Source organism: Trichosurus vulpecula, chromosome 5 (genome assembly GCF_011100635.1).
Source record: "Trichosurus vulpecula isolate mTriVul1 chromosome 5, mTriVul1.pri, whole genome shotgun sequence".
In the NCBI taxonomy this organism is placed as follows: domain Eukaryota; kingdom Metazoa; phylum Chordata; class Mammalia; order Diprotodontia; family Phalangeridae; genus Trichosurus; species Trichosurus vulpecula.
Window position 1 is genome coordinate 134,239,099 of NC_050577.1, and position 288,358 is coordinate 134,527,456.

At 37.9% G+C, this 288,358-nt stretch overlaps 2 protein-coding genes and 1 pseudogene across 2 annotated transcripts; all 3 read right to left on the bottom strand.

The window, feature by feature from the left end:
* Positions 1–24,994: 24,994 nt before the first annotated feature.
* LOC118851065 lies at positions 24,995–32,843 on the bottom strand (annotated as a pseudogene).
* Positions 32,844–49,023: 16,180 nt separating this feature from the next.
* MET (MET proto-oncogene, receptor tyrosine kinase) lies at positions 49,024–207,368 on the bottom strand. The gene is made up of 21 exons (XM_036759269.1): positions 207,186–207,368; positions 172,927–174,137; positions 130,280–130,471; positions 112,362–112,493; positions 111,514–111,687; positions 101,491–101,651; positions 99,839–99,941; positions 99,567–99,703; positions 98,449–98,610; positions 97,477–97,576; positions 93,199–93,417; positions 82,689–82,835; positions 80,404–80,560; positions 80,025–80,165; positions 75,030–75,260; positions 70,121–70,201; positions 67,052–67,233; positions 63,454–63,563; positions 62,018–62,183; positions 51,411–51,547; positions 49,024–51,271 (listed from the first exon to the last, which is right to left on the bottom strand). The coding sequence occupies exons 2-21, from the start codon at positions 174,121–174,123 to the stop codon at positions 51,061–51,063; spliced, it is 4,140 nt and encodes a 1,379-aa protein (XP_036615164.1). The 5' UTR covers positions 174,124–174,137; positions 207,186–207,368; the 3' UTR covers positions 49,024–51,060.
* On the bottom strand, positions 66,267–67,010 carry LOC118850066 (60S ribosomal protein L37-like). Its single transcript, XM_036759266.1, has 2 exons — positions 66,990–67,010; positions 66,267–66,611 (listed from the first exon to the last, which is right to left on the bottom strand). Exons 1-2 carry the CDS (start codon positions 67,008–67,010, stop codon positions 66,267–66,269), a joined length of 366 nt encoding a protein of 121 aa, XP_036615161.1.
* Positions 207,369–288,358: the final 80,990 nt, after the last annotated feature.

A 288,358-nucleotide genomic window follows, 5' to 3' on the forward strand; every position in this document is an offset into this window, starting at 1 on the left:
CTAAAAACTGTCTCTTTACACCCACATTTTAGCTGTTTTTAAAAAATAAATTAAACCTAAGTTATTTTCCTCATTCTATCAGGCATCAAATGATCATCCATGACAAAGGCAGTATCTTATATAATTAAGCAGTTGACTTAAATCTTTTTTTCCTTTATATATAAGTACTTTTTTTCTCCCTTTTTCAGCATGAAAATGAGGCTCCATGTGAAAAGAGTAGTGCCTTAAAGGGATGGTATTTTTTCATTTGAAATTATAGAAATAAATTGTATAGTGCCCTCAGAAATAAATAAGGAGTTCAGAATAGAATTTTATTAATAACAATTCACACAAATGTTTATATAACTCATTATACATATGTACATGTATAATATATGTATATATATGATTTCAAATTTTGCAAAGTATTTTCTTTACAACAACCTTTTAAGGTAGATTTATAAATGTTATTCCTATTTTACAGATGAGGAAACTGAAGCCCTGAGAAGTTAACATTACTTGTCTAGGTTACACAGCTGTTTATGTATGTTTTTATTTCCTCCACTGGTAAGCTCCTTTTGAGGAGGGATTATTTTATTATATTTGTATTCATATCACTAAAGCTTAGTACAATGCCTGGTGCATAGTAGGCACTTAATAAATCCTTGTGGATTGATTCCAGTGTCTTAACTCTAGGTCCAATATTCCATTTATTGTCTATTGCTACCTGTCACAGCAATGTACTTGAAGCCATCAAATTATTGGCCATTATCTGCCAAAGAATAATTTTTTTTACTCTTTCCTAGACACCTGACCAACAGTTTTGAAAATGTGAAACCACCTGATGGTGAATTATTTTCTTTCTGCTCTTAGAGTCAGGAAATAATATCATCCATCTGATTGCCACAGAAGGGAAGGCTGTTTTTATTAGTGAAAATGCCAGTTTGAGCTCATCTTAATGCAACAGCTCTACACAAAAATCCTTACCAAAATCTGCTGAGTTTTATTAATAGAGAATATTTTTTTCTTTCCAAAGAATGGTCGGGGAAATGGGAAGAATACTTGTCACAGGGCATGCCAAGATATACATGCAGAGGAGTTGAGTAAGCTCCAATCTCTCTACTATCTCCTGAACAGAACAAAGTGTGAAACGCACTGGATAAGGTGAACTCTTTGGCAAGGTATCAATTCACCTTGTACTGGGTACTTATTGACCCACTGATTTAGATCTTTATATTCTGAAGAGTATGAAGGTAGTGGTGGTGATTGTGGCGGGATATGATGGGTATTCCCAATTATTTGAAGGGCTATCCTAGTGAATAGGGAATGGACTTATTCTTGGTCCCAGAATGCAGAGCTAGGATCAAAGGGTGAAAATTGCCAAAGTAACACATTTAGATTTAAGGTAAGGGAAAACTTCCTAATGATTAGAGGTATTAAAAAGTGGAATGTGTTGCTTGAGGAGACAGTAGATTCCCTCTCACTGGAGGTCTTCAAAAGGGGTGACCATTTATTGGGTAAGTTTTAGAAGGCATACGTTTTAGGTATTTGGACTGGATGGCTTCCGAGGTCCTTTTTAATCCTGAAATTCTGTGACTGTGACTTTCTAATTTATCTGGAATAGAGATATGAGGAAGAAGAAAAGAGGCTCTGCCCTAAGAAAGAAAGAGAAGAAGAGGGAGATGGAGAGAGGGAGGAAAGAAGGAGGAGGAAGAAGAGGAGGAGGAAGGGGAAGAGGAGGGGAGGAGGAAGAGAGAGAAAGACAGAGAGAGAGACAGAGAGACAGAGACAGAGAGAGACAGAAAGAGAGACACACACAGAGAGAGAAGCTGTTAAATACCTACAACTAGGAAGAGATATGGAGACATCAAGCAAGAACAGAGGCACAGAAACAAAATGAGAAATTATAAGGAAAAGAGCCAGAGTAGGCTTTTCCTGGAGAGAGGTATGTATATTTACTTAGCCCTAAAGAAAAAAAAAAGAGAAATGAGGACCAGAAGGGGAGCAAAAGGAAAAAAAAAGAGAAATGAGGACCAGAAGGGGAGCAATATGGATCTATTTATTTTCTGGTATTGTGCATTGTATAGAGATCCTCAGGGAAGGTTAGACATCTAGAGGAAGACAGTTTTTCTTTAATGTGTTTCTGTGTGAGCCCTTTCTGCACTGTTTTGTCAGGTGAAATAAAGACTGTCTTTTATTTGATGTCTTGTTAGTTTTCATCTTTTATAGGTAAAGCAATAGGGCAGCAAGCATGTATTAAATGCTCACTATGGACCAGATACTGTGCTTAGTGCTGGGGATATAAATACAAGCAAAATTGAAGGTAGTTACTTCCCTTAAAGAACTTAGATTTTTTTTCTTTTCTCTTTTTTAAAAAATTTATTTTTAGTTTTCAACATTCATTTCCACACAATTTTGAGTTATAAATTTTCTCCCCATCTCTACCCTCCCCCCACTCTAAGATGTCATGCATTCTGATCTCCCCTTTCCCCAGTCTGCCCTCCCTTCTATCACCCCGCTCCACCCCCCATTCCTTTTCCCCTTACCTTCTTGTAGGGCAAGATAGATTTTTTTTACCCCATTGCCTCTATATCTTATTTCCCAGTTCCCAGTTCCCAGTTTTAACTTTTGTTTTTAGAACTTTGAGTTCCTAATTGTCTCCCTTCTTCCCTCCCCATCCACCTTCCTTGAGAAGACAAGCAGTTCAATATAGGTTATACATGTATCATTATGCAAAACACTTCCATAATAGTCATGTTGTAAAAGACTAACTATATTTCCCTCCATTCTATCCTGTCCCCCTTTATTCAATTTTCTCCTTTGACCCTTCTCAAAAGTGTTTGCTTTTGATTACCTCCTCCCCCAATCTACCCTCCTTTCTATCACTGCCCTCCTTTATCCCCTTCCCCACTACTTTCCTGTAGGGTAAGATAGCCAATTGAGTGTGTATGTTATGCCCTCCTTAAGCCAAATCTGACGAGAGCAAGGCTTCCTTTCCATTATAACAGCTTTTCCCTGCCACTTTTATGTGAGATAATCTACCCCATTCCATCTCTCCCTTTCTCCCTCTCCCAATATATTCCTGTCTCACTCCTTGATTTAATCCTTTTAGCTATCATCCCTTATCCCTTCATATTTAACTCACCCTGTGCCTTCTGTCTATATATATGTATATTCCCTTCAACTACCCCAATAATGAGAAAGGTCTCATGAGTTACAAATATCATCTTCCCATGTAGGAATGTAAACAAAACAGTTTAACTTTAGTAAGTCCCTTATGATTTCTCCTTCTTGTTTATCTTTTCATGCTTCTCTTGATTCTTGCATTTGAAAGTCAAATTTTCTATTCAACTCTGGATTTTTCATCAAGAGTGCTTGAAAATCCTCTATTTCATTGAAAATCCATATTTTGCCCTAAAGTATTATACTCAGCTTTGCTGGATAGGTGATTCTTGGTTTCAATTGTAGCTCCTTTGACCTCCAGAATATCATATTCCATGCCCTTCAATCCCTTAATGTAGAAGCTGCTAGATCTTGTGTTATCCTGATTGTGTTTCCACAATACTCAAATTGTTTTTTCTGCCTGCTTGTGATATTTTCTCCTTGACCTGGGAACTCTGGAACTTAGCTACAATATACCTGATTTTCTTTTGGGGATCTTTTGCAAGAGGAGATCAGTGGATTCTTTCAATTTCTATTTTACCCTCTGGTTCTAGAACATCAGAGCAGTTTTCCTTGATAATTTCTTGAAAGTTGATGTCTAAGCTCTTCTTTTGATCATGGCTTTCAGGTAGTCCAATAACTTTTAAATTATCTCTCCTAGATCTATTCTCCAGGTCAGTGGTTTTTTCAATGAGATATTTTACATTGTCTTCCATTTTTCATTCTTTTGGTTCTGTTTTATAATTTCTTGATTTCTCATAAAGTCACTAGCTTCCACTTGCTCCATTCTAATTTTTTAATATTTTATTATTTATTTAATATTTTTAGTTTTCAGCATTGATTTCCACAAGATTTTGAGTTACAAATTTACTCCCCATTTCTACCCTCCCCCCACTCCAATATGGCATATATTCTGATTGCCCCATTGCCCAGTCAGCTCTCCCTTCTGTCACCCCACTCCCTCCCATCCCCTTCCCTTACTTTCTTATAGGACAAGATAGATTTCTATGCCCCACTGCTTGTATATCTTATTTTCCAGTTGCATGGAAAAGCAACTTTTTTTTTGAACATCTGCTTTTAAAACTTTGAGTTTCAAATTCTCTCCCCTCTTGCCTCCCCACCCACCCTCCCTAAGAAGGCAAGCAATTCAACATAGGCCACATGTGTATCATTATGCAAAACCCTTCCACAATACTCATGTTGTGAAAGACTAACTATATTTTGCTCCCTCCTATCCTGTCCCCCTTTATTCATTTTTCTCCCTTGACCTTGTCCCTTTGCAAAAGTGTTTGCTTTTGATTTCCTCCTCTCCCATCTGCCCTCCCTTCTATTGTCCCCCCTTTTATATCCCCTTCCCCCTTCTTTCCTGCGGGGTAAGATACCCAATTGAGTGTGTATGTTATTCCCTCCTCAAGTCAAATCTGATGAGAGCAAGATTCACTCATCCCCCCTCACCTGCCCCCTCTTCCCTTCCAACAGAACTGATTTTTCTTGCCGCTTTTATGTGAGATAATTTACCCTATTCTATCTCTCCCTTTCTCCCCCTCTCAATATATTCCTCTCTCATCCCTTAATTTGATTCTTTTTCAGATATCATCCTTTCATAGTCAACTTGCCCTGTGCCCTCTGTCTATACATGTGTGTGTGTGTGTGTGTGTGTGTGTGTGTGTGTGTATTCCCTTCAGCTACCCTAATACTGAGGTCTCATGAATTATACACATCACCTTTCCATGTAGGAATGTAAACCAAACAGTTCAACTTTAGTAAGTCCCTTATGATTTCTCTTTCTTATTTACCTTTTCATGCTTCTCTTGATTCTGGTGTTTGAAAGTCAAATTTTCTATTCAGCTCTGGTTTTTTCACTGAGAAAGCTTGAAAGTCCTCTATTTTATTGAAAATCCATATTTTGCCTTGGAGCATGATACTCAGCTTTGCTGGGTAGGTAATTCTTGGTTTTAATCCTAGCTCCTTTGACCTCCAGAATATCATATTCCAAGCCCTTCAATCCCTTAATGTAGAAGCTGCTAAATCTTGTGTTATTCTGATTGTGTTTCCACAATACTCAAATTGTTTCTTTCTGGCTGCTTGCAGTATTTTCTCCTTGACCTGGAAACTCTGGAATTTGGTGACAATATTCCTAGGAGTTTTCTTTTTTTTTTTTGATCTTTTTCAAGAGGCAATGGGTGGATTATTTCAATTTCTATTTTACCCTCTCACTCGAGAATATCAGAGCAGTTCTCCTTGATGATTTTTTGAAAGATGATGTCTAGGCTCTTTTTTTGATCATGGCTTTCAGGTAGTCTAATAATTTTTAAATTATCTCTCCTGGATCTATTTTCCAGATCAGTAGTTTTTCCAATGAGTTATTTCACATTGTCTTCCATTTTTTTCATTCCTTTGGTTCTGTTTTATAATATCTTGATTTCTCATAAAGTCATTAGCTTCCACTTGCTCCAATCTAGTTTTTAAGGTAGTATTTTCTTCAGTGGTCTTTTGGACCTCCTTTTCCATTTGGCTAATTCTGCCTTTCAAGGCATTCTTCTCCTCATTGGCTTTTTGGAGCTCTTTTGCCATTGAAGTTAGTTTATTTTTTAAGGTGTTATTTTCTTCAGTATTTTTTGGGTCTCCTTTAGCAAGTCATTGACTTGTTTTTCATGGTTTTCCCGCATCAGTCTCATTTCTCTTCCCAATTTTTCCTCTACTTCTCTTACTTGCTTTTCCAAATCTCTTTTGAGCTCTTCCATGGCTTGAGACCAATTCACTTGGAGGCTTTTGATGTAGGCTCTTTGACTTTGTTTACTTCTTCTGGCTGTATGTTTTGATCTTCTTTGTCACCAAAGAAAGATTCTATAATCTGAGTCCTTTTACACTGCCTGCTCATTGTCCCATTCAATTACTTGACCTTTGAGCTCTTTGTTAGGTTATGATTATGTCTAGAGTAGAGAGTGCTTTGTCCCAAGCTACAGGGGTTTTGTGCTGCTGTTTTCAGAGCTACTTCTATTCTGAGGTGGTATGACACTCCTCTCCTAGCCTGTGCTCTGGTCTGTGAGTGCAAACAGTCCTTTCTGTTGTGTAATTACCAGGAGGACTCCTTCTCCACAGTCACCACAAGGTCTGTCACAACAGTGCTCCTCCTCTCCCAAGGGCCACCAGCCAAGACTGCGATCCAGATCCAAGCAGGGAAAAGCAAGAGAATGCTGCCTTAGCGCCAGCAAAGTGCTCCCTGCACTCTCACTCTGATCATCCACCTGATTTCCCCCACTGCCTGTGGGCCTGGAGCCAGAAGCAGCAGTTGCAGCCACAACTGCAGCCACCTCTGCCACCCTGTGGTTGGGACTATACCATGCACTTCTCTCATCTAGGTCCAACAGTTTTCCCACTGACCTGCTAAGTTGTCTTTGGCATTTGTGGGTTGAGCAGTCTGGAAACTGCCAAAACTCAATGATTTAGGGCCCTGAGACTTGCTCTGCCTGGTCTACTCTGGCCTGGTCTCTTCCCACATGGCCCAAGCTGGGCTGTGCTCCTCTCCCAGCATGGTGTAATAGACCTTTCTCAGTGACCATCCAGGCTGTCTAGGGCTAGCGACTTATTTCACTCTGTCATTTCATGGGTTCCAGAGCTCTAGAATTCATTTAGAGTCATTTTTACAGGTGTTTGGAGGGATTTGGGGGAGAGCTCAATCCAGTCCCAGTTTTCAAGCTGCCATTTTGGCTCCACCCCCAAGAACTTACATTTCAATGGAGGAAGATAACACACAAAAGGCAGCTGAAAATCAAGGTAGGGGTGTGGGGTCAAGGTACCTATTCCAAAGCTATAGTGTAGAAGCAGAGCCAGGAGGGAAATAGAGGGCCAGTCTGGACCCTTTCTTAAAATGGAGGCATTCACTAACAGGAAAAGGGACTGACATGACAAGGGATGTTCCAGTGTGAGGAGGCCCCAGGTCTGAGGGAATTTCCAGAGTTAGATAGCAGTTGAGTCATGGTGGTGAAGTCCAGAAAATCAGTAGAGCTAGGATGGGGACTCAGGGCCCTTATCTTTTGGAGGAGAAGATCTAGACATGTACCATTCATTTTTTGTATTCCCAGAGCAAACTCGGATGGAGGCAAGAGCTATTATTGAATTTTATTGAAAAGCCTTCATGATTAAATCTAATCATTGTGAACCCAAAGACTGAGTTTCTGGGCTACCCCTCACAAATGCATTTCACAGCCTCAAGATTCCTTCTCAGAGAATCTCAGACCCATTTTATTGCTGTCCTACCTGAGGACAACAGGCATTAACAAAGGCAATTCTCAATTATTCACACAAGGATCTATGAGGCAAAGATATCATCTGTGGCTGCCTTCTCTCATCATCCAACACACTTGGAGCTGCTTCTCCTTCTGGCCTTTGGATGTTCTCAGGGAATTGGGATTCATTTTATGACCAGCCTCCTCCAATTGACTGTTGAGGGGGAAAATGGCAACATACTTTATATGTAAGGATCATGAGTTTTGCATTATGTGTTGTTTTGGATTATCACCCCTTTCCATGCTGACTATTCCTTTCCATGCTTTTCTTGCCTTTTGGACAAGTACTGCTTTCCTCCCATTGTTTTTAGTTTTTTCAAATCTCTTTTTTTTAACCTTTTTTTTTTCTCTTTTTGTTTTATTTTACCCGTAAAATTTATAGTAATAACTGGATAAGCCTCTTATTTTTAGGAGTAATAATAAATAATGATGTCTAATGTTATATTTTTTAGAAAAGAGATGAAAAAGCTCTTCTAATTGAGAGCAGATGAGAGATCCATTTTTTTGGAGAAAATCTGTCTGGAATGAGAATCTTTTTGGTGATGATAAGAAATTTTTTATGATAGCATGCTTTTCTTCCTCTTCTCAGTTTACCAGTACTAATTCTTTATAAACACAGTTTCCCTGCTAAAATTTCCCAACCTTTAAAGCAGTCTGGATTACTCCATTTAGCCCTTTATTATGCTTCTTTGTGGCATTTTTTTCCTAATTATTTCATGCCAGCTATAAATTTCTTGAAGAGAGAAACGTATTTATTCTGTTTCCCATGCTAACTAGCACATTGCTGGACCTATATTAGATTTTTAATTTTTTAGACTGATTGATCAATTAAAATGTATTGATCATAGGATCATAGAATCTAGAACTGGAATGAATTTGAGAAGCTATTTGTTCCAACCCATGCCTGAAAAAAATTGTTACTACAACATCTCTGACAAGTGGATATCTAGCCCCTGCTTGAAGAACTGCTTTATTTGCCCTCTCAAGGCTTGTATTAAAGCAAATTCTTGGGTTCAGGATTTCTAGAAAACGGATACCCAGGGATAGGATACAATCGTGAGCTTTATTGTTATTCAACACAACATGCAGACAAACAAAGCATATATACATATTGTATAGCTATATAAATAGACAGAGGTTTGTTCTCGCATTCAAGAAACTCACCCTAGCCAGAGGAAGAGGGAGATGATTTGGGGAGGGAATGTGCTCACAGTTGGGGTTCAGGTGGCAAGCTTGTACACCCTAAAATTGGTTTGGCTGAGAACAAGTAATCAGTGCCAGGTGTAGGAGGTGGCTTTCCTACTCAGATCTAGATGTGATGGGAAAATTTTGGGGTCCCTTAGGATACCAGGCTTGGATAATGCCCTGGTAGGGGAAGTTTCTTTATTGGGATCATAAACTGATCAAAGGGTTGTACATTAACTAAGGCAGCAGAAGATCAGTGACTCACAGTTGAGTTCATCCCAATCAAAAACCATAAGCGTTATCTGCCTGATACAGAATTAACAGTGGAAAAGTACAAAGTGTCTGGTTTGCCTATATGTTTCTATGGGCATTAGGACCACTTAGCCTAAGTGACTCCATATTGGAGTCCTATTACTACAATATAACATCAGACACTATAAAATTTATAATTATCACAGAAACCTGAAACTCCATTGATCCATTCCACTTTTGGGCTACTCTAATTAAAAAATTTTTTCCCCTTAAGTCAAGCCTAAATTTATCTTTTTTTCTAATGTTGCCCTCTGTGGTCGAGCAGAACAAACCTCTAATCCCTCTTCTACATTGTTTCTCAAATACTAGAAGACACAGTCACTATGTATTCCCCAGATCTTCCCTTCTTTGGGCTAACTAGTCCCAGTCTTTTGCCTGGTCCTCGCATGGCACAATCTTGAGGCCCATGATCTCCTTTTTGCCCTCTTTTGCATCCTCTTCAACTTATCCATGGCCTTTCTAAAAGTGAAGTACCCAGAACTGAATATAATATCACAGGTGAGATCTGATCAAGCAGGCTGCAGTGGGAGTATCGTGTAGATAATATATCTCTTCATGTAGATTGCATTGCCTTTTTTTGACTGTCATATTATAGTGTTGATTTGCTTTGAGCTTGTGAGTCTCTAACACTCCTAGATCATTTTTGAACACACTCTTGTCTAGCTATAACTCCCCCTATTTACACTTGGGAAGTCGATTTTTTGACCCCAAGTGTAAAGCCTTTACATTTATTCCTGTTACATTTCATTTTATTAGGTTCGATACAATGTTCCAATATGTAAAGACATTTTTAGATATTAATTGATATCTAGTATGTTAACTATCTGTCCCAGCTTTGTGTAAACTACAAATCTGATAAATATACTGTCTGTGTCTTTATACAAGTGAGTGACAAAACTGTTGGACCATACACAGACAGCAGATTCCTGGGGCATGCCATTAGAAACTATCTTCCAAGTTGACATCCAACCTCTAATAACTACTTTTTGGGGTCAGCCATTCAACCAGTTCCAAACCCACCTAATTGTCTACTGTCCAGGCTACTTCTCTCCATCTTTTCCATAAGAATAACATGAGAAACTTTGTCAAATACTTTCCTAAAACCTAGATAAACTGAATCTCTGGCACTCTCCTGGTCTAGCAATCTAGAAACTCTGTCAAAAAAGGAAATTAACTTAGTCTGACAAGACCTATTCTGGATGAAGCCACACTAACCTCTTTTTCTAGATACTTGCTTAAAAAACAAAACAAAACTGGACTTGAAATTTTTTTTGAGATTGGGAACTCAGTGAGAAGATTTCCTTGATGAATGAAGATGGTAATTTCCTCTGGGTGAGAGGTCCAGCATTTTGTTAACACAACTATTTTGGCCTGGGGTTCCCTGACTCCCAGATTTCCCTGACTCTCCCCCTGCCATAGCCTCACTTCCTGACTACCACCCTGCCCCTCACTCCCCTATGGCCGGGCTTCCCTGACAGATACAGCTTCTTCCTCCCGTACAACCTGGTTGGTTCCAGCTTCCCTGACACAAATTCCTGGTCTAGGGGCATAAAAGTTCTCAGCCTGGGGTATTCTGGGCCTCTAAGACTTGGCAGGTGCTTGAGGCCACAGGAATCACCATACTGATGACTGACTAATCACTCACTTTTTCCTGATGGGGACAAGGGAGCCACATCCAAAGAGGCTGATTGTCTCTGTATCCTTGTTGCATATCTTTGCTGGGTCAGGGCAAAGAAAACCTCCTTCTTTGTTAAAGGTTCCAGGACTTGCAAGGACCTCTTAAGTATTTCAAAATTTGTCTTTATAATATATTGTTTAAATTGTTCTCCTGGTTCTGCTCACTTTTCTGCCCCAGTTGATATGAGGCTTTCCAGGTTTCTCTGAAACTGTCCCCCTCATCATTTCTTATAGTACAGTAATATTCTATTACATTCATAGACCATGATTTGTTCAGCTGTTCCCCAGTAGGTGAATAACCCCTTAGCTGCCAATTTTTTGCCTCCACAAAAAAGTTGTCATAAATATATTTTTTAATATATAGGGATAGGATCCTTTCCTTTTCCTTTGATTGCTTTGGAGTATGTAGGCCTGCTAGTGGCATTTGGAACAGAGTTCTAACTTGCTCTCCAGGATGGCTAGACCAGTTCACAGCCCTAGCAACAGTGTGTCAATGTAACTTTTCATCTAACCTCTCCAGTATTTGTCATTATTCCTTTTTGTCAACTTTGCCAAAGTAATGGGTGTGAGGTGAAATCTCAGAGTGGCTTTAATGTGCATTTCTCTATTAATGATTTGGAACATTTTAGATAGCTTGGATTTAATCCCTTGAGAACTTCCTGTTGTATCATTTGACCACTTATCATTTGGGGAACTGTGTGTGTGTGTATACACAGATGCACATACATATTATGTATATGTGCATGTACACACACATATAATATATAGAAATATATTTAAAATATATGATATATTTAACACTATATTTTAAGAACCTTTTGGTTTTCTTTTGATTTCCTTTGCCAGCCTCAGTTCATTTTGAGCTTTAGTACTCCTGACATGATTCTAAAAGGATTGTCATTTTTTTTCTGTCAGTCCTTTACTCTTATCTGTCTTCTGTACATGTGTTTTAAAAATCTAAGTTGGTAGATGAATTCTCTGTACATCCACATTGGTCTCTTTAGACTAGGACTGTACAACATACTGCCTGCCAAAGGATTTCAGAGGCTGTCACATGACCCCAGACTGGCGATGGTTGGTTGCTGAGGGTCACATGACAGCCGCCCAAAATCTTTTGGTGGGCCATATGTTGTGCTTTAGACAAATTTTCCTTTTCCTCCTCACCAGAAGCGGTTCCCTTTGTATCTACAGAATTTAGTCCTACAGAACTTCCTTTTCTCCTCAGCTTGGAATTTTAGTCCATGAGATCATACCTAGCCTTTTTCCCCTAGGGTATATGTCAGACTGTTCTCCCTTTTGTTCACAAAATCCAAGATGAACAGTTCACTTTTTCCCCCAAGGTTCCTATTATTTTCCCTTTAGCAACTCTTTTCTAGTCGTTTTCTTAGAATCAGATCCAGAAAAGAGAATCCCTATGGTAAACTTTACAACTTCTGAAGGATGAAATTATCATTAAAGTCAAGTCAGAGATTATTAGCTGCTCTCCTTTTGTCAGAAAGAAAGCTCTAGCAGATTTTCGCATAACTGATATCTCCCATTACTACTATATCATGCATCTGTATCCCCAAATTCTAATCTATTTCCTCTTGTTGCCCAGATGGCCTGAAGGACACTCTAATAACAATACTGTTTCTGTTTCTGCCTCCAACGATCTTTACCCACATGCTCTATCACAATTCTCCCCTCTGGTTCCTGGATTTCCTCATGAGAGTTTATCTTCTTAATAAATAATGCTACTCTGCTTCACTTCCACTGATTATTCCAGGAATTCTTAATCTGGGGTCCATGAACTTATTTAAAAAACATTTTTTTATAATTATGACCATGTAATTAGTTTCCTTTATAATCCAGTGTATTCTATTTTATCCATTTGAAAACATTCTGAGAAGGGGTACAATAGCTTTACTAGACTGCCAGAGGGCTCATGACACAGAAAAATTTAAGAATCCCTGAATTATACTGTGCCTTTTGAGAAAGGTACACCATTCTAGAGCTGTTTTCCAGTTATAGTTCTCTTCCCACCTATATGTGTATTCAGAGATGTTCAACCAAGCCAGAGAAAATCAGTAGTTAAAATTTCAGTGTAAGCATCTACTCCTCCCAATTTAGCAAACCCACAAATCAGGCTTGATTCCTCATTTTACAGAGTATCTAGATTTAAGAAAATGATGAAGAAAATGTTAGGAATGCAGCCGAAATTTAAAAGTATGTCTTACATCCACTTTTTTGGACATTTACTTGTTAAACATTTGTCAGCACTCGCTGTGTGTATACATGTTTTAAAACATATATCCTAATAAGAAGACTGCTTCCCTTCATGGTACTTCGCCAATTCTCCAACATGTCCAATCTAAAAGTAGTCATTCTTAGCAGCTAATTTACTAAAATAGAACGTTTCATAGAGTGTATGATACCACACTCAAAATAGGATCATTAGCAGATCTAATGAATTCTACTTCACATTTTAAGTTCCATTGTGAATAAGAAATGAAACATCAGATTAATATTGCTGAGTAAATATTTTGAGGCTGGTAAATGACAGCTGGTAAACTATACCTCTAACCTTCCTCCTCTTTACTGATTATTTCTTCCTCTTTTCAAGAAACCCTAAATTTATTCTCCCCAAATTCAACCTTTATACTTGTTCATAATTCCCTAAACTTTTTTCTTCAGTTCCTGTTCTGTTTTTGTTCTTTTCTGTTTCCCCTTCTTCCACCAAAGCTGGAATGGCTTTGTCGTGATCTAAAACAACCTTAAAAATGTCAGATGAGTATTTTTCCGATGTATATTTAGTAAGTCTTTAAAACCTATACACAGATCATTATCATTAAAACACTGATTAAGGAACTGATTGCATGTGGCACTTCATGTACCAGGAAACTAGATAGGTGCTTGTCCTTTAAGAGCCAAGATGACTTGGCAGGTAGAGATGGGTGAATGGAGAGAGTTTCAGGCATATGACACTGCCTTGGGAAAAAGTTTAAAGTTCAGAATGAACAAAGAGGTCCTTTAGTAAGGGTGTTTGAGAGGAGCAGTGGGAGATACCATAGGGAGAGCGATAAAGGAGAATTGAGGTCAGTTTCATCTAGATAGTGCAAAATTACTTTTCAAAAATTTGCCAAAGGAATTGAAACAAACCATCCAACACTCTTTGGAATGGAATATTTTGTCTGTTTTATAGCATTTGTTTCCTAGTAGCCTCTTTAGCAGCAGTTCTTAACCTTTTTTTTTTTTTTTTTTTTTGGTCATGAACCCTTTTGGCAGTCTGGTGAAGCTACGGATCCCTTTTCAGAACAATGTTTTTAAATGCATAAAACAAAATATGTGAGATTACAAAGGAAATCAATTATGTTGAAATAAAGGTAGATTTTTTTTTTTTGCCATGTAAGTTCATGGAACTCCTGAAATCTATCCACAGATTCCTTGAGGGTTTGTAGGCCACAGATAAAGAAGCCCTTATCTTAGGTATTAGCCAGTAAATAAAATAAAATATTCTTCAAGGGAAAGGATTAGAAGACAGTTTGGTAGAGTAAACCAAACTGGCTTTGGAGTTAGAGAATGGGGGTTCAAATCTCAGCTCTATTAATTGATACTTCTGTGACTTCGGATAAGTCACAATTTCTCTGGGTCTTGGTTCCTCATTGGTGAAAGGAGGGACTTGGAATAGGTGGCCTCTAAGATCCCTTCCAGTTATAAACCTATTATTGGTCGGTAAATACTGACTAATTGCATCCGTCCATTTATTCTTCAGGAAAATTCTGATCTAGCTCTGGCAGTAACCTCCAAATCTTAAGCTACAGACCACAGTCTGCCTAGTCCTTAAAGAATAACCTCTGTTTTGAGAGCTGCCGGTTTGGAATGTTGTTGCTGTTTGTCCTTTGTTCTTGAAGAGCACCATGACATCAGGAAAGTGACGCCATGACCTACAAGTGAATTGGATTTAAGTGCAGTCACCAGCCTCACTTATCTGCAAGGTGCTCTGTCCAAGGGGAATGATTTGGAATGATTTAAGTAAAAAATAGCCATGTTTTCTTGGTGAATCTCTTCTCAATTTTTCACAACTTCTAGTGATACCTCTCTCCCTCTTATAAGAGTAATATTCAATAACTGAATTTTCTCTCATTAGGACTGCAAATTTTGACTTCATGGTGTTTCCCATTGACTTCATCTTGTTCTTTGAGATTGGTTGTCTATCAGCATATAATAGCCAGGTTGTAGTAAGGGTGTGATGGGGTATGGGATTTGGACAGCCCCCTCCCTGTTCCTGCCTTGGACTTGCCCACAAATTTCAGGAATCCAGTCCCTGAACCCAGATTCCTGGCATTTGCCTGAGGCATCTGGCTCACCCAGTATAATTCCTTCATCTGTCCTTTCATTGTGGCCCCTGCCCAACCCTTCATTCTCTGTTACCTCACCTAGTCCCTGAATTTTCCCATACATTTGTCACCTGTACCTCCACCCAAGGCATCTGGCCCACCCCAGCCCACCTTGATTACTTAATTAGCTTACTCCTTAATGTATTAGCAAGCACCCTAGTACACCCAGGATGGCCTACTAGCACAGTTTCTTTAATCTGCTTTCATAAAGGAAAGACAGCTTCAAAGGGGTTTACAATCCTGCTTTAATTAAACAGTGCAGACTTTATTCTATCTAACCAACTCCTACAGCATTCTCTAATCACCCTTCTCGCAAGGGCCGGTGAGAAGTGGGGGGGCAACTCCCCCTACACCTCAATAGGGTTAATCAAGACAGGTACAACTTACGCATTCCTCTAAATCTCCTCAAGCCTCAATGAAGGCCACTTGAAGCAAACTCAGATTCTACCCCCCCTCCCCAAGCCTTGATGGGGGCTGGTCAAGGCACACATAGCTTCCTAGCTTGTGCATTTCAACCCTAAAGCTTCTCCACTCACTGACCAGCACCTACCTGCTTTATACTTACACTCCACCCTTCCAGGGTCCTGACCTTTATAATTTAAACAGGCGATACCTGGCCCTTACAATCTACACGGGGCATGGCGGAGATGTTTTGAACCATAGAACTCATATCTAACACCTGGGAAGAAGAGATTGTCATGGCTATGGATCCTAGAAAACCAAACTCCACTTGCTCTTACACGTAATCCCATCCAAACCCCCATTCTCTGTTATCTCCAGACCCCCCTACGCTACTTGCCTTTCCTAGATCCCATCCAAATCTTCCCACAATCTTTTTCCTTATAAAAACATGTCTTGTCCTTGTCAAATGCCTAGACTCACTAGGAATCTCACCCACCCCAACCAGTGTTTTAATAAACACACTACCTGGACTGAAAGTAGGCTTGAATGGTAGAATTCTTTTCAAGGCAGACCCACGCTCTTTACCCTTGCATTTTGGGGTTCCCAAGACCCCTAGACCACAATAGGTGTGAGGTTTTGCTTTGTTCTCATCTTTACCTTTAAAAGATTCAAAATCACCCAAAGTCCATCTTTATCTATGACTATTCCCTGTAGTCCCAACATTTTGGTAGGAATTGTTAGTTTTTTCAAATTTTCTCTAGTTGAAATGCCTTCCTCATGCATTTGGCATAGTGAGAAGACCACTGCCTTTATATTGTAATACAAGGAAAATTAGGAACCCCTGAGAAGCCCCTAGCTACTGACAAGCACCCCCAGAAAGAATGGACTCAGATATTTTGGCATTTAGCAAACTCCCTGGAACTCCATGACTCCACCAAGGAATGTCAGTAGATAGGACCATCCCACTGAAGGATAACCTGGCAGACCCTGTCTAGCAGATATCCCTGGGGCTCCGTGACTCCACCAAGGAATGTAAATGAGATTATCCCACTAGTATGATAACCTGATTGAATCTTTTGATCAGCCAGGGCCTTTGTTCCTGTTCCCCACTGCCCTGTACCCCCATATCCTATATAAGACAAGCCATCACCCCAACACATTTGCCATTGATTTGTGGTGCTGTACCCCGATGGCCGCCGGCTAATAAATTCTCCACTTAAAACTTATACTCTGTGGTGTGTCTCGCTCACTTCTGGTACAACATTTTGGAGGCCCCAGTGAGATGAGGCGGTATTTTGTGTTACCGCCCTGGAGACACATACAGAATTCCGGACCTCAACAGGGAGTCTCTGCCCCCGATCCACCTTCTCTCACTTCAGAGGGCCGGCTCCTGGGGATTTCTTTTCCTAGGACTCTGATGTGGAGTGATGGTCTCGGAGAATGGGCTCTTTGCTGACCTGTCCCTTTTCGGCCTACGGAGAATTCTGGTTTGTAGACCTCTAGAGGTAAGGTTTTTCTGGTTTGGGGCTAGCCATTTGGGTCTCTGTTATCATGCTAAACCCTGACGAGGCTGTGGTACAGAGCTAGGGGGGCTGGGATGCCACCCTTCCTATTGGGGTGTGGGAAGATTGGGGTGTTTTCCTTGAAGAAGAAACCTGGTTTATTTTCTTTCCTCTGAGGGGACCTGCTTAGCCCCAGTTAACTCATGCCATTGGTTATGTGTTTTGTGTTGGGTGTGGGAAGATTGGGGTGTTTTCCTTGAAGAGGAAACCTGGTTTATCTTCTTTCCTCTGAGGGGACCTGTTTAGCCTCCAATTAACCCATGCTGTTGGTCTCCGTTTTGTGTTGGAGGTGTGAGAGAGATTGGGGGTCGTATCTTTGAGGAGGAAATCTTTCCTCTGAGGGGACCTCCTTAGCCTTCAATTCGATCCACACCGTGAATTTTGTTACGTTTTGAGTTTGTCTCTGTTCGTGTGTCTATGTCAAAATTGTGAAATGTCATTTAAAAAAAAAAATCTGAAACATAGGCAGCTAGGAATTTCAGGTTGCAACTAGGGAAACAGACTCCCTTCCTTGTGGCTCCCGTTTGGTCAGCGTGGAACTACGGGGAATGGGTTAAAATTTGGCAAATTCTGGGTTTTAAATTGTTAAAAAGTTTGGAAATTGGTTAATTGAATTTGGGAAGAAAGAACTCCTGAAATTGTAAATCCATTCCAGGAGCTCACTCTTGCTGAAAACATCTCCTCCCAATGAATGCCTTCTGGCTAAAACCTCCGTTAAAGTCTTCAGTGGGACTCTCGCATTTGTCTTAGTCCCTGATTCCCTTAGATTCAAGTACAAAAGAGGTTTTTGGGAGTGAGCAAGGGGGTGAAGTTTACTTGAATTACAATCATTGAGATCTTTTCATTAGGGCTGCAGTAAAAGTTAGAGCAGTTAAATCAAACTCCTCTCCTTCCAGATTATATTAGAAGAGAATGCAGGAGAACTGTAGGGAAAAACTTAAATCGCCCTCCCCACCAGGCAAAAGGAGGAGAGGGACAGAAATTCACAGACTGACAGTCAGTCCTGTGCCCCTGAGTACCTTTGTAGCCTGTCTTTGTGGTAAAGTTTAAAAAGTAAAATTTGTGAAAGAGAGAGATAGAAAACCTGTATAAGGAATTTAGGGGGGTTGTAGAATAGCAGCTTGAGATTACCTGTCTAGTCAGGAGTCCATGTGCTCCCCTTGGCTGCCATGTGCTCCTGGCCTCACCCTTCCCCCACCCTCCATATTGAAAGGTTATCAGAGCTGAAGCTAAAGGAAACTTGTAAAGAAATAGGGCTGGTTAGTTAGTGCTTGGAAGGGTAGGCTCCTTGCCCTCAAGGGGCTGCCAGGCCCCACCTAGGGAGGAGCCTTTAGAAAACTAAAAGGGATTTTTTTCCTGCTCTTATCTTCCTTGGGAGTCTGAAAAAATCCTTTTAGGCATTTTTGTATAAGATGAAGCTTGGAAAAAGTGGGTGCAAAATTAAATTTCTCTTTCTTTCGTAAGTTCATTCATGGCCAGGCAAAAGTTCCTATACCTGGGCCAGAGGTAGTGGTGCTGAAGAATGTACAGCTAAATAAAGTGTATTTGGGATGTTAATATATTAGTATATGTGATACATGTATTTATATATTAATACATTAATATATAATACCGGAAGTAATAAGCTGAATAATTTCTATATGTGGAAATCTGGAAATGCAATAGATGTCATCTGAAAATTATTGTTTCTGTATTTCTAAACTTGCATTGTGTTCCCAAAAATTCTCTTAGATTGTGAACTTTGAGAAGACCATTGTGTGGTAAGAAATGATATAGCAATTTTAATCTGATTTTGATATATGTGAATTGGGTTTTTAAAGGGATGTGATAAAATTTGGAACTGTTATATGTGGTTGTAACAAGTAAATAATTAATAATACTGATATTTAACCATGAGAACAGACTTTCTGTGTGAAAAAGTTTTCTATTATGAGAATATATCTGGTGATTTAAAGTTATAGTTTCAAATAATGATATGAAAGATTCTCTGTGCAAGGAGATTTAGAAATGTGTTCACCTAAATTGATAAAAGGGTTGTTTCAAGTTTTAAAATGCATAATTATGTTTAGGGCACTGGTACATTTCTAAATTGTGTAATTTGACAAACAGATGTATTAGCAATATTGAAAAATGTGGTAATCTTTTACAATGCAGAGAGTATTGGGTCTTAGAAATTAAAATGTTACCACTAGTGGTTATGAATCAGATTTGATTTGCTTATCCAACTCAATTATGATCACTAGATTGGTAATTAATTGGAATCTGTTTCAAGTTTTAAGTACATGATAATTGCTTGTGGTGTACTTATTTCTAAATTTGTTATTATATACAAATTAGTTAACATTGCATTACCTGTGCTGTTAGAGAATAATTTCTCTTATAATCTGGATGCTGTTATATTAAGAATTGTACTTAATTAAGAAATTGAGGTTATTAACTGAAACAAGAACTTTTGAAACCATCTAGTCATGAATTTTTATCACTCTTGTGTGGTTTTCTGTGTAGAGGAATTCTTATGAAAAAAAGCTTTTTTAAGTCCTGGCAAACCTTATTATTGTGATAAGGCTAATTAATTGAGTATGTAATTTATAGAAATTAAGCGTCCTCCCATTATAACACTTTTTGATTAAGGAACTTTGTAATGTCTAGGAATTCTGTGCAATATTTGAGAATGAGGACATTTGGCACCAACTTAGTTAATGAATTCCAGCATTTAAGGGTTAATTTGCTTTAAGGAAAAAGAAGGAGATGTCTATCATTTTAAAACCTTCTAAATAATTGTCTCCAGGAAAGTTCAGTGAGCATGCCTTTTAACATCAGGATAAAAAAATCCTTATTAGAATTAATGCTTATCTATAGAAGCGCCCATTCAATGTCTTATTCAAGTTTTTTTTTGAGTAAGGAGGTTCAAAACGACAGTCTAAATTCCTTACTCCTCCCCGCCCTTAGTTTAGATAAGAAGAAAAGAATTTCACCTTAGCCCACCTGTCAGAAGGGAAGGAAAGGGGAGGGGCAGCAATAAGAGGACGGTAGGGGCCAAGAAGCCTCTAACCTGGCTTCTTAAAAAAAACTGATAAGATTAGACTAAGACTTGAGATGGGTTTGGCCTGGTAGTTTAATTAGTGAAGTCTGCCATCTGATGGAGAAGAACCCACCCTCAGGGGGAGGTGAGATGACAGATCTTTTTAATAAGTGTTCCCTTTTTTTTAGAATGAGTTATCACGAAAAACAAATCCCCTTTTTTGTGTCTTTGTGTGTTTAAGAAGCTGGAATGGGATTCCAGTATACACAGTTATGACAATGAAAGTACTAACTTATGAATTGTTTTGTCTTATGGTTGAAATGTAAAGGAAGACTGAGTACTAGGTTTGAAAGATTTGGAAAGGTAAATTAAGGTTGAGGGAAAATAGGAAAGGCAGATAAGAAAGTTTGGGAACAAATGGGAGTTAGCTAAGCCTCTCCTGTCCCGAGAATGATAGTTTCAGAAGGTCAAAGTAAGTTGGAGATGAGTGTGAGGAAGTATTTAGAAGATGGAAAAGTTATGTAGCTTGATTTGATAATTATTAGCTCATTAAAATTTGGGCAGTCTTATCTGAAGGATATTTATTTGCTATTTAAGATTTTATGGGACTACAATTTAATATTGTCTTAAGCTCTGATTACAGGACTAGGTCACGTGAAGCCAGTAATGGGATATAGATATGAATAGCTTACAATTTTAACTTATGTTCATGACCAAATAAAACATTGAAATAATATAGGGATAACATCCTCCAAAAAGGGAAAATGATTGGCTCTAAAAATTTATCAGTTCTGGAAATTCGAGCTGATAAGTGTGTTTTGGTAATAAGATCTTAAATTTGGATGCTCATACAAGAAAATTGTATAAGATAATGGTACAAGTGAAAATATATCCCCTTTGTAAAGTATCTGTAAGTTATAGTAAGTTAAAATTGTCTGAGAATTTCTAGATCTGAACCAGAGAGGCAGAACTTAGCCCTGCGTGGCTGGGACCTATCTTGTGTTTCTTAATCATCAAATTACATGTGTTCTGGGAACCCCGTGTGAGGAGTGGACAACTGGGCCTATAGGAGCCTCGCCCTGTGGTTCCAAGAGCCTGAAAGGGACAGCACTGGACGAGGACGGCTTTCTCATGGGATCCGGAACCAGAACCTGAGCAAAGACCTGCTTTTTGACCTTCTGCGTCCTTGTGTTCCCAAGACTGTTTTTCCTGAATTTTTATTATGTTCCCTCTGCTTACTTACAATTAGTTTACAATTCCTGCCCATCCCTGGGGATGTCCAAATACAGAAAAGGGAAAACCTGACTCCACCTAGATAGGGATTTTATTATTGGATTAATTGGTCTTTAGGCGAAACTTTCAGTTTGCCTTTGACCAAAAAGGGGGAAATGTGGGATGTTTTATACCATTTTTTAAAATTTCTGGAGTGCAGTACCTGGGGAGGCTCCTTGGACTCTCCTTGAGTCTTCCAACTAGGTCTGGCCTTCCCCTGGGGCCAACGACCTAGCATTCCTTTTATTGTCACCCCTGCTTAGCATTTTTGGTTGGCCTCCTAATTTTTATTGCTATGCCCCATCAGGTCGTTCCTTTTTCAAGGATTTGAAACCCCCCATGAAAAAAAAAGTGGGGAATGTAATACAAGGAAAATTAGGAACCCCTGAGAAACCCCTAGCTACTGACAAGCACCCCCAGAAAGAATGGACTCAGATATTTTTGGCATTTAGCAAACTCCCTGGGACTCCATGACTCCACCAAGGAATGTCAGTAGATAGGACCATCCCACTGAAGGATAACCTGGCAGACCCTGTCTAGTAGATATCCCTGGGGCTCCGTGACTCCACCAAGGAATGTAAATGAGATTATCCCACTAGGAAGAAAACCTGACTGAATCTTTTGATCAGCCAGGGCCTTTGTTCCTGTTCCCCCCTGCCCTGTACCCCCATATCCTATATAAGCCAAGCCATCACCCCAACACATTTGCCATTGATTTGTGGTGCCATACCCTGATGGCCACTGGCTAATAAATTCTCCACTTAAAACTTATACTCTGTGGTGTGTCTCGCTCGTTTCTGGTACAACAGTATAAAAAGCACTGAGATTCAGATCTCACTTCTCACCCTCAACTCTGGGTGAGCCACTTAATCCCTAGGCTTTAACTTCCTCATTTGCAAAATGAGGAAATTATACTCGATGGCCTCTTAGGTCCCTTCTACCTCTAAATCTATGATCCTCTTTTCATTCAAAATACAAGGTAGAGTCTCTTAAAGCTGGTCTCACATAATGGTACAAAGCTATAAATAGAACCTATTCTTAGAGGGTCATACTGCCAATTGTTTGTAATTTTCAATGCTGGGGGGCTCCTTAATGGCTACCCAGAGTCTAGTCTGGCGAAATCACATGAACACTCCAATGAGTGAACCCCAAAGCAAAAAGCTAACCTGAGAGTATATGTGCTTCTTCAGGGTCAGAGGGCGTCACAACCATGTGGCTCAAACTCATGTGACTTAGGCTTTCTTGTGACTTAAGCATGTCATCAAAGACTCTTGATTCAATCAAAGGTAAGGCTCAATCAAAGGTAAGGCTCAATCAAAGGCACTTGATTGCCTTAGTGCTGAGAAGTACTCCAAAAGAAAAAACAGCGAAAAAAGTCCCACTTTGCTTGCCATTACAGTTATACAAAAGAAGAATTTAAAGGGAACTTTGAAGCATCTAGTTCCTCCTTGGGAGGTGAAGGTAGCTACAGGAGGAAGAAAGTGAAAAGAGATGGGAGAGGGGCAAATTCTGGCCTCTTCTTGCTGGAGCCCTAACTAGTACAGTGCTGTATGTTATAGAGATGTACAGATCTCTGGGGGAAGATGGCCCCCTATAGGTGACAGAGGATGAGAGAGGTGCCCTTGACTGTCCAGGGGAGAGGTGTCAAACTCAAGGACCCCTGAGCAGCAGAACTCTTAAGTGTGAGAACCAGATTAAGATGTAATTGGGAAATGGCTAACAAAATAAATAAAAAATACCTTGTAACATAGATGATGTCAATTGGTGGTTTTCTATATGAGGTCTGTTTCTATTTGAGTTTGACATCACTGCTCTAGGATGTCAAACTCATCCTTTCTGTTTCTATAATTTATAAATGAATCTGTTATGTTTCAAGCATTGTCATCATCTCAGTGACATGCTTAAGAAGTAGTATAAAAGATATAATTAATGGATAAGCTGAAAAGAGGTGAGCCATTCATATATTAAGAGTAAGGGCTAATAGATGGCAGCCCAGATGCTTTTATACTGGTATCAACATGCAGTAGGAAGACCTAGAGAAAACTTCCAAAGTTTGAATAACATCTTTATGGACTGTTTACGGTAGGACATGGAAAAGGGTTGTACAAGAATGAGAAGGCACATGTGATTTTCCATTTGTACCATATCAAGGAGCACCCATATCAGTTAGATGATGTTTCTATTGCATTATTAAACCTTGTTTGGGCTAGAATGACCAGAGATTGATCTTTCCAGGTTCCACATAGGTGGGGTCGATGAACTACAAAACTGAGAGAGGTCTCCCAAATATACTCAGTCACTTTTGTGCCAAAAGAAGTCTGTGACATGATGGTTATGTTAGTATTTGGGGATCAATGTGGAGGGAGCCTCGGAAGATCTCATTATGTAATAGTATTGTTCTGACACCCTAGCAGTAGCCTCATGCGAAAAGAGAATGTTAGGGGAAGAGCCAGAAAATTTGGGTGTTTCTCACCAAATCCTAGCCCTTCATGGCCAGACACGTAGTAAGTGTAAAGCATAGCTGAAAGAAAGTCCCACCATGGTACTGGAACTAACATATAATGTTGAAAGACCTACAGGAAAGCCCTATTCTATGTTACTTAATTTGATAATATTAGAATACAGGAAGTATCTATTATTCCTTCTTTCCTTCCTTCCTTCCTTCCTTCCTTCCTTCCTTGGCAATTGGGGTTGCCACTTGCCCAGGGTCACACAGCTGGTAAGTGTCTGAGGCCAGATTTGAACTGAGGTCTTCTTGACTCTCTCCACTGCACTACTTGGCTGCCCCATCTGTGATTTCTTATGGGAAGCCCTAGGTTTTGGATCTTCTTTTATAAACAGATTGCTGCCCTGAATGGCTAAAGAAATCCTAGGGAATTGCCTGAAGTTAAGTGACTTGTAGATTGGGAATGGGTGGGTTAGGTCTACACAACTAATAAGCAGCAGAGCTGAGATTTAATCCCAGGTGTTTTTTAATTTCAAATCCAGGATTCTATCTACTATACCATTGACAGCCTTTATCACACGTTATACTAGGAATTTAGCCCATCTTAATTTGACATAATAACAGCTATTGTACCATAGTGCACTAATGTTTTAATGGGAGAATCTTCCTCTCTCCCATAACATAAATATATCTTAACGGGGTCTTATGAAGACAGTACCTTAGCCCAAAGGACTTTAACGGTACGAATTTCAGGTCCTGATGGGTAAAGGAGATATTTTGGGATGGCACAAGTTCTTGTGATGCTTCTCAGCACAATAGCTTTGTCCTTTTGAAGCCTCAAGAAAGAAAGAGAAGCACAAAGAGACCCAGTGTATTCAGTGCATTGCTGCATTGACAGCAGACCTGTTAGGCAACAGCTCTCAGAAAGAACCTTCAGGGGACTGGCAAGAGAAAAGAACAGTACATTGAGTACTTGGGTTAATTTTGGAATCTGCATATTTATCCTTCTATTTTCAAGGCCCATCAAAAACACAGATTTGTGTCTTTTGAGCCAGTAACTATGAAATGTTCCAGCACTGAACAAACTTTCATTTTGCCTTTCTTTTTTTCTGAGCAAAATCAATTTATGTATAAATTCAATGGGTTTTTTCATTAAAATACAAAATTCATTTAGGAATAGAAAAAAAAAACTAAATCTCTATGACCCTATTTTATACAAAAGTACAAGTAAGTGATTAGAATGGTATTTTTTTCTGTTAATAGCATTTGTATTTTGCAGACTGGTTCAGATGAAGTACTGTCTGTTGAAGTTACAGTCGAGGGATGCCATAATAATCTGTCATTCTCTTGTTGTTATACTGATGGTTATACATGATGAGAACTGCAGGGATCTTTGCGATTCCTCACTTACAGTCCTGATGGATTGTAGCTGCAATGTAACACTTGTGCAGAATCCTCTGCATGTGTTGTTTTGTGGATCCATGGCAGTCATCGCCATCATGGGATCTTGGCAATCCTCAGGGCTACTTGGTACTTTTGTCCCAGCTTTTCAATTTCAGCCATTACACTGTCAGTTGTGCAGCGAATACATTTGGCATACAGACAGTCCCTCATTGATTGTATTAAGTCCAACTTGGCTTTGATGGAGTAGTTGATAAAGTTAGAATCACTCAAACTGTAGTTAAGGGGATCCCAACAACTGTGTGTTATATTGGAAGAACAAACAGGACAGATGCTGGGGAGCTTCTCTTTCTTTGAGAGCACTGGGATCTTCTTTCTCTTTCTTTTTTGGCTTTATTATATCTGCTTTTTAATGTATCTTTTTCTTCTTAGAATGTCTTTTTCTTTTCTTTGCAAGCAAATTATGACTCTCCTTTATTCATATCTTCCCTAGAAATGCAGCTGATTGAGGACACTCTCATCTGGTAAACCAAGTATTTATTTCATGGTTGCATATTTCCTTGTTTTTTTGAGGGGGGTTGTTAGAAGCCTTTTTACACCTTCTGCTATTCTTTTCTAAAGGCTTTCCAAAATGGCAAACAAATTCAATAACAATAGCAGATTACATTTCCACAGATCTTTACAACTCTATTTTATGGGATGTTAAAGTGCCCTAAGATCCAGTCTGATAACGTTCTTTTATTTTATTTTTTTTGACAAGAGTAAACTTCAGAATTTGGCTGCTAGTGCTGCTTATTGATTTGTTGTCTGCCCTGGACTGGGTCTTCCATGACTAGCTTAGCTTTTGGGAAAGGGATAATAATAACTGATATTCATAAAGCACCTTAAGGTTTTCAGGGTCCTCTTGGTAATTATGTCCCATGAGCTTCACAGTAACCCTCTGAGGTAGGTTCTACAGACAGTATAATTATTACCATTTGGATGATGAGGGATCTGAGGCTCAGGGAGGTTAAAGGATTTGCCTATAGCCACACAGCAAGGAATGTCAGAGGCAGGCATTGAACCCATATTTTTCTAACTCCATGTTTATCACTTTGTCCCTGTGCCATTTTTTGCTGTCCTGTTCCTTTTTGCCTTGCCCTACTACCTGAAAATTGCATGTAGCCCTTCTTCAGCTACATTCTGAAAGGGTCTACCTCTCCGTGCTACAGTGGTACATGTAGGGGAATAAAATAATAAACAAAAGTAAAATTTTGTGAGATGCTCAGGGCCTTATGTCTTGTATCCTGGTGATGCTATCTGCATCTCTTTCTAACAGTCCTTTTTCCATATGTTCTATATAAGTATTTCCTTCAAGGGAAAGGGAAGCAGCATGGTATAATTTAGTGGTTGCCAAACTTTTTTGATTGTGAAGCCTAAAAAAAATGAGAACATCCAATATATGTGTATTTTCTTATTTGTAAATTACATGCCTGTGCTTCTGTATTCATAGCTTTATACACTAAAAACACAAAAATTGAAATTAAGAGAGGATGACCAATATCAATCAATCAACCAACAAACATTTATTAAGTACGTATTATGTGTCAGGCTTTCTGCGAAGCCCTGTGATACAAAAAAGGTAAAAAACACAAAGTTACTAACTTCAAGGAGTTAACATATTAATGATATATAGTCAGTCAATAAGCATTTATTAAGCACCTACTATGTGCCAGGCACTATATTAAACACTGGGGATACAAAGAAAGGCAAAAGACACATAGATGAAATATGTTTGATCTTAGAGTCAATAGGGAGCTATGAAGTTTATTGAGTAGGTAAGTGACACAGCCAGACCTACACTTTAGGAAAATCATTTTGGAAGTTCAGGGATGGATTTGTAGAGGGTAGAGACTTAAAGCAAGGTGACTTATTAGGAAGCTAAGGTAATAGTCTAGGTGAGAGGTGATGAGGGTCTGAATGAGGGTGAGGACCAAGGGGAGAGGAGAGAGAAGGGGAGAGATGAGAGATGAGACAAATTTTGAAACAACAAACTTTGGCAAGTGATATGGGATGAAGCAGAGTGAGTATTCAAAGATGAACCTGAGATGGTGCACCTGGGTAATTGGAAGGATGGTGGTGCCCTTGATAGTAATAGTGATAAGGTGCTTGTGCTTGGACCCTAAATTCTAACAGTCTCTGCTTGGGTGCCTGTGCCTGAACCCCAATTCCAAAACACATCCAGTTCTCAAAACATATTCTGTCCCAGGCTGTCTCTCTCTAGCTAAAGGGCAGCATGCTCCAACTTATCTCTGCTTCTTCCTCAGTAAGCAGCTATGCCCAATTATAGATTGATTTCCGGATGCTGATAATTGACTGCACGCTGAGTCATAACCATATTTACTATTCACTGACCTTTCTAACACGTATCCTGGACATAGTATTTTATCTAACAAGACGTTAGATAAAAAACTATATAGAAATTCCCTTTAGCCCTGACCGATAATGAACTTAGTGACATTTCACAGTAAAAACCACCCCTAGTAACCCCACTGTGGGTTATTTCCTAGAGAACTCTGGGTAATATGCCTGCACAGTAGATACTAAATGTGCATGTTCCTTTAAGAACTAACCACTCCTTAACCACTCCCTATTCCCACCCCCAAACTTCTAACTGACATTTTCCCCCCCTTTGGCCCCCTAAAACCTTTTATAAAAACTCCCCCTGCACCCCTCTATAGTTGCAGGTTCCCTAAGAACCCTTGCCTGCTGTAAAGCATGAAAATAAACTTTGTAAACTTGACTTAAAGATTGCTTGGGTCCGAGAATTCATTCTAGGTGGACTTGCCCTGGGAACTTTGGTTTGGGATCCCTGAATCCCTGGGTTTTTCCCCCAACAATAGGGAGATGTGTGCGTGTGTGTGTGTGTGTGTGTGTGTGTGTGTGTGTGTGTGTGTAATTCCTTCTCTGGAATTATTCTTAAAAATTGCACTGGTCAGAAATCTTAAGTCTTTTAAAGTTGTTTGAATTTACAATGCTGTTATTGTTGAAATTTTTCTATTGATTCTGCTCCTTTTACTCTACATTGATTCACACAAACTTTTCCAGGTTTCTCTTTTTGTCTTTTTGGTTTCAGGAATAGCAGCACAGTGGATAGAGCTTGGAATCAGGAAAGCTCATCTTTATGAGTTCAGTTCCAGCCTCAGACACTTATTGACTGTGTGACCCTGGGCAAGTCATTTGACCCTGTTTGCCTCAGCTCCTCATCTGTAAAGTGAGCTGGAGAAGGAAATGGCAAAACACTTCAGTATCTTTGCCAAGAAAACCCTAAATGGGGTCATGAAGAGTTGGACACAACTGAAACAACCCAACAACAACATCATAGACACTTATTTGAAAAAAGTAAGTCATTTAACCTCTGTTTACCTCAATTTTCTCTCCTGTAAAATAGGGATAATAATAATACTTATTTTTCAAGGTTGCCGTTCCGTACCTCAGAGGGTTACTGTGATTGAGCTTCATAGGGACATAATTATCTAGAGCGCCTTGAAAACTTTAAAATACTTTGTGAATATCAGTTATTATTGTCTTCTTTCCCAAATCTGAGCCAGTGATGGAGGACCCGGTCCAGGGAGGACAACAAGCCAAAAAAGAGCACCAGCAGCCAAGTTCTGAAGTTTACCCTTGTAAAAAGACGAAACACCAAGAAGAATGTTGTTAGACTGGATCTCTGGGCACCTCAGCCCAGGGCATCCCAGCAAATGAAAGTGTGTTAGAGCTGTGGAAAGTTGCAATCATTGTTGTTGTAAGATAAAGTGAGGTATTTATGCAGCACTTTGGAAACTTATCATTACTTTCACTTCTTATGGCACAATAGTATTCCATTATGTTATTATGCCATAATTTGTTTAGCTACTCCCCAGTTAATGGATACCCTCTTAGTTCCAGTCCTTTGCCACTACAAAAGGAGCTGCTATGGATATTTTTGTATATATGGGCTCTTTAATAATATGCAATATATAACAATAAATTAATGTAATCATTATAAACGTAATAATGTAATATAAAATTATATAATACATAAAATATATAACATATATCATGTAATTATATAATACATTATTATATTAATAATATAATATATGAATATATTATAATAATAGTATAATATGGCATAATACACTATAGTATAATATAATAATTGTGATAACGTTTCTATAGCATTTACTATGTTACAGGGTTCCGTGATTTCACTTATTTAGAGAGCGAAGGCCATTCTCAGGGTCTTTTCAGAGTTCCTAGGGAATGTAATTTCCATGATTACAGCTGCTCTTTTCAAAAAAGAAGCTAAAGTATGATGACCGTGACTTTCTTTTTATACTATGTCTTAGATGACTTTCAATCGACCAGTCAACAAGCGTGTATCAGTCATGTACTGTGTGCCAGGTGCTATGCTAGGCACTTGGGTATAAAGACAGAAATAAAATATTCCCTGCTCCCAGGGACATGTAACATGTCAGGAGATATATATTTCCAGGATATAGACAATAGAATTTTGTGCTGGGGTCTTCCTGACTTTCTATCCACTAAAACTTGCTGCCTCTCTTGAGCTGAATTACACTTGGGGGATTGTACCGTGATTTAAATGATTCCCAATTCTTCCCTGCTGCCACAGAAAAATACATTCCCTTGATGATTCTCTATAGCTACATGACTAGGAACCATGGCCTTGGAAGAATTAAAATGGTGGGTAACCTAAAGGACAATAGAAAGATCCCATTGGCCAGCTACCAAGATGACTTACACATGAGAAGTGGCATAAAAGACATCATTGAAAATATGAAAAGAGGGGCCTGGTCTTATCTCCTCTTTTCATATTTTCAGTAACGTCTTTTAGAATCAGTAAAGTATCTCAGTATTAGTACTTGCATTATACTAAAAGGAGTAGAGGAAGGCCCGTAGCACATTGGATAAATTGTCTACTGAAAAGTTATAGATAATAATCTCATAGGATGATTCAATGTGGAGGTTTTGCTTTATGAATGGAGGATGGTATGACCATAAACAGTTTGAACCTCAACTTTCTCATCCGTAAAACAAAATTAATAATAGTACTTACCTCACAGTGTTGTTATGAGAATCAAAATGAGAAAATGTATGGAAAGCACCTTGCAAGCCTTAAAATATAAATGCTAGCTATTATTAATAGCCTCATTATGGATAAGGATACTGAGGCTTAGGAAGACTAAGTATGTGGAGAAAGCACAGAATTGAGATTTGAACCTTGTTTTTCTGATTCCATCCTTATATTGTTGTTGTTCAGTCGTGTCTGACTCTTCGTGGCCCCATGGGCCATACTGTTCATAGGGTTTTCTTGACAGAGATACTGGAGTGGCTTGCCATTTCCTTTTCTAGTGGATTAAGGCAAACGGAGGTTAAGTGACACATAGCTAGTGAGTATCTGAAGCCAGATTTGAACTCAGGTGTTCCTGTCTTTCCCTGTCCTCATGTACTTCCCTTAAAATGTACATCTTTTCCTGTCCTTAGGTACCTCTCTTAAAATGTTGTCTTTAGGGTTCTGTGTCACTCACTCATTCTCTCTCTTAAAGTTTTCTTGTTTTTCTCCTCTATCACTTGGTTCTCAGGTTTATGTGTATATTGCTATTGCTGTTTTAGGTAAGTCTGTTGTCATTATAGCAAGCATCTTACACTGCTATTCATACATTATTTTATTGCTCCTCACAACTGTTTGAGGTAGGTGGGATAGGTATTATTATCCCCATTTCATAGATTTTAAAACTGAGGCTCAGAGTGGCTAAGGTCATGGGGCTAATGGAATGGCAAAACCAGGACTGCCAACATGGCCTCCTGCCAGCCTTTGTATCTAAAGATAGTGCCACCATCCATAGACCATATACTTGGAAATGTTTTCCCCTGACTAGTAGAGATGATAGATTTACTGATACTTTCTTGCTTACCCGCCCTGCAAGTCTCTCTTTTGAGGACTCACCTTATGATGTTGACCTCAATTGCACCTGCAATAAACAACTGGACTGATAATAAGTTCCAGGCACAAAGACTTGCTCACAATTTAAATTCACAGGTCCGGATCTCTAATCTAGAGTTAAACATGCCAGTTTTGCCTTTTCCTGTTTCTTGGGAGGTAGGAGAATAATCAGCTTTTATAAGTTCATAAAAAATTGCTGCAAATGGTCTACTTTTTATTTTTCAAAATGACCTTAACTCTGGGTCTAGCAAAATGTGGAGGTTAAAATATAAATTTTAGAAGTTAGGCTAAGAAACTGATTTGGTTTTAGCTGCTGATTTACAGTGTTTGATGCCATTTAAACCCTATCTGCCTAGTTCTAACTTCCTATAGGTTTTAGATTAGCATAGGCAGGATGTGTTATATAACTCTTTGAAATGCGATTCTCCTCAGCAGAAAGGAATTTGCAGCAATCCTGCAAAGATTATAATCTTGGATCTTCCTGTGGTGAGATTTACAACTTTGACCTTAGACACTCTCTCTCCTGGAGGAGAGTCACTTTAAGTTACCAGTGACAATAGTTTTGAGTTATTAGGTTAGTACAAATTGACTCCTATAATGTCAGAAGCGTGCTTCCTGGTAACTGGGCAGTATTAGCAATGTGAAATAAAGTGAATTTTAATGTCCACCAAAGGCAGTACTCTGATATATGAGCCACCTCCAGAACAATGAAGTTTAACTGCAGAAAATGTTAACACCAGATCAAAACCCCTCCCGTGATATCCATTAATTCATAAAACTTCACGAATTCAATTTTAATAAGGTTGAAATAGTCTCTGAAAGTATCTGGCTAAGGGAATGAAAAGGAAGGATTAAAATCTAAAGTTATGATAGGATGATTTTTCACCAAAAAATAATGTTGGAGATGATTTTGGGAAGGTTACAATAGGAAATACCATTCTAGTGGTTAGAGAGCTTAGCATAAGCATCATTAAGACCTGGACTCAAGTCCTATGTCTGACACACACTGACTGTGTGGCCCTGCTCAGGTCATTTAATCTTTTAATGCCTCTCATAGAAGCTCCCTTGATGTGAGTGACTCTTATGTTGAATTTGTAATAAGCATACCCACTCCAAGCATGTGAGTATGTAAGCAGCTTGAGTGTATAGATCTTATAACCAGATGCTTGTGCAAATAATACTGGTTTAACTTTAACATATTATAGAGCAGGTAGGTGATGCAGTGGATAGGCTGGGACTGGAGTCAGGAAGACTCAGCTTCCTGAGTTCAAATCTGGCCTCAACACTTACTAGCTGTGTGACCCTGTGCAAGTACCTTAATCCAGTTTGCCTCAATTTCATCATGTAAAATGAACTGGAGAAGGAAATAGCAAACCATTCCAGTATCTTTGCCAACAAACTCCAAATGGGGTCATGAGGAGTTAGACACAATTGAAAAACAACAAAACAATGAACTTTACCAAATGGTTATTTCTATTGGTCAAGTCGTCTAGACCCTGAAATATGAAGTCAATATATTCCTATATTGGCTCAAACAACCTTCTCCACTGATTACATTAGAAAAAAAGCTGACTGACCAAATTCACCATAAAAGCGGACTGCCCTGAGCTCCAATTGCCACTTCTGACCATGACAGATTTGCCTGCTGCATTAGAGACTAAACCCAGGCAAAATAGAATATTCCTTGTAGTCATCCTAGAGCCCAAAGAATGGTGATTGAAGCCCCAGAAGAGAATGGACCCAGGGGTTGCATCCAGCCATGCTGTCCACATCCCGGTTCCCGCACAGCTTTACTCTTGGACCTTCTGCCATCCAGGGGTGGGAAAACATTATTTTGAATAATTTGAATATGGTTTTGCACTGGATATTTTCTATTGTATATCTTAGGGGGATTGTATGATTTCCATTATTTGTTCTGGGTTTCAGAGTGAAGATTGTCTTCCTCTCTATTACAGAACTGGTTGACCGAGGAAATTAAGTACATACTCTATGTCTATTAGAGTAAACAAAAGCAATTTGACCAAATTCTTGTGTGTCTTGGCTTTCCTCAAAGGGTAGGCTTAGTTTTTGATATTCTTCTTTTTACATCGTGCTGTGGGGATTTTATTTAAGAAGTAAATAAAAGAGCCTTAGGTAATCTTAACCAAGACAGTGTGTTGGGTCATTCTCTGAGACTGTCAGTTGCAGCCTAGGTGACATCTATACTGGTAGATAGAGTTTTCTACACAGATAAAATCATAGATCTGGTTCAAATCAGTCAATAAACATTTATTAGGCACCTACTATTTGCCAGGCACTGTGTTAAACATCAGGAATACAAATATGAACAAAGGACAGTCTTTGCCTGCAAGGAGCTTACAATCTATTGGGAGGAGACAATTCACAAAAGGAAGCTGAAATGTAGGAGTAGGGAGGTGAGGAGGAGGAAATACTTGACAAAGGAGGTACAGTGGGGAAGTTAGTCAGAACAGACCCAAGGTAGTATAACCAGGTGAGAAATGAGAAGATATTTAAGTGGCGCTTTTTCCTTAAATGGAGGCTGAGTTCATGGCTCCCCCCTCCAATCAGAGAGGCAGAGGGGAGTGATGAGCTGGTGAACCAAGGCTGATGAGATCTTAAAGGATGATGATAGTTATCCCAATAATGAGCTTCCAGAAAAGCTAGGAAAGGTAGCCAAGTCAGCCAGAGAAGTCCCAGAGCAGTGCAGCCAGGTAAGGAATCCCATTCACATCCAAGTTGAAAACAATGGCATTTAATTGCATGAATTTATCATATTTCCAAGGACTTTATCCTTGGTTGCAAATTAAAAATGAAACTTTGATTAGTTCTGAACTTGGATCTGTATTCCAAGGGCAGGAAGTAGTTTCCAGGTGAGAATTTGGTTTTTATATTCAGGTCTTATGCTGGCAATTTATAGATGAGGAAGCTTGCCCAGTACAGTGGAAAGAACATTGAAATTGGCATCAGAAGACCTAGGTTTGAGTCCCAGCTGTACTTTGATTTGTTTATTTTTTTGAGACTGGGTCTCCCTATCTCACTCAGACTGAAAGGGTAGCAGACACTCACTGGGCCAATCCAAACACTAATCAGCATGGGAACTTTGACCTGCTCTGTTTCAGACCAGAACTGTTTGCTCCTCCTTAGGCAGTCTGGTAGCCCTTGGCTCCTGGGGTTTTACCATATTGTTTCTGGCCAATGCAAACACACAATCAGCTTAGCCCACTACAACTAGGAACTTTGATCCACTTGCTTCAGCCCTCTCCTCCTCCACCCCGAGGGTTACAGGTGGGCATCTGGGCCCTGGTGGGTGCGCTTCTTGCTGCTTGTGACATCTTTTGCAAGGCACTCTCTGGGCCCGGTTACCTTATATGTAAAGGGAAGGGGTGTGGTACATTGGGAAAGAGCACTGGATTTGTAGTCCAAAGGCCTGGGTTTAAATCAGAGATATTAAATGAGTAGCCTGAAGCAGATTAAAATGTAATTTTTATCTGATTTTAATGTGTTGATGTATTAAAATACATTCACACACATACATATATATATTTATATGTAAAAATATGTAGTGTTCTGGGTCAATATGCAACCCGTATAGAGATCCTTATATATGGTTTAGCATCCCTCATTTCTATTTGAGTTTGACACCACTGCTTTAAATCCCCCATCACTACCTTCATGACGTTGGGCAAATTACTTAACCTTCTCTGGACTCGATTTCCTCATATATAAGATGAAGGGGTTAGACTAGGTGATGTAGGTGTCTTTCATCGCTAAGACCTCAAGAGCTTCTCTTATGATTAGATAACCTCTGCGGCCCCTTCCAGTTAGCTCTAAATCTATGAGTAAATTCTGTATTCAGCAAAGCTAGAGCCTGGCTAGATACTGAAATGCATTGCTATGAACACTAGATGGTGCCCTTGCTTTGTGTTGCTAACCCGTTAGCCTGCAGAGTTCTACGAACTTTAAATTACTTGCTTTGGAAAGCAAACATGTTCTCCAAACAAAGGGTCACCATCCATCGCTCTTGACTTCTGTTTTTACTTTTATAGTCATGTAATCAATATGTTGGAAGAGTAATTAATTTTTAACTTCAGTCCATGGGGAGATCAAATGTTGGTGGACGTAATGGATAGAACAGGCTTCATCCATTCTAAAGAAACAGTGATAAGGGTGGGGAAGTAAAGGAGAGACATTTATGGTTGCACATACTTGTGCCACCAAACACTGTTACTAATCACAGAGCAACAGGGCAAGATGACCATTTCCTGGGCCTTTCTTACGTGCCTGTGTTTTTGCAGTTCTGTGCTGCGGAGAGATAGCTGGTCTAGGGGTCAGGACAAACTGAGCTCAGATTCTGGCCTACACACACACACACACACACACACACACACACACACACACACACAGAGGCTGTTTGATCCTGAGCAAATCACTTGGTGCGTCATCTCTAACGCCATAAGTTGCAGATGAGTTGTTGGTTTGCATGCTTGGGACCAAAAAGAAAAGTGCAAAAAAGAGAAACAAACCTCTAAAGATCTCTACATCTTTTGTAATGTTTACCTCTTAGAGATAGGAAACATCCCTTCAATCTGTCCTCCACACAACTGCCAAATGATATTCCTGAAATATGGTTCTGACCACGGCATGCCCCTGCCTCATAAGCTACGTGCCTGCTCATTGCCTCTGTCACCAAATACAGGCTTCTCTGTTTGGTGTCTAAAGCCTTTCACAACCTGGCTCCAATCTAACTCTCCAGGTTTATTATTTATAATGCTTCTTCAGAAATTCTACATTTTAGCCCAGGATTGCTTAATAAATAAGTAGGTGCTTAATAAATTCTGATAGGTTCAGCCTTTGCCTTAAATGTACTCGCCTCTCACCATCACCTCTTAGAATTCCTGGCTTCCTTCAAAGTTTAGACTGAGTGCCACCACTTACATGTGTTATACACCATATCTCAGACAGACTATAAGCTTTTTGAGAAGAAGAATCATTTTATTTTTGTCTTCATATCCCCAGCACTTGGCACAATGCTTACCTGGAACACAGTAGGTCCTTAATAAATTCTTGTTCCTTAATTGGGGTTAAGTGACTTGCCCAGGGTCACTGTTCCTTATTAAATGATTGAAAATATATGAGAGGAACCATGGCCAAGTAGAAACAGTGGATAATTGAAATAAATCTAGCTCCAGGTGATGAACGTAAGATGTACATAGGTATGCTCTTACCAGATCCAGAGTCAAACAGTTATCATTTATTTATATCTTAGAAACATTAGAGAGTTAGCATGGTACAGTGGATAGAAGGCCAGCCTTGGAGTCAGAAAGACCAGGATTCGAATCCTACCTTTGGTAAATGCTTGCTGTGTGACCATGGACAAATCACCTAGTTTCTTAGTGCATGAGGCAACCCTCCAAGACTTTAAATTGCAAAATAGGTTCCGATCTGCCTTACGAGGGGAATTTCTACAATGAATTCTTCACAACAATGATAATAAAAATAATAGCTAATATTTATATACAGCTTATTACGTGCCAGGAACTACGTTAAGTGCTTTACAATTATTGTCTCATATGATCCTCACAACTCCGGGAAGTAGGTGGTATTATGGTCCTCATCTTACAGTTGAGGAAACTGAGTCATAATTTAAGTAACTTGCCTAGGGTTATCTGACTAGGAGGTATCAGAATCTGGATTTGAACTCGTATCTTCCTGACTCCAGGCTCAGTACTCTATTTATTGTACCACATAGCTGCCCCAATAATAAAATCATAAATCAGGACTAAGAATAAATAATCAAATGTTTGTTTTACATGAGCATTTTTACATTTACATCTATATATATGTATACGTACACACACATCAACATATCAAACTGTGTGTATATATGCCCACTTAAATATATACATGTAGATTATATATGTGTATGTATGTATAGTATCAACAAATTTTTTGGAATATCCATGAAGTGTCAGGCACTGTGCCTTCGTATGAGGCATACAAAGATAGAAACCACAGATAGTTTCTGTTGTAATATCCTACTTATGTGCAAATGAGCTAACCATCATAAAGTGCTTAGCCCAATGCCTGGCACATGGTAAGTGCTATATAAATCTTAGTCATTATTATGATTATTACCTATATATTGAATTATTAAATACATAGAGATCAAACTTACTGTTAATATTGAATTATTATAGAGATATTATTATTGAATGATTACTGAATTATAAATCAATATGTATTAAGCATCTACCATGTGCACTGTGCGCAGTGCTTGGAGTTACAAAAAAAAACAAAAGGCTGTCCTTGCCCTCAAGGAGCTTACAATCTAATGGAATGATGAATTAGTAGATATAAAGAGAATGGACCTGTGACTTCATTGATACAGGGAGTTTTCTGGTGAGGAAATTTCCTCTACCAATGCAAATTGGCACTGTATCTGCTACTTGTGGTTTTGGAGAGTTTCCTGAAACATTGAGAAGTTAAGTGACTTAGGGTACCCAGTCAGATTTGTGTCAGAGGTAGACTTGAACCTAGGTCCTTCTGGCTTTGAAGGTGGCTCGAAGTTTAGTATTACGCAACACTCAGGTAATAAGCATTTATTAAGTGCCTGCTATATGCTGGTCACTGTACAGAGCATTATCTATAGAACAGAGCCTATGGCTTAATTATTCCACTATTGGAAAACTCACTAAAATAATAATAGCTAGCATTTATATGGGGCTGCTAGGTGGTGCAGTGGATAGAGCACCAGGCCTGGAGTAAAAATCACTCCTCTTGCTGAGTTCAAATCTGGCCTCATATACTTACTAGCTGTGTGACCCTGGATAAGTCACTTAACCCTATCTATTTGCCTCAGTTCTTCATTTGTAAAATGAGCTGGAGAAGGAAATGGCAAACAACTCCAGTATCTGCGCCAAGAAAACCTCAAAAGGGGTGATGAAGAGTAGAACACAATTGGAAAATGACTGAACAACAATAAAAATATTTATACAGTGCTTACTATGTGCCAGGTATTGTGTTAAGTACCATGCAATTATTATCTTACTTGATCCTCAAAACAACCCTGGGAGGTAGGTGCCATCCCTATTTTACATATGGGGAAACTGAGGTAAACAGAAGTTAAGGGATTTTATCAAGGTCACACAGTTAGTAAGGGTCTAAGGTCAGATTTAAACTCAAGTCTTCCTGACTCTAGGCTGGATGCTCTGTCCTCTATGCCACCGGGTCCCCCCAGGCTGATATTTATCTTGGACTCATACCATAGATTAGATTCATCATGGGCCATTACCTTATTTTCTTTTCAGACATTTATAGGAACCTACTTAGACACTCAAAAGTTTGTCAGCTGTGTGTAAACAAGATTAGGTGTTTTCTAAATAAATGCCACAGGGAGAATTAAAAATCAAGCTGAAGGCAAACCTTTAAATGGTCTATATGAAGTTGGTTTCTTTGATAGGAAAAAGAATACTTTTGGGACTCATGAGAATTTGTTTACTTTTAGCTGAGGCCTAAATGAATTAAGTTAAAGGAAAGAGATAATATATTGACATGTGGTTAAGGAAGAAAGGAGGTATTCTGGCATTTTCCCCTATCTTATTTTTTCATTACTGGCTCGATTTGTATCCCTCTTCAAATGAGCTATTGTTAGCCCTCAGTTTCTCCTTCTGTGGTTAGAACTAGGGCTAACCTAGTCAAATGAAGTGGATAATTCAATTTAACAAATATTTGTTAAGTATTTACTGGGTGCTATGACATATGAATAAGAAGGAAATGACAAAATCCGTGCCCAGGTAGTTTTCAATGACATAAAAAAATAACTATATTTCAATACGAGACACATTTACTAAGTGTTGCTGTAGACTGAGTGCTTCATGTTTGAAATTGGAATAAAATGAGACATTCATATGCCATTTAACAGTTAACAAAATGAGGTTTAATTAGCCATAGCAGGGAAGCACTTAGTTATTCACAGCTCCCCTGCTTCTGTGTTGGCCATATTGGTCTGCTGGAGCGGCCTGAAGGAGGAACAATTCTTGCATCCTTGTGTCTCTTTGTGATCTCCCTTTTGTGCTTAGACTAGGAAGCTAAGGCCAGAGCCTTAGTCTGTTCAGCCAATTAAGTCTCATTTGATGGATTCAATACCTTTTAAGAAAAAAAAAACTAACCCAGCCTGTAAGGGAGATATTGCTCCCAGAGTGCCAAACACTATGCTAAGTGTTGAGTTCATAAAGACAAAAAAATTAGACAGTCCTTCAAGAAACTGACCTTCCTCTGAGAGGATATAGCATATACATAGATAAGTAATTTGAGGAAGGTGTGAGCTCCAACAACTTAAGGGGATCGGAGGAGGCTTCTTGGAGGAGGTGATACTTGGTCTGAGCCTTGAAAAAAGACAAGGTTTCTTGAGAGGAAGAGATAAAGAAAGAGCACATTCCAGATATGCAAGATGCCTTGAGAGACTTCCTGGAGGTAGAAGATGGAATGTAGAGTTTGGAGCATTCATAGTAATCACTAAAAATGCCTGGAAAGGTTGGAGCCAGATTATGGAGGGCCTCAGGCTGAAGGAGAAGGCAACAGGGAGCCACTGAAAGTTTCTGAGCAGAAGATTGGCAGGGATCGTCCTGTGCAAGTTAAAATATGATTAAATACTCAGAAGTGGCTAAGGAAGATAGTATGAGAGATCATCTAGAAGAGGGAGGGAGCATCATTTCTGGGGAGTGAACATAGGGTAGCTAGGTGGCATCATAGCGCATAGAGGGCTGGGCCTAGAGTCAGGAACACTAATCTTCCTGAGTTCAAATCTGGCCTCAGGCATTTACTAGCTGTGTGACCTTGGGCAAGTCACTTAACCCTATTTGCCTCAGTTTCCCCATCTGTAAAATGAGCTGGAGAAGGAAATGGCAAACAACTTTAGTATATTTGTCAAGAAAACCCCAAATGGGGTCACAAAGAGTTGGACTTGACTGAAACGATTTTGAACAACAGAGGGAGTGATCATGAAGGAGGTGCCTGAGGCAGGCTTTGAAGGAAGAGGATCTCAACAAGTGAGTATGTAGAGATTCAGGGGAGGGGGGAATCTTGTCCTGGCATAGGGGGTGGTGTCTGCTAATGCCGGGATTTTGGGGGGAGGGGAACAGCTATTCAGATAATTCTTTCCTCTTCCTTTTGCCCCAAATGCTTTTATCTGAACTCTTTAGATAATTAAGATAACACTGAAAGTATTTCTTGCTTGAATTATTATGAATAATTGCTTCCTATTCCCACTCTTCTTTGCAAGTATAGCTTTAGCTGTTTGTTCCTGGCAAAACTGGAGATATATTGGGAAAACAGTGCCCAGGCCCATGCTCAGTGGTTAAGAACTCTGCCTTCCATGTTTTTAGACTTAGAGCCTTCATCACAGAGCTACTGCCAAAGCATTACTATTTAAAAGAGTAGGGACTTTTTGTTTAGCTCAGAAGGTGCTAAAAGGCCATCTTGTACAGTGTGAGAATGCCTGTTTTTCTTGGTAATATTTCGTTTCCTCCAAAAGGCCATTTTCTTCAGCTTTCCATTGTCAGCAGATAAAAAAAAGACACAATTAAATCAAGGAAACCTGGCAGAGGAGATTTTGGAAAATAAAATGAATTCAGCGGCTGGACTGAACAAAGGGTAATTTATAATGTTGGAAAAACACTAACCTCCCCATATCCAAATGCAACAGTGCTCGTGTTAGTCCAGGGTAGCCCCCTCGGATCTTCCTTGGTGTTTATCTTTGAGAGAGGGCAGGGCTTCATCCAGAAACCTTGAAGTGTTTAGCAGACAGCTGGTCACAAACATCGTGCAGTGGAGCGAATCCTGCGCTGGGCATTATGAGGACATGCAACAGAAAAGAATAAACATGAACAGTGCCCTGTACCGGCCCTTGCTTCCACAGAAGAGCTGGCTCATAGATTTAGAATAGAAAAGTCCATTTAGTTCAGTCCCCTCAGTTTATGGGAAACAGAGATCTAGAGAGATGGACTGACTTACCCAAAGTCACACATGTAATAATTGACAGAAATGGGATTAGAACCCAGTCCTCTTACTTCAAACCTAGTGCTCTTTCCATTATGCTATAGGCTTATGGTAAAAAAAAAAACCCATGTGAATTTATGGCTACTTAAGAGGACCTTTGGAAAAATCCTTTAGGTTCCATTCCCCGCCCCCAACCCCCCCATAACTGGAACTGATTAGACTATGATTACTGAGGTCCCAACTCCAAAATTCTTGGATTCTATGATTCTAACAGTGAGGTAGTATTGTATAATGGTTAGAGTGCTTTGTTTAGCTTCCAAATGACTGATTGCTGGCCTCTGACACTACTGGCTTTGTGACCCTGGGCAAATCATTGAACTACATTTGAGCAAGTCAGCTTACCTCTCTGTGCCTCAATTTCTTAATCTGTAAGATGAGGGAGTAGGACTAGAAGAACCTCTGATAATGCTTTCAGTTCTAAATCTATGATCTGCTGACTTACCTCCTTAAGCCATAGGCAGTTTGCTATCTGCATTTTTGGAGGGAATTCAGATACCAGGAGTTCCCTACCCAGATGAAATCACAGATTTTCCTAGACAGATCTCTATGTAATGCAGAAGCTACCTACAAGTGAAACTAGGTGTGCAGGTTAGAAAAAGCTTTATGCAGGGTGTTAGAGGAGAAGGGATCATGTTTTAATGAAAATAATAGTATTTGATATTTGTGTAGTGCTTTGCTGCTTACAAAGTGCTTTTATGTGTTTTATCTTATCTCATAGGTAGCCTGGTGAAGGAGTGGATGGAACCAGAATTCAAATCTGGCCTCAGATAGTCACCAGCTGTGTGATCCTGGGCAAGACACTTAAATTTCTATTTGCCTCAGTTTCCTCACTTGTCAAATGGCCACAACCTTGAGGCTAGATTTGAACTCTGGTCTTCCTGACTCCAGGCCCAACATCCTATCTGCTGCACCACCTAGCTCCTCTTTGTTATACATTCTAAACTATCAAATAATCAGGATTTGTGACCGGATTCTCTTCCTTAATCTATGGTTAGTAGATTTGGGATGAACATATCTGCGTTGAAATCTTTAAAGTGATTGGAATCTCTCAATTTAATTTATTTGAACAAGATGGTAATCAAAGAAATTGTAGAGATGGTAGATTATAGGATCATAGATGTAGAGCTGGAAGGAATCTTAGAATCCATTAGATTCAACCCTCTCATTTTACACATGAGGAAACTGAGGCACCAAGCAGTTAAATGACCTACCCAGGATCACACAGCTAGTAGATGTCTATCTGAAGTGGGATATGAACCCAAATCTTCCTGACCTGAAGTCCGGTACTCTCTCTGCTGATGAAAAATTTTTTTTCCCTCAATAAAAATCCTTATTTGTTATTCTTTAATGTTAAATAAATGCTTTATCTAAAACATTATCACAAACTATTTGAAATACTGGTGTTAAAGATGTAGTTAGACTCAGAACCATGACAAGAGTTTTTATATGTCTCTGACAAGGCTTAGAAATTAGGTTCCTTCCACTGAAGATCATGCCCCACACTGAGGGTTACCACCTATTACAGGGGCAGTTACATGGAGCAGTGCATAGAGTGCTGGGCCTGGAGTTAGAAACACTCATCTTCCTGAGTTCTAATCCTTCCTAGCTGTATGACCCTGGGTAAGTTACTTAACCCTGTCTGCCTCAGTTTCCTCATTTGTAAAATGGGCTGGAGAAGGAAAAGAGGAATCACTACATTATCTCTTCCAGAAAACCCCCAAATGAGATCATGAAGAATCAGACACAACTGAAAAATGACCCAACAACAGCTTCAAATTACATAGAAAAATAGCTCCCTATTTACTGCGGTTCATAGTTTAATGAGAGTCACAGCTGGTAAGGATCTCAGAGGCCACTGAGTCCATTTTACAGACAAGGAAACTGAGGCACAGATATATAAAAATGACTTGCCTGAGGTCACACAGGTAGTAAATAACTGAGTTAGGATTTGAACTCAGATCCTTGGACTCCTCCACAACCAGCTCTTTCTACTTTACCACACAGTAAAATTTCTGGCATCATCAGTAGTCACCTGATGGATTAGCTCGATGCATGTGTAGTCACAGATCACAATATGCACGATAGCTGTTAAGGCTGACGAAAACTTTTAAGAAAAGTTCAGTATGTGTACCCTAAAGAAAGTTATGCTTTTTAACCACTGAGGTTAGTAGAAGGGCCCATTTATTAATATACTTTTAGAAGGAATACAAGACATCCCAAGTAACTAAATACTTCAATACTTAAAAAAAAAGCAATGAGTCAACCGGCACATTAAGCACATATTATACTCCAGGCACTGTTCTAAGAGCTGGAAGACATGATTTTAATGATGTGGTATCCCCTTTCATTAATACAGATTGCCACTCCTCCATGACTTGCAGAGCTGTCTTACTGACCAAAAAAAAAGATTTATCCATGCTGGTGGGTCACTTTCTGGGGTTAAGGCTCTTTGCATGTAGCAGGGCTGGCACTTGGAAGACAGACATATAGTCCATTTTTGTTGGATTGTTGTTCAGTCATTTTTCATTTATGTCTGACTCTTCTTGAGCCCATTTGGTGGTTTTCTTGGCAAAGATACTGGAGTGGTTTGCCATCTCCTTCTCCAGCTCATTTTACATGATGAAATTGAGGCAAACAGGATTAAGGTACTTATCCAGGGTCACACAGCTAGTAAGTATCTGAGGCCAGATTTGAACTCAGGAAGATGAAGATGAGTTCTGAATTCCAGGCTCAGCACTGTATGCACTGTGGCACCACCTAGCGGCCCCTCATAGTCCATTATTAAGCCTGTATTTCCAGCTCAGTTCAGCTAAAGATTGTGTTCTGTGGGCAAAGTCTTTGAGATCCCAGGGCCATGCTATATCAGGACCTTGATATGCAGATTGAATGTCAAATAGTTTTAATTTGTCAAGTAGCAAAAAGAACTAATATTGACATTTATACAGCATTTTACCAAGTGCCCTTTTCACATTACATCTCCGTGGCAGGTAGTACAAGTGTGAACATCCCTATTTAGAGAGGAGAAAACGGAGAGATACGAAGACTTGTCAGAGTTCACGTAACTAGTAAGAATGAGAGTTGAACTCAAGTCCTTTGACTGGAAATGAAGCACTCTTACATCATTCTGCTGTTCAGAAAAAGGGTTGTGCTGTTCACTCAAGCAATAGAAATGTAAAAGAGAGAGAGAGAGAGAGAGAGAGAGAGAGAGAGAGAGAGAGAGAGAGAGAGATCTGCATTCTCCAAATCCTAGATGAATAAATAAAAGAGTAAGATCACATTGCCAGCATATGCCACATTTTATGAATGGGCCTGTTTTATCCTCTCTATTGAGTGGGGAAGCACATGAATAGAGGAGAATGACTTTATGGAGTCAGCCCCAATTTTAACTTCCTGTGCATTTAAAATATTAGTTTACTAAACCAGCGGCGTTTCATTAGTCCAGGATAATTCCTTAAAGCATTAACTTCCAGACAGTCATTAATTCCCTAAGACATGTTCTGGGATGAGATCATTAAAATAATAATAATTATAATAACCCATTTGATATTTAGAAAAATATTTTCATGTATATACATACACACATACGCACACACACATACACACACAGAGTTTTGCTGTTGTAATTTCCTGCAATAGACTCTGGGATGACAGTTTGCTGTCTCTCCCTTTTTTTCCTCTCCCAAATGATTATTTGGCTTTCTACAGGAATATTTAACCAGGACTACCAGCAGAAATAGCACAGTAACACCAGAATATCTTCTTCTGATTTTTTTTTTAAATTGGAGTTTCAGAAATAAATCTGCTGGAATCATGTGACTGACTTTTAAAGTGCAGGCTCTTGAGGCCAGAGTTTATAAAGCCTCTGAATTTGGCTCTTGTTTATGGGGATTGTCGCTGCTGATGAATATGGTGGTTGTTGAGTCACAGCACTACCAAGGGAAAACCCCTGGGCTGGTCATAATGGAAAGAGCAGATGTCACAAGGACATGGTTGTTTTTTTTTTTAAGCAAAATTAGAATGTATTAATTGGAGAAAAGCCCCTTGTATGTTGCTATTTTTCTGACTTTGGAAAGCCGAGGGTGGCAGCAAAAAGGTGCACAACTTAATGGAGTAGATTGAAAAGGGCAGTTGGGAAGGGCAAGGGAAATCTGGCATTTCAGTAAAAGCCATTTGGACCATGACAAAGAGGAGGAACCTGCAGTAGCACAATCCACAAGCAGTCCCCTCCTATTCTTCCCTCAGCCAGGATGGAATCTTCATGGGGAACACTGACTGTTTGGGGAAGTCATTGAGAAATTCAGTTTCAACACGTTTGGATGCCAGAGTTTTTTTTTTTTAAAGTTGATTAAAATTTTATGCATTTTTTTCATAACAGCTAAGAGGTCTAGGGATTAGTAGATGTCTGTGCCAGCCTGGAACTCATGTAGTGCAAAGAATGCAGCCCAGGGGACAGTGAAAAAGGGAATACACAAAGAGAAAAGCCTTTTCCAGAGCTGACTTGCATTGAAATACATTGTCATTATCCTTTGCAACTCTTGTCCAAAACTATATTATTAGTTCAATTTAATTTCCTTGCTTGTGTTAATTTTGGGGTTTATGCATTTTAACTTTGTACGTATTCATTTGCAAGTTGCTTCTTGCATTCAGTCTCACTTCCAGAATATATAACTGCTCTTTCGAATAGAGTGCAATCTATACAAGCTTGAACAGGAACCAAGTGTCACTCTAGATTCCTCTACACTGAGGCTGGGATCTGGGTAAAATTTCTTATCTGAAATAAGTATCTGGTGTTTCTTTTAATACTATTTTTTGGGTGCATCTGGAATGATAAATTACTTCATACTATCTTCCTTTCTGTTTAATTGACACTTCGCTATCATGGAAGAAAATACTTCTTTATTATATTGCAGCAAGAAGACAGTCACCATAATAATACACCAGTGGAAAAAGAAGTTGGACTCAGGACCTCCTAAGTCCTTATTATTTGTTAAATACTTATGTATAACCCTACACAATAGTAATTGCTTGACAGGATAACAAGTTGTATTAATGATGAGCTTTTCATTATCTTAGATATGCTTTTGCAATTTTCCTCGGTTTCTGCTCCCAGGTCAGATGACAAGTCAATAGTAGTTATAAACCTCTCAGCAATGTGATCAATACCTTTGGCTGACGTAATCTAGACCTCTGGTATAATTTACAACAAAGGACAGTTTGGGCAAGTCTGTTTTATTACCTTCAATTCTCCAACTGAAATATTTCACTGGTTTTATGACTGAGGTTATTCGGAATTTTTAAATAGATGGGTATTTAATAATAGCTTTGAAGCAAAAAGTCAAGCAAGAAAGGGAAAACCATATTGAAGAATTGAGAACAATCAATATTTTTTTCTCTGTGTAGACTATCTATGTATTATCTGAAAATTTTCTAACGGTCTCAAATGCTGGACTGTATTTGCTGTAAGTACAAGACGAGTAAAAGAAGGTAACGATTTATCCAGATTGATCCGAATGCAAATGAAGCATCTATCTTCTTACCATCTAAATACATATGATCTAGCAAGAACGATGACACATTTTTGCTACATTTTCTCAGAATAAGAATAATATTTTTAAGCACCTGTTTACAAACAGCACGAAACAGAAATGAAACTTGAAAGAATGGTTCTGTGGTTCCTTTTCTCTTCAATTCACATTTCCTACAATTTAAGATGTACTTTATTTCTCTGGTGAAAGCCCGAGGAGGAGGAAAATGGGAAAAGCTATTGTCAATGGTATTGACAGAAAACAATGGTGGCAGGGGTGAAGAAAGGGGGAAAGAGGAGTAGGGGGCAAATGATCTTGTAGTGTGGCCTAATCAGGTGCCATATTCCTAGACCAAAGAAGACACTGGCTTCTCATTCTCATCCATGCATTCATTGGTCAGTTCTATTGTTCCAGCAATTTTTCCAGCATTGTTAAAGCTGATTTGGGGTATACTTTCTTTTCCCTCACTCAACCCTGAGGATGTTTCTTCTAGACTTGATTTCTGCTGCCTGTTTTGATACAGAGGTGAATCTGATAATCTTTTCCTTGAGAGGGAGCCATTGAAGAAAAGAATAGGACTATAGGGTCATAAATTGAGAAACAGAAGGAACTTGAGAAGTCATATATTCAACTTTTTCATTTTAAAATGGGGAACTTGAGGGTTCAGAAATTAATGTTACTGCAGGAGCTATGATTTGAATCCAAGTCCTTTATATCCAAATCCACTGCACTTTCTACGTTTCCACATTCTGTCCCTTACTATATTTTCCCAGCTAAGGCAAAAGGTTTAGTGACTCAAGTTAAGATAGAGTTGAGAGCTAATAGTTCCAGTGATAAAAAAGAGGACAGGATGACTGAAGCTTTGCTCCAGAGCACAAAGATTTAGAAGCTGCAAAAATTTAACACATGTTCCTTCATCAGGAAAAGCTGAATTACCAAATTAACCCTTAGGGTCACCTGATTTTAATTACTTCTTGTATTATTTTCATATTATGAATTACAAAGTTGATTTGAGGGTGTGTTCCCTGCTGCTTGCCCAGGTGTGTTATCTGCTATTTGCTCTACGTACCTAAATTGCTAGTTATGGGTCTAATTAGTTCTGATTTTGAAATCTTGTTTGGCAAGATTGGAGGAAACCTTTTAACTCTGTTTTTCATGGTCTTATTTACAATACTAACTTAACCTCAAAGGGCTAAATTGGGAGGATTAATTCAGCTTAACACTTTATTAAACAAGTTAATTGTCAACATTTTATTTTCCGTAATATGTAGTTAAGATTTCCTTTTCACTTCCAGGATATTTTTAAAAGAGTACTGCACTAATACTTAAAATAGATTTTTGGAGCTTGTCATCTGGAATAAAACATACCTCAATTTGAGACAAAAATATACACTTCTTCACACCTGTCACTCTTGGGATACCTTAACTATGGCCAAGAATAATTACTTCTAGGTGTGATAATATACTCAATTCTATCTCTTTACATACTTCTTGGAATGGAAATGGTGGTATAAGATTATTTTCAGATCCCCAAGTACAACTTTTCAAAGAAGTTTCCTTACAATTCACTCTATCTCGTTGTTTACTGGTGGACCATGAAAGCACTATTAGAATTTAGTACTAGATGATACATCCATGAGTGAAAATTCCTTCTAATTTAATGTTCACTTCTCAAGTAAGGAAAATGTATTTGGGAATCTGGAAATGGCCAGCTCTGCCATTTCACTTTGCTTTTTCAACATGGACTTACTGATGGCTGGAAGCTTCAGATTACTGAAAACAAAAGGGGCAACCAAAGCCTTCCCTTGTAATTTCCATTTTCCAATATAGTATAGAAGACACCTGGGTATAGTTACTGGCCAACCTCCATACAGTGTTTGAAGGCCTATAAAAGTAGGGAGGGACCCTTCAGGACAGAGACAGTGTTTATGGGAGTAAGGGACTTTCTTTTCTTTTCAGGCCAGACCCTATTTTTACCGCCATCACAACCTTAAGACTATGGCCTGTATAATTTAATTCATGCTCTTCCTGTGTTGGAATGAGGACCTTGGGTAAGAACCAGTGATCCCAGAGATTCGCATTCTGACAGAGAAATATAGTCAGTTCAGTAAGTAACCCAGGACAAGATCCACTGAAAAACGTCCTCATTCTGTGAGGCCATCTTTTTTCAAAGTTGAAAGGCCACATGATAGTTTGTAGGTAAAGCAATGGATTGTGATTCAAGAAGGCAAGTTCCTCTATGTAATGACAAAATACAAAAACTGCCTTATTGTGATTTTGTAATCCTAAATTAATTTTAAGATTCCTCTGTTATTGTGTAAATGGAATAGGAAGCTGTCTGTGGCTAGCAAGGACTAACTCTGAAGACACAGCATGTTAAATCTCTTTATTTGACTCTTATGATTATATCAGAACAACAATTATAAACATACAAAGTACCATTCAGATCATCTGCAGGTATATATGCACGGACAAGTATCAGATTCTTACAAGAATCACTTACTCTTAGAAGCTGTGCCAGACACAATGTTAACTTTATTAAAGGAAGAGTTCATAAATAGTAAACATGATTTTCACATTGTAACTTTTCTGAGCACATATGTAATATTTACAGGTGTGCAGTCCTTGTTGGTGGGTTTCACTCCCATGAGCTCTTTGTCCCAAATACTTTTGTAGCCAAGAGATGGGCAGAGATGATACATTACTGTCCCAGAGCAGAATTCTGTCATTCTCAGTTTGCAGACACACTGAATCTACACTATATACAATGTAATACGTACCTCTGAAGTGAAATGTGTCTGCACTACAGAGGACCTGATGATGCCTACTACCCTCCCCAAAGAACTTATGGTTATAATAATTCTTACAAGAACAGTCAGACTGTTAATCAGTTTCATTGTAACATGTCCTCCATTCTAGCTTGCTATGTTAACTAACCCTTGGCCTCAAGTGAAGGTGATGTCATGAGGGTGGGGTGTACTGGCAATCAGTGCATTTCCTTATTATCACTATTTACAGTCATTAAAAAAAAATCACCCCAAGGTATAAATCCAAGTCTGACATACCTTTTCTGAAATGTTCACAGTGCAGTATTTTGTGGCCTAACAAAACATTGTGTATGTCATTAAAAATAAACATTTTTATAAAAATATAATACTTTGCGTTTACATGGACAAAACCATGCTATACCACATGCACTATACAGTAGTAGGCACAAGATTCCACAGAACAAAACGCTACCAGGGTTCATTCTAGAGCTACTGGATTCCATTCTAACTGGCCAGAACTTTAGGAATATGTTTCTTAAATGTACTTTTCTGGCCGTAAGTTGAGTAAATCTACATGCACAGCGGCAGAACTGGGCTGAATGAATGGATGTTCTTGTGTCACTAGTCGGTAATGTTATGGAGAGCAAGCCACCTGGACATCAGGGAATAATATTTATGGGTTACTGACTCCTAGGAATTGCCATAAATGAGGGCCACAGTTGAGACTGATTCTGTTCAGGATACATATTGATTTATCTCTAGAAATGTTTATCATTACAACTCAAGTTTTACTCCCAGAGAATAGTCATTTCTTAAAATACAGAAAAAAAACATCCAAAATGTCTAAATTAATTAAGTCACAACTTGGACAGTGTCATTTTTTGAGAGCTGATGTCTAAATGACAACCGAATATGCTATTAGGACTATTTTATTTAAGAAAATAATCTAAAAGTTGTCTATATACAATATGCAAATACTCCTATTAATTTATAAAAGCATTCTGTGTCATGCTGTTTTGAAATTTTGACTACATCATATATCATTCTTCCCTAAGAAAGGGAATTTACTCAACAGTCCTTTAATGAACCCTTTTGCCTAATGAGCAAAAATGTCGAGATTAAGAAAAAAAATGCTAGAACCTATACAACATGAAAAGACATATTTTGAAATACTGGACTTCTAATAGGTAGTCTGGTCTCTCTGTTTGTGTCTATGTGACGAAGACAGTTCCTCTTCTAGATTGACTATGATCTATTAGACTTTCAAAATTTGTCACTTAAAGCTCATAATGCAACCAGCAATTTAAAGCCAAGCTTGAGCAGTGATTCTTTGTAACTATACACACTTTAATTCAATGGGGTCAGACTTTATGTCCCAAATGTCATACAAGTTTCAATCCCAGGCAGCAGCAGTTGGTCCAGATAATTTGCTGAGTTAGAAAACTCCCTAGAATTGCATGGATTTAAATAACACAATATAAAATCCTCATAATAGTGCAATTTTGGGCAAAAACAACAAACAAATGATGATGTTTTCCCCTAGGCAGTGGAAAAAAAAAACAGTGGATAGATCATTTACTTTTGTTTGAACTACCACTATGGTAGCTTTCTCACACACAGGGAACGATAGGTATATCCTGTCAGGTGTTCACCTCCCTGTCGACATTGTCTTGGGATGACAAAAGGGAAGGGTAGGGGGCAACACATTTTACATTGACATAGGTTGCATTCACATGAACATAATGCTCTCCAATGAATGTGGAGAATATGACTGATATCTTTGAGACCAGTTCAGAGAAGGAGGGACGCATTTCAGCTTTCGGGTGCCAGCATTTTAGCATGACTTCATACCTGTTTCAGAGAGAAACCAGAGAAAGATTATTTGAAGCAATGGTTTCTTCCAACCACGAAAAATTCACATTTAGAGAAGACTTCCTAACCACCCCCCAGCTTGAACCCCAATCACTAAAGATTCTGAAGGAGGACTTACAGTGCGTCTGGGCAGTACTCAGGTTGCAAGAGCCTTCGACCTTGCAATAAGTAAACTGTTATATCAAAGGTATTAACATCAGGATAAGGAGGTGCTCCTCTAGTCATTAGTTCCCAGAGAAGCACTCCAAAAGACCACTAAAAAAAAAAACAAGGAAAAAGAAATTCAGGTTAGAATGGTTTGAACATGCAACTTGAAATGTGAACTAACTCACCAGATTTCAGTGATGAGAGAGTGAGCTTAAGCATTCAATGATATACTCTCTCCCATTTCAAGCACATTGTGTTAGGAGCCGATTTTTTTTGAGGGTGAAAGATAGGATACCAATTTTATGGCATGTTTGAACTAGAATCAGGCAAAATGAACTATATATTATACATTTATTTGTCAGATATTCAAGAAGTTCTAAACCTAAACAATAATTAAAGTATCACCTGTGATTAATATGATAGCACTTATCTGGTAAATGTACCAACATGTTCCCCTTGGAATAGCTCCACAGCATGCTAGATTATTTAGTAAGAGAATAAAGCAATAAAGACTTTTCAAAAGCAATTAAAGTGTTAGGATGTACAAAATAATCTAAATTCTTTTAAAGATTTAGTCTGGAGGGATACAGTTACATCTATTACCTAGTATTAATGTTTTCAGCTTTGGGAAACTTAACTAAATGTTAACATTAATTTTAATGTTAACCACATTAGATTAAAAGTAAATTCTAGATTGGTCCTTATATAGGATTGTATGTGTATTGTATAGGATTTTTCCATCACCATGCCCTTAAACCCCTGGAATTTTCATGTTTTTTTGTTTTGTTTTGTAGCAGTAGAAGCAATAACAGAGGTAATAGTAATAACAGCCTCCTCTCCAGCTATCTGGAAGAAAGTGTGTCTGATCCCCCTGCTTCTTGGAAGGGAGGTGGGGTAAATTCTTCCCACTTTGCTATTTTAAACAACCGTCTGCATTCTGGCCCCAATCCCTTAGAGACAAATATCTCACTGCAGTTCTTAGGCCCTCCCTATTTTGCATTTCTGAGACTGAAAAGTCTAGTGAGGAAGAGATCTTCAGGAGTTTTCTTCCACAAAGAGTTTGTATTTTGCCTTGTAGGTAAAGTCGCACTTTACCTGGTAGATAAATAATACCAGGGTTGTTTCTTGCAGTGGCAAACAGTTAGAATGAAGATTGAGGGGAAGGCAGGCATGATAGATCCCATGGAGCAGTTTGTTCAAAAAAATTGTTTTTCCCTCAATGATCAAAAGTCTGTTCTCTCTCCCTTCTGCCTTCCTCTCTCTCCACTGGAGACAAAACCAAACCCCTGTAATGAATGTGCATAGTCAAGCAAAACAAATCCCCAAATTGGGCATGTCAAAAGTGTGTCTCATTCTGCACCCTGAGTCCATTTGTCTTTGGAGGTGGGTAGCACATTTCTTAATTGATCCTCTGAAATCGTTCATACCTGGTCATACATTGATCAGAGATCTTAAGTTTTTCAGAGTTGTTACAATGTCGTTATTAGTTTATAAATTGTTCTCTTGGTTCTGCTTCCTTCATACTACATCAGTTCATAGAAATCTTCCTAGGTTTCTTTTCTCCTTTTAAATTATGAAGCATTAATTTTTTTCTCCTCTCTTTCTCCCCCTCTTCCCCAGTGGGGAAAACAGAAAAATAAGACCCTTGTAATAATTAAGCATAATCAAGCAAAACAAATTCCTACTTTGGCCATGTCCAAAAGTATGTCATGTGCTGCATATTAGTCCATTGCCTTTCTGTCATTTTTCTTTTTTTTTCACAGACTTTTTCATCATAAGATATGGAATTATGGTTGATCATTGTCTTGATGAAAATTCTTAAGCCTTTTGGAATATTTCATTTTTTACAATATTGATGTTAGAGCATAAATTTTTCTCCCAGTTCTACTCACTTCACTCTCTATTGGTTAATACGAATACATTTGGGTTTGGCTGAAACCATTTCTTTATTAATTTTTTACAGCATAATATATTGTGTTCTATTGCATTCATATACCTGATTTGTTCATCATTTCCCAATTTGTTAGCCAGTTTTCAATTGTTGGTCACCTGTGTAGTTTCCAGTTCTCTGCCACTACTAAAAAAACTGCTGTAATTATTATAACTAAAAGAACTGCTATTTAATTATTTTTGTGACTCAGGTCCTTTTACTCTTTCTTTGATCTCTTTGGATTACAGGCCCAGTAGTGATATTGCTGGGCCAAAGGGAATGCTCTGTTTAGAAACTTCTGGGGCACAGTTCCAAATGACTTTTCAGGAGAGCTAGACCAGTGCATAACACCATGAAGCAACATGAATCCGAGATTTGTAAATGAAAACAGGGTTGTTCCAGGAGTGGAGAGAGACAAAGGGGATTGGAGAACATGCAGTTCTAATTACTTTAGCCTCCTCCTATTGAAGTCCTGGGGCCCTGGTCTTTGTCTTCAAGCTGGGTTTTTGAGGGGAGCTTTGAATGGGAGAAAGTTATCATGCTTCATTTTGAATTGCCAGCGAGTGTGAATCCCAAACCATTATGTAGCACTTACTATGTGCCAGACCCTGTGCTGAGGCCTTTACAATTATTATGTCATTTGATCCTCACAACAACCCTGGGAGGTAGGTACTATTATGATCTCCATTTTATAGATGGAGAAATTGAGGCAAAGAGCCATTAAGTGACTTGCTCAGGGTCACACAGCTAGTGTCTGAGGCCAGGTTTGAACTGAAGTCTTTTTGACTCCAGACTCAGCCCTCAACTCACTGCCCCAGTCTAGCTGCCCCTAATAGAATGGGGGAAGTAGTGAAATATCAAGAAAAAGTAGCTTGTATTTCTTTCCAGTGGGGAGTTATCTGTGCTGTGGACAGAGAGCTGGACCTGAAGTTAGGAAGACCCAAGTTCATATCTGACCTTAGAAAGTCACTAACTGTGTGACCTTCGGCAAGTGACTTAGCCTCTCTTTGCTTGTTTTCCTCAACTATAAAATGGAGATATTAGCAGCACCTACCTTGCAGGGTTGTTATGAGAATCAAATGAGATAAATTTGTAAAGAGCTTTTGTACAGTGTCCAGCACATAGTGACTACTATGTAAATACTTATTCCCCTCCTTCTTCCCTTTCCCCTTCCCATGTTGGGGTGAGAGCAGAGTGGGAAGGTGCCAAGAGACTACACAAAGAATGGGAGGATGAAAAAGTTCCCCATTTCCTCACTGCCATATGCTTGGGGCCATCAGAGGTGGGGGGAAAGAGTTGGTAAGAAATTTATGTCCCAAAGTGCATCTCTTTGCCACCTTTTGACTCTAAACATAACTTTCGTTTGTTTGTTTGAATACAATCTTGATGTGGATGGATCAGGGGATGTGATAGATACAACTATGTGGAAAGTATGAATTGGCAAGTGTATGGGAAAGGATTTCTTTACCTGTACCTAAAATCTTCTTTTTTTTTTCTTTTTTTTTCTTTAATATATTTAATTTTGAGCATTGATTTTCACAAGAGTTTGAATTACAAATTTTCTCCCCATTTCTACCCTCCCTCCCACTCCAAGATATTGTATATTCTGGTTGCCCTGTTCCCCAGTCAGCCCTCCCTTCTGTCACCCCACTCCCCTCCCATCCCCTTTTTCCTTTGTTTTTTGTAGGGCAAGATAAATTTCTACGCCCCATTGCCTGTGTATCTTATTTTCTAGTTGCATGCAAAAACTTTTTTTTTTGAACATCTGTTTTTAAAACTTTGAGTTCCAAATTCTCTCCCCTCTTCCTTTCCCACCCACCCTCCCTAAGAAGTCAAGCAATTCAACATAGGCCACATGTGTATCATTATGTATAACCCTTCCACAATACTCATGTTGTGAAAGACTCACTATATTTTGCTCCTTCCTAACCTATCCCCCTTTATTGAATTTTCTCCCTTGATCCTGTCCCCTTTTGAAAGTGTTTGTTTTTGATTACCTCCACCCCCATCTGTCCTCCCTTCAATCATCACCCCCCCCCCCTTTTTTATCTTCTTCTTCCTCCTTTTTCCTGTGGGGTAAGTTACCCAGTTGAGTATGTATGATATTCCCTCCTCAGGTCAAATCTGATGAGAGCAAGATTCACTCATTCCCCCTCACCTGACTTCTCTTCCCTTCCTACAGAACTGCTTTTTCTTGCCACTTTTATGCGAGATAATTTACCCCATTCTCTCTCTCCCTATCTCCCTCTCTCAATATATTCCTCTCTCATCCCTTAATTTGATTTTATTTCTTTTAGATTTCTTCCCTTCATCTTCAACTCACCCTGTGTCCGCTCTCTCTCTCTCTACATATATATATACACATACATATATACATACATACACACTCACATATACATATATACATAAACATATATTATATATATATGCATATTCCCTTCACCTACCCTAATACTGAGGTCTCATGAATCATACACATCATCTTTCCATGTAGGAATGTAAACAAAATAGTTCAACTTTAGTAAGTCCCTTGCAATTTCTTTTTTCTTGTTCTTTTTCTTGATTACCTTTTCATGCTTCTCTTGATTCTTGTGTTTGAAAGTCTAATTTTCTATTCAGCTCTGGTCTTTTCACTGTGAAAGCTTGAAAGTCCTCTATTTTATTGAAAGCCCACATTTTGCCTTGGAGCATGATACTCAGTTTTGCTGGGTAGGTGATTCTTGGTTTTAATCCTAGCTCCATTGACCTCTGGAATATCGTATTCCAAGCCCTTCAATCTCTTAATGTAGAAGCTGCTAGATCTTGGATTATTTTGATTGTGTTTCCACAATACTCAAATTGTTTCTTTCTGGTTGCTTGCAGTATTTTCTACTCGATCTGGGAGCTCTGGAATTTGGTGACAATATTCCTAGGAGATTTCTTTTTGGGATCTCTTTGAGGAGGTGATCGGTGGATTCTTTCAATTTCTATTTTGCCCTGTGGCTCTAGAATATCAGGGCAGTTCTCCTTGATAATTTCTTGAAAGATGATATCTAGGCTCTGTTTTTGATCATGGCTTTCAGGTAGTCCAATAATTTTTAAATTCTCTCTCCTGGATCTATTTTCCAGGTCAGTGGATTTTCCAATGAGATATTTTACATTGTCTTCCATTTTTTCAATTCTCTGGTCCTGTTTTATAATATCTTGATTTCTCATAAAGTCACTAGCTTCCACTTGCTCCAATCTAATTTTTAAGGTAGTATTTTCTTCAGTGGTCTTTTGGACCTCCTTTTCCATTTGGCTAATTCTGCCTTTTAAGGCATTCTCCTCATTGGCTTTTTGGAGCTCTTTTGCCACTTGAGTTAGTCTATTTTTAAGGTATTGTTTTCTTCAGTGTATTTTTCAGCATTTTTTTGGGTCTCCTTTAGCAAGTCATTGACTTGTTTTTCGTGGTTTTCTCGCATCCTTCTCATTTCTTTTCCCAATTTTTCCTCTACTTCTCTAACTTGCTTTTCCAAATCCTTTTTGAGCTCTTCCATGGCCTAAGACCAGTTCATGTTTTTCTTGGAGGCTTTTGTTGTAGGCTCTTTGACGTTGTTGACTTCTTCTGGCTGTACGTTTTGGTCTTCTTTGTCACCAAAGTAAGATTCCAAAGTCTGAGACTGAATCCGGGTGCGTTTTTGCTGCCTGGCCATATTCCCAACCAGCTAACTTGACCCTTGAGTTTTTCAGTGGGGTATGACTGCTTGTAGAGTTAAGAGAACTATGTTCCATGCTTGGGGGGATGCGCCAGCTCTGCCACACCAGCACTCCTCCTTCCCCAAGAACCCCCAACCAGGACTGGAATTAGATCTTCAGCAGGCTCTGCACTCCTGCTGTGATCCACCACTTAATTCCTCCCACCAGGTGGGCCTGGGGCTGGAAGCAACTGCAGCTGTAGTTCTGTAGCTGCCCCACCTCCGCTGCCCCCAGGGCGGTAGCTGAACCAACTCCTTCAACTCCCCCAGCTTTTCCCACTAACCTTCTCTGTTGTCTTTGGTGTTTGTGGGCAACTGCTGCAGCTCACTGATTCAGGGTGCTAGGGCACGCTCCGCCCAGCTCCTGGTCTGGTTGGTCTGCGCTGGCCACGCTGGGCTCTGCTCTGCTCCGCTCCGCTCCCAGCTCCATGTGGTATAGATCTCACCCAGAGACCATCCAGGCTGGGCTGGAGACCTGCTTCCCTCTGCTATTTTGTGGGTTCTGCAGTTCTAGAATTGGTTCAGAGCCATTTTTTATAGGTTTTTGGAGGGACTCGGTGGGGAGCTCACACTAGTCCCTGCTTTTCAGCTGCCATCTTGACTCCGCCCCCTGTAGTAGCTTTTTATCTGTACCTAAAATCTTCTTACCAGTTTTCCCATTTATTGGATTGCTTTATGTTCTAAGTGCTTACAATAGTCTAACTTAAGCTACAGAGTTGTTTTCTCTTCTATTAGAAATGGGCAATTTTCGAAGGAAAAGAAACCTATTGTTATGTGTAGACTTGCCAATCTGGTAGAACTGGGTTTCTAAGATACACAAGGACACTCTCTCTTCCTTGAGATTTCTTCAATGTTATCTTTTAAAAGCTTGGACCTCCATCTTTCAGTTGTGGCCAACTATTTCCTGCCATTCACTCTCATGCACACAGTCATAAAAGTACTCTTACTTCATGTGGGCAGCTGAGTGGTATCATTTTTTCTCAAAGCTCCCTCACTGCTCCTTACTCCTGACCTCTCTAAAACATGCTCACTTCTCATCCTTGACATAGCTTCTTCATGCCTATAAACATAACATTATATTTATTGACACTTTGGGATCTATTGCTCTGAAGAGAGAATGAATCTGTTAAAAAAAAATTGAACTGTTTACCAAAAATATCTGTGCATGTATGTGTGTGTGTGTGACAAGAATAATGGCCAATAAGGATTTTTTCAGTTGGAAGAGACTGTAGAAATCATCTTGTCCAGGCCCATCATTTTATGATGAAATTGAAACTCCAAGAGATGCCCAGGTGACTTTCTCAAGGTCACAAAGGTAGCAAGAAGCATAGCTGGCATTTGAACTCATGTTTTCTCACTCCAAATCCAGTGCCCTTAAAACTCTACTATGCTGTTGTACAGAGATGAAATGAAAACCAGACTTAGAGATTTCTCACAAGTTGGTTGATTTGGGACAGTTTTCATTTTCTTTGCTTTTCTGTTATTCTGTTAAGCAGTCCTTAAGTGTTATGCCACCACACACACAAATTTGATCAAAATACAGTAAAATATGGTAGAATTTGAGAAATCCAACGCCTTGCCATTTGTTGGCCAATGGCCAGCACTGTAGTCTAATGCACAAGAGAATCTGGAAGCTTTATTGCGTGAAGCTGTATCAAATGAACTTACTGAAATTTAAAATTATGTAAAGTCATTATGCAGTGCTTTAGTACAAGCTTTTAAATGTTTAGATTTAAGGCATTTCTTTTTCATATTTTTGCCATTCTAAATTTCTTCTGTGTCCAGGCCCACAGCTGTGTGGAAACAGAGGAACACAGATGGGGCTTGGCTAGCATGCCTTTCTTATAAAAGAGTTCTGTTACCAGCTGATAAGTTGCGTGGGAAGGTCATCTCTCCAAATTCTATGGCACCCCTTTGTTAGGTGTTATTCTTGGTCAGACTCAGGCTTTCAGATGCTGGTTGGAGTTCTTTTACTACCATATACCTCAGTTCTCAAAGTTCCATGAATTTGTCTTGGTTTGGCATCCTTTTTACTCTCTTGGACCAGGGTATTCTGTTTCAGAGCCTGCTATCTACTTCTCTTTGCTAGCGTAGCCTGTCTCCATCCCTACAAATTATTTAAGGGCAAAAGGAATACATAGACCCAGAGACTCTAGACTGGAGGTTCTTAATTTGATGTCTGTGAACTTGTATTTTTAAAAATTTTGATAAATAATTAAATCTAATTGGTTTCTTTGGTAATCCTTACTTCACTCTTGCATCCACCACTCTATTTGGTTTCAACTCCACAGAACAAGGCATCTCTATCAGGTTAAGCTCATTACCTCATCACTGTGCTAGCTCAAGTTCTGACTGACACAATCTCCCTCAGCTTCCTCTTGCCTCTGATTGGAGGTTGGAGGGGAGAGTAACAAACTCCTCCCAACACCTTCCTTTATAGAGGGCAGAAACTGGACTTTTCAGCTCTGCTTCACATCTGTTGCTCTGCATGGTTTTAAACTCCATTGAACAAGATACCCTTTGGTCTCCCTTCTCCCCTTTCCTGCCTTCTTTTGTGTGTTGTCTCCTCCAATTAGATTGTAAACTTCTTCTGGGCAGGGACTGACTTGCTTTTTATTAATTGTATCCCCAGTGCTCAGCATATTGCCAGGCACATAGTAGGTGCTTAATAAATGTTGACTGGACAATCCCATGCATTTTATTTTATATAGTTAAAAACATTACTTGGAGAAAGGGTCCATATGCTTCACTGGATTACCAAAGGAGTCCACACAATGAAGTCTAAGAATCCTTGCTTTAGACTTATTCAGCAAATGTTCTCTTCAAGTTGTTATGATGCTTTAAAATTTTTTCAAATTTTAAATGTGGTTATTTTGTGCAACTATTTTTCAGGGAATACCTACATATTTGCTTTCCTTTCAGTAGAGACAGTACAACCTTCGGTACAAGGACATCTTATTTTAAGAGTTCAAACTATACGTGGAAGCAGCCTAAGTTCAAGCAATGCAATACTATTTAACTTATTATTTTCAATGCATTTCATTTGTGGCTAAAATCACAGTTTTTATGAGGAATGTCAGCATCTTAGAACTGTGGATAATAGTGACACAAAGAGGTTAAGTCACTTGCTAAAAATTCAGCAATAAATCTGAATTCAAGCTGGATTAAACATTCAAGAGTTCTTGATCCTAAGACGATGTTTGGTCTACCAGGCTTTATGATAATATGCTATTTCTTGATTCAAAGAGATCAAAGTGCTTCATAGAAAATTCAAGAATACACCAGGTCAAATTTCTCCCATTGGACATATTCCAGGGTAAAAAAAAAAATCAAATGAGCATAAATCAAGATGTGCAGGGCATCCTTGTATGGAACAGAGTACCCAGAAAGTCTGTTTTTGCTCAGCAAACTTGCTAGGCAACTTGCAGGCAAGGATATATATGTAGAGATAAAAGAGGCATTAGCTATACCTTTAAGTACTTAATAGAAGGAACATTGAATCAGGTAAGATGAAGAAAAGAAGCAAGTGTGGCCAGTAGCATTCGATTACAGCCTATTCTCTCACCTTCCCTCTTGGAGATGTGAGACCTATCTATGAATGATGATGATGATGATGATAGCTAGCATTTATAAAGTTCCTTAAGGTTTGCAAAGTGCTTTGCATATGTTATCTCTTTTAATTCTCACAAACACCTGGGAGGCAGGTGCTATTACTATTCTCATTTTACTGAGGAAGGAACTGACCCAACAGGTATAGGGACTTGCCTAGGATCACATGGCCAGTAAATACCTGAGACTAGGTTTGGACTCATGTCTTTCTGACTCCAGTCATAGTGCTGTATCCACTTAGACCTTGTCCAGGTTTTAAAAAAAAACAAATCCTCAGAAAACCTTTTAGGACCATTAGCTCTGATTTGATCTAATCAGACTGAGCAAAGCTGGTCCCAAGTGGGAATTAACTCACTTCTGCTTGCTTTCAAAACCATCATAGTGAAGTTTTCCAAATCTGGACATCTTGCTGACACTTCAATTGTTTTTTTCTTTTTACTAATCTAAATGATATTAGCAAGGTCTGTCTTGCAATTAGGTGGTTCAGTGGATAAAGTCAGGAAGATCTGGGTTAAAGCCTGATCTCAGACATTTACTGGCTGTATAATCCTGGGCAAGTCACTTAACCCTGTTTGTTTCAGTTTCCTTAACTGTAAAGTGGGGATAATGATAGTACCTATCTCCCAGCATTATATGTGAGGATCAAATGAGATAATATTTGTAAAGCATTTAATACAGTGCCTGGCACAGAGCAGGCACTTAAGAAATGTTTATTTCCTTTCCTTCCCTTCCTTCTTTCCATGTAGCAGTACTTACCTGCTAATGAGTTAGTTTTTGTATATGAACCATAAAGTACACATAAGGTAAGCAAACACATACTATAGAAATAATACCATGTTAACATTCAGATGCTTGGTTTGCAAGGGAAGCTAAACCCTATGCTAACTTACATGTGCATCACCGATCATCCATCAAAACTATAGGGTGTTTATCTATGTTACTTAGGCTGTCTTCTTCCTTGTAGTATGAAACATGACCAACAATTATTCTAATGATGATGTTTTCAAATGTAATCTTCTGAAGAAACTTAGAATTAAATTAAACACCCTACCTAAATTTAAACCTACCATGTGTACAATACTGTTACATGTAGTAGGGTGAACTGAACAGGTACAAGAAATGGTCTTTATCAAACAACTTATACTCATACATATATTTCTAACAATGTATCTCCACTCTTATTTTAAACTCAAATTTACAATCTAGGTTCATACCTAGTAAAACAGTGGTCGGGTCTAATTGAGTTACTGAGGTGCAGGAATGTATCTTAGGAATTTCATAAGAAAAGCAATATAATCAGGTTAAATAGAATGTATACATTACCACATCTGACTTTGTAGTAAACTTCTGAGTTTGCAAACTTTCTAAAGCCATCCATTTCACTGGCAGTTTTGCTCCTGTTTTATTATGTACACTGTAATATTCTTTATCATACACATCTCTGGCAAGCCCAAAATCAGCAACCTTGACAGTGAATTTTTCATCCAGCCTACAGAAATGACAAAAATTATTATCTGTAATGGTAGAAATGGATTTACAATGATACTGAATATTCTCTGGATTGTAGCAAGTAGCTTTTGCATTTGAAATCTATGACTTTTGGAATGAGCTCTTCATATCTGGCAACTATTAACTAGCACTAAATTAAAATGGAAGTCTTGAGTAAGTACATATGACATTGGTATTGCAAATCCATAAATGGATTGACCCTGCCACCTCTATGACAGTACTCATTACATGGCACCAAGAAAATCCCTTTGCTGCTGCTTAGATGTTGACATGGCATAGAATTGTATCTTGTGCTGTTTTACACTTTGGCACATCAACTTTCAACACAAAGCAATTGTTAATTCTCATAGGTCATTTTTAATTAATACTAAGATCTAGAGTTAAGGTTAAAGGGGTACATTACACTGCAGTAGGTGTATCCTGTATCTTACATTATTCTCAATTTGGCCAAGGACCAGTCTGTTTAGTACAGAGAGAACGTATCATTCTTCTTTCCTAGTAAAGGATTATTATAATACATTATACAGTACATAAGAAAATATCAAGTTTCAATAAAAATTAATTCCAAATATCTAGGGTGTGTTGCTTTAAAAACATAGGCCTTACGCTGTTCCATTTGCAGAAAACCAAGGCTAGCAATTAATAACACAACTCATTCATTCATGCCATATATCATGAATCAGTGCAATAAAATGGGAAACTATTGAATCAATCACTAACTGTTGACTGTTGTATTATACAGCCCAGGCAGCCAGACACAAATAAAGTTCTTTGTATATTCATTCCTAAATACCATTTTTGGTAGGACTGAGCCAGTCCAAATCCAAATTGAGTTTTGGGCAGCCTCAGTGAAATGGTATCCGCCTACCATTTTTTTTTCTTTTATAATGCAGAATGCTGAAGATCAAGTTCTCCCTTCTGTAAGCTAATGTAGCATAAAACCACAACATTAGGGGCTACTGGTGGGAAGGACCAAGAAAAGCAAGTGTATATAACAGCTGTTCAAGACCCCCTCCAGAGAGTCCCTTTTAATGTTCTGGTGGATAAATCCTGAAAGTTCCACCCACATTCTTACAACACGATGCTTATACATCAATTGAAACTGTAACAAAAATAAAAGGCCTTTTACGTAATGGCAACAACATGATTACAGTCACAAAATGTAGGGGGAAAATCACCACTACATTTCTCCTTGTTTCACTTAGTCTCTAAATAATTTGGAAGATACAGACGGAACATTTTATACTTACATACAATTTCTTGCAGCCAAGTCTCTGTGGACAAACTTTTTGCTTGCAAGGTATTTCATGCCTTTGGCTACTTGAAGACCAAAACCGATGAGGTCTTTCACTGTTGGGTTCTATAATACGTAGGACATAATTAAAGGATAAATCAACTTAAGTTCTGATCTCAAGAGTTCTGAATTTTTTTGAATCAGTTAGTATTGTTTTTATACTGGGTACAAAACAATTTGTACCACTTGTGATCCAGAATTATTTGTTAATTATCAAGATAGACTCATGTAAAGAAATACTGACTCTCAAAACTAGGTTGCATATGGGCAGAGGATTTTGGATTCCTCAATTTGCTTATGTACAGTAAAATGAGGTGGGGTAATCTAAACAAATATCTTTTTTTTTTTGAAAAATAAAATCACAAATTGAAATGATGAGCACAGCTGTATGCTACATACTAAGTGGGTTATGATCAGAAAGGGTAGCTCCTTTAAAAGTATCACAGGGTTTGTAAGTTTGAAATGTAGACGGGGCCTTTGCAATAATGCCTGCATCCTCTCGTCAAAGAATAGTCTTTTTTCAGGCCCAGTGGAGGACTGCCAGGAATGCATTAAACTTTTCTTATGTACAAGATCGTCATCAGCAGCACAATCTTTGAAAATAAAAAATCCCAATGCTAAGTGCAAATTCATTCACGGTAAGTTTTCATGGAACCATGATGAACTCAATCCAGTGATAAACCTTGGAGATTAAAATTTGTTTTCAGAGTATCATGCTCACCATGTTGGGGAATTACCTTGTCAGAGTAGACATAAAGAATTAATTGCTTGATTGGCTTTGGCAGGGTACCAAAAGACATCCTTGCTGCTTGAGAGGTGAATTCACCTTACTTATATGAGCATATAAATGCCAGAGACTAGATATTCATTCTCCTCTTGCCTGACTACAGGATCCTCTCTAACACCTGTGCTTTGGTTTCCTTGGAATCAAATTTCATTTCATGATACCGTGCTAATAAGTTTATGCCTTTTATTTGGAAATTGAAGTGGATAAGGGGCTAAGCTCTTCTGGTGCTGGAATCTTACCCAAAGAGTTGACAGGAGAGACCAAGAAAGTGCACCTACACTTAATTCCACTGGGTGCTCAAAGACTTTCTGAACTTGCTGGGGTTTGATGCATCCATTAGAATGGATGCTTCTTGAGAGAAGAGATTGTTTTATTTTTTGTATTCACATATGTATGCCTAGTGCTGTTCTGCACACATAGTAAGAGTTTAATAAATACTTGTTGGTTGTCTATAGAGGGAGCCAGCTGGCTAGTAGGCCAGAATCCTCAGGCTGTCCACTGTCATTGTCTATTGTCTCATTAGCTCTCACTTCTTCAATTATCATCTCTATACTAAAATTCTACCTTCTATTTTGTGCATATCTTGTTTGTACATAATGGTTTACATATTGTCTTTCCCACTGGATTGTGAGCTTCTCAAGGGTGGGGACCGTTTTTGTCTTTCCTTGTATTCCCAGTACCTAGCACAGTGTCAGACACATAGTAGGTGTTTAATAAATATTTGTTGTTGACTTGACTTTATGGAGGTAGCTCCTAAATCTGTGCATCTAGTATAAATCTCTATTAGACTCCAATTCTACATCATCACCTGCCTGCTGACATTTCCTTCTGGATGTCTTGTATGTATCTCTTCATCCAAAATAGAACTGATAAACTTCCACTCTTATCCTCTCCTCTCACCACTAGCTGCCTAGTTACCCAGGTGTGTAACATTGGAGTCATTCTTGACTTTCTCCTCTACCTCACACTCCCTAAACATCATATCCAATTGACAAATTTTATGGCCACAATATTTTTGTGGTCACTGCCTTAGTTTGCATCCCTGTTATTTCTCACTTGGACTATTATATTAGCCTTCTAATTAGTCTTCCTGCTCCCAGTCTCACCCCTAGCCTATCCATTTTCCACAGGCTTCCAAAATAATCTTCTTAGCGCATGAGTATGATTATGTTACTTACCCTTTCAAAAGCTTTCATTGGCTCCCTATTGCCTATAGGATAAAATACAAACTCCTCAGCCTCTCACTGAAGGCCCTTCAAAATCTGGTTTTATTTAGCCTTCCAGATCCATTTCCTGTTGCCCTGTTCACTCAGGCTTATGCTATAGCAAAACTGTATAGCTTGTTGTTCCCAGAATTGTACACCACAGATCCAGCCTCTGCATTTGCACAGGCCATTCTCCTTGCTTGGAATATGAGTCCTTTCTCATTTCCACTTTTCAGAATCCTTGTCATTCAAAGAAAATAACTTGATTAAAAGACTACTACATGCCAGGCATTGTGCCCTGTGTTAGAAAATACAAAGAGAAAACAAAAACGGTACCTGTGCCAGGAACTTATATTCTGTTGGGATATATGACAGGTACATGGATCAATACAAGGCAATTTGAGGAGGGAAAGAATCCTAAAACTGGGGATCAAAAAAGATTTTGTGTAGAAAGTAGCACCTGATGAGCCTAGAAGGAAGCTAGGAATTATAAGGGACAAATGAGAGCAGGGAATATATTGAAGACATGTGGGACAAGCTACGTGGAAGCATGGAAAGGAGAGGTGAGTGTAGAGTTTGGGGAATAGCTTCTATGGCTAGAAGACAGAGTGAGTTTCTTCAAATCTTGGTTCAGGTGCCACTTCTTCTGGGAAATATTTTTTACCCAGATTGTATTTTCTCTTCAAACAGCCACATATTTCCCCACCAGGAATTTGGACTCCTCTGGATGTCTTTTTTTTCCATTCAAGACATTTATTTTAACCAACAGTCCAATCCTTAAGATGAACTAGATGCTGCAGCAGCTGCTCTCTTGGGTTTGGGTGTTGTTCCTTCATGGAATCCATTCCTGAATCGGCGATAGACAATTTTTAGGTGCCTCATCTGACCAGTACCAGTAGTGTTGCGTTGCTTAGCTTTTGCACTCCAATTATACTTTCTCTTGCGTTTAGCAGGATATCCACATTTGCCACATGTTGACTTCTGAAGATGGTATGCCTTAGACCCGCAATGATGGCACAAAGCGTGCCTCTTATTCTGGCGCTTACCAAACGAAGACGTCCCCTTCGTCAACTTCCTCCAGCTGCCGGGACCAAAGAGAACCCTCCTCTGGATGTCTTGATCCTTACAGGTGTATTCTCACTTTATCTTACTGGGGCCCAGAACTCCAAGGTACTTCCTGGACTTCTCACCATTCCACTATGGAGTTACTCCCTGATTTTCACCACCCTTATATATGTAGTCTTCCTTCATTAGAATATAACCTCTTTGAGAATAGGGATTATCTTGATTTCTTGCATTTGCATCCCTAGCATCTTGCACAGTTATGGCACATAGTAAAGGCTTAATATCTATCCATCCTTCTACGTATCTATCTATCTATCTATCTATCTATCTCTCTATCTATCTATAATATGCATATATGTTGTACTTCCCAGTAGAATACAAGTCCCTTGACAAAATAAGCTTAAAAAATTTAACCATAGAAGTTTTGAATCTGACCTGTTTTGATAGTTTTTGCATGAACCTAATTCTTTAACTGGTAGATATGGTAGAGTACTTACGTGAGTCTCATTTCTTATGAAGTTTCGAAGATCTCCATGTTTCATGTATGGCAGGACAACCAATGGAGACCCTTCGTTACGAAGGCAGATTCCCAAAAGTGAGAGGACATTGGGGTGACTAAAATCTTTCATGATGATCCCTTCAGTCAGAAATTGGGAAACCTCTCCTAGGTCAGTAATTCCTGTGAAATCCGGTGGTAGAAAATAATATCAGATTTCATTGTGGAATAATTGCTTAAACAATGAATAACCAATCAATAAGAATTAATTTGTGTTCTTACTATGTGCCCAGCAGTGTACTAGTCACTGGTGATACAAAAACAAAAAGAAAACAATCCCTGCCCTCTGGAAGCTTATGTTTTATGGGGTAGACAACATGTATATACCTAAAAATGGCAAATATGTATATATTGTATGTAATATAAAAAATAATAAGTAATAATATACAACACATTATTCTGTAATTATATAAATATAAAATTATATATATATACATATATATATAAAATAAATGCAAGGTAATTTTGGTGGAAAGGTACTTGCAGCTTGGGGAAATCAGGATTCAATATATATAAGATGAATATTTTGTCAGAATCAGAAAAATCAATGGAAATTTAAAGCTATTATATTTCCTGAATGTCCATCCAAATATGAATGATATGATTCTTCCTTAACCACATTACAGTGTTATAGTTTCTCCCCTGAAACTAAATAAACAAAATTCAGTTTTTGGGTTTTTCACATAGAAAAGAATCAAGTCAAGTCGACGAGCATTTATCAGGTACCTCCTGTATACCAAGTATACTAAGTATACTATACCAAGGATACACGTCTAACTCTGAAAATAGGACATAGTGCTGATGACCTATCAACTTGACATACCTTAATGTAATACTAATATATTCCAGAATGAAATATTTAGCATAATACTTGGCATTTGTGCAGACTGCAAGATTTCTAATTTGTGGTTCTGAAGACTATTACCATAGGGTTAAACTAACAGCACTGCCATTATTTTACAGATGTGAAAACTAGGACTCAGAAAAATTAAATAGTTTGCTCAAAGTCCCAGAACAAGCCAGTGCCAGAGCAAAGAGTAGAGTAATATTTTCTGATCCCAGTGATATGCTGAGTGCATTAAGCATCTTGTATTTCTTGATGCAAGCTGTAACAAGAAACATATTGAAGAATGCATCATTTGCATGTTTTAGGCTTTGTATAGAGCAAAACATGGCTTATCTTCAGGTCATACTTTTAGCAATTTAGCACGTGGAATGTAACTAAGAATCCTGAATTAAAGAAACTGGAAAGAAAAAACAAGACAAAACTTTTTGTTCTCTGAAATACAAGCAGGGTGAACTAAAAGTCTTTAAGCTAAAACTTCACCAAGACTTCCTTGAACCCCTGTATCTGTCATAAAGCTTGTTCAATGAAGCTTTTGTGTGGATGGTACTCAGTCCACCACTCACTGCTGATTAGCTTTTAATTTATATATAATTCTAACCATGCTTATCTGATTTCTCAGACCATAGCAGCTTAGAAGCAGGAAACTATAAGGATGCCGACAGGCTAAAAGCAAGCGAGGAAATGGAAAACCTATTATGTTGCAGTATAACATAATAATTGATTGCCATTATTTTGATTTTAGAGGCAGATAGGTAGTTCAGTGGATAGAATGCTGGGCTTGGAATCAGGAATACCTGAGTTCAAATTCAGCCTCAGACACTTAACTAGCTGTGTGACCCTGGGCAAGTCACTCAACTTCCATTTGCCTTAATCTACTAGAGAAGGAAATGGCAAACCATCCCAGTATCTTTGCCAAGAAAACCTCATGGACAGTATTTGAAAGCTATGGTTCACAGAATCACGAAGAATTAGGTGCTACTAAACAACAACAAAAGCAACAATTTTGATTCTGAGTTATCAAGAAAAAACTGCATAATATTCTATGTATCCCATTTACAGAAGTGTAGACTTATGCAATATTTTAGGAATATCTCAATCAATAATAATTAAAATAAATTGGCATTTCAACAAGTAAGCCTCAATTAGAGAAAATATCTATAATAGTATTTTTCATCTATGTAGTATTTTATGGTTTAAAAAATTAAAAACATATTACTTCACTTGATTGTTAGAACAACTCATTGATGTAGGTAGTGGAAGCATCATGATTATCCGTATTTTGTAAATGGAGGAATTAAGACTTGGAGAGATTAAATGATTTTTCCAAAGTCATGTAGTTTGTAAATGGTAGATCTCAGACTCAAGTAATTTCTTCTATTTCTAAGTCTAATCTTCTTTACGTGAAACCTCAACTTACATGGCATACCTTATTTTCCTTAAATGTTGGTAATGAGTTGCTACTGTATTATTTTTAAATTTTTTGTCGGCATACTTTCCCTCTTTATCTTATTTCTTTTCCCTCCTTTTTAATGGGAGCTGTGTTTTTTTTAAAATTACTTTAATGCCTGAGCATGAAATGAGTCATTCTTCTATGTGCCAACATGTTTCCAATAGTTTCCAAAAATCATCATTTGCAAAACAAACATCATCTGCCAGACTTAGTCAAATTATACTCATCTCCTTTCACCTACACCCTTGTTTATCAGGGGTATAAGGAATAATTGTTTAAGGAAAACATTTTAGTGACAGTCTAACTTGAACGTATTTTCAGGATTAGACCCATGAGTTTCAATAACAACTGCTTCTTTCTATAAGAGAACGTGTAAATTAATACTTTAATCTATCTGTTATTTTACAATTTTGAGAGTCATTTTGCTATAGTGGAAAAAGAGCTGGCCTCAGAGTGAGGAAGTTCTGGATTCAACTTTCCTCTGACACATACCGCCACCTAACTCTGAATAAGCTGCTTACCATGTCAGTACCCCAAACACGTCTCAGAGATCATAAGCTGCAGAGCAGGTGCTGCTCTCGATTGTTAGATAGATTTTCCTCACTGAGAATATGCTCCCTACAACAATGCTACTATAAGCTCAGTCCACAAAAATTCTCTTATTTGATAAACCTTGACAGAAGGGTTACTTTACTGTTAAATTGTTAACTTACTATTCAAGGACTTCACAGCACAATGAATCTTCTTGTCATCATTATCCAATAAAGTCCCATGATACACACACCCAAAATGCCCTACGAGAAGAATAAGGAATGTTAACTTTTTACTGTATTATTTTCTAATAATCAGTAATCACTAATTAATTTTTATGAGTGCCATTGATTCCAAATTCCTTGGTTACAAATCTATATAGCATAGACTTTTATTAATGAAATGACTTTAAGGAACAAATGATAAAAGCTATATTACTTTTTCTTTTTTTTCTTTTGGTGGTACACTATAAATCCATATATATGCATATATACCTTAATCAATGTTTGAGTAACTGAATAAACATTGTATATATTTTACAAATGATGTAAAAGTCATCATCAAGGACATGTCTGCTAGGAAAGGAAGTGGAACAGTTATGTTGTGAGAATGATGTATGATCAATAGACAGTTGAAGTGTTACATTGACATCCATGAACTATTAAAAGAAATAAGGGAAGGCTTCCAGTGCTTTGTGGTTCCTTATGGAAGAATTACAGAAAAACCTGAATGGGAATCATACTAAAGGAGATGGGACTGTTTCATAATCTGAAGAAGTGGAGGGAGGATTAGATTGATGAGATATTGATGAAATCATGGCCCTTTGATATTGGTACATATGTATGTATGTATGTATATGACACGCATATAGATCATATATGAGCTCTATGGTTGGTGCTGATAGACCTAATAGCTACATCATATGTGAACCATGTTACTGTTGTTGTTCAGTCTGTTCAGTCGTTTCAGTCGTATCTGATACTTTTTGACTCCATTTTGTGGTTTTCTTGGCAAAAACCCTAAAGTGGTTTGCCATTTCCTTCTTCAGCTCATTTTACAGATGAAGAAACAGAGGCAGACAGGGTTAAGCTAGCAAATATCTGAGAGGATTTGAACTTAGGAAGATTCTAGGCCCAGTGCTCTATCCACTGCACCACTTAGCTGCCATGTTATCAGCCTCTTACTGTATGTAGTTAGGTTTCAGGGATGTGAATGAACTTATGATAAGTCCCTGTAATACTGAGACATGTTTTCATTCTATAGGGTCTATCATACAATAGAATTTTCTTACTCTGGTTAGTTTAGTTTTGTTCCATTCATCATGACTCAATTCAACAAATTTATTAAGCACCTTCTTGGTACCTAGCACTGTGTTAAATGCCATAGAAGACCCATAGCTTATAAAAGACAGGGAGCTTACAATCTTACTTATTCAATATAAGATAACAGACATGCATAAGAGAAAGGTAAACAATGTTTTGTGTGAGGTTTGAGGGGAGAAAAGATCATTACCATGGAAGGGAATCAAGGAGGATCAAAGAATCATGGAGAAGGTGTCATGCGTACTGGCAGAATTTCAATAGGTGGAGTTGAAACAATTCTAGGCATAGAGAATAGTGTGAGAAAAAATAAAGATAGAGAAAAAACGGAGCCTCTATGGGAGCTAATGAGTAGGTTGGAGGAAGCTTAGAGCGTGTTGGAGTGGCACAATATGAAATAAAGCTGGGAAGGAGGCTTGAATGCCAAGCTAAGGAGACTGGATTTTAGACTATAAGGAGCAACTGAAATTCAGTTCTCCGTTTAGCTTTTTAAGCCCTATACAACCTGGGTTCAGACTATCTTTTCTGCCTCTTTGCACATCACTCCCACTCACACACTTTGTAACCCAGCCCAACTCATCTGGCCTTCTTCTCAGTTCCTTACCCAGGATTCTCCCCTCCTCACCTTGTTCTGCCTCTGCCCTGGCTCTCCTCCTTGCCTGGAATATGCTCCATCCTTATCTAGACTTTACAGCATCCTTCTCTTTCTTCAAGGTACAGCTCAAGCATCACCTTCAACATGACACTCCTTAAGTGCTTAGCGCCCTCCCTTTCAAACTACCTTACCGTTAATTACTTTGTATTTATTCTCTTTGTATTTATTCTGTCTATACTTATTTATCAACTTGTCTTCTCTGTTCGAAAATAAGTTCTCTGTAAGATAATTGTTTTTGTATCCGTGGCACTTAACACAGTGCTTGGCACATAGTAGGTACTTAATTCAATGCTGGCTGATTGATTGAAGAGTTCCTAATTAGAAGAGTGACATAATCAGATCTGTTCACATAAGGAAGGTTAATATAGAAAGAGTGGAAGCAGAAAGGCTAGTTAGGAAGACTAGGTAAAGAAATGTTATAAAGGAAACTTCTATTCTTCCAAGGAACAGAACCAGAATCACCAAAATAAAAATAATATTGTTAAACATAGCTTTTGAGAAGGAAAGGGTATAAGAGACTAGTTTTTTGGAATAAGGATTTCCACCAATTAGTCACCATTGGCTACACGATTCAGGCTGGCCGGGGTTATAAGTCGTTAGCCCAAATGAAGCAGACTCACTTTAGATCCATTTCACTAAGTTCCCACTCACTCTAAGCCAATTGCTTTCCAAGTCACCATCATGTGGGCAGTTTCATCATAGGTGCCAAGAGTCTGACTGCTTAGTCAGTGGCTTTAGGATTGAGACACAAGCAAGTGGCAGAATGAGAAACCTCACAGCCCAGCCAGTTTTTCCAAAGGATCACTGTCAATCTAGCTCTGTTCAGGGAAAATACAGACTAGTCCATCTAGTTCAATCCTATGCATTTTATAGTTGAGGAAGCTGAAGTGGAGGGACGTTAAATGAGGTACAGATGTAAAAGTGAGTTTAAATCCTGCCTCTAATGGTAACTTGTGACAATGAATGTCACTTAATCTTCCTGGGCCTTAGTTTATTCATCTGAAAAATGGAGGAGGGAAAGGTTGGAGGGAAAGAAAGGAAAGGGAAGCACGGCCTCCGAATCAGGTCTCTTCCAGTTCTATATCTGATGTGTGACTTGTCCAAGGTCACACAGGTAGTATGTGATCCAGGTCTCTGTCTAGGGGCAGAAAAAGCACTCTTTTTCCTATAGCACCCTGACCCCTGGCTAGCCAACTCATTTACCATCTCTCCAGTAAGTCTCCAAGACTATAAACTGCTGATCTGTATCAGTGAGGATGTTTCCACACTGATGAAATCACAGGTCCAGACCAAAAAAAAAAAAAAACCAAAACCAAAAACCAAAACCAAAAAGCCCAACAAACCTCCCCTGAACCCCAGTGAAATCGAAGTGATTTGTGGAGTGGCTAATAGGTAGTGTGGCATAGTGGGTGGAAAGAACACTGGACTCGAACTTGGGACAGACGTGGGTTTAACACTTGCCTCTGGCTGGTTTTGTAATACTGGCCATGTTGCTTACCCTCTGAGGCTCAGTTTCTTCATCTATAAAATGGAATAACACCTGTAGGTCCTGCTGGGTAGGACTGTTATGACGCCCAAATGACACGTCATCTATAAATGGCTTTGCAAACTTTAAGACACTACATATATATATATATATATATGATATATACCTGATATATGTATGCATATACTCATATAATATACTCACTCAATACATAAGCATATACATACAAAATAGCACAGATATTGTATACATGTGTATATAGTACAAATATACACATGCGTGCACACAGTTATCTGAGCACATATATATATATATATATATATATATATATATATATATATGCACAAGTTTATGTATGTACACAATACAAGCAGCTATCTGGTGCAGTGGATAGTATGCCAGACAGACCTGGAATCAGGAAGTCTTGAGTTCCCATCTAGTCGTAGACACTTACTAGCTACATGACCCTGGGTATGTCACTTAACTTCAGTTTCTTCATTTGTAAAATGCGGATGATGACAACACCTACTTGCTAGTGTTGTTGTGTGGATCAAACAAGACAATATTTGTAAAGTGCATTGTAAACCTTAAAGCACTTTATAAATGCTAGCTGTTGTTGTTATTACATAAAATTCTGTTATTATTTAAGGTTTGTTGTAAGGATCAAAATAAATAATATATTTGAAGTGGTTGCAACTCTGCAGTGCTTTACAGATGTGAACTATTATTATTACTGTAGCCTGCATTTATAAGGCAGAAGGGAAGGGAATACGACGGCTTAAAGAATGAGAGGGAATTCTCTCAGCCCATCGGCTTTCCCTTCTCCTCTCCTCAGTCACACCAAGTGAGAATTTCACCCTGTGTTCATATAATGTAAATTATCTCATCAACCTATTCGACAGGAATACAACAAATGCACTTGATGACTTTTGGCAGTATCTCCAGAGAAAAGGTTTCAAGATTCAATATGGATTGAGATAAAAGATTTTACTGAGGAAAAGGAGACTGGAATCTACTTTCTACCTATGTCTTCTTTTTCTGGTTGGTTTATTTTCTTGCTAAACATTTTCTCAACCGTTGTTTATGCTAGCGGTTACTGCTACCCAGACAGACTGTGTTATTACAAATACTTGGTTCTCCTTTGTGTAAAGGAATTAGAGTGCATTGAGAAAATGATACATGTTACTCAAGGTCAAGGTAATGCTATAAATTACCATTCCTAAGAATGCTGGCATGAGGTGCTGTGAACTAGGGCTTTGGAGAGAGTTAGTCATTGTTTTCCATGTAAAGAGACATTGGAGGGTGACATCAGTGAAAATGGTTGCAATTAAAAGCAGTAAAAAATTCCATTAAAATGTTCTTGTCATTATTAAAAAGGGTGATAGAAGAATGTGATTTATTTCTGCCTGCTTTGGAGATGACCAAATTATAGCAGTAACAAGGGGACCACATCCCTGGAGATTTGATTTTCAACAAGGGATGTATGAAGAATGGAAAACAAAAGCTCTTATCATTTCTTTTTTTGTCCTTTGCATTACTTTTGCTATACATATGTATATTTACCTATTTGCTGAAACAGAACATAAAACACTTCTATAGGAAACTAACAAAATCAGATCTGGAATACTTGCCTCTTCCTATGATCTCATTGAAATGTACAATCAAGCTGTTGGGCCCAATAACCACATGTTGAACTGCTTGGACCAAGTCTGGATTTAAGGCGCTGATATCGATGTGGACATGATTCTGAAGCAGCGGACTGGATATATCTGACTCCCCACTGGTTAGGATGGGGGACAAATCCGTCAGAGGATAATGAGCTTGTCTGCAGGATCCATTTTGGGAAGAATTTGGAAACTGATCTGTAAGAGGAATCTGAATTATTAGTATATGTTTAAAAGACGGTGGAAAAACTTTGTTTATTAGAACCAAAGAGACATGGGGACAGTCTAAAATAATACAAAGTCTGAACTGTAGAATTAAAAAAAAATTCCACTTCATTAATTTTAAGCATTTATAGCTGACTTTAACCTAAAAAAAGATTCTGCCAAGATAAGATCCCTATATCTGATTCAGTGAATAGATAAGAAGGCTTTGAGATAAGCAAATCAATTATATGCACATAAGCACTTTAAACATCTTCTCAAAGTTTGTTCTCTTAAATAGGTTAATTATTTATTTGGAAATCTTGGAAAAACACTATTAATTTGTTTAGAAATAACCTAACTCACAGGATTGTTGTGAGGTTCTAATGAAGTCATACACTGGCTTTAGGACCATGACCGAATCATTTAATCTCTGAGCCTCAGTATCTTCATCCACAAAATGGGCACAAGCCCTTTAGGCTCTACTATAATAGGACTACTGTGAAGCTAAAGTGAGATAATGCTGGTAAAGTGCTTTGCACATTGTACCACATTATTATTAGAAAAACTCTTTTCTTGTGAAAGAATAGAATTGATCCTACCTTTTGTCTCAATGATCATAATCTAGAGCTAGAAGGAACCTCAGAGGTCATCTGGTCCAGCTGCCTCCCTTACTTATGGGGAAACTGAGTCCAAGGAAGTCAAGTGATTTTGTCACCCAGGTAGTAAACGTAAGAGGTGGAATATGAACCCATGTCCTCTGACTCCAGAACCCAGGCTCTTCCGGTTCTACTACACACTGCCTCCTCTGAGTGGGCATATCAAACTGGTGGAAAATGAGCCAAGATGTTTTACCAGAGGTTACTACTGTATTGAGAAACTTTAATGAATAATATACGTATTATATATGCAAACAGAGCTGGGTAACTTTCTTGTCTTGCAAAAGCCTAACTCATACAAGGGAAAAGGAAAAATAGCTTTTGGTTGAGTTATTGTTTTGTCAATGGAATCAGATCCCTGGAAATACAAACCCTCACTCTCAGCCAATGAGGAGAGAGAGAGAGAAAAAGAGAGAGTGAGAGGGAGGAGGGGGGGAAGGAGCAGAAAAGAATCTATTAGAAAGAATCTGATGGAGAGATCCACACACTTGGGAACTGCCAGCCTCAGTGGTGGTTCCTCTGTTATGAGGCAGGGTTCAGGGTCAATGTTACAAAAGACAGGTTAGAGTTGCCTCTGTCTGGTATTCTTACCACCCGGGCATTTCTCTTATGCTCAAGTTAAATGCACTTGAAAATCCCTCCTTAGAGGAAAAATAGACCAAAAAAAATTTAAGAGATCCCTGCCCAATTATCTTTAAGACCCAGTCCTCACTCTTAGCGAGGAGACTGTAGGGGTTAGGGTGGTGGGGGTGGTGGTGGTCCTGAAACTTTTTGTGAAGAGAAGCTACTCTTCCCTAGAGCCTTTAGATCCACAGAGACACTGTCTCTGTCTCTCTGTCTCTGTCTCTCTGTCTCTGTCTCTCTCTCTCTCTCCAGTGAAATCCCTGGGTGTGGGTGTGGGGCTGCTGGCAGTGAGTTCCTGGGGAGCAGTCAGCCAAGCAAAAGGAATGTACTGACAACAAAGTCTCTGAGTGGAAGGAATGCCCTTCCCAAATTGGGAAGTTTTGCTTCCTTTCTAGCAAATCAAGGAGACAATTGTGGAAGGAGTGATGAGATAAGGGTGGGGGAAGATGACAATAATTGAACCTTACAATTCTGTAAGTGCTTAACAGTGTGTTTCACAGGTGTGATCTCGTTATGATCCATTATTAAAGGACTCAGGTATTAATCCCATTTTTCCAGTGAGGAAGCTGAGACTCTGAGATGCTAAGTGACTTGCTCAATGTCATGCATCTAAGAGGTAGCACAGATAGGTCTGCATTTCTGAACTCTTGAGTCCAATGTTCTTTTCATCATCCTACGCTACTCGGGTGCTCCCAGAGTTAGGGTACTGGAAGCAAGAGGAAACGTCGATTGTTTGTTAATGAGTAGGATAAATGATTCTTGAAGAGGGGCGAAAATTACAAAAAAAAGTGATGTCTTTATAAAAGGTGTCCCATAAGCCTTTGAATAGCTTTGGAGCAACTGGGTGGTGCGATGGATGGATTAGAGTCCAAAAGACTTTTGAAATCCTGCCTTAGACACTAAGTTGCTGTGTGAACCTGAGCAAATCACTTAACCCATGTTTCCTTAGTTTCCAGTAAAATGGGGATAATAGTAGCACCAAACTTGCAGGGTTGTTACTGCCTGGCACATGGTGAGCACTATATAAATATTAGCTATTAATATTTTTATCCTAAATAATTTTAAGCTATTAGAACCTAAAGCTACACTAAGACTTTTGGGATACCCTGTATAGTGTTTCACTGGAAAAATAAGAATGTGGGTTGGCTTATACATAGTCCAGTCTTTGGTGCTGAAAGGCAGAGTATTGGTATTAGGACCTTTTGACGAGAAATGGGAGAGAATACTGCCTCATTCCACTCTATTGTACACATTTCAATATTTTCCATGTGGGTCATTTTGATCACATCTGCTCTGGACCAGTGGGCCAAGGGGAGCCAAAGATTCTGTAGCCAGAGAAGTTGTCAGACTGGAAGGCAGATGTGGGAGTAGCAGAACAGGAATGTTGGAATTATATTAGCTCAAAAAAGCAAGGAGGGGATGGAATGGGAATAGACGGGCTTAGGTTAGAAAGGGATCTCCCAGATTCCTAGGGATCCAGGATGTAGAACCTCCCCACTGGACCTGGAGACTCTAAGAGTCTCTTCTCATGACAGCCCTTCCCTGCTGCTATCAATGTTTCAAGCATTTCACCTGATGTTGGACTAAGACTAGAAGCTGAGACTATGGATAGGAGTTTCATTTGCAGCTGGCAATCAGAGCAGCTGTCTTATGCCTTTAGCAGTATGATAATTTTTACATTGGTAGTATGGATCAGGGGGTTACTGTTGAATCTAGACTTCAGGGACTGTTTGAAACTGAAAAATCATTGAGCCATTGAGAGGAAAGAGTTCTCTGGCATGGATGCCTTATTAGTTCTTCAGTTAGGTTAAAGTCCTCTGACTTTCAGTGTGTGTCCCCACTGGTAGAATACAAGGGGGATTATTTGCTGTGTCAATGGTTGCAATATAGTCACTTCAAATTTTTAGGAGCTGATTGTGGATTATCCTGTCAGATGGCTCTTTTATTTTTTAATATTGCTGAACAGTGGAAAATATAATAAAAGACGAGACCTAAACATTTGAGGTTCAAGCATTTGAAACTCAAGCAGTTATGATCAAAGTTTTGGTTGGGAAAAGGGCATTGAAACTGGGTTAAAATAAATCTTTGGGATTATCTGTGGATTTTAATTTTCTTTCTTACAATAGAACAACAACAAAAATAAAGCTGCAAAGTCTGGTCTGCTGAAAAAAAAGTATAATGTAATATTCCTTTTCATACAAGTTAAATGGCAGCAAGTTGTCATGGCAGCTAGTTTCACACACGGAATTACATGGGGCAAAGGTCATGTAAGAAATTAAATAATGCAGTAATGATTTGTGTTGGTCATATGGAGGTGAATGAATAAAACTTTCAAAATATCAGGGAATTGGTATAAAGTAATGAAGATATGAGTTGCTTTAGTACTATCACCCTTTGACTTGATGAGCAGTTTCTAGATTTACAAGTATTTTCTAAGTCTGATTCACTATATTTGTCCAGTGGTAAATATTCAACCAGGAAAATGCTTGCAGTTGACTCATATCCTGAAACTTCTAAAGGTAATAAAGTTGATAAAATGTAGAGACTGTGCTTTTGCCAACATATTTTAAGTTAAACAATGTGAAATGCTCCAGTTAATTTGGCCATTATTTGGTAAGAGTATTTTTTTTGAAGCAGATGATGCTAAACATTTCTTTATTTCTCAGCATAACCGGATGTTTGTTCTGGATTAGACCTCAAAATAGACTTAAAAGTCATGGAATACTTTAGGTGCTGGGTTGTGAAGTTTGCTACCCACCCTCTTAGACAGCAGGCTATCTGAGGAAAGCAACTATCTCTTATCTGCATACTGTACTCCCCCAGGCCCTAGCACAATGCCCTGCACAGGCTAGGCACTTAATAAATCATAGTGTTTGTTATGGATGCCTTGATGGAATGATGTGCACGTTTAGATTCCTACATATAACAGGCTAAAAGAAAACGCCAAGTAGTGGCTAGTTACATTTGACTAAAATATACATTTTGATCTTACCTCTCCTGACTTAGTTTGTTCAACTAAAGAAAAAATGGAATCTTTTATTTGTACATAACTCCCTTTGCCCACTGAAATCAGCAAGTATCCTGTAATTTATAGAGGTTATGTAATTTAGAGAGGTAAGCGACTTGCCCAGGGTCATGAGACCTCTATGGGCAACTTGAGCTCAGGTCTTCTTAACTCTGAGACCAGCTCTCTAGCCACACATACATCCTAATGTTCCTAATTTAGTTTAGAGAAGTCTCACAACTTTTTAGTGTAGTTTTCAAACAATAAATGAAATACCTGTTCCCTTGTGATTTCATGGTTCCCTTTTCTTGGGGAGAACAGCTGAAAGGCCCTAAAAATGTAATGAGACATGGGTCTGGTTCCAAATTAAAATCCATCAAATTCTTGCAGAAAGGCTGCATGTAAAAGCTGGGAAAAAACCCCACATTGAAGTGCATATATAGGTATTTCTCAGAACAATAAACTGAAATATACCTTCTGGAAAAGTTGCTCTGTAGTCTACAGATTCATTTGAAACCATTTCCGTGGTGGGGCTTACACTCCGGGCACTTACAAGCCTATCCAAGTGAGGAGTGTGTACTCTTGCATCATAGCGAACTAAGTCACTGCCCAGATCTTAAAACAAATAGAAAAAAAGAGTTTGTTAAAGACTTCTCTATCCTGGGTCAATGATGATAAACTCCAAAACTAAATATAGACTGTTTTTGATACAAGCATTAAGTTCTCATTCACATTTGGAGTGACCCTGAGGAACACTGCTGTAAATATGAAGACTGTCTGAAATGGAATTAACTTCCTAAAGATTTTTCTTCTCTCTCTCTTTAAAAAGAAGAAGAAAACAAAAAAGCTGCACCTTTAATCTGCTTCCTCTTTTTCAGCCACAGAAAAACCCCCAGTAGTATCACAAGCAATGATGATATCAAGATGACTCCAACAACGAGTCCTGTGAAATTTTGGTCTGGTTGTACTATCACTTTTCCAAGGACAGTTGAAGAAAGTGCTTGCTTCCACTACAATGAAAAAAATAAAGAAATAGCAGAACATACACGGCATTTTGTTTACAATATATTCAATGAACTGAGCTGATTATTTCTGGGTATAATATGGTACATAAACATTACTGTCATTACTTCTGGCAATGGCGTTATCTCCTTCAGACTAAGAAGGTAGGTTTCATCAATTTTTCCTTCAGTCTTCATAAGTAAGTCATTGAATGTATATTTCCCAAGTGCCTTAGTTTAACTTTGAAACTGAAAGACTATTTTGTATTATGTGTTATTTGGCCTATTTGCATTTTACGTGTCGTTAAATCATCATTGCATATGGCATTACAGCTCAACAAATGATAAAGGTGTATAGCTTTGGTAGGTCACCTACCTGCTCAATCCCTTTACTTGCTCCCTTTTGCCTAGCAGATAAAATATAAAATCTTTAGTCTGGCATTCAAGGCTCTTTATGATCTGATCCGATTTTCTAGCCTTATGTCACATTACCTTTTTTTTTTTAAGTCTTCTATGCCTCTGCCCCCTGGACCCACTTACTGTTCTTGAAGTTATTATTTTGTCCTTTCTTCTCTCTGTGCCCCTCCCCCTTTTTCATGTACTATCCATATTCCTGGAATGTATTTGTTCCATAATCCTCACCTACATGAAATGTAATCTGTCCTCTAAGGTCCAGCTCAGTTGTTACCTTCTCCAGGAAGCTTTCTCTCCTCTACTCAGAAGGGAAGCAATCCCTCCCTCTTCAGAGCTATCAGAGCACTTTCTTTCGTATCTTTCCTATGAATTAAGTATATTATTTTTACATTAGAGTTACTTTTTTCTTATTTCCCTTACTAGGTCATTAGCACTCTCATTTATTTTTGAATCTCCTCTGGTGCCTGGCACAATGCTTTGCACATAGTAGAAGCTTGAGAAACTGTGTTTATTAACAACATGGAACAGTGGGTTGACAGCCAGGGGTTCCTGGGCTCTTGCCCACATATGTTGACTGTTTGATCTGGGACAGTCACTTAACTAAGTTAACTTAACTAAGAAGTGCTCTAGGCAACTCCCTAAGACATCGAGTTGCAGAGAAACTACTGACCTATACTGGTAGAGGGAGTTTCCTCACTTGAGAGACACCCACACCAATGAAATCTCAATTCTAGTCCAGATGCTTTGCTTGGAAAGACTTAGGGCTACTGAATTCCAATCTATGACACGGTGTGATAACCTAAAATGTAGTGCTTTCTTTTGTTGTGTTCTTAACACTGATTCAGTTTGTTGTTTTTCTAAAAGATTATAAGAACATTTATTCAGCCACCCTTTTTACTGTGAATAAATTAATTGCATAAATATAAAATTTCCATTTTATAATTTAAATTGTGTAGGCATGATCTTAGTGTTATTTCCCAGTGGTCCCTAACTCTTTTTATTTTTATTCTTTTTGTGAAGAGCTGCTTTTAATTTCCTGGGCATGTTGAGATGGCTGGGATTAGAGATGGGGATATGTTGGCAGCTAAATTCATGGTAACCTTAGGCTGACATTCAAGGTCCTCCATAGCCCGGAATGCTCCTTGCCCTCAAGGAATTTATAATCAAATAGGAGTAATAAAATGCACAGAAAAACCCTATAATATAAATTAGAATATGCTAAAGGAATAGGACAGGAGAAAATGGAATACTAGGACAGCTCTATGGAGGGGAGTCATGAGGAGAACCTGTGGCTGTCAGTTTCATTCTCACTCTGCTGTATATCTCAGAAATCCACAGAGAGAAGAACATAGTGGGGGGTGGCTGATCTAGACTGTCAGGAACTAGCTAGGAGGTCGTCTATTAAATAAGACTTTGTGGAGGTTGTTTATTTAATGGGACTTTGAGATCTGTTGACAGATCCTGCTACTGTCTGGGAAATCCTGTTATTTGCTGTTTGGAAATGTTGCCTCTGCCAGGCCTCCAGAAAATGAGCTTCACTGGTAGCAGGGGGACAATGTAACCAAAACCCACTATTTGTCAAGTCACAACCAAGAATCCGGGCTGCCTTGATGAACTTAAGTTAACATACAAATGAGCTTTTAGGATGTATTTTAAAGCAGCAAGTGACATAATTACACTGGCATCCTTATTAATAAACATGAAAGTAATTCAGGAATCCCACCTCTATATTTAGCTCGCTGTTCAGTTTCAGCAGGTCATTGGGGACCGTACATAAGACTGCTTCAGAGTGCAAGCGGATGTTCTCACAGCTCTTATTTCCCACTTTTAACACTTCACCTTTTACAGCCTCAGGGTCAATATCATTTCCCTGGAAGAAAAGAAAAATAGATGTTGTTCATTAGTATCCTTTAGATCTTCAACGACTACCAGGAATGGTCACAATCGAGGGATATTATGAAAATACTGTAAAATGAAGGCCCATTTTTTGGACTTAGCTCACAAGTGGATTATATTAGTCTTTCTTCTTTCCTTCCTTCCTTCATTCAATTCATTTATTCATAGTGAGCACTTTAAATCAGCATTCCAGAAATCAAAGCATTTATTCTCCACTTGTAGCTACAGCTCACATTTCTATGACTCTTTTAAAGAGTACTTTCCCCTTAGCAACCTTATAAGGATTATTATCTCCTCTTTCCAGAAGAGGAAATGGAGGCTCAGAGATCATAAATGAGTTGCCTGGGAACAAACACATAGCTAATAAGTGATCCAAGCCAGCATTCACCATCAGACTTTTCCTGAGACCAAGTCCAGTGCTTTTTTCCTACTATCAATATTTTAACTACTGTTAGTAATAGCATTTATATGGTGCTTCAAGCTTTGAAAAGCGTTTTAAATATGCTATCTCATTTGATCCTCATCTCATTTTACAGACAAGGCCCAGAGAGGTTAAAGTGACTTATCCAGGGTCATACTATTTAAGGTGGAATTCAGATCTTGAATCCAAGTCCAGCACTTTGTGATGCCTCCTAACTGCCTACCCCACAATGCCTCTACTGTGTTTACTGGTTCTTAGAATAGAATGAAAAAAATATTTTAAAACTTCTGTCTACTTTCTTCTTTACTCGACTCTCTTAAAGGCAAATTGGCAAAAATCCTTTTGAAAATAGAACCATTCTATCACCACCATTGAATGGTATTTTTTAAAGGGAAATTATAAAACAGAAATTTCAACTCTCTCTGATGCCTTATCCTGGCACGGAGGTGACTCTAGGTTTTCGAAGGCTATGCTAGTGGGACATAACCTCTGACAGGTTCTCCCAGGCCAGAAAGGCTTCAAAGAGAGGATCAAAGGGTTATATATTTAGAGCTGGAAGGAGCCTTAGAGGCCATCTGGCTCAAGCCACTCCTTTTCTAGATGGAGAAGCTGAGGAGTAGAGAATTTAAGTGTTTTGACCAAGGTGATACAGGGCAGCAAATGACCAACCAAAATTTGAACCTAGTTTCTGTGATGGCTTGGGTACACACACACACACACACACACACACACACACACACACACAATTTGAGGACAAGCCTAGCTAAGTTTGAAGATATCCAGTCTAGAATCATAGCTCCAGAGCTGGGAGGAACCTCATAGACCTTCTCATCAATGGAAAATTGGCCATTGGATGAAGGAGTTTTTTGGTCACAGCAATTTATGCATGTTGTCTAATAAGGTAGAGGGAGGTTTTAATCTGTGTCAATGATGGGGGCACCCATATTGATGAAGTCATATATCCTTGAAATACTGAGCAAGTTATATAGGCATGATCTTTGCTTTTGGGTAGTAGTTTGGGGGTTTACATCAGCCTAATAGAGGGTCGGCAATATTGTTTAAGCCTGGCAGCTTCTTGAAAGCTTTCTGCTGACTTGCAGTTTTACATTTCCATATAAGTTAATTTTTTAAATAAATAATTGCTATAAGACCCCACTCGATTCAATGACACATGTTTAGTTACTTGCTTTCTTCATTAGGGGTTCTTGACACATTAGGAGGACTACGACTAGACTACTTTGTTTCCAATTCTTTGTTGCAAAATATCCTCCCTCCCTCCCTCTCTCTCTCTCTCTCTCTCTCTCTCTCTCTCCCTCATTTTTTGGGGTATCTGCCAAACTGCTATTTTAGGATAGGGACTAGATCTGTGATTTCATTGGGATAAGGAACTCCCAGGTGAGGAAATCCCCTTCTACCAGTGCTGGTTGACACCTTCTCTGCAATTCATAGTCATAGAGGTATGCCTAGAACACTGCTAAAAATGACTTGTCCAGGGTCACATAGCCAGCATGTTAGAGGCAGGATTTGAACCCAAGTCTTACTGGCTTTGGAGCTGAATCTCTATTTAATATGCCATGCTGGCACATTATAAAACATATTGATGGAACCAAAAGTTAGATTTTGGAACAAAGGAATAGCCACAAGCATAATTTATCACATTATCAGACTACCAGAACTGAGGGCAGTAGCCATCCATTAAATGAACAAACTACTATTACTTTGAGAAACGATAGATTAATATTCAGAAACTACTACTTTCTTAACCTTTACATATGTATGTCAGTTAATATACTTTAAATGTGACAAAACCATATCATAGCAAACATGAAAAACAATTTTGAAAAGTACAAAGAAGTATAAAAAAGTGCTTTCATATATATATGTATGTAGAGATATGTGTGTATATATATGCATATACATGTACATATATATACACATATACACATATATTCTCATTTCAATCTCAAGGCAACCTTACAAGGTTGATAGGACAGATATTATTATTATCTTAGTAAAAAAGGGCTCAGAGAAAGTGATACTTCTCTGTGATAGGAACCTAGGATTTAGGTAAAATGCACATAAACAAATCTCTTCCTAAGGAAAAGATCATATGTGTTAAGTGGACATTAGGCAATGTGAATATTTCATGGAATGGGGACAGACATAGAAGGCAATCTAACAAGAGGTCCATAAATCTAACAGGTCACTACCATGGGGCCTCAAATGATGACTTGTTGGTTAGCTCTGAGTAAAGCTGAGGTATGCATTCACATATTGAAGGGAATTCATAGAAGGGCAACCGAAGAGATTAAAGAGCTAGGGGGCTTGATTTATGAGGGAAGAACTAAAATGTGGCTTTCTTGGCTAGATAATAACTAAAGTGGGGGAAGGGAAGGAAGACTATGTTACATTTACATTTACAGATACTCATTCCTTGAGGTCCAACAGCTCTTCAAGTAAGGAAATAGCAATATTGCCAAATAAATATCCAGCTTAAGAAAAATGAATATCAGACTGGGTAGAACTACTTTTTCTCATCCACATAAAGCCAAGAAAATTATGATAAGCAAATAATGTAAATCTCCACCCAAACTTGAGAAGCAAAAATAAAAAGGATGCTTATGAAATTACTTTCAAAGTATGAAAAACAGGCAGAAATTGGAAAATATAAGTCACATATCTGAAAAACAACCAACGGGTTTTTTTTCTAAAGTGATTAAAAACAGGAAGATGAAATTCATCATGTGACTCAGTAGAAATCAGACTGAACAACAGTAAGAACTACCTCCCCTGTAGACTGAACTTCAGTGCCCAGGGACAGGGGTATGGTGTGATATAATGGACATCTCCCCCTTCACAATGAGTTACATGTAATATGAAGATGAATACTTTGTGCAACAGAAATCAATTTCATTTTATCTTGTGTCAGAAATCACTTTCTCATCCCTCACCCTGGCCAGTTTGCCTCTTTCTACAGTAGTCTCACCACTGTAATGCCAGGATTTGGGTGGCTAAAAGACTGGGTAAACCAAGGAATCTTGGACTAGAAATTGAGATAGTAAAAAAAAGTCTCAGTGATAAGTCCAATAAACTCCCAAAAGTCAGAGCTCAGGTCCAAGAAGGCAGCTAAGGTATGGAGGAAGAGGCAGATGCCATGTGTCTAGGTAGGAAAATGGTATAGAATAAGAATAATAAACCAGGACTAAATGTTAAAGAGACTGTAGAGAGCATAGGGTCAAGAGATTAGGCCAGAGAATGGGAAGGATTACGTCAGGAGCCAGGGAAAGGGTCTGAGAAAGAAGCATGCGGATATCAGCAGCAAGAATTAGGCTTGTTACTCTAAATTCATTGATGTCTTCTGAGACAAACACTCCTTGTACGCAACCTGCCTAAGGTTAGAACTAACATGTAGGTTGGCCTGAACCTTGAGATGGAAGCAAGTAGATAGATTTAGATAGAGTAAGGGAATGAGAAGCTCAGGAGCAAGGTGATCCTTGACAGTGACTTACACTCTGATACCAGTTCTAACATGTATCTATGAATTCCTAAACCCAAGTAATTTCGGCTAAGTATCAAGTTCCATTTTTGCTTCTGAGTCCCTATGTGTTAGGGCTTAAGGTGCTATCTCTGCTCTTCGGTCCCAGAATGGATTACTACTCTCCCTTCAGCTTGGGAAATATCCCACTCTGAAAACATTCCTTTTCTAACCCATCTAACAGTACCCTTCCAGGGACCTCCTCAATCCACAAGTGTCAGCCAGTGAAGGGGAATCAGATTTTGGGAACCTGCTTCTAAATGATTGGAAGATATAAACCTTCAGTAAGAAGAGGCTCTTTAAAGCTAAGATGACAAGCCCTTGCTCTGCTCCATTTAGCTGTGGGATTTCTACCACTGATCTCTTCGTGCTATCTCCCCTTCAAGTCCATTTATTCCACTCTTCTCCCATCCTTACTTCTGGCCTGAATTCTTTGTATAATTTCAAACTCTGCCTACCAGGTGCTTGCCCGTTTACACCTGTGGTAATCTATAGTGTCATGTCACTCTTCTAAAAATGTTAAATGTCTTCCTATTACCTACCAAATAAAGTTCAAACAGCCCCTGCCCTCATCTGGTCTACTCTGTTGTTCTTATGTCACACGCATCCCCATTATCCACTCAATATTCCAACCAAGCTGGATCATGCCTTGGGGTTTCCTGCATGTGCTCCATATTTTCCTATGTTTGTATTTTTGCTCACACTGTTATCTATGTCAGAAATTCAATAAACATGGTATTAAATAGTATGGCATGCTAGAAAGAAAGCTGGCTTCTGATTCGGGAAGACTTGGGTTCAAGTTCTTGCTCTGACGCTTACTGGTCAGGTAACCCTTGGTTAGAGGGAAAGCATAAGAAATAAGCATTTATACAGGGCTTACTATGCACCAGGCATTGTGCCAAGTACCTTTAAATACATATTATCTCATTTGATCCTCAAAACAACCCTGTGAAGCAGGTACTATTATTATCTCCATTTTATAGTTGAGGAAACTGAGGCAGACAGAAGTTAAGTGACTTGACCAGGATCATGCAGCTAGTAAGTGTCTGAGGCTGGATTTCAACTCCAGTTTTACTGATTCCAGGCCCAATGCTCTATATTGCCCTGCCTAGCTGCCTTGGCAAGTCCCTTAATTTCTCAGCACCTTGAGGAACTAACTCTTTAAGACTTTAAGTTGCAGAAAATGTACTACAAACTGCACTGGTTGAGACAATTTCTTCAGCTGGGAGTTCTCTATACCAAATGAATCTCAGGTCTACTCCCTATTTTAAAACAGCAGTCAAGTATGTATCCCAAGGAGTCAAAGTAGATAAAAAGATCTCATATACACCAAAATATTTTTGTAGTAACAAAGAAGTGGAAACAAAGTAGACACCAGGCTACTGAGTAATGTCTAAACATAAATGTAATGGAATATTACTGCTCCATAAGAAATAATGACTATGAAGAATACACAGAAGAATGGGAAGACTTATATGAACTGATGAAAATGTAAATAAGCAGAACCATGAAAACCATATGCACAAGGACTATAACAATACAAATGAAAAGAACAACAACAAAAAGAAACTGACTATGATGTAATTATAATGACCAAGGTTGGCCCTGATGAAGAAATGAGAAAATGTGCCTCCTTTCCTTCTTTGCAGAATTGGGGGCCTGTGGGTATGGAACTCTGAATATACTACCATGTTCAGTTGATGTGCTGGTTAACTTTGCTGAATTGATTTTTCCTTTCTTTTAAAAAAATTATTTATAAAGGACAGTTCTCTGATTAGAGAAAGGAAAAAAAAGGGTATATTTGGAAAAGAAGACTATTGGTCAAACATAAGATCTCAATAAAAATTTTAAAAGTTAGCAGTGTAATAAAAAAAAGTCAACTGGTATTTATTGTGTTTACTATGTGTTAAGTGTGGGGAAATAGAAGCAGTCCCTGCCCTTAAAAAGCATTACATCCTAATGAAGGAAGCCAGCACATAAAATGAAGCTCAGATGGGTAGGGGGAAGGAAGAGCTGAAAGTATGGGCAACATGGGGTCATGGTAGGGAAAGTCTAGAGGGCCAGGCAAAAAAGCTAATGCTCTCTTAGACAATCTTAGACATTAATTGAAGCATAATTTCCAGCTCAATAGAGACAGAAAATTCACTGCATTCTGCCCTAGTATGCTCTGGATGTCACATTTTAAGGACAAGGACATCAGAAACCCTGAGTTTGGATCTTGGTTCTGTCACTTGCTTCCTCTGTGACCTCTGACAATTCAGGTAACTTCTCCCACATTTAGTTTTCTCATCTAAAATGAAGGGTTGACCTAGATGAATTCTAAGATTTCTTCAAACTTTAGAACTGTGATCCTATATAATGCCATGAACTTGGAGTGATTCTGGAAGAGGATGGTCAGGAAGATGAGGAATCTTGAGATGATGCCATACAACAATTAGTTGAAGGAATGGGAGGGGGTATTTAGACTAAAGAAGAGGAGATATGAGTACATAAGAGCTATCCTCAAATATGTGGAATATCATGTTGAAGAGAGAATTGACTTGTTATATTTGGTCCTAGTGGGGAGAACTAATTAGTAATAATGGGCTGAAGTTAGTAGGGTGGCACTTTGGGTTCAATGTAAATAGCTTCCTATAAGTTTTAGCTGTCCCAGAGGGGAACTAACTGCCTCTCAGGCTTGTGGGGTCCCCTTCACTGGAGATCTTCAAGTGGAAGCTGGAGGCTTGTTGGGAATGTAATAGAAGTAATTCCAGCAAAGGTAAACAGGACCTGGAAATCCCTTGGATATCTGAGGTGGGGTGATTTTTTGGGGGAGGTGGGGGGACGGGATTACTTGTCTGTCTAGTTCTCTCTACCTTGGTTGACTTCTTGACAATTGAGCATATGACTTCTTGCTAGGCCATTTGATTTATAATACCTGGATTTTATTTTTGTTTAGCCAAGCTCCTGGTATTTCCCCTCTGGGCTTACCCTGTTGTGAAACAAATTCCAGCAAGATGTGCTACAAAAGATACTGATGTTTGCAAAATAGAGGAGCATAACTATAACATGTATCAGAGAATTAGGAAAAATAAGATAACGTTTGCTTGGGCATTATTTTATTTTCAGTTGATCACCAGAAGCTTGTTAATTTCACTTAAAGAATTAATACTAGAGTTACCTGGCACATAACTGAAATCTCATTATTAGAAATAACATTTTATTTAGATAAAATGAATATTATTTTAAAAAATCACATGATGATAAAAGTATACTATATGTCTACAAGAACCAAACTAGAAATGTAGGTAGGTGGCACAGTGGCTAGAATATTGGACTTGGACGCAGGAAGATCCGAGTTCAAATTTAGCCTTAGGCACTTATTGGTTATGTGGCACTGAACAAAGTCACTAAACCTGTCTGGCTCAGTTTCTTCAAGTAATGGGTGTAATAATAGTGTCTGCCTCCCAGCGCTATTGTGAGGATCAAGTGAAATCATATGTAAAAAATGCTTTGCAAATCTTAAATTTGTATAGAGTACATAGAGTATATTAATGCTAGCTACTTATTATAATAATAATATTTCTTGATCATTGTCAGTATTGGCTAATTTCCAGTTTTGGTCATAACCTACCCAATATATCACTGAAGTTTCAAGTCCATACAGAAGAGCAACTGAGCCTGCAATCCTGTTGGGATCTTTGTGGACACTGTGTTATCATCTGTAGCCACTGACTGGATGAAGCATAAAGGTGACAACTCTCTTACCTCTTTCACCAAGGCATTCCTGCTTGTTTGAATACTATGGCCTTCCCCAGAGAAATGGAGCAAACCCCACTTTGACAGGAGGAGCTCCTAGCTACATATTGCTTTAAGATTACAAAATATGTTCCTCATGGGAAAATAGTAAGCCAGGTAGTAATGACCCACTTTCTATTGATGAGAAGGCTGATACTCAAAGCAGTTCAATGCCTTGCTCATGGTTGCACAGCAAGGCAAAGCTGGAGCTGAGCTTCAACTTACTCTTTCCAGATTGCAAATACAATGCTCTCCATTATTCCCTACAGCCTTTCTTGATCTGATTCCATAGATAACAGTATCCTGAATGAATACATTAGCATATAAATATAATTGTGATATAAAATAAACATACTATGTGCCAAATGCTGTCACTGATTACGAATACATGTACTTCCTAACCAGGAGTTATACAAGCACAGCATGAAATGAAAGCTTTTACTTCACAATAAAACAGTTGAATTTTTCCTCAGGAATAGCAAACATTGCTTCCTCTCTTAACTTTTTTCTCACTACCCAGTCACCTCTGCTGTTCCAAAACAGAGGCACAGATTTTAATTTGCTTGATTTCAGTAACTGACAAAGGGCTAAGATTAGTATTAGCTGAATCTTGTCTTTCACTGTAAATTTCCAGTTAAGCATAATTCAATTGGATTCAATTCAGTTCACATGAGGAAAAGTATACGGGAGGCAGGGTAGCACTGTGATATTAAAATCATACATCTGAACACATCCCTGGAAAACATGAGGTTTTTTTTGCTGCCTCCTGCTACCCCCAGCCATCTCTCTTGATTTATCCCATGAGAATGAAGGTTCTTTCAACAACTGGCAGCCCAAACAGTCATTCTATATGGAAACAAGAGATGAAAGTGCCTTGTGTCAATCTGTATGGACCACTTTGTTCATATTGGAAATAGTGCTAAATGATTCTGAAGATAATCATGTCATATAATGTTTTTCTTGGTCAAGCAAGTTTTGGGAGCCCTGAGTGAGAAATATTAATTTAGGGAGAAAGGACTTCTCTTTTCTATATGAGATTTTTGCTTAGGACAGATAATGGGGCCATTTATCTCTTATCCTTAAATTGTAGATGAAACAACTGAAAAAAATACAATTTTCTTGAATGTAAAAATATTCTCACATAAAACTTCTTGTTTTCATTAAGAGGAACCAAATGGATTCTTTCAAACGGCAAATACAGTAATTTGTTGAATGCAAAATATGTCACACTAGATTAGTTTTATTGAAAAAAAAGATGTGATAAAAGCTCTTTCCCCCTTTGTAAAACTAATTAAAGTAGTAGATGAAAGAACTTTGGTTTGGTAGAACAGTTTGTTCACTGAAGCAGGCTACCATTTAATTTCATGCTGTGCTTGTTTAATTATTGTAAAAAAACCCATGATTTTGAGGTATGTACATATGTGTGTGTCCATGTACACATATCTAAAAGCACATATTGTGGTGCAGGTAAGAAAATACTGCCAGAAAAGAATTCTGGGTCCAGAATATTTTCAATCCTTAGATGGAGATGAACCAATATAGCTTATCTTACTTCAAAAGAAGATAATCCTTGTGTTCATACTCGAATGCAGGTAATCCTTTGGAAAAATCAATTCTAATTATTTAAGTCAATTTGCTGATGGTTATATATATTTTCCACTCCCAACAACAAAGTAACACATGGTAATACAAAAACATACTACCACCATGGACATCTTGTTAATTCTTTTGTGCTATTAAAGACCAAAACAATTAGAACCAGGTAAGATGACCTGAGATCTGTCTTCAGTTCTATCACTAACTAAAACAGTTGAGTCGCTTAGTCTTTGAGCCTCAGTTTCATTCTCGATAAATAATAAGCAATGGAGAGGATGATGATGACACTGATGATGATAGCTGCAAGCCTTTAAAGCTTGCAAAGTACTTTATATACATTATCTCATTTGAGCCTCACAACAACATTGTAAGGTAGGTATAATTATTTCTATTTTTTAGATGAGAAACTGAAGCTTTGAGAAATTAAGTGATTTGCCTTGGATCACAGAGCATTTTAGATTACATGATGGCCAAAATTTCTTTGGCCTTAAAAATGCCAATATTTTAAATTATTCCATTCTATTCAGAGGATAACACCTATGAAGCGTTTCATACATTCCTAGTGGAATTAAAATTCCATTCACTAATTAGTTGTTTTGACATGACCACACCTCACTACAAAATTCAATAGTTATAAGGAAGTAGATAGTTATAAATGATGGATTTACTTACCAAGAATGTCAAATTTTATCTTTCAGGAAAATATATTACATCTGCAGGATAATGCATTCACAGAGAGCTTTTAATGGATCTGTGCCTAACACTTATTGTTACTTTTTTATATGTACATAATAAGAAAGGGTTCCTTCTCCCAATTCTTCACAAAGAGATAGCCCACTATTAACACTTCCCTTTAATGTTATGCCAAAAAGATTTGTGTTTCAGAGCTTAGATATTTGCTGATGTAGAATGTGTTATAATTAAAGAATACAATCATTTCACTCTTATAACTAAAAAGCCAATTAGGCTCAAGTTGGTGATTTAAGGGAGCATTTAAGCATTTCTTACCTTAATTTCTAGTACATTTTCGTTGCCCATTGAGATCATCACTGGCTTTTCAAAAGGCTTAAATACAGGATTATGGACATAAATGAGATCAAAGTAAGTGGAATGGATACCATCAAATATGAAAAGAGCTTTTGTTTCCAGGGGGGGTTGCAGATTTAGCTGTTGTAAGGAAGGAGTCGAACAACAGATTATCTCTGAATTAGAGCGATGCTTACATGCCTGTAGTGAGAAACAATTAGCTACTGTAAATAAGCAGATCAAAAAATTAGGCAATATCAATAATAACTTTCACATTTTACTACCATATAGAACTTAAAAACTGGTGTGTTTTTTTAAGCCGCCAATTTACTGCTTAATGTTAAAACCTATCTAGATAGAGGGATATTTCTTCACAAGACTGAGACAAGTTTCACCTGCCTAGAGTAATCCATGCTGTCATTTCTGAAGCTGGACCTCCTGTTTAGACTTACCTAATTATTTTCTATTCCTTTGAAAACAGGACAGGGACACACAGGGGGGTAGGGGTGGGGAAATATGACCTCATCTTCCATCACTTAAATAAAAGCTACTGGAGAATTCTGCATATTGGCAAATGGTCCCTTCCTAAAGTCTGTGCCACTTTCACTGGCTGTCTTCCATGCCTGGAATGCTCTACCTTCTCATCTCTGCTTCTTGGCTTCCCCAGCTTCCTTCAAGTCCCAGCTAAAACTGACCTTTTACAAGAAGTCTTTTCTGATCCCTCTTAATTCTAGTGCCTTCCTTCTATTGATTACTTCCAATTTATCCTGTCTATAGCTCATTGTACACAGTGTTTGAATGTTGTCTCCCCAACTAGACTGAAAGCAGAGACTCTTTTATATTTCTTTGCATCTCCAGCACTTAGCACAATGTCTGGCACACAGTAGTCACTTAATAAATGTTTATTTACTAACTGCTACTGTTGAAGTATCCCCCTCAGATTATATTCCAAATCTTGTCCTGATTTTTAATGAAGATTTTCAGTACTGTATAGCTAAACAACGGGACTTTTAAATCCTGATTTCTGACATCGTACGAAATTTGATTTCCTATTATTGCTAGTAGTTATGCAAAGTGGCATATTTATGGGTAAAGTGACTGATTTTTCCCAAGAACAATGAAAACGAGTGATAGTCCCTTTTAATTTCTTTCTCTTAGAAAAGCAAAACAATAATTTATCCCCATATAGAAAGATATAGGAATTACATAAAAATCACAAACAAGAAACTTGGAATTGAACTCAGATAATTTATTAAAAATCATATAAGGCAAAATTTTTTTAAAAGATATATTTAAGATGGACCCAAGTACTAATTTCCATTGCCATTAGCATCAGACTTCACCAAACTTTTATAAATGTAGGCATCTTGTGAATAGGGATCATTTTATTCCTGGTACTTATATCTTAGTGCCTAGTACAGTGCATGACTCAGTAGGCAATTCATAAATACTTAGTGACTGAGAGACCCTTGAAGAATTGATATGTACATAAGGTCAGGCTGTGAGAGCATTGGCCCTGTAGTTAAAGGACCTGGGTTCTAATGCTGTCTCTTCGGCTCATCATTTGTATGACCTTTGGCAAATTACTGAATCTCAGTATCCTCATCTATACAATGAGAGGGGTTGGGCTATATGGCCTCTGAGGTACACTCCAGACAAGAGTTCTTAACTTCTTCTTATGTGTCATGGAATGCTTAGACAGTCTAGTGAATCCTTTGGACCCCTTCTTAGAACAATTTTTTTTAATGCAAAAAATACATAGGACGAAGAAACTATCTTGAAATACGTTAAATTAAAAAAATAAATCAAAATTAAATTTAAAACATTAAATTAAAATTTAAAAAGTTCATAGATTCCAGATCAAGAACCCTTGATTCCAGCTCTACATCTGTGGTTTCTTAGCTCAGAGAATTCTGTGTATTAACCCAGATAGCAGACCATCTATAATTTAGTGGATTAAGTCCTAAGGAGACACATTAATGTAAAGAAACTTGCCCAGGGCCACACAGCAAAATGTCAGAGGTGGAAACTAAAGCTAGAACTAACTGTCTATATCCATTTCAACACTCTGGCTACTACTATGGATCTTCACTGTAAAAATACTGGGATATGAATTTGCTTTTTCCTCTTCTAAATACATACAATACAATTTAGCTCTCTGCCAAATTAGCATCATGATGTTCAAAGCTTTTTACTCACATCAGCTTGAGAAGTGAAATTGAATTAACTACAAATGAGCAATTTTACTGTCATCACGATAATTCCATATATAAAACTGAGGAATTTGAAAACTACATTTTGAAATGCTGACTGCTGAAGGAGAATATGCATTTATAAATCAATGCAGTCTAGTTAGAAAGTGCTTGCCTTTTTTTTTTCTTTTTTAAACAATGATTGCCAATATAGATGCATAGCAAGGTTAATGTGCACGGACATTGACATGACTCATGACGTGACTCATAGCATCAGAGGCCAAAAGCTCCCATAGATCCAATTCATCATCACTGGCCTCAGTTTCCACAGGCAACGAACAATACAGAAGTAAAAATATCTACTCTTCATAAGGCAGTTGAACAAACAGCCAAAAAATGGACCTAGTGAATATTTTAATCCCTAATTCTGATGACTCTATAGAGAGATCTAGCCCTCACTGCTTTTGTCATTGAAGCAGCAGAAATTTAATTGACTTTTCCCCCCAGATACAAAACAGCTCAGAATCTCATCTCTCAATGACACTCTTTCTTTTTGATGGGCAATTCCTTAAGAAGCCAATGAGTACTCTCTGTTCAAATATAATGATGGGTTATGAAAAAAGATGGAAAATTTGTCACCATTTAATAAACCAGACTAGTCTTACCCGATTATAATTTCCTAGACCTCTACACAAAAATCACATGTATCCTATACATACATACATGAATGCAAAAAATAGAATTATTTTTATTTGCTAATGGAAATTCATTAATCTTCTTTTCTGATATGAAATACAAATACTCTCTAAGTTAGTAGTAGTGGTATTCAGAACTCTGTTTGTGGCTATATGTTGGAATTGGTTTCAGAGTACTTTACTTCAATTGTTTGTTCATTTGGCATAGCACAGCCTCTCAGGAGTATGATAAAAATCTAATAATACTTCAGAGGTGATGCAATGTGACTGATTGAGAAGGTCAAGAGAAATCTCATTTGAGATGACCTTACTGTTTTGTAATTCAACTTGACATATTTAGCACAAAATTGGTTTCAGTAATTGAAGAATATGATGGTTTTAGTCCTCAAAAACTGTTGGGATAGAGAATCTATGCAAAAGTGCTGTAATTCAGTCTATGATTTGCTCAAATAAGATACGCTAAAAAGGCAACACCTTCAACTTTCATTTCAGGTTTACTGTGAAAGTTGTGGTAGAAATTAAAACATGAAATTCCTTAAAATCAGCACTAAAACTACTGAAGTCCTAACAGAAATTTAATTGATTTAGTGTTCCATATAGGATGAAACAGACAGAAGAATTGACATAAAAAACTACAACTGGCTGCAATACAAACAAGGGGTCAATAACTTCTAAGACGATACCTCATTTAGTCGTTTTATTTTTGCATACTCCTGGAAATAAAATAAGATAAGATGGATGTTCTTCAGGATTAGTCCATCATGAGATATTAAGAAGACTGAGGTATAGGGCAGGCAGAGAGGTCAAGAAACAATGTGCCTTCTCCATAGCTAAAATTAATGAAATTGTGATGAGATCAGGGTAACTTCACACTAAGACCTTTGTTGGAACAAAAGGGACATTTTCTAACACTTTGAGACAGAGAAAGAGAGAGAGAGAGAGAGAGAGAGAGAGAGAGAGAGAGAGAGAGAGAGAGAGAGAGAGAGAGAGAGAGAGACAGAGAGACAGAGAGAATGAATGAGGAGGAGAAGAAAAAGAAAAAAAAACATTATAATCTTTAACTCTCACCCTTTCTTTTGTTAACTGTCTTTCAAAAATATCACCTTAGGGTTGTAATCATCATTTATGTCCAAAGATTGTGGGTTTAAAAAGCTGAAACCCAAGTTACTCAATAATTTCTGTAATTTGCATTACAAATTTATAATTCTGCTTAAGCTGTGTAAAAGGTAATTGCTGACAAAATATTTTAAAGGCAGAATCCCAAGTCTTTATGTTAACTAGTTAACTATAGTTGACTAAATGTTAACTAACTGGTTAAAAAAAAGCAGAGAAAGATACAGTATAGGGTATAAGCAGCGCTAAAAGGTACTCACCACTGTGAAGTTCCTTCCTACTTCTGGGACATTTATTACCATCTTGGGAACACTAGCAGAATTCAGGTTTTTCCCAAGACCTGTTATTGTGCTTCCTCCACTGGTAAAAATAAAATAGAAAAGTGATAATATTGAGAAAAACTACAGCACCTTATTTTACTCTTCAGCAAGCTTAGAGTCAAATTCATGCAGATAATGTTTTAAAGTCAGAATAATTATAAAGTCAGACTCTAATGAAAAGATTAAAGATGTTCAACGGAAATAGCTTTCTTAGCTTCTTCAAAATGTATGTGTAGATGTGCATATATCTAAGATTATAACTCACAAATTTGAGAATTGTATATTCTTTTTTATTTGTTAGACAATATGAAAGAATCATCTCTGAAAATACGTTGGATTTCAGTTTTTTAAAGAAAACTTTTAAAAATATCTTTCAGGCATTTGCATGATAGGGAACTAAAATAAATTCACTTTTCACTGTTATTTGACTCACAGAGCTGGAGAGTTGCAAAAGAAATGAGCTTAGATTGATTTGGTTCAATGAGCTACTGATTTAAAGGGAAGCTGGTCTGCATAAAAGATGGATTCAGGACAGGCAGGGTGAGTATATATTGAAAGGTGGAAAAACGAATGTGGTTCCGCATTAGTGTGTAAGTAAAATTATTGTGAGGAAATTCATACAATACATGTACATTGGTATGTATACAATATGTGTATATAAATATTCCATTCCTCTGTTTTGCTGAAATCAATGCAAACATTTGATAGAATAGATGGGAAGTGTTTCCTAGGTGCAAAGTAACATTAACAAAATTAAATGGTGCTCAGACACTGAAGAAAATCCTTTTAAAAATTGAAGGCCATCTGCAAAATAAATGTAACAGCAACAAAGCCAGAGATAAAATTGCAGTTCCTCCTGATTATTCTATAGCAGTCTCATGTCTTTCTTTTTTTCACATCTACTTTACTTACCTAAGAAAAGATTTGGTTGGATGAATTTCATGAACAATGGGGTCTTCTTTGTATGTAAAACTGTAGGCTTCTCGATTGGCTAAGTCAATTTTCATTTTAATGGGGTACTCGTTTGGAATGGTTTGTGCAGGAGTATAACATTCTAGGATGCTATGAGACACACTGGACAAAAAAAATAAAGGGAATGGATATTTATCATTAAAGGACACAAACACTTTTAAATACTCTGTTCTTAAATTATATGAATAAATGTGAGTATTAGCTATATTCAATGGTTTCTCAAAGGTAATTTCTCATCTGGTTAATAATAGTGAACATCCATATAGCACCTTAAGTTTTACAAAGTACTTTATATATGTTGTATTATTTGATGCTCATAAAAAGCAAGCAACCATCTTCTGCATTTAACAGATGAAGAAACAAGCTTAGAGAAGAACCTTTTTAGTGTCGGACATGAACAGTGCTATTAGGTATCAGAAGCAGGATATGAACCCAGGGCTCTCATGATTCCAAGTTTATGACTTTCCCCAGTGAACGTTGCTGCCTCTCACAGTGCTGGGAAAGACGTCCCCATTCTAGGCTTATCATGGTAAAGTGGAATCAAAACTTGATGATATAGTATATATAACTGTTAGCCCACTTTCTTGCAATGTTAGTGTCTAAAGTCCCTAATTTTGTCATTTATATCTTTTCTGTATTTAATTAGTAGAACTATCATACTTTTGCTGAGCGGAAGTATCCTCTTATACTCTATCCCTGCTACCCCCCCTTTTTTTCTTGTAGTGATCTAGAATAATTAGTTATAAATCTGAAGGAACTAGTTATTCCTACTTACATAGATACTGGTTTCCACAGTCTTACAGGTGATTATACAACAGTCATGTTAATGAAAAAAATTGAAAGTAAAAGATAAAGGGAAATCAACAAAAATAGTAGTAAAAGGAGAAAGATGAGTAGAGGAGAGTATATAGAAAGAATTTGCTTAATATAAAAGGAAATAGAATTTTAAAACCAATTTTCTGCACAAAAATTGCCTCTCAGCAATTGTTCAACTTACTCTAATTCCGAGACAAATTCATTTGACTAAATTAATAAAATAATTAAAATGTTTACAACACCTTTTTAAAATACATGGTTTTCCACCAATTGATATACGTCTAGAATTTCCACTGTTTAGATATTTCCCAGTTAAGGTAAGTAATGTACCACCAGCCTTGGGACCATAGCTTGGAGAAATATTTGTTATTACAGGATCCTGAATGCAAAAAATAAAAAATTAAAACAATATGCTTATTAATTTTAGGTCACTAATGGTTAACAGAAGCAAAACAGTTTGAATAGCAATCAATCTGGTTATTCATTTTCTGAGAAGAGTAATATTTGGCCTTACCACATAAGAGAATGAATTAAATTGTGTTGTTTCTCGACCATTTGAAATAATGATGGATACATTGAAATGCAGATTCATAGCAGGACCGACAGTACATTTCAACCTTTAAAAAAGAAAAATTCAAGATATTGCACAGGGCAGGTATTTTCTAGCTTCTGTTTTAAAATGTTAATCCCATATTATGAAGTCTCTAATCTGAGCAATTTAATTATATCTTGATGCGGTATGCATAAAAGCAGAAATCATGGAATTCTTGTTCTTAAGATTATTGTATTATAAAAATAACAATATCTTAAATATTTGGCAGATGAAAATAATGCACAGATAATTTATGTTAAAACAATAAAAGCTTACTTCATATTAAATTATTCAAAATAGATGATTCAGATTGAGATATTTAACTCTACTGTCTAGAAAGAAAGAGGGTTTTTTTGGTCACAAATATGCAAGGGGATTGCTTTTATCTAAGAGGAAATTTTTTTAAAAAAAGAACTTTGACATGATCTACTTTCAGATAAGCAATATGTTAATTACGAATGATATCTATGTATTTATTCAATCAGGTTAGGCATAGCTTTTTCCTTGACAGCATGGCTAATAGTTTATATTTACTGTACACAATAAAAGTTAAATTATAATGCATCTAATACAAAATTAGCCTGTGAATTAGGTTTCAAAGTTTCCTAACAATAGTATAGGGATAATAATAGCACCTGACTCACAAGTTGTGAGCATCAAATGAGGTAATGTATGTAAAGTGCTTTGCTTAAAGCACTATATATGTATGAGCTATTATTATTATCATTATATCTGGCATTTACATTGTACTTCAAAGAGCTTTACATATTATCTCATATGACTCTCACAACAGCTGTACAAATATTATAAGAAAACTGATTTTCCTGTTATAATGTCAGAGAAAATTATAATGTAATGATAAACATAATCATAGCTCTAAAGTAGCATAAGTAGTATTTAGTAAGGGTTTCACAGACAAGAAATTTAAATACACAAAATGTCATACTTGATGTCTTAATCTTAGTAATATGGATAACTTAGCCTTTTGCTTTTCCTTTGAACAAATTATGTTAGGTTTTCAACTTATAGGACTTAATTGGCAATCTGCCAAATTGGAGATTTTAGCCAGATGTCTCCACCTTTTTGGAGGTTTCATTGTATTACTCAACTTACAAGTTCTAGGGTACTTAATGCATTATGGGATGTATAGCTTACAGAAAGTTCTGGACTTAAACTGAGCTGACAATATAATCCACCTGTGGAACTGCATTTTTACAGCTTTAAAGGAAGAAATTTAGAAAAGGACAACTTTCATCTTAAAAAAAGAGTGTAGTTTCCTAGATATGAGAGATGCTCACTAATATTATGTAGCTTTTATTGGCCTTAGGAAAATTCCTTTGAAATCCTTAATAAATTCTTCCAAAGATCAATTCACCCTACCGGAACATTACTCTTTCAAATTAACCTGAAATATCAATGGAGAACAGTGATGCTAATACTTAAAACTACCCCGAAGTAATGGATTCTTTTCTTCCTTCATACTAATGAGACAAATTTTTCAAACCATCATCTGAAAACAAAGACACACTCTTTACAAGAAACATATACATAGGAAATCATCTTCGTGATCTTACTTATTTGTAGTGCTCTCACTTGTATTCAGTATGCAGCTATCATTTCCAATGAGAACTTTGGTTTTTCTAAAATCAAATTTATTATTTTTTCTTAATCCAAAATCCCAGCCACATACTGTCAATGTTGTGCCTCCCTCCAGGGGAGCACTAGTTGGGAGAATCTGCAAAGTAGAAAGAAAATGTTTCATTCAAAACTAAAAATATGGCTTTCAAATATGTGATGAACATTTAAGGTTGCACACTTATGACTAGCATTTTTTGGCTGACGTGCACATTTCTGAACAGGGAAAGGGGCAGAGAATGACAATAGTTGGATGTTTATATAAAGCCTTTTCCTTAGTCTAAGGCAAATAAAAAAGTATTACTGGTTCAATTTTAAAGATGAATAAACTGATGTTCAGAGAGCCTAGGCAATATGAATGATGTCTCACAGCAAGTTTGTAGGGAGGCCTGTACTTGACCCCAAATCTTCTAAGGCCAAGTACAATTCTTTCCCCGCTTTCCCATGCTCTAGATCAGAGGCTTCAAACAGTTGGTAGGTCTGCCAAATCAGATTAAATGTAACTGGGACATATTTAACAAAATAAATAAAAATACAATAGAACATCGATAATGTTAATATGTGGTCCTTAGTGGCCCTGTTTCTACTTGAGTTTGATGTGACTGCTCTAGATTCCTTCCATTAACCCCCTGTATTTGAAATATGATTTCTATTAAAGGCAAAGTGATTCTAAATTCCAAAGTACCTGGAAGAAATAACACAATACGCTGATATACTCATGGATAGACCTAGGACCCCACTTCCAGTAAAAGGAGGGAGGAAGCAGATTAATAACTTTGGTTTGGGACCTTTATGGGGATAAACTTATTGCTGTTGTTTGGCCTTTGTTTTGAAGGAGACCAATGACATCATAAGTGAGGGAGAGTTGAACAAAGTCATCAGCCTCACTCTCTCTTCCTGAGTCATCAAAGTCCAGTGGCAAAACAAAAGTCAAGACAACTGGCAATGTCCCAGGCTGCAGTGGCTGCCCTTGGCCTCTTCAGTGTCTGACCAATCTTTAAGTGCTTCACAGTGCTGCTTTAGTCACCTTCCTGGCCACTAGAACAAATTGTTCTCATCTGCCCATTCTGTTAAGGGAAATCTTCATATGCTTGGGGTAGACATCCTATTAATTCACCTACAGGGGTCAGTTACCCTCAACTTGGTTTAGCCCATCTGCTGAGACTCACTTGTGGCTCCAAGAAGCCGTAGCATAGTCAGGGGCCACACATTGGGGATAAACTATATAGCTTGGGTAACAGAATATCAGACTCTTTTGACAGCCAGCAAATCTGTGAAGTGTCTTCCAAATGGTTATGGTGATAGCTAGACTCAGGTCAAGGTGTGCTAATTCATTCTTAACAGCATTATCTCAACCACAGATGTATAATTCACACAATTATTTGTATAGCTTAAAATTTCTCCTTTCATATTTATTATTTGCAAAGTTCAATTTGGGCAACAAACATTTACGAAGAGCTTACTGTGTACAAGGCCTTGTATTAGGCACTAGACGTATAAAGCTGAAAATGACAACTTCTGTTCCCAAGGACCTTACAGTTCAGTGAGGGAAAATATGATATCCATGGATATGTTCAATCAAATTAATTAATCAATCAAGAAGCATTTATTAAATACCTGCTAAGTGCCAAGCACTGGTAATACAAAGACAAAAATGAATCAATTTCAAGGTGATTACGTTTTAATGGAAAAGATAACACGAACGTCTGTAAAGGAAGTAGTATGCAGCCATGGAGAAGAGAGATCAACTTGGAGTCACAGGTCTTGAGTTAGAATTACTGCTGGGCCTGGAGACAGGAAGACTCATCTCTCTGAGTTCAAATCCAGCCTCAGACACTTCCTAGCTGTATGATCCTGCGCAAATCACTCAACCTTGTTTGCCTCAGTTTCTTCATCTGTAAAATGAGCTACAGAACGAAACGGCAAACTACTCCAGTATCTGTGCCAAGAAAACCCCAAATGGGGAGATGAAGAGTTGGACATAACTGAATAACAACAGCTCTGCCACTTACAAATCTCTTAATCTTTCTAGGCTTGTTTCTTCATCTGTAAAATGGGGAGGGAGGATGAACCAGATACATGATCTCTAAAGCCCCTTCCATGATTCTCCATCTATGATCCTATAATATTCTATCTGTAACCCTATAATAAAATGTAACACTTATATAGCACTTAAAGTTATTATCTCATTTGATCCTCACAACAACCGTGAGAGGCAGTTGCTATTATTCTCCCCCTTTTACAGATGAGGAAACTGAGGCAGACAGAGGTTTAGGGGACTGAAGCTGGATTTGAATTCAGTAGTTTCCGACTCCAGGCCTGGTGCTCCATCTGCTGTACCACTTTGCTGCCCCAACAAAAAAGGGAATGAATGGGAGTTGGGAAGGGCAGCAAAATATCATTTGGGTTTCAAGTGGAAACATGATGAGTTCTGGACTAAATTAGAGATTCTAAGAGGCAGCAGTGGCTTGAGGGGACAGTCATTGCAAAGGTACAGAGATAGGAGATAAAGTTTTGTGTGTCGTTGCCCACAGCACGAGCCTCCAGTGAAATGCCAAGAAGTTCTCTAGTACTTTGGTGAGTTTCCTTAATACCATTCCTTGAGTTGCTGTTGTGCAGGGGAGAACTAAAGCCCCCTGTAGACATGTAGAGGGGTGGCAGTCATTTGGGAATTATCATAGTGTTTCTGCTTTGCAGTTTCTTCTGACTGCCTTGTAATGCTGTTTGATCAAATGTATTTACTTTGAATCCATGGTCATTTGGTTTGGTCTGGTAAGGCAAGTATCAGCAGGAGGCTGTGAGCTATGGGGGCACATATCTCAACAACTCCAGAGATCTAGATGAAGTTAAGATAGGGGCCACTTAGGGGAACCTCAAATGGTGCAAAACCATATGCGTGTACCTAGATAAAACAGTGATGGAGCGAAGGAGAGAAATTCAACAGGTGGGGGGGATGGGTAAGAAAGACTTACAAGGGAATTTTATAGAGATGGGGGCAATAGAATGGTCTACTCTGGGCATGGAAGATATAATGGGCAAAGAAAGGCAAAGAGACAGAAGAGGGAAGGATACAAATAGTTAACTGGGTTAATGGAATTTTTTCTCTGTAAATCTTCAAAATTCTGATCATCTTACTCAATACCTTATAATTATCAGGTTATAACTTTCCTTCTAATAGTAGTAAGAAATAAACACTCCCTGTCAGGGCTTTTAAAATAGCAAATGCAAGAATTGAATGAGTGCCAAACAGTAGTAGTGTTATAATTTTCTTCCAAAGCTTATCTCATTAAAAATTTGAAATGTTAAAATTTTCACTGAACAATACTCAAAGCACAATATGTTCATTTTATTACTGGCATATTTGGGAACAAATATGCACAAAATACCCCCCAAAAGTTAATGTAGGCTCATTTGTTCTTGTCCTGGTGAAAGCAAACCTTAAATCTAGCGATGAAACTGTAGCAACTCTGAAATCAGATAGTACCCTAGCAGTTTTGAAGTTTATAGGAAAACTTCTTTGGCTAAATCTAAAATTAAACAATAACAACAAACCCCTTGTATTTCCAAGTCAAAAATAAGCTTGTCAATAGCCTTGTGACAATCTAAAAAGGAAATGCTCTTTTGGGGGGTATATTGTAAATTGTGCTGTAAAATATAACAATGGTGGGAAAAGCATAGCTCCACTCTAGGGGACATACAAAAAGCAGTAAAGGTATTTGCTAAGGCACTCTCAGTAAAAGTCTAAAAGCTATTCCTTTATGATTTATATGGGCTCTTAACAAAATTCTAATATGCAAACATTCCCAACCCTCCCAAGTAAATAAAACTAAAACTAAAGTCTTAACTTCCACTTGTTACTGGCCCTCTTTAAGGTCTTAGCTTAATGTTTTAGTGATAGCTCTTTTACCCATAAAATCCAATTCACAGTTTAGTTTTTTTTTTTAAATGAAGATTTACCTCCTCCATCTCTGGCCAACTGAGAACTGCTAGAGAAATCCGTTTATTATTTTGTTAGAAACCCAGTAGGAGAGAACAAGACATCCAAGCCTCATAGGGATCTACTCACCCTGAGGCGGTCACTGCAGCTGCCATTCCCTATGTTAATGAAGGCTTTTTCTCTACTGAAAACAGCTGCCATGGGCTCATTTTGGCTGATACCGCTGCCTAGATTTACTCTTTACCCCTGTACCTGAAATGGAATCCAGCTACCGCTCTATTCTGCAGGTACCATGTAAGGCAAAAGGGAGTCTGGTAGTCATGGAGAAGAAGACTTCTCTAGGCTCTGATAGTCAGAAGTAGAGTTGGACATTGTGTACCCTAAGGATGGATATTGTACCACTCCTGCTCAGAGATAGGGTGGTGGACCTGGAGCAAGGAAGATCTGGTTTCAAATTTGGCCCCAGACACTTAGTAGCTGTGTGAACCTGAACAAATCACTTAACCTCTGTCTACCTCAGTTTCTTCATTGTAAAATGGGGATATCAGCATGTGATGAGGCTGACATGATATAATACTTGTAAAGCTCTTAGCAGAGTGTGTGGCCTACAGTAGACACCAAATAGAAGCTTTTCCCTTCCCCTCTAACAGTCTAGGCCCCAAAATCTCAACTTTGCCATCTCCTTTTATTTTGCCTTTTTTACGCTGTTAGAAATGATGAAACAAAGAGAAATGGAAAGACATATAAACTGATATAGAGAGAAGTAAGCAGAAGCAGAAGAATAACTTATGCTATAATATCAACATTATAAAAATGAAATATTTTGAGAACTTCTACAAATTGATGAAGAATGAAATGGACCGAACCAGGGAAACAATTTATACAACAACAGCATTATAAAGACAAATCATTTGAAAGCTACAAGCACTATGATCAATATAATGACCATCCGTAATTCCAGAAGACCGATGATTAAACCTCCTGATACCTCTTGATAGAGAAGTGATAGTTTTAGGATGCGAAATTGGAATACACACACACACACACACGCACACACACACACACACACACACACACACACACACACACACAGAATGAGAATTATATACAGCCAATGAAGGAGTTTGTTTTACTTGGCTATGAATATTTGCTGTAAAGATTTTGGTTTTCTTCTTTCTCCCTCCTTCCCTCACTCCACCTCTCTCTTTTTCTCTTTAATGAGGTGGAGAGTGGGAGGGAGAGAAGATAGATTTCTATTCATTAATTTTTTTTAAATAGGTGGTTGATGATATATAGGTGTGGAATGTTGCATGCACTCTCAGATGAAGTCACTGTATTGTTAGTTTTGGTTTGTTGTTTTATTTACTTTATAACAAGAGACTTCTTATACAGTGAGGGTAATTTGTAACTGTTTTAATATAAAAACAAAACACATCAATAAAACTTTTTTTAAAGTTTGAATTAATCATTCTCCCCCAAAGGCAATTAATTAAATGGGCCAATCCTTGAATCTTTTTGGGGTGAGGGGAGTAGGTAGGTAACTTTGGAATGAAAGATAAAGAATGAAGTGGTAATGGTCTACGGACCCAAGAACATGTATGGTAGTTTGGGAACACCAGTTTTCCTGTGGGTGGAATCCTCCTCTGGATATAAAATCACTCAGTATACAGGGGTTGGTTATCTAATAAGAAGTTTTGTAGGCTGGATCCTCCATCTCTTTAGGGAGCGATGACTAAGCCACGATAAATCTATACCTTCCCTTTTCATATATAAAAATGGCACCACTAATTTTACCCACTGTCTAAGAATTGGATGTTTTAAGTCTCATGTTCAAATAATAAATTTAAATTGTACAGTTCAGCTCATTAAAAATGAGTTAAATAATCCTCTCTAACTCATATGTATATTTGCAGGCTCATTATAAGAAAACAATTTTCCCCTCTCTCTTTAGGATGGAAATGGTCACATATGATGCATATTTATAAGTATTAAAGGTTTCACTGTAACAGGTCACACTTTTACCAGTAGCATGTTATCTTCAAATTTTCTGATCATTTAAGGAGCAGTTTTGATTTCTCCCTAGAATTGAGTTCAATCCTATAAGACATGGTAATTTTTTTCTTAATACCTATATAGAATATATTGGAAAAATGCTCATTTTTAAAAGCCTCTTCTGTATGGTCTTTAAATTCAAGATCAGATAATGTGCTCCAAACAATAAGTTAATTGACTTGCATTCCTGAAACTCTCCTATGTGGAATTGTAAAAGATTTTAGGGATTGAACTCTGTATATTCTGTAAAGCAGCCTATCCTGTGTTTATTGGAGAGCTAAACTCAATACATCAGTTGGATTTTATGCACATGGACTTTAAGCAGATTAGAAAAAGATGAATAATCTGTTTTTTTTTTCAGCAAGAATGTAAACGTCATGGTCTAGCAGAGCATGAAATCTCACTAACAACTATGAAGCAAAAGGGATTTATATACTCAGCTGCATTATTTTCCTTCCAACAGTCTTGAAGCAAGCTTTACAAACCTGTGAATGCTATAATTCAATCTTTTAGAAGATTCAAATATATCGGTAATGGATTTATAGAAGGTTCAAGAGGAGGGAAGAAGAAAGCTCATTGTAGTGAGATAAAGAAAAATATTGATATTTAGACATGTTTATATATAGACATATTTTATAAATATCATATTTGTATTTAAACATTTATATAATGTTTATGATAAACATTATTCATATTTAGAACACAGAGTAACACTGTGCTATCAAAAGAGCCTGGATAACTAGAAACCTTTCGGCTTCTTGCTCTTTGGAGCAGAAATACAATAGCAATGAAGAAAAGTGCACTTAGACATCACGGCTTTATAATTTGTGAGCACCAGGGGATTAAAACAAATTTTATTAGCTCTTCTCACACTATCTGGGTAAACTGGTTCCAGAGAAGCAGACATTTTAGTTGCTTTATTCAACTTGACTCAAAAAAGTTTAATTTATTTTTACCACTCTAGTGTAGCCTTTATGACTGATGATATGAGAAGCATACTTATAAGTCTTAAATGTTTCATTTGCACAGGTCACCCTTTTATCAACATGCTTCCTTCAGTTTAGAAATCACCTTGTCTAATTTTTAAATAAAGTAGAGGTGACAATTGAAAACACGCACACCCACACCCACTCACCAACACACCCACACACACACCCGTGCCTTTCACTGGCTGTCTGAGCTCAGATTTCTAGTGTTTCAAATTGCCACCTCTATTTACATGCCCCAGTGTTCATAAAAGAGTAAAATTCCTTGTTACAGAGTAAGCACATTAAGTAAAGACAAAAGAGCGTAAATACAGCAGGGTAGTTCTTCATTTATTTACTTGCTTTTAGTTCATTCATTGCCTTATCAAACTTGGTCTTAATATTTATGTTACACTTAATAGAAAATGATTTGGTTAAATGAACAATCAACCAGTACGAATCTTGCTCCAAACCATAGCTAAATGAAAACAGCCATGAGCTGTGATACCAGCTCTTGTTCTGACTTGTAAACTTTGTTTACTTATGGACTTGATCCAGACAATAGAAACCTATAACTTTCCTATTTCACAGGAGTTAGAGTTGGTGAAGTCCAACTGTTCTATACTAAATGAATTTTCCAGGCAAGGAAAATACACACTTAGTTATGTTCAGGAAAGTGATCATAATTTTTAATATTTTTTTTTTGCAGTGGGGGTGGTGGTGAGGGGTATTCTATCTATCTATCTATCTATCTATCTATCTATATTTATTTTTAGTAAATTTTCTTATGGACATGAACACAGTACCAAAAATATGCTCAAATAAGCAATGAAACAGTTTGAGAATGTGGTCATGACAGTAATGGTTCACTAAAGTAGGTAGGTAGGTATACTTGTTGCATTTTTATTCTTTACTCCTGCTCTAAAAAGCTATTTTGGAAGGTCTGTGGTCATCACCAGCAAGGTCTCTTCCATGTACTTGACTGATAGCTACTGTCCAAAAAGTGGGCAAAACATCTAATTTGCCTTAAGAATTGTCAATAAAACCCCAACTAGTCTGTGGTCAGATAGGGAGGCTCCAGTCGGTTCTCTCTTTTGGCCCACAAAATGACTAGGAATTTCTTCCATTATCAGTCACCTTAATGAATGGATGGAACATTCCAAATCATTCCCCAAGTTACTAGGAAAGGGTTCTTGTCTGGCAGCTGAGTGAACAGAGCTCCTGGTTACTTGGAAATGAGTTACAAGGAATCCAGGAAGTGGTGATTCGAGAAGTAACAGGGTATGTAGCCAAGTGGAGAGGAATAATGGGGCTCATTATGTGAATATACCTTATAGTCATTAGCTAAGATTTCTCAGTAAAGTAGGAGGTGAGCTCACTTAATGATCTTGCTTCTTCCTTTTTATTTAGCTGACTGAAGACATTAGACATGAACTCTCTTACCTTCTTTCTATGATATGACAAAATCTCTCTCTGTTTTCACTCACCTTCTCTTCCCTCCCTCTGATTTCCGTGCCACTTCTCTTCTTGACAAAGCTAAGTCTTCCATCTTTGACCTCCATGCCACCTCCTCCTGACTACTTCATGACAAGGACAAAGTGGCCTGGCTCATTATAAGGATCTGTTGACTGACCTTGCTCTATCAACCTTCCCTGTTTCCTCTTGCCTTTATTTTCTCTCTAGGTTCCTTCCCCTTAGTCTATAAACATGCTCAGGCCTCCTTTTCCAAAACAACAAGAGCCCTTCCCTCAACCCTAACGCAACTTTCCTTTGTAAAAAGAGTTAATACTCCCCTTGTCTCCATTCCCTTAATGTTCCTCAACTCTTTGCAGTCTCGATTTTGTCCCCAGTACTCTGCTGGACCTTTTTCCTTCAAGGTCACCAGTGATCTCCTAAATACCCCAAACTATAGCTTTTTCTTAATTATCATTCTCTTTGTTCTTTCTTCAGCCCAACTCTCCTTTGGATTCCATGATACTTTTCCATCCTGGTTCACCTCTTCTGTCTTTGATTATTTCCTCTTGGTTCTCTTCACTGCTTCTTGCCTCTTAAGTAAGGAAATCTTACGTTTCCAATCTTTCCTCTAACTCTCCACCTTGATGTCCTGCCTGTACCCCAAATTCCTATGTCTGAAAACTGAAATCACTATCTTCCCCCCTCAAACCTGCCCCTCCTCCTGCTTTTTTTTGATGATTGCACTGCATTTTCCTAGTTACCTAGGCTTGTCTTTAATTCTTCAGTTTTTACCTTTCCTATGCCCTTATCACATTCTATTTTGCATTATTCTAGGTTTTTTTTTGGGCAGGGGAATTGGGGTTAAGTGACTTGCCCAAGGTCACACAGCTAGTAAATGTGTCAAATGTCTGAGGCCAGATTTGAACCCAGGTCCTCCTGACTCCAGGGCCGATGCTCTACTCTCTGTGCTGCCTAGCTGCCTTATTTTGTATTGTTCTAATTATTTGGATACAGATTACATCCCAGTAGAATGTAAACTTCATTTCTTTCTTTGTATCTCCAGAACCTAACAGTGTCAGACACATAATGGCTGTTTAATGAATGCTTGCTGAGTTGAAATTAATATCTTGTTTGCTTATTAGGCTGTAAGCTCCTTGAGGGCAGAGACTGTAATTTTTTTTATCTTTTTATCCCTGAGGCCTAGCACAATATGTATTCAATAAATGCATAGACCGTTGAACTGAATTGCCAGACAGATAACACATGAGAGAATATGGCTGTCATAGGAGATCCCTAGATAGTCAATTCAAGTGGCAAGCTCAATGGTATTTTTTTCAAACAACAGGATACAGACAAAAGGCAGAAATCAAACAGACATATATGCTTTGCTTGATAGGCATGGTTCATTGAATAAACCAGGTTTTGTTGGTTTTGGGGGGGGGTTGAGTTTTTTCTGTTTTCCCTTATTAGAAGGATGATGGAAATGCTAGAACAGGGGTTTGCAAAAAAAAATTTAAAGCAAAAACATTTGACAGAGAAACTTAAAACCTTACCTCATAAATAGTGGGCAGACAAATATCTTGGTTTCCTAGCTCAGTGGTACATTCCTCAGATTTCACACATTGATTATGGCACCAGGTACACTGTACAAATGGGGGGGCTGAGAGACACTGACTGCAGGACTTAAAATGGTCACAACCTAGGCCATTCAATGGGATCTTGGTTATCTGTGGATAAAGATTAGGAAACTATTTCCAAATGTAATTTTTCATTAAAGATAAATACAGAAAAGATACATTAAACATAATACTTTATAGCATCTATTATTACACCAGTTACACAAGACAGTTTTGCTTCTAAAACTCCTAATGACGATTAAAGGATTAGATGCTATGCATTCATTCTTTACTTTTTAGCTGTGTACAACTATGTGGTGAAAGGTGATGATATTCTTAACTGGCACTTTCCTTGCAATGATATGCTTGCTGTTTGATAACTATTCTACCCTGCCTGCCATAAGTTTGAAACAACAAAAATTCAAGCCACAGGAAGATGAATCATGACCCTCAAGAAGTTCTAACATAAGCCCCAAATTTACATTTCCTGGCTTTTGTAGGTTTGTAACCATAGTTTTGTTCTTGGGCTTTTAATATTCATTTTTGTTCATTTTTCTCGTAGAGAATAAAAAGCAAAACAGAGAGCATAAGTTGCAATAGCTCAAAGGCCTCCCTCAGGTTCAGTCATCTTGGTATCAAAAAATGTAAATTGACTTCATTGATCTTTGGAATTCCCTTGGGAGAAGGTATCTGCACATAGATCCGAAGTGGAAAGTTACAAATGACCAAAGAAACTTGCAAATATCTTTTTGCAAAGAACCTCAGCTAAAGGGGAAAGGTCTAACCTTCTTCCCAGTGATAACTAGTGTGAAGCCATCTGCGTTTGAAGGGTGCTCGACAATCACTTCTGGAGAAACAGGATGGGAATCCAGTTGGAAATTCACGTGAGGGGTTGATTGTCCTCGAGAAACCACAACCTGAAAGAAAAAAAAAAGTAAAAGAAAGGCTTTATACCAATACATTCAGTACAATCCCAGAGAAGTTTGATAACAGGATAAGAGAAAGCTTGTATGACTGGTCTAACATCTGAATAGTCTATCTTTCTGTTTAGTTAATCTATTTTTAAAATTAACACTCTGTCTCTGGGAAAGCCTACTAAAAAGCATGAGATAATCAATTGTTTATAATTTTTCAGAAGTTTCCTGGGGAGGCAATGCGTCTACTTGTGTGCAAAACATCGTAGAAGATAAAAAAGAAATAAATGGAAGACAAAAGACTCCTTCACTTAGCATAACTAACTATGAAGGAATTCTTATTTATTTCTAATTGAAATCCTTCCCACTTTCACAGAGTCACAGAAATAGAAGGGACCTCAGAGGCTAATCTTCTGAGTTTTTTTAAGGGTCCCTGGTCTGTCTTAGGAGCTGGCTGCCTTGCCACACAGCTAGTTTGTGGCCTTGAGCAAGTCACTACCTCTCTGGCCCTCAGTTTATTCACATAAAATGGAGAGGTTGTCGTAGATGGCATCTCAGGTTCTTCTCACCACTAACATTCTATGATCTGTATTCTATCATCAGTGGAAATGAAGACAGTGCCTGGGACGTTGTTATTGTTCGTCCTTCGTTCTCAAAGAGGACCAACGACGTCAGGAGGCTGATGTCTTGACTTACAAGTGAATTGGATTTAAGTGAGGTAGAGCTGTGCAAAGTCATCAGCCCTACTTTCTCCTCCTGAGTCAAGACATAGTTCAGGATGACTGGCCATGGTCCTGGATGCAATGGGAGCCCTTTGTCTTTTGAAGCTAAGGTCTTCCCGAGGTGCTTAATAAATACTTTGTGATTGATCCACAGATTTATTGCCATGCTGGAGATACTAAACATCTTCCACTTTTCTCTCTGATAAGTCTGATTTCAATCCTGTTTTTTCCCTAGATCTTTAACTAATTTATTGTTGTTCTCTTCTGAATCCCTTCCAAATTTCTAAATCTTTTGGAGTGGCTAAAATGGATCCTCAAGCTATTTTGTGATCATGTTACATGTATTGTTACTTGAATTGCCCTATCAACAAATTTCTGGCTTCCTTCTTGTCTTCAATATGGACTGATGTTTGTAATGATGTCTTGAAAACAGCACTGAAGTTATCTGTATAATTCCCATTTTTCATTTCAGCGTTTATAATAGCCTCTTGATTAGTCTCCCTGCCTCAAGTATCTCCCCAGTTCAGTTCATTCTCCACTCAGCTATCAAAGTGATCTTTCTTAACTTCAGATCTAACCATGTCACTCCTTTATTCAATTAACTTCAGTGACTCCCTAGTGCCTCCAGGATCAAAAATAAAGTCCTCGGTTTGGCTTTTAGAGTCCTTCATGACCTGGTCACCTCCTACCTTTCCAGTCTTTTAAACCATAAGATTTATTCCTTATTCATCTTACTCTTCACTGCCCCCCCAACCCCCTCCCCCCCAACCCTTCCACTTTGTTATTCAGTGAAAGGCCTCTTTGCTGTTTCTATCACAGGAGACTCCAACTTCAGATTCTGTGTATTTTCTCTGACTATACCCCATACCTGGAACTTTCTCCTTCCTCATCTCTGTATCCTGGTTTCCCTAGATTCCTTCCAGTTTCAGCTAAAGTCCTACCTTTTGACTTGGCTATTCTTATCAATACAGTGATCCAAGACAATTGCAAAGGACTTATGATGAAAAAAATACTATCCACCTTCAGAGAGAGAACTGATGAACTCTGAGTGCAAACTGAAGTACAATTTTCTTGCTTTCTTGACTTTTCTTGCTTTTTTGTGATATGGCTAATATGGAAATATGTTTTGCATGATTTCATAGGTATAATTGATACCATTTTGCTTGCCTTCTCCCGGGGAGAGGAGATGGGTGGGAGGGAGGGAAAGAATTTGAAACTCAAACTTTAAAAATAAAACATGGCTAAAAATAAAAAATAAAAAAAGTAAAGTCCTGCCTTATGGGAAAAAACCGCACCTTTCCTAATTCTCTTTAATCTTAGTGCCTTCCCTCTGATATGATCTCCAGTTTATGTTGCATATATCCTATTTATACCTAGTTGTTTGCATGCTAGGCTTTGACCTCCTTGAGGGCTGAGACTTTTTTTTCTTTCTCTACATTTCCAGCACTTAGGACAGTACCTGACATACATCAGGTGCTTAAATAATGCTTGTTAACTGACTGATTAAAATTTTGAAAAATGTCCCCTAGCTGGGTTGGCCCTAGGGTAGCAGGTTTCATTCTCCATCCTTACAACATTGTAGAATGGGGCATTGTAAATATTAAATAAAGTCAGTAAAGTGCTAAATTTTTAGAGGGTCAGGGATTATGGTCGACATCAACTGCCAGGAAAAAAAAAAACCCCAGTAAGATCACTATCTTAGAATAATGGTTAGGGACCAGTTGTGTTTCAGGGCCCTCACTAACATGCTGATTAGGTTCAAACAGCTGCAGCATGGGGTAGGAGGAGGATAATAATACCTAGCATTTATATAGCTCAGAGTTTTGAGAAGTCCTCTACATACTCTAACTCATTTAATCCAGCGAAGGAGACATTGTTGTTAACACAATTTTATAGATAAGGAAATTGAGTCTGAGAGGTTCATATGGCTCCTAAGCACTTGAGGCAGTATTTGAACCGAGGCATTTTTTCTTCCAAATCTTCACCACTGAGGAGAACAAGTACCTAAGGAGGTGTTGAAAGCCAGGACTTTGGATACCGATTCTATTCCTTTACTCCAGTTACATTGGGCAAGTCATTGGAACCCCCTTAGCTTCTATTTACTCATTTGTAAAATGAGAATCATATTTGCATGATCTGCCTGGCTATGAAGATTGAATGAGATAATGAAAGAAAATTATTATTATATAGCTGACATTTATATGTAGCCGATGTTCATACAACACTGTAATGTTTATGAGGCTTTAACGTAGATTCTTTCACTCGAGCTCTGTGGGCTAGGTATTAAAGATGTTACTTTCCCCATTTTACAGAGGAGGAAGCTAAAAAGTTCAGACAAGGTATTTGACTTGCCTATGGTCACTCACTATCACAGGCAGTAGCTGAACCTAGGTCCCTCCTGTCTCAGGTCCAGTGATATTTCTACTTCTACATGGTGTCCTAGTCTCCATGTTATTTTGCAGAATTGGGCAACATCCCTTGTAGCCACCTGCTTTTCAGTGAAAAATTTCATTCATTTGCATAGGTAAGGAAAAAGCTGGGCCAACATCAGCCTTTATGCTATTAGGGATGGCCTAATGACTCCCCCAGCTTTCTCATCTATAAAAAAGGAATGAGAATGTGCATTCATCTCATAGGAGTAACTAACTGGCTGCAAATTACCTTGAATAAATCCCACAAAGCAATTTATAAATGTTCTAGGGAATCATTAGTAAATCTCTATTTCAGTGCAATAAATGGTATTGTAATGGCCTGAAACAACTTGGGAAGCTTCCAAAATGGTCTAATTTTCTCCAAGGGAGTGGTATATGAAAAGGGAAGCTCGTCCGAGTTCACACAGAACCTATTGTTTTAAGAGTTCACACTTGATTGGGCATTTGTTTAACATTCATTTACCAAAGTGCTTGACAATAATGTATTCTATAACATCACCTTAAGCAGACTGACTACGCCTGTATATCAGGAAATGGTGATGCAACAAAGTTCACTCTGTTTGGAATTGGATGGGAGAAGATATTCTGGATAGGAACCATTATTGCTTCAATATTAGACACTAGAGACGAGACAACGGCACGATTGTTGAAGACAAAAATCATGCTTTGGGAAATGCATACAAGTGAAGTCATTCATGTAAAGTGAAAACAGGTTAAATGATTTGTCCCAATTATTGTGTGTTGTTTCCCCCAGTGAGAATCGTAGTGTTTTGCCCAAGGAAGTAGTGAATTCATACTGAAGGTGTTTAAGAGGAGTGTTAGAGAGATATCTTGTTGGAAGTGATTTGTGTTTTAAGCATAGGATTGGGGTAGTTAGGACTCTAAGATGCCCACCAAGTCCAAGATTCTCTGATGCCATGATTTCAGATACTGTTTCTTGTTTTCTTTTTCTTTTTTTGAGAGGGGAAGGCAGGGCAATTGGGGTTAAGTGACTTGCCCAAGGTCACACAGCTAGTAAGTATGTCAAGTGTCTGAGGCTGTATTTGAACTCAGGTCCCCCTGACTCCTGGGCAGGTGCTCTACTCACTACACCACCTAGCTGCCCCTGTGTCTTGTTTTCTAAGCAATTTAGATTTGTTTTCCAAATTCATAGCCTACACATTTTTTTTTTTGCCCTCACTCCGTCCAGGACACAGTCATGTTATATTTATTTCTCTTTGTATTTCTTATGTATGATTCTCTAGTGGGAATGTTGAAGCCAACTTTCCATTTTTTACCTCTAATAATAATTTCAAAAAGAAAAATGGAAAAATTGTCTTTCTAGGAACAAGTGACTACTGTAATCTTAGAATTTATGACAGAGGAGAGAAGAAACCAGAGTGAGTCAGGTTAAGTAGACTCAAAGAAGGGGCAGTGGCTTTCAGAGAGTTCAGAGAAAGAACAGGTAAGTTCCCATGGCTTTAAAATTCTATTGAGAAAGCCCAAGAAGAATCGGTTGCTTTTCAGAACTAAATTCTTCTCACACACATGTGTGGGCATACATGAACACACACACACACACAAAACTGAAGAGCTATTTGAAGAGATGAGAGGAATGCACAAAAGACTCCATGATCAGCTTTGATTTAAAAAAAAATCTTGTATATAAAACAGAAGCAAGTAAAGGAAATAGAACCTAAATTCCTATTGGCTTTCTTGCCTTGCTATATCACTCACCTGATTCATATTGATAATGTAATCTTAGGCTAAGTTAAGACAGTCACAGTATTGTAATGGGGTAGTGTAGTGGATAAAGTGCTGGATCTGGAGTCAGGAAAATCTGAGTTCAAATCTAGCCTCAGATACTCACTAGCTATGTGACCCTGGACGAGTCACTTTACCCTGTTTGCCTCAGTTTCCTCATCTGTAAAATGGTCTGGAGAAGGAAATGGCAAACCACTCTACTATTTTTGCCAAGAAAACCCTGAATGGGATCACAAAGAGTCAGACACAACTGAATATCAACAAAGCAAAGTATCTATAATAAGAGAACTGATATTTTTTTCTGTGCACTGTCCTAGTTAGACCATGAACGGAATAATGTGTTCCATTCCAGGCACCACATTTTAGGAGAGACATTGACAAGCTGGAACTTATTCAGAGGAGGGTGATCAATATGGTGAGAGGACTGGAGACTATGTGTTCTACCAGTCAGCTGAAGGAACAAAACACATTCAGCCCGGAGGAGAGAAAACTTGCGGATGGGGTAAAGTTATGTGACAGAAAAATCAAATACTTGAAGGAATGATGTGGAAAACAGATTTGACTTGTTCTCTGTTGCTACAGAGAGAAAAATTAGGAGCAATGGATGAAAGCTGTTAAGAGGCAGAGATGGTCTAGATTGCAGGAAAACATTTGAAAACAATTAGAGCCCTCCACAGGTAGAATGGACTGGATGGCCACTTATTGTAGTATTGTAGAGAGGATTCTTGTCGCGGGGTCACAATTTTAGAGCCAAAAGGACCTCAGAAATCACAGAGTTGAGCCTCCTCTCTTTACAGATGAAACACAGAGCAGGTAAGTGAATTGCCCAGGGTCAGGGGGTAGTAAGTGTCTGAAGTGGGATTTGAACCCAGGGTTCTTGACTCCAAGCAAACCAAGAAGAAGGGTTCTCTCTCACCTGCAGAGTCTTGCTATCTTACTCTGCCTCTCTTGTTCAGGTATAGTTAGATTATATGACCTCAGAGGTCCCTTCCCACTCTGTGGTTCTATGATACTAAGTTCTTCCAGACTCATGATGTAAAGTTGTTGTTCAGTCGTTTAGTTATGTCCAACTCTTTGTGACCCCCATGGACCATAGCATGCCAGGCCCTTCTATCCTCCACTATCTTCTGAAGTCTGTCCAAGCTCATATTCATTGCTTCCATGTTGCTATCCATCTGTGTCATCCTCCGCCATCCGCTTCCTCTTTTGCCCTCAATCTTTCGCCAGCATCAGTCTTCCTGTCTTCTCATTATATGGCCAAGGTTTTTAAACTTCAGCTTCAGTATTTGACCTTCCAATTAACAGAATTAATTTCTTTAAGTATTTACCTGTTTGATCTCCTCAATGTCCAAGGGACTCTCAAAAGTCTTCTCCAACGCTACAATTTAAAGTGTCAATTCTAAGGTGCTCAGCTTTCCCTATAGTCTAACTCTCACAGCCATACATTAGTACTGGAAAAACCCTAGCTTTGACTTTATGGACCTTTGTTGGCAAGGCGATGTCTCTGCTTTTTAGTATGTTGTCCAGATTTGCCATAACTTCCCTTCTAAAGAGCAAGCATCTTTTAATTTCATGACTGCAGTTGCTAACAGTGATCTTTGAGTCAGAGAACATAAAATCAGACACTGCTTCTAATTTTTCTCCCTTTATTTGCCAGGAAGTGATGGGACCTGATGCCATGATCTTACTTTTTTTGTTTTGTTTTGTTTTTTATGTTGGGCTTTGGGCCAGCTTTTACACTCTCTTCTTTTACGCTCATCAAGAGGCTTCTTAATTCTTCTTCATTTTCGGCCACCAGAACGGCATCATCTGCGTATCTGAGATTGCTGATAATTTCTCCTGGCAACCTTAATTCTGGCTTTTGATTCTTCCAGCACTATGTAAAGTAGTACCTCATTAAGCACCCCTTTCCCTTCTCCTACCCTCGTGTCTTCTCTAACACTGTTTCCTATGACTGAAAGAATCTCTCTTTCTGGATTCCTGAGCCACACTATCTCTGTCTTTGTTAAAAGCATAAAGCTCATTTAGTGTTACTTTCCCATAAAAAAAAAAACAAACTCAAACCAAAACCAAAAAACCTCTCCCTTTTCTAAAATAAAAAAAGTTCCCATTGCTGGCATTATTAGCATCATCTTGCGAAGGCTCGTCATCTGATCTATTTTTGTATCTCAAAAAATTCACTCCACAGAGACTTTGAGCCCATAGCTAAGATTTAATATCCGATTTTGACTGTGCTTATTTATGTAAACATTGCTCCAAAGGGAAATGGGGTAAATACGAAAGAACAGACGAGTTGAAAGTGAATGAAATAAACTTCCCAGTCTCTTTTCTAGTCTTGTTTCAGCAATTTTGGCTAAACCTTTTTGCCTTTAAGGGAAAGCCTCAGCAGGTAAAGGGCTGGCCCACCTAGCTAGTTTTCAGAGTCATAGAAGGAAATGCTCTAAGGAAATTGTTAAGTAGCTAGCAATTAAACAAAGCTCTATGCCTTTAATGGGTCTCAGATGAGTTTTGTTTGTCATATAGAGGGGGACAAACAACAGAAGGCCATGGAAAGCCATGTGAAAAAGCTTGATTAATGTTTGGAATTATGAGCAGAGGTAGTACCACAGCTGCAAATACCTTTTTAGTTGATCATTATCCATGTTTCCTCAAGAATACCCATCCCTCTAAAATGCAAAGAATGCTTTTCTATTCTTAATTCCCTACTTTCACTTATTGCCAGAATTCCTTCTCATTGAGTAATAATATTAACCCTCTCAAAACCCTGAAGCAGTGTCTGGATATTCACAAGAAACTGGGGGATTCATTTTAGTTGTAATAGAAATGGAACAGAAAGGAACAGAAATCTGGGCCTCGCCTCCAAATTCAGCTTTTATGACACATAACAGCACCAGTTTACATGAAATAGAAAGTTGGCAATTGGTTGAAGCTTCTGTGTGCTGACAGCTGATATGTAGACTTCAGGTCTTAACATTACTGTTTTTTTTTATCAACTTTATAAAAATAAAATTTTGGGTGGAGGGAATGTCTGAGCTGTCTATGTAATTTTGACTGTTTAGGCTAGGACAAAATTTTAATCTTCGGGGAAAAAAACTTAGAATAAACATGTCTCCCACCCCTCTCACCTCCCTGAAATATGAAAATCTTAGATTATTAACATTTTAAAAAGATGGTGAATAAGATTTAAATGAGGTGCTCCATGGCTACCTGGCATTTATTTCTCACAATTTATTTCAAAGACCTATGTTATAGGAAGGTTTTTATGTGAAATCATATATGGAAATAGTATCTAAATAAATAAAAAGTAATATCTGAATTATTATAAAAAGTAGTAATAATAAAAATTATTTAAAATGTAATAATCTGAATTTTATATGACTTTCCTTATCAAATGGCCAAAATAAAACTAAATTAGTTTTTAAAATCTCACTATATTTTTCCTTCTTTTTTTAAACATCCCCGTGATTCCATAGAATAAAGAGCTTCTGGTGAAGAATTTTCTCTACCAATGGAGATCATCACTTACTTGTTCTGCAAGTTATAATCTTAAGAGAGTTAGTTGCCTGTGGCACTAAGAGGGTAAGTGATCTGGCCAAGGGTCAGCTAGACAGGATGTGTCAGACCCAGGACCTGAACCAAAGCCTAGCTACTAATGCCAGCTCTTTCTTCACTACACCACACTGCCTGTCACATTGTTTTTTTCATATGTTCAGAAAAAAGGTAAATCAAAGATTTTATTAAGAAATGGGAATAATTTTACTGGCAACCAATTCAAAGTGCTGCAAATTACCTTGAATCAAGATATAAAGGTGGTTATTTCAATTAGGTCTATTATAGCTGCTGAGACTTACTGAGTTACTTTTTATATTAGTGGCTCTCAAAGTGTGTGATCCAGAAATCCCTGCCTGGGAGTCCCTGACACCTTTTCAGTGGGTCCTTGAGGTAAAAAGAATTTTTATAATAAAACTAAGGTATTTTAATTTTTAAAATGATAAATATCAATAGACATAACCCAAATAAACAAAAGCTCTTTGGGGAGATCCTAATACCTTTTAAGAATATAAAGTTGTCCTGAGAACAAAAAATTGAGAACTACTGCTCTTTGTTATGAAATCTTCGAAGTAAAAACATTATATTTTTTTTTTATTCCTCACAGGGTAGATAGTTCTAGCGTGGATATTCTTGGATATACTAAGAAGTGGACAAATATTTATAGAATGAATGAATTATGAAGCAAGAAGGGTAATTAGGATTTGATGTTGGTAAGTTACCTTCAAATGTTGTAGAATAAAATTTGAAAAGACTTCAGAAGTCTGAGCAAATAATGCTGTCTGGTTTTGTTGTGGGCCTAACCTTCCATTTTTACCTAACACCAACTGGAGAGCAAAGCTGTGGAGCAGACCTGAGGCAGTTTGAGCTAACTTTGCCTCCAGGTTGGTGCGGAGGAGAACCCTTTGGGGCAAGGAAGATATAAAATCATCTCTAAGACTCTGGTCCTGGTTCTTGGGACCCAGAGAACTTCCATGCTCATCGAACTCCTTGCCAGCAGCTCTTACCTTCTTGGGAAGTCTTTTAACCACCTCAGAAACTGCTTTTATCTGAAGGCATTTTAATATTTAATAGATTATTTATTTGAACCCTCAGGCTCTGAGCGATCTATTACATCTGAGTTGGAGTCACTCTCAGGACAAGCGTTCTTCCTAACATATCCCTCCTGTGACAGGAGGGCAAAGTCTTATCATGGCAGAAACTCTGGCCTCTCTTGCTTTTCCTCTGATTGAGCCGATGATCAGTTAATTAGGATTTATTACGTACATACTATGTGCCAGGCACTGGGCTTCAAGTCATTAATCTTCTGCAGCCTTTGAAAGAAACTGGCTGGTGTTCTGAGTCTTAGTGTGTAGTCTCATGATTATGCCATCTGTTAAGTGGTACATCTCTGTCAATAGGGAACTCCTTTTCTATCTGGCCTTTGTGCAGGATAGCTTCCAAAGCAGCTAGGTCATGCGGTGGAGAAACACTGGAACCAAGAGACAAAAAGACCTGAATTCAAATTCAACCTTAGACTCTAGCTGTGCGACCCTGAGTAAGTCACTTAACCTAAGTCTCCATAAAATTGGAATAATGATAGCATCCACATTCTAGGGTTGTTGTGAGAATAAATTGAGATAATATTTGTAAAGTGCTTTTCAAATCTTAAAGTGCTACGTAAATGCTATCATCATCATCATCAACATCATCGTCATCATCATCATTTTTAGTAGTAGTAGTAACAGTGAACACTTTTAGGAAGCATGACTCCTTGTTTGATGCCTGCCTTGATTTATTCTGATACCCAGAGGATCATTAACAAATAGTGGTGAATGTTCTAGAAACTTGTGTAACCTTAAGACATGCATGGAAGACAACTAGTTTGATAAGAGTCTTTGAGGCTGCATTTTGCTTTTCCATTACCAATTCTTTCTCATAGTAACCAAATAATAGACCCACTGGAGTCTTAGATTCCTTATACCTCTTGATCAGTAGTCACTGGGAAGATGTGGTCTGCTGTTGAGAATTGTTTATGAAAGCCCATCTGTCTCCTCATGTTTTCATCAAGAAGCTTCCTGTTACATTACCATTCTCATCCAATTTCATAGAGATGAGAAAGTCTGGAGAGGTGCTAGTAATTGTTTATGTCTTCTCAGTCTCCCCCATTTGGAAAATAACTACATTGTCCATTATCTTATCCATTCTTTCATACTCTTCCTCTCTTTGAGAGATCTTGAAAATTGTTCCCTGGGTGCTTTTGAAATTGAGTCACGTCCAGCATGGCTTTCTTCTACCTCTATGCTGTCAAGGCCAGATGCTTTTCCCATCTTCCTCTTCTTAATGGCTATTGCTGTGTCCTCACAAACGCATAAGGTGCTAACGCGAGGAAGTCCAGATGTGATGAAACAACCATGAACTATTTTTATGAACCAACTTTCTGAACCATTCTGTAAACACATTTTAGATTTTAGACTAACAAAACTAAATTTCTCTGCACATGGCACTAAAAAGTGTGCTACATACTTTAATAAAAAAATTCCATTGCTACCCTCAAAAATGGGGTGGTGGAGGGAAAAGTTTTATTACACATCTTGGAAATTTTACACCTCTAGGTACATGTGTAGCATTTAAAAATGCAACAGATACAATTTATAAGATTGTGGATTTGCCTTTGAAAACTTAGCATTTAAGCCATTTATTTCAAAAAATGTCCTTGACTTCAGATTTTTTGGTTGGTAAGCACAACATACAAAATATCATGATGAAGTCCCTGACTTACAAAGATTATATATAAAGGGTGGCTCCAGGAACATAACCATAACTCCTTGCTGCTGATTGCCTTCCCCCTTCTCAACCTACACATCCAGCACTGTGATTCTGTGAACAGAGTACTGGACTTGGAATCGGGCCCTGGGTTTGTCCTTGCTGGGTCCTGTGATCACAGCCAAATTACTTAACCCTTGCAAAATGAGGCCAATAATATTGGGACTAGCTACCTTGGAGAGCTATCATGAGGAAAGCACTTTATACAATTGGAAGGGCTACATAAATGGGAGGTATTGTTATTGATGCTATTGATTCCTATCATAATCAATTCTTACCCCATTCGTGAGCTAGTTTAGAACTGGTTCAGAGTTGTTATCTGCTGGTTGGATGATCAATGACCAGAGAGAAGAGGGAGAGGAAAGGAAGGGACTGATTTTTTTCCCCTCCTTGCATCCATGAAAGCCCCTCTGTCCTACCCACTGCTGGACCAACTTTACGATGTGGGGCACATCTCTGGGACTATCCCAGCTCCCTGTCTCATCTCTCTAAACTTCTACAACCCTCCCACCCCAACCCCTCTACAACTTGCTCCTTACTTCAGAACTCCCAGCCTGGTTATGCTGATGAACTGCCCAGAACAACTGTCCTTGGTGAAGAAGGGAGACCTTGAGATAAGCTGTGGCTTACCTATGAAATGCAGATGAATCTTATTTCATTCTTATTTACCCAAAGACTTACCAGCATTGCCTGTGTGCACTTTGTCTTTTCTTACAGGGTCTAAGTGAGTGAAGAAAAACAAAGATGTATATTGTAGGAGAGGAGGAAAATAAGAAGCAAGGAGAATAGAAGGAGACTTTTTTTTCTTTCTTATCAGAAGGGACTCTGTAGCATCTGCTCAAAATTTTGTGAAACCTTGTAAAAATCTCTTTAATGTTTAATCTCTATTTCTTTCCCCATTGTTGTTATTAGTAAAACTCCTCAAAATGGATGTTTGCCTTCTGTCAGAGAGAAACTATGAACAATGTCCTGTGGTGCAGTAAACCAGGAAAAGAGAGAACTCTGGTCAACCAGTGATGGCAGTGATAGGGAAAATAGGTTAATTCCTAGGGACATAGGAAGAAAAAAGAGAAGGTATTGGGAAACCATCACAGGCCAAAGAAGAATAGAGATAAGGTAGCAGATTACACAAGTTAATGACAAATAAGTAATTATTTCTGTTGAGGGTACCACTATCCTTCCAGTCCCCCAGGTTCCCATCCTCAGAATAAGATATGTGGTACCAATGGATACAGCACATGGATTGTAGTCAGGAAAACTTGAGTTCAAAACCAGCCTCTAGCTGTGTGACCCCAGGTAAGTGACTTAACCCCTGCTTGTCTCAGTTTCTTTAACTGTAAAATGGGGTTATAATAGCACCTATCTCCCAGGGTAGTTTTGAGGGTCAAATGAGATACCTGTACAGTGACAAGTAGCAGGCACTATCATATCCCAAAATGGAAACCAGAGCCAAGTTTCTCATAGAAAGATTGTTATAGATCATAGTTAGGTTCCATAGTAACGGTAGTGTACATTGTGGGTTAAGTTAGTTTCTATAGGCTGGTCTGAGAAATGAACTATCATATACAACAGTGGTGTCAAACTTTGTGCCATTAAACAGCACATAAAGATCCCTCTGGGCCACATATTGATTTAGAAAACCACATATTAACATTATCTTTGCTCTATTGTATTTTTATTTATTTTGTTAAATATTTCCCCATTACATTTTAATCTGGGCTGCAGTTGGAAGTACTATGGCAGCAATGTGTTCTGTGGAATGTACATTGAATACCTCTGCCGTACAGCATGGTTTCAGTGGAAAAGTATGTTCTAGACTCATTCAACTTACAAAAGAAGTCTTGGACACAACTTGCTCCCAAGTTGGAGACTGCTACTTCTCAGTTCAAATTTCAGGACTCATGTGCACAATTAATTCTAAGCAAGCACGTGGGGGGAAAATCACTGTAGTGATTTAATGCCTAATATACTCCAGTCATCATCTTAATCCTTCCTCCTCTGGGACCTTGGACTCTACCTCTGGGACACAGGGCTCTGATAGGTAAACTTTCATCTTATCCTGCCTGGAACTGGGTCTTCACTGTCAATTCCTACCCATTTCCATACTATGCTCCCTACGTGTCCTTCCCCTTCCCAGCTCTCTTTATGTGTTTCCCCCCTCATTAGAACATAAGTTCCTTGAGTACCGGGATTGTGTCATTTACTTGTATCACCAGCACCTGGTACAAGTAAGCACAGATGTTTTATCTGTGTTTATCTATCTAATGAATAGGTGCTATAGTGATTTAAACATTAATTCAAGAGAAATGTTTGTTTTAGTAATATTTACAAAGGAGATGTGCAAATTAGCCTTCTCCAAAGAAAGACTAATATTGGAACAGAAATTTAATTGGGATGTTTCTCTTTTCCTGACACAAGTTTTCTTCACTTCACAATGAGCTGAAAATCTGTATCTGTAAACTAAATAACGGGAATAATCCCAAACAATAATACATGGTATAGGCTTCCAATGATGCTGGTATAGGAGCTGATAGATTTTGAAGATTGAAGGTCAATAAGTGGATTGATTCTTCATACTGGAAGTGATTATTTTTATATTCACTGATGACTAACATAATCTTGTAAACAATGACCAGGGTGACTTTTTCAGATGATCCTCACTCACCAATAGATTCCAGTTCAACCTAGCAGAGGCAACTGGAAAGAATAAACAACATGGAGGAATGATATATGATAGCAGTGTTCAGGAGGGCTGTAGCAACAAAGGGGAGTGAGAGAGGGAAAAAAAAGTAGTACAAAGGAATCTAATGGCATCAGCTATAGGCAGGAGGCGGTGATGGATGGTGTCATGATTGTCTCCCCCGGCTACATTTAGTACTCTATATTCACTATATTCTTGTTCCCATTCTAATAATAATGGTGACACTTTCAACAATTTTGTCAACTCAGATTTGTATTAAGAAATACAGAAAATAAAGACTTGATAAAAGTGTTATAGAAAATTTGAGCAGGCATCATTTTTGGATTAGGATGGTGATCCACACAAGACCAGTAACACTTATGATAGGAGAGACAGAGGCATATCCTTTGACCAATACTCTAATTTGCTTAAACAGATTTTCTTCCCTTTCTATTTAGAAGTTCATCACTGAGTTAATGTTCCAGAGTCTTGTTATTTTCTACATAGAATTTTTTAACTTGTCAAAATTGTCATTATTTTTTAGGAAGTGTGAAATGTTATTATATATGTATGTATATATGTATACGCACACACACACACACACACACACACACACACACATATATATATATATATATATATATATATATACACATATACATATATATACATGAAAGATCCAAGAGAGGAAGTGTAATATAGAAGAAAAAATACTTATTCTGGCATCAAAAGCCCTGGGTTCAAAACCTGATTCTGTTACTTGCTACCTGTGTGATCTTGGGAAAGTCACTTGGGCCTCAGTTTCTTCATCTACAACATGTTAGACTAATAGGCCTCTGAGATCCCTTTTAGATCTATGATCTGAAATGTTTTGCCATATTTTATGTAGCTCTAAGGTCTTTTCTGACACCAAGATATCATGTTTCTATGAACCTAAATAGGTTTACATATTAGTATGTAACCTTCAAAACCTACACTTTAAAAAAAAGTCCTTGTCTGATAACATGCATGAGAAAATTCAGCTGGCCTGTATAAGTAAATAATTTCTTAGATGAGTTATGCTTAAAAATCAGGAATATGTCAAGAAGTGTCTTCTCTCTCACAAGCCCAGCACTATTAGTTAAACAATATAATTCCTTCTAATCAAATAACCACTGTGAAATACCTGATTCACTTTGCACCCAACAGCTGGAGCTCGAACTTGTGTTCCCAGCCACACATTGAAAACAAGTACAATAGGAAGGGCAGAAACAGCTGCAAACTTTCTGGGGAAAAAAATGGCAAATCAACTTTGCCATCAGGCTTTAGCTTAGGAAGGAAGTAAAACAATTTTTCTATTCCTTTCTATGCATGGCAGCTGTCTTTGAAAAAAATTATTACCATTCTATTTTGTAATAGAAACTCCATAGTATTTACTAAAATATGAGTGGCAAGTTACTCAAGGTCTTTCACAGATTTAAAACACTTTTCCTCAGTCAAAATATTTACCATTCTTGGATAGGTAGTAATTGTTCTCGTGGATTAAGATGGAACACTCACACGGCTTCTCCTTGCTACTCGAACATCTTCCTGTTATTTGCTGTAAACAAACTGCTGGATTACAGGGATGCTGGTTCTTGTTTTATCTTTTAAAAAGTTTTAAGTTTGTTTGACTAAAACACAACTGCATCGAACTCACTTAGATTAGTGTCAAAGAAATTAATCCTTTGTGGGTTGTTTAATGAAAGTCCATTGTATATCACCGGAGAAGAAGGATGAGGTTTTTTTTAAGTGCAATGCCTTTCACAAGATTGGTATCTACACATTTTTACCTTCAAGCTTCTGGATAGGGCTCCACAGTATAGGAATTTAATGCAATAAATACTTTTATGATCCTGTTTGTTGTTGGGGAACAAGGCTGGCACTATTGTCTTAAGAATGCTCCGTTATAAAAATAATAGCTAGCATTTACATGTCATTTTAAAGTTTGCAAAGGACTTTATAAATATTACTGTCTCATTTTATCCTCACAACAATTTTGAAAGGAAGATGTTATTATTATTCATATAGCTGAATGATAACAAATATCATTATTTTTAGTGTTATTAGCCATTTTACAGAAGAGGAGACTGAGGCAGATAGAGGTTAAGTGACTTGCCCAGATTTCACTTGGCCAAATTTGAACTCAGGTCTTTCTAATTTGAGGCCTAATACTCTATCCACTGTGCCACCATGCTTCCCCATTATAGGGAGAAGATGCAAAATACATCCATATGTGGATGGGACAAAGTATAACCTTATCTGGCAATGTCAAGGTGCTTTATAATGAGGCTTTTACTGAGATTATAAAATCCTTCAAGATGCCAAGTTGGGAATTCAAACAGTAATGGACCTATGTTAACCTTACTACAACTATTAATATAGAATTTGAACTGACCAGGGAATAGTTAGACACTTTAGAGAAGAAGTAGAAGCGGACTAAATCTGAAGATAAAGAAAGCAATTAAAAAGAGTAAAGGACAAAGCTAAACAGGGCAAGGGATTAGGTGGATAAATAAGAATGTGGACTCAGAGGGGCAGTGAATGGGAAGAGAAGCATCATTAACTGAGGAGCAACGCAAGAGGATGAGACCGCAGGGAACTGTTTAAGATAACACCATGTGTATGATCCCTTCTGAGCTAGAGAAGGTTTTCCTTATAGGTTTTACAACTTCTGAAAACATTTCCACCATCTTCAAAACGCCCGTGGGTCTCTGACGAACAGCATTTTTTTTAAAACATAGCAACAAGTTCCAACAAAACTGCTGCTACAACAACACTGAGAAAATGTCCTGAAAATAATTTTTTTTTGTTTGAAAGTGTGGATAAAATGTTCACATGCACACAAAACAAAGGGAAATATTATTGTAAACTTTTGGTGCCTTGGAAATCATTTTAAGAGTTTGATTAGGATATTAGTTATATACTAGATTACATTTTCTCCTTTTTAATAACATAGCAGATTACTATAATACTTGAAAATAAACATGCCCCTTTATGCACTTTCCATTATTTGCAGATAGCCAGCATTTCCATAGAAACTCCATTTTCATTCTACATTAGTCGAGCATCTACTAATGAGCACATGGTTGGAAGCACTAACCAAATTACTATTCTAGGAGTAAAACAGATATAACTTAAGTGTTTATTAAATTCTGCCAAATGCGATTTTCATATCAGGGAGATACAGTACCTTTATTCAAGCCTGAAATGTTCATTTTTATTCCATCAAATACTTGATAAGCATTAAAAATTTTCTTACTGAAATCAGAACTTTATGTGTGTATTCATTCATTCATCAACTCATTAACTCATTCAACAAGCATTATGTGATCCCATTCCTTTTGGTTGTATCTGACTTTACTGTTTTGCAGACTCAGTAGACACTTGGTGTTACAATGGGATTTTGATGATAATGTCCCTTCCTAACGCCAGCCAGTTTTACTCAATGATGTGAATGTTTCTGTTCATGGAGACACACAGTTCACACAATAGCTTTCCTTTGATCCACTGCTTCCCCTGAAATAGGAAATGTTGCTTGGAAATGCTTTAATTGTTCATGCTATTTTCCATTCCTGTAGTAGAAATTGTGAATACAAAAAAGACCCCAAAACAAAAAAGGAAAATTAAAACCAAAGCATACACAAATAAAAAATAGCAAATTAGTACGAAATTTGGAATATCCTTAATTGCTTCTCCTCAATCTGTAGGTCTATCTTCATTGATAAGCACTGCAGTTTCTTACTATATGGTATACTTTCTTATAAACATCATTCTGTAAAAAACATACAAGATAACACTGGACAAAATAGTGAAGGTTACTATCAAGATAGTATCTACCTGCATAAATCGACCATCTGATGTTCCGAGGTTTGCAATAGTTAGGTCTCCTTTGATAAAGGTAGATATCGATGTTAAAAGAACTTGCTTGAATTGTCCTGTGAATAAATCGATGCGTTGCAAGCCTGAAGTAAATTCTGTCCTGAATTCATCATCTCTTGCTTCACAGCCTGACGAGTTTCTTAAAAATGTCTGGAATAAAAAAATCATCATCAAGTTATTGTGAAAATAGGTCAGGAGTATGTTGCAAGGAAACTCAGGGTAAATCACTAGTAGTTCTATATAAATGACAGGTATTTCCAATTAGGCAGCAGAAATATTTCCAACTCATCTAAACTGCTCACGTTTCACCAGCTTTTACAGAGTAGATAAAGAGTTCTAACGTTCAGGACAAAATATGTTATTACAGTTCACATACTTGGAAAATCAGGTTCACTAAATGCCCAGTAAGCTTAGTGCATGGCTGATTTGCACAAAAGATCATTAAAAGCTCATGGCTTTTATCTAAGAATGTACATTCTAAGACAGAGAAGAGAACTGAAATGCTTATAGCAAACAAGTATAATTACGTAGATATTTAGGATCCACGTATCTTAGAAGAAACAAAGGGGACTTTATTTCCTCCTTCTTTCGTTGCTATGAAAACAGGAAAGTTTCACATATTAAAATTTCTGCATTTTCCATTAGATTTATAGTAATTAAAAAACCGGGAGTATTACAATGGAAAACTATCTCCGCAAGAATGGTTTTAAAGTGAATTCTTACTGCTCAATTTTTAGTGACTATTCTTTGAGACTTATCCTTTTGCCACACAGGGCAAAAAATTCATCACTCATATCCATACTTGACTTATTTTGTTACAAATATCAAGAATCTGTGATTTTATAAGTTTGGAAATCTCCAGTCTTAAGAGTTGCCCAAGGATCAGAAAGGTTAAGAGACTTGCCCAGGTCATTCTGTCAGTGTCAGAGTAAGATTCGAAATCCACACCATATCCATTTTACCAAAGTATCTCTTTTTCTGGGGGCAGAGGTGGTAGTGGTGATCAAAACACAATTCTATATATCAATTGGTTTATGCATTTATCTTCTTGGCTAGTTTCTATAGCCAATGAACAATTTTATTTCAAATTAGTCAAATGCAATAATTGCAGTGGAACTAGCAAAGCATGGGTCATAGGATCATAGGTTCATAGGTTTTGAATTGGAAGTAAACCTAGCAGTTAACAAACCCAACCCCGTCATTTCACAATGACAAAACTGAATCCTCATTAAGTTGAATGACTCAAACAGGATCACAGAGATATTAAGTGACAGAGGAAGGATTTGAATTGTGGTCCTTTGGCAACAAAGGCAGAGCTCTTTTTATTGTACCATAATACCTCTAATGTTAAATACCAGTGATTATTTGGGGGGAAATGGCAATTTGGAGGTCTAGGCTTTTATTGTGATATGTTACTGGATGGTATTTGGATTTTTAATTAGAAGGTTTTCTTCACCAAGATTCTATAGATTACTCTTTAGAGAAGTAGGTAACTGAATTATACCAAAAATTCAATAGTAATCTATTAATTGGTAATTTAGTTACTATTGATGATCATTTTTCATTTTAGAAAGAGAATTCAGAAAAATGGCAAAAGGACCATAAATCATCTGGGACTTGTTTTGAACTGGAAGTCATCTGAAATGTTCTTCAGGCTTTCCTTCAACACACGCACATACATACGCACACACCACACGAATAGTATGCGTATACTATTTCTCTTATCAGTAACCTTTTATTCTGGTTAAGAATGGCAGTTATAGCTTGTCTCTTTAGGAGCTTAGGTTTTTTTTGTTTGTTTGTTTATTTGCTTTCGTTTTGGATCGATGTCTGATGAGGTAGGGTGTGTGTGTGTCTGTGAGACATTGTGACATTTGAGGATGGTTACTTAATGGATCACACAAATGTTTTCTAGAGTGTGGATAGGATGACAGTATCAGCAGTCTCCCACTTACATTCCTGTTGCTTCTCAGGACAATTGTCTTCCCTCCCAACATCACTCCCTTTGTAGTTAGTGCCCTAACGAGAGGTCCTGAATATAGAACCAGAGGCACAATGGAGATCACAGTCTCTGTATGTACTTTTAGAAACTTTCCTCAAGAAATCATAGAGAGAATACCAAGGCAAGCACTGTGCCTTGCACCTAAGAATATCCTTAATAAACATTTGTTGGATTGATTTGAAAACCTGTCTTGGTTTCCTCATTTGTAAAGGAAGGGCAAAATTATTAACCTTTCTTTTAGGTTTAATATGTGGTAGTTATGCAGCATTGCAAAAGGCCTAAACGACATCCCTATATAGGGTGAGAATATTACGTTATGTCTTCATTTCTTGAAAGACATAGTCACTAAGATAGAAAAATTGCACAATGTTGAAGTAGTGTCTGCATGTTTACTTCACAATCTTGCAACATAGTTCAGTTTTTGGCTGAAAACGCAATTAAACATAGGGTCAAGTTTAAGTACTATTTATATTGCACAAACCAGAGATCCACAACCATTTGTGAAGAGGTCCTACTTTTGATTCCCTGAATCCTTGAGATTGCCAAGGAGGTGGAGTGGATTGGAGTGGAGGGTATTGGTAGTAGGGTGTCACTGTCAACTGGAGGCCCAAGAAGTCAGGGATGGGGGGTTCATTATCAAAGACAGGGTGTTCGATGGCGGAAGTCTACTTAGTAAGGTTCTGAGATTTAACAGAAGGTAACTACACTATTGTTTGTGGGGTTTGTCAATTATGAAGACAGGCACCGCACAATTATTATTATTATTATTCAGCACAGTTCCCTATGCTGTGAGGGGGAAGTGAGCTAGCATAATTATTTAACCGTATCCACACAGGGACAAAGAAATTTTCTTTCTCCATTTCCCACCTGATGAACAGTCATTGTGGAACCTGAATGCCTGTCGGCCTTGGTGTCCAGCACCTAGGTGGGCTATGGTTGAAGAACAGCCTCACGCTGAGAGTCTTCTCATTTTTCTACTTCCCTGAGGGCCATGGAGAATGCTTATCCACAATAACACTGAGTATGGGTTGAAATGGCTCTTCTGGGAGTTAAGTGGGAGCAGCATGCCCCTGCACAGAAGATGCCATGGAGGAGTTAAGAGTGTAAGTGAGGGTAAGAGATAGGGTAATAAGGTAATCAGGGAAATCTAGGCCTTTACTTCTAGTTTCATTAATGCATAGAATTCCCAATGAGGGAACTTTCTCTACCAATGGAAATCAGCATCTTCTCTGAGATATATAGTTTTAGAGAATTGCCAGGAACACTGGGGAGGCTAAGTGATTTGTCCAGGGTCGTACAGCAGGACTCGAATGCTGGTATTCTTAATTAGAAGGCTGATTCTGTCTATCCTACAATACTTCTTTTGATCTCATGGAAATGTATAAGGGAAAAATAAGAGGGGTTATCATCTTGTGAGGGTGAGCAATCACAGGTAGAGAGCCAGAATGCTCCACTGGTATCCTTTCCATGTCAGGAAAAAGCAAGGAAGGTCTTCAGTACATTGGGTGGATCCCTTGCATAAATTTATGGGAGGATATGGAAAAGAATCACAAAGCATGGGCAAATGTGGAAGAGTTCCAATTTGCATCACTGGAGGATACATCCAAAATGATGAGATCAGAGATCCATTTGAGTATTTGAGTTTTCATACTTTTTATAGTTTGCAAAGCACTTTCACGTACACGATATCATTTGATTCTCACAAGAATCCTGTGAGACTGGCCATTCAGGTATCATTATTCCCATTTTATAAAGAAAATGAGGCTTAAAATGCTCATACTAGAACCCAAATTATATTGCTTTTATTCTCTGAATCCAGGTTCCTCAAATTTCTCTAGTCAAATGGAATAGTGGATTTAGTATTTTTCCTCCTTTAGAATTTCATATTGCCTTTTCTCTGCTGGCCACTAATTCCTTCCTAACTACCTCTCTTTTCCTTCTTTCCTTCCTTCCTTCCTTCTTTCTTTCCTTCCTTCCTTCCCTCCCTCCCTCCCTCCTTCCTTCCTTTCTTCCCTTCCTCCCTTCTTTCCCCTCTCCATTTTCTGACTTGGGTTGATTTGGTCCTTCTTATACATCATGGTGGCCATCCCCTTTCATGGGCTCACCAAGTTGCTGCTAGACTTAGTGTCAACATCCAAATTTGGCTTTATCGCTAGTGCGGTATGGAATTCTTAAACTGAAGCAATCCACCAGGGTCTACAGGTATGTGTGTTCTACCACACCCAGCACCATCCTTTCATTCTTTAAGCCACTCCTGGCTTCGCCTTTAGAAACACCCGGTGTTATGAGTTCACTTCCTCTTGCTCTTTCTGGTCCTTTTTCTGACTCTTTCAGTGGACTATTTCCTCATTTGTAAATGAGGGTTATTTCATCATTCTCCCTTCTTTTGTCAGTCATCTTCTAATACTTAGTCTTGAAATCCTTTCAGTACAATAGAAATAATGCTAGATTTGGAGTCAGAGGACCTTGGTTTGAATCATGGCTCTACTATTTATACTTCTTGTGCGATACTGAGAAAAGCACTTAAAAGTTTTAGGGCCTTAGATTCTTTATCATCAAAATGAGGATGTGGAACTAAGTTTCCTCTAAGTTTCCTTTTGGCTATAAATCTGTGATCCTAATTAGTAATATTGATAGTGATAGCAGTAGTCAGAGGAGCAATTTGATAGCAGAATCACAGAATCTTATGGTTAGAAGGGCTATCAGAAGTCATCTAGTCCAATCAAGAATCCCTTCTATAAGATACCTGTTGTGGGAGACACATTGATGTGGACTAGGCTAGTTTCCCTTTAAGGGAACTGTAAGGCAATTCTCAGGATCATCATTATTGGTTTGGCTTCCTTCCTACTCATGGCATAAAAGGCACAGACTTTGGGGAATTGGAGCAGGATGTTTTAATGGAATTTCCACTGCCCTTTGGGAATGCCTTTCTGACCTAGCTTGGTCCATTGCTTTGGTGAATGTGGAGGCATACGAGAGTAACCATTTTATCTGGATTAGTATCCTTTTTAAACTTAGGAATTGTATCCTTTTAATCCTTTGTTATTAGTAAAGTCATCTTTACTGCATTTTATGGCCCATGAATATCTCACTGCATTCTAAGTCCAAGCCTGAAACACTGGACTGGCCTAAGCTAGGCCTGGCTCAGGATATCCATAAAGTATACTAGAGAGAGAGAGAGAGAGAGAGAGAGAGAGAGAGAGAGAGAGAGAGAGAGAGAGAGAGAACTAACTCTTTTGCCTAGAAACCTTTTAATTAGGAATATTTTTCCTTACCGAAATTCTAAATTTGCCCCTTTGAAAAATCAACCTATTGCTCTAAGTGCTGCTCTGTGGGATCAAGTGGAGTCATCCTAATCCTTCTAGATACTGTCCCTTCAAAGTTAATGTGTCTCATCTAAATTGTTTCTTCTCCAAGTTAAAATGACCCATTTTCTCCAACTGTTCCTGATATGACATATTCTCTCTAGTTCTCACGTTATTCTGGTCATCTTCTTCTGAACATGCTCGTGCTTGACTATGGATTCCCTAAAATGTAGTGCCCATAAGTGTACATACTACTTCAGATATGGCCTGTTTAGGATGGAGCCTAGTTGAATGATTTCATTCCAGAAACTAGCCTTTCTTCATGTATTCTGGAATTTTTTTTTGCTTGTTGTGCCAAACTGTTGAACATCATGGAGCTAAAACCCCAAATCTTTTTCACAAGAATTGTTGTGTAGCCATGTCCCCCCATCTTGTATTTGAGGAGTTGATCTTTTTTTTGTATTCAACTATAGAACTTTAAATTTATCCTTATTAATTTTCATCTTCCTCACTCTAGCTGTTGTCTGCCCTAAGATCATTTTGGAGCAGTATGATTGACAATCCAAAAAGGTTATTGTGGGGAGAGTGCTTTGGAAACCTTAAGCTACAAATATGTTGTTGTTTCTATAGTTATGTAATGCTTTAGCCTTTTAAAGGCACTTCTTATTTTACCTTTATAGCAACTTTGTCAGGTAGGTAGATAGGTAGGTAGGTAAGAAATTATGTTTTTATCTCACATTGTTATTATTGAAATGCGATTAAAACAAGGATAAACATATGGTTGGGAGCTATGGTTAGCTAGGACACCAGAATGGATGTCAGCATGGACCTTTTAGCTAGATCTCTCTGGATTTAGATAGATCTCTCTTGCTCCCTGACTCCTCTTTGCTGCCACTCCCTTTGTCCTTGAGCCAAGTCATTCTATCACTTTGGGGATATCATCCACAGGTACCCACTCTTGGCCAACTAACTGTGAGTTTGACTCACACAGGATCATCCAAATGAGGGGGATGGACACTATGGAATGAGGTTTGGGCAAAGCTGAGGGGAGGAGAAAGTTAGAACAAGAAAGCTGAAAAGTAGTGGAAACAGTACTTCCATTTTCTTCTCCTCTTCCTTTGCACTTAGAACCCTCCTCTCGAACCCTGGATCTTTTATTAGTGTTAGCTCTCAAATGGCTTTTTTTCTTTCTCTCTGCTATTGTATCAAGTGTAATTACTGCAAATCCCACTTGATATTTTAGGACCATATTTTTTTTTTTACTGCTTACATAATCATATCTACATTACAGATAACATATTGAAAAACGTAGCTCATTATCTTTCCAACTTCTTTATCTCTACAGTCATTCTAGGTGGTAAACTTATAAATTTAGGACCACTTTCTATTTTTCTCTTTGTCTCTTCCATGAAAGTAGTTAGACATGCATTCACAAGCTTTATTTAAATTCATTTACAATATTACGTGGGAAGAGAAAATGCTTTTAGACTTTATATAAAGTTGAATTATACCTAGCTCTAGTTCAAAGAGCAAATAGCATAAACGGGTGTGTGTTTTATTTTATTGATGAAGGGCAAAGTGGAAAGTTGCTTTCATTTTCATTAGTTCACCTTAGTTACTTTTTTTCTTAATTAACAAGAATAATGACAAAAATTCTTTTACGCTTTCAATGTATTGATGATACTACCTGAAAGGGAACGTGGGTGTTAGGTAGTAATTAACATTGAAGTAAGAGGAGAGAGATGTGTCCAGTGATTGGAGGTTAGATGAACCATGCCAGAGAGCTAGAGTCAGGGACTTATCAGCGTACAGACCCATGGATCAAAACCTGGATATCAACCAACATCCAGGTGTGACAATCAAAGTCTTGTTGCTCAGATGCAACAGTAAGTCTAGTTCTGGGGCTGAAGAATATAATATTCAAAAAGGACAGAATTAAACAATATATAATATAATGAATAATATTTTAATGATAAAAATTAACATTTATAAAACACTTTAAGATTTGCAAATCCCTTTAATTACATTATCTCATTTGAGTAGTGGAGTGAGAAGTTAGTGAACCAGAAAAAACCATATCTGAAAGGGCTTAAGCTAAATCATGGTCCAGGGTAGGAGCAATAGTTTGTCTTTTCGGAGGTATGCTGGAATAAGATTTGAATGCAGGCCTTTCTGGAGTATCAGTAACCAAGGGCCAGTTTGCTTCATTCAGTTGACAGAAGCTATTAGTTCATTTTTTAGCTAGGGAGTTAGGAACTAATCATACCTCCCTGTCCTGCTTGATGTGTTGCAGCTGTTGTGAAAGGCATCAGGAGACACCATTTCTTTCTTTTTTTGTCACATGAGAAGCAGGTAGCAAGGGGTTGTAGGGTAAAAGATCTTGGAGTGCCAAGGCAAGTTCTAGGAAGATCTGACTAATATATGGCTGAGGTTGATAAGGAGCTTTCTGACCAAATCCTGGGATAGAACTAGGGTTAGATTAAACTGTAGTCAACAGTGAGAGCTTTCCAACTATGAAATAGGCTGCTTCATGAAGTTGAGAGCTCCCTGTCACTGAAAGTATTCAGATGGAAGATGAATTCCCACCTACCATAGAAAGGACTGCACCCCCCTGGGTGAGATGTTGAGCTAGAGAATCCTCAAGAAACTTCCAACTCTACAATTCTATGATTCTTAGCCCCATGTCCTATCTCCTGCACCCTCTTGCCTCTTCATTAATAACTCAGTTATTTCCGAGGGGTTCATCGTGTGTGAATCACTAAACCAGGGGAAATGAGGATCTATAAAAGAAATCTGAGACATATTACTTGCTGGTGAACAGGTCATAAAATATTTAAAGAGTTTTTAATTTATTAAGAATACTCTCTCAAGTGGAAAATGAAAGATTTTCCACCCAATTATGCAAAGGGGAATAGGACATAGGTACTAGATAGCTGCAGCTTTTTTCAGTTGGCTAAAAACTACCCTAAGGTATTTTGTTACTGAAGGCAGATGTCTGGGTACTTCCAGAGACTTTGAAATTCAAAACCCTCCTAGGAGACTGGTAAATCCTCACTAGGGGTGGAGCAGCTTAAATATTTTTCTACAATCTCAAGTAAGGGAGAGGCAGCAGAGGTGTGGTGGAAAGTGTACTTACTGGCTCTAAAATCAGAAGACGTGGGTTTGAATTCTGCCTCTGATTCTTTTTACAAGTGGCTTAATCTACCTACACCTTAGTTTTGTCATCTATAAAATGAAAGCATTGGATTAGATGACTGCTGAGGAACTTTTTGACCCTGAAAACTAATTCTGTTTGAGGAATTATAAATTGGCGTCACTTCACATTTTTAACTGGAGAAGTACAAGAGAGAGAAAGTTAAAATGAAGGCATGTATCAATCAACCTACATCTTTAAAGAACATACTACATCTTGGGGATACAGAGACGAAATTTAAATAGTATCTGCCTTCAATAACCTTACATTCAAATACGGGGGAGATAATGTGCATATATATAAGTCTATTTAGAATATACACAAATGATATACAAGGGAAGAATGATGAAAAGCTTTATGAAGAAGGTGATGATGGAAGAAAACCAAAGGTTTCAAGAGGTGAGGGTCAGAGGGAGTGCATTCCAGACGCAGAAAGCCCATACACAATTACATTGGGATGAGAGATGAGAGATTGTTTATGACAACAGCAAGTAAGCTAGTGTCTTTGGACTGTAGACAAAAGGACTAGGAAGGTAGCCAGGGGCCAGCTTATGAAGAGTTTTAAATGCCAAATAGAGGACTTAATTGTTGATCTAAGAGGTAATACTTATTGAGTAGGGGGACAACATAGGCAGAACTATGCTTTAGGAAAAAAACATTTTGGTGTCTGAGTAGAGGATGGAGTAGAGTTACAGGCAGGGAGACCAATGAGGGGGCTATTGCAATAATCCAGGTGAGAGGTGATGGGGGCCTGAGCTAGGATGTTGGCTGTCTGAGTGGAGAGAAGGGTAGATACATGAGAGCCATTGTGCAGATATAAGTAAGATTTCTTAACTAATCGGATATGTGGGGTGAGTGTTAGTGACGAGTTGAAGATGATACTAAGGTTATGAGCCTGAGTGATTGGAAGGATGGTGATACCACCAACAATAATAGAGAAGTTCACAGGGTGGTAGGTTTCCAAATGGTTTATTTGATTTTTTTTAATAAATAAAGTTTTGCAACTCCTAATCCAATTCTGGAAGACGGTGTGCTATCTACTAACACGAAAGGCTTTTAAAGCTGATTAAAGTGCGTGCTGTAATTATGTCCCTGTATGAAAACTGTGAAATTATAGTACTTCAAAACCAAATTATTCCTCATATGAGAAAGAGGCCAAAGGACTAACAAAGTAAAGAAAGACTGTTAATAAATAACTTAGGCTAACATAAACAGAGGCAAGATTACAATTTAACTATTTTTTGTAGTTTTGAGATATACGCTACAGACATAGGCGGATGTTGTCATTTACTGCTTAGTATCAGGTGTAAGAAATCCTGCCCTCCCCTTTTCCCATTCCCTCAATTAGAAAATTTTATAGATAAATGTGAAATAAGAACATTTATTTTTAATTTTGTTATCAAAGCATGGCTATGAGGATCCAGAGAAAGTTAATTTTTACAAAAATATGATTTGTGTACCTTACTGAGGCTACGGAAAGGTTTACTCTGAAGGGACCTATCCAGAATATACTTCCCTGTCTTATAGGCCACTTGACCCTTGTTCATGCCCATAAATCCAGTAAAGCACTTTGGACTTTTAAACAAAATGTAAGCATGAGGTATATCCCTGGCACCAAATTCAAATAGAGCTGAGGGTCCTGATTACATTAGGATCTCTGCAAATAGCATATTGACTTAGAAAACCACATGTTAAAATTATCTATATTTTATTGTATTTTAATTTGTTTTCTTAAATTTTCCTAATCACATTTTAATCTGATTCAGGCTGTACTTGGGAATATTGCCAGCCCAGGAGTCTTTGATACCTCTGATGTAAATGATACTCAATATGGCATAGTAGATAGAGAGCTGCCATCAGAATCAGGAGCACCTGGTTTCAAATTCTGACTGTAGCACATACTACCTGAGTTACCATGGGCAAATCATTTCATCTTTCAGTATCCTAGGAGTGTCTGTAAGTTGCAGAACAGTTGTGACCTACATTAGTAAAGGGAGCTAACTCTAATGAGAGTTCCCTTACACTAAATGAAATCATGATTCCAATGAAATCACGATTCATGAAATCACAGATTCAAACTGTATCCCTGTTCCGACCAAAAAGCAAAAATTCAAAAATCTAAATTTGAGAGCTCATACATTTATTGATATTCGGACACTTTGTCTATGCCTCCCCATATCATGCTGAACTACGCGGCAGAGTGAAATGGCTCACTGATGATAATGATAGAAAATACTATTTGTGCTTCATCAGTTTGTAAAAGTCCAAAAATTGTTTGTTTTTATGTTGACATTATAGAAAAAATTAGTCCTGTGGTTCTGCTTACTTCACTCTGATTTAGTTCTTATAAATCTTCCATATTTTTGAAACAATTCCCGCCCCCCACACAATTTCTTACAACGTAATACTACCTCATCACATTCATATGTTGTTCAATTATTCCAGTCATGTCTGACTCTTTGTGACCCCATTTGGGGTTTCCTTAACAAAGGTATTGGAGTGGTTTGCCATTTCCTTCTCCAGGTCATTTTACAGATGAGGAAACTGAGGCAAACAGGGTTAAGTGACTTGCCCAGGGTCATACAGCTAGTAATAGTCTATAGCCAGATTTGAACTCAGGAAGATGAGTCTTCCTGACTCCAGACCCAGCATTCTATCCAGTGTGCCACCTAGCATCCCCTTCACATTCATCTACCTTGCATCAACATAGAATTGCAATACTGACATATTAATCTCATGTTTGTTGAGTTCTCTCATAAGTTGGACAGACCATTAATTCCTGACTTTAGCTGATTGTTGTGCCCTATAACTCTCTTGATTCAGTTAGAGATCTTCTCTGAAATTCCTCTGTTCACACAGCATCCTTCCCAAACATGGGAATCAGGTCATAAGAATAATGGTGTAGCAACAAGGGTCAGCTGTAGATACAGGAAGACTGGTGTACTGGGGATCCTTGAAGAGTTTGGGCCTTGTTTCCTTTGATTAATTCAGTGTCTTTGATTGTCCTGGTGCTAATCCCCAGGACAAAACCCCTATCTATTAGGTGCTAAGCCAATGTGGGTGTGAATTGGTAAATAAGGTGGGGCTCCAGGTGGGGCCAATGAAGGGAGGTGCTAAGACCAGGGCCAATAGTAAGAGCTTAAGTTCTGGTTGCTCAGATGACCGTTTGATGATGGCTAAAGAGTGCATAAAAAGGGAAGACAGAGCTATTTGCTTAGGGCTCTCACTCTTGGTGGCACCCTGATGTGGAGACACTGGGCAGCTGTAGTTAAGAGCCCTCCAGCTTGCCCGGCTGTTCGGACTTGGCTAAACTCTGGTAACTATGAATTGGCATTTGAATCAGGCAAGGTCTGTCTGTTGATGTTTGTAATTTGTTTGTGTTTGCTCTGAAGTTCAGGGTGCTGGCTTTTCCCCCTGAGCTAAGTGAATATTGAGTGTTAACCCCTTAATGTTGCTTTCCTTAGTAAAGCAGATCAAAAGGACCTGGACTTGCAGCGTTCTGTGAGCTGAGTTGTTGTCGGTTTTACACAGCAACTGCTATCCAGATTGTTGCAACAACTGGTTCAAATCCTGCCACTGACACATTCTAGCTAGGTGACCTTTGTCAATTCATTTCATTTCTCAGTCATTCAGATAATTCTCTATGACTGTGAGCTGGAGAACAGTTGCTGATCTGAATTGAGCAGGAGGTTCTTCACTGGAAGTTCCCTAGATCACATGACATCACAGGTCCTGATAACTAAACAATAACATGTATCTCCGGAAATTGTCTAGAAGCACATGCCTCTATATTAGCAACAAACTGCTGTAAGTCCTTCAGACCTTCAGACATGAACTCACATCTCTGGGATTCTAATCAAAGCCTGAATATAAGGCTAGGCCTTGATTAACAATAGCAAATATAGAGACAGCTAAGTGGTATGGTATATAGAGCACTGGGCCTGGGGTCAAAGAAAACCTGAGTCCAAATCTAGCCTCAGACACTAGCTGTGTGACCCTGGGCAAGTAATTTAATCTCTTTCTGCTTCAGGTGCCCTCAACTGTAAAAGGGGTATATTATACCTTGGGTATATGGGTAATTATAGCGCCTACCTCCCAGAACTGTTGGGGAGATCAAAGGAGATAATGTAAAGTGCTTAGCACAGTGCCTGGCACATAGCAGGTTCTTAATAAATGTTTGTTTCCTTCTCTTTCCCACTCTGCCCCTTGCTGAGTGAATAATTAGATGTGTCCAGTGAAAAAAGGAAGAGAGAAGTGTAAGATATATCCAGGTCAAGCAGAATAATGCAAAGTCCTACAATACACAGGCTCTCCTCCACTTTGATTGCTGAGGTTCCATGGCATTCCTGGCCTTGGTTCTCGAGGCACGATTCTCAGAGTATCTCAGGGTTTTCCAGTGATTTGGTGATGTCACAGCTTTGGGGCTATCTCATATTAGATTGAATTTATTGGTTGGAATGCTTTGGAAGGAGCCACTTGTATGTACAACTAGTGATCATCTGATATTCGACAATTCACTCCCATTCTGCAGAATGGGACTTCTTAAACTTTTTCCACTTGAGACCCCTTTTCTCATTTTGGCAGCATTCTTTGGCGTTGCAACGCACAACGGTATGTGCAGTGCAAAGTGTGCAAGCTGTGTGTTCAGAACCAAGGGCTGCAGTGAAGTTGCACAATGCAACACGGGCAAGCACTGCCAGAAACACCTCGGATTCATTGCACATTCGATTTTTAATTAATTTTTTGGTCACTGTGCGTTCAGAAACCTTTTACTGTTGCCAAATTTAAGAAGTGCCGCAGAAGACTCTCAATATATTTACACACAAAACAATTTTTAAATGACATCTAGCATTAGTTTTCTAGTTTATTACATATTACGACAGTTCTGAGCTCAGTGAGTACTAAACTCCTCATTTTTACTAATGAGAAACTTAGTCACCAAACCCTAAAGCTTACTCATTGTCATAAAACTGCTAAGAGAAGCAGGTTTATATTTGGAAAACTAGTATTATTTAGTTGGTATTCCTCAACTAGTATTACTGTGTTTTGACACCCTTTACAAATTTGGTAAGATGAATGGGTTCTATAATACTCAAATATTATATTCACATGGATCTACAATAGCATATATTTGGCAATTCTCTCCAACAACCCATCCGTACCTGCTTATCCTGTGCAACTCTTGTTCCTTTTGTCCTAAAAGGTCTTCACAGGGGGTCCAACTACTAAATTCACGGCATTTAAAAATTACCTTTTTAGCATTAAATGCATTCCCATGCACGTTATGGAATACCTTTATATATTTGATTCAAAATGTTTTCACCTAATTCACATAATGATGCATTCCACGAATGTGTAATTGCACTTAATTAAGCATAATTAAGGAACCAGTACATTTAAAATAGTGATGCATTTTGCTCAACCTGTAGGATGGCTTTAAGTCATCCACAGATAATTTAAATCAGCCCTGCAGATAGATTTTTAGAAAATATACCCACCAGTTTTCACAAGCATACTCACATCGATTAGTTTTGTTCTACCACTATCACTATTATTCAAAGAAGAGAAGCATATTTAATCAGAAAACACTAAATTCACACTTCATATTAATCTGAATGGGTTACAGTTTAGAGTAATCATAATAGCTCACATTTATGTAGTACTTTAAGATTAAAAAAATACTTTAATCACACCATTCCTCTGAGGCAGGTAGTGAATATCAATCAATCAATAAGTATTTAATACGCACCTACTATGTGCCAGGCAATGTCTTAGGTGCAGTGGATAGAAGGGCAAAAATACAATTGTTCTTGTCCTCAAGGGGCTTATAGTCTATTGACAGGAAACAGTGTATATAAGAGGGAGCTAGGAGGTTTAGTGGATAGAGCACCAGGCCTGAAAATCAGGAAAACTTACCTTCCTGAGTTCAAATCTGGCCTCAGACACTTCCTAGCTGTGTGACCTTGGGAAAATCACTTAACCCTGTTTGCCTCAGGTTCCTCATCTGTAAAATGAGCTGGAGAGAAGGAAATGGCAAACCTCTTGGTATCTTTGCCAAGAAAACCCCAAATAGGGTCACAAAGAGTTGGACTTGACTGAAAAATGATTGAATAACAAAGTTTAACATCCATGTTTAAGGTCCTTCATAATTTGGCCCTACCTTACCTTTCCAGACTACTTTCTATGTACTCTATGCTGTCTAAATCCAAGTTCTCTTGGACTCCTGTGATAGGACAAAGCTGTCCCTGGGACCTGATTGTCCTCATCTTTTGTGATGCAGCTTCCTTCCTCACTCCCCAACCTCAGTCAACATGCTTAGGCCCGGGCAAAGCTGTCCCTAGGACTTAGAAAGCTGCCCCTGAGACTTGATTGACCAGGGCTTCCCTGATGCAGCTTCCTGATCATACAGGGGCATAAAATATCCCAGTCAGGTAAAGTTTGGGCCTTCCAGACTTGGTGGGTGTCTAATGTCGTGTGAGTTGCTATACCTTGAGGACTGACTGACCAGACTCTTTTCCAGGAGGAAATGATCAGGCTGGACCTAGAGAGGCTAAGTGTCACTGTCTCCTTATTGTATATCCTTGCCATATAAGGGCGCAGTAAGCCTTCTCCTTTGTTCAATGCTCAGTGACTTTTGAGTCACAAAGCAGAATACTCTGCTCAAAGGAAGCTCTCAAGAATTGATTTTTGAATAAATGGATGCTCATATATTGTTGACTTAACAGTTGATTGAACAGTGACTGAAGAAGGTCATCCCCTTTCCCAAAGTGCATCATTTCAGGACGGACACATGAGGAGTAACAGAGAAAGAGACAAAAACAGACTGACTATTTTGATGATTCAAAGTTAGACCTGGCTTCTGACTACAGATCATTTCCTCTTGGATGTATGAAATGCACAGAAATTGCCCTTCCCATCACAGAAGTTCTCTTGACAGCACAGAAACACCCCAGGACTTCCTATGCACTAAGCCCAGTTGATACTCCATGCCACTCCCTGTCTCTTATTTCCTTTCCTTTTTAGGGAGTGGCACAGAACTGTGACTAGGCTTAGCATCTATAGAGCCTTGCAGTATCCTGAGCTACCACAAGGGCTCCCATTAAGCCCATGGCAATCACAGATGTCCTGCCATTAATTTGAACACAATATGTCCAAAACTACACTTACCATCTTTCCTTCAAAACCTACCCTCCTTCCAAATATCCTGTTTCTTTATGGCTCCCTACTTCTTTAGGATAAAATACATGCTCCCCTACCTGGAATTTAAAACTCTTCATAATCTGTCTCCAGGTTACTTTCCAAGGTTATTACATACTTTATGTTTTGGACAATCTCACATTGCATCTTCTATCTCCATGTGTTTGCATTGGCTAACCTCATGCCTGGAATGACTTCTGTCTTCATCTCTACCTTTTTAGAATCCCAAATTCTCTTAAAATTCTGCCCAAGTGATATTGCCTACATGAAACCTTTCCTGATCCTCAGCTGTTAGTATCACTTGAAATTACTTTCTACTTTGTATAATTTTGTGTTGACTTTAATATTTATGTGCTTTTTTTTTTTCTCCAACAGCTCCTTGAGGGTAGAGCTGTTTCTTTTCTAGTTTTGTAATCTCAGTTGCTGACACAGTGTTGATGCTTAATAAATGTTGGTTGATTAACAACATATTGTATTGTTACATAACTGTGTAATGACATGAAAAATTACTAGGGGGCAGTAGTCACGTCTAATACTTTTCAATCATGGTGCTCACATCAATAGATTTCAGTGATCAGTGATTTTGTTGGTGTGGATATTCCTTCCACAGAAACAGATCAGAACTCCTCTGTGAATTAACAGGTCTTTGAGGGTTGTTGTTGGGCTAATAACTTGAAGATCCTTAGAAAAGCTGGGCCTCAGAGGACAGAAACGCAGCCATCACTGGGCACTTCTTCAAAGCCTTTTCAACTTGGTAGGACCAATCAGTGTTTGTATCACACTGGTATATCACAGCTGTTTGGACCCAGATCTCCTCCATAGAGGGATACTATGTTAACAGCTTAGGAGTTGAGAGGGAAGTAGTTTAAGCCTTCACTAAGCTTTTGGGGTTTGGGTTTTTTTTTGGCTCATCTTCCTAAGTCAAGAATCACTACACAGCATAAACAGCAGAAGAACTGGGACTTGGAAAGGAAAGTGCGGGTGGAGGGCAGAAGAGTGGGACCAAGAGGGGAGTGGGTATAGAGAATGGGGATGCAGATCCCAAGGAACTGGAGACAGCCCTGGCGTTCTTCTAATAGGGGCGGATGCCAAAGGCAGTTTCCACCCTCAGCCCATGGGGAGAAGTATAAAGATTATATCTTTTGTTGCAGCTCACCAGTGTGGGAAGTTCTGGTCAGGGCGGATGCAGTTTGGGTATCTGAATTGTTTTTATCCAATTCTCCTTCCCTTTCTGCTTGCTGGGGTCATTAATAAGAATTGGTTTGCAATTGGTTTTTGTATTATGAGGTAAGCAGTTTCCTTTATCCAGAGATTCTTAACTTTGGGTCCATGAATTTTTTAAATAACATTTTGATGACTATTTCAATATTTTCTCTCCTAACTTATGTATTTCATTCATTGAAAAAGCATCATTCTGAAAAGGAGGTTCATTTAGCATCAGATCACCAAAGGGGTCCACAACACGAAAAAGATTAAGAATTCCCTGCTTTACACTGGCTTTTCTTCTTTCCATCTAAAAGTATGGCCAAATGCTACTTACCTCCTGACAAGGAAGTGGTGGGCTCAGGGTACAGATTGAGACATATTTTTTTGGACAAGCCAATATGAGAATTTGTTTGTGTTTGAATATTCATGACAAGAGATTTATTTTTCTTCCTTTTCAGTGGGGCAGAGGAGGTGGAAGGCAAGGGAAAATATATTTCTGTTCACTAAAAAAAAATAAATTAAAAAAGTGTGGTTTTCTCAGACATGTGTACTCCTTGAGTCCTTTGGCTCATGGTATGACGGTGGGACAACTCTGGCAGACTATGAAACTGAATAGGACATTCTTTTTTTTTCTAAGCAAGGGGCTTGGATTCTAGTTCCCAGCCAGTTGTTGGAGAACTTCTCTCTCTCTAACTAGGGGAATAGTTTATGACACATCTATACTGTGATTCCTCATAATGTTGAAAGGTTCCCAAAGGCAGGACTCAAAAAAATGGGAATTCTAGGCCTAGAATTCACCTCCTTAGATGAAAAGTGTTTGACATTATGACAATTAGTTAGTTATTATAATAACACAGGTCTACCACCTCACCCAGATGAAACATTTAGTTAAAGCTTTAGTGGAATGTAGAATAGTGCTTAATTAAAATCCTATTGAATAAACGAATAGAATATTACATATACCTTTTCATAATACATACACACTTATATACAAATAGAATATTGCCTATGTCTTAATGGTCTTCTTAAGTTTTAATTTACACTTGTAAAATGCAACAAGATAAGAGTTAAAAATTCATCACTGAATCCTAAATTCCAAAGGTGAATCAGTTCTAAAATAAACTAAGCCCATATGTGGTTTAAGTTAGTAGTATTCACATTCCAATTCATTCATGGCCAGGACTGAAAGAGTGATTCATAGAGGAAGTTTTTCTTTCTTTCTTTTTTTTCAAGTGGTAGAGTTTTATAATCCAAGTGCGGTGAGGTAGTTTTCTGCCCATCTTTATTAAGCAAAAGGAAAATAAATTCCTATTTACTTGCTCAGAGAATGCTGAAACTCACAGACCCAACAGAAAGGTGCTAATTAATTACCTTGAACTGACCCGTAAGAAATAGCTCCTGCTATGGGATACTTTAATTGTCTGCTGTATGTTTAAATTGTACATTGATAGGTCCAACAGTTTCATGCTAAATAGATGTTTGTTGATGGTGATGCCAATAAGGATGTTTATATTTAAAAATACATCCCTAGGAAAGTAAAAGAGAAAACACTGAAGAGATCTGAGTCTGAGAGGCAGCTAGGCCCTGTAGTCAGGAGGACCTGAGTTCAGACCCTTGTTAGCAGTATGACCCTGGGCAAGTCATGTAACCCTGATTGCCTCTCCCCCCCCAAAAATATGAGTCTGACTAGTGACCCTAAGAAGTTGTCCAGAATTGAAACTTTCAGTTTCCTACGTTGCCATTCCATGAAAATGGAAACAGACACAATGAGGATGTATTCTTATTTTTCTTATTGCATTTTAAAAAATGCATTTTTTAATGCATATGTGAAGAAGAAGGTAGAAAACTGGCGTTGAAGCAGGAAAAACTGGGCTCCAGGCTCCCCTCTGACACATTTTATACCCTAGGCTAGTAATTTACCCTCATAGTGTTTTAAATTGCCCTCTAAGACTCTAAATTTCAGAGAATGTGGCTACATACTGGTAGAGGGAGTTTCCTCACCTGGCATTTCACTTTGCTGCTGAAATCAAAAGTCCAACCCCTATCCTAAAAACTGTACTATGCTGTTGTTATAGATTTAATAAAATGTAAATTTTATTTGCAGATTTATTCCATATTTGATTTATTGGTTTTGGGCTTTGTTTAATGTAGGTAGACATGAAAAAATTTTTGCCTTTCCTAAGTGAGTTGTTCCTCTCTTGATTGTCCCAGGCTCCTCCTCCTTGACCATTTATTCCAAACTGCTGCTAACCCTTCTCAATCCACAAAGTTCCAAAACTCACTTTCTTTACTATTAGCATGGCCATTCTCTTATCTAATCTACGTCTATATCACAGTTTTAGGAACAATTACTGCCGGTGCAAAGTGTTTGTATTTTCATTGGTGTTTGCAAAGAAGTCCACACACAACCCTTCCTCCCCTACCACCACCTCAGTTTGTAAACACATATAGGCTAAGTAGAGATCCAGAAGGTTCCAAATACACTCTTAATAGAAGGGCCTCTTTCTTGGACCTCTTGCCTCAGCAATGTTTTTTGGGTACCCACTGATTAAAGCACCTTTTGTGGGAATATATCACACATCAAAAGATTAGAATACCCTTTTCCCCAATTAACTTAATTTTTTGGAGGGCTAAATAGACCTTGTAGAGGACAATGGTACCCCGTGTTTTTTTTTTGCTTTGATTTAATTTCTCTTATTTTTAGCACATATAAAAATACCTACTTCTGCCCCACTTACATCTTCCTTTCTCTTCCATTTCTCCATCTAATCCTTCTTTTAGCCTAATGCACCCTTGACATGTATGTATTGGTGGGTATTGGTGAATTTGCATTGTCAGGATTGGGAGAAATCATTTAAGTTCATTTTACCTCCATTATATCAAGTTGAGCTCAAGAATGACCCTCCATTTTATAATTCAGTTTTAAGGATTTGGCAGGGGGGTGGGTAAGGAGCTGGATGGATTACATTTTCTTTATTTAAAATATATCTTTTTATTTTACCAATAACTGTTAAATTAGCCACTGACTTATCAACTTGTGGTTTTGCTCATAACTGAAAATCAAATTGAACCCTATTTTCTACCCACTTTTATTTCTTCATGGTCTTGGTAAACAGACTAAAAAAAAAGACCTTATTTACATTCTTGGTTCATTAATAAGGCAAAAGCTGGCTGGGGTAGCTGCCTACAATTTTCTTCCCACTCACTTGTCAGTGACTAAAATATCTTAATGTCACTTTCTGGACTGTGTATGTGGAAAGAGGGAGAAGAACTGAAAAACTGTAAAGGACACAGATTTATAATAAATGGTATAATATTCCCTACCCCTTTGCCATAGGAAGGGATAAGAGAGATGGAAAGTATTGAGCCTCTAAGTGTGCTGCTTGCTAAAGAAGGTTGAGAAACATACCTGAAGAGTCCTTTAGAAATAAATATCAAGTTAAAATGGGTGCCATCGGCTGCTCATTCCAAAAGCAACAAGAGGAGAAAATGCTTACTGAACCCCTAAAGTAAGATTGGTCGCGAAGAAAGAATGTCAGCATATGTTAATGAATAAAAGAGACTGTATAAACTACTATTCAATCTCAATTGAGGCTTTTCTAAGCCACTGGGGAATTGGGTTGAGGCTATGGGCAGGAATAAAGTTAAGAAGGAAATAGATTATTAAACAAACAATAGCTCAGTTTAACTTTTGGTTTACCTCCAGCTGGAAGTGTAAAATGAAGCCTAGGGAAGATAAAATGAAACCTAGTGAAGTAGGGTATTGGGAGAGGTGTCTTGTTCATTCACAACAAATGAGATTTTACTATAAAGTGGCAAGCCAGGGAAAACTGATCATTTATTTGGCCTCTGAGTGAAGAATATTTATTGTGTGTTCATAGTGTAGATTACTGAATGAGTCATTGGGGTTGGAATTGAGTTCAGGAGGTCATTATGTTCATCCCACTGTTTCCAAGAGAAACTAATATCGACACGAGGGCCATAAGTCAACTGTAAGAAGAATCAAGGAATCTAGTGCATGAAGGGAAAATTCAAGCTTTTAGGCCCTGTGGTCTAAGCACAGTCCCATTTAATTTGTATTTACTTAAGAAAAGAAGGTTGTTTACTTTCCTAACTATTTCATAATGCATGAATTCATCTGTGTGATATTAGATTACTATATTATCAAAGATAGCTTATGCTAGGCTTACCCTAGATTCTATGACTATTTTAAAAAAAACAGATAAAAGCTTTTCTTTGGTTAAATGTGGGGAAATTGGCAGGCAATGTAAGCAGTGTGTGGTAGGTAGCAGAATCCAATATCTTTTTTTTAATGAAAGCTTTCATTTCCACAATAATAATCCCTCATATTTATAGATGTTTTGCTGTTTACAGGATATTTCTACATTCAGTATTTCATTTAATTTTCACAACAACCTTGTGAAACAACATTTTTTGGGTAATGAAAAAGCTGAAAAAGGTAATAGGACTTGTCCAAGGTCACAGAGGTAGTCAGTGGCATAGACTGGAATAAAATACTGTCTCTAAGTCCAAGTTATGAGACTTATCCTACACTCCTTTCAATCAACAAACATTTATTAAGTGCCTACTATGTGTCAGGCACCATGCTAAATGTGAGGAATACTGCTACAAAAAGAAATTAAACAATCTATATTCTCATACATATTATATTCCATTGAGGGAAACAACAGATATGTGTGTGTGTATGTATATATATATATATGAGTATTTGCATATGTGTATATGTATATACATATATGTAGAGGTAGAGGTATATGGATGTATATGCATATACATATATACACATACATACATATACATAATAAGTACAAGGCAGTTACATGCAAGATAGGCAGGGAGGGCAATAGACATGGCACTAGGAATTGCTGGGATCAGGAAAAGCTTCATTTAGAAGCTGATATTTGAGTTATCTCTTGACAGAAGAGAGAGATTGTCTGAGGAAGGTCTAGGAAGAAGTGCATTCTGGGCATGGGAAACAACCAGTGCAAAGGTGCAGAGATAGAACATGGAAGGGCTATGCATGAGAAACACAGAGAAGGCTAATTTGTCTTAGTTAGCATGCAGAAAGGGAAATAATATATAATGAGACTGGAAAGGTTGGTTGAAGTCAGGTTGTGAAGGTCTTTAATAACCAAACAGAGGAATTTATGTTTGATCTTAGAATCCACTGGAGTTTTTAGAACAGGGCAATGGCATAGTTAAATCTACATTTAAAGAAAATCACTTTGGCAGATGTGTGGAGAGACTTGAGGCTGGGAGATCAATTAGGAGGCCACTGAAAAAATCTAAGTAAGAGATGATGAAGGCTTGAACTAAGATGGTGGTTGTGTGAGTAGAGAGAATGGCTATATGTATGAGATGTTCTGGAGAAAATTATTAACAAGATTTGGCAACTGATTGACTGAGGAAAAGTAAGGAGTCAAGAATAATACCAAGATTATAAACCCAGGAGACAGGAAGAATAAACGGTATAATATTCCCCTTCAGTAGAAGAGAGAAGTTTGGAAGAGGTTTGGGTTGGGAGGGAAAGATAATTACTTCTGTTTTCCACATGTTGATTTTGGAGATGTCACTGAGACGTCTAATTGGAAATGTCCACTTGGCGTTTGGTGATGTAGTTCTGGAGCTCAGAGGAGAGACTAGATATATAGATCTGTGAGTCATCCACACAGACATGACTTCCATATAGGAAGAGCATGCATGTGATTAAGAAAAGTTGACCAGTTTTTCAAATTATAATTACCTTTGAATAATCCTTACGAATATATTTTTACTTACTGTAAGTAGCATATTAGAACCACAAATGAGTTCACGCTGAATGAGTCACTGGATTTAACATATCCTATTTCGAGGTTTTCTTTTTTATTCAATTCATTTTGATATCCTGAAGCTTTTAGAGCCACCCAACTTGGTGTGATACTCTCTTCTACTACCATACTTCAGAGGGTAGGCAGAGGCCTGAACCTTCTCTCATTATTGATTTTATTAAGGAAAAATAAATCTTACCTTGTTCTTCTTTTCTAACACATGAAGTATTGACTCAACCAAATCCCCTGTATTCAAATTCTTTTCAATTCAAAGGAACATCAATACCTCTGTCCTTGTAATTACAGACTAGAAAGCAGTAAACATAATGGCTTTTCTGACATGCAGGCACAAGTTTGAGCACTGAAGACTAAACGCCTCCTACTCTCAGCCTTTGTCTTTTTCTTTGGCAAAGAACAGCTTCTTTCCTGACTAATGAAAAGTGAATGTAAAGAAATATGAAGTTTCCTCTCAATTCACAGAGAAATCTTCATACATCTCTTTTTTCCCATATGCGTTATAAGTCCTCAGTATTTGTGGGCCAAAATAAAATTTTTACGGTATTGTCATTAAGATTTGAAGACACATTTATACTTGTGATAGGATTTTTTTGGGGGTGAGGAGATTATATACTCATTAAAGATGTAGTTTTTTTTTGTTGGAAAGGAGGCTTTCCAATTCAATAAAATATTTTATTGAGTGGCTACTATGTTCAAGGTACTGTCAGGCACCGTGAAGGTGAGACTACGAAGACTTATTTCTTTCCTTCTATAAATTTATATATATTTTAAAGGACATAAATATGGTTAAAGTGAAAGAGAACTACAAACTCTATGGACAGAGATGAAAAAAAGTTGCCTATGAGGTAAAACATCTACAGAAACTCATTTATTAAGCTAGCTTTGGTTTCTTCGAAAAAAATCTGGTCCTCATTTTGTACACTCTGAACCACATGTATTTTATGTGTAATTCTTTAAAAATGGATGCAGTTATACAAAGTAAACAGAAGTAAAAAGTCTATATATGTATACATATAAGTAAAAGTACATATATGTGTATATATATAGAATAAATATATATATGAATTAAATGCCAAATATATATATATACATACACAAAGACATACATACTTTATATGTGTATGTGTGTGTACACACACACACACACACACACACACATTTGGCATTTAAGTCTCAGCCACTTTGGGTTTACTACTTGTTTTCTGGTTTTGATTATTTAAAAAAGTTATACTGCATGCTTTAAGTTTTGTACTACCTTTTCACTGTTGCATATATTTGTCACCAGTATAGAAGTACTGACCAAGGAAAGATGAGATTAAGACAGGAGGGAATTACTCCTGTGATTAGTGTAAGAAATGTAACTTTGGAGAAGCAGTAGTAGAATTTCTAATTATAACTTTTTATTGGTTCCAAGTGAAATCTTATTCGACTCTAAAATTTATGCATTTTTCTCTAGCTAGAAGACATAATTTACTGAAAAAATACAGACAATTAAATAAATTGGGAAAATGACAGTCTAAACTAATCTTAATGTTATAAACAAGAACTCTTGGGGATGAATTAAAATTCAACTAATTCAAAAGATATTTATTAGGTGCCTACTATTGGCAAAGCATTGTTCTAGGTATTAAGCATTTAAAGAAAAAAAATAAGAAAAGTTCCTGTCCTCAAAAGAAGCTTATTTTTTTGAGGTACAGCAATACTTTTGTATTTTAATTTTATCAACATTCAGTGAAATGGTGTTCATAAGTGATGCACTTTAGAAGCTAGTAGAAAACAGATTCAGTCTTCTGTTGATAGGCCAACCTAGTGATATATGAAGAGGCTTATCACCAATAGATTGAGCAAGAGGTGATGAATTCTATAGCCATGGAAGCCTATGGAACAAATAAACATTTAAAAATGGCTCTCAGTTCTGTGTGGGCCCTTTCTTTTTCCACAGTACTGGTGGCAGAATCTTGGAAATCTGTGTTAGACTTGACACAATTTTAAAATCATTAAGGAATAATTTATAAGATCTTTCATGAAGAAGAAAATAGCAAAAGGAATGGAAAAAATAATAGATGTTATTAATGCCCCCAAAAGACAAGTAGAAGAACACCAATAACTACTGATCTTTATATACCTTTTCTTTTTTATAAGATCTTTCTGGAAATAACCTACATACATATCAAACATAAAGAAGGTAAAAATGAAGCAGAAACCAGGAAGGAAAAATAACAGAATGAAAATACAAGAAGGGAGCAGGAAGATTTTTCTTGCAGTTCACCACATACCACATCTTTATAGTAACATAGTTGACTGAGAGACACAGAGAATCCTTGTGACACCAGCTGTGTTTACTGTTTGTTAATTAACAACAGCAACAACAAAAAGCATTTGATTTGATAGATCAAAAGGCAGCCTTCAAAGCACTCCTCCAATAAGTAATATCTCATGCATATGTTAAGGTCATGGGTAGAAAATTCTGTTTTATGATCCTCAGGTTATCAATATCAAACAAGGCACAGAACAGGGAGATACATGTTTGCAAAAGGTGTTTGTCACTGCCATGAAGGATGTCCTGGGAATAACTAAATAATACTTTGTGTAGAGGATGAGTTTCTCTAGCTGCCACTGTTTTTTGATGATATTGTTCTGATGGCATCAAGGCTTAGAATATTATCCATGATTATTCAAAATAGATTAGTCTAATAATTCTTACAAGAAAAACTAAATGGATTGTTCAGATTATAATATGAAGTTGGATTACCATTCCATTGTGATAGTCCATCAGTGCATGTCGTACGGCAGATAGACAATGAGTCGGGCCAGATTTAAACAGGAGGAAGTGAAAGGGATGAACTATATTTGAACAAAGTTATTCCTTAGCACAAAGATCCATCTTTAAAAAAACCCCACCAATGTTCTCCCAGTCAAATTGTATGGTTGTTCATCTTGAAACATCATACTCTGAAAAATCTAAGTTATAGATGACCTAAAGGGCAATGGTGAGAATAAGTAAGCTATAGAATATTTTCAGTGATGACCTGTGTTTGAGAAGAGGCATAGGAGAGATCACTGAGAAAAGGTATGATTGAGAAAGGAGGTGAGGATCTTATGATGAGAGATGGAAAGCCCATACATGTGTTCCACTGATACCCATGAAATGTAAAATGATTCATCCAGTATCAGATGGATCCTCTTTGGGGAATCTATAGAAGAACATGGACAAGAATTACATAAGATGAGGAGGTAAGGATGGGTTCCAATCTGCACCAGTGGAGGGAATACTCACACAGATGGACTAGGAGAAGGAACAGCACTGGAGCTGTAGGTTTTAGTCTTTGTTCTGACACTAACTAAATATATGACCCATATCCTCTATGACCTTGAAGGTTTTGTTTATCTTCCCTTGATTCTGCCATGCTCTCAAACCATTACCCTACTTCTCTCCTTTCTTTCACTGTTAAATTTCTAGGGAAGGTATAGTCTTCACTCCCTGCCTCTACTTCCTTACCACTCACATGATTATTAACCTGGCTTTGTTAGTCCGACTTTTGTGCCCACGATTCTCCTGGAACATATCTTTCCAATGCCAATAATGACCTACTAACTAGTAAATCAGAGAGTCAATTCTTGCCTCATCCTCCTTGACCTTCCTGCCATATTTGACACTGTTGACTAACCATTCCTTATTGATTTCCTCCCTTCATTAATAGTGAATTTTAAAAGCCCTTCTCCTACTTAACTGGGGGCTTGTTCTTTGTATTTTTTGCTTCATATTCCTCTTTCTTTGTCCTCTTAATTGTGTATACCTTCCATGGGTCTTTCTTTCACCTTCTTCTTTTTCTCTTCTCTATGCCATACTCCAAGTGACCTTATGGCTTTGATAATTATCTCTATGAGGATTACTCCCAAATCTTTAAATAGACCTTGCCCCAACCCCATTTCTCCTGTACTGTTTCCAACCACCTACTTTACATTTCCATCCATATACTCCATTGGCATCAGAAACTCAACACATATAAAACTGAACTCATCTTCCCCAGCTCTTTCACACAGGTCCCTCTCCCAACTTTTCTATTTTTGTTTATGGCACCATCCACTTTTCCATTTCTCAGATTCACAATTTTTGAGAAGTCTCCCTTCTCCTTACTCTACAACTCAATGAACTCCTATAGATATTACCTCCACAGTAATGTGTTTCATCCTTTCTTGTCCAATCCCACTGCAGCCATTTTTGTTCAGGCCTTCGACTCTTATCACCTAGGTCAGGGGTGGGAAACCTGTGGCCTCGAGACCACATGTGGCCCTCTAGGTCCTCAAGTGCAGCCCTTTGACTGAATCTACTTGGATTGGTCCATGCTTGAGAACCTAGAGGGCCATATGTAGCCTTGAGGCTACAGGTTTCCCACCTCTGACTTAGCCTATTATACTAGCCTCCTAATTAGTCTTCCTGCCTCCACTCTATTCTCTCTCCAATCCACCTTTCTGCTTCTGTCCAAGTAATTTCCTAATGTACCACTTGGATTACGTGACACTCTTACTTAAAACCCTTTAGGGGTTGGTTTCCCATTGCCTACAGAAGAAAGTATAAGCTCTTATCTTTTTCATTCGAGGTCTTCCACGATCTGTCCTAACCCATCTTTCCAGACTTATTTTATACTATTCTTCACATGTCATACTCTGGTCATCCTGTACTACTTTTTGTTCCTTCTTGTTCTTCCCACTTCCATCTCATTGCCATCCCATAGGTCTGACATGGATTCTTTACCTCTCCAACTCTATCTCTTAATATAGATTTCCTTAGTGAAGCCTCCTTGGCCACTCTCCTTTCCTACTCCCAATGAAAAAACATCTTTTTCTTCTCAAGTGTCTCATGGAAATTTGCCTGGACCTCTTCTTTATGTTTATTCCATCCTGTCTTGCATTGGAAGGCCTGTATTGTATCTATTTTTGTTTTTATGGTGGCAGGTTCAGTGTATCTTGTACAGACTGGATCCTTAATGAATTGATTTGAATGAAATTGACTTTGGGCATTGTACTTCAAATTATTCCTAAGTGAAAACTGGGTACTGAACTGAATAATCTTTTAGATGACTTTAGCTCTAAAATTTCATGATTCTGTGAAAATGGTGCCTTAGGAGAAAGATGAAAAACCTTTGAAATAGACAACACTTATTAGTTTATTATTAGTAATATTCTTGACTATGTATTAAATAAAGTCATACTGCCTGTTCTAAAATATTCCATTTTATGATAAACATGAGCAAACCTCACACAACATCTATATGATTAAATAAACCTTTCCTTCAGGTCCTGTTCTAATAACAAACATTCCATGTAACTCTTTAAATGTTGTCACTTTGGTCTTTTTCTCTAACAAATAAAAAGGTTAGGCTTCTGGCACTTTCCTTAAATTAATAAGATAAGAGGACAAGCTTGTAATGTAATTAGTTAATACAAATTGAAAATATTTCACATTTCATTGCCAAGATAATTCTAAGAGTTATTTGTGTTTGCAATTGACTACTACTGCATTAGTACTTGTAATCTGCTCAGTGCATTAGCACTAAATACTATTGATTCAGCCAGAGGTAATAGACCAATTTAATCTTTGCATCTTTCCTATTCCCTATGCAGGGATTCACATACAGTTAAGTTAGAGGACTGATTGATAAAATCACACGTTAACCTGTTTAAAAGTTTAAGATTATATTGGAAATTTAAATAATATTCAAAGTCACACTTTTCAAGATTTGGAAGCAAACCAAGCATAGGCTGTGCATGTCTAGATGATGGGCCAGAAAATTTAATTTCCATAATATCAGTTCTAAGAAAAAATACTTTACAAATCAAAACTGACCTCAATTCATCCTTTTGTACCTAGGAATAGGATATGAAATACCATCCACCATTTTAATGACCTTTGATTGATGGAAATTTTGTTGATTTAAACAGATGCCCAGACAATTGAAGTACTACTTTAGCTTCAATTCAGAATTTATTCATTATTTTATAGTTATATTATTCATGAACTGTTTTTCCTGAAATGCGAATGTTAAGCATGATTTAAAACTAACATTTATCCTATGCCAATATGCATTTGTTAAAACACTTTCTGGGCCTTTTACTGAAGGAATTAAATACATTTAAAAAACTGATATTAACTAGGCTTACTTCACTCACTCACATTTACCCTGTGAAGGAGAGAAATGCAGCAAACTGTTTAATAAGGCAGAGCCACACTTCTAGACTGGAAAGTGAAGACTTCTCTAAATTGCTAATATGCAAATGAAACTACTTGGAAATTATAGTTAGAAAGAATATAATTAGCAAGTTGGAATATAGCCAGGATCCTGGAGTTACCATCTTTACTTTTGTGAAAAACACAAAAGAATTTTTAATGATTCAGGACTAGGAGGCCTTGGTTTCACTCCACATATAAATGTAATATTTTACCACACCTCACTCACTTTAGAGATCACTTCCCCATTGAAGACCATACCTGGGCACTGAATCACTTCTGACTCACAGGGAAATGTGTGCTCAACATTTCTACCAAACAATGAATAACACAAGAGTTGGAAATTCTTGGTTGGCCTTCTAACTCAAGCATGAAAGACTCTTGGATCTCTTGTGAGAAATGACAGTATCGGATTCAAAGCCCTGTGTCCTATAGATAAGAACACCTCAACAGGAGGACAAAAGACAACTCATATTTATATAGTGCTTGTGTGGCTTGGGAAGTGTATTTCTCAGCAACCCTCTGAGACAGGTAATGGAAGTATTATCTGATTTTACAGATGAGAAATCTAAGGTTCTGTGAAGTTATGTGATTTACCCATGATCATGCAACAGTACTCGAGGCAGGATTCAAACTTAGGTCTCCTGACTATAAGTCTAGTCTTCATTCCATTATACAGCACTGATTCTCATAAGTAGGAATTATCATTAGAAAGAATTTAATAAACAGCTTGGAACATAGCTAGGATTATGGAATCACCACCTTTCCATGAAAAACACAGAGAGTTTGTGTGGGAAGGCTACAGTGTAGTCAATAGTTTGGATGGCCCATTGCTGCCTAGATTGTCTTGAAATGGACTTGAACATGTTGTGAGTTAAATGAAATTCCTTGAAACAACAATTGTTCAGACAAAAGTCTGGCATGATCCAGGTATTTAAATAAGCCAACGTTAGTCGTGTACCTCAAAATTAGTGTGTTTCATTGTTTATAACTTTGTTATACATCGATGAATATGTAAATAGATTTGTAGCATTATTTTATTTTATATTCAGCTAAGAGCAATGAAGACTTCATCTTCAGAATTCAGAGTCCCTCAAAATTCCATGAGTCTTTAAGTCTATGATGGAAGTAAAAGGAAAACTATACCAGCAGTGGGGTCATTATTTTTAATGTTTATTACAATGACCCTCATAGTTGACTTCCATTCAGATTCTGGTTAATTTGAAAGTCTTGAGTCATCAGCATCTCATTTTTGGCCATAACATGTTTCTCACAGGCACTTATTACGTTAGTTGAAAATGTAATTCCACTGCAGCCTTCTTCCTTGGCTTCAATGTTGAAGGATCATAAGTAGTCATAGGTAATAAGGCACAAGTAAAAATAAGTCATAAGTAAAACATTAGTATAAGAAGTTCTTCTGGTCCTTACAGAAGCAAACTCTAATACATGCTGACCTGATAACGAATTTAGTGCTATTGTAGCAAGTCAGGTTAGATTTTTAGTTATATTTTTAGATCATATAGCTTGCTTCTGAAGACATTAAGAAAAGAAAGAATTTAAAATGAAAACAGAATAGTTAATTCTCAATTATCCACGCTAATGGGAGACATGGATGGTACAGATCAATGTAATCCACGGGTAACCTAAAGCTTCACTTTATGTAATAGTTTCAAATTTTCCACATGTGCACAATTTAAATAGACAATATGTTGGCCACCATGCTGCAAAGCTGACCCCTTTGTTTTCTTTTTCTAATACTGTGATGGTAATTACTATTGAACAATAAAATAGGCTAAAGGAGGGGTAAGGTAGAATAGAAAGGGGGAAAAAAAGGGTAAATCAATGATGTTCATAGACAAAAGAATGGTAGTCCTGGAAGAGTTCTTTTACAGATGAGGAATGTGAAGCTTTAGCAAGGCTAAGCAAAATGTCAGTGGTCTCCCAGTCGATTGGACCAGACCTCAGTCTCCTGACTCCAGTGCTTTATCTTTTGCAGCCTTCTTTTCCCCCAGAAAACCTCCAACTGGCTCAAGGAATCACTGAATTTTAGAGCTGAAAGAGTCATTGATCAGAGGACCATAGATTTGGAGCTGGAAGGGAACTTGAAGGCCACTGAGTCCAAATCCCTCATCTTACAGTTGAATAAAGGGAAGCATGGAGACGGATGTTACGTAACTTGTTGCAGGTCACCCAGCTATTAAATGTCTGGAAAATACAGATATGGACACACATGTCTGTCCTGAATGCCCAGAGATGAATGTTAAGTAACCTGTCCTGGGTCGCATAGTTATTAAATGTCTTGAAGGTCTTCCTGCCTCCGAGTCCAGTACCTTATCTATTATAGTATGCTGCTTTTCTGTCCCTGATATACTTTCCCTTACCCCTGAAACTCATTCACACAATGCTCACAACCTTCAATTCACTCAGATGTAATCTCAACCTCCCCATTCTGGACATGCAGTCTCCCCTCAAGTTCAAATGTACCAAAATTCTCAAATAGAACTTTTACGTGTGATTTCTATTTTAAAATTCATTATTTAAAAATAATATGTCATATGCAACTTACAAGAAGGAGAGATGGTAGAATGAAGTCAAATAGACAATAGTAATCATCCTGCATCTGGGAATCACTGGCCTAGCTAAAACAACACACACTGTACAAAACATACATGTGACTTTTCAGCTCCGTAAGAATATCCCAGTGTGAGAATGCCCTCCACCAATGAAGACAGCCACTGCAACCACTTAGACCTAGAGAGTTGTCTAAGGCATACCCAGGTTAAATGACTTGTCGAGGGTCACATAGCTGTAAGGTGTCCGAGGTGGGAGACCTAGTGTTCTTGACTCCAAGGCCAGGACTCTATGTACTAATTCATGTTATTGCTATAGTATAATAGTGCATCAAGTGTTGAAGGAATAAATTTCAGTTTAGGAAAAAAAGATAAAATGTTAATCATATCGAAATAAGGATATTTCTTTCATGTAAGATTGCTGCCTTTATAGCTGGTAAATTTTGAATGTGACTCATATTTTTGGATTTTAGACTCAGAAAACTGCCTAAAATTAAGAATGAAAAATTCTTGATGGTATTTTTTTCATGTAATAGTATATTCTCTTATTTCTGGGCACAATAAATAGAAGGAATGAAATCATGTTGCACATTTTTCATCACTAACATAAAATCTATTTTCTTGAGAGTTCCAGATTGTTTAACTGAGCTACATCCAACCGTTATAATTACAGGGATATGTTATCTTTAATATTGCCAAAAATTAGCAGCTCAAATGGTGTGAGTGACTATTGTTACATGACCTATAAAGAGTTATTTATCTTAGCTTATTTTATTAAATATCACTAGACATCCCCTCAAGATGAGAGATCAATAATGGATCTTGTGGTTTCCTGATGGAAGGCTTCAATTATTTTCTTCCATTACAGCTTAAACATAACCTAATTTTACCCATCTATCATCTTTATAATAATAATAAAGAAACATCACCATATGTTTATTTTCTTGTCTCTTCCTATTCTTTCTCATTGACCTCTTTTTTGATTGTATTCCCTTCCAAAACTATTTTAATTTATTTTTCTGTTTTCCTTTGACAGGACTACAGCAATGACCAATTAACTTTGGCATCCACTGAAATACTCAGCTTGCACTGTGGTAGAAAAACTCTACTTTAAGTTTCCTTTATATTGGAACAAAGTTGGACACTTTGTTTTAAAGTATGAACAGAATTTGCATACAAGGAAGCTGGCACAGAAAAAAATGAAACTGGCATTTTATTATCTGCCTCATCAGCAACTACATATATGACTGCAAAGATATGGGCAAAAACATTCAGCTTGAATGCCTTTTTTTTGGTTAGGGGTGGTGGTGATTAGAGGTGAGGGGAGGGAAGAGAACAGTTTTGTGATTATACCTGATAGCTTGGTGGATAGGACCATGTAGGTACATCCTCTCTTCCCCTAGCCTTCTTTTCCTTTTCCTCCCATCCTCTCCCCTCCCCTCCTCTCCTCTTCTCTCCTCTCTCCATTAAATATTCTCCTCTCCTTTCCTCTCTCCTCCCTCCATTAAACACTGCCCCTGATGCCTCATTGTAGTGATAATGCATTCTGAAAAACTATACTAATACAGTGGAAGCCCTGATAGATCCTGTGAACCAGGAAATGCTTTGTAACCTGTCATCTGAGGACTGCCCTGGCTAAATTTTGAAAAAGGTTTATGAGCAGAAGTAGGGCTATAGGTGATTGATTCCTTTTGTCACAGGAACTCCCCAAAACTAAGTTATTGAAGATTTGTGATCTGTGTTAGTTAAGGGATAAAATAAGGAATCCTTGAAGTGTTAGAAACTTAAGAAGGATGCCCACAAATCAACTGCTGTTGGAGGAGATTAAGCACATTGAAAGAAAGAGGCATCAAGTGAAGCAGTCATCTCCAGAGGCCAACAGAACACAAGTCGCCTATTTCCATAAACTGGTCCTATGCACTAAACGTGAATTTCTTTTTGCATGATTATGTCAACAATTCAAAGTTCTATGACTTTATTCTTTCTAGTGATGTGGATCACAAATAGATACCCTTGAGTTGCTTTGACTAAAAAACACCATCATGTGGGGGCCGAGCAATTGATGAGTTTCTCTGAATTTTGCTAGGCTGAGCCTTGGAACAAAAGGGATATGGTTCTTTGCTAGACCTATTCTTGAAACCTTCTGAACTTGGTAGCACCTGCTGGCACTTGTGCCCTGTTGGATAAAGAATCCAGGGTCACCTATACGGCACAAGAAAGTATCAAGGTAGTACTTCCTTATTATTACTGTGTATTTTGTATTTAATCATCTGTGTAATATGTTGTTTCCCTAACAGTACAATAGAATAGCTCCTTGAGGGCAAGAATTTTATCACTCCTGTCATTGTAGCTTCAGTGACTAGCACAGGGCTTGGCACACTTGATAAATGCTTACTGAACTAAATGAAATTGAATTATATGAAATAAAATAAAATGGTTGTTTGCCAAAATAACTAAATTCCTTAAGAATATTTTCTAGGCATAGACTTTTATCCATTTTGAAGATATTTATAGAGAAAAATAACTGGAATGTTTGGAGACTTTGGTGGTTAAGGGAATTTTCTGGATAATGAGAATTACTCCATGATTCCTTTTGCTTTCAACTTGTTGAAAATCTTTTCAAAATGCATTAGGCCATTTCCCTGTATTAGTGATATAACATACATCAGATAATTTAATCTTTCTTTGATGATTGGGAAGCTCATAATGCCTCAGAGTCAACATTCAACATTGATTCCCATTGCAGAGCAATTTAAATGTTGAAGATTGGACGGAATGTATACTGATCCTAGACTGTTTATTGCCTTGGATTAAAAAAAAACAACCTAACAGTCATCATCTTATTTGCCTATGATTTATTTCCTTTTCAAAGTGGTTTGTTAGGACAGTGGAGTGATTGGGGAATAAGGAACAACAGGTGAGATTTATTGAGGATTATTATTAACTAACACATGATTAAGATTTTAATATATTGCTAATAGCATTCTTTTCAACTCATCTATCTTCTTATTCTTAGATTAGAAAAGTATTTCCTCTTCATCCCACCCTCTTTTACCTTTCCCAGGTGATTATTTTGTCTATTGTCTCCCCTCCCATCTAATCGTCAATCTCTCTCTATCTATTGACTGCTTCTTGACTACTTACAAATACACTCATTGTTTTCACCTTTAAAAACCCTGATTTAATATCATCCCCACTAACTATCCTACAATATCTATCCTCCTTTCTTGGCTAAGAAGGGGAAAGCAACCCATGCCAGGTAGCCCCATTTCCTGTCCTCTCACATTCTTCTAAACTCTTTGCAATCTGGTTTCTGACATCATCATTCAACTGAAACTGCTCTCACCAAAGTTACCAATGATCTCTTAATTGTCAAATTAATGACCCTTTTTAAATTCTCTTCCTTGACCTCTCTGCAGCACTTGGCACTGTTGATAACGTTCCTTCTGGATACTCTGTCCTTCCTGAGTTTTCATGTTCTCCTTTTATTTGCCTGACTAATCCTCATTTTATTTGATGGATCTTCATCTATGTCTCTCCCACTGACTGTGGTTGTTCCTCAAGACTGCCTAATGCTCTCTTTTGTTTTCTCTTTTCTCTCTTCACTTTCTCATTTGAGGATCTCATCAGTTTCAAGGGTTCAATTATTATTTCTATGCATTCGATTACCAGATCTATATATCCAACCCTGGTCTCTCTCCTAAACTATGCTACCAATTGCCCATTAGAGATTCCAGACTAGATCTTTTGTAGGCATCTCAAACTAACATCTCCAAAACAGAATTCATTATCTTTTCTCACCAAACCCACCTTTCTCCCAAACTTCCCTATTACTGTCCTAGTCATCCAGGGTTACAGCCCCAGTATTATTGATCTTTCCCTCTCACTCACCCCACATATCCATTCAATTGCCAATGATTGTGATTTCTTTCTCCAGATCATATTTCACACAAGACCCTTTCTTTCTATTCATACAACCACCACACTTACTTATCACCTTTCAGCTGGAGTACTTCATGAGCCTTATAATTGACCTCCCAGTCTCAAATCTCTCCCCACTCTAATCTGTCTTCTACACGGCTACTAAGCTTATTTTCCTAAAGTATAGATCTGATAGCCTTACTAGCTACCTCAACTCAATAAACTCTGATAGCTCTCAATTACTTCTAGGATCAAAAAAAACCTTTCCTATCTTTTAAAGCTTCTCCCAACCTGCTCCTTCTTTCTAGTTTTCCAACACAGTATTATTCTCCATGAACTCCAGTCATACTGGCCTACATGCTGGTCCTCACACATATACACTCCATCCCCCATTTCTTTGGCTTTGTACTGATGGTCTGATGGTCTCCCATGCCTGGAAAGTGTTCCCTTCTCACCTTCATTTCAGAGTCTCTGCATTCTTGCAAGATACAGCCAAAGTGCCACCTCCTTCCCCAGTTCTCTTAGCTGCTAGTTACTACCTTCTCTTTTATGGTTATCTTCCACCTACCCTGTATCTTACACATGTGTCTTTGTGTACATATTGTTTACCTTATTGGCATATAAGCTTCCTGAGAACAGGGACTTTTTCCACCTTTGCTTTTCATCCCTAGAACTTAGCACACTGCCTGGCAAATGGCTTAATAAATGTTTGTTGATTGATTGATTTTCTCTTTGTCAGTTCACTTTGTGAGGACTGCTTGGGTCAATTGGATAGTTATGTTAATTTGGGTCATGAAGGGTCAAACACTATGGATGTGATCATATATGTTAGATCAATTATTAAAAAACCACATTGCAGGGTAAGGAAAAAGAGGTGCGTGTGGTACTTGGTAGGGTATCCTGAGGCAGTGTCCAGAAAGTCTACGGGGTTGGCATCCCTGAATAATGGCAGAACAATTAATGCCACATAGCTTTCTGAACCATGGCTTCCCTTGTTCCCCACCCCCACCCCCAGTTGTAGCAGTGGATAGCAGTTGCCCCAACAGCTGTCTACAATCTTTCAAACTGCAGCATTTAGCTCTACCCTAGCTACAGAGCCAAAGGATTCTTCTTGTTCTGTCCAGGCACTCTGATTTTCAGTGTCTTTCAGACTCAGTACTTTCCCTAGATAGAAAGAAGCCCTTAGCTTTCTGTCAATTGCTTTTTCCTCTTTTAAACTGTTGGGCTGAGGCTCTGTTCCTAAAGAACCTGCAACGATAAGCTACAAAAGCTGAAGTAATATAGCACAAGAATCCCTATTGTGTCGATGCCTAACCATGGATCAAAGAATCATAAAATGTTTCAATATGTTCCAACGAGGAACATTTTTATGATGAACTTAGGAGCCATTTAATTCAATCCCTTTATTTATAAATAAGGAGGGAAGAGAATCCCAGTGCAGTTAAATGATTTGCTAAAAGTCCTACGTAGTAGAAATGGATTTTGAACCTGGGTCCTTCGACCTTAATAGTGCCTCTTACACATTGTAGACATCTAATAAATAACTGTTGATTAATTGTTTTGAGTGACCTTAAATAGGCTAAAATGGGTATGGCCACAATAAAGATGGCACCTTTGCCTATGGTCCTCTGACATCAAATGTACCATTTGGGGAAGTGATACCAGTGATGTGAAGGAAGCAGAGAATATGCTGATTTGGCAAGTCAAGGAAGTAAGAGTAAAGAAGACTTGGAAGGGAAGTAGGTTATGGTAGAGTTTAAAACTTTTGGTAAAGTATTGTCATTCCTTATTGTACACCTTTCATTTATGTCCACATATCAACAAATCAGTCAACAAGCATTAAGTACCTACTATATTCCAGGCACTGTGCTAGGCACTAGTGATGTAAAGACAAATATGAGACAGTTTGTGCCATTTAGGAGCTTGTGCTCTATTAGGAGGAAGCAATATATGCACATATATATGTACATACAAAATAAATAAGAGTTTTTGGTGAGCTTTAGCTTATACAAACATACACACACAATACAGCACCGGGAAAGAAAAAGAAATGTGATCCATAAAGCTTAAAGGCTTGCCAGAGCTTTGATTTTCAATTTTACCTAGAGACTATCGTCTATTAGGCCTATTATGAATTTGACTAGCAGACATTCTGGCATTAGTTAAAGGTGGGTTTGATGCCAATAAGGCACTATAGTTAATATTAAGTGGATTCATGCTGAGGCATTTTGTTTATATTTTTAGGAAATTGATGCCTACAGTTACTCCTAAGTAGCATATATATAGACAATATATGTTTAATTTTTTGTATTTATATTATTATATTATTTATATTATTTCCAATTTTCATATTTACATAAACATGAAATATGTTTAGGGATAGGATTTTATGATTTCAATATACAGTTTTTACAACATATTCTAAGTATAGATTCTGTTAAACAGTGTCACCCAGGATAGGACCGTTCTCTTGTTGGTGGTGGTTTTTTTATTCATACTAATCAAATGTACAACAGTAGAATTCAGAGCTGCAGTAACGCAGATGAATGCCTGAGTGGATGCTTCATAATTAAAAATCAAATCAGGAACAGAATGACTTCTGCACCTGCAATTCCAATCACTTCACAACCTGCTCCATGGTTTACACAAAGAAGGAAAGGAAGGGAAGAAGAGCATAATGCTTCAATTTCAAGGCTGTCAGCTTCTTGATGACCATTCCTTATATTGTCTACATCTCAGGGGAGGCTGCTACTTGTCTCCATAGCACTGAATGCCATCATCTTCACTCCAGTCACAATCAGTAAAGGTTGTACAAAATCGCCTGAGCAGCATTAGGCTTAGAGGAGATGTATTATCTCAACAGATGCCTTTCTAGGTGAAGGTCTCTACACAATGAAGGCCTTATATTCTAAATTTTTCTAATTGAACAATTGTAAAACTGTCCAATTGAACTGAGGGCAATCCTAGGAAAGCAGTGTTAAAAATATATGTTTCTGGTTTGGCATACCATTATCCTCTGTGCCCACTGATCTGGATTGATAAAACTTGGGCTATGCTATGATTCTTTTTATTTTATTTTTAAATTTTTTAAAAAAATTAAAAATTTATTTATTTGTTTTTAGTTTTCAACATTCATTTCTATAAGATTTTGAGTTCTAAATTTTCTCCCCCTCCCTTCATTCCCCTCTCCCCAAGATGGCATACAATCTAATATAGGCTATACATGTACAATCATATTAAACATATTTCCACATTGTCATGTTGTAAAGAAGAATTAGAACCAAAGGGAAAAACCAGGAGAAAGGAGAAACAACAAAAAAGAGAAAAATAGTATGCTTTGATCTTCATTCAGTCTCCATAGTTTTCTCTTTGGATGTGGATAGCATTTTCTATCACGAGTCTTTTGGAATTGTCTTAGAACCTTGTATTGCTGAGAAGAGTTAAGTCTATCAAAGTTGGTCGTTTGTGCTATAATTCTTTAAAAATTATTGATAGCTTCTGTTTTTATATAACCTGCCTTTCTGAATATATTCCTTTCCTTCTCTTATCCAATGAGTCATCCCTCTTAACAAAGATTTGTAAAGAGAGCTAACCAACTAACCAAGGCATCAGCCAAGTCTGACTGTAGATGTCCCACACCCATAATTCCCTACCTTTGAAAAGAAAGAAGGGAAGTTGTGTTATAATTCTAATAGTCTTTGTTCCTATCTCACCTTTCACCAAGGATTTCAAAGTATCTGGCAACTTTCAACTTTCAAAGACGTGACAGCATTTTAGAGACAAAGTAGAGAGTTTAAGCGACAAACCAATCATAGCAAACTGATGTTACAATAATAATAAACAATAATAAAATTAGTTCTCTGAGTTCTTGGTTTAGTTATTCATATTTCATATTGCATTACAATTCTTGAGAATTTTGAGGGTAGATTACTTTTCCTTATTTTGCTGTGTGCCATTCTGCATAACTGTATATTCAAATAATAAATGATGAGTTAGCTAATATCCTAGACAAATACAAATATAAATCAGTGCCATGAGGAGAGCCATTTGTCATATCTGATATTTTGCCATCTGCCCTGGTGCTATGTGGAGCAATTTTTCATTTAGTTCCTCTCCAAACCAGTCTGATTCAGGAAATTATTTTGTTTTTGCGAGTAAGACTTTACTGAGTGTCTTCATTATAAAATGGAGTCTGGGGAATGAGTGTGATCTGGTTATCGGAAATATCTGATGAGTTTTTACATGGGTGTGTATAAAAATAGAAAAGGTGAGACATCTTAGTCTCATAAGGACTTCAACCTAAGACAGCCAAAGAATTATACCGAGCAGGCTCATAGGGGAGACACAACAGATGGTTTAAAGGTATTTTGCTTTATGGAATTTCGCCAGTATAAATTTGGCTGATTTTGTAAGAAAAGTGTGTTGGCAAGCTCCATCTTGTTTCCCTCAATGACTTCTGTGTAGTGAGCACTAATGCTTTTAGGTGTAGCTAATATAGAAGAGATGACATTTGGAAATTTTTCCTGAAAGTAACTCTGTCTTGCATGTTACCAGACCCTGAGTTTTATCAATTCCAAAAGGTACATCAACAGAGTCAAAGGGGGTGGGAAGCTATTTATGTTTATTTTGGAGAGTCTCTAGAATAGATAGGTATTTTTACCTTGGAGATTAAAACCTTAAAAAATGCAAATTACTTATTGTAGCAAGAGAAAAAGAGGCTCTAGTGAGGTAAAGTCCAGCAAATGCTTTCCCAGCTAGTGGCCATATAGTCTCAAAGGAATTCTTAGGAATTCTTAATAGTATATTTTCCTAAATAGAGGTTTGCGCTCGCTCTCTCTCTCTCTCTCTCTCTCTCTCTCTCTCTTTCTCTCTCACTATCCATCTAATCTTATCTATCTGTCAAACTATATATGTATGTGTTTGTATTTACGTGATATAACAATGATAATTTTAAATCCTAAAACCAAATTTCTCTGTACCACAGAATCAGGGATTCTCGGAGTTGGAAGGATATTCATAGGACATCACCCCCCAAAGTGATCAGCTAGCTTTTTTTCTAAAGTTAAGAAGGTCTTCCTTCCATCAAACCAAAATCTACTTCTTTGCCACCTCAACCCATTTGTGGCTTCTAGTTCTTCCCGCTGGGACCAAGGGAACAGGTTCATTCTTTTCCAACATAGTGAAAGACAACCAACACATTCCCCCTAAATCTTCTCTTTTCCCAGGCCTTTCAATCAGTCCTCATAGGGCATGCCATTGGCCACTGTAGTGGCTGTCCTTTATATTCTTTCCAGTTTATAACTTTTCTCTCTAAAATGTGGTACTAAGAAGTGAACACAGTACTTCAGATGTGACCTAACCAAGGCGTGTCCCTCACTTAAATCCAATTCACTTGTATGTCATGGCATCACCTCCTTGATGTCATGGTCCTCTTTGAGAATGAAGGACAAACAACAACAACAACCAGGGCATGCACAATGGTGCCCTCATCTTCTTGGCTGTATACATCAAATGCCTATTAATGCAGTTTAAGATTACATTAGCTTTTTGGCAATAATATTACAACTCTCTTCTGACTCATATTGAGCACAATTGTTCATCAGAACCCCCTGGTCTTTCTTCCCCTGTGCATGGATTGCTTTCTAGCCATGCCTCCTCCATTCTTTACTTGTATAGTTTATTTTTTTTAATCCACATTCAGTATTCAATACTCATAACTATTAAGTTTCATCTTGTTTGCTTTATTGTACTGTTCCAGACTGTTTAGATATTTTTGAATTCCAATTTTATTATCCAATATATCAGCTATTCCTCCTGGTTTAATATCAACATTCTATACATTTGATTAATTATGCTGTTTATGACTTACAGTCTTTGATTAGACTGTTACACAGAATGCATTCACTTGCCTAAGGCCACACAGATAGTAAATAGCCAAGGTAAAACTCAAATCCAGGTCTTCTGATTTCAAGTTTAATGTTTGCCCACGTATCTTCACACTGCTTTTCATTTCATTCTCTTATTAATAGGAAGTTTATTCTTATAATCAATGTTTATTGGTAAATGTTTAACAACCAGCTCCCCACAAAACCAAATTATGCCCAATGCATTTGAAAGTTCAATTTGTATTATTATTACTACTTTCTCCATCACTTTCTTAAATCTAGACAATCAACAAAACAATAAATCAAGATCTAATTTGTGGCATTTGCCAATTTTTGAGGTTTAAATGCTCACCATAAAAATTTAACAATTGGCTCAAGAGCTAGTTCCAGTTGGCTCAGCATACTTTGCCTCTCCTGTAACTTCTACCCATTGGTTCTTTTTTCTGCCCTCTGGAAATTAGCAGGACTTGTTGATTTCTTACTGAAGAAATCATGGACAAATCTGATTGGGACATGTTCAGACTTTTAGTTACTTATAGTAACACACACATCCATGAATATGTATGTGTGTATATTTGTGTGTACATATACATATGTGCATATGCATACACACATATGTGTATGTATGTTCAAGAAAACAAATGAGGTCACAATCCATTGAAACAAGCTGAAAACAGAATTTTCTTCTCAATTTTCCTGAATTATTTAGGGAAATATATTGACTCATCTTTAAAATATATAATTAAATATATTTTGAAGAGTTTTTTCTTAATCTTTTTAATGATAAAGGCATGAACATGGAAATAATCCCATCATTGGGAGAATGAGATTTCAGAAGGAATCTATGTTCTTGTTTCTTTAAACCCCTATGCTAATTTAAGCATTTCCTTCCAAATACTACTCACCTCTTCAGACAGATCTCTACATTTCTATTTATAAGAGCCATTGTTTTATAGAGATTAAACACTTGCAAATTAGCAGCTACCATAGCTTATATGAGAAATCGCAGTACAAAAATACATATTCCAATATTCTATTTCTCTTCTCTCTCCCTGTAGGCACATAGCTTTTCCCCAAACTATGCCTTACAGGTTCTAATAAAAATTCCAAAGCAAACATTTTTCCAATATATTTACAAATTTTCACTTTAATGAATTTAATGAATTTTATTAATACCCAAAGAGTTGATTTGGTTTCCAGATCAGTACTAGAATAAATTTGCCCCTCGTAACTTGTAAATAAGTGACTTACCCTATTAAAACAGTGCTTGTGATTGTTCCCATAAAAATGCTGAAGACATCTTACATTATTTTTGTTCACAATTCTGTTGAAGAAATCATTGACAAATTTGATTGGGAATGCACAGACTGCCGATCTCTTGATTGGTTCTGAAGAGTCTGGTTTACTTTGTGCAAATACCCCGAAGATAATATCATCGTTGGGTCCAACACCTATTTGCCTAGCTAGATGTGCACCAGGCTTACTCACGTAGGCAGCTTGTAGAACATTAAATACTTCTTCCTTTGTTGACCTCTTTCTTCGCTTTTCAGTAAGGATACATTCAAGAGGCATTTCCATGTATGAATGCAATCCAGAGTCAACTGAACAGAACCTGATTATTCTTGTGTGAAAAGTCTGAGACTCGAGTGTTTCTCTTTGGACTGTCAGAAAATAAATGAAGTCACTGCTTTCAAAGGCATGTATGTATTTAATGGGGTAAGAATCTCGGAATTCAGGTAGAACATCAATATAGGATTGGTCTGTCAAAAACTTAAAACCATCTAGTGTTTCCTTTAGCCTCCTAACAGATATTGAATGTAAGGAATGATCAGGATAAGAAGAATTTATGGTATTGCCCACAAAGAAGTTTATAAATCGGTCTTTTTCCGTCAGCAGAACTTTGGTCCCTAAAGTGCTTACTACACAGTCAGGGCATTGGAGGGGTTCCTCATCCACCTGTGGAGAATATATACAATGAACTTTTGACTGTATATCAGCAGTGTTATTGGGCTGAAACACATGGCGCTGGCAGGTCCCTCGATTGACGCTGCCACAACTGATCAGCTGGTCATCGTAGTAGGTATCAATAAGCAAGGCCATGTTGACATTATCCTTCCAAACACTACCCGATAAGTTGGCTTTGTGACTACAATCCTGACATGGAGAACAATCAGGGTGTTCCAGCACAGGTCCCGTCTTGTACTCAGAAACATTATGGAGATCTTCATTTAAGACATAAATCTTGTTGACTGCGCCCAGGAAGATGTGGTGCTCGTGAAAAACGATATTCTGGATGGGAGTTTCTGCAGTAAAGTTGGGAAGTGGATAGTTCCTATTGACATCCATCTCAGACTTAACTAGTGCTTCCTTACACTCTCCTTTGCAGTTCGGCACCAAGGCAAGCAGGAACATCATCATCCTGGGCATGAGCGCAGCAGTGGGCTTCATTGTGAGATGCTTATCTGCCAAAACACATGCAAGACAAAAATTGTTTATGCTTCATCAGAAACAAAGGTAAGAACTCAAGGCAAAAATATGAACAAACTACTAAAAATGGAACTGAATCTGTAATTTTGTTTTGTCGAGGCAGAATGACTACATGTAAAGATGCATTGTGTGCTGGACATGACTGTATAAAGCTTAATTTTGGATCTATTACCACAAACAATTAATTTTCCATTATGAGACACAAGTCAAGTTCTATATTAAAGACAATGAAATACCAGTTAAATTAGACTTGTTTAATGATGAAAATAGTAAACATAGAAAATTCCTTTGTTATTTAACTCCTTGTGACTTTAGTATCTGTGGTTAATGACTAGACTGATATTTAAATGTTCTCAGTTAGTCAAGTAAATGAATTGTGGTTAGGTTGGGTTTTTGTATCAGCATCTACATCATATTTTAAGTCATACAATACATTGTTTTCTTGGAAGTTTGAAGGGTTACTATGCTAAATTTAGGTTTCTTTTAGAAGAAAACAATCATAAATTCTAAAAGCAATAAGATCATGTGCTGCTCATAGGATTTTTTTTGGGGGGGGAAGATATACTTATAATTTGGCTATAGTTAACCTATTGTTACTGACAGACAAATGCTCCCATTAACATTAGATCATAGGGCACCTAAAAATAACAAGCTTGGATAATACAAAAAAATCTTCATGAATCAAGTGCTAAAATTATTTCCCAGGGAAAAGCCATATATTATTTATTTTAAAATCATAACACTATTTATAAGAGAATCCTACAATGTAATTATATATGCAAAGTCAAGATCTCTACTGGGAAAGAACATTCATTTTATTAGCATTCACTTTTTAATTTCAGAGTACAAACACACAAAAAAATCATAAGATATCAGCCTTGAGAAGTTTTCTAGTTCTGTCAAATCATTATCAATCTTGACAGTGCTTCCAGGAATGTAGAACTCACTGCTTCAAGAGTAAGCCTATTCTATTTTTGAACAGCTCTGATTGTTAGGAAGCTTTAAAAATATATTTTTAAAAATTTTAATATATTTTTCTTTATATTTAGAGTCATACAATTTAAATAGATCTAAGATTTATAGGCAAATATGACTATCTGATATAATTTGAGAGATACCACCAATCCCTTTAGACCCCCCCAAATGTTTTTCTCATAGAGTTTGAAATTCTACCCATCTGAGTTATGCTATAGTAGAATCATAGAACAGGAGTCACCAGGTTCAACCTCCTCTTTCTGCTGAGGCCATGAGAAGTAAAGTTACTTGCCAAGGATCACAAAGTTAGTAAGTATCTCAATTAGGATTTGAACCCAAGTCTTTATTACTCTAGTTCTGTATATCAGAATTGCACATATTACTATAGTTGAGTATATCACTTCACACAAAGCCCAGCTAATGCATAAGTTGTCCTGTAGTACTTCTCTGTGGCTAGAAAATTACAGAGAGACAGACCTCAGGTGAACATAAGGACAAAATTACTTAACAATGAGGACTTCCCCAAATGCAATGGACCAATGAGTTCCCCATCACTTTACATCTTCAATTTTAGGGTATATACCCACTTATTAGGGATATTGTTGACAGTACTCATTCTTTGGTAAAGGGTTGGACTGGAGAATTCCTTCCAGTTCTTCAGCCTTATGATTCTAGGGAATGGCAAGAAGAAGAAGTTTAGTTAAGAGAACAAAGAAGGAAGAGCCAGAGACGTGGGAGAAGATCCTGCATAATGTAGCTTCCTGGAAAACAAAGAAAGCATTTCAAGAAATGGTGAATAGTATCAAATGCTGCAGGTAGAGTTACAAAAAATCCAAAGACGGAGGAAAGACAAATGAATTTGTTCACTGGTTACATTACAGAGAGGAGTCTTCAGCAGAGTACTGGAGGCAGCAATCAGATTATAAAGGGTCAGAGTAAATGGTTGACGCAGGGAAGAAAGTGGTAGTAGAATACTTTTTAAAGAAACTGGGCAGTGAAAGGAAAGAGAAATGATGGAAGCTTAACCTAGTAAGGAGGCAGGATTTTTTTTTCTCTTTTAATATAAAGAGATTTAGTGTGTTATAAGTAGAGGAGACTTAGCCAGTGGAGAAAAAGTGACCAAAGATGTAAAAAAGTGGTCATAATAGATGGAACAAGGAGAGACAAGCTCAAGAGGCTACAGGTCCACTTTTATGAATAAATAATAATTATAATAATAAAACCAACAATAACAATAGCAGTTCACATTTACATAGTGCTTACTTACTGTGCTAAGCACTTTACACTTATCTCATTTGAGTCTCACAACAATCCTGGGAGGTAGGTTATTATTATCCCAATTTTACAGATGAGGAAACTGAGGCAGACAGGGTTAAATGACTTGCCCAGCATCACACAGTGTCTAAAACTGGAGGTGAACTCTGGTCTTCCTGACTTTGGGCTTGGAACTCTCTCTCTGCCCATCACCTAGCTGCCTCGATGTAGAACGTTAAGTTCATCAAGGGCAGGAGTTTAATTTTCCTCTTCATTTCCCTTGCTCCTAGCCTTGTGCCTCACACACAGTAAATAGGTATCCTGTAAAGTGTGCTTCTAAAAAGTGAATTTATTCCAGCGCGAGTGATATATTAGGGACCATTTTTAACATAATGGGAATTTTGTGTTTGCTTCTGTGGGATTTCTTTCTCAAGAAACAGTCAAAGAACACAGAACACTGGGCGGCTTCACAAGAACTCACAGGCTGCTGCTCAGCAGCCTAGTTTGCTTGCTAGCAAACCTTGCCACGGCCACTTTCACAAGCAAACTTTAGGTCTTCATCAAGGTAAAGAGCCATATCATTGACACCATCCCTCGTTGTAGGAGCTGTTGGCGGGAGGGTTGGTCTTCACAGGTCCAGACCATCCTGGCTGCCCCCTGTCCCCCGTTCCCTGTCCCTATGGCCTCAGGGCCCATGGGAAGCCCCAGGGGGGTGGCTAGACAAGCAGCCTAAGGCTACGTGGCCTCGATAGGTGTATTTATGTAGTTCTTACCATTTATCATGAGTTAAATGGTGCTAGTTTTTTATGTTAAGTTCCAATTTTTTAATGCATTACTAATGAGGTTTTTTGAGCATTGTAACCCTAACCCCACTTTCTCCATATACTCCGTGGTTTTTATTGAGAGATATTGAGTCTTGTGGTGCTGTTTGGGAATGCATATGTCATGTTAGAGGAGAATTGCCTGCACTTAAGAAATTAATAATAATAATAACTAACATGTATGTAGCATTTACTATGTGCCAGTACCTATTTCATATGATCCTTACAACAACCCTGGGAGGTGGGTGCTATTTTTATCCTTTTTTTTACCTAACGAAACTGAAGTGCTTTGCCCAGGTTCACACACCCAGGAAATGTGTGAGGTTGGATTTGAACTCAGGTCTATCTCATCTCCAAGTCTAGCTTCTACCCACTGTGCCACTTTGCTGCCTCAGATATGCCTTTTGAATTTAATTGATTAATGGAAGAGTTATCCAAAAAGGAGCTTGTGCTCCTCTCCCTCACTGACTAGAGAGCAAGAATGGACTGCAGGAGAAGAAAGAAATTTGAAGCAGTGAGGGAGAGAGTAGAGGAAGTGTGCAATGGATGAACTGGATCCTTTAATAAAGAAGGAAGTAAAGTCACCTGCTGAGAACAAAGAAGTGTGGGGGTGGGAGGGGAGGCCATTTGCGCACTTGAAGATTGAGAACACTTGAAAAAGGAGAATAGCCACCGTGGGAAATTTGGAAGGGAGTCAACTAGAGATGTACAGTAATGATTAAAATGCACATTTCCTCACCACAATTCTGTAAGGAAGCGGTTTTTAAACTTTTTCATATCATGGATCCCTTTGGCAGCCCGGTAGTGCCAACAAGACCTCTCCTTCGAATAATATTTTTAGGTGTATAAAATGAAGTACACGAGATTACAAGGAAAAGTAATTATACTGAAATGAGGCTATCAAAAATATGTATTTTAAAAGTTACTCAGCCCCAGATTAAGAACCCTTCTGTAAAAGAAGTAACGCAATTACTATCATTTTTTACTTTATTAAATTTTACATAATTTACTATTATACCAGGGAAGCTAGTGCAGCGGCTAGAGTTCTGAGACAGGAGTCAGAGAGAATCCTCTTGCTGAATTCAAATCTGGCCTCAGATACTTATTAGCTGGGTGACCCTGAGTAAGTCACTTAACCCTGTTTGCCTCAGTTTCTTCATCTGCAAAAGAGCTGCAGAAAAAAAAAATGGCAAACCACTCCAATATCCTTACCGAGAAAATCCCAAATGGGATCATGGAGAGTCTGACATGACTAAAACAACTGAGTAACAACAACAGTCATACTATCAAAATACTAACATTACTGTTAATTACAGATAAGGAAATTAAGCCTTTGAGAGATTAAGTGATTTATTCCTCATCACATGGTAAGCGTGTGATGTGTGACTGGACCCCAGATTTCCTAACTTCGAGTCCAGTGTTCTGTGCACTATCCTGTGCACTAAATAATTGAAGTTAACACGAATTGGTAGGGGAGTTAGCTGGCACAGTTTTATGACTTTCTCAAGGCCTGGCAATCCTCCAGGAGCAAGAGAGCAGAGAGCAAATACTGGGGTGGAACATAGTGGACAAAGTGGCAAGGGATCCTGGGACTATTGCCTGGAAAGAATCAAAGACACCTAACCATGATGTCCAGGTTAGGGAGGAGTGTAAATGAAGCCAGAAAAGGGCTGTGGATTGGGAGGCTAGAGCTGAGGAGGAACTCCTGATAGGGGATCAAAGCAGGTTCAGTAAGTGTGAGAAAGGAGAGGTGGAAAATTAGAAGAGACAGTGTGATGGGTGTGAAAATCACTGGATTAGGAAGGGGGGAAGTGGACTAGGATTTATTAAACACCTACTATGTGCCAGGCAGCATGCTATGTACTTTACAAATATAATCTCATTTCATTTGAGTTACATACAGACTTGTTTCTGCCATTTATTAACTAGGTAGGTTGGGCAAGTCAAAGTTGCTTTGATTTGCAGCTTATCCATTAGTCGAGTGGAGATAATGACACAGGTCCTCACTTCTTCACCTAAGTTAGTCTGGTGGTAAAATGAGATAATGTGAATAGAAGAACTTTCAGGAAGAACAGATTTCTATTAATTAAAAAAAATAAAGAGGTCAAGAGATGCTACAGATGGGAATGTTGCATGCACTTTCAGGTGAGGTCAATGTATTATTAGTTTTGCTCAACTGTTTTAATTTGTTACAAAATACCTTTCACAAAGTGGGAGCAATCTGTAAATGCATGGATTGTAAAAAAACAGAACATATCACTAATATTTAGAGGGACAAAAAAGAGAGCATTTTGAAAACTCTAAGGCACTACCCAAATGAAAGGTACTTTCTACCACTGTTTTTAATTTTCATTGTCTTCAAGTAATAATAATAGAGCTATAATAGTATACACACATATATAATGCTATAGGTTTGCAAAGCACTTGACAAATATCTCATTTAATTCTCACAAAGACTCTGTAAGGTAGGTATTATTATCAGTCCATTTTCAGATGAGGAAACTGAGGTACATAGAAGTTAAGCCACTTGACCAAGGTCAAGCAACTAATAGAAGTCTGAGGCTGAATTTCACCCCATGTCTTTTTCTGTTTGTTTGTTTATTTTTTGGAGGGAGAAAGGCAGGGCAACTGGGGTTAAGTGACTTGCCCAAGGTCATACGACTAGCAAGCGTGTCAAGTGTCTGAGTCCAGATTTGAACTCAGGTCCTCCTGATTCCAGTGCTCTACTCACTGCACCATCTAGCTGCCCCCCTCATGTCTTTTTTTTTTTAAACTCCAGGTTCAGTGCTTTATCCACTGTGCCAAGTAGCAAAGACATATTAGAATCTTTCTTGGAGTGGGGATATTTTCCACTAGTGGAAACTACAGATTGTTTAAACTTCATGAAATTAACCTGTGAACTAAATACGTATCTATATGGCTTTGGATGAACTTCTCAACCAATATACAAAGAAATGGAAACACTGTCCTATTCAAATGATCTGACTACTTTTTGCCATGTATTTCTCCATAAAAAAAGGAGCCAAGATAGCGTCTCTGATGTATTCTACCTCCAAGTCTCTGGAATCTGTCCATCCCCTTCTCTTCATTCATACACATGGCCACTATCCTGGTTTGGGGTCCTTATCATCTCTAGCCTGACATATTGCATTAAGTCTCATTAATTGATCTCCTTGCTAGCGTCTTCTCTGTCTATTCCATCCAGGCCAAATTAATATTCCTAAAACAGCTCTGATTATGCCACTTCCCTGCTCATAAAACTTCAATGGATTCGTATCATCTTTAGAATAAAACACAAACTCTGTAACTTGCCATTTAAAAGGCTCCACATTATGACTCTAGTCACAATTGTTGCAGGGTCATTTTGTATTACTCTTCTTCATGCCTTCTATGTTCCATCCAGAGTTGCCTACTGCCTGTTAGCTGAACTCTACACTCAGTCTCCTGTATCTGTGTCCTTGTCCAGGAAGTCCCTCTGGGTTTGGATATACTCCCTACTTAACTTGACCTCTTGGAATTATTAGCTTCCAGCAAGGCTGAACTTAGGTGTCCCTTCCTATGGGAGGCATTTTCCGATTATCTCAGTTGTTAGTGATCCCGTCTTGTTCTCAAATTAGCTTGTGTGTATATATATATATGTATATGTATACATATATGTATATGTATACATACAGATATATATGTATACATGTATAGGTGTATATGTATATACATACATGCATTATACATGTCTAGGTATATAGGCATATACACACATGTATTATACATGTCTGTTATACACATGTGTACATATATATGTGAGAACACATACACATATATACACACATATTATATATGTATATAAACCTAGGGGTAGCTAAGTGGCACAGTGGATAGAGTGGAGGACCTAGAGTCAGGAGGATGAGTGTTTCTGAATTCAAATCAAGCTTCAGATACTTGTTAGCTGTGTGACCCTAGGCAAGTCACTTAACCCTGTTTGCCTCAGTTTCCTCATCTGTAAAATGAGCTGGAGAAGGAAATGACAAATGACTCTGGTATCTTTGCCAAGAAAACCCCAGATGGGATCACAAAGAGTTGGACATAACTGAAAACAAGTGAACAATAACAAAAACAACAAAAATGCATGTTGCCACATTAGGTGAACTTAAAAAAACTATCAACAACCTTGCACCTTAAGGTTGCTATGGATCTTAAATCTATGGTAATGCTTCAAGTACTGTCCAACGAAATGTCAATTAGATGGAATCCCCTTAATTGGAACACAAATGGATTCTTTGTTTTGGCACTACTGTGAGGAGAAATAGATCACAAGGCAGAAAGAAGATAATAAAGACTTATACAGAAAAAAGGAAGGCTTCTAATGTATGCTCTAAGGGAGATGCCCATTCAGTCTAGTCTTCTACATCTTGTGCATATATGATGTACATTGATCACTCATGTGCCAAATGGTGATCCTCAGGTACAGCAAGATCACAGATCTGAAAGGAACCTTAAAGGTCACCCACTCCAAGCCCCTTATTTTACATGCAAAGAAACCGAGGTTCAGAGAAGCTGAGTTGCCCAAGGTCTCTTAAAGTAATATTTGAATATAAGTCCTTTTCCTCCAAATCCAAATACCCTTTCTAGCACACTATGATTCTGAATTATCCAAAAGAACTGAACTTATCTTCAGTATGTTTTACATACTCAAATATTCAATTACTTAAGGGGATTCACTAATTCAGACGTTCCCTCCAGTGATGCGGATCTGAATCCATCCATGCCTACCCATCCTGAAAGGCTCTTGTCCTTGGCCTCTTATCATTTCCACACGAGGGATCCACTCAACATGCTGGAATGCCTTCATACATATACACACACAAACATACACACACACACATGCATGTGTGTTCATGTGTATGTGTTCTTTCTGATGTTGAAAGGATACCAATAGAGCACTCAGGCTTCCTACTTGTCAGGCACCTAGGTAGTGCAGTGGATAGAGTTTGGTATTTGGAGTCAGGAAGTTCAAATTTGGCCTCAGACACTTACCATCTATGTTACTGTGGGTAAGTCACTATGCCTCTGTCTGCCTTAGCTTCCTCAATTATAAAAGGGGGATAATAATAGCACCTGCAGTCCAGGGTTGTTGTGAGGGTCAAATGAGATAATATCTTTAAAGCACTTAGTACAGTGCCTAGCACAGAGCAGGTACTTAATAAACCCCTTCTTTCCTTCCTTCCTTCCTTCCTTCCTTCCTTCCTTCCTTCCTTCCTTCCTTCCTTCCTTCCTTCCTTCCTATCCTTACTCTTTCTGCCTGAGTAGCCCTTATTTTTTGCTCATACATTTCTTTGTGAAATTCTTTATGTCAGTTCTTTGAAGTTCCTTATTGGTTACATGTTACAGCCTGCTCTCACCCATCATGGACTTCTCCACTACCTTTGGAGTGATTTTCACATTTAAAATCTCATCTAAGGCAGGAAAACAAAGTAGTGAATTTAGTAAAATTTTAAGGGTAAGGTTCTTTCATTTTTTTCTAAAAGGGATTTTCTGCCTTTAGTCATCATATAGCATGAAAATTCTCTGAACCAGAACGCCTCTTTCTCCTGAGCATTCCAATTAATCAAGGATAAAATGAATTTACCAAAGGTGACAGAACATTTCTTGAGTGTTACTCAGACGGGGCTTTTTACAGCTAGCTACAGGAAATGCTCTATATCTTTCAAAAAGAATGAAACTTTATAGGACTGCCAAGGATTGGGTCAACCACCCTGAAGATATTTTATAAATATTGATTAAATTGAATAGGTATAATCAGTCATGCTTTGGTACACATGATGTTTGGCATATTATACTTATCTTTGTTTATAAAATTCAACCCTAATCTCAGGGAAGGATTTTGAGTCTTGTTTTCCTTACAATTATGATTCCCTGCCCCCTTCCTCCACAAATCTAATTCATTTGGCACATTGCTTTTGATTTCTCACAGATCAAAGTTGGCAGCCAGGGATCAGGGTGTGGTTTTTATAAGTTATTCAAGTGGCTACTAAAATGAATACTTTCATTTTTTATAAATTTCTATCTTGATATACTCTTGACCTTGTGGTATGCCTGGATCTAGATTCCAGATATTAAACAGACCCTCTCATCTTTTTTATTTGTAGCAAAAGCTATTTAACTGACTCTGAATTTAAACTGCCTGGAATGTATAAGGATGATTCAAGCAGACTAATTCATTCTCTTAAAATGTTGCACACATATCAAGTGAAACTGAATCAGCCATAAAACATTCCTTTATTTCTTTTCAGTTTAGAGTGGAAATAGCCTCATTGGCAAGATGCTTCTTGGGATGTTATCTTCTCAACGGTATACCATTTTAAACTTCTGGTGCACAGCATAACTCTTTCCATTAACTGACTTTCTGTATGATCTGGTTATATTAGCTAGACTTATGTTCTGTTAACCTCAGTGATGCAAGTCCTCCATCTACCCCTTCTGTTCATTCATTTATTGGGCTAGGAGCAAAGATCCCAATGATGTGTCTGATTCTGCAAAGACGCTGTCACTATCAATACTATCATCTATGTGCATGTCTCTGCTTTGAATTTCATCTGCCCCCTTTAAAACGATGAGATGCATATTATAGGAATAGGGGCTGGACCTGTGATTTCAAAGTATTGAAAGTAAATGACTTGTCCAGGGTCACAATCCAGTATGTATATGAGGTGGGACCTGGCCTTGAAGCTGGTTCTTTATACATCTCTTTATAATATAGAAGTGCTAACAACAATAATAATAGCTAGCATTTCTATGGAGCTTTAAGGTTCGCAAAATGCCTTGTATATGTCCTTTACATCCACCTATGAGGGACATGCTATTATTATTTTATAGATGAGAAAACCGAGGCTGAAAAAGGCTAAGCGACTTGCTCAGAGTCATACAGCTAGTAAGTGTTTGAGGCAGGATTCAAATTCAGGTCTTCCTGATTCCAGGTCTGGCACTCTATCCATTGCCACCTAATTGCTTCAATATGACATATGTGGGATGTGTGTGTACATACATATAAACACACGTGTATATGTTGCAGTTCTTCACTGTACTTTGTATTTGTAGTCATAGACATTTTATTTCCATTCAACCTTTCAGAAAACAGACCAAGATCACAAAAGATAGGCAGGCATGAGGAAATACTAATGGTCTGCCTCATTGGAAGAAGCATATACATGAACACACGTGTGTATATATATATGTATGCATACATATGTGTATGTATATGTGCATACATACTTAGCACAGTTTAAAAGGGGAACAGCTGAAATTCACAGTAGACAATATCATGGCTCTAGAAGAAAGAAGACAAGCTTTTCCCTGCTAGGCAGGGAACTTGCTTTCTAGAGTACGGTGCTGATATCAAAAGCCCAGTAAGTAGTAGCATAGAAAGATAAGATAATTATATAACCCTGTATATAAGTTGAATTCTATAAAGTGGACTTTTTGTACTTTGACAATTTTTTCTTAGAATTGCTTTTCCTATGGAAAAAAAAGCATGACTCCTGGACTTTCCTTATATTCTCTTTGCGTTTGTCTGGAAACATGCATATTTTAAAGGTATACTCCAATAGCCCATGGATCTGTGATCTCATGGAGGCGAGTGCTTCCTGCAGTGAGGCAAAGCATTGATATTTCCTCATCTTCCCATCCTTGTGATTCCTGTCTGTTTTCTGCAAGATCAAATAGAGCTAAGAAGATACCTGCACTTACAAGTACAAAGTGAAAAAATGATACAATTATTTGGATAATTCAGACCAGAAAAAATATCTTCTCCTGAATACTCATGTAGTTGAAGAAAAAGTGATTGCTTAGCTAGATAGTTACTCCAAGTTTCCACTTCATTTTGCATACATAGATGTAATTTAGGAGTCAAGGAGAATACTGAAATTTTCTACTAATTCCTCTTACGATAAATCCCAGGACTTTCAATGTTTAGGTAACATGATCAATCAATGAACAAGTCCTAATAAAGTACTTAGCATGTGCTAGGCATGGTGCTTAACACTGGAGGTGCAAAGAAACAAACAAACAAAAAAACCCATTCCTGCCCCCAAGGAACTTACATTCTAATGGGAGAGAAAACAAAACATGGACATGTATAAGTATATACAAGATGTGCACAGATATAGATGGAAGATAGCATTAGAGGGGAAGCTGGAGATTGGGAGGAAGAGTACGTCAGACACCGTGGACACCTCGAGCAAATGCAAAGAGACAAGAGAAGGCATGTGAGGAACACAGGTTGAGCAGTATGACTGAACCATAGAACCCTAATTAATGCCTGGATGGGAGTTATGTTTGAGGAATCTGGAAAGATAGGAAGAGGCCAGATTGTGAAGATCTTTAAGCGTGAAACAGAAGAGTTTAGATTTGATTGTAGAGGTATTAAGAAACCTTTGGAGTTGATTGAATAGGCTGCTTGAGTGAGCAGAGAGAACAGGACACATATAACATGCATTACAGAGAAAGACATTACAAGATTTGGCAACTGATTGGTTGTGTGAGTTGAGAGAGAGAGAGAGAAGTTGATAATGATGCCGAGGTTGTGAACCTGGGAATCTGAAAGGACTGTGAAGCCCTCAACAATAATAAGGAAGTTCAGAAGAGGAGGGGATTTGGAAGGAAATATAATATGAACTTGAGGGGCAAAATTTGCAAGAGGCTGTTAGTGAGGGAGAATTGCAGTTTAGAAGAGAGATTAGGTTTGAATATGTAGATCGGCTAATTATTTGCATAGAGTTAATAGCTGAGCTGATGGTAGCTGCTGAAATAACCCAGTGAGAGAGAACCAAGGAGGGAAACTTCTGAACTGAATTCTCACCAACAAAGAGGAAACGGTTGCTGGGGTGGAGATGATGGAGAAACCATGGGAAAGAGGTATGACTACTCCATCTTGGAATCTAAGACAGAAAAAAGAGAAGTCAGGGAATAGCCTGACAAACACCTTAGATTTGATGAGGGCAGATTTCAAAGAGAAAGGATTCCATGACCTAAAATTCCATAGTAGGAAACTCTCAAGAATTAAATTCTGAAAAATATGAAACAATTCCACTAGGGAGGCAAAAGAGAAGTGTCCAAAGAGCCTGAAAGGGATGCAGAGGGAACTCACTGATCAACTTAATTTTTTAAAAGACATGTAGAGAAAATGGAAGCAAGATCATGCAATAGAGTATAAATGCAAAAGTGAGTCCTGTAAGAATAGTATCAGGACTGCTAAAGTTAAGAATCTGTCGAGACTGGTGAGGACATTGAAAACAACAAAAAGTGTTCTTTTTAAGTTATATTGGGGACAAAAGGAGAATTAAAGGAGGGATAGGATTGTTGCTTAGGGTGGACTAGATGGAGATTATAGAGAGAAGACAGAGCTGCTCCATTTTAATTTTGCCCCTGTGTTCTTTTCCAAGGAGAATGATCTTTAGATTATAAAGGAAAGAACAAAGATGGCCTATAGAGACTCGATCCTCAAGATAAGTAGGAAGATAATTAAAAGAGCCACTAGGTGCCCTTGGTGAATTAGATGAAAGGTGTCAAACACGTGGCTTGGGGCCTACGATGGCAGCCTGCAACCAGATGTGGCTCAAACCAAATTGAAATGTAATTGGGAAATACTTAACAAAATAAATAAAATACAATAGAACATAGATAATGTGTGGTTCAAAACCACTGAGTTAGATCCTTAAGTCCTCCCCAAAAAATGACACTGCAGGATATTGAAAAAGTTAGCAGCTATGACTGTTGAGTCACTGAGAAAGAGCATAGAGAACAGGAGCAGTATTGTGGGACTCACAGAGGCAAATGTCCTGATTTTCCATAAAGAGGAGTTGAAGTTGACAGACTATAGGCCAGTAAACTTGAGTTTGATTCTTAGCAAAATTCTAGGTATAGTTATCGAATATGTGGAAAAAGAAGGCAGTTATTGCAAAGAACCATCATGCTTTTATCAAGAATAGGTCACGTCAGAGTAACCGCATTTCCTTTATTTTTTTTTGATAGGTTGACTAGACTGGTGTGTGTGTGTGTGTGTGTGTGTGTGTGTGTGTGTGCGCGTGTGTATTCTGAACTAGATGAATGACTGGACCCAAAGAGTAGTTCATAATCGTTCAATGTCACCTTGGAAGGAGAGCTCTTGGTGGATAATCCCAGAAATTTGATAACTGCATTGATGGCAAAGCTAAGAGGGATAGTAAATAGAATGGATGGGAAAGTTAGGACCCCAAAGGATCTTAATCAGCTAGAATGTTGGGTCAGATTTAATAAGGACAAATGTTAAACTTTACATCTGGGTTCAAAAACCTAGTCTGACAAGTACTAGATATGGCCTATTTAGGCTCATCTTGCAAAGAGTTGAGGAATTTAGTGGGTTGCAAGCTTGATCTAAATTAACACTATGTTATGGAAGCTAAAAAAGCAAATGTAAACTTAGGTTACATTAAGTGAGGCATTTTGTCCAGGACTAGACGGCGACAGTGTGGTGTAGTAAATAGGACACTGGATTTGGAGTCAAGAAAACCTGGGTTCAAATCCTGACTTTGACACTTAGTACCTGTGTGCCTTTGGTTAAGTCACTTAACCTCTTGGTGTGTTAGTTTCCTTATATGTAAAATGAGAACTCAAGACTCAATGGCCTCTAAGGTCCCTTTGAACTTTGAATTTCTGCTTCTATGATCCCTCTACAATGCACCTGACAAGTCAGGCCTTTATATACCATTATTCTCTATCCTGGTCAGACTGCATCTGGAATGTTATTCGGTTTTTGGTGTCATATTTGAGGAATTCCATTGATAAGCTGAAGAATGTTCAATAGAGGTCAATCATAATGGAATTGTTGAAGAAGTTGGGGGATGTTTATCCTAGGGAAGGGAAGATTTAGGAGAGATATCATAGCTGTCTTCAAGTGTTTGAAGGTCTACCAGATAGAATAAGGATTAGGTTAGCTCTGCTTCCCCTCCCCAGCCAAGGGACAGGTGTGTTGTTCAGGTCTGGGTTGGGCTGGATAGATTTTGAGAGTCTTTTATTCTTTTAAGAAAATACAAGGAATAAAAACTTTGAGGTAGCCAGAAGCCAGTTTTATAAAACAAAAAAGATTTATATTGAATTTATGAGAATAGAATCATAGATTTAGAGGTCACTTTGAAAATTCACTTGGCCCATTCAATCTTTCAGGCTGCCTATGCTCAAACCATCTTAAACATCTGAAAGTCAATTCTGCTCTTAATCTTTCCAGAAAAGAGTCCACCAACCTTCCCTGTGCATCTATACCAATCAATATTAAAAATCTCTATTAGAAAATTCTTCTTTGTGGCTAACATAAATTCCCATGTTGGAGTGTAAGCCCATTTACTTTAGCAAAAATAAAGACCTAGTTACCATCTCTGCATAATAACCCCTTAAAAACTTGAAGATCGTTAAGTTACACCTTAGTTCTTTTTATTCCTGATTATATAACACTCTTTTTTTAAAAAAGCTTCCTCTTGAATAATAGTATTCCATTATGTTCATATACTGCAACTTGTTCAGCCATTCCCCAATTGATGGGCATCCCCTGGATTTCCAATTCTTTGCTACTGCAAAAAGAACCACTATAACTATTTTTGTACATATGGGTTCTTTTCCCACTTGTGTGATCTCTTTGAGATACAACCCTAGAACTGGTATTGCTGGGTCAAAGGGTATGAACCATTTTATATCCCTTTGGGCATAGTTCCAAATTGCTCTCCAGAATGGCTGGATCAGTTCACAACTCCACCAACAATGTAACGGTGTTCCAATTTTCCCACATCCTCTCCAGCATTTATCATTTTCCAATCTGACAGGAGAGATGTGGTACCTATGAGTTGTTTTGATTTGCATTTCTCTAATCAGTAGTGATTTGAGCATTTTTTCATATGCCTATAGATATCTTTAATTTCTTCCTCTGAAAACTGTCTGTTCATATCTTTTGACCATTTCTCAACTGGGGAATGACGGGTATTCCTATAAATTTGACTCAGTTCCCTGTATATTTTAGAGATGAGGCCTTTGTCAGAAACATTAGTTGTAAAGATTTTCTCCCAATTTTCTGCTTCCCTCCTAATCTTTGTTGCATTGGCTTTTTTATATAAAACATTTCAATTTAACATAATCAAAATTATCCATTTTGCATTTTGTAATGCTTTCTATTTCTTGTTGTGTCATGAATTCTTTGCTTTTCCATAAATCTGATAGGTAAACTATTACTTCCTTTCCCAAATTACTTGTAGTATCAGCCTTTATTCCTAAATCACGAATGCATTTTGACTTTATTTTGGTATATGGTGTAAGATATTGGTCTATATCCAGTTTCTGCCCTACCATTTTCCAATTTTCCTAGCAGTTTTTGTGAAATAGTCATAATAACATGGAAAAACCTACACGATATAATGCTGAGTGAGTGGAGCAGAATCAGGAGAACATTATACACAACCACAGATATATAGGATTCTGTGATGACCAATCCTGATAGACTCTTCTTAGCAATAGAAGGTGCAAAGACAACTCCAAAGGACTCATCATGAAGAGAGCTATCTACATCCAGAGAAAGAACTATGAAGTATGAATGTAGATTGAGGCACACTGTTTGCTCTCCTTTTTTTCCCCTTTTTTTTCCTCTTTTGTTTGTTTTTGGTTTTGTTTCTTCTTTCTCCTGATTCATTCCATTGGTCATAATTCTTCTTTACAACTTAACTATTGTGTAAATAAGTTCAATGCAAAAAAAGCTTCCTCATAGTTTGTATTTTCTATATCTCTACTAATCTTGTGGTTTTTCTTTGAAAGCTCTCCAGGTTCTCCACGTCCCTCTTAAGTTGTTCTCCAGTACAATAGTCCTCTCTCCAGCCTTCCTCAGTAGGGAAGAAAAACAAATAAGGAACTACTACCCACCATATCTAATCTGGTTGACCTCTCAACAAAACCAAAATAATTACCTTCCCCCTACTGGGCATGTGTCAGCCAATGGAGGGGAAAAACAGAGGGAACAATAGCTTATTTACAAACACGATTCTGTAAAGGGGAGTAAATCAGATAGACCATTCAGTTTATGTGCCCAGAAGCCCAGGGTTCTTCTTCTTCTATTTTTTTTTAAGGATTCTGTTACATATGTGAGTTGGAAAGCAATTCATGCTGCTGTCTTGCTTTCATGACTGTGTATTTATAGCATGCTTCTTTATTACTGAATATCCTTAAAGTAATCACCTGTATTAGTAGTACAGTCCCTTCAGGTAATTTTAAATATTATGAGGAGACCCAATTCATTCACATGAGAATTATGATAAGAAATTTTCTTTGTTCTAAAAAGCAAGGAAAAAATATACATAACAACAGGAAAAAGATTTATTATACCTGGCAGCTTTTTATTGAATCACAAAGAGTCTGACAAAGAAAGCTTGTTCCTAAATTAATTGGGATCTTTTATCATACAAATAAAGTTACTAGAGACACTTAAATGTAGAAGACTCACTAAACAATCAAATAAGTTAAAATTGACACATACCTAATTAGCATATGTGTTTTATTTAATATGATCAGTCAGTAGGTCTCCATGGGCAGCTCTAAATTAGGTTTCTGACTTTTTATACAAATGTTCCTTTGAGAGAGATCAATACAGTCCTCTTCTCACTCCGGCATCCTTTATTACACAGACCATCTCTTCTCTCTTCCGAAATACTTGAGAGTCTAAAAGAGGCTAAATTTCTGACATAAGAAAAATCCCAATCTCGTATTGTTTAACTGTGGTATGTGATACAGGTCATTGCTAAACAGTGAGATGAAGGGGGGAAAGGTGACCTGAAGAATAGGACTCCAGGATTCTTAAGCTAGTCTTCTACAACTCACACATTGTTCACAACTATCATTGTCCTCCTAAGAATGACTGAAAAACATGCCACTTCTAGGCAACAGTATCTAGTGAGCACTTTTAAAAAATCATTCTAGATATCATGGAAATCCTATTCAGAAAACACATTGAATTGTGGGTGATTTGATTAATAAGCTTTTAGCTCTATTAATAACTTGTAGTTCAAAGAGAAATCTTCTATTATGTTGGAAATGATAAAGGCTGATTGCCACTGTTAAGAAAGTGCTAAAAAGCTATAAATATTATAGGAGCAAAATGTCTTCCTTATAGCTTAGCCCAATGCATGCAATTTTCTTGAATACTAATTTTGCACATAAGAACAAGAGCCCCCCCCTTTACTCTGGGACATCCTAATTAACATGTTTTTGCATATATCTACAATTCAAATTTGAATATTCCCATTCTATATTTGTAAGAGAAGATAACTGCAACAACAGCTATCAGTTTATTCAAACATAAATGTTTAGAATTGAGTACAACTGAATTATACAGGCATAGTTTTGAACCACTTAAAGGAGGTACAATAGGGAGGAAGCTGGCACATTATTAACTGATGAATCACATATTCTCCTAAGAGTTCAAAAATCCTTCCACATCCATAAAACAAAATGTGATGCCATGCTGGGGAAACGGTTCTTCTCTCTTTTCCCATGAGCGATCACCCTCATGGCATACAGAAACCTGGCTTCCCCCTATCCATCCCTAAAACAGAAATTGTCCTAAGAACAAGATGTGGTCAAGGAAAACCAGACAAAAATTGGAGCTGTCCCTAGCCACTGGAGGTACCAAGTGCCCACATGAAGAGAATAATTACCCCAAAATTATTTTCATTAGTAACTAAGATAATTCTGAGTTTTAGTATCAGCTTGTCCATCTTTCTCTAAAGTCAATATAAGATCTTCAAAGTCAGCAAACAGAATCTTTTTCTCTGGAATGAATTTGATTTAGTCTTTAATAGTTAACAAATAATTTTGGCAGTAAATTATATACAAACAAATATACATTCCCATAACATCATTTAAAACTGTTATAATACTTTGACAGGAAAGAGTAGCTAATTATAGACACATTTACTTTCTGAATTCAGATTTCTTAGATGAATATAATATGGTTTTAAGAATTTTTGGAAAAAAGTAATACTTATATAATATGTATGTCTGTGTATGTATATATGTATATATATGTAAACATATATATGTATATAAAATTCCCAAATTACTATGTCTTCAGCGAGTAAAGGATTAAATAGGACTTTCCATGGATGACGAACACATATATCGACATGATAGAAAAATAACTATCTAATAAATATCTAAGGTCTGAGAGGCAACATGGTACATGGCATAGAAGATTGGACTTGGCATCAGAAAAAACTGGACTCAAGTCCTAGCTGTATGGTCATGGGTAAGTCAGTTAATCTTTCAATATCTATAGCCCACTCTTTAAGATTATCAACTATAGAGGAACTGCTTATCTGAATTAGTGGAGGGAGTTAATGCACTAGGAATTGAGATTGTTATGAGTTCAGATCAAAAGGATAAGGAATAGGGACTGGACTGATCATTTTACTGGTATAGGAGACTGCCAGATGCATATTGGCGTTATCTCTGCTACTCATAGTCTCAAGGAATTGCCTGGAGCACTGAGAGGCTAATTGACTTGCCCAGGGTCACATAGTATGCATCAGAGGCAACACTTGAACCCAGTTCTCCTTGTCTCTGAGGACACCTTTCTATCCACTATGCCATGATGATTTTATACATACACATATAATACACACATGCATATATTTGTATACATGCATATACATACAGGTACACAGGTATACATATATGCACATTTAACACACATGTATATAAATACATATATATGTGTATGGATAGGTAGTACTCAGTAAGCACTCAACTTTTTAAACCTTATTAGCTCAAAAGGTTGGCTGCAGCCAAGATCAGACCTATGTCTATACAACTGGTCAATTCAATGAAAAAATAAAATTTATCTTAAAAATTTTTTCAATCAGTTATTCCTTTTTCAATTTTTATTGGTTCATATCATCCTATATGCTGTGAAGGAGACTATGTACATTGAAACACGGAATACAAACAAGAATAATACAATACTTGTCTTTGTGTACACTGTCCAAAGAGAATGTCTAAATAGGCAGCAGGTTAGTCATCATCAAAAGGCTTAAGCAATGATAAACCCTAAAATCATCCATCATAATCTTCATATTTGTCATTTCTATTGGCCTTCACAGGAGCAATAACACTAGTATTTTATCATTTTACTTTGTTTTAATTTGAATACACTATATATTTTTTCTAAAATCTTTACACTGTAATTTTAGTTACTTTATGGATGTCTGTGAGGATTGGCTTTAGAAAAACAAAACATATATAAACAGATGCCATTTTCTGAGTTTTGAGAGAATCTGTAGTCTTGAGTTGCCAAAGAAGCAAAATGCATATAGTAGTTACGGAATACTGAAAATAAAAGCTCCTTCTTTAGGAGTCGTAAGGGGACTTGAGTATTGAATAGCAAGTGCAGTAATTCATTTAGAAGTTTGAATAATATTCACAAGGTAATTAATCAACTTATGATGGTTTTAAGGGCTGTCACTTTCATTGTCTTTAGTAAAATTGGGGTATTATCTGTACTTTTCTGATGTGACCTAAAGAAATATATGTGTAAATATACATGTAAGCATATACATATACTTGTTAGTTGTTGGAAGATTAAAAGAGTTCATACAGTGTGATATATCTAGTTCCAAATATACTAATTAAAAGTGAAATTTAAAAGAATTTTAATTTTAGCGTTACAGAAACTAGACCTGGATGAAGTCTATAATGTTTGATTTCTGCTCAGCTATATGCTTTGTCTGTACTCATATTTTGGTTTTGCATTTCATTAAATATAACATTTTAATTTCCACCTTTGATACCTATACAAATAACAAACAGTTCAATCCTGTCTTTTAGGCCAAAAGGTCCACCTGGGACCTTCATGACTCAATTTCTCTGCATTGCTTAAATTAATCACATAATCAGATTTCTACTTCAATTTCTTATATATATGCATATATACATATGCATATATATATATATATACATATGCATATATATGCCAATATTAGGGCTAGAAGGGAACTTAAGAGGTCAAGTCCAACCCTCTCATTTTATAGAGTGAGAAACTCAGGGACAGAAAAGTTAAGTGATTGAGATTTGAACCCAGATCCTCTTACACCAAATTTAATGGTCTAGTGGTCTTTCCATATCACATCTTATGAACATGATTCATCAATTCAATAGTCATTTAGCAAGTGTCCAAAATGTGTCAGGCACTTTGCTAGCTGCTTGAGATACAAAGACAAAATGAAATGGCCTCTATTATCAAGGAGTTTATATCCTATTTGGAGAGAACAACATGTACACAGAAAACTGAATACAATTATATACCAAGTAAGCAAATGGAAAGAAAGGAATAAATGAGGAAAATGGTATGGAGACAGAATTCACAAGACTTGCCAATTGACTGGAGAGGGGAGGTAAGAGAGAGTGAAAAGCTGGTGATAAGTTTGAGTAAACTTGGAAGTTGACTCAACTAGTAAACAAGTAAACTTGGCTTACTAGAAGGATGGAGATGATATCTCCAAATAAATAGAGATATCAGGAGGAGAGGTGTTTGTGGTTTATTTTTAGAGAAAGATGATAAATTTTGTTTTGGACATGTTAATTTTGAGATTCCTGTGGTACATCCATGGAGAAATGTCTGTTAGACAGTTGGTGATGCAAAACTGGAGTTCAGGAGAGATTCTAAGAATGTTTATTTTTAAAAATTTCTTTTTTATTAGCGTGTGTGTGTGTGTGTGTGTGTGTGCGCGCGCGCGCGCACGCATGCACTAAAGACTGGGTTTTCCAACCTAATTCAGGTTGGAAGTACAGGGGCTACTAATGGACCCAGTCCCTTCAACATCGGAATTTTATCTGCTCTATTTCCAACTTGGGCTGCTTCACCTCTCATTATGTACTTAATGGTCTGACATTCTTGGGGGCTCACCATATTAACCAAACTTAGTGTGGTTGCCTGATTGTCTTAGCTGATTTCAGCTCAGAACTCCTGAGCTCAACAGATTTGACAGCATGATCCTCTCTAGTAACAGTGTTTACAATAGGACACCACCATGCCTGGCCATGCTGTTTAAATAGATATGGTGACTATATGCACAGATATAACTGAACCTATGGAAACTGATAATTAGGGGAGGGGAGAGAGAAAGGTGAGAAAGAAGATGGTCCAAGAGAGATACTTCGGGTGCATTTCTAATTTAGGCGGTGGTACATGATGATGTTGCTGCAAAGGATACTGAGGAGTAGCCAGAGAGGTAAGAGAAGAAGTGGAGAGAGTGTCAAGAAAGCCGAGGGAGGAGTGAATATCCAGTAGGAAAACACATTCCATAATCTCATCAAACACTACAGAGAGGCCAAGAAGGATATGGCTATGAAAAAGTCATTGGATCTGGCCACTGGAAAATTTGGAAAGAAATTTAAATTGAGTGATGCGATCAGATGATAAAGATTGGGGAAGAGGTGAGGAAGTGAAGGCAATGAATATGAACAACTTTTTCTGTGAGCTGAGCTGTAAAAGGGAGGAAAGATGTTGGATGAGAACTTAAGGGGATGGTAGAATCAAATGAAGGATGGGGGACGATATGGACATGTTTGTAATCAGTGAGGAAAGAGATAGTAAATAAGGAGATATTGAAGATTAGAGAGAGATGATTGTGGGGCAAATTGGCTGAAAGAGGAGACAGGAAAGAATGGTGCCAAGGCACAAATAAAGGCATTGGACTTGTTGAGGAGAAGGGCTGTCTTTTATCACATACTGGAGTGAAGAAGCAGAGAAAAAGGAATGATATCAAGGAGCTTTGAGAAGTATAGTAGGGGACAAGAGGGAGCCCAAGGCAAGTGACCTCTGTTGTCTCAGTAAAGTATGAGTTGAGGTCCTTGGCCAAAAGAGAGGCTGCAAGGAATGATGTGGGAGGTTGGGGAGAGAAGGTAAGGTCTAGAACAACCACTGTGGGGTACTCAACATGGAATCATTCATGAAGTGTAAAAGTATTGCCTTATGGCACCGAGTACCCAAATAAGATTAGATAACAGAGATTTGTAGTGGTTCCAGTCAGCAAGGTTGTACCTCCAATACTGTTCAGTAGCACTGTGAGTAAAAGCCATGAAGGGAGATCATGGGAATAATCCAGGAGTGGCATTTGGCAAGGCTGAGGTAGTGATGGGACAAGGGAGCAAGGGATTTGATAGCAGATGGTGACATAAAATTGAATTGGTTAAATAAAAGTTCAAGAGCAGGAAAGGGAAGTGCAGCCCGAGCAGGGCTAATATGCTGGAAGAATTCTGAGCAATCGAATTACTAGAGATCATGGTGCAGATTCAGAGCGGGACTGGAGAGGAAGGAGGCAGAGGGAGATCTGGATTGCTATTGATGGGTTAACGGATTGAAATGAGTACACTCTATGTTGAAATGCATCCTAGTCCATCCACACCTTCTTATCCTGCTTGGTTCTTGTCTTTGCTTTCTCATAAATCCTGTACTGAGGATAAAGCAATTGTGCTGAAGGCCATTCTCTAAATCTTTTAATATTAACTGAGTACAAATGTGCATTTGACCAGCCTACATCCTTTTCTCATCATACATTTCCTGGATGACATCTTTTAGTCTGCCTCTTATGTACCAGTTGTCACTGATAGTATGCTGCAGTCTCCTTAGGCTTCTACTGCTGTTTCTGTTATCTGCAATCTTAATTGTAGCTGTACCACCACGAGGACAGTTTCCCCACTATAAAAATTAGTATAATAACACTAAAATAACTCAGGAGAGTTATTTTAAATGCTGTTGTGGCAAGAAGGACAATTATAAAATAATTATTTAACTTTGATCAGATTTCTCCAATTTTGCCTTTTAAAGAGAAATGTGATTTTTCATTTGCCAAGCTGTAAGACCTCTTAATTTAATTCAAATGCTTTTCAGTTCTTCTGTAAATATCTATTGAAAATACACACCTGGGGGCAGATAGGTGGGGCAGTGGATAGAGCACTGGCCCTGGAGTTAGGAGGACCTGAGTTCCAAAGTAGCCTGACACTTACTAGCTCTGTGACCCTGGGTAGGTCACTTGACCCTGATTGCCTTCAAAAAACAAAACAAAACAAAATACCCCCAAGCAGAAAATATACACATATATATGGTTATCAAGGTAGCTTTGGTAACCATTGAGGAATACTAACATAAATTCAGCAAAAATTTTCAAACTAGTAACTAAAATTAGATATGTAAATACCTAATGTGGTGTTGTGTATAATCAAATGTTCGATACATACTTTGGTAAAGATATGCTCACTAAAGAATATTCATTTTGAGCATTTAAATATAGAGAATGCCTATTTTTAGCCAACGATAATACAGAAGCTTTTCCTTTCCCCCAAAGAGTAACATATTTGGCAACAATAGAACACAGTTTAAATGTGCAAGGTTGTCTGACATCAAAATCAGCGTGGAAATTGGGAACCCCAGACTTAATACAGCATCAACAAGTGTTATTCTCCATATGTCATCATTGCTTCTTTTAAATGCAACCTTATTTCATTAAGAAAAAAGGACTTCGTTGACTTGTCCTTTTTAACTCTCTTTATAGTTTTATGCAGTATTCATATGGGAAGTTCAGTTACCAGAAAAGACGCATGCACAAACAGGAAATCTAGCTTCAGTAAGAAGGTGTTTTTCTTCACACAATAGAGTTCAAAGATGTGTCATCATGTAATTTAGAGCTAAAAAGCAAGACCACTATTATTGTAGAACACAAAAAACCCCTACACATTATAGCAGTTTACAATTATATCCCAAATTCTAAGCCTGTTAGAACTTGTTAAAGATCCCAACTTATACGACTTGTCCTTTTCTGGTTCCTAGTTTTCCATCAGTCAGAATGTTAAAGTGGTGGGGAAGGGTGATTTGGGGTGGAAGGGTGAAGGCAGGAAAGATGATGGGGAAGGTAGAGGAGGCAAATGAATTTTTGGAAAGCAAACGGTAATATTTGCAGATTTAGTCAAATTGCTTTTGAAATCCCTTACTATTCTCAGCACTGCTTTTTGTAAGAAAGTTGCTACATGGCAAAGAATGAATTTCTATAAATGTCATGAATTAAGTTCTATGGCCTATTTTTGAAATTTGTCAAATCAGGTCATTGATTCAGAGAACTCATGCCAAGACATTGTGGATGAACCTTTATGCTATTTTGTAACACTGACATTAACAGGAAGCACTTTGGAGAAGTAGATTGACAAATATATGGACATAGGTCTTATATGACAATGGTTACATATATGTATGTGTGTGTGTATATATATATATATGTATATATGTATATATTTTAAACAAGAAACCACAACAAAACTCAGTGCTGTGTAAAAATCTTTCCCTGGCACAAAATAAATAATGGGAGGTGGAAGAGGAGAGATGATTATAATTGAATGCCATTGAGAAACAAAGCCTTTAAAAATACTTAGATTTTTTCCTGTCACATCAGAAAAACTCATTAGCACTCAGAGGAAAATCTATTCTGCCAAGGAAAGAACCTATTTGACAATCCTTTAGTTGCATGATTTCAGACACAATTCAAACTTTTGGGCAATCCTGTTTACAGAACCCATGCAACTTCTTATTTTCAGAAACAAAAAAAAACCCAGTCCTTAAATGGTTTCAAAGATTTCTTGGACATCAAAGTGTTTAGAAAGACATACAGTTTATGGGTAATGATTTAAGTTTAAGTGCATCAAAAACACATGGATTAAATATCCCTTAAAAGACCCCTAGGTTTAAAATTGAAGAGCTAAAGTGCTGGCCAAAACACATGTTGGGGCCCAGCAAAGCCAAAACATGTTTTTAAAGATAGTTTGAGTTGTCTTATGGACCCAAAGTTTGGCTGGGTTTCCCTTTCCCTTCTGATTAGGAACAGAAGGGTGCAACCTATCTGCTGCAAAACAAACCAGTTCACCTTCCTCTCATTCTGACTGGTGAAAAGTTGAACTTTTCAAAAAGTCCCTAGTTTTTTTTTAATGTACTATTAATTCTCTAAAAACAAGTTACTTCAAAATTAAGAAACCATTCCTTAAAGTTTTTTTTGGAATGATTAAAAAGTCTTTTTTTTTTCCCTCGGTCAATCACCTGCTTTTAGTTTTGACCTTGGATCCTGGGTGCTATCTTAAACACTGACTATCAGCAGGGGTAAGTCCATTTTCAAAACAGGAAGAGGTCACTGATGTTAATATTCACAGTGCTTCATGATATATTATTTATTTGCATTTAAAATGGTAGGAAGAAATACAGTACATAATCTTCCTCTCCAACACAATGGTCTTCCTGAAGGCAGCTAGCCTGAGCATTTTGAAGATTTTTTAAGACTAAAGGAAACAAGTTAGCACACAACCTGTGTGCTTTTTATTCCTTGGAAAATAGATTGCTACACTGATTTGACTTATTTAAAGACACTTGAAACAAGCAAGGCAATGACAGTCTTGAATTTCAGACAAGAATAACTACTTGGGAGGATTTCAGACAGCTTTTTTAAAGCTAGGGAAATGTTACAAAAAGGAGGATTCCCCCAAATATGAGAACTTGGAATATACGATCTAGGCATAAACATAGAACAGAATTAGGCACTTCTGATACCTTAAATAATTGCTTCAATTTGAGAAAAAGATAAAAAGGTTACATATTAAGAGAAGTACATGGAACTGGAACTTGAACTTGATACGAGACACATGAGCTTATATATTTGGGTACTCAAGAAAATGTCTCCCAGGGGTGGAATACTACAGAATAACTTTTCTTTTTTTTTTTTTAAACGTCAATGACTCTATGATTGTTTTTAAATGGTTAAGCTAAAAGACTGTTAGAGACTGATTAGAACACATCAGAGAAAAGACAGCAAGCACTTTAGCCCTATATGCTATTTGGTTAAGCAATCCCCTCGGGGCCCTACTAACTGGTCTAGACAGAAAAGAAGGGGGAAAAGTGGAAGAAAAGGAGTGGAAGAAAGAGGAAAAAGAGAAGCAGTAGTTTTTTTTTTAAGAAAAGGAAGCAACAGATTAAAAAAAAGAAAAGAAAATGGCTAATATGGTAGACAGCAGTACAGTAGCCCTATTAGCACCCCCTTTAGGTGTGATCAGTACCATAAAGTGCCTGATTTATAAGAAAGGAAAGTATTAATAATGAGAAGGCTTAAATTTCACTTAGCAGGGATTTCTCTTTGGGTTCTGAAGAGACTAAATATTATGAGAATGGAATAGTGGCTCTAGTGGTTTGGGGTCTTTGGAAATGTAGCCAGAGGATATTTGTTCACTTCTTTCACAATCCAAAAGCTGAGGGTGAGTATGCCTCAGGCAAAAGTAAGCCTCTCCCACGCCTATAATTCTGATTTTTGATATGGGACTAAAGGGCTACAGGAATCCTTGATCTCATTCCTAAACTACAGATACCCTGACTCCCATCTAATCTATAGTGCTCTGAGTATACAATGTGCCAAGGGGCAAAGTGAGAATGTTTCAATATTGTAGGACAATAGTATATACCAGTTGAAGCATGATTTTCCGAGGGATACTTTCTCTAGTCTCTTAAGTGATATGAGCATTAAGATACACACACACACACACACACACACACACACATACACACATACATAAATTACGTATTTTATAGCAAATAGTCATAGTGTTGCAGTAAATGAAGGTTAAAAAACCCCCCAGAAGCTTCCACAATCCATGTTTTGAACAGTTTTCACAATCATTAATGACAAAGGACACATTGCTGATTATGTATTATTATAAAAATATGTTTTATCAGCTCACAATGCTTTCTCACTTTTAAGCTCTGCTGCAAATCCCATACACATGATTTTCTTTCAATTAAACATTTTACTGCTTATAAAAATGCTCTATTTAACCCCTCAAAAACCAATTATAGCCAGGTTTTGCTATATACTTTTATTGTATCCAGTCCCAACTGGGATTTATTAACTGAACTGTAAAATACAACTAAATTGATATCTGAGTTTTGGGTTTCTGATACAATGATAAGAGTACAAAATTACTGACGGTTCCTAAGCTGATAATGGGAGCAGAAAGCTCTCCACATACAAAGCTGTCTTCTGGCCAGCTGTGCTACAGACAGTGGATGTGAGAAAAGTAGATGATACTCAAGGGACTGGATATGCCCTTTTCAGCCTTTCATTATTAGCTAGTCCACAGATCTAAATCCATCTCCAAACAGAAAAGGCCAAAACTTATCACCTTTATCGATGTTCTTTGAGAGATAGTATGATACAGAAGAAAGCATACTGAGCTGAGATCAGAAGACCTGTGTTCTGGTTTTCCTTATCCTTACCACTTAGTAGCTGTGTGGCTGACCTGGGGCACGTCACTTAATCTCTTTGAGCATCAGTTTCTTCTTCTGTAAAATGAGGGAGGTTTACTAGATGACTTCTAGTACTAATCTTACGATCCTTTTCAATATTTTTCTGGACTTATGATTTCATCAGTGTAGGAAACTTCCATTGAGGAAACTCCCTTAGTCAATGCAGATCAGTTTCTGTTCTGCAACTTATAGCCTCAGATAGTTGCCTGGGGACACTGAGAAGAAAAGTTATGTGCAAGAAATGAGCAAAAATCCAAGGTTTTCCTGACTCCAGGGGTCAGCAGTCCATCTACTGTGCTGTGCTTTCTCTCTTGATATGCCTTTGCATCACATGAGCTTATGGCTAAGTGTAGTTCTTATTATAAAAATGCCTTTTTATCAGTTATACAACTTGTGAAACATCCTCTTTTGCACTAACTTTAGCCTTCAGAACAGCACCAAGTTAAAAAAAAATCTAGCATCATGTCTCCAGAACACTGGGTGTATCCTTTGTGGAATATAAATGTGAGGACATGGACTAAGAGTTGCCCAGGATAAGAAGGTAGGGATGCATTTCACCCAGGGAGGGATTATTCTCATTAAGAAGATTGTATGTAGATCCATTGAAATTCTGAAGAAGGGAGGAAAGGAAAAAGGGAACAAGCCTACTATGTTCCAGGTACTGTGCTAAGTACTTTACAAATATTATCTCAACTTACAAGGTAGGTACTATTTTTATCCCCATTTTATAGTTGAGGACAAAGAGGTAGACAGAGGTTAGGTGACTTGTCCAGAGTCACATTGCTAGTAAGTGTTTGAGACTAGAATTGAACTTAGGTCTTCTAGACTCCAGGCCAGCACTATCCACTGCACCATCTAGCTGCCAAGAATAGCAGCTATAGTGAGGTTAAGAATGTTAAAATTAGGAAACTTAAAGGTGAAATAGCATGAAACAATATTGAAAAGTACTGATGTATAGATCAGTTTTTTTAATTCCAAGTAATAATCTAGGATAAGGAATTATTTATATCACTTACCTTATTTTAGAAAATAGGCATTTATTAAGCTCCTACTATGTGCTAGGCACTGTGCTGAGAGCTTTACAAAATTATCTCATTTAATTGATTGTTTATTGATTGATTAGAAAGATACACAATATATTCTGACTTATCTCTTAGTTTTTTTTCAAATGAAGTTTCTTGGTTCATCATGGCCTATTCAATTAAACAAATATTTAGTAAATGCCTACTATGTGCAAGCCTCTATGCAAGGTGTTAAGGAACATACAATGAAAAATGTCAGTCTTTGCCCTCATGTAGTTTCCAGTCTGGGAAATGAGACATGTACAAAAGACAAAACAAATCAAAACCAACCAAAAACCAACCCCAGTATACTGCAGGGTAGCAGGTCACAACATAAAAATACAAGTGGCATGGTTTACACAGTTAATTCACTCAGGCTAGTTCAGAGAAGGGAGAGATCAAACATTCTAAAATTAATAGTTGCCTGCAGCATGATATAGTAGGTAAATAGATCGCTGGACTAGGAATCAGAAGACCTGGGTTCTATGCCTGTGTGTCCTTATTTCCTATGTGACCTTGAACAACTTCTCTCTGGGTTTCAGTTTCCTTATCTGTAAAAAGAGTGGGTTGGATTAGAAGGCCTCTGACATTCCTTCCAGAGGCAGTAAGTGTCTGAGACAGCGAGGTAGATAGAGCATTGGGCCTGGAGTCAGGAAGACCTGAGTTCAAATCTTGCCTCAGATACTTACCAGCGGTATGACTCTGAGCAAGTCGCTTAACTGCTTTCTGCCTTAGTTTCTTCAACTATAAAATGGGGATAAAATACCACCTAACTTCCAGGGTTGTTGTGAAGAACAAATGAGACAATATTTATAAAGTGCTTAGCACACAGCAGACACTTTATCAAAGGCTCATTTACTTCTTATATTCAAAATCTATTATACTGTGATATAGGTATTGTGAGTTCCCCACATTAGTGAAATCACAGGTCGAGTTCCTGTCTCTATCTGGCAGTATGTTGCAGTAGAGAGAGAGAGAGCTGGTCTCAAAACCAAGAACATCTATGTTCAAATCCCACCTCTGATCCATACTAGATGTCTGACCCTGCACAAGTCACTTAGTGTCTTAGTTCTCTGGGCAGCTTTCTAAGCCTATAAATTGCAGAGAAGGTGCCAACTTCTTTTGGTAGAGAGTTCTTCCTCATATAGGAATTCCCTGTATCAGTGAAATCATAGGTCCAATCCCTAACCCTGTCCTTTTTATGTGTCAAATGATTTGTTTACATTTAAAAAATATCCCATCCCTCTTTTTTTCTTGCACTTAGGATTACTCTAAATGCTTGCCTACACTGAGCATAGACAAGGTTTTTTTTCCATTTTGCAATTTGTGATTGTTCCCAAGCCAATTTGCAATTGTTCCCAAGCTATTCTATTTTTATATTACAGTTATTTGTATATGTGTCATATCCTTTTACTAGCCAGGTCATATCCTCCTACTGGTCTGTAAGCCCCCTGAGGACAGGTATTGTGTCTGTCTTATCTATGCTATCACCTCTAGTGTCTATCACTGCATTGATATTACATGTATATATACATATATATACATATATATATATATATACATATATATGTAGAACTGGAATTTGAATTCTACGGTCTACTATTTACCATTATAGCTAGATTAAAAGATCTCTATGGATAAGAACTTTATCTTTTAGGTCCCCTCCCCCTGCCAGTCTAGTATGCTATCTGGCACACGTTGTGCTCAACAAATGTTTGCTAAATAAAACTATGCAAGAGTGTGACTGGCTAGGGATTCAAATACATGCAATCCACTCTGCCACAGACTCGGGTTAACTAGAGAAGAAAGTGGAAGTCAAAACATTCCTGCCCAAAGTGATATTAGTTAATAGTAATCTTTATTATTCATTTGCTGCTATTATTACTTTCCTAAACCAGCTGATGACACTCTGCCCTGTCACAGACAAAGCCACTGAAAAGGCGGCTAATTCACTAAGGTACAAAGTTCCTTGGCCTGGGGATTCCTAGATTTACTCTCTTTCTCTTTACAAGGAAACAATTGGAAACCTAGAAAAAGCAGGCATGAAAATGCATTCTGTCACATGAAGGCAGTGCTGAAAAAGAAAAAAAATGGAGAAGATTCTGGAAGAGGGTAGTTCGTTCTGATGAACGAAGGGACAGGCAGTGTCTTTCAAACCTGAGGTCAACAGGGAAGAAATTGGAAGAAAAAATGAGACTGTTGGACTTGGCAGAATCTCTGACAAACCAGAGGGCCTGAGATGAAGATGTACAGAGAGATGGGTGCTAAATAAATAGCGCTAAATCAAAAGAATGAAGCTAGAATAAACAATATTAAAAAAGCTTACTCTTTTCAAGCTCTGCAACTACTACTAGGTTTCAGTCAGGCCACCCTCAAGCCAATATTCTCCTTCTTAAAGGAACCACTACTTCTGAGTTATTCAGTTTTGCTTTGAAAGAAAAATGAGATTGGAGAAAATAACATTGATTTGAGTATGATATTTAGTTTTTCTACCAAAAAATATTTAAAAATGGCTCTCACCTGCAACTAATGGAGTAATTTTCCATAGCTTCCTGATTCTAGGCTTTCTTAAGTAAAAGGAGATATCATCAATAAAAATAATAGAAGAAATGATAGGCATAAAAAGAAATAACAGGATGGCCTCTTCAATTTTTTTCCCCTTCCAATTTTATGCCTTTATGCCTTAGCATGAACATTTATTCTGACTTGGTCTACCTGATTTGGACCCTTTTGATCACTCAGATAAACCCAGCAATGTTTGCTGAAGGCATGCACATCTAATACAGATGTATCCCTATGATGTTGCTTAAAGCAACAAAGCAAGTCCTCTAAAAAGTAGGTTTTCTATGGAACATAAGCTACATGTAGCAGACTCCAACTGTCAGAAGTAAAAGAAATTTAGGTTAACAACAAATCTGTTGCATTCTGAAGTTTTGAGCAGAATATTATCCTAAGCACCTGTACGTTTTATAAAAGATCAGACATATTTTGGGTACTGTCAAAAGTTCTAATGAATGGTATAAAGGGTCTTGAATTGTCATCTCACAACTTAAAAAGCATAGCTCAAAAAAACACTGCAAAGTAATTAAGGATAAAAACAGAGAATATGAATACAAATGCTCTTCAGTTCTCTACTACATCTGACTATGGAAGTTTCTGTGCTTAGATAAAATTGAATAAGCTTTGAGATAAAAAGGGGCAGGCTATGTATCTGTAAATAATCCAGGCACCACTTACACTGTTTACATAAGAGCACAATTCATGTCCCAGTAGCACAGAAAAACATGATGTACATCATTTTTAGACAATCATGCTGCAGAAAAAAATTCATTAGTCAGCCTTAACAGTTTTGCTGTAAAGGAAAATGATGTTTTATTGAATCCATTTGCATGGCAATGTGCATGTGTCTGGATGATAGAAACTAAAAAGTAAGCCTTCAATGCAATGTTTAAAATGTGATCATTTCTTAAAACTGGGGAGAGTAATCTAGAGTTCAATATATTCTTTGCAATGTCAGTTTTTACTATCATCTCATATTCATTGCCCATCATATCTCGGCAATTAATGGATCCTGATTATTTTGCCTAAGAGTTGACAGTATTTCATTTAGCCAGAGTGCTCCTTCAAACATAAAACTGTGGAAAAAAAGGTAAGATACACCAGCATAACTCTTCATGCACGATCATGGAACAGTTTCCACCTGCCAAATTAGCCAGTGGATTTTTTTTTAAACCTAAAAGGTGTGGTGTATGAAAGCATCCTTGATATAGATTTCTGTGCTGTAGAAGTGCTCAGTGGAATTACTTTCATTTATAAAATGCACAAAGTACCTGTCAATTGTTGGAATAGTAACCATCTCTCTACCAATACCAACAACAGTTGCCTGAATGCTAGCTATAAGCAATTTCTCCTTTCCATATTCTAATCTGACATAAGCTATAACTGGAGACTGAGGAATTACCAGTTGGCCCAAGTGGTCTGCTGTAAAGAAATGGACAATTAGGACCCACACAGAAAGGAATACACATGCACCTGCCCTTTCAAAGACGATCAAATCATAGTTTTGATTAAGGAAGGAGTCAGGTTTGCCCAGATCTTCCCAGCATCGCCTGGGGTCGGAGTGACTGCATCCCTTTGTAAAGGCTGAGTCAGATCAACTGAAACTTATCTATAGCGTTGGTGTACACACACGTACACACACACACACACACACACACACACACACACACACACACACACACACACTTACACACTTTACGGCCCCTCTCCCCACGTCTAGGCACAAGATCTACTCCTGAATCATCCAGGGTGTTATCACACCACCCAAACGGTAAAAGAACAGTTTTTGCTTTCACCTTCATTCTGATCATACAACTTTTAGCTTTTGACAACGAAAAACTCTTCTCCCTTCCCCTCCACCCTCCTCTAGCGATCCCTCTCCTTACCAATTCACCCAGCACTGCTGTCTCACAAACAAAGAGAAGGGGCTAGGGCGGAGGTGTATTTTGGAAGAGAGGTTCAGGTCTTTACCTGGAGGTGCCAGCGTCCGCACGGAGAAGCAGCTCAGGGGTAAAAGACCACCCGCAGGCGTTCGCCTGTCCCCTCCCCCCCGCTTTCGCAGCTGTTCAGCTGTCGTCCCGCATCTGGATTCCTCAGTCAAGCTGGTCTCCGCTGCATCTGGACACAAAGGCGCTCGGGGCGGTGCGGAGGGGAGGGGGTACGGCGGGAGAGGAGGTGAACGGCCCTCCCGGGTCACCTGGCAGCCTTGGCACAGAGCGAGCCAGCAAGCGCTCCTCCCCTCCGAGGTGCCTGGTGTCCGCTGCTCTGTGGAAGCTCCCGAAGGCAAATCGTTGGTTCTAGGGCTCCCTCCGCCCCTTTCCACATGCGGTCCTGACCTGCCCGTGACTCACCCCGGCATCGGGTTCCGCGTGCGCCAGTGTGCGCCTGTGTGAGTGAGTGAGTGAGTGTGTTCGTGTGTGAGTGTGTGTGAGTGTGTGTGTGTGCGCGTGTGTGTGTGTTCGTGTGCTCGAGAGGGGCGGGGAGGTGCACTGTCCAACACTCCTGCACGTGCCCCTCTTAGTTCTCTCTCCTTTGGGGCCCAGAGCGCTGCAGAGGTGGGCACTGGTGCTATCCAGAAGGGCAAACCTAGCCCCAGACCCTGCTCAGCTCTTGGCTACTTTGGGCGATCTCTTCTCCTCTTTCCCAGTAGCCTTCATGGAAAAGCGAAACTTTGTAGGTAAAGGAGTTTTCTCGCTCCTCCTTCCTCTCTCCTCCTCTGTTCCTCTCTCTTTCCTCCTCCTTTTTCTCCCTTCTCCACCTCGGTCCGCTTGCAGTTAGCACAGCTGGTAATAAGAAAGGTTGAGTCTCCCCCTCCTGGTATGCTTGTTGAGATTGCTGACAGAAGATCTCTCTGTCTCCCTCTCTCCCTCTTTTACTCTTTCCCTCATTCCCCCCTTCTCTGTCTCTGTCTTCTCAGTGTCTCCGTGTTTATCTCTTTCTGTCTCTCTGCCTCTCTGTCTGTCTCTGTCTCTCTGTCTGTCTCTGTCTGTCTCTCTGTCTCTGTCTCTCTGTCTTTCTGTCTCTGTCTGTCTCTGTCTCTCTGTCTCTCTCTGTCTCTCTCTCTCTCTCTCTCTCTCTCTCTCTCTCTCTCTCTCTCTCTCTGTGTGTCTCTCTGTGTCTCTCTCTTTCTCCCCCCCCCCCCCAGGTTTAATCCAAACAAGGCTTATCTCTCTAGTTTTTTCCAACTTTTCCGTTAGCAGTCCAACACTGACCTGGGGGAGGGAATGGGGGTAGGGAAAGATTTGGGCACTACAGAAACAAGGAATTTATTGTCCTGAGGGTGGTGGATAGCCGAGTTGTTGCAACGGTTACATTATGCAACTCCTAGCCCCTACTGTAACAACTCTGATTTCAAGAAGGAAGAACAACAACAGAAGTGCTTAACCCAGAGGAGACTCCAATTTCTTTTACTTGCCTTCTCAGCAAGAAAACAGAATGATTAAATAACTAGGAAAATACCAATGAATCAGAAAAATGAAATGAAATTGTTGTCCACTGAAATCTTCTGATTTTTAAAGTGTGAACATAAAGGTTACGGTTTTCCACTAATTGTGCAGTTGTATCTTCAGTTTATATGTTGATAAGAAGTATGTAGAAGTGGAGAGTGCATTGTATGTGGAACCAGATGACCAGTTCTAATCCTATCTCTATCATTTAGTACCTTGCAAGTCAGTTATCCTCTTTGGACTTCATTTTCCTTGTCTGTAAAATATGTGGTTTGGACCCGCCCATTTTTCGGCACTAAAGCTATGTACCTATAGTTTCCAGATAATGTTGCATCAATACATAAAGCAGGATCACCATTTGTCCTTCTATAGAGAATCTGGCACTCATCTGGTGAGTAAAGAGTAAATTAGATGATAACATAAGTGATTGAGATTTGTTTTCATCCATCAATGTTGAACAGTGGAAAACTTGTTGGACTTGAAGTCAGAGGGCCTAGTTTCAGTACAGCTCTGAGAGTCACCAGTGTGACCTCAATGGACAAGTTACGGTGTGATTTCTCTAAACCTCCATTTTCTCATCTGCAAAGTGAGAGGGCTGGACTAAATTACTTCCAAGGTTCTTTCCACCTCTAAATCTGTGATGCTTTGATTTAGATTTAAATTCTAGTTCTCCAAGGAAGAAAAAAATAAATTCTTACCCTTTGGTAAGTGAAAACTAAACACCTTTCCATGGAAAAAGGGCCTTTCCTCTACTGGCCCTATTAAAAAGGAAAGAAATGCTTATGTGGTATTTGTACCCCATGCCTACCTCTGATTATTTCCCCCTCCCGCCCACTAGTGTCTTCACTGAAGATCATTAAGAAAAAGGAATGGGAGACATAGATTAAAAATCATTTAGGAATCTTTAGAAGGATGATGGAAATTATGCCCATAAAAGTTAATAATTTCTTTACTTATATAGTGGTAACACATACAGCAAGAATCAGTAATTTCATCATTGGGAGCTTCTGTTGTGTGAACTATGACTTAGTAGAATAACTTGCCAAAGATGATACAGCCAATAAGGATCAGAAGTGGAATTAGAACCCAGGTCTTCCTGGTTCCAAACCTAGAATTCTATCTGCTCTGTCAGGCTGCGCACACATGTGGAAGCATGAGTGTGCTCGAGCACACACACACACACACACTCAGATTTTGACATCAAAAACTCTTGTCTTCCCCACCTTGCTCCCCCCCTCCAGTGGGCTTTCTTCTTGCTCAGTTCACTCTCCCACAATTCACCTTTCTCTTATAGAAACAAAGAGCAGCACAAGGGGCAGGACACACACACATACTTGTAGTGTATATGTACACAAAACAAAAATTGAGGTAGGATTAGATCCCTTCATGCAGTGGTGTTAGGTATTAGATACCTACTTTGTAGAATAGAAGTAGTGTACTATGTTTCTAAAGTCATGTTTTGAACACATGATTTTACTGAGTATAACCAAAAATATTAATAATGAAAGATGGTATAATAGGATTCTGACTATGTTACATTGGTAGAGTTTTTTTAGTTTGCTATTTTGCAAAAGGGCATATTTCAACCATAATATAATATAGGGTCTTATTACAGTCAGAATGATTCAAATGAGACAAAGTAGAATTGGCTTTGCATGTGCGGTATTATCCCAGAGAGGAAAGCCTGTCTCTACATAACTATGAGAGTCAAGGCTAATAAACAATGAAATCCTAGTGTGATTAATATTGAACAGCATTACCTTATTAGCTCACTTTAACTAACAGGGTTCTATATCCATTGATAGGCAACGAATAACATACCGAACACACTATAGCTGTCGGAAGGTAAGATCAGAGATCTTTCTGTTTCGTGGTCTCCATAGCAACATACAACTAGTTTCAGTGCCTGTATTATGTAGTTGCCTAAGGTTTATATATACAGACTTAGCAGGTATTTTGAGTTTCAGTGCCAATATATAAATACAAAAGAATCAAATTACAGTTAAAGTTAATAGAAATAGAAAATGGAGGTGCTAATTAGGGAAAGGGGAAGGGAATAAACATTTATACAGCATCCTACTGTGTGTGTTAGGTACTGTGCTAAGTGCTTTTACAAATATTATCTCATTCAATCTCCACAAGAACCTTGTATAAAGTAGGTACTATTATTATCCCCATTTTACAATTGACGAAACTGAGGTAGACAGAAGTTAAGTGACTTCATTATTATTTAGCTATTATATAGCTATTAAGTGTCTGAAGCTAGATTTGAACTCAGGTCTTCCTGACTTCAGGTCTTGCACTCTATCTACCTTAAACCACTCTGGTAAAAAAACAAAAACAAAAAGATGTATAGCATAACCTATAACCAGTAACAAATTTCCAGTACTGAAAGTATGTTTCTAATATTCTACATTTTCAACATGTAAATGACTAGATAATTCCAATTTACAAAAAATGAATGACAAAATTATAGTAAATTATTTTTTAAAAAGGAAAATCCCCAAACACGAGAGTGTTGAAAGCAAATTGTGTATCATTAGATCGAAAACTCCTTGAGGGCAGGGACTGTCTTTTGCCTTTTTTTTTGTCTCCCCAGTGCTTACCACAATGCCTGTCACTTAGTAGGTGCTTAATAAATGATTGAGATTGAGATAGACTTTGCCAGAAGAGAGATCGAACCAAATGTTCCATACTTTGGAGTCAGAAAGAAATAGAAAACCTGAAAAGGAACTATATAAAGTGAGCTGTGGAAGTCATCCAGTCCACTGGTGGTCGTGCAGAAATCATCCAAGATGGAGCCTCTTTAATGTAACCTAGTGTAACCTCTCTATATTATTGTTGGGGTTCATGCCATGGGTGACCTGACTCATAAAGAGTAATCATAGATAAGCTGGACTCAGCATTTGCCGTGAGCCCTCCAGACTAACCTTGTTGTTTTCCTTTCTCCCTACAGCTTCCATTGCTCCATGAGAGCCAAGTGGAGGAAGAAGTGAATGCACAGGCTGAAACGCAAGAGGAGAAAGATGAGGCAGAGGTCCAAGAAACCAGACTGTGCTAACCACGGAGGCCACAGGAGCAGAGATGGAATGACCCTTGGTGACATACTCAGGAAAGCAGAAACCATTAGGAGACATCACCCACCCAACGAAAGATCCTACCATCTGAAAAAGGACTCTTACCACCATCTTACCACCTCCCTGACTGAAGGACATGCCATCATTTAATGAAAATTCACCAGCCTGACTCTTGACTTTGTGCCCTGGGACTTTTGTCATTCCGGACTGATTGTTTTCTTTGTGGCTAAGTGTAGCACACCTATATAATAAATCCTCAGTACTTTCTCGTGTGAAAAAAAATCATAGATAAGACCAAGGAAAAGTCATCTTTCATGGGACTTCTCTCTGTAGCATATAGTGTTATACTGTTAACTATTACCACTATTATATTCATCTTGAAGCTGGTCCAGTGGTTGACTCTGATCAGGAAAGGGGAATAAAAGCAAGAGACCAGCTCTGTAAATATAATGGCCATGTCCTTTCTCCTGCTCTCTGTGTCAAAAGATGGGGTTCTATGGGCATTTCTCTGGTTTCCATCACAGGTCCAGGTCCTATTCCTTATGCTATATTTGCTTGTATAGTAACTAGAATTGTGATTTCATTGACAGAAGGAATTCCTGGATGAGGAAATCCTTACCACTGCAGGTGGGCACCTTCTCTGCAAATTACAGTCTTAGAAAACTGCCTAGAGCACTGACAAGTGAAATTACTTTCCAAGGGGCATTCTCAGAGGTGGGCCTAGTACTGAGGTCTTCCTGGCTCTAGGGCCAACCTTGTAGCCTGCGGCATGGCACCATTGACAGGACTAAGGGTTTGGAGTCAGAGTACTTGATTTGAATACCAAAATTGTCCATTAATGCCTGTGTGACTTTGGTCAGGCACCTCACCTTTTGGCGCCTCAGTTTCTCATCCTTAAAATGAGAGGATATACTTGATGACCTCTATGGTCCTTTCCAAGTAGTTTACAGTTGCTTAGTTCTATCAATGTGTCTTGCTTATCCTTTTCTCTTCTTCTGGACTGAACATGGGCCCTTCTCTAGGGCATAATGAATGCTATAGGCTTTTACTGTATGGGTCCAAATAGGAACGCGACTGACATATATTTAGTTCTTTGAAGTTTGCAAAGTACTTTACATGTACAGTATCACTCTGGCCTTAAAACAAACTCATAAGATAGATGCCCCACAGGTATTGTTATCCTCATTTTACAGGTAAGGAACCTATTCTCAGATAGGTTGTGACGCCCATAGTCTCACAGCTAGTAAGTGTTAAAGGTGAGATTTGAATCCAAGTAGCCCAGGACTCTATGCACCATATGATACCATTTTCTTCCAAATATGGCTTGTGTGAAACCCAAATATAGGCCATAATTGGTGTTATTTTGTCACTTACTGCCTATGCGTTGCTGGGTAAGCCCTTCCCTTCCCTTCCTTCCTGTCTTTCATTCTTCTCCTTTCTTCCTTTCCTTTTTTATTCTTTCTTTTTTCTGCTTTCTTTTCATCTTCTTTTTCTTTCTTCTTTCATTCCTTCCTTCTCTCCTTCCTTCTCTCCTTCCTTCCTTCCTTCCTTCCTTCCTTCCTTCCTTCCTTCCTTCCTTTGTTCCCTCAAAAAGATATGATTTTATGGGTGCCTCTTATGTTTGGGACCAGCCTACATTTAAGTCTGCATGCAATATTTACTGAAGAGGTATAGTGTGGTGTAGTGATTAGGGAATTGACCTTAGAGTCAGAAAAGTTTAGGTGTGACCTTGGGCAATTTGTTTAACCTCTCAGTGCTCTAAGAATATAAGCTGCAGAGAAGGTGCCTACTTGCATGCATAGAAGCACTTACTTTGATTGAGTGTTCTCAAAAGCAATGAAATCACAGGCTCAATTGTGAACCCTATGGTATATAAAGTGTAAATATGACTACTTTTGAAATTAAAAAAAAAGCAAAGCAATCCTATAGAATATAAAGAATGCCTGCATATGATAAGAATTGTTTCTTAAGTATAAATAGGGCTTTTATGATTATTTTCATGAGTCAGTTATATGTGGTCAAAGTTATAAAAATTGAAGCCTATATTTTAAAGTTATAATCTGGAAGTGACTCTATACTCAGAGTTTAAAGACCTTGGAGTTTAAGGAACTTAGTTCTGGTGGTTGGTATCTGGTTAACGTAGGCAAATAACTTCTCCCTTCTGAGTCTTACCGTCCTCATTTGTAAAATGAAAATTATTATATTATATTGCTTTTGGGGATTATAATGAGAAAAACACAAAAAAATCCATGTTTACATCCAGTTTCAGTGAAAGACACTCGACTGACACTCTTGGAATGATAGTATTCTGTGGTTAATTAGAAAGAGTATAGGTAGAAATAAAAAAAAATCTTTCTACCCTTCTATTTCATTAGGGTTTTAATTCATTTTCCTAACCAATCAATTTGCATTCCCCTGCTGAACCTATCTTAAAAGATGTTGTGCTTGGAAAATGGTTCAATGTCCATTAAAAGTCATCTGGTTGCTAGAGAAGAAATTCTAGGTCATGGGTCCACTTCACTTCCTGCTTTCCTATACCCTCCTTTTCTCCCATCACAAATGCCCTTGGTATCATCAACATTACTATTGGGGGTTAAGCCTCAATCAGGCCAGTACCCTTTTAGTTTAGGCATGATGTTGGGAAGAAATAAGGCACTTGTAGGTCATTGAACAGTTAATGAAAGGAGATTTATGTATCTCTAACAGGTTCAACAGGGATACAGTAGGGAGAGGAACAAAGATTTATTAAGCATCTACTGTATGCCAGGCGGTATGTTAAATGCTTTACAAATATTATCTGATTCGATAACTTGGTTTTTATAGATGTGGCCTCCCTCTTCTCCCTATGGAAATGGGTCTTCTCAGCATGGCAGGATGTGGTGACCCGAGCAATCTTCAGACATTTATCAAGTATGAAGTGCCCTGAGGCCTGGGTCAAAGGAGGCAAAACTTGATTGGACTGATCAAGTCCTGGCTTTGGCTTTGTTGGTTTTTGGGAAAATCTAGCCTAACATATGGTGGGGGTAGGGTGGGGAAGGAGGAACCCTGGTAGATATTGATCTTATCACCACTGCCACACATATGATATATACTGTTAGTTATGCCACTCGATCAGTGATGACTATGACAGGATTAGATGGCAGCTGCAGGGCTGGTTTCTAACATAAGCCCCCATTATCCAAGCTGTCCTTCTAGATTTGGGCATTCTCTTTTGGGTAGTAGGGTAGAATAAGGGGACATTTAGCAGTGAGGAATGGCTCATATATTGCATACTTGATGGTTACACAGGAGTTACAGTGACTTAGGCTAAAAAGCAATTATGGGGTAGAGCAGGATAATGAATACAACAGCTTCAGAACTGCACTGACTCTTGTGGGACACCAGGAGATGACAATTTTTCTTCTACTTTTTCATCACTCTTCATCCTGATTGCTTTTTGCATCTGTCTTGTCTCTCAGGGACCCTAAGGAGGGGAGGGGGACGAGAGAAGAATAAATGGAGAAAAAAAAGAAAACACAGAAAATTAAGGGAGGAGGCCAAATTCCTTGGATGATGTTCTGGAATGGTTTTTTCCCTGCACAGAAAATGTAGATTAAAGTTTATTATTGTTCAGTCGTGTCCAACTCTTCATGGCCCCATTTGGGATTTTCTTGGCAAATGTACTGGAGTGGCTTGCCATTTCCTTCTCTAGATCACTTTACAGATGAGGAAAATGAATCAAACAGAATTAAGTGACTTGCCTAGGGTCGCACAACTAGTAAATGTCTGAAGCCAAATTTGAACTCAGAAAAACGAGTCTTCCTGACTCTGGGCCGGGTACTCTATCCACTGTGTCATCTATTTAGCCACTGCTGGTTTAAAGTTACAGGTCTCTAATAAGGAACTGCAATGATGAACCTCCTTGCTCTTTGCCTTGCCCACCCTCCCCCCCAAAAAATCTTCTCTTTCTCTTAATAGCCCAATTCTAGCTCCTACTTCTCATTTTTCTGCCCTTTATCCTTAGAAATCAGGAAGCATTCCAGGAAAAAAAGTTAGGAAACCCACCACTCATACACAGTACAAACTATTTCCCAATTTGTTCATTTATTCCATCTCTTCATCTAAACTCTTTGCTATGCTATGAAGACTAGAGATAGAGCCTAACTGCGAAACAACTCTGAGACAAAAAACAAATGTGTTTTCCTGGTTGACCAACATTCCTTTGTAGATGATGCCCTTAAAAGATACTTGTACACTTGATCACTGTGTAAATTCTGTTTCTCCCATCAGCTTGTTGGGTGTTTTGGGGGCAAGTTGCTTAACCCATAGCTAATTTATATATGTATAAAACCAGTTTTACAGCATAATGAAAATGGATAAAAATACAAAAGGCTAATCAAAAATTTAACAACCACATTTTATAATAAGAGGGGAGATGTCTCAGTGATTTAAGTTCTCTTCTTGGGGAAAATATCCCATTTAATTCATGGTGAATTCCCCTCTCTTCAATATTGTATTTGCAACACATCTATTTCAGAAAAAAGCATTCTACTGTGTGATTTAGTTTAGTTATTGACTTAGACATATCTGATTTCTATGTTTTCTATTCCAGTAAGAATAATGAAGACATTGAGTTTCAGATGAGCTGACCATCTGTTTCAGAGAAGGGAGTTTCCATACCAGAGAGTTCCCACTTTTATGAAATCATAGATCTAGACCCAAATAAAAGAATAAAGAATTAAGTTAGGATTGTTGGTGGTTGTATGGCCAAAAATTAATGTGAAGTTTCAAAAAATGCCAATGTAAAATCCAACTCTCATAAAGATTTGAACCTTTCCAATTGATGGTCTGAGTGCTTCTGGAAAATCATAGTGTTTGGAAGGTACTGATCATAAATAATTATTGCTGTGATTATCAACTGAGTGTAATATATTCAGAACTATGAAAATGTTATTGGTATCTAGTTAAAATGCTAGTTAATGCTAATTAAAGTGTTAACAATTATATTTCACTTTGAGAGTCAGCCTGGAATGGTGGATGGAAGTCATGAATATTTGGGTTCAATTCCTTTCTATTGAATTCTTGAAGTTGCTGATTTGTATTGGTAGAGAAAGTTGCCTCACAAGAAATTGTTCATTCAAGTGGTATCAAACTCAAATAGAAAGGAGAGTCTCACTGACCCTTATTTGAGGATTTCTGCTGCTGCATATTGATTTAGAAAACCACATATTAATATTATTTATCTTCTGTTGTATTTTAATTAATTTTATTAAATATTTCCCAATTTTATCTTAATCTGGTGAGATGTACTGGGAAGTGTTGCCATGCTTCCACACTTCTACTTTACACCAATGAAATCATAGCTATGGATAAAAAACAAATAATAATTTTACTTTCACTCAGTTTCTTCTTTTCTTTTAAAAACCTCAGGATATGTCACATCATTGTTCCTGAATCTTCCCAACACTCATGAGAAGTGAGTGGCAACCTCAGATATTACCTGCCTTATAAAGAATGGAAAAATTAAAGCATGGAGAGGCTATATAATGAGTCAAAGGTCATTTAGAAAGTAATTGATGATGTAAACCACCCAGACTTCCCAGTTCAATGACTTAACTACCACAAACATTCTCAACTTACTTGGAGTAAAAAAAAAACAAAAAACATACAAACTAGTCCCTAAAAAGAATAATGTTAAGTTCTAAATATCTCCAAATAATGCTGATCTCTAAACATAATTATTGTCAGGACTAATAAAATCATGCCTGTGAACTTTTACTCTGTTTTTGAAGGAAATACACCAGTTAAACAGAAGTATGTAATCATCATTCACGTCCCTGAACTAGGAAAAAGCAACAAAACGAGTCGTTTTATAAGCTTACTCTTTAATGGTTAGTATACTTTAGGATTTGGTCTGAGCTGTCAGTAACAGGTATTAGAACCTCTGAGTCAGCCCTGCCATAGTGGCCTGAAAGGTGGACTCCCAGTGAGGAAGACTTGGATTCAAGTTCTGACGCTGATGAACCCTGGCTTTGCAAGGCATCGGAGCTCTCAGAGGCCCAAGGAAACTCTCTAAGACTAAAAGTTGTACAATGATTGTTAATCTGTGTTATAGAGGAAGTTTCTTCCCAAGGAGTCCTCTAAACCAACAAAACCACAGATCTGGACTAGATACACGCATGTGTATACATACACACATATGTATAGATATATGAATACACACACATATGCAACACACATACACACATATATAAACACATATTCATATATATAGTCACTGCACGCATACATACACATATATATAGTCTCCGATATCTTCATTCTCTCAAATAAATTTTCACTCTAGAGAAGAAACAGATGCTTCTGTTTTTTATTTTTATTCTCATGTTAGCATAGTTAGCACTGTGTCTACACAGCATGAAAGGAAATGGAGATCTGACAGTTTTCTCTTTAACCAGATCAGTGTAGATAGTCAAATCAGAAAATGTAGGACTCCAAATTGATTTGGGGGGCGGGGCTCAAATTACCTGTCTTGTCTATCAACATTAATCTGATTAACCAGATAATTAACCAAACGTAACAACTAAATCTGACAAAAAAGACACATATGAATGAACCCTTCTTTAGACTACAAGTATTAAACATTAAAATCTTAAACATTTTAAAATCTTCGACCTTAAAATTTGGTATAGGACACTAGGACATTAAGAAATACATTTTAGATTTGAAACCCAGTTTCAGTTTGGGGGAGTGGTCTCATATTGATGTAATAGGACTGTGTTGAGTGTGTATTTCCCATCCGACTTGATTTCCCATGGTGCCAGATTGTGGTTGCCAGAAGTGAAATCTCATGAGGTGTGTGGAATTTTGCCATGGGGTTTGGAGATGGTGAAAGAGGAAGCCATATGGAGTCTCGAAAGGCACCATTCAGGAGTCTAGCAATTCTGGGGTATTCCTGAGGCCTATGGAGAAAGAAAAGGAGTTCCTGAGTTAATACGGTTAGGAAGCCAAAGTGAGGAAGCTTGATGTCATGGGATGTTGGCCATCTGCTTAGCAGAGATCTCTACATTGCAGGATATGTTTCTTGTATTCTGCTTCCAGAGACTGGAAACCACATCTCAATTGGAGAGTCCAACTGCTTCCAGAGCCCAGAAGCCCAAATCAGTTTGGAAAGTGGGCAGGAGTGTGCTGATAAATGTTTGACAACTGGCTCTTGAGAAAAAAATAGGCATAACAACACCTTTAAGTTTAATCTGCTGTAAACATTTTCTCTACTTTCAACAAAACAATAAATTAAATCCTGATTTGTAGCATTTGCTGATTTCTGGGGCATAAGTGTTCCCAGTGAAAATTTGACAATAGGCTCTTATGAGAATGGTTTGATCTGGCCCTTGCAAATCCTTGAAAGCAGGGCTCTGTGCCTGGGTGAAACCAGTTGTGGTACAACTTTCTCACCCTCTCAGTGGCTGGAAAGAGGTGCAGAATAATCGAATAATTCCCACTCAGTTCAGCAGTATAAGAGGCAATTTCTTTACCTTGGTGTATGAATCTCTGGGAAGAATGGCTCTAGAATCCTCTTCCTCCCATTTTCTCCCTCCCTGCCTGCTTCCATTTACTGGGGGATTGGGAAGGGTTTAGGGGAATAGATGATAATCCCTCAGGAACACCTGTGGGATTGCTTTTCCATCCCTTTGTTCATTGCCTAACATGGACTTCCTCTGTGTAATGTGGTCTACTCCAAATTCTCTTTCCGTCTCCATTTTGTTTGTGGCATTTCCATTTCCTCGGCAGCATATTGGGAATGTTTGTTTTAGGGTCGAAATATTATCAGTGGAGAAAATAATCGATTATAAGAATCTTGACAGATCTTTTACTTTTGAAATTTGCTTGTTATTCTCCTATATGGAACAAAGAAGCTTTTCTACAGAAATATTCACTCCAAAGGTATGATCACAAATATGCAAATGTATTCCCCCAACATATGGGAGGCATCATTCCTCCTCCTCCTTTAAACCTAAATCCCTGGCAAGGAGGAAGGGGATTAGGTTTATAGTTTAGCTCAATTACCTTAGAGCACAGTCCCATTTCCAAGTCCCAAACCCTCATTTGACTTGAGCCCCAGGCATCCTGGCTTCTCAGGGTTTCTATGCCAGGCTGGTTGGCTGCACCATCCCACTTGCAATCCTGGCTCTAAGGTTGCCGTGGCTTGAACTTTTGGTCCTGTCCAGGATCACCTCTGGGGGCTGTCTGACCTTTTTGCCTTTTATTCTCAGCACTGAGCTTAGGTGGTATAGTGAATACAGTGTTGGACTTTGGAGTCAGAAAATACAGATACTGCCTCATACATTAGCTGGGTGACTCTGGGCAAGTGATTTAACTTCTATAACTCTCCATTTTTCATCTGTAAAATGCAGATAAAAACAGAACCTACCTGCCAAGAATGTTGTGGGGATCATATCAGATCATTGACATAAAGCACTTTTGTTGTCGTCGGTCAGCTGATTTTCAGTTGTGTCTGACTCTTGGTGACCCCACTTGGGGTTTTCTTGGCAAAGATAGTGGAGTGGTTGCCATTCCTTTTTCAGCTCATTTTACAGATGAGGAAACTGTAAAAGCGAAGTACTTTGCAAACCTTAAGATGCTGTATGTTAGCTAATATTATTATTATTATTACCTGGGACACAATGCTTTGGAAGTACTTTTTCATTCATTGCTGATTATCCTATGTAATATTTTAAAATGGGCTTAGATTATGGACTGGTACTATCCTTACAGCACGGACCACCCCTCAAATATGGGTCCTATGTAAGCTACCCCAGGTTTAATGGGTCAGAATCTATCAAACACACGCACGCATGCACACATACACACACAGAGCTCATATGTATGGTCATTCCTCAAAGCAGAACAACCAGAGGATGTATTATTTCAAAACAAAAGACATCAATTGAACACAATAACAAAATAATTGGCAAGAAACTCTCCCTCCCCCACCTCCCCTACCATATTCAAAGGGCTATACTCTCCCTCAGATTCCCATGCCATAGCTGAAAGACAGACAGAGCCTTCCCCTATTACTTCTTCCCTTCCCTACGGTGATCATATAGAGAATGCATCTGTATTGTTGCTTGTGCTCCTAGGACATTGTCCTGGTTGGAACCATTCTCTGATTCCCTGTCTTGGTCTGTCACTGAGGTATCGTGACCGAGTTTGACGCTCATTGGTGTTGTTGCTTTCCCAAATTGCTGTCAGTATCATTTGCTGATTTTGGAGAGGTCATCGATCTTTTACATATGAGGAAACTGAGGCCCACAGAGGTTCAATGACACAAGTGACCTGGGAAGAGGCAGGATTTAAACCCAAATCCTCTGACTCCAAATCCAACATACACTCCACTGTACCATGCTGCCTGTCATGAATTCTAATATGGCATATTATCTCCTTTCCCTCCCATTGCTTCCCAAAGTAACTATCATTTCTGCTTCAGCAAATAATTTCTTTTCATTGGTCAGAATGAGGCCCAGGGTAACAGTTCCCCTCATTAATTCCTCTATCTTTTGAAGAATAAAATTATCATTAAAGGTAGTCAAGAATTTTTCAATTCCTCGTTTTTAGCAGGGAGAAAGTTCCAAGTTGACAATCTCTTTCTGGAACTCATTGTCCGCTTCCTCCTTCTTTCTGGGTGATATGATGAGTATCTACCATATCTAATATGTTTCTCCTTTCATCAAATGATCATCCTAAGTGAATCTAGGAATTTATATTAAGTTGGGGTGTAAGGGTGAGCTAGGACAAGAAGTGTTGAGATGTTTGGTCCCACATATTTTTACATCCTGCTTAATTTATGGATAGGTGGTGCAGTGGATAGAATGTTGGGCTTGGAGTCAGGAAGACCTGAATTCAAATCCAACTTCAGATACTAGCTGTGTGACCCTGGGCAAGTCACTCAACCTCTTTTTCCTCAGTTTCCTCATCTGTAAAATGAGCTGGAGAAGGAAATGGCAAACCACTCTAGTACCTTTGCCAAGAAAACCTCAGATGGGGTCACAAGGAATTGTCCATAACTAAAATGATTCAACAAGACCAATTAATTTCTAATTTTAAATATACAATATCTTTCCACTTTTTAAAGTCAAGCCCAGGTACCAAACTATGAATCCTACCTTAAAACCCCTCCCCCTGGGCAAAATAAGCATCTCCATTCTCAGATTTCCCATCACAATTTATTTGTACTTTTCCTACCCATATGTTGCTAATTTTTTAAAAAATCCATTTTTGTATCTGTCATCTTTTCAGAAAGGCAAAGTGTTTAGAATCAGGGATATGAATACCAGCTCTGCCATTTACTAGCTAGGTTACCATTTAATTTCTCTAAGGTTCTATTTCCTCTGCAGTTAAATGTTACTAATATTGTAATACCAACTTCACAACAGTTTTGTTAGAAAAGCACTTTCTAAACTGTAAAAAGTACTCTCTATACACATATATCTTTATAGCTGTATATTTATACCAGCCTGTGTCTATGTACTTTTGTCATTCTAAGCTCCTTAGGGTTAAAGATCGTTTTACCTGGTTCATCCATCTTGTATCTCTAGCACCCAGCACAGGATTTTACATTTGGGTAGGTACTTAATAAATATTTATTGAAATGAAATTAATTGAATATAAGAAATATCATATTGGGTTAAGCCAATGGTTCATCCAGTACAGTATCCTGTCTCTTTTAATGACAACAGAGGACTTTTTCTACAAGAACCTGATTGTCCTTTATGATTCCGTACTTAAAAGGACAGGGATGGACTATGATCTCTTAGGAAAGCTATTCCCATCCTCCAACACCCTACCACCATCTGGGGTTCTCACTGCTGAGTTGCTCCCTGCTGGTTCTTTGCTTCCATCTGCTGGTGACCTTCTGAGCCTCTTCTATTTTGGCCTCTTCTTATCAGGAGATGGAATGAGTCACAATCCTTCTTAGCCAATAGCCATAGGGATTATTTTGACTGCTTAGTGATTCAGATTCAAACCTCAAGCCAGGCAGCCAACAAAAGATCTTAGGATAGGTTTGATGCTGACTTTTCAACATTTCCTAAGCTCAGGTAGAGTTGCAGACATTTGTCTTGCCATCTTACAGGCACCAATATTGCTGGTTTTCCTACTTTTTTCACTGATATGTCTCACTTCCTGACAAGTAGTTTGAGTGTTTGCCGACTGAGATGATTTCTAGGCTCTTTTGACCTCTTCCTTGAGGTGATTGGTTGATATTGGCCAACTTCCTCAGAGTATGGTAATAGTCTATTTCAGCGTCTATTCTTCTATACATTTACCATTTTTAGGTATCAACAGCTTGTTTAAATAGGTATAGGATAGAATTAATTACACAACATATTGTCTGTCTTCTCTTTTTTTGATTCTGTCTTCTAATTTGTTGTTGGTTTTTATCTTTATTCTAGTAGGTCAGTGGTCTGACTATAGACAGATAGCTGATTTAGATGTTTCCCTCATCAGTAACAAGTTGTTTCCTATCTGTTCAAATATAACCAATTTCATTTTCGGGAAGGGGGAGGAGGAGTGAGATTATTTTTTGCTTTCCATGTCTGGTAAGTCTATGAAGAAAGCAGTTATAATATGTAGGTGTAAATAGTCTACAAGCTTTTTATTTTGTTTTTCTTTTCCTTTTTGGCCCTGATTTTTAACATTTTCACCATGTTGTCTATGCTTACCTTTGCATTCAAGTCACCAGGTATTAAATTATATGCTGGTTTAATTTTGAGGATCTGATAAAAATTTCTTCATAGAATATCTCTATTTCCTACCACCTGCAATAGATTTTGGTACTTAAACCACAGTTATCTTTTCAAGTGATATTTTTTCAAATTGAAGTTTTATTTTTTCAATGGTTAAGCATTTATTTTTTCTACTTCCCACTGCCCTACCCCCACCCCAAAGAAAAAAACAACAACGTTGTAACAAATGAGCAGAGTCAAGCAAAATAAAATCTCCTGTTGGCCTTGTCCAAAAACATGTGTCTCATTCTATGTATTAATCCATCACTTCTTTCTCAGTAGCTAAGTATCATTCTTCTTCATCATACCTCTGGAATTATGGTTGATTAATCGTAGTTCTTAAGTCTCTTCAAATTGTTTATTTTTACAATATTGATATGATAGCATAAATTGTTCCCCTGGTTTTGCGTACTTCACTCTGGCTCAGTTCATATATTTCTTCCCAGGTTTTTCAAATCTATTTATTTAATTTACTTACAGCATAATAGTATTCCATTGCATTCATATACCATAATTTGTACAGACACCCTTTTAGCTTCTAATTCTCTGCCACAACATAAAGGATTTCTATAAATATTTTCATATATATAGGATCTCTTCTTTAATCTTTTTGGAGCCTCAGTACTCTTAATTTTTTTATTATGAGATGTCCAATAAAATGATATTTCTCATTTGGACACACAATAAAAATGTCTCCATCAACTGCTCTATATATCTTCACAAGGAGAATCTATAGGTCATCCATCCATTTAGCTACAATTTCCCTTTTTCTTCTGGCTTTATTTGGTATGAAAAATTCAAAGATTGACATAATCCAGAACTTCCAATAATGTGTCCATTCAGTGGTCTTTGGACAAGGATCTCACATTGAGGAATTAAGTTAAATTTGTGTTTTTCAATAATTTAAAACAGTGAGATTCTTACTTAGCATTGTCTGCCTTCTTTTCTGGTATTTTGTCATCATCAATGCAGAAGCAGAAGATTGCCCTGGACTAATGGTTATTCTCTATTTCTTTTTGCTTGGGGTTCCCATGACCAATCATGTAGGTCACTTAGGCTGTTCCTTGTAAATAAGTGATGATTCAGTGCCAAGAGAATATTGTAAATTTTTCCAGTATAGAAAAACCTGCTGGAGATCCTATTCTGCTGGTAGACAGTGTTACCTTCGCACTACAGTGAGGCAACAGAATGAGACTTTGTGGACGACTCTTGTATGTGTGCTATTAAAATATGGGATCATAAGAGGTCATATGGTTTTCTTTTTGTGTTTTTTTTCCTTTTTCTTGTGATGCTGTATGGTCTAGTAGATAGAGAGCTGGCCTAGAAGCCAGGAAGACCTGGGTTCAAGTCCTGTTTCTGATAGGTATTGGCTATGGGACCTTTGAGAAGTCACTGAAAGTCTCAGCTCTCTAGGCAGTTCTCTAAGACTATAAATTGTAGAGAAGGGGGTGACCTGCACTGATAAAGTGAGCCTTCTCATCTAGGAGTTCCCTTTCACCGATGAAATCACAAGTCCAGTCTCCATCCCTTGCTTCCTTATTATAATTATTTTCTATTAAAGTCAGAATGTTATTTTGAGATCCTCCAACACTCTTTGAGGCATATTCTTTTTAATAATCTCTTCCCATAGATCATAACTATTTCTTCTATATAGTTTTTTTTTAAAAAATCTGCTTTTTGAAGTTCTAGTATATGTCTGACTATGCTCAGAATTTTCCTTCTTTCTTGTCATGATTTCCAAGATGGTGCAGTCATTTTCTACTGAGATTCTTGACACCGTTGCATTATCGACCAGTTGTTCTTTGTTGGCTAGAATTGTGTATAGAATAGTCATTTCTATCACTATTTCCAGTGTCTTTAGAGCGATGAAATTATTAGCAAGGCAGAAAGGTATTACATGTCTGACTTTTAGTGGTTTCATGCTTCTAAAATACACAAAGGTATTTGATATTCTCCATCACTATCATATCTTGACACGATGCAAGTCTTTCAATTTATATTAGGAAAGCATCATGTATGTGTACTATCTAATTAGATGCTTTTTAATATATCAAAATAGTATCACCTCTATTTCTTTCATTTTACCTTCACTCACATGCTTTCCACTCTCAGGTTCATGGCTTTTCAAACACGTATGTACTCCTTTTCCATACAATGGCACTACCTCTTCCTCTCTCCCAGATGTTTCTTCTAATATAGGTATATTCTACTATTACAGTGTTCTAGTCATAATCCCCTCCCACAAAGTTTGATGATATCTATGGGATTACATTTATGTTCTAGGATTAAAATTTCAAGTTTACTTTGTTAATTCCATACATTCCATTCATTTGTATACACATAACTGAAGTAATTATGTGTTATTCCTGGTCTTTCTCATTTTTATTCTCTGTGAGTGACTCAGTGCTTTCTCCATGACCCTTTTTTGATTGCTGTCTTCTAAAGGATTTTGACAACTTTTTGTTCCACACCCTTCTCCCAACCATTAGAAATTTTCTGTCCTCCCTAAGAGGCCTTCTCTGTCACAATAAAAACATTTAATTAGAACCAACTGACATACAGACATATCTGACAGCATGAGGTATACACTTTACCTGATACCTTGCAACCTCTCTTATTAGACACAATCATTGATTGTTTTGCAATTGTAAATTATGTGGAAAAAATATGGACTTGTTAGACTTTTATTTTTTATAATTCCATTGAAGAAAGATAGGAGCAGGAAGATGATTTTTTTTGTTGTTGTTTAGCCATTTTCAATCGTGTCCAACACTTCATGACTCCATTTGGAATTTTCTTGGCAAAGATATTGGAGTGTTTTGCCATTTCCTTCTTTAGTTCATTTTGCAGATAAGGAAACTAAGGGTTAAATGACTTGCCCAGGGTCCCACAATTAGTAAATGTCTGAAGCCAAATTCAAACTCAGAAAAATGAGTCTTCCTGACTCTAGGTGTAGCATTGTATCTGCCACCTAGCTGGCCAGGATGATGAATTAGAGGTGGACAATAAGATTCTTTTCATTTTTAAGTGAGATCCATCAATAACTTGGCTTTCTTTTCTCTTGTATTCTCAGGTCTGCCTGTCTCAGTTCTCTTCTTGCTCCAATCTACCCTCCATTTAGCCACTAAAGTGATTTTCCTAAAGTCCAGGTCTGACCATGTCACCCCCTCTACTCCATAAACTGCAGTGATTTTCTGTTGCCTGCAGGATCAAATTTTAAATTTTATATTCAAAACCCTGCATAAACTCACCACCTTTCCATTCTTCCTATACCTTATCTCTCACCAAGTACTCTTTGATCCAGTGACACTGGCCTCTTGGCCAGTCCATGAACAAGAAATTCCATCTTTTGGCCCCAGGTATTTTCTCTGGCTATCCTCCATGCCTGGAATGCTTTCCCTCCTCCACTTTGTCTACTGACCAGTTCTAGTTGTGCAATGCTGCTCCCCTTCCTTCCTTCCTTCCTTCCTTCCTTCCTTCCTTCCTTCCTTCCTTCCTTCCTCCTCTCCCTGTGTCCACATGGGGAAATCATACCCTTACATGTGGGTGCTCTCCCCAGAAGAATATAAATTTTCAGGAGTGGAGCCAAGATGGTGGCTGGAAAGCAGGGACTTGCCTAAAGCTCTCCCCCAGGTCCCTTCAAACACCTATAAAAATGGCTCTGAACAAATTCTAGAACTGCAGAACCCATGAAATAGCAGAGGGAAGCAGGGCTCCAGCCCAGGACAGCCTGGATGGTCGCTGGGTAAGGTCTATTGCAGGGAGCTGGGAGCAGAGCAGAGCCCAGCATGGGACTGGGAGCTGGGCGGAACAGTCCATAGCACCCTGAATCAGTGAGCTGTGGTAGTTACCAGACTTCTCAACCCAAAAATGCCGAAGACAACAGAGAAGGTTAGTGGGAAAAGCCTCTGGGACAGAGTGAAAGGAGTTTGCAGTTGGCCACCACCCAGGAGGTGGTGGAGGTGGTGCAGCTCTAAGGCTGCTTCCAGAGCTACAGCTGCAGTTGCTTCTGGCCCCAGGCCCAACTGGTGGGAAGAATTAAGCAGCAGATCAGAGCAGGAGTGCAGAGCCTGCTTGGTTCTGAGTCACAGTCTGGGTTGGCGGTTCTTGGGGGAGGAGGAGTGCTGGTGTGGCAGAGTTGGCTGTGTAGAAATAGCTCTGAAAATAGCAGTGCAGCCCCTCAAGCTTGGGACAAAGTACTCTCTACTCTAAAGCAGTTATACCCTGAAGAAAATCTCAAGGGTCAAGTAGTTGGCTGGGAATATGAACAGGCAGTGAAAATGGACTCAGATTCAGACTCAGACTTTGGAATCTTTCTTTGGTGACAAAGAAGAACAAAACATACAGCCAGAAGAAGTCAACAAAGTCAAAGAGCCTACATCTAAAGCCTCCAAGAAAAACATGAACTGGTCTCAGGCCATGGAAGAGCTCAAAAAGGATTTGAAAAAGCAAGTAAGAGAAGCAGAGGAAAAGTTGGGAACAGAAATGAGAGTGATGTGAGAAAACCATGAAAAACAAGTCAATGACTGGCTAAAGGAGACCCAAAAAATACTGAAGAAAATAACACCTTAAAAACAGACTAACTCAAATGGCAAAAGAGCTCCAAAAAGCCAATGAGGAGAAGAATGCCTTGAAAGGCAGAATTAGCCAAATGGAAATGGAGGTCCAAAAGACTACTGAAGAAAATACTACCTTAAAAATTAGATTGGAGCATGTGACTTGATGAGAAATCAAGATATTATAAAACAGAACCAAAGGAATGAAAAAATGGAAGACAATGTGAAATATCTCATTGAAAAAACCACTGACCTGGAAAATAGATCCAGGAGAAAGAATTTAAAAATTATTGGACTACCTGAAAGCCATGATCAAAAAAAGAGCCTAGATATCAAGAAACAATCAAGGAGAACTGCCCTGATATTCTAGAGCCAGAGGGTAAAATAGAAATTGAAAGAATCTATCGATTGCCTCCTGAAAAAGATTCAGCCCCCCCCCCCCAAAAAAAAAAAACTCCTAGGAATATTGTCACCAAATTCCAGAGCTCCCAGATCAAGGAGAAAATATTTCAAGCAGCCAGAAAGAAACAATTTGAGTATTATGGAAACACAATCAGGATAATACAAGATCTAGCAGCTTCTACATTAAGGGATCAAAGGACATGGAAGATGATATTCTGGAGGTCAGTGGAGCTAGGATTAAAACCAAGAATCACCTACCCAGCAAAACTGAGTATAGTGCTCCAAGGCACAATATGGATTTTCAATAAATAGAGGACTTTCAAGCTTTCTCAGTAAAAAGACCAGAGCTGAATAGAAAATTTGACTTTCAAACACAAGAATTAAGAGAAGCATGAAAGGAAGGCAAGAAAGAGAAATCATAAGGGACTTACTAAAGTTGAACTGTTTTGTTTACATTCCTACATGGAAAGATGATGTGTGTAATTGATGAGACCTCAGTATTAGGGTAGCTGAAGGGAATACACACACACACACACACACACACACACACACACACACACACGTAGACAGAGGGCACAGGGTGAGTTGAATATGAAGGGATGATATCTAAAAAAATAAAATCAAATTAAGGAATGAGAGAGGAATATATTGAGAGAGGGAGAAAAGGAGAGATAGAATGGTGTAAATTATCTTGCATGAAAGTGGCAAGAAAAAGCAGTTCTTTAGGAAGGGAAGAGGGGGCAGGTGAGGTGGAATGAGTGAATCTTGCTCTCATTGGATTTGACCTGAGGAGAGAATAATATACACACTCAAATGGGTATCTTACCCCACAGGAAAGAAGGAGGAAGGAGATAGAAAAGAGGGGATGATAGAAGGGAGGAAAGATAGGGGGAGGAGGTAATCAAAAGCCAACAATTTAAAAAAGGGACAGGGTCAAGGGAGAAAATTGAATAAAGGGGGACAGAATAGGAGGGAGCAAAATATCATTAGTCTTTCACAACATGAGTATTGTGGAAGGGTTTTGCATAATGATACACGTGTGACCTATGTTGAATTGTTTGCCTTCTTAAGGAGGGTGGGTGGTGGGGGGGGGAAGAGGGGAGAGAATTTGGAACTCAAAGTTTTAAAAGCAGATATTAAAAAAAAAGGTGTTTTTGCATGCCACTGGGAAATAAGACATACAGGCAATGGGGCACAGAAATCTATCTTGCCCTACAAGAAAGTAAGGGAAAAGGGTATAGGAGGGAGTGGGGTGACAGAAGGGAGGGTTGACTGGGGAATGGGGCAATCAGAAAATATGCCATCAGGGAGTGGGGGGGAGGGTAGAAATGGGGAGGAAAATTAGTAATTCAACATCTTGTGGAAATCAATGCTGAAAACTAAAAATGTTAAATAAAATCATCCTAATAACAGCAAAAAAAAAAAAGAATGTAAATTTTCATCCCTTAAACCTTGCAAGATATCTTGTGGTTTGGGGCTAATTTTTTTCCTCTTCCCTACTTATTTACTCTAATTTTTAAAAACTGGGACAATTAACTCTTTTGTCCTATGTAGTTTCATTTATGATTTCTTGAAATAGAGATTTGGAAAACCAGACTTGATAAAGCCCATTGGAATTCAAATGGAGACACTTGACTATGCCTTAAACCCAAATCACTCTGGCTCTCACTGATTGGCCAATAAGAGGTCCCAGCCCGAGCCTCACTTGGTCATTGTTTGGATTCTGAAATGGCACAGAGTGAGTATAAATAACAATTGTTTCTGTTCTGCCCATAAACCCTGAGGGTCTTCTCCTCCCTAATTGATTATTTTTTGAGGAGGCAAACTAAGCCATCTTTTGCCTTATTTCTTACCTAGACTTAAATCACTGAATCACCGAATGGGTGTTGCCTCAAAGTGAGACCTGGAAAAGAACTTAGCTTAGAAAGGCCAAGGTTTCCTCACTGCATCTGGGGTCATCTCTAGTTGTGCTAACCTATGTCTTGCCACTGGACTCAAATGACTATGGAGGGGCTAACTTAAATCCAATTCTCTAGCAAGTCAAGACATCCTCCTCCTGATGTCATTGGTCCTCTTCAAGAAGGAAGGAACAATTGTCTACTGACCTCCCTCGCTTCCTTTAAGTCCCGATTAAAATCTCTTTTACTGGCAGCCTTTCCCACCTTCTTTCAGTTAATTACTTCCTATTTTTCAGGTATATGACTTGCTTTGTATATATTTGCTAAGCTCTTTGAAAGCAAGGACTGTCTTTTGCCTCTTTGAATTTCTAGTTCTTGCACAATGCCTGGCACATAATAGGTGCTTAGTAAATGTTTATTGATTTATTGCTTGAAACAATATATTCTATGGTATTTAGTTTTGCATATTTATGTGGACATTTTCTTTCTTTCTTTCTTTCTTCTTAACTCTTAATCTGACTCTTTTTTATTGGTCTAGTGAGTTTCATACCAAACAAGTTTTTCCCTGTCTCTGTGTGAAATGCATTCTTTTGATGGAACCTCTACTCTGTTCTAATCTTTGGTTCAGAGAGCCATCTTCTTAGCCAGCAGTTAACTCATAATATCCTTTTCTCTTTTTCCAGATTAGGGCTTTCAACTTGAAGAGTTGAAAATACTATTTTTGCCCCCAGTTCCTTCAACTTCCTATCTGGAGACTCCAAAGTTGCAAAAGATACAATACAGGTATCTTCTATCAAATATAATTCATGGTGCCCTTGTGAATCAGTAGAATTCCCACAAATTGTTATTAATCAGCTAACAAGTATATATAAGTACTGACCTATCATTGGGTGAGGTGTTATGGGGTCCAAAATATATGATGCAGTAGGCTTTGTATGAGCTTACAATCTAATTGAAGAGATTATATGCTAGCACTCAATTATCTGTCAGATGATTGATTTTCTATTATATGACCCTTTGCTTGGCCTCCCTTACCCTATTGACTCCCTCCCACATACTTTACTTCTTGGTACTTCCACCAGAAGGAAGACAGGGAGCAAAGTGATAAAGTGTGACTTAAATCATTCAACCACGTTATTTAGAAACTCTCAGAAAACAGTCAGAAGAAACTAGGACTAATGACTATAATGAATTTTGAGGTTTTACTCTGGAATTCAGGTCCACACTGTCCTTAACCTTTAAGGGAGGCAACAGGGAAGAACTAGTATCAAATTCATGAATTTTGTGTCTTTACACTTAAGTAAGAGATTCTGTATCTCTTACTAGCCATGGAAGCTACTCTGAACAAGGCAGGATGCCTTCATCTGGACAAAAGTACCAAGACTAGAAATGTAAAGGAAAAAAATCCTAACTTAATGAAATAATTCCTATTTTATTCTAACATTCATCTACTCTGTCTTATTTAGAACACATTCCAAATGCCAGTATAAAGTTTTTACAGGGGACTCAATAGATAAAAGGCAGGATGGGCCTCCTGCTTATTATATTTGTAAGGAAGTAAAGGTGGTGGTATCCTATGTGTAGTATAACTGTGTAGAGCAAAGTATGGTGTATACTACCTGTAAGTGAGATGAGGGGAAGTCCTAGTTCTGTGGAACACACTTATTCTATGGGAGGCTGGTCCTACCTGGGCTCAACTTGTGTTTACCTCAAGACCTTATTTCAGGTCTAGGAATATGATTATAAAATTATGCTCTTCTGTCTATTGACTCTCTTGTTCCTGGGGGAACTTGTGCTCACCTAGACATATGATATTAACATTTCCCCACCTCATGGAACTTCCATATGCAATCAATGTCCACTCTGTCTTTACCTTACTTCTCAGCCCAAGCTAAAGTGGGGATATGTCTCCTGTCCTCAAGGGATCAAAACCGCTCCTGAAATCTCTACCCATATCAGAATTAATCATGCCAAACATAGAGGTAGTTGTTCTATTTTATAACTGGACACAGGGCATACATGACAATGCAAGTTGAGGGAAGGCAGGAAATAATTGGAAGATAAACAGTGTAAATGAGCCCTGGACCTTTGCTCCAGTTGGAGGTCAGACCTTGGCTTCTCCTTTTGTGTCTTCCTCCTCTAATGGAGAAGGAAGCATATTGGGGCCCGTAGCAAGCATCTCACCAGTTCCAAGTGCCATTAACCTTCCACCTCATCTAACTAGAATTTTGTAGGATGGAAGAAGGGGATTAGCTTTCACAAATCAGATGTTACTTAACTCCATCAGTGGAACTTCCACATCATCATCATCATCATCATCACCACAATAAAAATAACAATATTTATATAAAACTTTAAGCACTTTATATAGGTTATTTTATTTGATTCCCACAATAACCTTGTGAAATGCATGTTACTATTATTGCTATTTTACAGAAGAGGAAACTGAGGCTGACAAGGGTTAAAAAACTTGTCCACAGTCTTATAGCTAGCATATGTATTAGGCAGGATTTGAGTTCAGTTCTTCCACAGAACTAGGACTCCCTCTCATCTCCCCTCATTACATTTACATACTTTGCTCTATCCAGTGATGTTACACATAGGACACCACCACCTTCACTTCCTGACAAATATGTAATAAGTTGAGTTCAGCACTCTATTCTCTCTGCCACTTAAGGTGCAAGATAGATGACTGAACTCTCTTCCAGTTTCTTCTTCCCAGAATCCTCCAAAGCCAGGTTCAAAGGGATGGCAACAAAGGTGAATTTTAGTACAGCTCTGTTCTCTACTTCCAGAGTTTGACATCACCATAGCAACATTGTATGGGTAGAAGCCAGGGAAGCCAGGGTCACACTAGTCTCTTTTCCTCCTCAGCTGCATATATTTAACAAGCATTATTGCTTTTTCCTCAGTTCTGTGACCAGTACAACATCTTACTTTATGTCTGTTGAAGACAGCATCATGGTAGAGTGAAAAGACCTCTGGACTAACTTTTGGGAGATCTGGATTTTAGTCCCAGCTCTGCCATGGATTCAATGTGTGGCCCTGAGCAAAGCACGATCTCTCTCAGTTTCAATTTCTCCCTCTGTAAAATTAGGATAATATGAAGTAGTACTTCCTACCTCACAGAGTGGTTGTTATGAAATTGCTTTGCAAAGCATTATATAAACATGATTTATTATGGTTATTATCCAAAATGTGTTTTCTTTGATGACTTTAACAAGTTACACCACAGTTGCAATCTCTCTGGATGTCCTCACTATAAACTTTGGGGTTATAATATAAATATAGTCCATGCTTGTCTAAGGAATATCCTGACTTCTTTGGTGATGGGCCCTCTCAGCTATATACATCTTAAGAACATATGGAGCAAGTTCTTAAAATATAATTCAGTTAGAAGAACTATACTTTTGATGAATTTTCAAGGTAAAATAAAGCAGAATAGCAGATGTATAATGCATCTTAAAGCAATAACTACTTAGTCCATTTGAAAAACAATGAAAATTGTTTCCCCAAAATAAGATTCTGTGGAAAAAAGGAATTGTGGATTCATCCTAAAGCAAAATAACTATGTGTTCAACAAAAAGGTCACATAAAAAACATGGATATTGTCTTACATTACTTTAGATGTGTTGCACTAATTTCTCGTTCTTATAATTCTGTGTGAACTTTGTCTTTTTTAGAAGATATGACAAACTAGTCTCCCTCTATCATCTAAGGAATCACTTTCCATGTTTAGCAGAGCTTGATGACAGGAATTCAGTTCCTCGGGTAAGTCATTAAAGTTAAATTTGATCTTTCTCTGGAAAAAAAAAACAGAAGGTTAGGGTATTAACTTCCTAACAGCTCTGATTAGCTAGCTAGCTTAGGACCTTTATGTTTTGAGTGTGTCCAATCTCTATTTTTCTACCATTAAAGGCATAAAAGGGAGTTAAAAAAATAAGAGGTCTAACTTGTAAGCCAAGGGCAAATGTTTAAGATCATTTCAGAACATGGGCCCATTTTTACTTTCTCCAGCTCCAAATGATTCTCTTTGGCGTTGGCCTAAATCTAAATTTAAGCTGTGTTTTATTTGAAAAAGGAAATTGTCAGGAAAATGAAATGCCACTAAGGAACTTTCCTGAAATATCATAAAAGTCTGAACTAGTGAATTATTTTGAAAAAATAATTGAGTTGTGGAAATAAAGTCACCGGTTCATATATCATTAGTGCCCACTGTTGCTTGCCACAGGTAAATTTCACACTGAACATTTGCCCACTCCCTTGAAATATCACCCTCATGTTCAATTACTTCTATACTGTAGTTTCCAGGAAATTGGTGCTGACAGTTTGTGTACAGAGAAAATGATAGATCAGATCACTAAAACAAGCAAAACCTTTTAAACTCTTTTTTTGGAGTGTTAATAATCGTACACTCTGAAGAAATGCCCTACTTTTTCTCTTCCTTTAATATATTTCCAGAATTCTCTTTGGAGTAAACAAAATATATTCAAAAGATTCATTCGATAAATAGAAAAGTCCACAGGATTACAAAAAAGGTTTGAGATATTAAATATTATTAAGATAATGTACATTCTATATTGAAGTAAGATGACAGATAATGCAGTCACAGTCATCATATATGTTTTACACTTGTTTTATTAGTTATTCACCATAACCCTGACATGGTTGTAAAATACACATTATATACATGCATACATAATTTGATTGATTCTAAGATGTTATCATTTATTGACGCGTCAACAGAATTTTTTCTCCCATCTGCCGCTTTTCCAAATTTGATCTGGAAACAGATTGCATTGAGCCCTGTGTTAAAAGTCTATCTGATTAAAGTCTGTAATTTTATAATATTATCTCTGGAGCTAGCAATGGATGGAAAACTGCCCACTAGCTCCTAATCAGAAACCAAAATTCAAAATAGACCTTTTTGTTTTGCTTTGTTTACACTGATCATGGAGTTGTGGTCGTTCACCAATATAGCAATAGCTAATCTGCCATTTCAAATCTTAGTGTTGAATTTGCTGGGTAGCTTGTATCTCTTGGATAGTCTAATTTTCTGTGCGTTTGAAACTAAATGGACTTTATAGCTTCTGGACTATTATATTCATTTGGCTGCATGCCATGTAAATGGATGTATTAATACTTAATGCTCCAGGGTGTTGTGAAGCTCAGTTAATTAATGTTTATAAAAGCTTTCTGATATTGTCTGTTGAAAGACATTCTGTAAGTGAAAATTATATAAATAGCAAATATGTATAGCACTCTAAGAAATGCTGCATGGGAAAGATGAAAGCCCTGACTATCTAGTGGCTACATCTAGATCATTGCCTTCACGTTTCTTTCATTTATTATAGCATTTCATGGCAAGTGCATAAAGGTAACCCCAAGAGCCATCATCTCACTTCACAGTGGAAGAAGAATAATAATGCTATATTTCTTTAGGGAAGTTCAGCTAAAATAATTTTTATCTTATTTGTTTCTGATGACCATGTATGTGGTTTGAAATTAGCAATGGTTATCCAAAATAAGAGTGGAACATCCAATTCAAGGATATAACAGAAAAAATGAAATGTCATTGGATAAAATTTAATTATTGATTCAGCCAAAGAACATGTCCACAGATGGAATAAGAAAAATAAATATGTTAGAATACTGCTCTTCAGTATTTCTGTGGTTGTGATTTCATCAGTGTGATATAGATAATAAGACCATTATGCAGATTGCAACCCATCCACACCTGCTCTTTCTGTGGGATTGTTGTCCATGTCCTTTTTTAATCCTCCAAATGGTACTCCTCCAAGGCGATGAGGACTTTCTTTTAGGTCTTTTAACTTTAAGTGGGTAACGGTATGGCACATAGGCTATCCATTTGCTATCCTTCACTCTAACTCCATGACCACCCATCTCCTTTTCCAGTCATACGTTCCTTTGGTGATATCTTTTACACTACTTTTTGTACATGATTCTTCACTGGCAATATACTGAAGTCTATTTACATTCACCATATGTCTCTCCATTGAACGTTGTATAACTTGCAAAGCGTACAAGCATGCATTGCCCTGTTTTATTTCTCACTTGATTTTAATAATCAAAGTCTCTTAAAATTATTCTTATTTTCTTTCTTTTTCACATTTATTTTTAAGTTATCTTTATTTTCCATGTTTCAAGGAATCTTTATGATCTCAGTGTGTGCATGAAAGATGCATTGTTGGAAGACAACTTTTGGGGTTGCATATTGCTCCATTGAATCAATTTACTTTTTTAAAAGAAAAAATATAATCAACAAATAAACAAAGAGATATCTTTTATTTCCTGCCTCGTTCAGTCAGTTGTCTGAATTTAAAGATGTGATCTGCCAAAATATGATTTGGGCAAGCTTAATTCCTTCCCATATTTTCATCAAGGATGCCCTTCCTTAAGTTCCCAAAGTGGGCGATACAACCCCCTGGGGGGCCTTGGAATGACCCAGGGAGCAGTAGTAGCCTTTAGTGCTGCTGGGGAGCATTGAATAAAAATAAGGGGGCGATGGAAACAGAAAGAGAAGAAAATTTTCAAAAAAACGTTCATACATGTTTCATCTGTTATGTAACAGAGTTAAAGCCATAGTGATTACATTATTTTCTAAGTAAACACACAAAATGCAAGTTATAACCAGTCAGTAATCAAGTCACTGGACAGGTCTTAAACAAGCAAGTGTTAGCAGGTAAGGAGGTTGTGCATTGTCAGGAAGTCTGGCATGTATCAGGAGGAATATATGCATGTAATGACTTGTTTACAATATGATACTATATGGTTACATGATGCAATATTGCATCATCAAAATTTCAATGCAGGAACCCCCCCCACAAATTTATAATAAATCATTAAAGATTTGTCATTTTAAAAAATTTATATAATTTTGAAATGATGTAAATTTCAAAAAAAAAACATTAAAGGGTTAATTAAAGAAAGTAGATTTCCCCTGGGGGGCAGGGTGGAGGCTGAGTAATTTTTTTTTGGAAAAGGGGGCAGTAGGCCAAATAAGTTTGGAAACTTCTGCTCTAAATAATCTGTTAATGCCCTCAAAATTTTGTAACTTCTAGCCACAACTTTCTCTGTATAAGCTTGGTTTGAGTCAGCTGTTCCTAAATTTTTTTTTTTGCAGCATCATTTACACTATTTCATGAACCACATGGACACTGCGGTGTTAAGGTCCAAATGTGGCAGTTCCACTGTTATCGATTGAGAAATAGCTTGTCACAGAAATGTTAACAGATATTTTCCATTTGTCTCTCTATTCTGTCCATCTTCCAATTTCATCCTTAAATGTTCTTAATAGATTCTGGTTAAATTGAGTCTCTTGTCAACCTTTCTGCAAACTCTTCAGTTAATATATAATTAAATAGTTAATTTCATTTACTGTGATGTTATTTAATGAATGCTATGTCCAGTTTCCTTCACAAACAAAGTAATTATAGGTGTGAGGTTCCTATGAAGTCTTTGGTTCACTTTATTTCTTGATCCTGAACCATATTTTTGGTTTAGAACCATTATTTCTTTGTTACATGTAATTCCTGTTGAGGAAATTCCCTTTTCTAATGCAGGTAAAGAAACTATTATGGTATTTTAACAAGTTACCAAGCACACACAGAGATTAAATGACTTGCCCCTAGTGACACAGCCAGTATGGATCAGGAGAAGGACCTGAAACCAGTTCATCTGACACCAAGACCTAACATTTCTCTCCTACACCATGCTGTCTCTCATATGTGAAAGTGTATCTTGATTTAATAGGGAGGGGCTATAAAATTCTTCATAAAATTTTTATAATTCCTCATCCTTTGTCACATTTGTTGGTTAATAAGTTACCATTGCCTTTGTGGTAGTTTTTTTTGTCTATGTTCATTGTGAACATGGTAAGTTGGGATGGCCAAATATATCATGAAATTATGTCTCTTGTTGCTGTCAGTTATAAAAAAAAGCTATTTTTAAGTATTAAAATAAATTGTCTACTTAAGGACCATGTCCACATGAAGATCACTAACCCATTTTGTTGATATTCTACTCATATAAAAAGCTTATTATTGTATGTGTGTAAAAAGTTTATGATTACGTATATCACCTCGAATTGGATGACATTTCTTACAATATATTGTCAAACTGATTAATAGCCATTGAAAAGACTCTATCTTTCTACATGTCATAAATACTTTGAAACGGAAAAATTGACAGTCAGTTATTTGTCAATATTAATTTAACCCCAAATGTTTAAAATGTAAGTAGATGTTTTAGGCATAGTAGTCTGATAAGCTAGTTTTTCCAGTAACACTTTGTTCTAGATTGCTGTGTTTGTCCTAAGAGTCTAGTGGCTTTATCTATCTGATGTGTGGCAAAGCTCATCAGAGTGATGATTTTTACATATAATAAGCACAGACTTAAGCACAAAAAGCATCTCTATTCATTTAACAAATACTCATTAAATACCCATGATGTATAAGATACTTTTCCTACTTGCTATGGGGCATACAAAGAGGAAGCAGACATATTTTCTACCCTCAAAGAGCTTCTAATTTTTTTTTTCAGAATCCTAAGACTGCATCAGACACTTTCAGTACATACAGAGGTAGCCTGTGAGAGTGGATATAAAGTCAGTTTTGGAATTGAGAAACCCTAGGATCAAATCCAGCCTATAATACATATTAGCTGTATGACCGGGCAAGTCATTTAACTTCTCAGTGACATAGGCAACTCTCTAAGTCTATAAATTACAGATAACTTGCTGATCTGTGTCAACAAAAGCGGTTTCTAAACCTTGGAGTTCTCCATACTGATAACATTACGTATCTAGAACAAAGCTATTTTTTTTCATTCACAAAATGTTAATTTGTCTCTGAATTTTCCTTTTATGCAATTGTCTACATAGGTATTAATAAAATTTTCAAAATTAAATTTGTCTTCTTTGTTCAGACATAGTCACTAAAATATTGAATAATTTATACAATTTCATTGAGCACTAGGAAGTCTGAGAAAGTTGCCTAGCATTAAAAAAGCTCTAGTAACTTGTTCATGAAGATTTTACGTTTTCTACGACGTGATGGTAATCAGGGACATAACTATGCTAACATTCCAATATGGCACTATTGAAACCACTTTATTCCTATGTGCAGAAGCAATTGAAAACATTTCAGACCAATAATAAGGATACTACAATAATAGACATAAAAAATAATGGGCAGTAACCAACATAAGTAACTATGGTAGCAATCGTGGCTTCAATAATAGAGTATATAGATCATATAAAAGAGGAAGAAATATACAATTTAATGTTAGCATTTTGAGAAGGATATAGACTCTAAAATATTTTAAATCTTAACAATAAAATAAAGTAATTATTTTGCATTCATCTAGCCATTTATGGTTAAAATTATACACACACACATAAATATATATATATATATATATATATATATATATATATATATATATATATATATATATACATACATACATACATATGTATGTGTGTGTATAATCTCATCTGATCCTCACAACTCTGTAAGATAGATAGATCATACTGGCTGTAGGATAACCCCCACAGAATAGTTACCAGTAACTTAGCATTAACCTATCACGCATTGTCCTACAGGAAGTGATATATCAATTTTAGAATTGCTATTATTCATTTTTAAAACTTTGATTTCTAAGTACTTGAATGTTACATTTTTAAGTGGAAACTTCTGTATTTGAAGATAATTGTTAGAATATTCAGAATTCTTAATAGAAATCTAGGAAGTAGATTTGTGATTTTTTGGGGGTCACATTGGAGCTATGAGTGGCACTATATTAAAAGACTGAGGGTACAAAGACTAGGTTAGGAATGAAGGTGGAAACTAAGGTAAGGCACAGTTTAGATCTTCAAACTACAAAGCTGGGTTATCAAAACCTATCTTTAGGATACTATAGATGAATCTCAGAATCCACACCAAAACATAAATGCTGTCAGACCTGACTTTGAAAATCACAGACTCAACCTTCCTATGTAATACACACCAATTCTCATGTGGAAAGAGTACCAAGCATTGCCACAAATACTAGAAACCCAAGGAAGAGGCATGTAGACCACATATTCTTTCTGTAATGCTTCCTTGATGGTCAGTCACCAGGGAAGAGGCACAAACATGGTACTGTATGACTGAGAGTTTCTCCTGAGGAAATTCAAGACAGTGACCCAAAGGCTCGCTTGGGTCTTACTTTCTGAGAACAATTCAGAGACAGAAACCATGAGCTGGCATAGTTCAATCTATTGACCTTAGTGTCAGCTCCTCTTCCTCCTGATGTATATCCAATAATGACGTTCCCCTCTATCACTGAGTGATCATCTTAACAACATCACTGCTGGCCATGGTACTGAAACTACAGATGAAAACAGGGTTTGAAGCCAGGTCAGTAGTCAGGGATTTGGAAGTGTCTGGAAGGCTGACCCATTCAATTACTGGTATGAGTGAAAAGCCAGTCAATCAATTAACAAACATTTATTGGGCTTTTGTTGTGGATCAGACACTCTGTTAAGCAGTGGAAATATAAAGAAAAAATGAAAACAGTTCCTGCTCTTAAGGAGCTTACCTTCTAATGGGGGAGACAATATGTACATATGTAGATACATACAAAGTCTTAACTTCAGAGGGAAAGACACTAACAACAAGAGGAATTGGGAAAGGTCTCCTATAGAATGTGGCACTTGAGTTCGATCTTGAGGGAAGCCAGAGGTTTTAAGAAGTGGGAGATGAGAAAGAAGAACATTTCTGGCATAGGGAAAACTCAGTGGACACTTGTGAAGATGGGAGGTAGAGTAGCATGTGTAAGAAATAGAAAGTAGACCAATATGGCTGAACTATAGAGTACATAGAAGGGTATTATTTATAAGAAGAACAGAAAGATAGGAAAGGTCAGGTTGTAAATAGCTTTAAAAGACAGAGACATTTATTTTTGATCCTAGAAATATTAGGAAGCTATTGGAGTTTGTTGAATAGGGGGTTGATATGATTAAACCTATTATTTTGGCAGGTGTGTGGAGGATAAACCGAAATGGGAAGAGACCTAAGAGGTTAGCAGTCAGGACAGCAGATACAAACCACCAGAGACAGGAAAACTTTGAAACTGTACTCAAACTCACAGTTTCTTTACCTCTAGTTGAGTCGGTGTAGTGTGGATTGGCAGGGTGGTTCTTGACTCACATATTCTCAGTATAAATTGGAGTGTCTCAGGTTTGTCTTTTGTAGGAAAAATTTGTCATAGGCAGATAGATATAGTGGATAGAGTATTGGTCCTGGAATCAGGACGATCTGAGTTTGAATCAGGCCTGATAAATGTACTAGTTATGTGGCCCTGGTCAAGTCAATTAAATCTCTGTCTACTTCAGTTTCCTTAAGTCTAAAATGGGGAATAATAGCACCTACTGTGTTGGTAAACAAAATGGGCTCTTAGCACTCAGTTCAACCAAGTGCTCTTGAAGAGTTTGGCCTTTGTTTCCTTGATTAGATTTGGTAGTCCTTGGTGGCCTCCTTGCCTCAGGGGAGGGCCTAGTTTACACATGAGTTTGTGCGACATGTTTGGGACATCAGAGGCTTTTAGACCACTCGGGTTTAAGTTGCCTCTTTGTGACGATTCTAGGTCACTTGGGTGAGTCGCATGTATGATTCACCCTTGACCCTGAAAAAGATATAAAATCAGGGATTGGCTTTCTCTTTTTCGGAGCTCTTACTCACAGCCATAGTGGCTGTGCCAGCCCTTGCTATGAGCTCCTGGGCTGAACCTAGATGTTAGTAACTATGAATTGTATTTGGTCTGTCTGTTGATGTTTGTAATTTGTATTTGCTCCGAAGTTCAGGGTGCTGGGGTTTTCCCCTGAACCAAGTGAATGGTATTTGTGTGCTGAATTAAAGTAAGCTTGTCAACCCCTTAACGTTGCTTTCCTTACTAAAGCAGATCAAAAGAACCTGGGCTTTTGCAGCATACTGTTGGCGTGCTTGTTGTGGGGCTTGTGTTGGTTTTTCACCCCCACAACAGCTGCTAGCCGGATTGTTGAAACACCTACTTCCCAGCATTGTGGTGAGGATCAAATAAGATAAGGTTTGTAAAGTGCTTAGTACTGTGCCTGGCACATAGTAAGAGCTTAACAAATGCCTTTTTCCTTCCTTGAAGCTTCACATGCCTTCCTCCACATTGTTCTTCTGCCATTTCGCTCAGCACCTATCTTCTTGGATTTAGATTGGTTGCTCCCAAACTTAGACCACATTTCCTTTCCAGTCTGCTGGATCTGCTACAGTGTGATTTGATGGCTTTGACCTTTGAACTGGATTACTGGAGTTCCCTGGAATGGGATATAGTGTATTGACCTTTGGAAATCAGGTTCAACACATGCTAGTGATTAGGAAGACCTCCAGGAAGAGTGGAATAGAATAAGGGTAATCTTTGCCTGGAGCTGAAGAGGTTGGCTTTGTGTTAGGAGCAGAGTAGGTGATATCTGCAAAGGATAGCTGGGTCAGTTATCAGAGTGTCTTAGGATATCTGAGATCTAAGGAATTGAGAGGAACAAGCAAAACGATTACTAATTGAAGAATTTAGAGCTGATGAAATTTATAGGAGAAAAAGAAGCCAAAATATAATGAATGCCTGGGGGTTGACCCGTTTTATGAGTCAACCTTTTTCATCAAAGCTTACTTCTTTTTATCGTAGTGATTTGCTTACCTCTGACATGTCCAAGTGGTCATGGGAGGGGACTGCCATGTCTTTTGCATAGTGTGCCTCCTACGGTAAAAGTTAATGAGAAAGCTTATAGGAAAGAATCATCTGGTCTTACAATTCCCTCACTTTGGAGAAGACAAAACTGAGTCATTGACCTCTTGGACCATGAGTAGGCTCAGTTAGGGTCTATTTCATCTGTTAATCTTTGATACTCATTGGCTCTTTTCCCCAAACCCATGCAGGATACAAGACAAAACATCACTCACTATAACCTTCCCTTTTAAAAGAAATCACTCATGTTTTCCTACCTAATTCAGACAAGGCTTTGCCTACTTCTCTACCCCAGATTCCATTTGAATAAATCCACAGAAGTTCAAAGTCGTCTTTACCTCGAAGTTCTCCTTTAGTTCTAAAGATCTCTAGCACTTCTGGGCTTTTACAGTTATTGCTAGCTATTAGTGTCCCACTTCTAGTAGTAGCTAGCATTTGTATAGCACTTTAAGATTTGTAAAGTGCTTTGCAGTCATTATTTCATTTGATCTTATTCACAATAATCATGGAGTTTAGGTGCTGTTATTATCCCCATTTTACAGATGAGTAAGCAGGAGCAGACAGAGATTAAGTAACTTGCCCAGAGTCACATAACTGGTAAGTGTCATTAGGACCTCTTTTACACAATTTCCAGCAATCTTTGGCACCTGGGCTTTTGTCTCTTCATGTTGGCAGGAGTCCTTGAGCTTGGGGACTGAGTCTAGAAATACTCACTGCCTTGGTCTTCTCACAATCTTTCATGCATGAGTCATGATAAGCCTACACTTCATGCCTAAGGTCCATATATTTCACCATATTCATCATGGTCTACCACCCTACTGCTGTAAACTACTTCATTTCATTAGAATGGACTCCCTAGGTTACAGATGAATCTCAGATATCTTCAAACTTCATGATCCAACTAACCAGATACTTTTTAATGGAGGAATTTGTATTTGATTCTAAATGTCATAGGAAACTCCTGATGTTTATTGAGCGAGTAACATAGGCAAAGATATATTTTAGGAAAATCACTTCTGTATGTATTGATTGAAGTAGGAAGAGACTTGAGGCAGGTAGCCCAATTAGGAGGCTATTGGAGAAGTTCAGGTGAGAGGTGATGAACTGTAATAGTGATCATATGAGTGGAGAGAAAAGAATGGATGTGAAAAATCTCATGAAGGTCATAATAAGATTTTGCTATTTATTGGATATGTGAGGATGAGAGTGAAGAAGGGTGGGGCTTGGGGGAAAGATAAATTCAGTTTTGGACATGTTGAATTTGAGTACTCTTGGAAATCCATTTCAAAATGTCTGATAAGCAGTTGGTGTTGGAGGATTAGACCTCAAGGGAGAAATTATGGCTGGATATATAGATCTGGGAATCATTAGCACAGAGATGATTATTATACCCATGGGAGCTGTTCATCAAGAGAGAGATTGTAGAGAGGGAATAGTAGATAGATTAGGACAGGGCCTTGGGTACATTCAGTTACGCATGATATACATGGTGATCCAGCAAAGGAGACTGTGGGCACACAGGTAGAAGGAGAACCAAGAGAGAGTGGCAGCAAAAAAATCCAGAGAGGAGAAAGTATTCAGGAAGTGGGTGGTCAAGATACATACACACACACATATAACAGATAAGGACAGATACATACACACACACACACACACACACGTATGCATGTAATTAAAAGATCAGGGCAACTAGGTGGCACAGTGGATAGATTGCCAGGTCTGGAGTCAGGAAGGCCAGAGTTCAAATCTGGCCTCAGACACTTACAATCTGTGTGATCCTGGGCAAGTGGCTTAACCCTGTTTGCCTCAGTTTCCTCATCTGTAAAATAAGCTGGAAAAGGAAATAGCAAACCACTCCAGTATCTCTGCCAAGAAAATCTGAAATCGGGTCATGGAGAATCAGACACAACTAAAAATTACTAAACAATAACAAAATTACTTCATCTCTGGGTTTGTCAAAGTAGGAGTCTCATGGCCAGGAACTTCTTGAATCAATATAAATCATTGCTTTCTCTTCAACTTAGTCTGAGAGAGTTGCCTTGGCACTGAGAGTTTTAAGTAATTTGCCCAATTGGTAAGGGAAGGTTATAGTGAGTGATGTTTTGTCTTGTATCCTGCATGGGTTTGGGGAAAAGAGCCAATGAGTATCAAAGATTAACAGATAAAATAGACCCTAACTGAGCCTACTCATGGTCCAAGAGGTCAATGACTCAGTTTTGTCTTCTCCAAAGTGAGGGAATTGTAAGACCAGATGATTCTTTCCTATAAGCTTTCTCATTAAGAGGTCAATTCTCTAATAAATTGCAGTGTAGGGAGCACAATTTAATCTTAAAGAACTAAGGATCTGGAAATGACACAGTTTGATCATCCAGAAAGTCCTCAGATAGGAGACTCAGTCAAAGTGAGAACTTGGAAAGAGCTTAGCTTAAAAAGGCCAAGATCTCCCACTGCATCCTGGGCCATCTCCAGTTGTCCTGATCTATATCTGGCTACTGGACTCAGATGGCTCCAGAGGAGAAAGTGAGGCTGGAGATTTTGCACAGCCCTCCCTCGCTTAAATTAAATTCACTTGCATTAAGGCATCATCTTCCTGATGTCATGGTCCTCTTTGAGAATGAAGGACACACCACACAAACACAAATAGGAAATTGGAGTGAATGTATACTGAGGCCAAGACATAGTATAGAAACAGGCTAATTGAATAAATTTCTGATATAAATTTGCTTATTCATGATTTGCCTCTTTTTCCTTTAAGTAGAATTCTGGAATAAGAAAAAAATTCTTCCTTGACAGCTCTGGCTAACTCAAATTAACTTCTGTAATTTGTAAAAGTAGTCTATTTGCATATTAAATACATAGACCAAGAGTAATTCTTGAAGTATTTCTATATTTACAATTTCCCAATTTAAAATACAATTGATTTGCTTTTTAAAAAATTAAAACCCTTTTGACTTTATCCAAATCACAGTTTAAATTCGAATATTGTGCTTAGAAATGTTTACAGGGCCTTAGTAAAGTTTATTGTTTGACTTCAAGCAGGGGAAGCAGTATTTTGTGAGTTACTTAATCTCTTCTGAAAAATAGTGAAGCTTGAGCATTGGTGACTGATATAGAGCATGTTATACTTTTTTCCTGTCTGATTTTATGGCTTTACCTTTTTTATGTCCAGCATAAGGTTTAGTCTTCTAGGCTTTGAACAAACATGTCAATAGCTTTAAATCAACCTCCCATGTTAAAATATATGACTGTATCAATACCATTTGCAGCTATCCATTTAATTGCATCCTATAAAAAGAAGCAGGAGGTATAACTTTACAAACATAACATCTGAGGTGGTAGGATCAGAGCGAAATAACACATGCAGTTTAAATTCTCAAAGCCAAGTCATGCAGGGCTGTAATTTTAAAATACTGCTGACAAGTGACATCTGACCATTGGGGTGCATTCCAAATAAATAGTTTCAGTATTAAAGGACAAGATATATCTTTAGCATCATGCACCTTATTGTTGTCGCTTTAATGGCATTTTATTTTACTATTGTATCACATTGATATAAAGACATAAAACAACTATATCAGTGCTTGGTACAATGATCTGCATGCAGGATCAGAAATCTAGAGTTGGAACACACTTTAGCGGCCATCTCTTTCAACTGATTCATTTTACAGATGAGAAAACTGAGTCTCAAAGAGGTAGAATGACTTGACCAGAATCACACAGCTATTAGGTATCAGAGGTAGTAGTTAAACCCAGATCTTCTCAAGTCCAATACTCCATAGGCTATAGGTGCTCAATAAATTCTTATAGACTAAGGGATTACAGCTTGTCTTGGTTAGTTATGGTAAGTTTCCCTGAAGTGCCTGTACAATTAAAAAGGAAATGAAACTAAACACCATGGAATAAATTAGACCTTGAAAGGGATCAGTTCGTTAACATAATGTTCACTAAATACATGGTGTTGTTGCTTAGTTTTTCAGCTCAACAAACAAATACAATTCAACAAGCATTTATTACTGCATAATTCTCCTCTATACTTGTGTAAGTGATTCCTCTGGTGCATAGTCTGGGCTTAATGGGAATACCCAGCATCAACAATTCAAAATATGATTAACATAGGTAATTCCCGTCACACAGTAGGAGATCAATGAATATCCATTGGATGAACGAATGAGTGAATTTTGTGCCCTTGTGTTCCACAATCTGACTTCACAATGTCTTGTCAATTTTATTCCATTCCAGTCTATCCCGCAAACATTTATTGAGAGTCCATTATGTCCAGAGTATGGTAACAGAGATACAAAGTTTAGATAAGATGTAATTCTTGCCCTCATGGTATTTACAATCCATTATAGAGATGTGACACATATGTAACTATAATACTAAATAATTCAGGGTAAATATATAGGGTGTGGGTTGAAAGACTGAATGGATGAGACTAGCCATGTATGCAAATTAAAGGCACACTTATTGCCAGCTACAAGTACATATTAGATTCAGGAAGGTGGTTAGGAAGTAAGAAGATAATAACCTTGTTCTCCGGGCTTAGCTTCTGTGCTCACTCATATTCATTTATACAGCAGAATCAAAATATTTTGGGTAACCAAGAAAAGTGATGTACAGAGAGCTCTGTGGAGTTTATTTGGTAGAGCTCCCCTAAATGGGTTTGAGGAAAAAGAACCCATATTAGAACATTAATTATGGAGTTATATGAACTTTATGACTCTAAGCTACAGTGAAGACTCTTACTCTAGGAGAGTAGGATGTGGGTTTGGAAATAGATTTAATCCTCAACTTAATCTTGCAACTATTTAGTTTCAGCGACTCTGGGTTCCAAAGGGCTTAATGCCCATGGTGAGGAATCTCCTGAAGAGGAAGGTTTTTTCCCCTAGTCCAGAGCCGGGCAAACTACAGCCTAAGGACCAAATCCAACCCACCCAACTGCTTTTGAACATATTATATTTGATCATATAAAACCAAATTTGTAGCTTGTAGGCTACACAAAAGCAGTCAGAAGTCCAGATTTTGCCTTTAGGCAGTAGTTGGCTGACCCCTGACTAAACCAGTGGAAATGTAGAGGGGATGGATGGAAGGGATATTGTGGACAGGTAATCGACAATTCTTGATATCTGAATGTTAGAGATAAAGGAGGAAAATGAATCAAAGATAATATAAAGGTTTCAAAACATGAACGACTGGATGAGTGGTGTTGCCACTTACATAAAGGGTGTAAAGTGAGGATTAAATGAGCTCAAATATGTAAAGTGCTTGGCACACCTTAAAGCACTATATAAATGACAGTTATTATTATCAAAGAGTATAAATTTTAGAATTATGGGGCTGGTGGATAGAGCATTGAGCCTGGAGTCAGGAAAACTTGAGTTCAAATTTGGTCTCAGACACTAGTTGTGTGACTCTGGGCAGGTCACTTAACCCTGTTTGCCTCAGTTTCCTCATCTGTAAAATGAGCCAGAGAAGGAAATGGCAAACCACTCCAAGTATCTTTGCTAAGAAAAGTCCAAATGGTGTCACGAAGAGTCAGACACTAGTGAACAGCAACAACGAATTTTAGAGGTGGCCTTAGTCATCTAGGCCAAGAGATGAAGGCCCCACAGCTTCTAAGTGGCAGGAGGGCTAGATTCTGAATCTCTTGATTTGGCAGGCCAATTCTTCTTTGGCTACACTATGTTAATCCCTATGTCTTTTATATATGCTTCTTGAAACATGGGAAGGACATAAAGGGTTGGTTATGCCAGGTGAGAATTGTGCTATTTATTTTAACATAATCACCCTAGTTAACAATTAAGAATTACACAAATAAGACAACCATTTATTTTATTTCTCAAAAATCTATTGATCTTTCTGACATACCCTCTTCAGAACCAAGGTTGGTATTGATTTGATTACTTCTTACAAGGCAAGAGGTAAAAAGTCTGTGTGTGGGGGGATTGGGTGGGTGATGTGCAGAAGCAACAGCATGGCAGGTAGATGGAGAGGACAAAGTATGGTGGTTGCAAAGGTGGTAGGAGCCATTGGAGCCAGCTAGGTATGTTTGCTTATATCTGTATATTTGCTCTCTCTAATCAGGACAGCACGGCCCCAGGGCAGAAGATTCAAGGTCGAGTGATTTAACCCCTTCAGGTCATGGGGTCTGGATTTCAGATAGTGAGACTATGTCAGCACTATGTCAGGAATAGCAGGGAAACATGGTGGGAAGATAGGGGCGGGGGGAAACTGAAACAGTCAGGGAGTCTGAGGTTGGTTAGATATAGTGCTATAGATACAGATGAGTTCATGTTCATCCACTAACCAATCAAGACAAAAGAAATATTATTTTATTAAATTGGGATAAACTGAGACAGTAGATTTCTGTTATAATTCAACCTGACAATTTGAATACACTAGAATCAAAATGTGTTCCCCCAAATATTACAGGGTCGTATTATAAAAGCTCTTCTTTCTAGGCATTTATAATAATGTACAGCTATTGGACCAGATCATTTGGTACAGGAATTCAGGGTCAAGGTCAGGGTCAGGGTCATGGGCTAGGACCAGGAAGTACTAGGTCAGAGAAAAGTTCAAAGAATCTAGTCCTATTCCTTTTTCATTATTCCTAGGGTAAATTCATACAGGTGAAAGGGATGGTAGGTAATACAAATATTCAACAAACATTTAGCAATGTATTATTCAAGTCATGGTCCAATGGGAGATGTCAAACAGATTTGGCCCGGTAAAAGGTTGCTGAAGAAAAGATATGTTAAAGTTTCCAGATCCTGAATCCCATGACCTAAATTATTGTAAAATTACAAACTACTATATTTTTTTTAGAAGGGAGGTCTGGGGAAGTGACTAAACATTGATTTTCAGTGAGAGATTCATTTTACAGAAGAAGGGGAAAGTATAAATCATCAAAAATGTCAGTCAAAGCCAAAACATATGACACCAGTTTTACAACTGTAGTGTTGTCAGCGTAAGTAATGCTGACCTAGATTCTTCCCTTACTGTCCCTCGGCATGCAGCTGACCTTCACACAAAGCTCTTTTCAAGGTTAGTGCAAACTTTGAACTTGGAGCAGCAGATCCTTTCATTAGTGTAAGATAGGCAAGGACTGTTCCCCTCCCCCTCCCTTCTCTACATTTCAAACATTTAGTAAAATTCACAGTTTGAAAAACATTTGTGGGAGTCAGGGCTCAATCTTACCTACCACTAGTTTCTTCTGAAATCTACTACGGCCTTCACATGGAGTTTACAAATGTGATGTTTTAGAACGAGTGCCCCTAGTACAAGAAGATGCCCTTTAAAGTACTTGAGACACTAATTTTCATGCTCCAGATCATATTTCAAAGAGGCTTCTTCCTGATGTGTTTTCTTAGGAGGGAAAGAAGATTTCAAAGAGCAAAGAGCAAAATTAGCAAAGCAAGGTCACTGTAAGACTGCCATCTGGTGTATTCGAGGAGCATTTCTGACAAATATTTTGGTAAAAGTACTCAAAATATATTTTCAAAGTTGAAGAGGAGAAGATCCGGCATTTCCTTTCTTCTTGTAATGATGTCAAGATAAATAAAATAATATTAAAAAGTTGGCAGTAACCAATTGAATAAGTATGAGATTTGGGGTCATTCTGTTTCCCTATTCTTGATTGATCTATGTGTATAAAAGGCTATGTATTCCCCCCACCAGAAGTTAAGGAAAATAGTTGGGTTTTTAATGTACTTAATATGACCAAAGGTTGAATAAAGAGTCGATTGTCTCTCAGAGCTCTTTACCAAGACCTGAAAGAACAAAGTTCTTACCATATTTCACTAGTAATATTAACTTTTTTATATTTTTTAAAAAATTATTTTTATTTTTAATATTTTATTTTTTCCAATTACATGTAAAGACAATTTTTAACTTTCATTTATAAAAAATTTTGAGTTCCAAATTTTCTTCCTTTCTTCCCACCCCCCCTCCCTCAAAGGTAAACAATTTGATAAGGTTGTATGTGTGCAATCATGTAAACTTATTTTTATATTAGTTAAGAGTAACGTTAACTTCTGGTTAATGTCTTACTTATCTCTACTTTGGGGTCATCCATTATTTGACTTGCCTAAGGTCACACAAATTCAGGAGCAAATTTAAAAGGTTTTTTTTTTTAATTGATTGTTAGTTAACAGGAATAGTAATGATTGCTTTTGTTGTGTCATTTTCAGTTGTATGCAACTCTCTGTGACCCCATTTGGGGTAGTTCTTGGCAAAGACACTGGAGTGGCTTGTCATTTCTTTCTCCAGCTCATTTTACAGATGAGGAAACTTAGGCAAACAGTCTTAAGTGACTTGCCCAGGGTCACACAGCTAGTAAGTGTCTGAGGCTAGATTTGAACTCAGGAAGATGAGTCTTCCTGACTCCAGGCCCAGTGTTCTATCCACTGTGCTACCTAGCTGATTAGGTAGAATAATCAACTTGCAATTTCATCATAATTATTTTAGGAAATATAGTCATGAGTCAACGTTTTGTGAAACATGGATTTTTTTTTCTTTTAAATTTAGCTTTATAACCAAAAACTGGAAATTGCCAAAGCTTCTAAATTATGGGAAGATCTATACATCAAATGTCTTAGATGTGATACTCAAAATACTCAGTAGGAGTAAATACATAGAATGTTCATTTATTCAGCAAACACTTATCAAAGCCTTCTACTGTAAAGCATTGTGCTAGCTACTACAGATATAATGATAGATATTTCTTGGGCCTGCCATTTATGGCACTTATAGTCTATTTAATCAATAGATCAATAAGCTTTTATTAAGTAGTTATTCTGTGCTAGGTACTGGGTTACCTCGGCACAAAAACGGAACAGCTTTTGCTCTCAAGAAGCTTCCATTCCACTGGGAAGACACTAAGGACATAAATAAACAAAACTGCACGGTACAGCAGAAGCAACACTGACTTTGGACTCAGAGACTCCAGGTTCGAATCCCACCCCTGACATTTACTACCCATATGACCTTGGACAGCAAACCCACCTAATGGAGAGAAGTTTCCTCCTTTGTAAAATAAGGAGGTAGAACTTGAGGACCTCTGAGGTCCCTTCTACCTTTCATCCTGGGCATACTTAGATGAGTTGATAACTATAAACAAAATAAATACAAGGTAATTTTTTTTTTGCATTTAGCAGTAAAGATAAGAAAAGGCCTTACTCTTTAACCCTTTGCAGCCTGGCTTTTATCCCCTCACTCTACTGAAATAAATGCTACAAACGATGTCCTTATCATCAAATTTAATGGTCATTTTTCTACCTCATCCTTCTTGACCTCTCTGTGGGATTAGAGGCTATTGACCACTCCCCTCCTTCTTCCCATCTTCTCCTCCTTGGTTTCTATGGTATTTTACTCTTATGAGTCTCCTCTTACCTCTCTGACCCATCCTTCTTTGTTTCATTTGCTGGATTCTCCTCCTCTTCCAGCCCCTTAAACATGAGTGATCTCCAAGGTTCTGTCTTTGTTCTTTTACCTCTCTGTACCCATTTTCTTAGAGATTTCACTCATTCCCATGGCTTCAATTATCACCTCCATTCTGATGACCCCCGAATCTTTACATCCAATATATGTCTAAAACTACAGTATCATATTTCCTTTTAACTTTGATAAGTTCCTCCTATTTTGGGACAAGATCAGGCCAACCATGCTTCATTCCGCTTCTGGCTGGGCTTCTAACTCTCTATACTTTGCCAACATGCTCCTTAATGAATATCTTCTCTTTCTCCTTCCCATCCCCCCTCTTCAGCTCTCTTTTGTGTTTGGTCTTACTCCTTAGAAAGCAAGCTCCTGGAGGCCTGTAAAAGCAAGCACCCTGGCACACCCAGGATGGCCTGCTAGTACAGGTTCTTAGATCTGCTTTTGAAGGAAAGGTACCTTTTTAAAGGGGTCAACAATCTTACTTTAATTACATTCACTAGTTTGGGGGAGAGATCAGAACCCTGAATGTGGAGAAAATACAAGCAGAGAAATTAGCACAAAGACTAACAGATAGGGCTCCAGCTGTCTGAACACAGTAATACAACCACCTACATACACCACTGGATGGGGGAGCACAGATACATCTGACTAGTCGGGGGTGGGGCACAGAGCTCTGAACAAATGGATACTCAGAATCCTGTCCAAGTAATCACAAGGTTCTCATAAGTGAACCCCCAAAGAAAAATACCAAACTCAGAATATATATATATACACTTCTCAGAGTCAGAAGGCACCACAACCCTCATGACTCAGTGCCTAATTAGTTTAGTACCAAAAGGTGTGAAAGCCTTGTATTGGGAATCAAGATGGGCTCTTAGCGCTTATTCAACCAAGTGTCCTTGAAGAGTTTGGCCTTTGTTTCCTTGATTAAATTAGGAGTCCTTGATAACCTCTTTGCCTCAAGGGAAAGCCTAGTTTACATGGGTTTGAGTGACATGTTTGTGACATCAGAGGCTTTTAGACCACGTGGGTTTAAGTCTCATTTTTGTGACGATTTTAGGTCATGTGGGTGAGTCGCATGTGTTTGATCCTGAACAAGATATATAAATGTAGAGGTTGGCTTTCTCTTTTGGAGTTCTGAGCTGCAGCAAGAGTGGTGTGTGACTCTAGGCCAGCCGTTGACATTAGCTCCCCGGCTTTGATGTTGATGCTTCTCTGGTAACTGTATATTGAGATTTGAATCAGACAAGGTCTGTCTGTGGATGTTTGTAATTTGTTTGTATTTGCTCTGAAGTCAAGGTGCTGGCTTTTCTCCCTGAATTAAGTGAATGATATTTGTATGCTGGATTAAAGTAAGATTGTTAACCCCTTAACGTTGCTTTCCTTAGTAAAGCAGATCAAAAGAACCTGTGTTGGCAGCCTTCTGTGTGCTGGTTGTGTTGATTTTACACAGCCACAGCTGCTAGAAAATTGTTGCAACAAGCCTTCCTGCAAGCAAGCCTCCCCCTAAGCAAGCTCCTCCATAGGCAAGCTCCTCCCCCAATGGGCTCTATGTGACTCAGGATGTATCACAGCTGTGATTGAACACATGTGGCTACATAGGCCTATTAATGGATGGGGAAGATCTTCCTATTCCATTAACATTACAAGGCCATGGACTGTCTTTCTTTTTTCTTGTATTTGCATTCCTCATGCTTAGCACAACACATTACATATAGTAAGCACTTAATAAATGCTTATTCTCTTATCTCCTCTTGTTGCTTCTCAAGAAACTTACACTCTGATTGGCGTAAACAACATGCATAAGAGTCCAGCTTCAGGGAAGATAGAAAGACCTGGAAACCCCCAGGGTCCAGTGATAGGGGAGGATAAGCCAGGCTTTAGCATGTACGCCAAATGGCAGTGTCTGGGGATCTAGAGGGCATAGCAGTAGATCAGATGGTAAGGCCTTGCTTGAAGACATTAGGATACAATGGCAAGACAGATAGTAAGGCCTGTTAATCTGTTGCCTCACTAGAAGGACTGTAGCTGGTGGGTCATCCGAATGAGAGGAGCTGCCATATTGCTCTTCCCACAGGTCATCTCAAGGGGTCTGAGCATCTGAGATTGGAGCATGGGAGAAGGGAAAGGAAGGCAGAAAGGTGCCCCCAGGGGCAGTTCTCACTGCCCACATCTCAATCCCAACATATCTGAAACTAAACTCATCACTTTTCTTCACAAATTTGTCCCTCAGCTCAATGCTTCTATTCTGTTAATAGTTCCGTCACTCTCCTAGTCACCCCAGCTTGTAACCTTGGTATCCTCTTTGATTTTCCCATTCTGTCACACTATACATCTAATGAGTTGTCAAGTCCTGTCATTTCTACTTCTTCAATATCTTTCACATCCAAGCCTTCCTTTCTGCTGCCATCTCAATCTTATGTTACATGAGCCTGGTTCTTCTGATGAACCTCTGTGAGCCTTGGCCTCTTCTTCTTCTGCAAAATGGTGATGAGGACATCATTTATATCACCTACCTTAAAACTTTATTGTAAGGAAAGCGATTTGTAAAATTTAAAACACGTTAATAGAAATGTGAGTGATAATTTTTTTTTATAGTTAGTTCAGATTCTCACCTTTTCTAAGCTAGACTGCTGTCATAGCTTTTCACTGGTCTTCGAGCCTTTAATCCATTCCCTCTCCAATCCATCATTCATCCACACTGCTAATATTCCCAACACAACTCTAATGATCCCTCTATTAATAAAAATGCCCCTCCCCTACTCAGATCCTCCAGTGACTCCCCACTGTCTGCTGAATAAAGTAAAAACTCCTAACTCTGGCATTTAAAAGTTTCTGTAGTCTAGGTCCAACCTACTTTTCTAGTCTCATCTCATACTATTACTACTCACATACGGTATACTGTAATCATACTGGTTTACTTTCCATTCCCCATTCTCATCTTTCCTCTGTGCCTTTGCCTACTCTATTCCTCATGTCCTGAGTGAACTCCATCCCTTCTCCATTTCTGTCTTTTTGTGTAAGTCCCTCCTCTTCTTCAAGGCCCAACTCAGATGCTACCTACTTCATGAAACATTCCCTGACCTGCCCAGGAAAAAGCAATCTCTCCCTCTTCAGATTCCACAGAGTGCTTTATCTGCGTCTCTCATTCTCACCCATCTCAGGCCCTCTGGTTCCCTAATTATTTGTGGACTTGTGTTTCCTTTATTAGATAATAAACTCCTTGGGAGCAGGGCCATTATTGTATCTATCTTTATATCCCCATGCCTTGCACAGTGTCATACCCACAGCAGGTGCTTAATATAGGTATATTAAATTGAAATGGAATAGAGGAGTGACAATTATATCAATATTCTGGTAGCAGTGAGGAAGACTTACTGGAGAGAGGATATGTTGGGGGAGGGAGATCAGTTAGGAACATTGTTCATCTAAGGGTAATGGGGTGCATTAACCTATGAAAGGCTAGGCCTTGAGGCATATTCACACATTCCTCCACTGGGTTTAAGTCCTTTGAGCATGCATAGATATTCTCTGTCTCTTTACCAATCCAAACATGTGGAAACTTTGGTGGGGGGGGGGATGGTTTCCTGCCATGAGTGATTCAGGGTTTGCTATTATGTGATGCCAAAAAGTCTTATAATTGATTATGGAGACATCATGATGACTCAAGAGTGTCTAGGCTAGAACTGAGTATGCAAAAAGTGCCACACAATCTCTTTCTTCTGCAGTTTTGAGGAGACAGTAATGATTTGACCTCCAGGGTGGTAGGAAAAAAGATTGCCCCTTCTCTCACCTAGCTATGGTGTCTGTGAGCTCATGGCCACCCATGACTCAGTTCTTTTCTGATCTTAGCAGAACAAATATTCCAAAGTGAACAATGTCCAGACAATGATTTCATGAGTTCAGGAGATACAGAGGTTTGATCAGAGGTCTCACTGGCAACGGGAAGTAGCAGCAGTAGCCGTGGGATCAGTAGTGGCCTAGGACAGTGAAAGTGTGCTACAGATCTATTTGGGAAGGAAGTCACCTGAGTACAGCAATAGCTTTAGGGAATGAGACTCCTTAGTAGAAGAAATAAATGCCATCTGTGGACTCAGCTGAGGCATAAACCCTCTGTGCTTAACTGGGCTACTCATCTAGGAGATACACACAACTAATGCAAACTTCATGAGGACACCAAGAAGGTAGAAAAGGACTTCTAAGGCATGTATCCCTTTACCACAAGCATTCTTTATACATGTGGTACACATATACTTTATACATTTATACAAGTTTGAATAAACTCTCCACAGGGAGCCCTGTGTGAGCAGGAGCAGAGTGCAGACTCCCATAGCCATTTAAGGGGAAACTGTTTTGTATCTTACTGTCTCAGTCAGTCCTTTTACAAAAGCTAATCTATATCAAAAGGTTGATTTTTAATGAGGAACATACTGATGGGGGCTTATAAGAGAGAGTACTAGAAACCACAGCCCCTAGAACACTGAAGGGATCATCCATCTTCAGGTGACTCAACCTGGAAATGCAAGTGGTAGTTGTATAGAGGAAGCCTTGACATTCATAGATATCTCTTTCTACTTAGGATATTTCTCTAAGGAGGAAAACTTGAAACTTGGACTCTAAAAAGTTTGGAGGAAAAGAAAGAAACTTACTAATGAACTCAGTCTGGGAGTGCCACTCCTCCCTCAAAATTTTCCTTAGCACACGTCGTGTCCTGTGACTCATGAGTGACCGAAAGGAAAGGGGCAAGTAGGAACTGGATAGACCTTGTGATTCCAACTTGGCTATAAGCCTTAATACATTGCCCAGAATCTGCTTTCTTCGACATTCCTCCTGAAAGCAGAGCTGCTGACTAGCATTGATGGAGAGAAAGAAGCAGTACGAAGAATAAGGTCTTGACTCCCTGCTGTCAGACTTTGCAATAATATGTATAGAAGGTCTGCCACTGGAACAATGGTATTACCCTTATCCTCTGAAGCCAGCTTTCTACTGTGTTTTAAGCAGCTATCATAGCATGACACCCTCACGTTCTTATGGAGGAGCTAATTGAAGAAAATCTTTCCTAAGTGATGCTAGAATCTAGTGTGCTGGCTTTTCCAGGACACAAACAAACAAAAGATACAAAATTGGAATATAAAAAGAACTCCCAATTGAAACTGCTTGAGTTTTCATCTTCCATGACATAATCCCATATCTTCTCTCTTAAATATATCCTCCGTGGTTCTCATAACTAGGGAGGACCCAGAAACATGCTATCAGGAATGTTTTTCCTAGTTAGGGAGAATGAGTGAACAGACTACTGTTGACAATCTAGGGCTCAGACACCAGGATTTTAGTACCAGGCCCCAACACTCTCAACTGGCTCTAGATGAGAGAATTGTCGCCTTCCTCTCACTTGGCTCTCTCTCTCTCTCTCTCTCTCTCTCTCTCTCTCTCTCTCTCTCTGTATTACTGTTATAATCCAATCAATACTGAAGCTAGAATCTGGGACTGACTCTGCTTGTTGGCTAGCAAACCTGCCCTTCCTCCACCTCTCTGAATTCCTTTGATTCCTAGGTGAAAACTCCTTTTCTCTGCTACGGCTTCCCTCTTCACTCTCATTCTCCTCCATATAAGCCTATATCCCTTTTCTCTATCTGGATCTACCCTCTCCTTCATTGTGCCCTTTGTAACCATGTTCTATTGTCAACAAAATGACTCCATGTCACAGTCCTTTTGTTTCCTTGTAGTCAGGGAAACCTGACTCCTAGAAGACCCTGAATCTGCCTACTTGCTTTAGCACTTGATGCTTCTTTTATTCTTTTCACCTCCTTTCCCACTCACCCTTCACCCCAGCAGTGGTTCAAGAAGGGGAGTACATCTACTCCTTGTTCGTCATTGCTACTCTCAGATATTTTCCTTTCCAATGTAACTCAGCAACTTCTTTGATTCCTCCCCCCCCACCCCATCCAGATGTATGGCCCTATCAAGATCCTGGCAGTAGGTACCTATCTAGCCCCTGAGTTATCTCTTCTCCTTTATCAGTGTCTTGCTTGCTTGTATTTATATCTCTAGTACTTAGCACAGTGTCTGGCATATAGCAAGCATTTAATAAATGCTTTTCATTCATTCTTTAATGACCCATTCTAGAATTTTCCCTGGAACCAAAGAAAAACTTTTAAAAATTTTTGAAAAATTTAAAAAAAAATTTAAAAGCTTGGGACAATATTTGCTTTTTCCCCAGTTTGGTGGTATCCTCCTATTTCTTTCCAATATCACTTACAGTGCCTCAGCAAACACATCTGCTAGTTCTTTCAGGACCAAAGGATATAGTTCATCTGAGGGCAGATGAGCTTAATTTATCAATGGCAGGTAGGAGCTCTCTCACTATCTCTTTACTCATCTTGGGTATCAACTCTCTGTTAGTCATTTTTTATCTGTCATTTCCAGGATAAAGGTCATTCTCCTTTGCAGGGAAAACAGAAGCAAAATTTAAACTTACCAGTTCTATCTTTTCTCTCTTGTCAGCTATTGCCACCCCATCTACCCCCAAGTAAAAGTACTCTACCTCTCCCTTGAGCCTTTTACTCCTAATATGGTCTAAAAATCCTTTTTGTTGTCCTTAGCTTCCCTGATTGACCTCAGGTCATTTTGAGCTTTAGTATTCCTGACACTATTTTTATAGGGTTTCTATTAAATTATATTCATCTTCTATTACTTGCCCTTGGTTCCATATTCTCTACATTTCTTTTTAAAAGTTAAGTTGGTTGGTGAGTTTCCTGTGTATCCTCATCAGCCTTTTCAGATCAATCCCATTTTCCCTCCTCAATGTAATTGTTTCCTTTTGGGTCTTTAAAAACTCATTTTTGAGCATCTTCAGTCCCACCTTAGGTGATTTCCCCAAGTGTTTTAGTCTATAGGAGCCTACCTATCTTTCTTATGTACCCTTTAAATTTGCCTTTTTAGATCTCAGCTACATGTCAGAATATGCTGATTTCCTCTCTTCTATCACAAATTCTGGCATGGATTGGTCACTTCCCCTCTGGGATTTCCATTATTTCCGCCCAAGCAACCAGTTTCTCCCTTTTTGTGAGACTCACATCTAAGTCATCAACAAGCATTTACTAAGGATCTGCTATGCGCCAGGTAATCTGCTAGGAGTCGGGGATACAAAGAAAGCAAAAGACAACCCTTGTTCTTAAGGAGCTCATTGGCTAATGGAAGAGACGACATGCCAATAACTATATACAAATATTATATACGGGATAAATTGTAGATAATCTCACAAGGAAGTAACTAAGATTAAAGAGGACCAGGAAAGGCTTCTTGAAAAATGCGGGACTTTAGCTGAGATTGATTGATTTAGGAGACAGAGATGAGGAGGGAGAGAGTTCCAGGCCTCTGGGACAACCAGTGAAAATGTCCGAATTTGAGAGGTCAAATGTCATGAGTGAGGAAAAGCAAGGAGACTGGTGTCATCAGAATGAAGAGTACATGGAAGAGAGTAATGTGTAAGAAGACTGAAAAGTAGGAGGGAGCCACGTTATGAAGGTCTTTAAAAGCCAAACAGATTTCATTTTTGATCCTGGAAGTGATCAGGTTTCACTACATAATTTCTTTAAGGAGGAGAGTGATATGGTTAGTCCTATGCTTTAGGAAGATCAATTCCATAGCTCAGTAGAGAATGGAGTGGGGAGAGACTTGAAGCAGAGAGACAAACCAGTAGGCTGTTGCCTGGAGGAAAGAGTTGGCAGTGTCAGAAGAGAGAAGGGGCATATATAAAAGCTGTTGCAAAGGCATTAAATAGAAGACTCTGTGACTGATTGTATATGGGGGGTGTGGAAGAGTGAGATTAGAGGACGATACCTATGCTATGAGCCTGGATAACTGGGAGGATGGTGGTACTCTCAACAATAACAGAGAAGTTGGGAAGAGGGGAGAATATGTGTGTGTGTGTGTGTGTGTGTGTGTGTGTGTGTGTGTGTGTGTAGACAATGAGTTCAGTTTTGTATGTGTTGAGCCGAAGGTGTTTATGAGACATACGTTTGGTAGTTGTAGATGTGAGACTAGGTAAGAAGAGAAATTAGGTCTGGACAAATAGATCCGAGGATCAACAGAATATAGATGATAATTGCATCTATGAGAGTTGATCAGATTGCTAAATGAAAATAGGAGAAAAGATGAGGGCCCAGCAGAGAGCCTTTGGGGATCCTTACCAGTAGAGAATGTGACCTGGATGAAGAAATAATAAAGAAGATTGAGATCCAGAATATGATTTCCCTTTTTTTGGTTCCTTTACCATCTGAACAATGAAATTATCACTAAGGTATGTCAAGAAATCATTAGCTGTTTTACTTTGGCAGATAGAGTGAGAGCTCTAGTAGATGTCTGGATAATTGAAGTCCCACTATCACAACTGTGTCACGCCTCTATGCCATCTCCTTCTCAGTCTCTTTATCTATTTCTTCTTTCTGTCCAGGTAGTCTATAGTTAGCTCCAAAGACTTTTTGTCTTTCTCTCTTTTTACCTGTACCAAAATATTGTTTGTCATCGTTCCTTTCTCTGATTCCTAGATGTTCTCACATGATTATACCTTCTTAACATACAATGCTCTTCCCACCTCCCGCCCCCCCCCCCCCACCCCAGTCTGAGCTGCCTGAATGGGGACTCAGCTGGCTCTCTTCTGGATTGCCTCCACCTATATGACATCACCATCCTTAACTATGAGTATACACTAATACTCTGTTCTGGGTCCTTTACATTTCCAGCCCCTGTCTCTTTTAATCTTCAAGTCTATATTGCCCAACTGCCTGCCAGACAGCTCTACCTGAATGTTCCAGAGGCATCTTAAACTCAATGTGTCCAAAAACAGAGTTCATTATCTTGTTCCCCAAACCCATTACTTTCTCTAACTTCCCTAGTTCTGTCAGTGGTACAGCCATCCTTCCAGACATTCAAATTCATCATCTCAGAGTCATCTTTGGTTTCACTCTTTGTAACTTCTCCTCCCAATCCAAACAGTTGCCACATCTTTTTCTCTTAATTCTACCTCCACCAAAATCTCTTATTTCCAAACTCTTCTCTCTCCCAGGTCAATTTCCTATGGTGCACTGGAAAAGATGCTAGATTTGTAATCATAGGCCCTGGTTCTGTTAAACACTACCTGTATAACCAGGTATAAGTCACTTAACCTATCTAGGCCTTAGTTTTCTCATCAATAAAAAGAGGGAATTGGATTAGATAGCCACTGTAGTCTTTTTAGCTCTTATTGTATGATCTTTTGATCCTGTTACTTTCAATAAGGGGCAGAGCATAACTCCGATGCTGGCTGGGTAGGACAGAGATTTATTTCCACCTTTAATACCACCCTTAGGGGGTGGGAGCAAATTATACTATGGAGGTAAGGAGCATTTATTTCCATAGGAGAAATCTGGTTAAAATAACCTTTTAGCAGTGGGGAGAGAAGGTGACTGGAAGATTGTGGCTTAGCATACAGAAGGAAGGAGGAGGAGGTGTGTTTGCTGTGCTTTGGCCATGGAAAGAGGTGGGTGGGAAGGCTTACCTGCAGAACCAAACTGTATTCCAGTTTCTTGGCTCCTAGATCTTGTTCTTTTACTATGAATCACGAGGCAGCCATGGACACAGCTAGGTGTCCCCAAGGTTTAGGGCCCAGAGTGACAATTTCCATTTTGTCTTCTCTAGAGATAGCTCTGTTTCATATGTTTTAGGTACAAACATGACTATGTGAGAAAAATCTATGAAAATTTCGATGCCTTTTTTCCTCCTGAGAGGGAATAGCTACAGTTCTCTGGCCATATTCAGAGTGGAATCCAGCCCAGATGTTTTCATAGGAAATTAATAAGTCAATCTATAACACTGATGCAAGGTCTTTAACATCCTGGTAATGGCTTTTAGCTAGAAATCTCAACAAAGGTCTCTGCAAATCTCCACTTGGTTAATTCTCACAATATTCATATGATGTGAGTAGTACTCTGCTATTTTAGTGAGAGTCAGACAGTAGTCAGACAGTGATTCATGCTGCTTAAAGTAGGCACAGTTTAATAGGCCCTTGAAATAATGAACAATTAATATTTAACTGCTTTACTTATATTTCTCAGAATCTAAACATTTAACTTTTGGCAAGCTTTTTTGCAGTTGTGATTTATTCATAATGTTATTTTTAATTCTTTTTATATTTACCCCTATTAGCTGTGATAATCACTAAGGGTACTACTTTGCTTTTAATTCCTATCCTAATTGTTCCTATTTCCTTTTGCTGTAAACTTAAACTGTGATTTGTTGCTTTCTTCTCATTTTTGACATCTTCATCACATTTTGACTCTTAAGTACATACTGGTGTATAAGGTGATGGGAATAAAGGTTTTGTTTGTTCTCATTAAACATCAAAATAGCTCATATAATTACTATTTTATGGGTTTGTTACAGGCTGGTTTCTAAACCCTAGTGATGATCCCAGAGCCTCTAAGGCACGCTTCAGAAATAGTGTGGATATTACATCTAGACAAGTTTACTACCTGAAAATTATTGTCTTGAGGGCCATAGAACTCATTAAAACAGAAGTTCTTAATCTTTTTGGTGTCATAGATGCTTTTGGGAACTCTGGTGAAACCTATTGACCCCTTCTCAGAACAATATTTTTAAATGCATAAAATAAAATGCTTAGGATTACCAAAAAAGTTGATTATATTGAAATACAGTTATTGAAATATATTAAAAAAAACAAGGTTAAGAGCCTCTTTCTTAAAGTTTGGTCTGATCTCTTGTACTTAATTAAGGGGGCAGCTTTATCCATAGATATACAACCCTGGTATATACTTGCATTATATCATTCCAGCTTTAGGTTTCTTTCAAATATGGAAGGACCCTCCTTAGTCACTGTGTTCTCGTGTGGTAGAGTAAAAGGAATGCTGGTTTTAGAAGCATAAGACCTGAGTTCAAGTCCCAGCTCACCCATAAACTAGAATTTGGACAAAGTCATTTTCCTTTATTGGCCCTTAACTGTAAAATAATGCCTAGACTAGGACCTTTCAGGTTCCTTAGAAAGGGGAGCAGTGTGTCACAGTGGAGAAAGCACTGAATCTTGAGTTAAAGAACATGGGTTCAAATCCTATCTCCGATACTTGCTAGCTGTGTGATGTTAGATAAGTCACTTAACCTCCTTGGGCCTGTTTCCTTATATGTAATATGAAGGGGTAGAACAAGATGACCTTTGAGATGTTTTCTAGCTCTACACTGATGACTTTTATATCTCTGGTTCTAGTCAGGGATTCTGTGAGCTTAATTTTTGAATATTTTGATAACTGTATCATTTCAATGTGATTGACATCCTTTGCCATCTTATATATTTTATTTATTTAAAAACACTTTTCAGCTAAAGGGCCCATTGGCTTCATGAGACTGTTAAAGGGTCCATGACACACAAAAATGTTAAGAATCCTTGTTTTAGATAGTTTGGGGGTTAGATTTCAAAAAATATTTCCTGAATTTTGACCTCCTTATATCTCAAAGCACTTTACTAGATTAACCTAATAATTCTTACTAGAATAACATATCAGGTAACTGGCACCAGTACCCTCAAACAACCTGAATTGGGATAAACATGGAAATCATATACATATACATAGACACATATGTGTGTGTATGTATATATGTATTATTTCAGTACACAAAAATCTACCTTCTCACCCTCACAGAATACCTTAACCACCTGCCCAACTTAAAAATTAATGATAAACTCCATTATAAACATGTATTCAACAAAATAGATTTCCACATTGGCCACGTTAAAAATTGTTTTTCCATTCTACACTCTTGAGTTCTTTGCCTTTTGATCAGGAGGTGGTCAGCATTAGTCCTCTGATGCTGTGATTAGTCATTATGCTGATAAGAGTTCCTAATTTTTTCAAAGTGATTTGCCTTTACCATGTTGCTATCATTACCATTCTCTTGGTTCTTTCTGGTTCACTTTACTCAGCATAAGATCATACAGGTCTTCCCAGGTTTTTTTGAAACCATCCCCTTCATCACTTCTTAAATCGTAATAGTATTCAATCACGTTAATATACCATAACTTTTCCATCCATTTCTCAATTTATGGGCACCCCTTAGATTCCCATTCTTTGCCACCTCAAAAGTGCTATAAATATTTTTGTACATCCTTTGAATTTGTTTTGTTTATTACTAATCCTTCTCTAAATCTATTCTCCCTCTAAATCCTCCTCCCCTATTTCCCCTTTCCCCACTTCCCTGTTGAATGAAATGTATTTCTGTACCCAGCTCTGTGCGTGCGTGTGTGTGTGTGTGTGTGTGTGTGTGTGTGTTCTTCCTTCCTTTAACCAGTTCATGTGAGAATGAGGTTGAAGCACGGAATGCTCCGCTTACCCCTTCTTGTTTGTATGGATATCTATTTGTGCAGCCTAATTAGGAGGTTGTTTTCCCTAATCTTTCTTTTCCTTCCCTGGCAACCCCCCTAATGTATTCCTTTTCCCCTCTCTTTCCATTCTTTTCTTGAGATCAAGACATAACAGACATCAATCCCTCCCCTGACCTGGTCTGATTAGATTCCTGCAGGAAGAAGTTGGAAGGTACCAGATTCCCAGAAGATCTAGGGATTTGTACTCAAAGGGTATCTTTTTGACACCTTCAGATAAAAGTAAAGAGCTTCAGAAGTGAACTTGAAAGATTTTGCAGATGTTAATTAGAGCCTTCCAGGCCCTTAAGTCAGGAAAGAGGACCTGCTTTACATGCAATAAAATCTTCATTATAAGGAGATACCTATCGGTTATGTCCCTTAACCATACAGTTTTGATTTGAGGGGAAAGGTTGATGTAGTTTCTAGACAAGGTTAATTTTACTAGCTGAGATGCAAAGACAACTTCACATTTACAGTTTTATGACTGTTTCTTTAAAGCTGATTACTTTATCAGGCACTTAGTATCTGCCCCCATTATTCTCTAGTGCTGCTGTCTCATAGTTCTAATCAAACCTTATTTTAAAAATAATTGACAGTTTGCATGGAGTTTCTTTTTTACATTTTCCTCATGAGATCATTGGAAGGGAAGATTTCATTTTTCTATTAGTTTTTTTCCTTTCCCATTCAGTTAAAGTCCCTTTGTATTTTTAGGAGGGCTCTTTCAAACTATCATCACAGCATTTTCTAGTTGAGCTACAAATAGATTCGTGGTTTATCAAATGTTTTATTTCTAAAAATATTATTTGAGATATAAGTAATAGAGTTGTGTACACTAGAAAACAAGAGTTTTGGACTCAGTTTCCTAAATCCCTTGTAAAAAAAAAACTCACCCTGGCCACTTTCATTACATATCTGGATCCACCTTCATTTATCTGGAAAAACACAATTAGCTAGAATATTCATTCCCCAGTCTTGTTGGTCTACTGTAGCGTATATTCTTTCCACATATGTAATTATTTTTAGGGAATGCCTTTAATGTAGTTGGAATAGATATGACAGAAACAATGGCGATTCAGTGTTAAAGTGAAGGATCATACTGTATGTACACAAGGACAATGTTTCTAAAATGTACCATATTGTTCAGCCTAAAAGGTTTTCCTAGTCATTGTATTATATGCCTGATATATGTGTATGCATACCTAGCTATGTATAGAACATGTATGTTTATATAACCAAATACAAAGATATATTAATCTTCCTAGTATCGTTCAAGCCCTGCTTCCAGCCTTTTACCAATAACGTTGCTTCTTTTGGGGCCTTTGGAGTCAGAGAATATTAGTTCAAATCCCGGCTCTACCACTTAGTCACTGGATGAATTGGATTGAGTCACTTCACACCTTTCGGCTTCCGTTTCCTCATCTGTAAAATGAGGGGATTGACCCTGATGACTTCTGGGGTCCCTTTCACCTCTAAAATGATGATCCTGTGAATCTATGTCCTAGGTTTACCTTCTTCCCTGTTTCAGGGCAAAGACTGGCTGGAAAGGTAGGCTGGTCTTGGGTAGTGTGTGGAGCCCTAGAGATGCCCTTGAGCTGCTCGTCATAGGTAAATGTAAACAGCAGGTAGAATGGGTGAAACCAGGAACAGTGGCAGTTGGGAGAAAAAACACAGCTGGACCTGAGAGGGAGCAAGCAGATTAATTACAGCTGGTCTGAACAGGCTTTTTATCTTGTATGTGGACCCAGGATTCATACCAGGAATTCAAGTCCAAGCAGGAAGGCACCAGGGTATATTGCAGAGGTAACAGATAAACCAAAACAGTAATATAAAAAAGTCAGCAATAGGAATTCATTGGTTAGATAGGTAGAAATTATGTGGGATTCAATAGGTTAGAGACAGTTGCTAGGTAAGAATGTTAGCAAGTTGCGCTGATAAGACCTTTTGCTCTGAGGCTTTCTGGGCCAGTAGGACTTCTTGTTGTTGTTCAGTGGCCTCAGTTGTGTCCAACTCTTTTTGACCCCATTTGGGGTTTTCTTGGTGAAGATCCTTGACTTACCCAGGGTCACACAGTTACTAAGCGTTTGAGGCCAGTTTTCATTACCCCATTTGGGGTTTTCATGGCAAAGATACTGAAGTGGTTTTCCATTTCCTTTTCCAGCTCATTTTACAGATGAGGAAACTGAGGCAAACAGGATTAAGTGACTTGCCCCAGGGTCATACAGCTAGTGTCTGAGACTGGATTTGAACTTAGGTCTTCCTAACTCCAGGCCTGGGAGATCTATCCACTGTACCACCTAGTACCCCTACTGCTGCCAGGAGGATACTACTGCCCTACCAGGAGTGGTCTGTCTTTGTTAAAGAGCCGCAGCTTGCAGGGGTTGGGGGAGGGGAAGAAGGGAGGCAATAATAACCTGGATTGTTACTAGAAAGAAACAGAAGTCCCCAAGTTTGGCTCCTTCCTGTGGAGTGACTTTGGGAGGGCAGGTAGATCATCTGATGTCCCAAAGAAGCTCTGTTGTTGAGGCTGGTAGCTTCTTCTCTATAAATGATAATAAACTAGTCAGACTGGGCGTGAATGGAACTGAGGTCTCACCCTTAGAGAATGATAGTAACGATATTAAAGATAATAGAGGATCAAAATCAAATGTAGTCATCCAGGAGACTTTTTTAGGAGGAGGAAAGGAAATTTGTTGTTGCTGTTCAGTTGTCTCAGTCTCTTCATTACCCCATTTGGGGTTTTCTTGGCAAAGACACTAGAATGGTTTGTCATTTCCTTCTCCAACTCATTTTATAGATGAAGAAACTGAAGCAAACAGGGTTAAGTGACTTGCCCAGGGTCACACCACTAGTAAGTGTCTGAGGCCAGATTTGAACTCATAAAGATGAGTCTTCCTGACTCCAGGCCCAGCACTCTATCCACAGTACCACCTAAACTCATTGTTGAAATGAAAAGTAGAAGTAAAGAGGTAATAACTCGTTCCCACTGCGTCTTACTCTATGCCCTGTTGTTATGTTGACTCAAATAAAATCTCAGGGCCCTAAATATTGGTTCACTACTCTTACTGTGAGAACACATTACCTTTTAGTAATGACTTGGTTTTGGATTCTCACAAATAGATGTGTATGCTATGCAATAAACCTATTATGTTAATAAAGTTGCAAGGTCCATTAATACGCTGCTAGACAGGATCATAGATTTAAAACTGGAAGGGATCTTGAAGGTCATCTATTCCAACCCCCTCATTTTACACATGAGGAAACGGAGGCCCAGGGAACTTAAGTGTCCTTGTCCAAGGACTCATAGGTAGTAAGCAGCTGAGCCAGGATTTGAACCTGGAGTCAAAATTTAGCATACTTTATATGACACCTTGCTGCCTTCTCTTTTTAGACTCTGGTCATTTCATCATGTACATTACTACAAATATAAAACTGGCTTGATGAAGCAGTGCCAAGAATACATATGTATATATATATATATACACATATATATGTATATATATATGTAATACACACATACATACGTACACATTTACATACATACATACATACATATACAAAAGATGTCACCACCAGGTATCTTAGGTATAGCTGAGCCCAGCAAGCAAATAAACAGCAAGGGTAGTTTTCCACAAGCACAAGACCAGCAAAATCAGTCTTGCCTCAATCTACATTCATAGATGCTTCTTTACTAGCCAAAATCATTTATAAAATTATAGCAAATGATGATAGGTATCATGGAAATTTAATTAGGCACACTCTGAGAAGAAAACACAGGCATCAAAATTATGATTTTATTATGTGAGGAAACAACCCCTAAAGAGATGTTTGTATTATTTTTGACATTGGGGTACCCAATCTCTTTCACCACTCCTGTGAACCTAACCTGTCTTTACCATACAATTTAGTTTATTGAAGTAGATAAAAGCCATTTTTCAGTAAGTCTATTATAAAACAATATAACCAAATTCCACTGTAAAGTCCCAAGATTGAGTTAATGGTGTTAGGTCAATAGGTCAATGTCAGCCCAGATCGGCCCCCATTTTATTTCCCTCTCTGCCAGTCACCCCTAGCCCTGGTTAGTTGCTCTGCTTAGTTCTCCTCCTACAAAATTAACTGTATCACTCCCAACATTATTCCCCATGACATTTTCATAGAACCAATTAACACTGTTAAGCTAGTAAGCCTGAATTTTTTAAAAAATGCAAACCTTGTTTTCAAAATCATTCTGCCACTTGTACCCTATTTATTCCTCTTTATCTGTTATTTTCCCCTATTAGGATGTAAACTGTCAGCTACAGTCTAGCTTGCTTGTATTTGTACCCTCAGCACTTAGCAGAGTGCCTGGCACATAGTAAGAGCTTAATAAATGTGATGTCATTTATTCCTTATTGATCCTGCAAGGTTCAGACTGGAAATACCACTATTATTTATTTTTAGATTTTTGCAGTGCCTTTCTTCAAAAAACCTTCAAAAGCCTTATACAGAGAACTTTTCAACAAATGTTGAGCCGAGCTATCTCTACCTTCCCCCACGGGGCCCCTGTGAGCCATCATAAGAGAGCTAATATTGTCCTAACACAATGACCTATTTAGAAATGAGTAAAAGTACTTAGTGGAGAAGAGTCACCAGGGCAAGGATCAGGGGGAGATAGGAGAGAGAAATGAAAGCTATGAAGGGGAAGATGAAGAGTTCACAAATTCAGCGTGGGGTTGAGTGGTAGTTGGCAAATTATCCTGACTCCCAGTGCCAGTCATTGCCCCATGAAAAAACACTCCAGATTATTTCTAAGCATGCCCTTAGTGAAACTCTCTTCTCCTTAGAGGGCTCCTGGAATTGCTACAGGCAGAAGAAGCTGACCTCCGGGTTGACCCCATGCTCAGTAGCTGAACTGAGCTTTGCATTTCCATCCTCTGTCTCCTCTAGTCAAATTTAATGTAGTATACTCTATTTACATTCACAAATGCGAGGGAGATTGATGTGGATAATAGAAAGTATCAGAAAAGACATCCATTGAACTGCCCTAAAGTCTCTAAGAATGAACTCACAGTCAGTGGCAAGTTATCCAGTACAGTAACTTGGAATATTATCAGAGCCGGTGTGGGATAATTGTATACATTTTCCTGATGCCAGAATCTTAAATTTGTTGGTCTAGACTATGAGATCAGTAAATATAATATAAAGGATAAGAACTGGACCTATGATTTACCTGGGAACTCCCAGATGTGCTGATGAGAACTTTCTCTGTAACTCCTAGTTTTAAAAACTATGGGCAGCAAGATGGCGCAGTGGGCTTCAAGTCAGGAATAACTAAGGTCAAATCCTTCCTTAGATTCTTACTGAGGGCAAATCACAATGCCTCTCGGTTGCAATTTCCTCTTTTCTACAATGGGGTTATAATAGTACCGATCTTACACAGGTTTGCTGTGAGGACAAAATGGGTTAACACACATAAAGCTTAAAGTGAAACGTAAATGTTTGTTACTATTACTCTTATTGTTTAAAAGCTGTCTAGAGAGGTCGAAGTGATTTTCACAGAGTCTTATAGCTACTGTGTGTTAGTTAGAACTGAGCTGAGCTGGTTCTTCCTGGCTCCTAGACCAGTGCTTTATCCACTGGCGTTGAACTTTCAGAATAAGTAAAAAGATCAGAGAAATAATACCTTATCCCAGGACCCTTTCTATCTGAGCTCCACAGGAAAAGATGAGGACAAAATAAGCCATAACTATGTATGTTCTAAAGCACACTAATAAAAGTTTCATCTTTGAGTAGTCAAAGACTAGATGTAACATCTCACTAACCTCTTGAATCTTTTCCCACTTTTTTTTTGCAATACCAAGTTAGTTCAATAGCCCTTGGTAGTTGGGCATAGATTTAATTTTTCCACACTAACATTTTGTGAATTGCGAGGTGCCTCCTGGCACTTATCGATGTCTCTCGTTTTGTTCACCTTAGATGGCTTTACCAGACACTGCCAAGAGGGTAAACAATTTAGTAATATTAGAATCTCTCTTAAAAACACACACACACACACACACACACACACACACACACACACCTACTCCTATAAGATTCACTAACTCCAAATCTGGCACAGTGAAGATGCCTGCTGACTTTAGGGCATGAGTGCTGATTTCTAACTTATAGGGTGATTCACTCAGATAGACAGACACACCTACTTGATTTTCAACAGGATATAAAATGATGGGTTTTAGGTTTCCATTCATCCCAGCTTTGTATTATTCAGAGTTTATCATAGGATAAACATTAGGAAGCAGGCATGTAGATGATAGAGTCATCATTGGCAATGTTTTCTACAGTGGACATTAAAGGTGAATTAAAGATGTTCACAGGAAATATAACAAGAATGAGGCAAAATTTGGAGCTCATAGCTGGTTGGTGATATATTTGGCACTCCAAAACCATCAGCATTAATTCAACTAACAGTGGAAGCCTTTTAGTGTTACCAAGTTTATTCTATACCTCTCAAAGAAAATTATAATTAAAACTCAAGAAAAACCTTTAGTCTGTTTTTCCCTCATGCCTAAATCACTTCCCTATTGTCCACACTGTGTTTAGGGCGAAGAGTATTGGACCTGGAGTCTACAAACCTAGTTTTGAAACTTGGCTCCCTCAGTCACTAGCAATGTCACCCATGGTAAGTACTAGTTTCCTTACCTGTGAAATGAGGATGCTAAGACACGTTCTCCCAACTTCATAGGCTTTGTGGGGCTCTTGCAGTAGTGTATTAACCATTTCTGTCCACCAGAGTACTTGTAAAAGCACTGCTTGGGTAGCCCCATCTCATGACCAGATTGAGTTCCCAAAGCTCTCTTGAAAGCTGGTTGTCTGGAACTAGGAACCCAATTTTTCTATTAGAATATTATATATGGTAGTGAGGTCATAAGGCCAACATGCAGAATCCCATTTAAGCTACAATATACCTGACACAATTATAGGTAACCAAAGAAGCACTAAAGTCTTTTGAGGCATGTGTATGATTATAGGAGATCACCAACAATGACCTGATTATGAGAAATGGCATGAGTCATTATCGGTGACATATATGCGGTGGGTGAAAGATGAAATGACAAAGGAAACAATCAAAGTTTTGATCCTCTGAGCTTATCAATTTTATTAAGCAATACATGCCAATTGCCTAACAAACTGGGACCACACCTCCTCAGCTTAGGTCTGGACCCCAAATACAGGGAGAGACAGACTTTTGCACATTAAAAACAGTTAATCAAATAAGATCAACAAATTAAAAAGAAGTAATACTACATTAGGTAATCTGATTTCTAATTGGATGAAAGATTAGGGACTTTCCAAGTTGGGAGGGGGAGAGTGAACAGGTGTAATTTCCTGAAATCAGAAAAAGAGGTGTTCCACCTCCCCCAAGTGTTGGTAAACAATCAAAGGAACATGGAAACAATAACAGTGATCATTATGTCAGATAAGACATATGTGTTGCTTGAGATGTACAATTGTGAGAAAACTCGCATCGGTCTTTGGATCTGACTGGGTTTCTGATCAGCATAACCTAAGTCCTCAGTTAAAGTTCCCTAAATAGCAGGTAGAAGTGGTCCAGTTTCCCAGCCATGCAGGGTTAGGTTCAAACAATGCGATAAGGTTTTCTCCCAATTCCCCACAATTGAATAAAATTTTCTCACAAGACAGAAGTTGAACTAAACTCATAATTGAATAGAAAGGGTATTGAGCTAGCTCCAGAATTGTTACAAGATAGAGTCAGTGTGGTTCATTCATTTCCCACAATTAACCACTTGGCTGTCCTAATCCCCTCAATTCCCTCATATGTGACCTAGGAAGGAGGTGGTCCCATCATGTAGGAGGCTTGAGAGATAAACAGTAACTAGAAGGAGCTAGATAGTATAATGGAAAAAATGGCGGGCTTGGAGTCAAGAAGAACTGAGTTCAAATCCAGTCTCAGACACTTACTAGATGTGTGACTGTACAAGACTCTAAACCTTTGCCTGCCTCAGTTTCTTCACCTGTAAAATGGGGAGAATGATATCACCTATCTTCCAGGATTGTTGTGAAGATCAAAAGAGGTAATATTTTTGTAAAGCCCTTTTCAAACCTGAAATGGCAGCTACGATTATTAAATGCTTGTCTTCAGTCTGGGTGTTTCAGTGATACCCAGCACCACAAACAGGTAATTTTGCACCTAATGCAAAAATAGAAAATTGGCTATTTAGATGGAAACTTTCTCCTTTTTTTACTTACCTCTAGATTGTAAGTTCTTAAAGGAAGGAATGACCTTGTAGAGTAAATGATGTTCAGTAAAATTTGTAGAAAGAAGAGAAAAGAAGGAAGGAAAAGAGAAAGGAAGTGATGCTAACGGGCACTAAATGATCCCTCTAGTGGACTGAGAGAGTAGATACACTCTTACTTATAAAATAAATGACAATGCTGGGTTGTTTTTTTTTTTTTTAATACAGTTTGTTGCCTCAAGCATTGAGCGTAGTAACAGTTGAGATCAAAATCGAGCCCTGCTTTGTGGCACGAACAAGTTTAAAAGATGTAAATATTCACATTGAAAATTTAACAGTCATCTCCTGTGAAATATTTCAAGCTGACTCCAGTCCCCTACATAATACTCTATTCTTCATTGATATGTATTTTTCCTTTATTCTTTTCCTGTATATTTTCGTATGTAAGGAGAAAATTAAAGGCAACCAAACAAAAGTCTACATTTTTTTTCTAGAAAGGGAGTCAGCGTGGCATAGTAGATAAGAGTATTGGACTATGAGTCAAAGAAGATTTAGGTCCAAATCCTGCTTAGACACTTGCTAGCTGTTGAACCCCAGCCATATGACTCTCAGTCTCAACTCCTCCATCTGTAAAATGGGGATAATAATGACATACACAAGAGTGTTGTGAGCACCCAAAGAGACCTTACAGCACTATCAAAATGGTAGCTATTTTATCGTTGGAAAGACCACTCTATCCTGACGGAAATACTATGAATTAGAAAAAATGGTAGCAGCACAAATTGTAGTGATTGGTGACTTTTTTTTTTAAAGCATCCACTATTTGTCTGCCAAGAATTCTTAACATCTTTTATGTGAACAAATAATTTTCCAAGAATTTTTATTTTAGTTGGTTCCTGTTCTCCACCATGGGTAATATTGTTTCAGAAGCGAGGAAACATAATTTCCCCTAACGATTTTGCCTTTCCTTTTGGCAAAGGCATATTTTACTTGTCCTGATGTAACTCAAATGGAATTGTTATTAAAATATCTGGCCTTCTGAAGAACAATTACCTCTTCACTCTTCTCAAAAAGATTTTGGTAGGTATGTAGTGGGGTTGATAGCATTAGCTGCTGTAGAATTGAGCTTTGTTAGTCATTTGCCCCTGCAGAGTTCAGCAGGAGTATTATTGGCTGTGCTTAGAAAACCCGAAGGTTCAGGCCTTTAGGTGCCTGCTGTGGTCAACCACCTACTTTCTATGACTAGTATCATTCTTCTCAACATATGTGCAAATGGAATCTTCATAAAATCAGGTAAGACACAAAACCCAAAAGAAAACGTGTTCAGTCATGTAAGACTGAGTGCTTGTAAAATGTCACATTTGATCATAGGCTTAGGTTTAGAGCTGGAAGGAACTGTAAAAGTCATTTAGCATAACTTCCCTTACTCCTCATTTTACAGGGATGAAGTGACTTGGCCAGTACAACATGGTGGCAGAGCTGGGACCCCAGCAGAAGTCACCAGGCTCTAAATCCATCAGTCTCTCCACCGTACTGTATTGGTTAAAAATGACACTGCCAAAACATGCTTTTCAGATACAGTTTATCACTGTGATGGAAAAATAAAAGGTTAAATGAGTAGGCCTACAATTATTTCTGTCTCTCTTTAACTGGGAACCCCTCATCCTTTCCTAAGCACAGCATACTAGAGTCTTCATAAACTAAGCGGGATTTATTAGTCTGCATTTGTCATAGTCTCAATTTCTCTGACTTATGCTGCCAGTCCCTTAGAAAGTTTGTCAGAAGAATTGAAAAATATAGGTTGAGAGTGTGGGGGGAGGGGGATGTATGAATGAGATGGAAGAATCGAATCAACCAAAGCAGAAATGTTAAGATGAAAAATTTATATGGAACCATTCATCAAGAGTTGTATTGACCATTAAGGAGAATGATAAATTTGTGGATTGATATTTCTAGTTCATACCCTGAATTAAGATTTAGCCAATCAATGCTGGGAACCAGTTAACGTTCTTAGCAATTAGCAGAATACATACATACGTATATAACCACAATGCAAAACTGAATCTCAATAATTTCTAAAGATGAGTAAACAAACATATATGCATACATATATACAAACATATATACATACACATGCACACATTCATATACATTTATATGTGTGTGCATGTATATATGTTTACTCATCTTCAGAAATTATTGAGATTCAGTTTTATATTATGCTTAAATAATTTCAAAATCTAATAACTTTTTAAAATTTATTAGTAATGTATTTAGTGTGATAAATTTGCCATAAATAGCAATGCTTAATTGTGCTGACTAGAGCTGAGCATATAGAGTATATGGTTTCTATGGTTGTTTTTCTCTGGGTAGTTTTGCTAGGGAATGCCCCCCTGCTCTTCCCCATCTTCTCTTTTACTGAGGAATCCCTTTCCTAATTTTTCTGTGCAGGAATTTAAAGGATTAATAATAACTCACATTTATATAATACTATAAAGTTTGTAAAACATTTTATACATATTATATATTTAATCAAATGATCAGATATTTAGGGCTAGTAGAAACCTTAGAGGCCATATAGTTCAGCCTCCTCCTTAATGATGAGGAAATGAAGCCTCAGAGAAACCAAACGACTATCACAGGGTCATGAAGCCAATGAGTATCGGAGGCAGGATCTGAACTCGGGGCATTCTTTAAATAAGTCTAGCATGCCTGCTGTGTCACACTATCCCTACAGGATACACATAGGCAAAAATGAACATTTTCAAGAAATGAAATGAATGAATGAAATTTCAACAACATTTTATCTAACTGGAATATTAACAAATAACATCTTCAATATGATTTCCATCATTTGTGACGCAAAGGTTGATGCGCTTTGCAAGATTCACATGAGCTCAATGCAATAGCTCCACATTGCCGTCAATTTTAGCACATTCACGCTTTATGTGTTCAATTAAGTGTGTTGCATCTGTGATTTTCATTAAGTCTGCCTTCTCCTTTAGCACATTCCCAGAAAAAGAAGTCAAGGTCAGTTGATATTCCAAATATTTCAAAATATGCATTTTTGCCTATGTGTCCAGGCTTTAGGGACACCTTGTATATATCACTTTAATATTTTGCAATCTCAATTGCTATCTCACTTTAATATTTTGCTATCTCCATTGGCCCTCACAGCCATATTGTGGAGTAGATACCATTATTATTCCCTTTTTATAGCTGAGGAAACTGGGTTCCTGAAAAGTGAAATGATTTGTCCAGGATCATCACACAGCTAAAATGTGTTTGAGGCCACGTTCAAAGCCTGGTTTTCCTGTTTCCAATTCCAGCACTGTAGCCTTTAAACCATAGCTGTCTTTTAGAGTTTAGGGTTAGAACGAAAACAGCTTCTTTTCATCTACTCCTGGAGTGAAATGTAGAAGCATATGTCTTAACCTAACAAGCCACCTCTAGCCTTTAACCCCATTTGTTTCACGGATGCTCTGCGTTTCTTTTCAATTCCATCATATCTTATAAATGTATAAAAGGATTAGCTATTAGAACGCTGGGTATTCATGCTTCTCTCAAGCTCATACTTGTCACTGAATCACTGAACTGAGAATGATCTCTGCTAACCTGATGGAATGGTTGATAAACGTAAGCTGGTATGTAAAGTCCCAGGTTGGGACAAGACTCAGGCCTATGCTGAAACTGAACAAGATTGGCTAATCGGAATGTGACTCTGCATTTCTAAGAAATCATTAGAGTGTGATTTTTTAAAGAAATATGAAGAAATGCTCAAATGCTTCCCTTTTCAACCAGTTTATACAAACACACACTTGAAAAGATTAATAGGCCTATAAAAATATAGCTTGCTACATCGAGAGTTATTTTGGAGGTAATCGAGAATGGGAGACACAGGGTTACTGGACTAGAGACTGGGAAGGGTTTTCTTTGTTTCGAAGAGGAAAGGTTAGATCTCTGTAGCTAGTGCATTAATTACCGTTTATTTCAAAAGCAATTTATTGTGGAGTGCAGTATTTGTTACCTAGACAACCAACTTCTTGAGAGGGGCTGTGCCAACAAAAGAAAGTCAAGAAAACACTGAAGTCAATGTTGATAGTACATTTTCAAATCAAATTAAAGAAAAACCTTGAAGGGTGGTAGTTGATAGGGTAGTACACAGGCACCTGATAACATTTCAATTCAATTCAAATCAATTCAATTAAATGAATATTTATTAAGCATCTATGGGTTTAATTATGAGGCAGGATGCCTAGTCTTTAAGCAGATCTTAGCAAAATTGTTCTGGCACTGGAGAGACTGGAATTTACCTTGATAGTTACAGGTCTCCACTCTGTTTAATAGAAGTGCTAGAGAAGGAGGGTCAAATTCTATATTGTTCTCAGAGAAGAGGAGATCTTCTATTCCCTAGTTTCACTTTTCTCTCGGTGACCTTTCTGACACAGGCTATGGATTGGTATGCACTGAACCAGTTAGAATAATCTTTGAGCTCCTACCCTATTGCAAAACCATCATCTCTATCCTGAACTTGAGATATTTTACTGAGTTCTAGTCATATAATCATAATAGTGTCACATGGGAAAAAAAACAGACGATGTAAATGAGACTAGCATTGAATCAACAAAGGCAATAAAACAGCAAATAATAAAATATCTAAAACATCAAGTTAGCAAGAACCCAAGAGTTTAGTTCTACAGTATTTGAGAAAGTGATGATTTATACTGGTTCAAGGAATTCTTGTCCATGAGCCTCTTACTTTGAGAAACCCAGAGATCAAGTAATTTTGTTATCGTTTAGTAGTTTTCAATCGTATCTAACTCTACATGACCCCATTTGGAGTTTTCTTGGCAGAGATACTGGAGTGGTTTGCCATGACATTCTCCAGCTCATTTTACAGATGAAGAATTGAGGCAAAAGAGTTAAGTGACTCGTCCAGGGTCACACAGCTAGGAAGTATCAGATTTGAACTCGGGAAGATCAGTCTTCTTGACTCTAGTTCCAACATTCTATCCACTGTGCCACCTAGCTGCCCAGATACATGCACAATATACATATGTGTATATAAGCACATACATGTCCACACATATGCACATACATATGCCCATACATGCAATATGTAACCAGGGAGATTATACACATACACATGTAAATTACACACATGTACACACACACATATATATATATATATTTACACACACTGGATATGCATATGCACCTAACTACATATGTGTATATATCTATAACTTGACATATACATATATAACTGAATATATACAATTGAACACATATGTACAACTGAATATATGTATACACATATGCAATACTAGATATATATTATGTATATATTAAATTGGACACACATATATTTTACATATATAACTGGAGATGTGTATATATATATATATATATATATATATATATATATATATAGTTTATATAAAACTGTAGATATATGTTTCCACACACACACACACACACACACATACACATATCCAATTAAATACACTTGTTTAAACAAAATTGAAACAGACAAAGCTAGGATGATGTATGTTTGGTAAGCATTGGACAAATTCAATTACATTTTCATTCACAGCTTCCTTCAGATGTAGCCAGTCCATAGGTAGTATTTAGGCTGCTCTGAATCTTAGGCTTCTAAGGATGGTATGGCTTGGTTTGTTTATTTTCTCATGGCCACATATTTTGGAGAAAGTAAAATAATGTAGACAAGACAACCCAATTCATAATGAAAAGAATGAATTTAAAAGTCAGCTAATTTAATTCCTTTATTCATTTTATGGATGAAGACAATTGAGTCTCAGAGATGTGAAATGATTTATGCTGAGTTACACAGCTAGTAAGTAGTAAAGCCAGGATCATTCTAAACTCATGCTTAGTTCCAGATCTAATATTATTTATTAATAGTAAGAAGAGTTCGAGTTTATTTAGTGCTTCAAGGTTTGCAAAGCACTTTACAAGTATTTTATTTTATGCTCACAGTAACCATGTGATGTAGGTGCCTTTATTATCTACATCATACAGGTGAGGAAACTGAGGCAGAAAGCTGTTAAGTGACTTGCCCAAGGTCACTTCTAGGAAGTATCTGAGACCAGATTTGAACTCACATCTTTCTGATTCCAAGTCCAGCTCTCCCTATACTGTGCCTCCTAGCGCCTCCTGACTTTGAACTATGTCCTCCCTACATATTCCCTTTCTTTCCTCTAATACCAGTCAGTGAAAATGAGAAATACAATAAAGCTTTATGTTTAATTTTCCTAACAAGAAGGCATAATTTTGATTTATTTAAGAAAAAGCGAATTGATCAACACATTTCCATCAGCTGAGTCAGCGTTCATTAACTCCCTCCAGTTTATGGTGGAGTATAAGATCTTAGTATAAAATCTTTGAAGTCATGGGGGGAAAGTAGATTTTTAAAAAAATTAAGTTCTGATAAAATTAAAATATCTGCAGTAGGTAAGAATATAATGCTCATTTTTTTAGTAAAATGAAAATTTATTGCTTATAACTTATTTTGCTCAAAAATATTTTATTTGGTATATTTAGAGGTGCAAAGGCCCAGGAAACACCATAGAAAACTTTAATTAAAAAAACACCTTTTTTCAAACCAGCATCTATCTTTTCTTTTCCCTCCCCTCCCCCTCCCCTCTTCTCCCTTTCCCTTCCATTCTTCTTTTCTTTTCCTCCTTGTTTCCTTCCTTTTTCTTATTGCTCTCTTTTCCCCTTCTCTTCTCTTCCTTTCCCTTCCCCTCCCCTCTCCCTCTCTTTCCCTTCCTTTCCTTTCTTCTTTTTTTCCTCCTTGTTTCCTTCCTTTTTCTTCTTGCTTTCTTCCCCTCCCCTCCCCTCCCCTCCCCTCCCCTCCCCTCCCCTCCCTTCCCCTCCCTTCTCCTCTGACCTCTCTATATATTCTCTGGATCATTTCATTGGCTCCTATGGATGCAGTAGATATCTCCATACACATAACTTCCAGATCTATACATCCAGTGCCTATCTCTCCTTAGCTCCAGTCCTTCCTCACAGCTACCCATCTCCACCTATATGGCCCATAGGTACCTGAAACTTAACATGTGCAAAACCTAATTCATTATTTTTCTTCCTAGCCTCACCTGTCTTCTTAACTTTCTTGTTTTTGTCAAGGGCCCCACCATTCCCCTGGTTACCCACATTCACAACTTTGGAATCATACCCAATTTTTCCCTTTCTCTTATCCCACACATCCAGTCAGTTTCCAAATCTTGCCAATTCTAACACCACAGCGCTTCCCACCTCCCATATACAGTTCTGCCAGATTAATCTTTGAAACATTAGATAATTAAAAGAGAAAGGTATTATAGAGATCACCGTCTAACCTACTTTTTTTTTAAAGAGATGAGGAAAGTGAGGCTCAAATAAGTTTAAATGACTTTCAAAAAGGCCACAGAGATAATGAAAGTGAAGCTGAAAGAACACAAATCTCCTGACTTTGGGTCCTATGAACTTTGACCTGAACCTTGTGATCACATCCTTCTGCTCAAAACTTCAATGACTCCTCATCACCTACTGAATCAAATCATGTTGAAAAGATCAGAGGATCAGAGAACTTCGAGCTCAAAGGGACCTTAGAATCACCCAGTGCAATTCAAAATCCCGTCATTTAAGATTCTTTACAATCCAGCCCCAACCTGCCTTTTCAGCCTGATCCAAAGATTCAGTTTGAAACTGCAGTAATAAAATGTTTTGTTATTCAGTTCCTAGATCCACCATGGGGAAATTACTAGTAATCTATGCTTAAGCGAAACCTGATGTCTTGCTATTCTCCCTTGTACCTTCCCCTTTCATGCATGTACCTTTGCCTAAGCTGCTCTCTGAGCCTGAGATGTCTCTCCCATGTTTACTTGTTGAAATTCTACCCATGCATCCATCAAGGACAGGCACAAAGGCCACCTCCTCTCTGTTGCTTTCTCTGATAAATGGAGCTACAATTGATTGCCCCATCCTCCAAAGTCCTATGACATTTTGAATCTATCGCTTTCATTGTACTTATCCAATACTCTCTTGTGCTATGATTATTCATGTACATCTTCTCTGCCCTACAGAGTATAACCCTCTGAGGGAAGGAATTATGTCTTATTTTTCTTTGTATCTCTTTACATTGCATAGCTCAATTATAAGTAGCAGGCGACCACTAGCCATTAAAAACAACCAATAGTGTCACTTAATTTTATTTAAAAATTAATTTTATTGATGTGTTTAGTTTTCATGGCACATTTATTTCTGGATATACTTCTTCCTGCTAGCCTGTCTGCCCAGACCTTCCCCATTACTGCCAAGGATACAGCCATCACGTAGGCTCGCAGCCGAGGTGTGTGTCATTCTTAACTCATCACTCTTTCTCATCTTCCATATTGAATCACTTGCCAAGTACCGTTGTTTTTACCTACATAACATCTGTCCTATATACTCCGTTCTCTCCTCTGACCCTGACACTACCCTGGTAGCCTTGCTTACCTCAAGCCTGGACTATTGTGATAACCTGCTGGTTGGTCTCCATGCCTCAAATCCCTCCCAAAGCTCTATCTTCTACTCCCTATCACCTCCAGGACCAAACATAAAGTATTCTGTTAGGTTTAAAGCCCTTCATAATCTGGCCTCTCTCTGCCTTTCCAGTCTTACACATTATTACTCCCTTAAATGTCCTCTGTAGTTCTAGGAATAGTGGCTTTCCTCTTGCTCCTCTCACAGGACACTCCATCTGACTCCATTTTTCACTGGCTGTCCTCCATTCCTAGAATGTTCTCTCTCCCTCTTTCTCCTGGCTTTTTTCAGATCTCAACCTTAAGTTCTGCCTTCTGCAAAAAGCTCTTCCTGGTTCCCCTTTTAGGGTCTTCTCTCTGAGATTATATCCAATTTATGCTGTATGTATTTTGTTTGTATATAATTGTTAGCATGTCATCTCCCCCATTAGACTGGAAGTTCCGTGAGGGCAAAGACTGTTTTTTGCCTTTATTTTTATCCCCAGTGCTTAACACAGTGCCCAGCACATCATGGTTGATTAATAAATGCTTGTTGATATATTAGGGAACCTTTCGAGCATAACTCTTATTTCTAGTTTGGTTTTGTGAGATTTCTTCAAGAGACACTTGGATGCAGAAAACTGCACTACTTCACAATACTTGACAAGCTGTAGCCCTTCCACAAACAAACTTCAGGTCTTTGTCAAGGTGAAGTACCATATCTAGTGCACATCTTCTGGTGCAATAGGAGCTGTGGGCTATTCCTCCCACATGCTTCCACCGCAGCCTCCTGCTCTAAGGCCAGGAGGTGCATCCTGTTCAACTTGTGGGAGACTTTGCCAGACCCTCAATGTATGAACCAGGGAGTGAATGGGTCAAACAGTAGTCTAAGATCATGAGGGCTGCCCCCCTTTTTATAGTATTTATGTATTTCTTTGCCATTTAACAAGTATAAAACTATGCTACCATTTTTGCTAGGGGTTCCTGTCTTTTAAAAAAATTTGCCACTGACAAAGTTTTTGAGCATCGTGCCCCAACTATGTTCTCCCTATAAGTTCTGTGGTTTTTAATGAACAATTTTGCATAGCATTGTGCTTTTTGGTAATGCATATTTCCCATTATAGCAGAACTGACTGTACTTAACATTCATTTCTTACTCTTTAAATTATGTAGTTGTATATAGATTATTCTGTTTCTGCTTATTTCACTCTGTGTCAGTTCATCCAAGCCTTCCCACGTTTTTTTGAATTCCTCATAGTTGTCATCTATTACAGAACAATTTTACTCCATTACATTCATTTACCGCAATTTGTTCAGCCACTTTTCAATCGATGAACACCCACTTTGTTTTCACTTTTGTTTCTACAGAAAGTGATGCTATAAATATCTTGGTGTCTGTGAGGCTTTTCTGTCTTTGACCTCCCTAGGGGTATATACCCAGTAACCAGTAGCTGTTTATTGAATGAATGAATAAATGACCTTTTGGCCAACATTTGATCTTGTCCATTTAGTGCAAAAATGATTTAAACTGATGTAGTATAGAAAAACACAAGGTAATTTAACTAAATTTTTCGTTATTAGCCAATTGTGTTGTCATCATGTATAAATATTTAAAACCTGTATATAATATCTTTAAGTGGGTGAATAATGGATTCTTAGAAAATATTATTAACAACCTTTGGAAGAAGATGTGAAGTGAAATAAAATAAAATGCTTTGATCACAAAATTTTATATCTTAACTCTAAAGTATTTCTCGTCATTTTCCATTAGCTTTTAAAACTAATATATCTCTTTCATCACTGTGATATGTTTAAATGTAGATAATCTAAATCCAGGCTAACAGAATAATTATATAGACTCAGAAACTTAGGATAACCAACATTTAGAGTTACTTTAATTACTGAATAAAACACAAATTGGGAAATGGTAACTTAAAATGAATACAATTATAATTATTCATAATTATTGAAATGTTCTCATCACGCTAAACTGAGTGGCTATAATGCAAATGATCCTACTGTACTAGTTATTAATAATTCACATAGAAAAATATGCCTCAAATGTTGATAACAAATTTTATATAGTCAAAGTGAAGTATAGAACCAAGGCAATTACTAGGAAATTTTAGGTAAAGGAGCATTTATATTGAGGAAAAGAGAGACAGGGTGGCATTGTGGTTAGTGGGCTAATGCTGGTGTCAGGAAGACCTAGGTCCAAGAGATATCATTGACAAATGCTACCCCTGATACTGTGGGCAAATCTGATCATACCCCAAAATACTTTCTAAGACTACAAATTATAAATGAATTACCTGTCCACATCTTCAAGGGGATAAAGTTTCCATACTAGGCATTCAATACATAGATGAAATCATAGAATTTTGAGTTGGAGGGGACTTTAGTGGCTAATTAGTCCAACTCATACATGAAAAGAATCATAGACATAGGTAAAATAAATAAATTCATTAAATAAAAATTGAGGAAATGTCTCTCTCCCTGCCTCTGTGAATTGTTCATATTAAATGTTTATCTTGATTGGATTATCTGAATAATTGCTTGAGTTTCTTTTTTGTTTTGCCTAAATAGGCAAAGATCAAATATTTTTATATGATATATAAAGTTATTTTGGAAAACTGTTGATTTTTAATAATGCTGAGATGAAAACCTCAACTTTTTCACTGAACCAGTTTTGAAAATTGCTTAAACTTACAAATTTATTAACACAGCAAATAACTTCATAGAACCATAAGATCTAGAACAGAACAGGACCTTAGAAATCATCAAGTGCAACTACTTTGTCATACAGATGAGGAAACTGAGGCCCACAGAGGGTTAATGGCTTGTTTGAGCTCATGCAGCAAGTAGCAAAGCTGAGATTTGAATGAAGGCTCTCTGACTTTCAGTCTGAGGCTCAGTAGGAGACAGAGAAATCATGAGTAATGGATTCCAAATAGCCCATAAAGCCTATTTTAACTTCCACCTGGTGTGTTTGCAAGACTGACCTCTTTCAGTTTCTCCTTCTTTCCTTATCCTTGGTCAGGCTCAGCAATTAAAAAAAAAGAAACAAAAAAAAAAACCCAGAATGTAAGTCGTAGAAAGTATTTTCAGGAGAAGCAAGGGTCTTATATAACTTGTATCCAGTCATTTTTTTCAGTCATGTCTGATACTCCACAACCCCATTTGGGGTTTTCTCGGCAAAGATCCTGGAGTGGTTTGTCATTTCCTTCTCCAGCTCATTTTACAGATGAGGAAACTGAGGCAAACTTACAGGTGGTCTAATCAACCCCTGAACCATGAGGAGTTGGTTGTGATTGAACATTCTTTGAGGATTTGAAGAGAGTCGATTTGTCTAGATAGTCTGTGAAACATTCACACATTAAATATGTTCATTTGTTTATGTTATTAAATTTTGAATTATTTTTATTATACTTCATAAGGAATGATGACTTCCTTCAAGTCTCTGCTAAAATCCTACCTTCCACATAAAGCCTTTCCCCAGGACCCCTTAATACCAGTTTCTTCCCCTTCTGAGATTATGTCTTATTTATCGTGTGTGTGTGTGTCTGTGTGTGTGTGTGTGTGTGTGTGTGTATTTCGTACATATCATTTGCACGTAGACTCTCCAATTAGAATGTGAACTTCTTGAGGGCAGGATTTGGTTTTTGCCTTTCTTTGTCTCACTTGTGCTTAGCATAGTGCCTAACACATAAGTGCTTAATAAATGTTTATTTATGTAACTCTTCTTTGGCCACTGAATTGTCCAATTAGATAAAAAATTGTTTAGCACCCCAACCCTCTTCTTCCAATTAGAAAACACACATCCACGTACAGACACAGATACAACTTCGTTGAAAGACCTTCGGTCAGAATTGTTATTTAGACTTAAAAAAATAATCCTCAATGTTAAAATTACAGTCCAGTTAAAAGTCAAGCAATTTCTCCTAATGAAATTTGCTTTGATCAGGGCAGGCAAATCGTTCTTCTTCAGAGCACTGCTGATTTTTGAAATGCAAGCTAGTGCCTGATAAATTGCTGGTGCCTTAGTAATAACAAATGGCAATGAGGGTGGAGGAAAATTCTGCCTTGTGTTGATTTGGATCATGTTAATACCTGACAAAGAGAACAAAGGCAAATCAGTGAGAGAATTCTTTTAAATGGTTAGTTGTCATGAAAAGAAAATAGGCTCAAACTTCAATATTGTTTAGCCTTTTTTGAGTTTTCCTAGGGCTAAATACATTATATTTGGCATTTAACCTGTATAGCACATTAAAGTTTACAAGGTACATTACCTACACTTATGATACATTGGGAAAAGGTCTGGATTTGCAGTCAGGGGACACTGGTTCCAATTCTGGCTCTGATATGTACTACCTGTGTGATTTTGACCAAGTCCCTTAACCCCTCTGAACCTCCAAGTTCCTCATCTGTAAAAATAAGGGGGTTGGATTACATGGTTTCAATGGTTCCTTCCAGCTAGATACCTATTATCCTATGAAAGAAAGGGAATAAGCATCTCTTAAACACCTACTATGTGCTACACTGTGCTAAGTGCTTTTACAATTATCATTTCATTTGATTCTCACCAAAACTCCATGAAGTAAGTGGTATTATTATCTCTATTTTGCAGTTGAGGAAACTGAGGCAAACAGAAGTTAAATCATTTGCCCAGAGTCACACAGCTACTAAGTGTCCAAGGTCACTTTGGACTCAGAATTTCTTGATCCCAGGCCCAATTTCATTTGCTCTTCATAATAACCTGTCAGATAGGTATTCAGGGTTATTATGTCTATTTTACAGATGAGGAAACTGATGCTCCTAGATCAATCATCAAATATTTGTTAAGCACTTTATATGAGATCCTATGCTAGGTGCATAAATATAAAGGATAAATAATCCCTATTCACAAAGCATTTACATTCTAGTAGGAAAGAATATATGAAATATAGAGTAAACACATGCAAACATACAAAGTAGTTTGGGAGGGCAGGTATGGTAGTTTGGAGGGATCAGGAAAGCGTATGAGTAGAAGATGGTGCTTGTTGGTGGATCTTAAAGGAGGAAATAAAGGGAGAATATATTCCAGGCATGGTGGCCAGTGCAAATGGAGGTTGACCAGACACGTTGTGCTGTTAAATAATCTCCATGAAGTCCATTTTGTAACCTTCCATGATTCCAGGACACCCAGAGGTAGATCTCACCACTTTCCAAAGTTCAAGTACCCTAGAGACCCAGGTTCATTGTTCTCGCAGATCTCCAACACTTCCTCTAGCCTCAATCAAATGTAGAAGCTCCAGACTGAAGGAGAAAAGACAGCCCCAAAACATATCCTTCCAGGATCCTGGGTATAATTTTCCTTAGCCCTTTTAGAGCTTTCTTCAGTCTTAGATTATATGCCCTATTCTTTGACTTGGTGCCTGTCAGAATCAGTTATACACATTTGCAACATGGTTAGCCAGAATTAGGGGCTTAGGCTGTCAGCAGGGAAAAGAGTAAAGATAAGAGGCTTTTCTAAGTTCAATTAGGACTATTTAACCTTGTCCAACTCATTTTGCACAGCAGCTAGTAGGTGTAAACAGTTATCTAATAATTTTTTTTTTGATGATGACCGTGATGGGAGGTTGCTCATGGGGCCTGAGGTTTAGTGAAGAGGTATAAACTTTGCATTTAGAACACTTATTAGTGGCCCATCATAAAAACCAGTAACTTGGACTCTGATAAGACTTAGCTGGCGACGATAGCAATTTAGTGGCAAATTTACAATGGGATCCAAGTTCTTTTTCAGCCATCTTTGAATTCACCTTAATGGTCTCATTGCCTTTTGCATTTGAGCTTAGCAGTTAATGGTCTTGGTAATAAATTCAATAAGAGGAGGTTTTAAATCAATGGGGCAGATCTACATTTGTAGCTTAAGTTTTTTTTTTTCTCTTCAATGTATGGGTCTATGATGTCATTATTTAGATACCAGTTCTTTTCACTGTCTTGTTCTGTAGCTAACAATTATTGTATCTTATTTGCATGCACTTTTAATAATTCACGTCAAAAAAAAAAGACTTACTGCCTTCAGGGTTGACCTTTCCAATTTGCATTTTTCTGTAATCCCCTCCCCCAGTTCTGGGCCATCCCAGAATCCAGTCTAGATAGCTAACTGGGGGAAGATCAGCCACCAGTAGGGTGATCTACCTTTCTGTGTTCCCTTGTCTCCCAGGCTGCTTGACTGAGATGAGAGTCACCTGCTCTATTTCTTCAGATTAGATGGAGGATCACTAGGTCTTTCCAATCCATAAATCAATCAGTAAACATTTATTAAGTGCCTTCTAGGCTTCAGGCACGGTGCTAGGCACTGGGGATGCAAAAGGAGGCAAAAGACAATCCTTGCCCTCAAGGAACCACTCCCTCAGTGTTATCCAGATCTTAGCCTTGCCCCTATATCCTGAAGTTCACTAATATCATCATTTTTTGTAATCTAAAGACTCCTAGACCTTGCCATCTGACTTGCCACTGTGCCATTATGTCTTCTTGGCCTTCCCATCCACCCTGGAGCTTAACTTTCTTTTAGGTTTTTTCTCTCCCAATTAGAGTGTCAGCTCCTTGAATGCAGGGACAGGCTTACTTTTTCTAGTTGTATACTTCATAGTAAGTGCTTA

Excerpts from the sequence above, each read along its gene's own strand:
- MET (XM_036759269.1), bottom strand. The coding sequence starts at position 174,123 with ATGAAGCCCACTGCTGCGCTCATGCCCAGGATGATGATGTTCCTGCTT. Across the intron at positions 99,704-99,838 it reads TTAATTCATTCTCTTATGTG|GATCCTGTAATAACAAATAT; the intron begins GTAAGGCCAAAT and ends TTTTGCATTCAG. Across the intron at positions 80,166-80,403 it reads AAAGAGGAAGCAGATTAAAG|ATCTGGGCAGTGACTTAGTT; the intron begins GTGCAGCTTTTT and ends ATTTGTTTTAAG.
- LOC118850066 (XM_036759266.1), bottom strand. The coding sequence starts at position 67,010 with ATGCAAAAACTATCAAAACAG. Across the intron at positions 66,612-66,989 it reads TGCAAAAACTATCAAAACAG|GATCAAGACATCCAGAGGAG; the intron begins GTCAGATTCAAA and ends TACACCTGTAAG.